This window comes from Bos taurus, chromosome 25 (assembly GCF_002263795.3).
Source record: "Bos taurus isolate L1 Dominette 01449 registration number 42190680 breed Hereford chromosome 25, ARS-UCD2.0, whole genome shotgun sequence".
Lineage (NCBI taxonomy): Eukaryota > Metazoa > Chordata > Mammalia > Artiodactyla > Bovidae > Bos > Bos taurus.
In genome coordinates this window covers 10,001,924-10,285,069 of record NC_037352.1, presented here as the reverse complement: position 1 = coordinate 10,285,069, position 283,146 = coordinate 10,001,924, and the positions used below count along the sequence as shown (strand labels likewise).

The following is a 283,146-nucleotide window of genomic DNA, read 5'->3' as shown; positions in this document are numbered from 1 at the left end:
TCATGCGAAGAGTTGACTCATTGGAAGAGACTCTGATGCTGGGAGGGATTGGGGGCAAGCGGAGAAGGGGACGACAGAGGATGGGATGGCTGGATGGCATCACTGACTCGATGGACGTGAGTCTGGGTGAACTCCAGGAGTTGGTGATGGACAGGGAGGCCTGGCCTGCTGCGATTCATGGGGTCGCAAAGAGTCGGACACGACTGAACGACTGATCCGATCTGATCTGATCTTGCTTATTCTGGACATTTCACATCAACAGAATCATACATTATGTGACCTTTCGTGTTTGGCTATTTTCACTGGCCATGATGTTTTCAAGACTCATTCATGTCATAGCATGAAGCAGCCTTCATTCCTATTAGGGCTGAATGATATTCCATTTGTGTGAGTAGACTGTGTTTCTCCCTTCGTTTGCGGATGGCCATGTGGGCTGTTTCCACCTTTGGGTTATTGTGAACAGTGCTGTTACAAACATGCACATACGCGTTTCGGTTCTCTCGTGAGTCCCCCAGTCTCAAGTAAGCTGTTCAGATGCCCACCTGTGGGCATTTTCATGCTCAGATCCCCCCACCTGGGACCCCAGCTGCCTAGTCCAGCCTGAGTGCGGAACCCAGCTTGCGTCCGCTGTCTTTGCAGCGGCCACTCCCTGCCCCTCCCTGTGCTGTCGCCCGTGTGCTGGGTGGCCTTGGTCCACGTGCTCAGCCTCTCTGGACCCCAGTGCCTTCATCTGTAAAGTGGGGTCTAATTATGGCTCTATGGGGCTGCCATGAGGCTTGAGATGGTAAGAGCTCTAGGGGCAGAAAGCTTGCAGACAGGTGGTGGGGTGGGCGTTTGTTCATCCCTTATGCCAACTCTTCTCACCCTGCCAGCTGCCACTTTTTAAGTAAAAGTAGCTGCCATCCTACTTTTAAGGAGTGCAAGCTAGAGCAGAAGTTCTTAACTGGGTAAGTTTGTCCCCTGGGGACATCTTACAATGAACACCTTTGGTTTTCAGAATGTTGAGGGGCTGGGGGGTTGCTGTCTGATGGGGAGAGGCCAGAGATACTGCTAAACACCCTACAGGGCACAGGACGGCCCCCCATGACAGTGAATGAGCCAGCTCCAAATATTAATGTCGCCAAGGTTGAGAAACCCTGATCTCATGATAGTATTGTTACTCATTCATTTTTCATGTATGTGTGTATTTACCTGTAACCTCACCTCTTGCCAAAATGAATAAGAAGTAACTAACACAGATATCAACAGAGCAATGAAATTTTTTTCTAATGTGCAAACTTTAAAAAAAAAAAAAAAGGAGGGAAGGAAAATTAAAAAAAAAACACTCATGTTGAAGTAACCTTCCAGAGCTGGGATGTACATTTGGTCTGAGTTTCCTAGCAGCCAAAGCAAAGAGGGGAAATAGGATCAATTGCAAGATTGATCACTGTTTGAAAGGTGAAAACAAATTAAGAGTTCAGAGGAGGTCTGGCTGAAAACAAGAGTTAAAGAGGAGTCTGGCTTTCTTGGGCCTGAAGAACCCAGGGCTTTTCTCTTTATCTAGGGGACACAGCAGTATGCTGGGGCTGACAGCACTGTCCTCAATAACAGCCCCAAGGGGAACTCAATTGTTGTTGTTTATCCGCTAAGTCATCGATCCCATGAACTGTGGCCCACCAGGTTCCTCCAGCCATGGGATTTCCCAGGCAAGAGTATTGGAGTGGGTAGCCATTTTTTTCTCCAGGGCATCTTCCCGACCCCAAGGATCAAACCCAATCTCCTGCATTGGCAGGCAGATTCTTTATCACTGAGCCACCTGGGAAGCCCCTAGGGAACACAATAGTGACTGTTATATTCTCCAAAGCAGGCGGTGATGTAAAGCTGAGGCCAGTTGGGCAAAGGCAGCCTTTCCTGGAGTGCCTGTCCTGAGGGTGGTGGTTTACTTTTCCAAATCGAAGGCAGAAACCAGGGCCAATGCTTTAGGCAGTTACAGGGATGGCAACAGGGGCTCTGGAGCCAGACTGCCTGGGCTCTGGAGTGACTCCCAAGTAGCTGTGTGACTTATGGCCGTTCTCTAAACCTCTCTGAGCTCAGTTTCCTCATGCATAAAATGGGGCCCAAATGTACTTACCTTACAGAGCTGTTGGGAGAATGAAGTGAGATAGTATATAACGAAGGCTGACCCCAGGCCTGAAGTAAACAGTTCAACTATTATTTCTGTGCCCTGGATGGTACTGGGTAAATATTTTGAAACACCTGCTTTTTTTTTTCTTAATAAGTAATGAAAGATTCAGCCTTGGGAGTGGGAATTACGTGTTTGGGCTTCAGTCCTGCTCTGGAAGGCAGTGAAAGGGTGAAAGGTCTTGGCTAGGGAAATCCTACAGCTAGATACAATCAGGTCCAATCCCACTGTTTTTCTGCTTAAAATTTCTGACTCCTCATCACTTAAGAGTGGCCTTCAGAGGCTTGGTCCCAGAGCCTGGGGGCCCATCCCTGACTTACCACCAATCTCTTTTCTACAAATGACCTCCATCCTACTTCCTAGTAATTCTGAACCCCAGGTGATTGTCAGCCTGCCAGGCCTTTGCCCGTGCAATGCCCTCCACCTGGAATGCTCTCCCTCCCTGTCTGCCTCACTCATATCCTAAGATTTGACTTGAATATCAGCCCCTTTAAGAGGCCTTTGTTGGATTTCCTACCCCCCAGGGAGCAGTAATTTCTTCTTGTATTCACCTCCCTCCTCAGCCACTCCACAGGGTCAGCATTCAGAACACAGATGCCTTCACTCACTCATTCACTCGTGACTCAGTTACTCATTCATAAATTTGCTCACTCATTCACTGATTCAATCATTCATTCATTAACTCATCAGTAACTCATTGATTGATTGATTCATTAATTGTTTCATTCATTCAGTCATAAATCAACCATTGAAAGCTTACTGTTGACCAACCCCTTTTCTGGCCACTGGGGTTAAAGCAGTGAACAAATCAGACGAAAAGTCCTACCCTTGGGTCTTTGTGACTCCAACCCTTAATAAACCGTCCCAATATAGAGTTCTCAGACTCTGTGGTCTGCCTCCTCCGATCCCGGGATTCGATCCTTGGGTAAGGAAGATCCCCTGAAAGAGGAAATGGCAACACACTCCAGTATTCTTGCCTGGGGAATCCCATGGGCATGGAAGCCTGGAGGGTTACAGTCCATGAGGTCGTAACGTCAGACAGGACTTGGCAACTGAGCATGCGTGCACTGTGTAGCACATGGAACTATACTCAGTATCTTATAATAACCTGTAATGGTAAAGAATCTGAAAAAGAATACCAGTTCAGTTCATTCCACTCAGTCATGTCTGACTCTGCAACCCCATGGACTGCAGCACGCCAGGCTTCCCTGAGCTTGGCTCTGGGAGTTGGCTCCATCACCAACTCCTGGAGTTAGCTCAAACTCATGTCCGTCGAGTCGGTGATGCCATCCAACTGTCTCATCTTTTGTCATCCCCTTTTCCTCCTGCCTTCAATCTTAATATAAAATATATGAAAAAGAATAAATATAAGTATAAATATAATTATATAACTGAATCAGTTTGCTGGAACTTGAAACATTGTAAATCAACTATACTTCAATTAAAAAAAAATAATACCACCAAGTTCAGAATAAACTGCATCAATACCAAAGGGAAAAAAAAAGAACTCTGCCACTAGCTTCATTAGCCTTAGTCTCACCTCCTCCAGGAAGCCCTCCCTGACCACCCTACCCAGATGCACCTGGAGCTTCTACATCCTTTCCATATGCCCTTTTTCCATTGACTGTTATAAAAGTATTTGGAAGGTCTGTCTTCCCACTGGACTTAAACTTGATCTTGGGCATTATTTGTTCTCCTGGGCCTGCCACAATGGCTGGCAGCTAGCAATGATCAACATATATTTATTGAATGACCAAACAGGATTGGGGCAACCTGAGATGACTTGGCTCCTCCCTCTGGGGCCCAAAGGAGGTCCTCCTGAAGGAGGGAAAGTAGGTTAGGAGTCCCTCTGCAGGGCACCGATGGTGTGAGTGTGGAGAGGGGATTAACTCTTGGCCCAGGAAACTGTGCCAAGTTCCCATCTGTCTTCACGCTGCCAGGGGGACAGTTGGGTGTGTGTGAGGCCAACCTTGCCCAGCAATTTCCTTGCCTGCAGATTGAGGGCTGTTGTCAGGCAAAGTGTAGCACCCGGCGCAGTTTGCTAGTGCCCCATGCCAGCTTCACTGGTTTATCCTGCTGTGTGGCCTCAGACAAGTCACTTGACCTCTCTGTGCCTCGTTTTTGTCCTTTGTAAAACGGGACAACAAAAGACATCACCTCTTGGCGTGGCCAACAGGGTTAGCAGGATGAGAACATCCATGGGGCCCAGCTTGAGAAGTACTCTACCAATGTGTGTTGTTGTTTGGATTATTTTTTCCCCACATCTGGCCACCCAGCAGGTGTTTACTCAGCACCTACTATGTGCCAGACGAGCTGAGTGCCAACTGCTGGAGACTGTGAACAGGATCCTGTTTCGAACAAATCAGATTCCTTTAAAAACATTTATGAGACTGTCAGGGAAATATAAACCCAGACTGGATGACATGGAATGAAATTCAAAAAGTTCATTTTGCAAGAGGCACATTGTAGTTTTCTGGTTATCCTTTTCAAAAGAGTCCTCATCTTTTAGACACTCAACCTGGGGTGTTTACAGATGACATGTGATGTCAGGGATTTGCTTTGAAACAATCCAGTCTGTAAAACTAAAATTATTCATTTTAAATGTGTGTGTGTGTGTGTGTGTTTTATGGACTGTATCACGTGGCTTGCGGGATCTTAGTTCCCCAACCAGGGATCAAGCCTGGACCCTTGGCAGTGAAAATGCAGAGTCCTAACCACTGGACGGTCAGGTAATTCCCTGAAATTATTCTTTTTTGAAAGCTTATTTTTTAAACAAAATCCAGTGGCAGAGGGAGGTCGTTGCTGTGGGGTTACGTAGACAGTATCAGATGGACTGCAAGTTGATGATGAGGAAGGTGTTTGTAATGGTCCATAATGAGTTTCACAAAATGGCATGCCTTAACCCCATGGATAATTGCACACCCTGCGTTGATCCAGATGAGCCAGAGACAACCACAGATGTCCTTAGCTCCCCGACCAGGGCTGGAACCCACACCCCCTGAAATGGAAGGCAAAGTCCTAACCACTGGACAGCCAGGGAAGTCCCAAGAGTGTGGTCTTGATCCCAAGTGGGCAGCCAGTGATGGGCTTCGGTGGGGATGTGATGCCGCTGGCCCGGTGTGGTTGTGAGAAAACTAAGTAACCCGCTGAAGGGCTCAGAGTAAGCACGCCGCTGGTGACTCTGACAGACCCCTTTTATTTTTTGCTTCTTGTCCTCAATCCCCCCGTCCAACACGGGACTGCGGAGGGCTCCCTACCCCAGGAAGGAGGTGGGCACAGGGCGAACACCTGCCAAGCCTTAAAGAAGGCATGCAGGGGTCTTGCCTAGAAGCAGGAAGCCACAGCTTTTCAGCTACAAGGAAACCCAGGCCTTATGAGGGTTTTGGGGGCCCCTGAAGGCAGAGCCGACACAAGTCTGTATCCCTATTCATCCATCTGCCCCGTCTGGATAAACCACAGGCCTTGTCTTCCCTGCTCAGCATTTTCCCAGGACTGAAGGTTTGTGTCCCCTTCAAATTCATGGGCTGATGGGAATTCCCCAGTGGTCCAGTGGTTAGGACTCTGCTTTCAGTGCCCAGGATGCAGAGTTCAATCCCTGGTGGGGCAGCTGAAGTCCCACAAGCCATGCCGTGCTGCCAGAAATAAACTTAAAAAAAAATTCATATGTTGAAGCCTAACCTCCAACGTGAGAGTGTTAGGAAGAAGGGCCTTTGAGAGGTGAGTAGGTCATCATGATGATGAAGCCTGCCAATGCTGGAGACACAGGTTCGATGCCTTATCCGGGAAGATTCCACACGGCTCTGAGCAACTAAGTCCGTGTGCCACAACTATTGAGCCTGTGCACCCACGAGTCCGTACTCCTTAACAGGAGAAGCCACCACCATGTGAAGTGTGCGCGATTCGCCACAGCTAGAGAAAACCTTGCACAGCAACAGACCCAGCACAGCCAAAAAAAAAAAAAAATTACATTATTAAAAAATGAATAAAAGAGACCCCAGAGAGCTTCCCTGACCCTCCCCACCATGTGAGAACGTTGAGAGAAGACAGTTGTCTATGACCCAGGAGATGGGCTCTCCACAGACACCGAATCTACTACCACCTATCAGAACGGTGAGAGCCAAACGTGGGTTGTTTGCAAGCCATCTCGTCTGCAGCATTCTCCTGAGAGCCCGACCTGACTAAGCCACCGGCAGAACACAGTCGGGGCCACATCCCTCATGGTCACAGCCTACGATACAGTCCATCCTCCCAGCCCTGGGATGCTGAGAGTCTGGGTTCCAGGTTTCCACTGGGGAAGGAGACAAAAGGATGCCCACCCTGCCCTTGAAGTCCTCCGAGGGCCAGCCCCCTCCACTGTGGCTCAGGCCCTGGCCGGTTCCCACAGAGGAAGAGGAAGTCTCTCTCTTTCCTACAGGGCTCTCTCTTCCTGACACAGGGCGCCTGGGTCACAGATGTTTCACGTCAGAAGTCAGAGGTGGTAGTGACTTAATCACCCAAGCCTGCAGTTCCTTAAAAAGGTGTGGGTCTCAGCCTTTTCAGAAAGCAGTTTGGCAGAAGGTTTTTCAGGGGCCTGGAAAGTCTACGCTTTCCTTTCCAGCGATCACACTCTGGGAAATTGCTCAGAGGAACCGATTGTAAAACAAGGAAAGAAAGACTGAGTGCCCAGTGATACCTGCTGCCGTGACATTTGTCACACACGTCAACATGTATGTTGACACCCCTTGTGGATTCTTAAGTAGGCGTTTAGAAGGAGTTATGAGAGCTCTTCATCAAAATAGAAAATACTTAGATGAACTGAAGTGAGAACACAATATGAGGCTGGTGGGCGAGGCTGGTGGTGGCGGTGGGGGGGGGGGGCGATCTGTTGATTTTCCTAATGGTCTGTGATACTGTCCTATTGCTCTAAATGGCAGGAAGACCAGCCTGCGTGTGGCGAGGGGGTTTCCAGCCCCACTCCCCAGTTGGCAGCCCCATCCCCAGGGCTCTGCCCACCAATCCAGCCTTAAAACTGGTGCTCCTGTTCCATTTTCGAAAATGGAGACTGACATATTAAGGCGTGTTTCCTTTTTGGATGATCTTGTGGCTTTCTGGAGCAAGATGGGTGGAAATAAGCCAGGGAGGCCCTTGTAGCCCACTGGGAGGCAGAGCCCTTCGGGGCAGGGTTTTGGTCTTTTTCACATCAAAAAACTTGTTGACAGCTCAAACTGCACAGCCTCTTTCCTGGAGACTGAGGCAGGAATGTTTATTTTTACTGAAAGGTTTAAAAAGGTCTTTATTTTATTGCAAAAGCAATGCACGCTCATTGTTTAAAAAAGAAAGAACCAAATAGTATAGAATTGTATAAAACAAAGCTCCCCGCCTGCCTCCCTCTTTCTTTCCGAGGGAAACCCCTCTTGGCTGTTTGTGTCTTTCTTTTTAGATAGGTTCCATATCCGGGGTTTTCAAACTATTTTTAGCTACAAGCCCCAGTGAAAAAATAGACTTTGCATTGTAACACAGTACCCAGGGACACTGGACAATAGCTAGAAGTCTGATGAAACGATACTTGTTATGAGGAATGCCAGCGGTGTTGTCTTCTGTTCTGTGTTATTCTAGACCGTCTACTCCATTCTATCCCATTTCCTTTAGAAAAGAAAGGCGGCTGTTCTTAACCCAGTCCCTTGGTTTCATGTCCCCCCGCTCGGTGCGAAAGTCCTGCTGTAGATGTTCCTAACGCACAGCATCATTATTCTCGACTCCCTATTCTACTACTTGCTTTTTGCACTAGAAGGATACTGCAACCCGCTTTCCATAAATGGACACACAGGGCTGTTTTCTTCCTTCTTAATGGCAGCAGGGGAAAACACATGAGTGGTTTTTTGCTGTTTGTCCATCTCCTTCTTAACGGCCGTTTGCGTTGTTTCCACACTGGGCTGCCACCAGCGAGGTTTGGGGGGTGGGGGAAACGCCCAGCTCTGGGGCCGTCGGGGCAGCGATTCCCAGCATGGGATCCGCAGGGCGGGGAGCAAGCATGATGGCTGCTGATAACAACCTGGGGTGGGGGCGGGTACGTTGAGTGTGCATCTAGGGGCACAGAGGACCTCTACACCCAATGACCACGAAGGATTTTGTTTGTTTCATATCACGCCCTGCTTGCCATATTGAGAAATACACATGTGGGTTTTAGAATGAGATGGTTCCCAAGTCACTTCTTCTTTCTCTTCGTTTCCTCTTTTGTCCCTTGACAGCTTTGGAGGAGGGGACCCTCCTCAACCCTGATTTCAAAGGTTTTCTGCTTGAGCCTTCTCTGTTGTTTGACGTGGTGGGTTATTTCCCAGGGAGTTCAAAACTGGCTCCGTCCACTCGTGAATACGAGCTGGACTGGGACCCCACAGCTGCAATGAATTAGAATGGGCACTTTCTCAGGTGGTGCTAGAGGTTAAGAACAGCCTGCCAAGGCAGGAGATGGAAGAGACACAGGTTCGATCCCTGAGTTAGGAAGATGCCCTGGACAAGGGCACGGCAACCTACTCCAGTATTCTTGCCTGGAGAATCCCATGGACAGAGTTGCCTGGTGGGCTACAGTCCATAGGGCCACAAAGAGTCGGACACGACTGAAGCGACTCAGCACTTTATTTGTAGTTCTATCTTAGGTTCAGATCCTGGTTCTGACACAAGTGGGAAAAACCTTGGGTCTTGGTTGCTTAATCATTTACAAAATGGGGTTTAGAACTTCTGCTCAGGGAAACAAGATAGAATAATGGGTAAGCACATGAATTTCATTTATTTATTTTGACCACGGCCGCATGGCAGGTAGCATCTTAGTTGCCCGACCAGGGGTGGAAACTGTGCCCCCTGCAATGGAAGCACGGAGTCTTAACCACTGGATCTCCAGGGTCTTTAGAAAGAACCTGTGTGGATTTTGATCATGGCTTCACACTAACCCGCTGTGTGACCTTGGGCAAGCTATATAACCTCTCTGTGTCTCAATTTCCTCATATGTAAAGTGGGGAGAATAATAGTGCCTACTTCCTAGGGTTCTGGCGAGGATTAAATGAGTTAGGCTGATGCCTGGCTATGCATTTATTATTATTGTTATTATTAAGAAAAATGGGTTGTTGTAAAGATTAAACGAGATGACGGATGTACAAGTGCTCCTATTGGATCTGGCATGTAGTAAATGATCACAATTTTGTTTTTTTTTTTAAAAAGTTTTAAACAGAGGATATTTTTGGTTCAGAGTGCAGAAGATCTGGTAATGAACATTTAGCCCTGGCTCTTGACTAGGTAAGGAGGGAGAAGAAACCTTAGAGGCTGGGGGCGGTGGGGCAGAGGGGTTTGCAAATGTTTGCTCCATGTTTCTTTTTTTTTTTTTTTGGACTTCTGAGAGATTTTTATTGTCTTATATTTATGTTTTCCATAGCTAATATATACTTTTTTTTTCTTTTTTTTTTTTCTTTAATAGAAAACTATTTAATTAGTATACATGTGTTCCCCATCCTGAACCCTCCTCCCTCCTCCCTCCCCCTTTCAGTGGCTCAAGAAGGTGGAGGAGGGGATGGTGGCCTGGGAAGTGTGGGGTTAGTGGTGGTGGGGGAGACAACCTCGATCTCTAAGGGTGGGTAGGTAGAAGGGGAAGTAGTGTGATTCGTCTTTTTTCTGGAAATGCTCCTGATGATATTCGCAGGTTAGGGCTTCAGGGTTGCGTGTGCTTGGGGCCCGGGGTACAGAAAGGGGAAGTTGGGGGTGTCAGGGATGTCAAGGTGCTCCCTACTTCCCCTCCAGATTGCCTTCTCTTTATTCCAGTGTGAGGCTTGCGCTAGGCATGTGAGAGACATCCATGAACTGCACACAATCAGATGTGGAATAATAAATGTTGTTGTTGTTTAGTTGCTGAGTCATGTCCGACTCTTTGTGACCCCGTGGATTGTAGCCCGCCAGACTCCTCTGTCCATGGGATTTCCCAGGCAAGAACACTGGAGTGGGTTGCCATTTTCCTCCTCCAGGGGATCGTCCGGATCCTGGAATCAAACCTGTGTCTCCTGCATTGGTGGGTGGATTCTTTACCTCTGAGTCATCAAGGAAGCCCCAGAATAATAAAACGATGTCATTAATTAGAAGCTAGTAAGTGTTATGGATGGAGAAGGGAATGGCAATCCACTCCAGTAGTCTTGCCTGGAGAATCCCATGGACAGAGAAGCCTGTCGGGCTACAATCCGTCGGGTCACAAAGAGTCGAACACGCCTGAGTGACTAACACAAGTGTTACAGAACAGTTCGGGTGGGGTTAAGAGGGTGAAGGAGGGGCTGTAATTTCAGAGAGGGCGGCCAGAGTTGCCTGGTTGAGAAGGTAACACTTAGGCAAACACCTGAAGGAGAGAGCAAGTCATGTTGATACCTGGGTGCCAGTGGTCCCGGCAGAGAGAAACATCCAGTGCAAAGGCCCTGAGGCAGAATGATGCTGGAACAGCAGGTGTGTGACTAAAGTGGAGTGAGTGAGATTGAGAGTGTTTGGAGATGAGGGCAGAGAAGAAGGGAGGGTTAGATCATATGGGGCTCTGGAGGCCTTAGGGAGGGCTGGACACCTCTCTGGACTGTGGGGAAACTGAGTCAGGAACTCAGGATGGGTCGTGAGTATATTGCTTGGGTGACATTACTTTCTTTTCATGGAGATGGAGACATTACTTTCTTTTCACTTTTTTCTAGGGGATCAAAAGTGTAAGTCCAGAAACAAAGGGCTCATAGGCTTTGTGGGTACTTTGTTTTTGTGGAAGGGGAGCCTAAAAACAACAGTGACAAGTTTAAGATTAGCAGATGCAAACTATTATGTATGGAAGAGATAAACAAGGTCCTTCTGTATATACAGGGAACTATATTCAACATCCTGTGATAAACCATAACGGAGACGAATATGAAAAAGAATGAATATATGCGTGTCACTGAATCACTTTGCTATACAGCGAAAATTAACACAACATTGTAAATCGACTAGACTTCAATTAAAAACAACAACAGCAGTAACTCAGGGATAATAGCAGCTATGAACGTCTGGAGCCTTCCTGTGTGCCAGGCGTGGTGCCAGCCACGCTGTTTCTTTTCATGAGTTCATCTCTGCTGTGGCCTCACTGGGCGATGTTGGGACAGTGGAGAAAACAGAGAGTCTGGAAGGGGGAGGGGTTGACAGGTCCTGCCACTCAGAGGGAGCCAAGAAGGGGACTGGAGCCCAGGCCTCGGGCTTTACATCTGGATGACTTCAAGGCGCCATCCATTTCCTCAAACAGAGGGGGCCCGACTGCCCACCTCCCACCCGCAAGCCCTGGTCTGACCCTCTGGCAGTTGGGCAATTCCAAGTTTCCTGGACTTACGGTCACAGCCCCCAACCTGCGCTTCTCCTTCCAGCCAAAAGAGGAACCAGCCTTGAACCGATGGACAAACACTCGCGTTCAGGTTCAAATTCCAGAAAATGCAGGATCAGTCCAAGCTGTGGTGTGCCAGAAGCTCACTCAACCCCAAGTGAGTGAGTTTCTGCAAGCTGAGTGGGAACGTGGCATGGTGTTGGGGCACCTGGGAAGGCGGGGCCTCGGTGAAATAAATCAGACCGAGAAAGACAAGAATCGGAGATCTCACGCACAAGTCAAACTTGAGGGAAAAAAAATCACCAAACTCAGAGAAAAAGGGAAGAGATGGATGGGTGCCAGAAGGTGGGGCTGGGGTGTGTGTGAAATGAGATGATGGTCATTCGAAGGTGCTCAAAAGGTACAAATTTCCAGTTATAGAATTAATAGGTCCTGGGGAAGTCATGTATAGCATGGTGACTATAGTTAGTAATAATACAGTATCGGATATTTGAAAATTGCCAGGACAGTAGATCTTAAAAGTTCTCACCCCAGAGAAGAAGAGCTACGTAATTATACATGGTGACAGATGTTAACTAGACTTATTGTGGCGATCACTTTGCAATATGTACAACTATGGAATCGTTATGTTGTACACCTGAAACTAATATAATGTTATTTGTCAATTACATCTCCATTCAGGAAAATGAAGGGAAAGTGGCAGAAGGCTCCAAGGGAGCAGAGGAACTTTCATGGGGACCTTGGCTGGGGGTTGTGCGGGGAGCAGGGGAAATTAACTGTTCCCTTTCTGACAGGGGAGGGCCGGGTTTTGCTTCAACCCACACAGAACTGCTAATTTCTCTTTTGTGGGTTGCATCTTTATGGGAGGCTACAGTGGAGGGAAAGTCTCTGAGGTTCAACAGCCTAAAAGATACAGGTCTGGGTGATCTAGAAGGCTGTAAGCTCCAAGAAGCTCTCTGTGGCGAGGTGACTAAACAGGGACATGGAGACTGGGTTCAACTTGCCGCTGCTACCATTGCTGTGTGACTTTTGGCGACTCGCTTAAAGTCTCTGGGCCTCATCTGTAAAGTGATGATCACCCTTGTCCTTACATGATAAGACTGCCCTCACAGGGCTGTTGGGCATACTATCTTTAAATAAAGATGATTCAGGGATTCGTGCTCCACCCGCACCGCCCTTCTCCCCCTGCAGGGCTGTTGGAACGGATCCCAGAGAACGAAGCTCTTCTGTGCCATGAAGACATTTGTTTCCTGGAAGCTGCAACAATTAGAAAGCGCCAGGGATGACTGCAGAGTCACAGGGTACTCATTATTGATTTATTATCTATCTCCTGCTCCCAGCCAGAACTCCAGGGGAGTTGGGACCTTGCCTTCAGCTTTGTGATCCCAGCTCAAGGCCCCTGCGACAGTCCTGGCACCCAGATCACAGCAGCTGAGGGAGTGAGAAGGCTGTGTGACAGCCTCTGGAGTCTGCTGGACTTGGTTCAAATCCCATCTCCAGGCACCTTCTTGCTGTGTGACTCGGGGCTTGTTATTTAATCTCTCTGGGCCTCCAATGCCTCATCTGTAACACAGGAGGGTTTTTGTGAAGAGAAAAGGAGATAGGGACTTCCCTGGTGGTCCAGTAGCTGAGAATCCACCTGCCAAGGCGGGGCACTCGGATTCGATCCCTGGTCCGGGAGGATCCCACCTGACTGGGCCCCTGCGCCACAACTACTGAAGCCCTAAGTGTGCCCTGGAGCCCATGGTCTGCAGCGGGAGAGCCATCGCAGTGAGAAGCCCGAGCACCGCAACTACAGAGTAGCCCCCTACTCGCTGCAACTAGAGAAAAAGCCCACGTGCAGCAACCAAGACCCGGTGCAGTCAAAAATGAATATTTTTTTTAAAAAAGAGAGAGAAAAGGAGATAATGGATATAAAAGGGTCCAGTGTCCAGGACCCCGTGGGGGTAGCGTTAGTGTCTATCCTCCTCCTCCTTAGGCACTGGGGGTTCATTCCACATGCTTGAGCCATTGCTGTGGTCCAGGTGGTGTTTAGTTGCTAAGTCGTGTCTGGCTGTTTGCAACACCATGGACTGTAGCCCGCCAAGTTCCTCTGTCCATGGAATTCTCCGGGCAAGAATACTGGAGTGGGTTGCCATTTCCTCCTCCAGGGGATCTTTCCCACCCAGGGATCGAACCCCTGTCTCTTGCATTTGCAGGCAGACTCTTTAGCACTGAGCCACCTGGGAAGCCCGTGCAGTGAGGGGGTGTCTTGTTAAATAGAACCTCAGGCATACAGCGTGTCATTCAGGTGATGTTATTGGGGGGATCAGGCCTCTCCTCCTGAGGACACTCTTTCCCCTGCAGTTAATGGGCGCCCCCAACCTCCACCAAGGAGGTCTCCAAGGTCTGCCTCTGGACAGACCAGGAAAGGCCCCACCTGCGGCTTCTCTGGGGCCTGGTGGAGACAGAGGCCTGGCTAGTTCGGGGCTCGTTCCCACACCTTGAGGGCAAAGGCTGGCCCACATAATTATGGGGTTGGGTTAACTCAGCCCAGCCTCCACGTTGGCCACTGTCTGTAGGTAACATTGCTTTGGCCAAAGGCCTACCGACCAGGCAGACAGAATAGAGAACGCCCGGTTAAATGTGAATTTCAGACAAACAATGAGTAATTTTTTTTTTTTTTTTTTTAGCTCAAGAATGTCTTGGGCAAGGCTGATAATATATCACAAGTCTGCAACATTCGGGATATTACTTGCTGTTTATCTGAAATTCAAATTTAACTGGGCGTCTTGTGTTTTTATTTGCTACAGCTGGCAACTCCACTAAGGCCTCTCTCTGCCCCTGAATTCACCCCATTTCAGCTCCATCTTGGCAGCAGCAGAAGCAAAGGGCATATCCAGGGCCAGAACCCAGCCAAGGGCAGAGAGCCAGGCTCTGGGCACAAGGAAGGCTTCTCATGTCCCCAGCCTCAGTTTCCCCGTCTTTGTAACTCAGCAGGAAAAATCTTGGCTGCTCGGGCCTTTTGCAAGGATGAATCGTGTGATGTGTGTGTATGTGGGAAACATGTTTTGAAAGTGAAAAAGGTGTTGTAGAAACATTAGTTACCAGAACTCATTGTTATGAATAACACAGGTCAGCCAGTGGAGGCGGCTTCTGGCAGCTGGGTTCTTTTTTTGAAAATTCGTTTTTCGAAACCAGCAATTGCTGTTTGTTCTTAAAAATGTTAGAAGTGGAAAGTAGCAAAAGCAGAAGAAAAATCCCTAATTATTCTCCTCACTTAGAGACAACTGTTTATCTTGTTCTTCTTCTTTTTTTTTTTTAACTTCGCTCTGTGGCAGGATCTTAGTTCCCTGACCAGGGATTGAACCGTGCCCCCTGCACTGGAAGTGCAGAGTCTTAACCACTGGACTGCCAGGGAAGTCCTTAGCACAACGTTTTGTGTGTGTGTGCTTTTATTAGTTAGTAATAAAATTAATCAGAATTATTTATCATACAGGGATGTATGGTTATTTGGTTAAAATCCCAGACAATTTAATCATAGGATCTAGGTTTATCCCATCTCCCATCCAGATAATCTCATTCTTGTATGGGCAGGCATTTGGATAAGAAAACAAAAGACAAAATTAAATCAATCACCAAAAACCATAAACAAAGGACATCTTGCTCTATAATCTCTGGCATTTTTAACTTTAGATTTCCGATACATTCATGTGAGTTACATGCCATTCCTGCCATGTCACAGCATTTTTTTATCCTTGAAAAAGTGTGAAGAGTTTTTTCCCAGGTGTATGTGTGTGTAGTTTTTTTTCCTTTTAAACACAATATAGGATTATATCCTACATTCTTTTAGGCAACCCGTTTTTCTCCCCTGGCTGTTGAAATTTCAGAAAACACCCACAGGAAGTCTCCGCATCTCTGTCCGGTTCATGTGATGCCAGGGGTGTTGGCTTCTGTGTGTCTACTTCCCAGATCTTTCTCTGGCCCCTTTCGGGTCAGAGCACCAACTGCAAAGACTTCATTGGGAAGAGAAACAGTCACAGAAATGAGTATAAACGTGAACAGAGCATACATGAGATGCCTGGTTTACTTTTTAAAAATTGCCATAAATTCACATAAGATTTAACATTTTCACCATGTTAAACTCTACAATTCAGAAGATCCCATTGGAGAAGGGAATGGCTACTCACTTCAGTATTCTTGCCCGGAGAATTCCACAGACAGAGGAGCCTGGCAGGCTATAGTCCTGGGGTCACCAAGAGTCGGACACGACTGAGTGACTAACACTTTCACAAACTCTACAATTCAGTAAACTTCACAATTCAGCATGTTGTGCAACCATCACCATGATTAGCTTCCAGAACATTTTTAGCCCCTCCCAAAAGAAATCGCATACCTATCTCCCTGCTCCTTCCTGCCCCGGCAACCACTAATCAGTTTTCTGTATCTACAGAGTCTTCCTGTTCTTGAAATTTGATATGTGGAATCATATACCATGTGACCTTTCGTGTCTGGCTTCTTTCACTTAGCAGGTTTTCAGGGTCTGTCCAAACTATAGCAAATGTTAGCATTTCCCTCCTTCTTATGATCAAATAATATTCCATCATAAGGATATACCACATTTGGTTTTTCTGTGCATCAGTTAATGGACATTTAGGTTATTTCCATCTTTTGATTATTTGGAATAATGCTATGAATATTCCTGCACAAATTTTTGTTTGGAAACCTGTTTTCAATCCTTTTGTGTATACACCTAGAGGGAGAACAGTGGTTGCACCATTTTATAGTCCTACCAGCAATGTGTGAAAGTTTCCATTTCTTCACATGCTCCCCAACACGTGTTTATTTTCCATTAAAAAAAATTTTTTTTTATGACCACCATAGTGGGTATGAAGTGGTTTCTCGCTGTGGTTTTGATTTGCATTTCCACAATGGCTAATGATGTTGAGCATCTTTTCATGTGCTTGTTGGCGTTTGTATATCTTCTTTGTAGAAATGGCTATTCAAATCTTTTGCCAGTGTTTTGTTTAACTTAAATTTGTGTGCGGTAAAATATACATAATGTAAAATTTATCATTTCAACCATTTTCAAGTGTACAGTTCAGTGGCATTAAGTATGTTCACAATATCATCACTCTCCATCTCCAAAAAAAAAAAAGGCTATTTTTAAAAAGCAGTTTTAGGAGCTTCCCTGGTGGCTCAGTGGTAAGGAATCTGCCTGCCAACGCAGGAGACACAAGTTTGATCCCTGATCTGGGAAGATCCCACATACTGTGGAGCAACTAAGCCTGTGCACCACAACTATTGAACCTGGGCTCTATAGCCCAGAAGCCACAACTGAAAGATCAAAAACACCCAACTACCACTTCTGAAAGTGAAAGTCGCTCAGTTGCATCCAACTGTTTGCAACCCCATGGACTGTAGCCTGCCAGGCGCCTCTGTCCGTGGAATTCTCCAGGCCAGGATATTGGAGTGGGTTGCCATTTCCTTCTCCAGGGGATCTTCCCAACCCAGGGATCGAACCCAGGTCTCCCACATTGCAGGCAGATTCTTTACGATCTGAGCCACCAGGGTTCTGAAGAGGGGATTAAAAACAGGGTATTGTGCATACGCCGGGTGCACACCACCACGTAAGGGTGCACAAACCACCTAAACCACCCTCCAGCGTAACCTCTGGACCCACCCCTACCCTCCCTCCATTTCAGGAACCAGCTCCCCTTGGGGAGGAGCAAGGGAACCTGTTACTTGTTTTCCATCCCTCCTGCTGCAGCAGAAGCCCAGATAAAGCCTTGCCTGAAGTTCTCATCTGGCCTCTTAATCAATTTCTATTGACTAGGGAAGTCCAACGACCCTGGTTGATAACAGTGCATTTGTTACAATTGATGAACTTACACTGACATCTCATCATCACCCAAATCCATAGTTTATATTAGGGTTCACATTTATATATATATATATTATTTTTTAACATTTTATTTATCTGTTTTATTGTGGGCCGTGAGGTCTTTGTTGCTGAGCATGGGCTTTCTCTAGTTGCGGCACGCCAGGCTTACTCTCTAGTCGTGGTGCACAGGTTCTCACTGTGGTGGCGTCTCTTGTTGCAGAGCCCCAGCTCCGCAGGGTATGGGCTCCAGCAGCTGTGGCGCACAGGCTCAGTAGTTATAGCTTGTGGGCTCTAGAGCACGGGTATGTATGTAGTTGTGCTGCATGGGCTTAGTTGCCCCGTGGCATGTGGTATCTTCCAGGACCAGAGATGGAACCTGGGTCCCCTGCATTGGCAGGCAGATTCTCAACCACTGGACCACCAGGGAAGTCCTTAATATCTTTATTTATTTATGTATTTGACTGTGTCAGGTCTTAGTCGAGGTACACAGGGATCTTTTGTTGTGGCTCGAGGGCTCAGTAGCTGTGGCGCACAAGCTTCGTTGCTCTGAGGCATGTGGGAATACACACACACACACACATCCTAGAGGAGGGCCTGGGGACCCACTCCAGTATTCTGGCCTGGAGAATCCTCACGGACAGAGGAGCCTGACCGGCTACAGTCCACGGGGTTGCACAGAGTCAGACATGACTAAGCACAACATAGCTTATATACACATAAATATATGTGTGTGCGTGTGCACTCAGTCGCTCAGTCGTGTCAGACTCTGCAACCACTGGATTGGCAACCCCTGTTGCCCGCCAGGCTCCTCTGACCATGGGGATTCTTTAGGCCAGAATGCTGGAGTGGGTTGCCATGCCCTCCTCCAGGGGATCGTTCCAACCAGGGAATCTAACCCAGGTCTCCCACATTGCAGGTGGATTCTTTACCATCTGAGCCACCAGGAAAGCCCATGTATATATAATTTTATCTTATTCATTTTTGGCCATGCTGGGACTTCACTGCTGCTCAGGCTTTTCTCTAATCATGACGTGTCGCAGCTACCCTTTCTTGCAGTGTGCAGGGCTTCTCATCGGGGTGGTTTCTCTTGTTGCAGAGCACAGGCTCTGGGGCACGTGGATTTCAGTAGTCGCGGCGTGGTTCCTGGGCTCCAGAGCAGAGGCTCAGTAGTTGTGGTGCACAGACTTGGTAGCTCTGCGGCACGTGGGATCTTCCCAGATCAGGGATCGAACCTGCGATTCCTGCACTGGCAGGTGGATTCCTAACCACTGAGTCACCGGGGACCCCCAGTGTCCCCTCTTGCTGTTGTACATCCTAAGTGAAGTCACTCAGTCATGTCCGACTTTTCGACCCCTTGACTCCTGCCAGGCTCCTCCATCCATGGAATTTTCCAGGCAAGGATACTGGAGTGGGTTGCAATTTCCTCCTCCAGGGGATACATTCTAAGGGTTTGGACAAATACAATGACATATAGCCACAAATATAATGACATATATCCACAAATATCCACAAATATAAGAACATGTATCCAAAGATATCCTCAAATATAATGACATATATCCACAGAAAGTCAGACACAACTGAGCGACTGAGCACACATGCATGCATCCATCATAATATCATACAGAGTATTTTCACTGCCCTAAAATTTCTCTGTGCTCTGCGTATTCATAGTTTTGCGTTTCTCTGGGACTTTTCCACCATCCAATGCCTAATTAAAAAACTGAGTTGATGTCTTTTTGTTGTTGATTTGTAAGGGTGCTTTACAAAATCTGGATACTAGATCCTGATTAAATGATTTGGAAATATTTTCTCCCATTCTGTGGATTGTCTTTTCACTCTCTTGATATAGGCATACCTTGTTTTATGCTGTTTTGCTTTATAAATAAACTGCAAATTGCACTTTGTAGATATAGCAAGTTTTTTTTTTAGACCTTGAAGGTTTGTGGCAACTTTGCTAAGCAAGTCTATTGAAGTCATTTTCTCAACAGCATTTGCTTACTTTGTGTCTATCTCTCTGTCACATCTTGGTAATTCCTTAAATCTTTAAAACGTTTTCATTACTATTATATTTGTTATGGTGATCTGTGATCTTTGATATTACTACTAAGACTCTCTGAAAACTCAGATGATGGTTAGAAATTTTTAGCAATAAAGTATTTTAAAAATTAAGATATGTACTTTTTAAAAGACATAATGCTGTTGCACACAATAGACTATAGTACAGTGTTAATATATATTTAATATTCACTGAGAAGCTAAAAAATTTGTGTGTCACTTTATTGCAATTTTCACTTTCTTGTGGTGACCTGAAGCTGAACCCTTAATAAACCCAAAGTATACCAGTAGTGTCCTTTCGTGCACAAAAACTTCAATTTTGATGAAGTTAAATTTATCTATTTTTTCTTTTTGTTGCTTAAGCTTTTGATGTCACATTTAAGAAACCATTGCCTAATCCAAGATCACAGAATTCACACTTTTGTTTCCTTCTAAGAGTTTTACAGTTTTTCCATCTTGAATTCATTTTTTGATATGGTGTGAGGTAGGGATTCAGCTTTACTCTCTTGCGTGTGAATATTCAGTTGCCCCAGCACCGCTTGCTCTAAAGACTCTCTTACCATGAAATGGTCTCAAGATCTTTCTCAAAAACCCATTGCCCACATATGTGTGGGTTTATATCTGTTTGTGTATTTTTGGTTTTGTTTTTGTTGCATAGCGTGTGGGATCCTAGTTCCCTGACCAGGGATCGAACCTGCGCCCCCGGCATTGTAAGTGCAGAGTCCCAACCACCATTGGACTGCCAGGGAAGTCCCTCTATAGTTTTTATTATTATTTTATGTTATATGTATATATTTTTTTCCTCTAGAGTTTTAAAACAAGAAAAGATTGGCATCACTAATAATATATACCTGGCAATTTCTCATGCTGGGAAGGAATTTGAATTACCCTCCTTTAACTGAGTAATATGTCCATGGCTGCTAGTATTTGGGTCCACTTGGTGAAAGGTGGTGAGACCTTTGGGTAGGGAAGAAGGGGGACAGTTTGCTGTAAGACCTTGGACAAGTCACTCTCTGCCTGGGTCTCAGTGTGAAGTTGGAGGATGGGGAGAGGTTCCACCTCCAGAAGAGTTCTGGAATCCAAGTCTATGAATCCACAGGGGGCTCTTAGGCTCTCTGCCCCAGTAGCATTTCTCTAGGTAGCCACAATAGGGTTCCGCCCATTCTCCAGGACTCTGTATTTGGGGCTTCCCTGGTGGCTCAAATGGTAAAGAATCTGCCTGCAACATGGGAGACCTGGGTTCAATCCCTGGGTCAGGAAGATCCCCTGGAGAAAGGAATGGCAACCCACTCCAGTATTCTTGCTTAGAGAATCCCATGGATAGAGGATTCTCACCTCAAAGCCACGCCATCATCAATGCCCTGTAATGACTTTCCAGGGGGCCTTGCTAGCAGGATCAGGGCTGGTGTTATTACTATAGCAGGATAATAGAGGCTCTTATCAGAGATGCAGCATCTGTTGAGGGGAAGTGAGTTGATGGATGTTGAAATAGTGGGGTCAGGAGAAGGGGATGACAGAGGATGAGATGGCTAGATGGCATCACCGACTCGATGGACGGGAGTTTGAGTGAACTCCGGGAGTTGGTGATGGACAGGGAGGCCTGGCGTACTGCGATTCATGGGGTCGCAAAGAGTCGGACACGACTGAGCGACTGAACTGAACTGAAATAGTAGTTACTCATTTCCAGAGCTTTCAGTGATTGAGTGAGAAAGTACCTAGGGGCCACGGGACACCCTGGGGGCATGCAAAGTATTGGTTTGGCCAAAAAATTCATTTGGGTTTTTCTGTTTCATCTTAGGAAAAACCTGAATGAACCTTTTGACCAGTCCAATAGTTAGCAGTAGCTGCTGATGCTGCTAAGTTGCTTCAGTCGTGTCCGACTCTGTGCGACCCCAGAGACGGCAGCCCATCAGGCTCTGCAGTCCCTGGGATTCTCCAGGCAAGAACACTGGAGAGGGTTGCCATTTCCTTCTCCTATGCATGAAAGTGAAAAATGAAAGTGAAGTCGCTCAGTCGTGTCCGACTCTTAGCGACCCCATGGACTGCAGCCTACCAGGCTCCTCCATCCATGGGATTTTCCAGGCAAGAGTACTGGAGTGGGGTGCCATTGCCTTCTCCGAGTTAGCAGCTAGGATAGGTTTAATTTAGCACAATCTGTGGTAAACGCTTTGTTTGCCTTGTTCAGCTAAATCTCTGTAGATCTTATGAGACAGGTACTGTTGTGCCCATATTATAGACAGGAGACTGAGGCCAGAGAAAATGGGCACATACCCAAAGGCACATGAGTTTTCTTGGGTTGCCTGGGTACATCTAAATGCACAGAATTGAGGTATGGGGAGAAAAGGGCCGACTTCCGGAGGGCAGGGAGCGCTGGATGCCTTGGCAAGGGATCTGGAGGTGATCAGTATTGTCTGAGAACCGGGAAGGAGAACAAATGCTGAAGATGGGGACCCAGGGGCGCAGGGGAGAGCAGAAAGGGAATGAAAATCAGGAGGGCAGTTCAAGGTTGTGCGGGCACGTGGCGGGGATCCACGAGCAGGAGCAGAACCAGAAAGGGGAGACATTCTCCCCACCAGGATGGGGAGAGTGGGGTCTGGGCTGAAACTGGGGGGTTCCAGGGAGTGAGCGGGGTCTGGGAGTGTCAAGGGGGTGTTCCGAGGGTAGCGGGAGATCGGAGCGGTGGAGGGGAAGGGCAGAAGCCAGAGGGTCGCAGGTCCCTGGTGGGGTTTCTAGCTTGCGGGAGGCGGGCCCCGGCGAGTGGGGAGGATCGGGTCCAGGCGGCTCGTAGAGGCGGGGACTAGCCGGAAGCGGGAGCCGGAGCGCCCCGCCCCGGCCGGTCCAGCCCCCGCCCCCCGCCTTCGGGCTCTCCTCCCGGCCGCCTTCCAGCCAGTCCGCCCGCCAGCTCCGTCTGCTCAGACCTCCCGGCTCGACTGGCGGCGCGCGCGGCGGTGAGTGAGGTGCGCGTTGGCTGGCGGCGGGGGCGCGGGCTGGGGTCGCCGACGGGGAGGAGGCAGCGACCGGGGTGCTGATCCGCGGAACTTCGAGCTGGTGGTGGGTGGAGAGCGGGGTCGGTGCGGCGCGAGCACCCGCTCGGGACTCCGCGGGAGTGGTGGCCGTGTCCCGGAATCCTGGCGGGTCCCCGGGGTTCGAGGTGGTTGGAGGGCGTCGGAGTCCCGCCGCGATCTTCCGCGCGGGGCCGGCGAGGCCGGGCTTCCAGTCACTTGGCGCTTATTCCCGCCGCAGTCCAGGCTGGGTCCAGTTCCTGCTCCCCGAAGTGAGCCGATCGCCCGCGGATCGCGCGCGGTGGGGTCATCCCGCCCCCACCTGAAAGAGCGCCCCGTGTTGGTCACGGGGGCCTCCACCCCGGGAGAGCACACCCCGAGGCTTTTCAAGGAAGTCTTGTCTCGCTTGGTGGCTGCTCTCTCAAAGTTGAAGTTTCCATACTCTTTATCGCCCGGCGATTTAGAAACAAAACCAACCAACCAAACAAAAAAAGCCCAACAGATTTCCGACGCCGGTCCCAGAAATTCGACTTCTGGGGTCCACGATATCTGCTTTTCCCCGCCATCCCCGGCTCCAGGGGGTTCCTCATAGTATTCAGGACCGCTCTCAGCGGACACCGGCGGGTCTAGGGAGCCCACGAGAGATGAAAATTCGGGACACAGAGCAAAGTCAGCCAGGGCCCTGGCTAGAGCCCTCGCGGGGAGGGGGTGTGTGGGGGGGTGCGGGTAAGGTAGGCACTCTGTGAGCGCAGGGATGGGCCGGGACCCCGTCCACTGCCGCTGCCAGATACATGCCAGTGGCACAGGATGGCGAGGTGGACATTGGCCCTCCACGCCCAGCTAGGTAGGTGGCCTCTTTCTCTTTGGTTTCCAGGTCACTGTGATCTGGGCAGTGGGGTCATTGTTGTGCCAGAAACCCTTCCATCAAGGTCAGGACAGGAGGTGATGGGGAAATGGGGTATTCTGGACCGGCTGTGCATTCCAGGGATCAGGCCAGCTGGTCTTTGATTAGTTTTCTGGCTTTTGTGCTTCCGATAAGTGGGGCTGATGTCATTGCATGTCGGACTGAGCTTTGGTGGCTGGGAAATCCAGTTTCTGGAAGGCACAGGGCCTTCCCATCTTAGTGCATCAGGATAAGACTCGCCCACCCGTCTTCCCAAGGGGAGTAAACCCTTGGCTGGGTGAGCTGGTGCTGGTTCAAGGACTGTCTGGAACGCTGGTTGGCCCTGCAGTTCCCCTGGGGCTCTTTTAAGGAACGTTGTAGTTTGCATTAGTGTGTGCTTGACTGCCTCCCTTATCTTCTTACCCACCCACCCCGGAGTCATCTCTGATTGACTCTTACAATGAGACTCACCTGGATACCGTGTCCAGCATGAGCTGGTATCTGGGACTCTACCAGTGTGTTTGGTTTTATCGAAGTTGGATTCGTAGGCCTGCAAGCAGGTGACTTGCTCTACCTGGCGTAGAATAATACCCATGCTGCTCCTGGCTTACCTCTCAACCAGTCCTTGCACTGGGGTTTAAAGGTGCCCCAGACTCTCTAGGAAACATCTATTGTAGATCTACGATGGGAGGGGCCCATCTTCCCCCTTTCCTGTTTCTTGAAGGCATGAATAATAGATGCTTTTATTCACATTTGTGAAAGTATCCTCATTATAGTGTTTTTGTGGATTAAGTGACTCATTGATTGATCTGAGATGGAGGATCAGTTTCTTAAGTCTCTAAATACTAGATTGAAGTCATTTCACTGTCTCTAGTGAGTAAACTTTCCTTTGTTCCTTTAGTCGCTTTTACTGGATGGTTGTGGGGAAATAAAATGCTATTCTAGCCTTGTAAAGGACACAGAAGAAATGGCTCTAGGTTCTGAGGGGTTTATGCTGCAGGTAGAAAGTGGAAAAAAACACAGGTGGATAGTCAGTGCTCAGCAATCCCCTTGACTCAGGAAGGATTGAAAGAAATGGAAAGGAGTGAGCTATGAAGGAAAATTTCATAGGAAAGCAGAGACCTGAGAATACACATCACAGAAGGTACATGTATTCCAAATGAGCAGAAGAGGCTCAGCAAAGCTTTGGAGGAAGTGCAGGCCAGCCCATAGTTGAGGACAGTAAAAGGGAAGCCACTGAGAGCAAAGGAACTGGAAGGCATTTCCAGCCCAAGTTCATTTTCAAGGAGATAGGGCATGCTTCCTTGCTTTTACACACGACTGGCAGTGCTATGGTGCCACTCTGAGAACGGGAGCATGCCCATCAAGGACTTAAAATTCTCCCACTGAAAAGGAATCAACCCCAGCTACAGTGATGGTGGGAAAAAATGAGTTCCATGACTCGGAGTCCTAGAGTCTTGACACTGTGACTTGTCTTCTGTGTTTGTGCTTTTACTGCAATGAAAAGAGCTCCCTGGGCAGGGTGGTCCGTCTCACCAAGCAAATAGCCTTCCTTAACTCTGCTGTACTTCAGTACCTACGTCCCTGTCTTTGGTGCCTGTTCCCCTTGCCTCCCAACCATGGCCAACTGGTGTTTACTTATCGGGGTTATTTGAGCTCTAAGTGGTACTTTCCTGGGTCCTCACAATTTCGTCTTACTGTTTGCACCTGTACTGGAGCTCAGGGCAGTTGGGATAACACTTTTGTAGCCAGTGAAGTTGTCTTTTGACTGCAGATTATTTCTGTAGAAGAACTCTGTGTACTTTTATAAGACTTAGGGCCTGGACAGAAGAAAGTAAATATCACGGGTGTCTCATTGGCAATTCCCTGTTTACCTAGTAGGTAGGAAGTTAATTCACCAAGATCCGAATTTCTTCTTCGTGGGTGTTAACCTCAGGGAAAATAATGGTGAAGAATTTAAGCTATTTAGCTCATGGGAGTTTTTTCTTTTCTTTTTAAAAAAAATTTATTTATTTTGGGAGATCTAACCCATGCCCCCTGCAGTGAAAGCAAGGAGGAAATCCTGACCACTGGACTGCCAGGGAATTTCCTCTCGTGGAGTTTTAGAATTGACAGTGTTCCTGGGGTAAATGTAAGAGCTTAGCATTGACTCACCCTATCCTTGAGTCCAGGGAGATTATTCATAAAGGCTGCATTGGTATTTTTTAAAGTTATGTAAAAAATAACAATATTACAGAAAGCATGAAAGATAACGAAGAGTATCTGGTATAATCTCAGCCTGTGAATGAAACAGCTAGCATCAGTTTTCCTGATTTGGCGGCTTCCTGTCATGGTGCCTGTTTTTTTATGAAGTTGTGATCAGGGTACGTATAATTTTGTCTCCTGATGCAGTCCTATTAATGTTCTCATTGTGCTGTTGCATCAAAAACCGTCATTCATGTGGAAACTGGGGATGTGGTTTCACCAGGAATCCAGGGGGGGAATTGTTTCCCTTTGATTCTGGGGGCGCAGCTCAGCTCCCCAGTGGAAGCATTTTCCATTCCACAAATCACTGTAATTTGTACTTAAGCCATATTTGAACCTGACTCTCAGATTGTGGTCACTTTATCTTTGCCTGGCGAAAGAAACTGAATTCGGAAGATGGAATGTGAAAACACGTCTCTGAAATCTTTCCCTGTGAGCTTCTGTATTTTTAACAGAGGTAGACTGAATTTATTTGGGTTCGTTGGCCTAAGAACCTTAGTGTAATTTCTCACTTCCTCTCCTGAAGAGAGTTGGAGATCCCAGTTTCCCTTTTTGTCTAAATTCTTCCTCCTAATAGATTGTAAAGAATAGTTTTCTACAGAGACCGTGAAAGACCAGCTCTCTTTGACCTCCTCCGCTGGTTCTCCACCTTGTGTACAAACTGGGCTATTTTCTTAGGAGGCCCGACAATTTGCATGCGTGTGTGTCGTTCTTTTTTGCACAGGAATGTCTTTTTCCCTGGGGTCAATTCTCTAATGCCTGTATTCTTTTCTGGGGCCTGGACTGTGGGGGCAGGGAATGGAATGGAATAATCTTCCCCTTTCTCTTCCTGAAAGAATTGAGGATTAAGTTGGTGGTGAAAAAGCTGCCTTATCTTCTCTCTGAAGGCCTTGTCCTTTTGTGTGTTGATCTAATACCTAAATCCAGAAAACTGTTCTATACACATCAGGAGGATGTATTTTTAGAAGTTTATCACCTACCTGTGGCCACCTATTTGTGGCCAGGCATCAGTGTGCAAATGCTGGGAGGAGATTCATTAAACTTTAAGGCTTATTCACTTAAAATGGGGGTATCTGTGTGTCTGTCTGTCTGCCTATCTACCTGTGTATCTATCCGGTAATTGGTAATCATCTATCTATCTACCTGTGTACCTATCTAGTAATCGGTCAGAGAGAAATACTAGAAACCCTGATCATCACCCCAGCCTCCACTTAATCCTTCCCATTTAACTGAAATACCTGAGGGGAACGAAATACCTGAGGGGAAATAAAACTTTCTTTAAAAAAAAAAAAAAGTAAATTAAACCTTAAACTTCTTTTTAATGGCAGCTTGATTTTTTTTTTTTTTAATTAAAAAAAGACTCATTTATTTGTTTTTGGCTGCGCTGGGTCTTCGTTGCTGGGCAGACTTTTCTCTAGTTGCAGCGAGCGGGAGCTACTCTTCAGTTGCGTACGTGGGCTTCTCATGGCGGTAGCTGCTCTTGCTGTGGAGCATGGGCTCCAGGCAGGCGTGCAGGTTTCTGCCGTTGTGGCGCAAGAACTTAGTTGTCCTGAGGAACGTGGGATCTACCCGGACCAGGTATTGAACCTGTGTCCCTTGCATTGGCATTCAGATTCTTAACCACTGGATTACCACGGAAGCCCTGTTTTGTCTTTAAAAACTGAACTTGTATGCTTTTGGTTGTTTTTTTTTTTTTTTTTTTTAATATTTATTTATTTGACTGTGTGGGATCTTAGTTATTGCGTGCGGGAACTAGTTCCCTGACCTGGGGCCCTCTGCTTCGGGAGTCATAGTTCCCTGACCTGGGGCCCTCTGCTTCAGGAGCCTTAGCCAGTGAACCCCCAGGGAAACTTCCATCTGATAGTTTAATTTTAGATTTGCCAGAAAGTAGCAGTTACTGCAAGGAGTTTTCCATCCGCCCCTCCCCTAGTTTCCCCGCTGTGAACGTCTTCCCTCATCTGTGAACATCTTACATCATCACCGCAGGACTTGTGTGAAACTAGGAAACGAGCGCTGGCACCTCACTGTCGCCCACCCTCCAGACACTGTTTGACGTTTCTGCTAATGTCCCTTTTTCTGTTCCCAGACCCCATCCAGGGTACCACGCTGCATTTAATCACACCATCACCAAGTCTCCTCCTGTCTCCTCAATCTTTCCTTGTTTTTCATGGCTGTTTCTAAGCAGTAATGGGCAAAGATTTTGTAGAATTTCCCTCACATTGGGTTGGTCTGATGTTTGTCTCGTGATTCTACTGGGGTTACCGATTTTGGGGGAGAAGGCCACAGAGATGAAGGGCTCTTCACTTCACAAGGGGGTACAACATGATACCCAACATCGCTGCTGCCAGGTTTCCCTGTAGCAGAGTTCCTCTTTTTCCTCTTTTGATAGACCATTAGCCTTTCCTTCCTCCAGGGGATCTTCCCACCGCAGGGATCGAAACCAGGCCTCTTGCATTGCAGGCAGATTCCTTACCAGCTGAGCCACCAGGGAAGCCCAAGAATACTGGAGTGGGTAGATTATCCCTTCTCCAGCGGATCTTCCAGACCCAGGAATCGAACTGAGGTCTCCTGCATTGCAGGCAGATTCTTTACCAACTGAGCTATCAGAGAAGGCCTCACTCAGGAGAGGAAGGGTCAAGATTAAGCTCTACTTCTTAGAGGGAGAAGAGACTTCCCTGTAGCTCAAACGGTAAAGAATCTGCCTGCAATGCAGGAGACCAGGATTCGATCCCTGGGTCAGGAAGATCCTCTGGAGAAGGGAATGGCAATCCACTCTAGTATTCTTGCCTGGAAAATTCCATAGATAGAGGAGCCTGGTGGGCTGCAGTCCGTGGGGTTGCAAAAAGTCGGACACGACTGAACAACTAACACACAGGGGGCTAAGATCCAACATGCCTTGCGGAGCATATTAAAAAGCAGAGACATTACTTTGCTGACAAAGTAGATGGACGAATGTCCATCTAGTCAAACCTATGGTCTTGGGTTTCCCTGGTGGCTCAGGTGGTAAGGCATCTGTCTACAGTTCGGGAGACCTGGGTTTGATCCCTGAGACAGGAAGATTCCCTGGAGAAGGAAATGGCAACCCACTCCAGTACTCTTGCCTGGAAAATCCCATGGACAGAGGAGCCTGGTAGGGTACAGCCCAAGGGGTCACAAAGAGTTGGACATGACAGAAGAGACTTCACTTTCAGTTTCACTTAGAGGGAGGGTGCTTCTACACATTTGGAATTCTTTAAGGAAATTTGTCTTTTCTGTATTTAAAAAATACATACTCCTCTGCTCAATGTTATGTGGCAGCCTGGATGGCAGAGGAGTTTGGGGAAGAATGGATACCTGCATCTGGGTGGCTGAATTCCTTTGCTGTCCACCTGAAACTATCACAATATTGTTACTCAGCTATACTCCAGTATAAAATAATAAGTTTAAAAAAGTAAAAAAAACATAAAAAATACATACTTCTCTAGTTTTCTACTTCTAAGTAAGTAATCAGAATGTAAATTCATAATAAAGATAATGAACATACTATACATTATTCATGAAACTTAATAAGAGAGTAAATCAGAGTTCTCATGCAAAGAATTTTTTTCTTTCTTTGGTGTTGAGACTATGAGAGGGTGGCGGTTCAGTAAACTACTTGTAATCATTTCATGATGTGTAAGGGAAATCATATGTTGTACACCTAAAACTTACACAGTTGTTGCTGTTCAGTTGCTAAGTCGGTGTCCGACTCTTTGTGACCCCAGGGACTGTAGCCCGCTAGGCTCCTCTGTCTTTGGGATTTCCCAGGCAAGAGTACTAGGGTGGGTGGCCATTTCCTTCTCCAGAGATCTTCCCAACTCTGGGATTGAACCCACGTCTCCTGTGTTGGCAGGTGGATTCTTTACCACTTTAGTCACCTGGGAAGCCCCCCAAACTTATACAGTGCTGTATGTCAAACTGGAAAAACTACACCCTGCCAGTACACTCTTTGAGCTTACGCCATAGATTGCCCCATCATATATGGGCTATATATGCCATCTATGCGCATGAAATCTCTGGCTAGGAGGTGGTCTGTGCGTCGCTTTCCCCAAAGCTCTGTGGAGGGAGAATCCAGAGAAACAAGGATCCCAGCCCTTCCCCAGAGGGGTGTGATGCGGGCCAGTTAGGGAAACAGAATCTAATTTGCAGACAGGAAGCAATTAGGGCGGATGAGGGAGGTGAACATCATCCAGGGCTGGGATTGTTACAGATAGGCCAGGGGATGGCTGAAAAGACTGCAGGAGGTTAATGCTTACTTCCCTGTCTTCACCTGAAGTCTCGCTGAAGGAAACACTGTTTTATAATTCTCAAAGACATGACAGTTATAAAACCCACAGTCATCTGGAATATGGCCAAAATTGAGGAAATAAGCAAATAGGAGCCTCCCAAGTAACGCAGATAGTTATCATCAAGACAAATGCCCAGCTTGTTGACTTTCCTTATGGGAGGCTCCCAGGGAAGCTAGTAGCTCTTACCTTACATCAAGTTCTTACCCACGGGAAGCCTTCAGAAGCCTTGAAACAGCAATGGGGGGATGGGATGGGGGCTGTGTGCAGCCTGGGGTGTCACAGAACCACAAGACTCCGAGGTGAGCGTTTTCTTATCTTTTTTTTTTTTTTTGCAGACTCTTAAGGAGGCAGAGAGAAATAGGGGATCATTTTAGAAAATGATTAAGAGACTTTCAGGGGAGGGATAGTGAAAAAGGGCCTCAGTCAGATGGTCAGATGATAGCAACACCAGGAGTTACAGCAACACCAGGAGTTACGAGCCTAGAGTTTTTGTCGTGTTGATTCTGTGATCTGGGGAGAGAAGCCCTTGGCGATGGGCCTTTGGGCCTTTGATGTGTGTTTATACTGACGGGGACTTGTTGGGTGGCTTTTGCTGTGGCTGCTTTCTCCTGGTATTCTAGGTTTTGAGGCTTATTTTTAGAATCTGAATTATCCTTGGCAGGAGTTGCAAACTTGGAGGGGGTTTTTCAAGTCGCTTTTGGGCTGCTGATTAATGAAACAGAACCTGCTTGGGAGGCGGGGGTCCCTCCCTGAATGATTCGGCCCCGTCCCCACCTCGCCCGGACCAGGCTTATTTTTTGTTTGTTTTATTTTGGTTGTGCAACGTGCGGGGATCTTAGTTCCCTGACCACGGATTGAACCCGCACCCCCTGCAGTGAAATCATGGAGTCTTAACCATGGGACTGCCAGGAAGTCCCAGGGCCGGACTCTTGACGGTGCAAAGGCTCCCATAACCTGGCCCCACCCTCCTGGCCAACCTCTGTCACTTCCCCAGGGAACACGGGTGTGCCTGCCTCTGCATCTACCTCCTATTTCCCTTGCCCACATCCTTCTCTTGTCTCAGACCTTCCGCTTGCCTTAGAATCTGGGCTCAGTTTCCCCTTTGTGTCTGCTCCCATGTCTTCCCAGACTGATTGACTTTTCCTCCTCAAATGGGTTCCTTCAGGCCAGTGAGGGAGGGCCCATGCAACCCTGCCCACAGTCCCACATCCGTCCTCAGCTTTTAGAACTTCCCGCATGAAAAATAGACCACAGTGCAAAACGCAAAGAGAAGAGTTTTGCTGTGGCCGATAGGACGTTGGTACAGATTTGGGACTGAGATAGAGGAAGCGGTGGTGTGCATGTCTTCTCACCAAAGAGAAGTAATCAGTAACTTGAAAATCTGTCTGCGAACCCTTAGGGAGGGGCCGAAGGCCAGCTGATGGGCATGAAACACCAGTCATGGGACCAAGGACTGATGATGTCATGTCACCCAGAAGTGGGAGGATGTGAGAGACCAACGTGGGAAGGGCAGATACGGGGTTTGCAGAAGAGGCTCTTTGTCCCTATTAAAAAAAAAAGTTTATTATATTTTAAATTTAATTTAATTTTAAAGCGTTTAATTATAAGTATGTTATAATTAATACAAATTATAAAGAATAGATCATAGAACTACACATTTATTATGTTATAATTATATTTAACTTAAATAATTTCTTAATTTTTTGACTGTGTAGTATTGCTGTGGCTCAGTATACAAAAGACCGAGTCTAAGAGTGAAAAGCATTCATCCAGCCACATTCCCCAGTGTACCTCCCTCCTCCTTTTACAGGCAGCCACTGTTATCTGTTTCTCCCCCCACCCCCCCTTTAGGTTGGGTGGTTCGGTGAAAGCGCTGAGTCCTAACCTCTGCACTGCCCGAGAATTTCCGGTTACTGTATTACTTCCTTGTGTATCCATTTGGAGACATTTCATGCCTGTTTTATAAGGAAATGTGTATCCTTCTTCCTTGTACACCAATGATGGCCTGAGACGATAGACACCATTTGGGCTTTTTTTCACGCAGTGATCTGTTAATATTGCAGGGATATCTGTGTTTCCACACATGAAGTTCCTCGTTCAGTCTTGATGGTCGCATGCCATTCCCCTCTGTGGGTGGAGCGTAACTGGTCTACCCAGTTCTCTGCTGGTGGACAATTAGGTGGTTTCTAGCAACAAGGCAGTGGGTTACCTCTGTGTGCTCAGCATTTGTCACTGCCTCAACGCATGGCGTCAGCTCCGATGCACATACCTAGAGGAGGAATCTCTGGGTTAAAGGACTCCTGCGTGTTGCATTTTGGTAGGTGCTTCCACGGTGTGAGACTCAGTTTACCTCCCTATCAGGCCTGGGGGAGAGGCCAGCTCTGTGTTCAAACAGTTTGCCCTTTGCTAAAGGTGAAGATGGCAGATGTGGGGTTGAGGAGTTGAGGGGGCTCTCGGGGTTGTGTGCAGACCCCCAAGTCCCTGGGGTCCTTCCATGGAAGGGCTGACCCGGAAGAAGATGGAGGTGCAAGGCCAAGCTAGTGAGGAAGTCCTTCCAGAGAAGGTGCCAGCAGCCTTGGGAGACGAGGACAGGAAATGGGAAGTGGGCTTGGAGGGGTCATGGCCGAGGGTGGAAGGAGATTGGTGGTCCCGGGTGAATCCGAGGACGTGGAAGAGAAGCTCTCAGGCAGAGGGGCTGAGGATGCAGGCTGGGGTAGCGGGGGCTTTTATTTTTACCTTTCTTATCTAAAACATTTATTTATTTATGGCCCTGCCGGGTCTTTGTTGCTGCTTGGGCTTTGTCTAGTTTGGGAGAGCGGGGGCTACTCTCTAGCTGTGGTGTGCGGGCTTCTCATTGCAGTAGCTTCTCTTGTTGAGGAGCCCAGGCTCTTATCCAGCGTGCACGGGCTTCAGCAGTTGTGGCTCCCGGGCTCTAGAGCACAGGATCAGTAGTTGCGGCGCATGGACTTATTTGCTCCATGGCATGTGGGATCTCCCTGGTTTAGGGATCGAACCTGTGTCTCATGCATTGGCAGGTGGATTCTTTACCACCGAGCCACCAGGGAAGCCCTGTTTTTACCTTTTAATGAGGAACAATTTGAACAAGCTTAGAGATTAGGAGGGGCTTCCCAGGTGGTACTTGTGTTAAAGAACCTGCCTGCCAATGCAGGAGACACCGGAGACACGGATTCGATCCCTGGGTCAGGAAAATCCCCTGGAGGAGGGCATGGCAACCCACTCCAATATTCTTGCCTGGAGAACCCCGTGGACAGAGGAGCCTGGTGGATTGCAGTCCATGGGGTCGCAAAAAAATCAGACATGACTGACTAAGCACAAGCAAGCCTGAGATCAGGAGAGGAGCCAGCTGAGAGGGCAGGGCTGGCAGAAGGGGTCATTGCTGGAGCAGCGTCCCTGGGATGTGGCAGGGCGTGGTGGGGTGGCCATTCTCGTGGGCTTTAAGTAGAGGTTGAGCCCAGAGAAGAGTTCCTGCTGAGCTGAGGGTGGGCGGACAGATGCCTGGGAGCTAGGGTGGGAGGTTGAGGGGCTCAGATCCCTGCTGGGGGGCACTGCTGTGGGAGTGGGAGAGACCCCTTGGGAGTCCGCAGGGCTGGTGGGAATTGGGCAACCCAGCTAGGAGTGGACAGGTTTGTTTGCTCTGCCTACTGTAAGAGATTACAAGCCTAGTAGCTGAAATAACATGTTTCTTATCATACAGTCTGGAGGTCAGGAGTCCGCAATGGGTGTCACTGGGTGAGACTCCAGGCGCTGTTCTCCTGGAGGCTCTCGGCAAAAGAGAATCTATCTCCTGGCCCTTTCTAGCTTCTTTATTTTGTTGTTCGGTCGCTCAGTCGTGTCTGACTCTTTGGTACCCCATGGACTACAGCACACCAGGCTCACTTGTCCTTCATTATTACCCGGAATTTTCTCAAATGTATGTCCATTGAGTTGGTGATGCCATCCAACCATCTCATCCTCTTTCATCCCCTTCTCCTCCTGCCCTCAATCTTTCCCAGCATCAGGGTCTTTTCCAATGAGTCAGCTCTTCACATTAGGTGGCCAGAGTATTGGAGCTTCAGCTTCAGCATCAGTCCTTCCAATGAATATTCAGGACTGATTTCCTTTAGGATGGACTGGTTTGATCTTCTGTCCAGGGGACTCTCAAGAGTCTCCTCCAGCACTGGTGTTCAGAAGCATCAATTCTTCTGTTCTCAGCCTTCTTCTTTATGGTCCACCTCTCACATCCGCACATGACTACTGGAAAAACCAACTAACAAACACCTATGAATCTTGGTCCATGGCTCCCTGAGCCTATTTCAAAGCCAATAGGGCCTTTTCTATCTTTGAGGCCCTCCTGCCTCCATCTTCTAAGGACCATTGTAGTTGTCTTGGGGCCACTTGAATCATCTCTTCCTCTCAAGGGCCTTAACCTCATGACAGCTGCAAAATCCCTTTTGCCATTTAAGGCAACGTGTTCTGGAACTTCCCTGACCGTCCTGTGGTTAAGACTTCATCTTTCAATTCAGGAGGTGCAGGTTTGATCCCTGGATGGGGAGCTAAGATCCCACATGTCTCCAGGCCAAAACCCAAAACATAAAACAGAAACTGTAAAAAAAAAAAAAAAAAGAAACTATATTGGATGGCATCCCCGACTCAATGGACGTGAGTTTGAGCAAGCTCTGGGAGATGGTGAAGGTCAGGGAAGCCTGGCATGCTGCAGTCCATGGGGTTGCAAAGAGTGGGACATGTCTTAAGTGACTGAACAACATATTGTATCAAAGTAAATAAAAACTTAAAAAAAAAGTCCACATTTAAAAAAAAATCTTTAAAAGATAAAAATAAGTATTAACAAAAAAAAGAACCACATATTCTGGGAATTGAAAGTGAAAGTGTGAGTTGCTCAGTCATGTCCAACTCTGGGACCCCATGGACTGTAGCCCACCAGGCTCCTCTGTCCATGGAATTTTCCAGGCAAAAATACTGGAGTGGGTTGCCATTCCCTTCTCCAGGAGATCTTCCCGACCCAGGGACTGAACTCAGGTCTCCTGCATTGCAGGTGGATTCTTTGTCGTCTGAGCTGCCAGGAATGAGCCTTCTGTGATGAGGATGTGGACAACTTTAGAGGGCGTTACTCTGTCTCCCCAGTGAGGGTGAGGGTGGGAGGAGCCAACTCGAGGCGGTTTGGACAAACAAGTAAAGGCGTGAAGGTAGTGGCCTGAGAAGGGGCGAGTGTGGTGTCAAGGGATCTGCGTTCTGCCTTCTGCCGGTCTGTGTCGCTGCGAGCAAGCGACCTCCCCCTCCTTGGACTTGATTCCGCCTCCCTGTAAGTAGTTAAATCTAATGCTCTTGTAATGACGCAAGTGCCCAGTGTTCTGAGCACATGCAACCCTGTGAAGGTGGGGGTCCGATTATAATTCCATTTTCCTGATGAAGAGACCGAGGCATGGAGAAATGAAACACATTCAGACTGCCTAGAAGTGACAAGAGCTGCATTTTGAACTGAGGTTGTATGCTTCTTTCTTTCTTTCTTTCTGGCTGTGCTGGGTCTTTGTTTGCTACTCGGGCTTTTCTCTAGTTGTGGGGAGCAGGGGCTACTCTAGGGGCATGGGCTCAGTAGTTGTGCTCCCGGGCTGTAGACACAGGCTAAGAAGTTGCAGCACATGGGTTTAGTTGTTCCACTCGAGGGATCTTCCCGGACCAGGGATCGAACCCATGTCTCCTGCATTTGGTAGGTGAATTCTTTACCACCGAGCCACCAGAGAAGCCCTCCAGGTTTTTGCTCTTAAATATTTGACTTGTCTTAAAAATCCTATCATCAAAAAAAAAAATTCTATGGTCTTAACTTTCTTTGGGCCCTTTCTGTTCCCCTCTATGTGCCCGCACCTGCTCACATTCTTCCACGTCTTCTCTTTTCCCCAGATCATTGTTGGGTATGCAGGCTGTGGTCCACGTCAGTCCCTCTGACCTCTTAGAGATGGGTGGTACCCAGCCATGCTTGTAAATAACAGGACCCTCACAGGTGTTTCTGAAAACCCCACACACGGCGGTATCAGGTACCAGGCACACACATCCCACCTCTAACGTCTCTGAGCTCAGTGGCAACGCTTCTCCACCAGGTCAGGTCCTGATTGGAGTCGGCGATCAAGCCCGCGTGTCTTCTGCAATTGCCCAGGGAGAATTTACTCAGCATCAGGAATCACCTCTCTGTCCTCCGTCTCCTTTGTTTTTGAACCCTGCTTGCCTGTCGGTCATTTCACCAGAAAGGATTGGAGTTGGAAAGGAAGAAAATCACCCAAGGCTCCTTAAAGCCCCTAGTTTCTGCCGAGCTCCCCCCTCCCATCCTTGCTGGTTCTGAAGCACTGAGGGTGGAGGTGCCTGCAGAAGAGTGAACTCTGTCCCCCTTCTTCCTGTCCACGCACGTCAGCAGCAGTTGCTGACGTTCATGGTGTCTCAGGGTAGAAGGTCATTAGAGTCTCTGCATTTTCTTGACACCCATGATGAAAGACTGTCATTTCTGGAGAATGCATGACGCACCATCTGGGTTAGATGAAGTGGCTTCGGAGCCACACTAGGGACCAGGTGATGAATGTGGAGTGACAGGTATTACTGAGTTTGGGCTGGTGGTAGCGAGGCACCTGTTCGGAGTCCAGATCTTGGATGGATGGTGGAGCCGAGGGAAGCACCCGCTCCTCACTCTCTTCTGAAATCCCAACCAGAACTGGGAGTGGTTGTTGACAGAATCCATGTGCACCCCTTCACCAGAGCCCCAAGATGAAACTTAACATTGAAGAGAAAAAAGTCAACTAATCTTGAAGTTTGGAGGGTGTGGCTTTTTTTTTTTTCTTTCTGTTTTTATCTTGTTGGTGTTTGCTTCCCTTTTCAAGTTCTTTCTGCCCACATCTTGATCTTGTGCCTTGACATCGCAGGGTGCCCTGTTGAGAAGTATCACTCTCTCCAAAGAACTCTGGAGGAAACAAAGGATTCCAGACCAGTTAAGCGATTCCAGTTCTGGAGCATATTTGCTGATGCTCAGATCAGATCTGGCCATCATGCTACCTTGAACTGAACTGTGAGGGCCATCTATTACTGAGGTCTGTTGTTAGTGATATCTTCCTATCTATCGTTGTTCAGTCGCCTAGTCCTGTCTGACTCTTTGCAACCCCATGGACTGCAGCCTGCCAGGCTCCCCGTCCTTCACTATCTCTCGGAGTTTGTGCAAATGCATGTCCGTTGAGTCAGCGATGCTATCTAAACATCTCATCCTTTGCCGCCCCCTTCTTTTGCCTTCACTCTCTCCCAGCAGCAGAATCTTTTAACATCTTTCTATTTAAAAAGCTTTATTTTGGTTAGATTCTAAGTTGAAGCTCTTAAGGTTAAGTTCCTTCCATTTATGTTTACTTCCAAATCTGGATGCCATCCAAGCTGGATTTTGGTGTCCTTCTTATGCATAGGTATCATCTCCAAATATATGTGGGAATATCGGGGTGACCAACTTGTTCTGGTTTGCCTGGGACTTTCCCAGTTTAAGTACCAAAGCTCCTGTATCCGGGGAAACTGCTCCATCCTGGGTGAACTGGGACAGTGGGTCACCCTGTGAAGTACCCATCATGTTTTGAGCTTAGTTCTGAGCGCTAGGGATGCAGATGTTAATAAATTTCAATCCCTGTGACCAGTAGAACAGAGCAATATGTGTAATGACAGCTAGCACTTGCTAAGGGCATGCGTGTCTCTCATTGCCCTGTGTCCCTGTCACAAGTGGATTCATTTAATCCTCCTAAGAGCCTCGTGAGGAAGAAACTGTGAGTATGCCCATTTCACAGATGGGAAAACTGAGGCACCAAAGTCATGCTCCAGGGAACTCAAAAGCGACTGACCACAGGCCATCTGGCTTCAGACCATGCACCACTGATTTCTGCACCGTGTAGAGAGGTTTGGGAGGAATTAGTTCTTCCCTGGGAAGGCCAGAGATTGCCTCTTGGAGGAGGTGACAGGTGAGCAAGGATATGATGGGTGAGAGGGATTTGCAGACCTGTGGGGAAGGAAGGAAACCGGCAGGCGGGTGAGAGGGGGCAAAGAGGAAAGAGCTGGGCTTGTTTGGGGCCATCCAAGCAAGGCTGCAGACACGTCAAAGATTTGCATCCGTGGTGGGAGGTGAAGTGAGAGGGGCAGGGTGCGGAGTAGCGGTGCAGCGTGTCCTGAGAACCCCTGGGCGACCCAGGACCTTTGGTCACCTTAACTAGGGGGCACATTGGCAGCTCTCTGAAAGACCCCAGTGGTCTCTCTTAAGTAAATGAGCCACTGGATGGCTGAACTAAGGCCAATGGATTGGAGCTTAAATTACAGGCCTTGGCTTGTAATATGGAGACTGTAGAGATTTCTAGCACTGCCTCTTTTCTTTCTTTTCACTTTTTTTTTTAGTTTTTTGCTTCATGGCTTGTGGGATCCTAGTTCTCTGATCAGGGATGGAACCCATGCTCCCTGCATTGGAAGCACCACATTCTAACCAGTGGGCTGCCAGGAAATTCTGCTAGCACTGCCTTTTCTTTTTTTTTTAAAGTTGTTGTTCCTCACGTTCACCAGACATTAAAATTCACCATCTGAACGTGTACAGTTCAGCGGCATGCAGTCCATTCACAGCGCTGTGCAACCATCCCAGCTCCAGAACATTTTCATCACCCTCAAAAGAAACCCTGTACCGGTTCCCTCCCAGCACCCTCACCCTGCACCCCCAACCCCTGTACCCCAAGTTGGTTTTCTGTCTGGATTTACCTATCCTGGACATTTTGTATAAATGGATGGAATCACACAATGATTTCGAGTCTGACTTCTCTCCAAGTCATGTTTTTGAGGTTCACCCCAGCGATGTTTTGGAACTGCCGTTATCAGTGACCGAGCTGGTCGGCTGACCATCTCTAGGCTTCCTAAAAGTCCAGCCCCTGCTTCTGAATTTAGGATTCCAGGCAAACACTGCCAGGCTGGGCCCCCATGCCCTTCACTGAGCACCTGTACAATCACAGACAGAGTAAGTTGACTCCCAGAGCTTGAGTGAGCTCCACTGAGGTGTTTCGGGGAATTCTGTTTAGGCCAAGTATTTTTAGGAAAAAAATCTGGTGCTGAAAGTGACTTGGAGTTTATTCTTGCGTCTTGAGGTTTCAGGATCAATTCATTAATCACAGCTCAAAGAGAGAAGATGGCTGTGCCCGTCGGCATGGCTTCTCTCCAGGATTTTGAGGGCTTTTTCCTCCTGTCTTTCAACAGAGGGGATATTAAAAAGCCCAATCTGAGACTCAGATGACGTGGCGTTTGCTCTTTCTTCCCTGGGAGCTGCAGCAGGCGGTAGAGGTATCCCATCTCCACACGGTTTTTTAAACAGACGTGGAATCTCACAGGACCTCCCTGCTGGCCCAGTGGTTAAGACTCCGTGCCCTCACTGCAGGTGGTGTGGGTTCGATCCCTGGCTGGGGAGCTAAGATCCCATATGCTGCATGGCACAGCCAAAAAATAAAAATTAAACAGATATGGCATCTCAGAATTCTGAGATCACCTCTTCATTGCTGCTGCTCTAAGTCTCTTCAGTCATGTCCAACTCTTTGGGACCCCATGGGTCATAGCCCGCCAGGCTTCTCTGTTCATGGGATTCTCCAGGCAAAAATAGTGGAGTGGGTTTCCATTCCCTCCTCCACAGGATATTCCTGACCCAGGGATCGAACCTGCGTTAACTGCATTGCAGGCGGATTCTTAACTGCTGAGCCACCGGGGAAGCCCAAAAGTGAAAGTGAAAATCGCTGAATCGTATCTGACTGTTTGCGACTCCATGGACTATATAGTCCATGGAATTCTCCAGGCCAGAATACTGGAGTGGGTAGCTGTTCCCTTCTCCAGGGATCTTCCCAACCCAGGGATCGAACCCAGGTCTCCTGCATTGCAGGTGGATTCTTTACCGGCTGAGCCACCAGGGAATCCCCATTGCTTGGCTCCTCCAAAAAGAGCAGGAATTGCTCTGTGGATATCTACCGTAAGTTGATCAGTGACTCCTGGACCCCTGATCATCATTAAAGAAGCAGATCATTTTGAATTGAAAGTCCTCAGTGACAAAATTAGTTGGGAGTCCTTAATTTGTTGTTGCTGTTGTTCAGTCACTTAAGTCATGTCCGACTCTTTGCGACATTATGGACTGTAGCCCGCCAGGCTCTTCTGTCCAGGGGCTTTTCCAGGCAAGAATACTGGAGTGGGTTGCCATTTCTTCCTCCAGGAAATCTTCCCCGCTCAAAAATCAAACCCATGTCTCCAGCGTCTCCTGCATTGACAGGTGGATTCTTTACCAACTGCACCACCTGGGAAGCCCCGGAGTCCATAGATGGGCAGGTGTATTTTAGAATCTTGTCTTGGGTATGTGGTGTGAAAGTCTAGAAATTAATCTTCAGAAGTGTGAGGGAGGTAGAGAAAAAAAGAGGTGACCTGTCACCTTGGGTTCAATTAATTTTCCTTTCACATTTCTTTGAAGGGTAAATTGTGTGAAATGAGTTGCTGATTGTGTCTGGATCTCCCAGCCTGGGAGGTATTTTGGTGAGTTTTAAAGAGCTCCAGAGTCCAAGGGGGCATGGATTTTAACCCCAACCCTGCCGTTTCATCTGTGTGACTTTGGACAAGATTCTCAGCCTCTCTGGGTGCCCAGTTTTTTCATTTGTATTGAGGTCTATTTTGTCTGATAATGAGTATTGCTGGTCCAACTTTCTTTTGATTTCCATTTGCAGGGAATACCTTCTCCCATCCTCTTACTTTTCATCTGTAAGCGTCTCTAGGTCTGCGGTAGGTCTCTTTTAGACAGCGTATATATGGGTCTTGTTTTTATATCCATCCCACCAGTCTCTTTTGGTTGGTGCATTTAATCCATTTACATTTAAGGTGATGATCGACGTGTATGATCCTATTACCATTTTCTTAAGTGTTTTGGGTTTATTTTTTGTAGGTTTTTTCCTTCTCTTGTGTTGCTTGCCTAGAGAAGTTCCTTTAGTTTTTGTTGTAAAGCTGGTTTGTTGGTGCTAAACTCTCTTAACTTTTGCTTGTCTGTAAAGCTTTTGATTTCTCCATCAACTCTGAACGAGAGTTGCTGAGTAGAGTATTCTTGGTTGTAATTTATTTTCTTTCATCACTTTAAATATTTCATGCCATTCGCTTCTGGTCTGTAGAGTTTCCATTGAGAAAGCAGTTGATAACTATGGGAGTTCCCTTGTATGTTACCTGTTTTTTTCATTTGTAAAACAGGTTGATGGTATTGTAATTTTTCATTCCTGACTTACTGTTTTGGGGATGGGATGATGGCAGGTAAGGGTGTGAATTACAGGGCCCCTTGCAGTAAAGTAAGATACCGTTACGGTTCATCTTAATGCAGTTGTGAATCTGGGGTGGTTGGGGTATGAGTAGTAGATACTGCTCAGCCAAGTAGGACCTCTGTATTCAAAGATGTCAAAATAAGGCTGCTTATCTGCAACCCCTGAGCACCCTTTACCTTCTTCCTGGGGTGAGGACCCAGCAGATTCAAGACGAGAGGAGTGACCCGTGTAGGAGGAAGCGGACGCCAGCTAGCCCAGCCCTGCTTGGCCCCTGTACAGCAGCAGGCAGTGTCCCCCAGTCTGATCCCCCCTCACTCCATCTACCTCCCTTTCTCATGGCTCATGAGATTGAAGTTGCAAGAGGGCTGGGCCTGCCTGGAAAAGAACATGCCGATGTCAAGGACCCTAGGACTTGGTCGGTAAAAGGAATGAGTTCGGACAATTGCATTTATGACACCAAGAAAAGAGGGGTCACATATCAGAAGGACTCAATGAATAAATGTGGGTGATTGGGGATACTCAAATATTAACACCTCTTTCCAAATAGTGGGTTCTCAGTGAGGACCCATGGGGAAAAATCAGTTCTTAGGGGAGGGGAGAGGGGGCAAAAAAAATCTTAGATATCATAGTGATGTGTGGCCCTCCAAAACTCAACCCTGCCCAACCAAGTCTTATTTCTTAGTATTTAATTTCTCTTGTTAGGTGGAAATTAAATTATATTCAAATTCATTAATTGAATTTGAATATAATTTTTTTTTTTTTCCCCTTGAGGAAGGGGGAGAGGAAAAGAGCGGAGGCAGCTGTAACGAAAGCAAGGTTGGGAAGTCCTGCTCTGAACTGGGTTCTATGAATGAGCTACTCCCAGACTCATTTCTGTAGGCCCAGGAATAAATAGCGGTATAACCCTCCCTGACCATTTAAGAGAGTAACTTTCACCCACCCAGCAAATCACTGAGACTTGGAACAAGGGATGTTTTCAGTTAGGGACCCCAGACTTCCAATAGGCATATTTGTGGATGAGAAAATGGGGGCCAGGTTGGTGCAGCTGGTCACGGGCCAATTTCCAAGGTCAGGCCTGGTTCTTCTTGCTCCAGGAATGCATCTCTTCGTGCCTCAGAAATGCCTCTTTTTTATACACAGTGGTTGCATTCAGCTACATAACATTCGGCCCCAGTGCAGCGTGGAAAGGCAGGGCCCCTGGTTCAAGAAGTATTTGGAATTTCAGCATGGCGGCCGCATTCAACTGAGCTTGGCAGGCCCTTGTGCCCATAGGGTCCCGTGGGACTACATGGGTCGCGTGCCCGGGAGGCCAGCCCCAGTCACATTTTCCATGTTTAAAAAATGAGTTTGAAATGCCTCTCTCTGGATTTGGAAGGAGCTAAATAAAAGAGTCATTCTGAGATGGTGAGAAGAGAAATCTCCAGCCCTTAACATTTCCCTGATTCCTGTGGGGGCAGGTGGAAGGTGGGTGGAGAGTCCCCTTCAATGTGTCCTTTTAAATGGACAGTCGAGAAAAGCTACTCTCAGGGGCTTAATAACAAAGTTAAACAACTGGGGAGGGAGGAGGGAGACCCCCTTGTTTGTTCCTTTATTCCCCCCACAAAGCTCCCCGTAACTATGGCAACCTGAGTTCTGCAGAGGCCTATACCCAAGCCACCCGGGGGGCAACCAAAGGATTCTCAAGGCTGTGCTTTTTTTTGTGGCAGAACTGTGGCTTTGCTGTTTTGTTAAACTCAGAGTTGCTTTCCTGTAGTTTCCAGTTTGTCCCACATGAATTTCCAGAATTGTGCTCTGGAGCGATGAAGTGTTCTCTGGTGGCAGTGGAGGGTGTCTGCATGTGTCCCCATGTGTCTGTCTGTGTCCGAATGTCCGTCTGCCCTTAAGCGTTTCACATTGTGGGGGAGAGGAGGAGCAGATGGAGGCCAGTTGAACAACCACCCATTCTGGAAGGGTGGTTAAGTGGGTGGCTCGGTGGGCCTCCTGATCTTGGGGGAAATCAAATTAAAAAGAAATGGGGGATAGCGAGAGGGGGGCAAAAAAAAATGGGGATTCACTGAAGTGGCATTTCCTGGCCTGGGGCCTTGGGGAAGAAAGCAGGCTGTGGAATTTATTTAGAAAGCTTTTGAAGCAGCTGGTTATGTTTTTTTCTTAAAAACACACACACACACACACACACACACACACACACACATAACCCATTCTAGGCTGTTGGCTCTTGTTCTTTTCAGAATTATGAGCGTGTTTATGTGGCTATTTGATCCAAAAGCCGCGTTCCCAAGAGACAGTGTCCTAAAGTTCCAGAAAATAGGACGTGACTACAAGGAAGCTGATGATGGCTAATAAAAGGGGGCAAGGGTGGGTGGGTGTTCATTTCCAGAACAGAAACCCAGGGCCTTCCTTCCTTGAGATGTCTTGGAAAGAACCCCGCCTCCCCCCAGCTTTCTCCCTCCTGCATGCTCTGCCTCAACAGCACAGTTCACAGTTCCCGGCTGAGTTTCTTCCCTTTCGGAGGAGAGAGGCAATCACTCAGTCATGTCCAACTCTTTGCTGCCCCATAGACTGTAACCCACCGGGCTCCTCTGTCCATGGAATTTTCCAGGCAAGAATACTGGAGTGGGTTGCCATTTCCTTCTCCAGGGGATCTTCCTGACCCAGGGATTGAACCCAGGTCTCCTGCATCGCAGGCAGAGTCTTTATCGTTTGAGCCACCAGGGAGCCTTTCCCCTTACAAAGCACTCTGCTTGCAATCGTGGCCGACTGTGCTGTTTTAGACTTTCTGGACCCCCCACCCCCACCCCCGAGATGCTTTCTGCCCTTGTGGTGTTTTAAATATGACTCATTTTTCATAATAAGTGGCGCGGGCAGCTCCGGGGGCTGCCTTTCCTGAGACAGGAAGGGACAGTGAGTCCTTGACGGTCAGCACGGATATAAAGTACCTGGAAGCCCTAGGCGACTGTATTCTCCCAGCTGGGTCTCCTCCAGCCCAGTCCACAGATAGGGGCTGCGGGGTGCGGCTGGCGGGGGACAGCCTGGAGGGGACAGCAGCTGACTTCGGAGGTGACCCTGGTAGAGACGTGTCCTGGGGCTGAGGTCTGTGGCCAGCTTCCCCGCCCACTTCTTCTGTTTCTGGGTACCAGAGGAAATTGACACAATTATGAACTTTAACCACTTTTCACAGTCTGTTTCGGTTTTAAACCCTAAACCTGTTTTCGCAGAGATGTCCTGTGGTCCTTCGGGTTAACTCCTCCTGTACGGTAGACCCCCAGCCCCACCCACACATAGGGGCCTTCGGAACTGTGTTTCTTGTTTCTCTTACAGACCTTCTGCTTCCTTTGCCCTGTTTAGGGTGAACCTTTCTTCTAGAACCTTCCTTGGCTCCCATCGCTGTCCCATAGGACCAGAAAGAGAGCCACGTAGGCAATTCAAAATTGTTTGCTACTGCTTCTGCTGCTAAGTCGCTTCAGTCGTGTCCGACTCTGTGCGACCCTATGGATGGCAGCCCACCAGGCTCCCCCTCCCTGGGATTCTCCAGGCAAGAACACTGGAGTGGGTTGCCATTTCCTTCTCCAATGAATGAAAGTGAAAAGTGAAAGTGAAGTCGCTCAGTCGTGTCCGATGCCTAGCGACCCCATGGACTGCAGCCTACTAGGCTCCTCCGCCCATGGGATTTTCCAGGCAAGAGTACTGGAGTGGGTTGCCATTGCCTTCTCCATCAAAATTGTTTAGTAGCTACATTTAAGAATCCACCTGCAGTGTGGGAGATCTGGCTTCAGTCCTTGGGTTGGGAAGGTCCACTGGAGAAGGAAATGGCAACTCACTCTGGTATTCTTGCCTGGAGAATTCCATGGATAGAGGAGCCCGGCGGGCTACAATCTACTGGGTGGCAAAGAGTCGGACATGACTGAGAGCCATGAACAGAACCATATTTTGAAAAGTAAAAAGAAACAGGTGAAATGAACTTTAAAAAGCATGCACGCTAAATCGTGTACGACTGTTTGTGACCCCATGGACTGTAGCCCACCAGGGTCCTCTGTCCATGGGATTTTCCAGGCAAGAATACTGGAGTGGGCTGTCCTTTCCTGCTCCAGGGGATCTTCCCGATCAGTGAGCAAACCCAAGTCTCTTGCATGTCCTGCTTTGGCAGGTGGATTCTTTACCACCTGGGGAACCCAAAATGAACTTTACCAACATATTAATTCTGGCTATCTAAAAATATCATTTTGATGTGAGAAGTGAAGTGAAGTCGCTCAGTCGTGTCCGAGTCTTAGAAACCCTATGGACTGTAGCCTACCAGGCTCCTCTGTCTATGGGATTTTCCAGGCAATAGTATAGATTTTCCAGGCATTTTGATGTGTAGACATATAAAAAAATTATGAATGAGATATATCACATTCAGTTCAGTTCAGTCGCTCAGTCGTGTCCAACTCTTTGCGACCCCATGAATCGCAGCACGCCAGGCCTCCCTGTCCATCACCAAGTCCCGGAGTTCACTCAGACTCACGTCCATCGAGTCAGTGATGCCATCCAGCCATCCCATCCTCTGTCGTCCCCTCCTCCTCCTGCCCCCAATCCCTCCCAGCATCAGAGTCTTTTCCAGTGAGTCAACTCTTCACATGAGATGGCCAAAGTACTGGAGTTTCAGCTTTTAGCATCATTCCTTCCAAAGAAATCCCAGGGCTGATCTCCTTCAGAATGGACTGGTTGGATCTCCTTGCAGTCCAAGGGACTCCCAAGAGTCTTCTCCAACACCACAGTTCAAAAGCATCAATTCTTCGGTGCTCAGCCATTAACATTTTTTAAATGTTTTCACATCCAGGGTGTATTTTACATTTACATCACATCCCAAATCGGATGCTAAAATTTTATCAGAAACGTTTGATCTTGATTCAGAGTTCCTTCAGTTTGCTGTTGAAAAAGTAGATTCACATACCCAAGGCATCCCAGACTCACATAAAAGTGTTCTGATGAATGAATCATGTATCCTTTTGTTGTTGTTGTTGTTCTGACTTCGCTGCACAGCTTCTGAGAATCTTAGTTCCCCAACTAGGAATTGAAGCTGGGCCGTCAGCAGTGAAAGTGCAGAGAGTCCTAACTACTGGACTGCCACGGAGTTCCCTGTATCCTATTTCGATTTTCTTTTTTTAAGGTTTGTTTGTTTTTTGGATGTTCTGGCTCTTTGTTGCTGTGTGCAGGCTTTCTCTAGCTGTGGCGAGCAAGGGCTACTCTTCATGGCGTGCACGGGCTTCTCTTGTGGAGCACAGGCTGTAGGCACGAGGGCTTCAGTAACTGCAGCTCCCAGACTCTAGAGCACAGGCTCAACAGTTGAGGCCCACGGGCCTACTTGCTCCGAGGCATGTGGGATCCTCCCAGATCAGGGATCGAACCTGTTTCTCCTGCGTTGGCAGGCTGATTCTTTACCACCGAGCCTCCAGGGAACACCCCCGCCACCCACCCCACCCCCATATTCTATTTTAAATTTAAATCACTTAAATATAATTTTAGCCATTCTGTTCCTCGGTCACATTTCAAGTGTTCAGCCAGCCTTGTGTGGTTGCTGGCGGCCGTAATGGACAGCCCAGATAGAGACCATTTCCCCCATTCCAGAAAGTTCCCTTAGACAGTCCAGGCTTATAGAATAAAGTCCAAACATCTCCGTGGGACTTTCAAAATTTTCTAGAACCCAGCCCCCACCTGTCTGGCTTTACTGATTGATTTTTCTGCACGTTCATTTTCCCATGCCTCTCTTTCCACTTTGAAAGCCCTTTCATCTCTTCCCCCAGAGAAATCTCTTCTTTCGGGCTGGGCTGAAAAGCAGAGTGTCCTTGAAGGAGTCTCCCCCTTTCCCCGCGGCAGAATGAATGGTTGCCTCTGCTTCCCACGGGTTCTAGAAGAAGAGACAGGGTGCGTGGGAAGCAGCACTAGGCCAGCCAAGCCCCCGGCCCGTGGCTCACCGCCCTCAGAGCTCGGGGCCTCGTTTCTCCTGAGACAGGTTTGAATGCATCTTCTAACTCAGCCTTAGCCCTGCCCCGCTGGAAAGCAGAACCAGACAAAGGACAGCACTGTGTCCTTCTCCAGCGGCCCCGGGGGCGGCCGAGCATGGGACCGCAGACAGGAACACGCCCCGGGTCCAGGCCATGTAATTCTAGGCAGGCATCAGCTCTGCGGGGAAAAAAAGACTTTTCTTGGCCCTCACGAAAGGAAATATGTGCTCTGATTCTCGTTTGTCAAAATGTGAACTGCTTGGTGTGTGTGTGCCTGTGTGTTTACTTAAAAAAAAAAACTATAACATATTGGAGAAGGAAATGGCAGCCCACTCCAGTGTTCTTGCCTGGAGAATCCCAGGGACGGGGGAGCCTGGCAGGCTGTCCATGGGGTTGCAAAAGAGATGGACACGACTTAGTGACTAAAACAACAGCAACAACATACCATATTAAAGAATATTTTTCCTATTACTTAGGCTATCAATTGTAATCAGATATATTAAAAGCTACAAATACTCCCCAGAATAACTTAATGAATGCATGATAAGAAGTAAAATAAAAACCTCTAGCATATATACAAAAAAAGGGCACATAATTGTACAACTCTGCTGCTGCTATGCTGCTAAGTCACTTCAGTCGTGTCCGACTCTGTGCGACCCCAGAGACGGCAGCCCACTGGGCTGCTCCGTCCCTGGGATTCTCCAGGCAAGAACACTGGAGTGGGTTGCCATTTCCTTCTCCAATACATGAAAGTGAAAAGTGAAAGTAAAGTCGCTCAGTCGTGCCCCACTCTTAGCGACCCCATGGACTGCAGCCTACCAGGCTCCTCCGTCCATGGGATTCTCCAGGCAAGAGTCCTGGAGTGGGTTGCCATTGCCTTCTCCGAATTGTACAACTCTAGTTTTCACAAAGTGGACATTCCTATGTAACCACCCCAGATGAAGAAAGAGAACATGACTAACCCTCTTCCCCTGCTTCTAGGCTCCACTTCCCCTTCCCAAATTAATCACTTTCTTGACTTCTAGCCCCAGGGTTCCTTTCTGGACTTGAGGTATCTAGCATTACATGGTATGCGTTTCTTGGCATCTGGCTTGTTTTGCTCAGTATTCCTTTTGCCATAGTTTGTAGTTGGATTTTGAAGGCCTTTGTTTTTTCCGTCCCCTGAAACACTGAGTAAAGGTTGCAGCGATTAATGAAAAAAAGCGACAAAAGAAAAAACATTAGATGTGAAAGATTGTGGTTAGGTGATGGTTTCAAGTGTGAAAAAGCTTCTGCTCACATTTGGCTGATGTTTGCCTTGGGGATTTTTTCTCTCTCTCTCTCTTTTTTCCATAATTTAATTTACTTTTGTCTTCGTTGCTGCTCTGGATTTTCTCTAGTTGTGGCGATAGGGAAGGGGCAGTGAGCTACTCTCTAGTCGCGGTACATGGGCTTCTCATTGCAGTGGCTTCTCTTGTTGCAGAGCGCAGGCTGTGGGGCCTGCGGGCTTCAGTAGCTGCAGCGCACAAGGTCTAGAGTACAGGCTCAATAGTGATGCATCGGCTTTGTTGCTCCGAGGCATGTGGGATCTTCCTGTTTTAGGCAGATTCTTTACCACTGAGCCACCAGGGAAGCCCCTCCCCTGGTAAATTTCTAGTTTTGGGTGATTTTTCTCTTGTTATTATCTACCTTTTATTTATTTATTTAAATGAAAATGCAAAGGATGTGCAATACCCAAGGCAATCATTTTTTTTTTTTTTTTTTTTGGTCAGCATGTGGGATCTTAGTTCCCTGACCAGGGATCGAACACGTGCCCCCCGCAGGAGAAGTGCAGAGTCTTAACCCCTAAACCACCAGGGAAGTGCTCTACCTTTTAGCTTTACATAGGGAATCTCTTGTTAAGGTGGTCCTTCCTGGGTCTGGAAGGGCTGATGGTCATTCCTTTTGTGGCTTTTGAACGAGGCTGGATACTGGTCATTTCCTGATCATCTGTTTATCAGGAAGAAAATGAAAGACTGAGGGTGGAAATGAAGAGACTGGACGGGGGCGGGGATGTTCATGGAGTTGCTGATCTGGTGTCTTCTGGTTTTGCTTTAGGTAAAATGTCTGTTCCAGGATCCTACCAGGCGGCCGCTGGGCCCTCCGCGGTGCCGACTGCACCCCCATCCTATGAAGAGACGGTGGCTGTCAACAGTTACTACCCCACACCTCCAGCACCCACGCCTGGGCCGAACACGGGGCTCATGACGGGCCCGGATGGGAAGGGGATGAACCCACCTGCCTACTACACCCAGCCAGTGCCTGTCCCCAATGCCAATGCAAGTACGTACGTACAACTTGCTGACCCCCTTCCCTTCTACTGCAGAGGGCACAGGTTCGATCCCTGGTCGGGAAACTAAGATCCCACATGCCACTTGGTGCAGCTAGAAAATAATAGGAATCCACCTGCAATGCAGGAGACCCAGGTTTGATCCCTGGGTCGGGAAGATCCCCTGGAGAAGGGAATGGCAACCCACTCCAGTATTCTTGCCTGGAGAATTCCATGGACAGAGGAGCCTGGTGGGCTTCCATCCATGGGGTCATAGTCAGACATGAGTGACTACCACTTTCACTTTCAAATTGATAAAAATAATTTTTTTTTAAAAGGAGAGCCACCAAAGCGACTCTGCCCGAGTCTAGGCAGTCAGTCCAGCTTTCCCTGTTCTGAAATTTCACATCTAGTCTTGGGTTCCATGTCAGGGAGGCTTTTGGCTTTTCCATAATATAAGGCATGGTTCATGAGCTTTCCCAAGTTGGACATCAGCTAGTCCTCTGGTGTTCATCACAGGGGGATGACCACCTATCCCAGAAAAATGTGGGAATGGGAGCTTGATTTGGGAGGCTCTCGCCCTTGCTGCTGAGGTTTGTCTGGAGAACCCTTGCCCCGAGGCTAGGGGTGGAGTAGGAGAGGGAGAGAATGCAGCCCATCGAGCAATGGGTAGGCTACAGCCCACCCCCAGCTCATCATGAGTGCAGGCCACTCCCGTGCCTTCCAGACTTTCTTCATGACCTTTCCCTTTGTTACTTCCTGCTGCTCAGATGCACTCAGGTATGTTGCTGATTCAGTGTAAGCAGCTCAGAGAGTGGGCCCAGGCATCAGCCTGCCTGGGTTCATCAGCCTCCTTGTGCCTCAGTTTTCCCCATCTGTAAAATGGGGCTCATCAAGTACCTACAACCGGGGACTGTTAAGGTTAAATAAAGCTCTATGAATAATCCTGGGATAAACATGAACTGTCATTTGGGGGCCTTCGCTGGTGGTCCAGTGGTTAAGACACTGTACTCCCAGTACAGGGGATTCAGGTTTGATTCCTGGTCAGGGAACTAAGATCTCACATGTTGTGTTGCCAAAAGATAAAAACAGTCATGCTGAAGTGACTTTGACTACTCCAAATGGAAGATAACAAGGCTTTAGACTATTTTATAGATCCCACTCTGATCAATAAGTAACTCATTCTTGCAGCCTCAAAAAACTTATTAAAATTTACCTTAGTGCTAAATTGTGCTTTAATACTGCTCCTCTGCCAACAAAGGTCCGTCTAGTCAAGGTTTTTCCAGTGGTGATGTATGGATGTGAAAGTTGGACTGTGAAGAAAGCTGAGCGCCGAAGAATTGATGCTTTTGAACTGTGGTGTTGGAGAAGACTCTTGAGAGTCCCTTGGACTGCAAGGAGAGCCAACCAGTCCATTCTAAAGGAGATCAGTCCTGGGTGTTCTTTGGAAGGACTGATGCTGAAGCTGAAACTCGAATACTTTGGCCACCTCATGCGAAGAGTTGACTCATTGGAAAAGACTCTGATGCTGGGAGGGATTAGGGGCAGGAGGAGAAGGGGACGACAGAGGATGAGGTGGCTGGATGGCATCACCGACTCGATGGACATGAGTTTGGGTGAACTCCAGGAGTTGGTGATGGACAAGGAGGCCTGGCGTGCTGTGATTCATGGGTTGGCAGAGAGTCAGACATGACTGAGCAACTGAACTGAACTGTTCCTCTGCCGGGGATGGTGTGTGTGCAGGAGCTTTCTATTAATAGGGCTTTCTAGGAGAAGTAAGTCTGGTTAGCTCTGGGTGGTAATGTCCCCTAACACAAAGATCACAGAAGTGGCATTTCAACAACATAAAAAAGAACAGAAGGAAGTTACTTTGACAGAACTATGAGCTTCAACAACTTGGCCAAAAATCAAAAGAAACACACTAAGCCCTGAGGGCTTCGTGATTTCCATCACCTCTGGTGCTCTTCTGTTGCTTGTGGATGTTGTCCACGTCATTTTCTCTTTTTAGCGTGACGTCACACATCCCTAGCGTGTATCAACATGGTCCTCCGACTTTAAAGAACTGGGTCAGTATTCCCTGGCTTGGTAAGTGCCAGCCTTATCTCTGGACGTTGGAGCTAGTTAAGGAGCCCGTGTGAAATGAAGGCTTGTGTACGGAGGATTCACTGTGTACCAGCATGGAATGAGGTTCTTTACCATCTTTGTCCCATTTAATCCCAGCGACGGCTCTTACTGCATTTTTTCAATAACAGCTTTATTGAGATAGAATTCCCATATCATAAAGTTCACTCTCTTAAAGTATACAGTTCAGTGGTTTTAGCATATTCACAGAGCTGTGCAACCGTCAGCACTCATTCCAGAACGTTTCCATCACCCCAGAAAGAAACCCCATTCCCGTTAGCAGTCACCCCCTCAACCCCCCTGCTCCTAACCCCTGGCAACCACTAATCTATGGATGAAGAAAATTGAGGCCAAAACCCATCACATCACTGTTTCTGAAATTACCGTGTGCAGACCACCTTCATAGAACCACTCAAAAGCTTAAAAATTGGTTTGGGGACCCTGCCCCAGACCTGCTGAATCAGACCATCTTGAGGGCCGGGCCCAGGAATCTGCATTCTGTTAGCTCCCCACTTGAGTCCAGAGATGGTCGAGTTTGAAGCCTGGTGGAACTGGGCCAAGTCTCCCCAGAAACAGTCCTCCCCACATCCCCCCTGCAATCTTGTGTGTGGAGGTTTCAAGAGCCCCTCAAATGAAAATTCTGGAAGTCTGCCACTGTTCTCTCTTGTCATCTTTCTCCTCCTAACCCAGTCCCCAATTTGTTTTGGTAAAATACACATAAAATTAATTGCCTGAAGCATTTCAGTGCACGGTTCAGTGGCATTAAGTATGTTCCTATTTTTGTGCAATCCCTACCACCTCACATCTCTGGAACTCTACATTTTACAAAACAAACTCTATACCTATTAAATGGTTGCTCTAATCCCTCTTATCCCCCAGCCCTGGCACCCACCATTACACCTTTTTTTTTTTAAATGTGGACCATTTAAAAAACCTTTATTGAATTCGTTACAATATTGCTTCTGTTTTATGTTTTGATTATTTGGCCTCAAGGCATGTGAGATCTTTGCTCCCCGACCAGGGATGGAACCTGCACCCCCTGCATTGAAGGCGAAGTCTTAACCACTGGACTGCCAGGGAAGTCCCCATTCTTTTTATCTCTGTGAATTCGGCTACTCTGGTTGGCTCCTATATGTGGACTCATACGTATTGGTCTTTTTGTGACTGGCTTATTTCACTTAGCCTAATGCCCTCAAGGTCCATCCACGTTGTAAAATGGGTCAGAACATCCTTCCTTTTTTAAGGCTGAGTAATATTCCACTGAATGAATGGACCACATTTTGTGCATCCAGTCATTCACGGATGGACGTTTGGGTCACTTCTACCTCCTGGTTCTTGAGAACAGTGCTGCCCTGAACACGGATGTGCAGGTATCTGTCGAGACCCTGCCCCTCTTGGTTCACACGTAACGGATGTCTCCCCCGAGACCCTGCCCCTCTTGGTTCGCACATAACGGAAGTCTCCCTCGTGTCCTGATTGGCCTGTGTGTTCTGTTCCCCTTATTAGTTGCCGTGCAGACCGTCTACGTGCAGCAGCCCATCTCCTTTTATGACCGCCCGGTCCAGATGTGTTGTCCTTCCTGCAACAAGATGATTGTGACGCAGCTGTCATACAATGCAGGCGCCCTCACCTGGCTCTCCTGTGGGAGCCTGTGCCTGCTGGGGTAAGTCTGGGGTCCACTCACACCCTGAGCGCTGCCGAATTCCTCTCCTCCAGGATTTCTTCTCCATTACGGGATGTGCCCTGTAGAATGTTGAGCTCGCCTCTCTGGTCTCTCCCCACTGGATGCCAGTAGCTCCCCTGCCCCCGTTGTTACAACCCAGAAATTGTGCACAGTTGGGGACTCCTGCCCTCGATCCTGTCAGGGCCTAGAGGCTGCTCACCTGTCATTTGTTCTCAGACCGCTCCCTGCGTGTCGCGACAGGCGAGGCAGCCGGGTGCATCTGTGCAGGACGATACCCTTGGGGATTTCTTTTTCTTCTAGAATTTCATGATCTAAGTAATAATGTTTGTTTGATTCGGAGAGAAGCTTTAAACAATGTGTACATTAAAATACTTTATAGTCGTCTCTTCAAAACTTCTTATCCTTTTATGACCCCCAGTAGCTTTCTGTTGCCTCCACAAGGGGAGTGTGTAAATATTTATGTCTGAACCGAGGGTATTATGTTGAAAGAGATAATACTTTCTGTCCTGGGAGAAATTTGAGGAGGCACCACGTAATTTTTTTTTTTCCCCCAAACAAAGGCAGGCAGCTTCCGTATTCCTGGTTGTGTGAGTCACTCGGCAAACCTCAGGCACTCCGTTCTCTTCCTTGAAGGAAGCGGGCTTTGCGTGTTTCTTTTCAGAAGCCTTGCTTGGCTGTTTCCTTATTTTCTGCTTGTGACCTAAAAAAGAGAAGGAGTGATAGTTCTCTTCCTAATTTCAAAGAGAGGCTCAAAGCCCCTAAGAGCTTAATTGACTTCCTTGAGGACTTGTATAGAGTGGGGAAGAAAGGATACTGAAAATGCGACATAGAGGTTCATCATCTTTTGGACGTTCCTGTTGAAACTGACTTTGTCTTTGAAATCAGGGAAGGACAAAATGGAAAAGTTTGTCCCATATTGGCCCCTGGCTTTCGAATGGAGGCAGCTTTTTGTGTCCCTTCCTCCTTTTTCTTCCTTATGTGCAGTAGCGTGTTCTCAGGTCCTGCTTCTCACTGCTGTGTGGCTGTGGGCAGGTGACTTCACCTCCCTGTGCTCCAGTTTCCTCATCTGTAAACTGGGAGTGCTAATGCCTCCCTTGGGGGTGGCGGGGTTTGTTGAGGATAAACTTGGTGAGTGTGTGTGCATTGACCCTTGGAGCCAGAGGTTAGGCTTATCTCTGCCCTTATGTGAACCCAGGTAAGCTTAGGCAATAGGAAATTCCATTCATGAGATTGTTTCCTCATCAGGTTACTTCCGGATCCTGCTTTATATAAACCAGTGGCTTCCTGTAAAATACTGATTTTTTTTTTTTTTTTTTTAAACTGTGTTTTTGGCCAACTTTGGGTATAAGGCTGTGGGGTGTCTTCTGACACCAGCCAATGCTCCAGCACCAGGTGGGTGTCCAGTGATTCCATTCAATTCAGACACTAATGACCTGGAGTTCAGTACAGACCCCCACAGCTTAAAGGCTCACTCCCACAGCTGGCCCCCGACTTCAGATGCCAGTCAAAAGTCCTGGATCCCCGGTCCTTCAGACCAGTCAGGGATCCTGCTAGTTGCTCTTCAGGTCTGATAATACGCTAGAATGGCTCACAGAACTCAGAATGGCACTAGTCTGACTTGCATTTACCGGTTTATTATACAGGAGACAAACGGACAGCCAGATGAGGGGGTAACAGGGCGAGGTCCAGATGGGTCCTGAGAGCTTCTGTCCCTGTGGAGCTGGGATGTAGCCACCTTCTGGGACATAAATGTGTCCACCAACCCAGAAGCTCTCCAAATACAGTTGTTCAAGAGCTTTTATAACCTAGTCCTCAGCCCCTCACCCCTCAACCCCTATTCCACCCCAGAGGTCTGTGGTCGGGGCTGAGAGTTGTAAGCCTCTAGTGACTTAGTCTTTCTGGTGACCAGCCCGTCCTGAGCCTGTCTAGAGACCCACCCCAGACACCCTCCGTAGCATACACTCAGGTGTGATGGAGAGCGATTGCTTATGAATATGAAGATGCAGCTCCATCACTCAGGAAATTCCAACAGTCTTGGAGCTCTGTGCCAAGAACCAGAGACAAAGACGGAATATCTTTCTTCTTACACCTCAGGCTGTAGGAAGGTCCTTCCTGCTGAGAGGTCCTTCCTATGTGTGCCGATGATGGCTTATGTAGGTTAAAGGACATAATTTGTGGGACTTCATTTGGTTGCTGCTGTGAGAAGCAGCTTCTCTGTATGGAAAAACGATCAGTTTTCCAAGACAGAAGTCAGCAAACTACAGTCCAGGGGCCAAATCCAGCCCCTTGTAAGTTTTATTGGAACATGTCACGCCCTTTATGAACAGATTGTGGCCGCTTTCACGCTTCAGTGACAGAATAAGACCCGTGTAGCCTGAAACACATTCTCCCTGCCCCTTTGTAAGAGAAGTCTGCCGATTGCAATCTAAGACTTTGAAAGATGCCCCAATGACCGAAGAGTTGATAATACGCCCAGGACAGTCTGTCTGTTGTGACAGCCTTGGCGAGAGTTGGAGCTGCCATAACAAATTACCATAAACCTGATGGCTCCAAACAAAAGGAATTGTTTTCTCTCACCATTCTGGAAGGTTCCCAGGTGGCACTAGTGGTAAAGAACCCACCTGCCAATGCCAGAGATGTAAGAGACATGGGTTCAGTCCCTGGATTGGGAAGATCCCCTAGAGGAGGGCGTGCAACCTGCTCCAGTATTCTTGCCTGGAGAATCCCATGGACAGAGGAGCCTCGTAGGCTACAGTCCTTAGGGTCTCATACAGTGGGGCCCGACTGAAGGGACTTAGCGTTCTGGAAGCCAGAAGTCCAAAATCAAGATACCACGCTCCTTCGGAAGGCTCTAAGGGCAGAATCTATCCTTGCCTCTTCCAGCTTCTGGAAGTCCAGGTGTTCTGGGCCGTGGCTATATCTCTCTCTTGTCTCTGCCTCTGTCTTTCCATGGGCTTTGTCTCTCTCTCTGTATTTCTTTCTTCTTTTGAATATTTAGTATGATAGAGTTTTCTTACTAATTAGTTAATTTTATTTCTGGCTGCATGGGGTCTTTGTTGCTGCACACAGGCTTTCCCTAGTTGTGGTGAGCGAAGGCTGCTACTTCTCATGGTGGTGGCTTCTCTTTGCGGAGCACTGGCTCTAGGCGCTTGGGCTTAGTCGCCCCACGGCATATGGAATCTTCGCCTGACCAGGGTTGGAACCCGTGTCCCCTGCATTGGTAGGCAGATTCTTATCCACTGCACCACCAGGGAAGTCTCACCTCTCTGTATTTCTGTGTGTCTTCTTCTCTTATCAGGACCCCAGTCTTTGAGTTTAAGGAGCCCACCCGACATGATTAAGGAAGATCCTATCTTGAGATCCTTAATTACATCTGCAAATACCCATTTTTCCAAATAAGACCACATTCATATGTTCCAGGGGTTAGGACTCTGACATATCTTCCCAGGCGGTTCAGTGGTAAGGAATCCCCCTGCCAATGCAAGGGACCCAGGAGACACGGGTTTGATCCCTGAGTTAGGAAGATCCCCTGGAGAAGGGCATGGCAACCCGCTCCAATACTCTTGTCTGGACAATCCCATGGCCAGAGAAGCCTGGTGGGCTACAGTCCGTGGGGTCGCGGAGCCCGACACAGCTTGAGCACGCACGCACGTGCTGTTTGACGGCTGCCGTCCAGATCACAGTAACACGCCGTGTGTATCCCCTCTTTTGTTCCAGGTGCATCGCAGGCTGCTGCTTCATCCCTTTCTGTGTGGACGCCCTGCAGGACGTGGACCACCACTGTCCCAACTGCAAAGCTCTCCTGGGCACCTACAAGCGTTTGTAGGACTCAGCCAGGCCTGAAGGGAGCCGTGTGCTGCAGGAAGGCCTCTCCGACTCTTCACCCAGCCCCTGCTCCTGGTGAAGGCTCTACCTTGGTGGTCTCGTGTCTCCAGGGGCTCCACCTTCGTGTCTTCTTTTGGGGGGAAAATATCGCAAAAATCACACACCTCCAAACCCCAGAAATGACTGCTCGGAGTCGTGCACAGACATGCAAAGACATTCTCCTTGAGTGCTGGGTCCAGGGTTTTCTGTCTCCCTCCTCCCCCTGACCGTGACCCCAAGTCATTCCATCTTACTGTGATCGTTGTCCCGTCTGAGTATCTTCTGGTGATTTGCCACTGGCTGGCTTCTATTCTTGCCTCAGTGGGCCTTTCTCTCAGTGGTCTCCAAATCAGAAGCCCCAGACTGCCTTACTTTGAAACTGTTCTGGCCCCAGTACGGCTGAACCAACCTTTAGTGCCTACCACCATAGCCATCTGTTTCCACTTCTGATGACAAAAACCTTATAGACTAAGGGCTTGGCTCTCAGATTCTGTAGCTGCAGGCTTTTAAATAGCACATGAGTTCACTTTAATTTCTTAATTTGTCTCTAAGTACAAGCAGGGGTTATTCACACCCACATAGCCATGAGGTCATAAACGCAGGCTAGAAATAGAAGGCTGGATCTTATCACTGATCTGCCTTCTTGGGACCAGATCCTCAGCCACTTTCTATGAAGGGCTTTTTTCTGGTAGAGTGATTGTTTTTTATATTAACACTTTTTGTGACCTTCTTTTGGTCTTAAACACCTTTGAGCATAATTTTGAAAGAAGGGACTTACAGAACCATTATCCATAACCATATGACTGGTATCATCTTCCTATTTGCCAGTGCACACTCACTTATTTTTTTTTTTTTGCCTTAACAGGAAATGTAATGGATAATTTCATCCACTGCCTTTTCTTGGGTTTAGTGTGTTTCCTAGAAACCTCTATAATGGAACTCATTAAAGTTGGGCCCTTTTGGGGTTCCTAATGGATGTTTGGAAAGACAAAGCACGTTTGAGCACGTCTGGGTACCATGGTGCTGAAAAGCGTGGGGACCCGACTGTTTCAAAGGCCTCTGAAGTCTGGATTTTATTTTTCAGAAATACAGTTTGTTTGTATAACATCGGAAGACATGATTCCTAGGACTGAAGCAGCAAGCTAGAGTTCTCAGTTCGCTGCTGTGTCATCTTTGAAATCAAGACAAAGCCGGGCTGGACTTTCAAGAGTCCCTGTTTTGATAATGAATAGGCACAAGGAATGCATGTGAATAATACTGTGTAGAAATCAAAGCCTAGACATTGATCAAAAATCTGTATATTGGGTGAAAACTATAGTCATAACCCATTGATTCAGCTTATTCATTTAACGTTTTGAAACTTCCAGTAATTATTTTTGCAATGACTATAGATATACTTCATAGTACTTTGTTCTCTGCTTTTCAAAAATAAAGTCTTTGGTTCACTCCGTGAACTATTTATCAATTCTTGCCATGTGAAGAAAGGTCTTATGTTGTGTTTCCAGCTGTTGTTACAAAGAGCCTTTATTTGTTCCATAACAGTACAAAGTCCTTCATGATAGAAAACTTCAGACTGGCTGAATATCCTGTGATGTCAACATGAGCGATGGTGAGTTGGGTGGATGGCTAGTGAGTCAGATTTGAACATGAGGCCGTTGGAACCCAGTAAACATCATTAGTGGCAGCAAGCCGTAGCTTTCAAGTTTTAATAAGATGCACAGAAGGAAGCTGTTCTCATTCATGCTCCGAACAAAACATGCTTTGTTAATTGATCGGGGTAGATGTGAGATGCTAGAAGGAGGGCATTGTAACTCGCCAGGACTATGAATGTCATCCCCTCTTTTCCTACCTGGTGATAAAACTTCATTTTGGAAGGTGACGGTAAATTGTGTCATTGCCGTACGACTTTTATCAATTTAAACCCTAACTTCTGGTTTTGAAAAATTGCCACTCACCCCAATCATGAGCGTGTATTTTTCTTTCTCTTGACAAAATTGAAGGCCATGCATATTTAGCAGTTTTGCTCAGATGGTGGCATATAAATTGTCTCAAACTGTTATCCATTACATATGCAGAGTCTTCAAAATCTTCAAAACAACAGCCCTATTTCAAGGACTGTAACATATATAGTCTGCAGAACTTGAAAAATAACATCGGATGCCTGGCACTTGGCGTGTTCAGTAGACATTTCATTTTATCGTTCTAAGTACAGGCTTATCTGTATATTTTTAACAAATTAAAAGACTATTTTGTGCTGCCCTGTTTGTTGGGGACTTGGGAATCTGTTGGAAGCACTGCATCACATTCAATTATTGCAAGAGCTTTATTTTATATCTACTTGGACCTCAAAGAAGAATTTGTATGAATTTCAAACCCTGAATGGCTGTATATCTTGTTTGTATACCTTGAGTCCATCTAGGCCTTGTACATGCAAGTTTGGGTTTGTGTCCTATTAACAAAAAGAAATCAGTTTATTGCATCTGTTTTAGCCAGCTTAGAGCACGTGACTCATTCCTGGCCGACCGCAGCATTACCCATGAAAATGTTTTCTCTGGGACAACTGGCTCCGCAGTTGCTACCGAGAACACTTCTATGGGGCCCTGAACTATTTATAAAATGTGGCTTCATACACTCACACACAAACTTGGCTTCGGTTTTCTCCCCAGCGACAGCCTTCCGTGTTTGGGATATTAAAGTCCTGCTTTGACTTTCTGGGCTCCAAGATCTCTGTGTAGGAGTAAGTGTAGACGTTGGAATTTTACTTACAAAATTCTGATTTGCATTTTGGATCCTATTAAAGTTATCTCCTGTATTTATGACTCAGATGTTTACAATGAGTCGTCTGTTTTTCATGGGCGCACGAGTGAATTGAAAGTAGATCCAGCAAGGGCGATGAAAGAGAGAAACCCGGAGGTTTCTTTCTTTTTTTTCTTAAGTCTGAAGAATGTTAAAGAAACAAGAATCTGAGGCTTGGAAAGACTGGGAAAAAAAAAAGAAAGAAAAAAGTTCATGGCCAAGTGTACAGTCGAGTGCATTTAACTGTTTTGTGACTGTTCTCTGCAGTTTGAGGAAAAGTGTTCACACATATAAATACCTTTTTTTAAATTTTTTTACTCTTTCAGGTTATTTTTTTAGAGCAGTTTTAGGTTCGAGCAAAATTGAGCTGAAGATACAGAGATTTCTCATGTACTCCCTGCCCCATGCATAGCCTCCCCCATTCTCAACATCCCCCACATTTGTTACAACTGATGAACCTGCACTGATACGTGATCGTCATCCGGCATCGGTCGCGGGCATCGGGGTCAGTCTCGCTGTTGTACGTTCTCTGTGTTTGGACAAGTGTAGGATGACCTGTATCCACCATCTCAGGATCATACAGAGTGATTTTACTCCCTAAAAACTTTCCTGTTCCTGCCCGCCTCCCCCAGCCCCCAGCCACTGTTCTTACGGCTCTATAGCTTTGCCTCTCCCAGATTGTCGTAGAGCTGGAAACATACACACGGGAATCAGCCTTCTCAGAGCGGCCTTTTTCACTTAAGAATATGCATTTCAGGTTCTCTACGTCTTTCCATAGCTTGGCAGCTCATTTCTTTATTATTCAGATAATATCTCTTCATTTGTTGTTGTTCGTTTGGTTGGATTTGGGGGCCGTGCCTCACAGCCTGCAGGGTCCTAGTTCCCCAGTTGGATGGAACCCTCGCTCCTGGCAATGGAAGCATGGAATCTTAACCGCTGGGTCATTTACCCAGGGAAGTCCCAGCACTTACGCTATTCTTACTGCCCTGTCTCAATGATCTCCTCGTACCTGGCCTCTCAAGTGGGCAAACTCAGTGTAGCCCGTGTGTGCCGTGTCGGTGTCTTCAGAGAACACAGGATTGTACACCCTGTGTTTATATAGCTGTGTATGTGTGAGAATACTACTGGGTTTAGGTTTATCTGCTTGTTGCTCAAGAAGAACCCGACTCCCCGCTGTTGATCGGGGCAAGAGCTTTGAAAGGGGAGTTTCAGGGAGGCACAGGTGGGGGCGGAGCTATATGCAGAACAGTAGTCCATTCCCACAATCGCCTTGAAGCTGGTGGTGCCGTGGCCTGAGGAACATCATCTTGATTGCTTTAGGTACAAAATTCCAGGGTCAGTTTGCCAGTGTTTGCTTGAGGCCAGTTCTCAGAATTTTGTAATTTGGAGCAGCTTATGTCATCGCTGCTGTCTGGTCATCCTGCAGTTAACTTCTTTCACCCCGTGGGGGTTTTAGGGTCTGCAAAACACCTCAAAGGGTATGGCTCAGAATATTACCGATATCCCTTGAGAAACTAAAGGCCCTTGACTTGTTTAAGGGCTTCATTACTGCTATTTTGTCTTGCTCGACTCTTCTTGTGTGTCTGCGTTTTCTCACTTCTCTGATTAAATGTATTCCTTGGCTAAAGTTTCTCTACAGACAAGAGGCAGGCAGAGGACATGGAGTGGTCTGTCCTGGGGAGATGCTCTGTTACAGGGGGGGAGTCACAGTGCAAAGTGAGTGCCAAGGGCAACACCTGGGAACCTCTAGTCTAGCACATCTGTGGTTTTCATGTATCATTTTTTAAAAACTGTTTTGTATTGGTGGTAGAGCCAATTAACAATGTTGTGATAGTTTCAGGTGAACAGCAGAGGGGCTCAGCCGTACGTATCCATGTATCATCAATTGACTTCTGCTGTATCCAAGGAATTGTACAGCTTGGATGCCAGATACCCCTGCCTGGAAAGCGTGAGCCTCGACCCAGCACTGCCCTGCCTGCCAACACTTCCCTGGCTTTTTGTTGCTGTTGTTTCAAATTTATGTTTAATGGGAGGATAATTGCTTTACAGTGTTGTGTTGGTTGCTGTTGCCAGTAACTTGAATCAGCTATAAGTATACATGTATCCCCTCCCTCTTGAACCTCTCTCCCAACAGCACGTCCCACCCCTCTAGGACGTCACAGAGCACCGAGCTGAGACCCCTGAGCTATACAGTTGCTTCCTGATAGCTGTCTATTTCACACGTGATGGTGTACATGTGTCCATGTTGCTCTCTCAGTTCGTCTCACCTGCTCCTTCCCCCTCTGTGTCTCTTCTCTGTCTGTGTCTCTGTTCATGCCCTGCAAATAGGTTCTTCGGTACCATTTTCCAGTGGCTTCTTTATTGTTTCCTTTAGGCTAAAATTCATGTAACATTTTAAAAAAATTTTACATTGGAGAATAGTTGCTTTACAGTTCTTGTGTTACAATAGTTGTGTACAACACAATATAGTTGTGTATATTGTGTACAACAATCGTTGTGTTAGCTTCCAGCATACACCAAAATGATTCAGTTATGCATATATCTGATCTGAAAAAGAATTAGAGCCTTTTCCCATATAGGCTTTTACAGAGTATTGAGTAGAGCTTCCTATACTATACAGTGGGTTTCTTGATGATCTGTTTTATGTATAGTAGTGTGTATATGTTAATCAAAACCTCCAGTCATGTAACATTAAAGTGTATAATTCAGTGACGCCTGGTGCATGCACAGTGTTGGGCAACTCACCACCTTTATATCGAGTTCCAAAGCATTTCTATCAGCCCAACAGAAAACTCCATACCCATTAAGCAGTATCTCGTCACTCCTCCTGCCCCAGCACTGGGCAACCACCCATTTGCTTCTGTTTCTCTGGAATTACCTATTCTGGATACTTCATATAGACATAATCACACTTCATGACCATGCACATCTGGTTTCTTTAACAGGTGTCACGTTTTCAAAGTTCATCCACACTGTAGCATGTACTCAGGGCTTCGTGCCTTCCAGTGGCTGAATAGTATTCCATCGTAGGGGTATGCTGCGTTTTGTTTGTCTCTTTATCACATTTTGGTGATTGTGAATAAGCCCGCTGGGAACATTTATTGGCAGTTTTCTGTGTGGGTATATGTTTTCAGTTCTCTTTGGGTTGGAATTGCTGGGTCATATGGTAGTTCAGTTTAACTTCTTGAGCAACTGCCTGAGAGCTTCTTTTTTTTTAAGTTTTTTTTTTTTTTTTTAATATTTATTTATTTATTTGGCTGCCTCCGAGTCTTAGTCGCAGCACTCAGGATCTTTGCTTGTGGCGTGTGAACTCTTAGTTGCAGCATATGGGATCTAGTTCCCTGACCAGGGATTGAACCCAGGTCTCCTGCATTGGGAGCACAAAGTCTTAGCCATTGGCCCACTGGGGAATTCCCCCAATGGCTTCGTAAAGCCGCTTCTGGCTTAGACTACCATTTGGAACTGCTCTGGCCTGGAGAACTGTGCTCTGTCCTGCAGCGTGAACTGTTTGGAGCAGCCAGGTAGCGACAGAGCTGGACTTGGAGCAAGAAGACCTGCGCCCTGGGCTGGCCTGCCCCGGATCCTCAGCCGACCTGAACCCCACTCGGTCCTCTGGCACTCGTGATCTCGGGTGGCCTCAGCTTGCAGCGAGGCTTGGCTTCCCAGCCAGAGACAGGCCAGGTTGCTGTGGTGAAAGCACCTGGTTGGTGGTCAGCGACAAGGGCCCTGGCCCTTTGGCTCCTGCAGAAAAGACGGGAAGTAGTGAGCAAAGTAAAGTATTTATTAAGAGGGGAGAAACAAGTGCAGTACATGTAGATGGCACACGAGCGGACTTGGGGGGAGAGAGTCGTGCCCTCGTGGCAGCTTGAATCACTTTTATGGGGTATTTCTTCCGGGTTTCCTTTGGTTAATCATTTTGGTTTGCCTGGCTCACTTCCCATATTTTCTATATCTCAGGATCCTCCCATGTGTGCGCACGCATCTCTTAGCCAAGATGGATCCGACCAAAAAGGCCTCTGGGTGGAACGTCCCTTGACACAACTCCCCTTTGGTCTCCAAGGAGCCTTTCTGTGTGTGTGTGGTTGGGAAGGTCTCCTGACTTCAGGAAAGAGACTTACGTGATCTGGACAGGGCCTGGCCTTCTCCCGTAATTGTCCAGCTAGTCTCATCTTGGAGTTTCGGACCACGGCGGGTGAATCTCCCACCACTTTACCCTGGGGGGACCCATCTACCGCCTGCCTCACTCCCACTGAGCCTGAAAGAGGAGGAGGGGTGGATGGTGCATCTCGGCTCCTCTGTGTGGCCTCTGAGAGGTTCAGCTGTTGGTCCTTTGTTTACCCGTATGCCCAGCACGGGAAATAGTAAAGGGCGGGGTGGGAGCACTGACCTCTGCCTCATGGAACTGATGGTAGAGGGGGAGAGAGAGACATCAAATAAGAAAACCTAACACTTCCAACCTGTTACAAACCAGGAGGGAAAAGTGGAGGAAAATAGCCGACTGTAGTGATTTTACTCGTGGGGGAAGGGCACCTCATCCTCGCAAATTATCCAGTCATTCTGATGTTTCCTTCTGCCCAGGGGGCAGCCTTTATGTTTCAATGCCAGAGGAGTCTGAAAGCTGTGTTAGGAAAGTTCATTTCTGTTCTGTGTCTTTGCGTGATTTCATTTGTTCTGTCTCCCTCTCTGGGTAGAATCACTGGATGCCTTCCATTTTCTTTGGAAGAATGAAACCTAACCATTTTCTCTAGCTCCTGTCTCCAGATTTCCCCTTGATACCAGGAAGGGCAAGGCTGGCTTCGAGTAAGTGGGTGGATTCTGGCCAAGTGTGGTCAGTAGAAAATGTCCCATTGGCCCAGAGGGCCACAGGGTTCTCCCAGGCGCCTGCCCACGGTCCCCTCGAACCCGAGTATCCTCAATAAGAGTCTGGTGGAGAAAAGGGAAAGTGAGAAACACTTGACAATCAGTTCTAGGGTTTCCCTGGCGGCTCAGATGTTTAAGAATCCACCTGCATTCAGGAGACGGGTTTGATTGCTGGATTAAGATCCCCTGGAGAAGGGAATGGTTACCCACTCCAATATCCTTGCCTGTAGAATCCCATGGACAGAGGAGCCTGGCGGGCTACAGGCCATAGGGTTGCAAAGAGTCGGACACGAGTGAGTGACTTAACACTTTCACTACTTTTTTGCTTTCAGTGGGGATGTTTCTTTTGCTTGGTTCTGGGCATGGGAGGGGTGGGAGCTGTCCCAGCAGAGAGAGCCGGGGAGGCAAGAACCCTAACAACTCTTTAAGGTTATTTTCTAAGCCATAATCTGCATTTCTTGTTCATGTCTAAAATTAAAGTGGGAGGAAAATAAAAACCCTATCATAAGCCTGATGGAGGGGTGGTGGGTTGAGGTCTCCCCTTTCTGCACATGCTTGAACTTGAAACCCTTACACAGCAGGGAGCTCCCAGCAGCCGGGGGTGGGTGTCGGGGAGGGGTGTTGGGGGTGGGATAGGGGTGGGGACTCTGAACTCATCGGTTTCATCAGTGGAATCTGATCACTGCTGCCTGCAATGATGTGATTTAGAGACACTTTCCCTAGTTTCACTGAGGGCCTTTTTTTTTTTTTTTTAAAGGAAGTACAGTGAATTCGGGCTTCCCAGTGGTGCTAGTGATAAAGAATCTGCTTGCCAATGCAGGAGACCTAAGAGATGTGCGTTCAATCCCTGGGTCCAGGAGATCCCCTGGAGTAGGAAATGGTACCCTACTCCAGTACTCTTGCCTGGAAAATCCCCTGGACAGAAGAGCCTGGTGGGGTACAGTCCGTGGGGTTGCAAAGAGTCAGACACAACTGACTGAATGCACACACACAGTCACTTAGAGTTAGTTTCAGTTGTATAACCGTGATTCAATAAATTGCATTATTATAAAATGTGGGCTATATTCCTGTGCTGTCCAGCATATCCTTGTAGCTTATTTGTTTTATATTTAGTAGTTGGTGCCTCTTAATCCCCCACCCCATCTTGTCCCTCCCCACTTCCTTCTCCGAACTACTAACCATTGGTTTGTTCTCTGTGTCTGTGAGTGTTTCCATTTTGTTATATTCTTTTATTTACTTTATAGATTCCACACATAAGCTGTGGTTGTATTGGTTTACTTTTTCCTGCTTTGTGGTTTTTCTAACTAGGTATTTTCTTCCTCCTTTCATCTTCTTCCTGCTGTCTGTCCTAAAGTCGTAGATGAGCTCTGGGTGTGTGTGTGTGTGTGTGTGTGTGTGTGTGTGTGGTCTCTGTGAGGGTGCATGGGGGTCTGGACTTGTGTGCGTATGTGTGTGTGTCTGTGTTTGTGTGTGTATGTGTGTGTCTGGGCTTCATCAGTGTGTGTGTGTATGTGTGTGTCTGGGCTTCATCAGTGTGTGTGTGTGTATGTGTGTGTCTGGGCTTCAGTGTGTGTGTGTGTGTGTGTGTGTGTGGTCTCTGTGAGGGTGCCTGGGGGTCTGGACTTGTGTGTGTATGTGTGTGCGTCTGTGTTTGTGTGTGTATGTGTGTGTCTGGGCTTCATCGGTGTGTGTGTGTGTGTGTGTGTGTGTGTGGTCTCTGTGAGGGTGCCTTGGGGGTCTGGACGTGTGTGTGTATGTGTGTGTTGGTGGATGTTTGGGGAGGGGTAGTTCTAGGTATCTGTGATGTGTGTTTCTCTGTAGTCACCGTGAGTGGTTCTGTGTATGTGTGTGTGTATGTGTGTGTCTGGGCTTCGTCAGTGTGTGTGTGTGTGTGTGTGTGTGTCTGGGCTTCATCGGTGTGTGTGTGTGTGTATATGTGTGTCTGGGCTTCGTCAGTGTGTGTGCGTGTGTGTGTGTATGTGTGTGTCTGGGCTTCATCAGTGTGTGTGTGTGTGTGTGTGTAGTCTCTGTGAGGGGGTCTGGGGGTCTGGACTTGTGTGTGTATGTGTGTGTCTGGGCTTCGTCAGTGTGCATGTGTGTGTATGTGTGTATCTGGGCTTCATCAGTGTGTGTGTGTGTGTGTATGTGTGTGTCTGGGCTTCAGTGTGTGTGTGTGTGTGTGTGTGTGTGTGTGTGTGTGTGTGTGTAGTCTCTGTAAGGTGCATGGGGTCTGGACGTGTGTGTGTGTGGGTGTGTTGGTGGATGTTTCGGGAGGGGTAGTTCTAGGTGTCTGTGATGTGTGTTTCTCTGTAGTCACCGTGAGTGGTTCTATGTGTGTGTGTGTGCGCGCGCGTGCGTGCGTGCACACTTGCAGGGAGAGAGAAGTGACAGAGCTATTCAGAGCTGCATTCCCTCCGGGTTTCCCTTCAGTCCCCGAGCTTGCAAGGCCTCCAAGGACTTCAAGCCAACCTACCCAGCAGGGAATGGCTGTCACCTTGCTGATCTCAGGGACTGAGAAGGTGAGAACAGTGGTTTTTCCACTTCCTACATGTAAACCACTTGCAGTACGGCGTGGGCGTGAGCGTGCCTGGCCTCCCTGACCTCGTCAGTCACTCCCCATGGTAGACAGGTGACTCTGCTTGAGAAAGACTTCTGAACCCTCCACTGCAGGACCAGGCCTGCCCATCGCACTCAGCCTGGGCTGCGGGAGCCTTTACAAACCTGTGCGGTCTGGCCACACTCCAGACCAACTGGATCGGAACCTTCCAGGGTGGGGCCGACTTCCCTACTGGGCACCTGGGGCATTTGATATTGTTAGGGGCTCGGGGAAATGTACGATTTTTAAAATATTTTTAAATTGTATTTATTTATTTTTGGCCAGGCTGGGGGTTTGTTGCTGTGTGGGCTTTGCTCTAGCTGCCGAGAGCGGGGAGGGGCTGCTTGTTGCAGTGGCCTCTCTTGTCAGGAGCACAGGCTCTGGGGTGTGCGGACGTCAGTGGTTGCAGCTCACGGGCAGTACTGCAGACCCCGGGATCTGGAGCGCAGGCTCAGTAGTTGTGGTACACGAGCTTCGTTGCTCGTTAGCATTTGGGATCTTCCTGGACCAGAAATCAGACCTGTATCTCCTGAATTGGCAGGTGGATTCTTTAGCCACCAGGGAAGCCCTAAAATTTTTTAATAGGAGGGAAAAGCCTGAATAAAATAATAATGAACATATAATAATGACTCTAACCTGGACTATATTGCTCTTCCTATCAATGCAGCCTTAAAATATACCTTTCAATATAGGAATAGTTTTAAGGACAGAGGGGCCCAGGTCAAAGGCCCTGGTCTACTGTTTATGGGATAGAATCAATCTTGCCTCCCTTCTTTCAGTAAAGGTTTACTGAGTATGTAATGTGCAGGGAGGTCTTCCCAGGTGGTTCAGTGGTAAATAATTAGCCTGCCAATGAAGGAGATTCGGCTTGGATCCTTAGTTCGGGAAGAGAAGGAAATGGCAACCCACTCCAGTATTCTTGCCTGGGAAATCCAACGGACAGAGGAGCCTGATGGGCTATGGTCCTCAGAGTCAAACACGACTTAGCCACTGAATAATGGCAACGATGTGCGAGGAGACAGCCTCCTGGGTCTTGGGGAGTTTAAGTAAGAACTTCATCATTTGGACTTCCCTGGGGGCTCAGATGGTAAAGCATCTGCCTACAATGTGGGAGACCTGGGTTCAATCCCTGGGTTGGGAAGATCTCCTGGAGAAGGAAATGGCAACCTACTCCAGTATTCTTGCCAGAGGAGCCTGGTAGGGCTACAGTCCATGGGGTCACAAAGAGTTGGACACGACTGAGTGACTTCACTTTCCTTTCATCATTTTAGGATTGTTTTGCATGTTATGATAAAGTTATCTTGTGTAGAACACTTCTATAGCCTTCGCCAAGACAAGAACTCTTCCAGATGGAAAAGAAAAACATCTTCACCAGTTTACAGATAAAATAATAACAGACACAGAATAAGCTGCTGAGCAACCCACAGCTCAGTGAGGACTTCTGATACTATTAATAATATATACCTTGGTCTTTTTAAATATAGATTTCTGGGGCTTTTGCTCAGAGATTTGGATTCAGAAGGCCTGGGAAGGGCCCCAGGAATATGTATTTTTATATAAAAGCACCCAGCTGGTTCCTAAGGGTAGGTGAGTTTAAGAAATGCTGCTCCATGTGGCCTGGGGCCAGATCAGCCGAGAGGAGGAACTGAAGTCAGCCCAACGGAGGGGCCCACTCGGCACTATTGACGTCTGGGTCCAGATCTTGGGTGGGGGCTGTCCTGTGCCTTGTTGGATGTTGAGGAGCATTCCTGACCCCTACTCACCAGATACCAGAAGCACATGCCCCAGTCGTGACAACCAAAAACTCTCCAGATGTTGCTCAGTGTTCCCACGGGGACAGAATCACCCCACCGAGAGCCCCCTGGGCTAAGTACATGGGCTGAATCCGACGTTTCCTGGGTTTGGGAGGTGGGGTGTCCTTCACTGCCCACGTGAGTGCTCAGTTGCTCAGTCGCGTCTGACTCTCTGTGACCTCTTGGGCTGTAGCCCACCAGGCTCTGTCCATGGGATTTTTCAGGCAAGAATACTGGAGTGGGTTGCACCTGTCTTTAAAACATAAAATATGCCCATTTCCAAGACTCCCCTGATGTCCAGTGGCTAAGACTCCACACTCCTAATGCAGGGGGCTGGGGTTTGATCCCTGGTCAGGGAACTAGATCCCACATGCCACGACTAAGAGTGTTCATGCCACAACAGAAAAGATCCCACGTGCCACAACCAAGATTGGTGCAGCCAAAGAAATAATCAAATTTAAAAAATTTTAAAAAACATTTCCATCAAAAGGAACGGAGCACAGACTCCTGCTACCATGTGGATGAACCGTGACAACATGGCACTCAGTGAAAGACGCCAGTCACAGAGGCCAAGTCCTATGAGTCCATTGGTATGAAATGTCCAGAATAGGTGACTTCGTAGAGACTGAGCACAGATTGATTGCAGGTGAGGAGCTGCTGCTGTGGCTGCTGCTGCTGCTGCTGCTAAGTCGCTTCAGTCATGTCTGACTCTGTGCGACCCCATAGACGGCAGCCCACCAGGCTCCCCGTCCCTGGAATTCTCCAGGCAAGAACACTGGAGTGGGTTGCCATTTCCTTCTCCAATGCATGAAAGTGAAAAATGAAAGGGAAGTCGCTCAGTCCTGTCTGACTCTTAGCGACCCCGTGGACTGAAGCCCACCAGGCTCCTCCATCCATGGGAGTTTCCAGGCAAGAGTACTGGAGTGGGGTGCCATTGCCTTCTCCTCAGGTGAGGAGGGAGAGTACTTAAAGGACATGGGGTCTCCTTTGGGAGTGATGAAAATATTCTGGAACTAGATAGAGGGGGTGGTTGTACATCATGAGATGTACTAAATGCCATTGACTTGTTCACTTTACAACAGCTAATTTTTTTTAATTTATTTTTAATTTTAGGATAATTACAGTATTGTGACGGTTTTTGCCATACATCAACATGAATCGGCCATGGGTATACACATGCCCCCTCCCTCTTGTATCCACCTCCCATCCCTCTTGGTTTTCACAGAGCACCCATTTTGGGTTCCCTGAGTCATACAGCAAACTCCCACTGGCTTACAATAGCTAATTTTATGTTAGAAAGGTTTCCTCCCAATTTTTTAAAAAAAAGTGCCAATTTGTATAAAGTGATAGTTGGTAGGAAGGGACTGGACTGAATCGTGAATGCAGCATAAATTGGATCTGTAAATGAGGTCATGACCATTCAGTGTAATAAGAAACATAACATGTAATTAAGTAATATTTTTAAAGCAAGGATAGAATTTGAGGGCTGAACCTCAGTACTGCTGTCTTTGGAACTGGTACAGTGCCGGGTTACAGTAAGTATGCCATATGAGCTTGTTGAATTTGAGAAGCAGAAGAACTGAAAGCAGATCCATCAAGAACTGTCACTGAGCCATGTGCAACCTGCTGTATGGCTGAGGTTTATCATTTCAACTTCCTGGGCTGAGTTCCTCTCTTCTCTAAAAAGAGGCAGGCTTATCCTTCCAGTTCTAAAAGTCTCTGCTGGGAAATGCACAGATTCAAGGGAAGGCTCTGGAACATGCCAGAACATGCTGGAACATTCCACGGGCTGGCTCTCTTAGGGTATCAGAGGCAAGCTCCTGGGTGAGCTAGGAAATCCTTCAGGACACAGGCTTGGCGTTCAAGTGTTGCAGGAAGGGGGGCCGCTTCCAGGGCCTAAGAGTGGGCTCTTGTCTAATATTCTGACATAAGTTGTCTGAGGAGACACATGTGCTGACCAAGCAAGAGACTTTATTGGGAAGGGGAGCCCGGGCAGAGAGCAGGAGGGTGTGGGAACCCAGGAGAACTGCTCTGCCATGTGGCTTGCAGTCTCGGGTTTTATGGTAATGGAATTAGTTCCTCGGTTGTCTTTGGTCAATCACTCTGACTCAGGGTCCTTCCTGGTGGGGCACGCGTTGCTTAACCAAGATGGATGCCGGCGAGAAGGAGGTGGTAAGACACGTGGTGTCTCCTTTTGTCCTTTCCGGATCTCTTCCGGTTGGTGGTGGCTCATTAGTTCTGTGTTCCTTACTAGGCTCTCCTGTCGTAAAGTAACTCATGCAAATAGTTATAATACTATGGTGCCTGGCCAGGATGAGTGGCTTCAGTCTGTTTCCCCAACACAGGAGTCTCAGGACCAGGCAGTTTCCAGCTTTGATAAACACGGTCAGAATAACCTAGCAGGTAGACTAAACCAGCAGTCCCAAACTTTTTGGTACTAGGGACAAGTTTTGTGGAAGACAATTTTCCACTGACCGGGGAGTGGGGAGGATGGCTTCAGGATCACCTTTATCGTGCATTTCACCTGTGTTGTGTTAGATTCTTTGCCACCCCAAGGACTGTAGCCCACCAGCCTCTACTGTCCATGAAATTCTCCAGGAAGAAGACTGGAGTGGGTTGTCATTCCCTTCTCCAGGGGATCTGCCTGACCCAGATATTGAATCTGAGTCTCCTGCATTGCAGTCAGATTCTTTACCATCTGAGCCACGAAGGAAGCCATTTTGCACTTTATTTCTAGTATTATTATGTCAGCGCCACCTCAGAGCATCGGGTATTAGATCCTGGAGGTTGGGGACTGCTGGACTAAACTAAACAAGAACTGGCCACCCGGGTTCCCTCCCAGCCATCTGCTTTCAGGCATGGTCTGCGTCAGCCCACTCGGCTTACGTGAGGATGGAGCCACCTCTGCAGTCATCTGAAAGCCCCCACATTCTTTTCATAGGTGGGCCATGGGAGTCGCCTCCCTCCCTGCCTGGCCCGTGAATGCCACCTTTACAGTGACTCTTTTACATTCACTGGCCTGAGGCAAAGCATTTTCCCCTTGGGTCATGATTAATGGAGCCCATCCCCTGAAAGCAGAAACAAACAAATGCTTGAGCTCCTCACTGAGCTCACTTATTAGCTCGCAGCTGTTGTGAATGGAATACCGGGCAGGTGTGTCTGTTTGGAGGAGATGGAGGTTGGGACCAGGTTAATAGAAAGCTGAGACGCTGGCGCAATGGCTGATGGGTCTCTGAGTAGCAGGTGATGGGGGAGAAGGTTCTGGGAGGACCCGTCTGCCAAATACAGAGACGTGCTCAGACGCCCCTGTAGAGTCTTCTTTGCAAACAGCTACTGACGGGGGGCTTCTGGGTAAGAACTTGTTTGTATGCTTTTGGTAACAGCTTTATTGAGATGTAATTTACATACCATGTTATCCACCCTCTTAAAGTGTGCAATTCAGTTGTTTTTTTTTTTTAGTATATTCACAGAATTTTGCAACTATCGCCACAATCTGTCTTAACATTTCTCTTACCCCCGAAAGACACTCACCCACTCCTAGATCTAACCAAGCACTAAGCTATGTTGTCTCTACAGATTGGCCCATTCTGGACTTTTCTTATGCTTGTAATTGTATACTTGTATTCTTGTACTTGCTCAGTTGTGTCCGACTCTTTGCACTCCATGGACTGCAGCACACCAGGGTTTCCTGTCCTTCACTATCTCCTGGAGTATGCTCAAACTCATGTCCATAGAGTCGGTGGAATTGTATAGTATGTGGATTTTTGCATCTGGCTTTTCTCTTAGCACATTTCTGAGGTTTATCCTTGTGGCACGTGCTGGTACTGCATTCCTTTGGATGGTCAGATAATCTTCCCTTGTGTGGGTATACCGCATCTCGTTTATCCGTTCTTCTGTGATGCCTACTGTTTTCTAAGGAATTCATGGGTCTAAAATGACTATTCATTGTAGTGGCTGTTCAAGAAAGAATTAGCTGGGCGCCATTTGTCAGTGAAAAGTCTTTTATTATGGTGGCAAGCCGAGGTTGGAACTTTGGAGGGTGAAAGGGGCTGTTGTTTATGATTATACCAGGCAACGGGTGTGAAGCAGGGCTGTGCTGAGCAAACCCAAGGGGTGGATGCCTTCGTTCCAGGGCTAAGTGAGAATGCTGAGCGGTCTCCTTCGGCAGACCCTGGGCTGAGGACTCTGGGTCCTCGAGAGGCCCAAGTGTAAATTTTTTTCAGGCCTGGTCAAGTAATGACAAAGTCCCTACCTGACAGCACCCCAACCCCATCCCTGGGGGAGGATGGAGAGGAGCTGTGCTCCCTGGCGTGTTTGGTGACAGCCAATGAATTGCAGTCTCTGAGGGGAACTGCAGACCAGGCCCAGATCCTCCAGGCTGCTCTGCAAGCCTGCATTCCTCCTCTTTATCTGGGGTTGAGGGCAGGAGCCTGCCTCGGGTGCCCCTGCTATGACCCCACTGGACTCAGAGCCTCCACTCCCCTCCCCCACCCCCTCCAGCTCAGGGTCCATAAACTGCCATAGAATTTTCTGGGGGGGCTCCCTCAGTAAGTGAGAAAAGCCTCACATTTGGGCTGATCCCTTCCAGGTTGCTGGTTCCCAGGGGGCAAGTCAGTGCTTTGTTGGCTGTAGGAAGTGATGCAAAGTTTAACTCCTTTCATTTGGGGCTGGCTGGTTGCTTGACCAGGCAGCTCAGCTCGCTCACTCCCAGCTGAAGCTGGGCTCCTGACATTAGCTGGAAGGGGGATTGGATCTTTGATTGTGAAGTGGTGTCTGGGGGTGGGGAGGGGTGGAGCTGGTGTATTAAATTTAGAATATGCAGACTATGACTGTCTGAAATAGGCCCAAGCTCCCACTCTAGGGAGAAAACCCAGGGTTGTTTTGATTAAAGGTATAGTTTCCATACATTCACGCAAATGAAATAAAGTCACAAATGTATTATCTGCAGAAACAGTGGAGGTAGCCTGCTTTGCAATCAGCTGGGTGTCAACTTAAAAAATATTCATGGCCTAAAAGTTGAGAATTATGTTTTATTTGGCGGGAATTTTTAGGTCGCCAAGCCTGGGAAGCAGCATCTCAAGTAACCCTGAGAGAACTGCTCTGAGGAGGCAAAGTGGTGAGGGAGCCAGGTTATATAGATTTGCAGCATTCAATTAAAAAATAAATTAAAAAAAAAATCCCAGGGAAGCAAAAAAAAAATTTTTTTTTTGGCAACAAAAGGCGGGTAGTCTGAATGTCAAAAGATTATTGCTAATTAAAGGAAAACCAGGTATTTTAAGGAACTTAGAGCTTTTCTATGTATGGGTAGATGCAGGAGTCTGGGCTCACTGAAATCTTTCCTTTGGTATACATCTCGTATCTGGGGCCGGTATCCTGTTTTCACACCCTGGGTTTCCTTAGGACTCACGGTAGGGACTGGCTGCAGCCTGATGGCTATTAGAGGGCGGGCTTCTTTCCCTGTCTTCTCAGGGGTCACCATTGGTGGTGGCTGCAATCACTGATGACTGTGACATCCACTGTTTACTGATATGGCAGGAAATATTCCACTTGTCGTGGGGGAAGGACAGTCCTCTACCCCAGGTCACAGCGAGCAGGAGATAGAAAGTGAGCACCTGTATGGTTCCTGACCTGTGGCTGGGGCAGAGGTCACTCACTTTTCCCAGGCTCTAAGTGGTTAAATAACTCTTAAGTGGTTATTTTTATTTATTTATGTTTATATGTATGTATTTATTTTTGGTTATTTCTATTTTATTTTTTGTTATTTTTATTTATTTTTGATTATTTTTATTTACTTTTAAGTAAATAAAAATTTACTTTTAAGTATTTTCAGATAAAATACTATAGGTTTATTTAAAACAATTCTCACCTTGAGTATGCAAAATACAAACACCACAAAATGTTCATTTTTTTACTTTATAGTTTACCAATATACAAAATAGAAGTTTGCTTAAATTTAAAGTACATACTTTTTTAAGGCAAAGAACTATATAGAAAAAAAAATTGTTCTGCTTAAGGCATACTTGGGAATAAACCATTGTACAAATTATTGCACATCTGAAACCACGGTGCATAAGACTGCAGAGAAAGGTTAAAGTAAGCCAGGTGCGTTTACCTGACTTAGGTTTAAGTGTTTCTTCCTTTTTCTTTTTAATTTATTTTTGGCTGTGCTGGGGTGTTGGTTGTTGCTCAGGCTTTTCTCTGGTTGCAGCATGCGGGCTTCTCATTGGGGTGGCTTCTCTTGTCGTGCAGTCTAACCTCTAGGGCACATGGGCTTTAGCAGTTGTGGTACATGGTCTTAGTTGCTCCGAGGCAAGTGGGATCTTCCTGGATCAGGGATCCAACCCGTGTCGCCTGCATTGGCAGGTGGATTCTTTACCACTGAGCCACCAGGGAAGCTGTAAGTGGTTATTTTTAAAAGTGCTCTGGGAAAAGCAAAGCAGGAACTTGGTGGGGGTCGGTGGGGTAGGGGATGGGGAATCCTAAACCCAGAGCCTAGAAGTCCAGACTCTGGGTGTCAGCAGGGTTGTCATACTGTAAAATGTTTGTAGACAGAAAAAAAAAAACCAACCCTGCCTGTCACGTCATTTCATTAAATAAAGAATGTTGTGATCACCAGCCACTGCGGCTGCCCTGGAGGGGAGTTCAGGGTGGAGAAATTCAGGACACAACAGGGCAAGAAATCGAGAGATGAGTTGTTGAGCAAGGAATAGAGACTTATCTGGAAAGCCAGCAGACTGAGGATGGTGAACTAGTGGCCCCTCCAAACCATCTTCCCTGAGACAGAATTCAGGCTTTTCTGCTAAAAGGGAATGGGAACGGGGCGTCAAATCCTCCTCCTGTGGAGACTCTGGAGACTCCTTTTTTTCTCCTACAGTCCTTCACAGGTGGGCCAGGTCAAGATGTTTCCTTTAAGATAAACAAAGGTATTTTAGCTTAAGGCTCATTCTGTGGAAGGCAGGGTTCCCAGAGATGGGCCTCTAAATTTATAATTGAAGCTTCTAGGCAACATTCCTTTCATGATTAACTTGTAGCAAAGGCAACAGAATACAAAGGTTAAAGAAACAGATCCAATATGGGGTCAGATTTGTTCCTCTCTATTGTAATACTGGCCCTAGGTAAGATGTATATTAAAGGAGTAATTTGGGGCTTCCCTGGCAGCTCAGTTGGTAAAGAATCCTCCTGCCAATGTTGGAGATACAAGAGACAAGGGTTCAATCCCTGGGTTGGGAAGATCCCCTGGAGTAGGAAATGGCAACCCACCTCCAGTATTCTTGCCTGGAGAATCCCATGGACAGAGGAGCCTTCACAAGCTGCCAGTATTACATCCAGACTTCTTGGCCCTTTCACTTATAAACTATTTTTAAATAAACATATGCCCCAGAACAAAGTTCAAATGGCACGGAAACAGGAGAGAGGTGGGCAGGGCATAACCTTTAAAAGGATGACGTGACAAACTGGTTAGAACCAATTAGGTCCAAGATGGTGGATGATTCGACTCCCAATAGATCTTGACCTCATTATACACTCATTGTAATATAGTAGCATGAGCTAAGTGACACCCACCCACCAGCCCCATGACAGTTCCAAGGTTGACCATCAAAGGACAAAATTGGGAGGTGACCCAGTTCCTGGAATCTTCCCACTCATTAGCCTATGAGTTACCTAGCTCATAAAACCTAACCACCCCGTATTTCATGGCCTTTCACCTTCTGAGATGTCCCACACTCTATGCAATGTATATGTCTCTAAATAAATTCACTTCTATCACTTTGTCTCTCATTGAATTCTCTTTTGCCGTGAGACATAAAGAACCTGAACTTCCTGAAGTCCTGAGACCAGGTGAAAATGTTAGTCATTCAATTGTGTCCGACTTTTTGCAACCCCATGGACTGAAGCCTACCAGGCTCCTCTGTCCATGGAATTCTCCAGGCAGGAATACTAGAGTGGGTTGTCATGCCCTCCTCCAGGGGATCTTTTGGACCGAGGGATTGAACTCAGGTCTCATGTATTGCAGGCAGATTCTTTACCACCCAAGCCACCAGAGAAGATGAGGAGAGGTGTGCAATCTCAATTAAAAGACAGTGGGTTCAAGTCCCAGTGTGAGTCGCACGGTTTCATTAAGTGAACAATGGGCTTTCCTTCACAACTCTGGTGCCTTATTCCGTTGTTTTCCCCAGATGAAACCACTCTTACCAGTTCCTGCTGGGTCCTTCCAGAGAGTTCTGTACATTAACAAGTGTATTTTCTGTCTTCTGTCTTTTAACATACAGTCCTGGCATAAAACCTGCAATACCCGGCATCTTCTTGTTGTTTTTCTTTCTTTAACAAAATATTTCAGATCTGGCCCGTTTTTTCCCTAAAGTTACACATTACTCCATTGTGTGGGTGTATTTCTTTGTGTGATTCACCTGACCTGTACAAAGGACAGGGTGGTGGCCTCTAGCCTTGGGCTATCACAGGCACTGATGCTGGGAATGAGCTTGTGGATTTGTAAGCAGATAGGAGGTCTTCAGAGAAAGGGAACCAGGCAGGACTTTCTTGACAAAAAAGAAGCCATTTTTAGCCTAAAGCCATCTTGCGATCTAGGCCTGGCCACAAGGCTTGCCCTTGAACAGGACTCAGTAATTAATGTTCTTAAGGGAAGTGAAGAAATGCAGGAGCAAAGAAAAAGCAGTCAAAAAACAGTAGTTTAGCAATAAAACGGAATCCCACTTCCTCCTCAAGGGATGTACAGAACAGTCTGCTACATCTTTGAGTTCTATAGAAACTAAGGTTCCCACCTGGGTGGAGGGTGGGATGATGGGGTCAACTTTCCTGATTTCAATCAACTAAAGCTTGGACTCTGTTGACTTTGGTCCCAACACTATGCTGAATTTTCCTTTGCCCAAGCCCCTTCATGAATATGCATGTACTCTTAACTTAAAACTACTCCAATTTTGCTGTTCAGGAGACACAGCTTTGGGAAAGATGACTGCTATTCTCCTTACTTGAAAAAGTAATGAATCCTCCCTTCTCTCAATCTTTGGCTTTCTTGTTTCATTTGGCCTGACACCCACCAAGAGGTGAGCCCAGTTCTCAGGTAACAGATTTACTGTTTTTCCCTTGAGCAAGTACAGTGGTGGTCACGTAGCCCCGAAGATGTCCACACACAAGACCCTGGAGCCTGTGAGAATCTTATGGCCCAAGGCCAGGGGACTTTGCAGATGGGGTTAAGTTTGTGGGCTTTAATATAGGGAGATTATTCTGGATTATCTGGGTGGTTTCAAGGTGGTAAACTGAAGGGAGTGAACGTCGCTTAGTCGTGTCTGACTCTTTGTGACCCCGTGGACTATACAGTCCATGGAATTCTCCAGGCCCAGAATACTGGAGTGGGTAGCCTTTCCCTTCTCCAGGGGATCTTCCCAACCCAGGGACTGACTGAGGTCTCCCACATTGTGGTCAGATTCTTTACCAGATGAGCCACAAGGGAAGCCCAACAATACTGGAGTGGGTAGCCTATCCCTTCTCTAGGGGATCTTCCCGACCCAGGAGTCGAACCAGGGTCTCCTGCATTGCAGGCGGATTCTTTACCAACTGAGTTATGAGGGAAGCCTCCAGGGAAACTGAAGAATGACCCCCAAATATATTCACATTCTGACCACCCAAGGCCTCGTACCTGTGGCTTTAGGGGCAGGAGTCAACGGGTAAGAACCTTGAGATGGGGTTCCTGGATGATCCTGGTGGGCTCACTGTCATCACAGTGGTCCTTGAAAGGGGGAGATGTCAGAATTGGAGGAGCAGGTGTACCAGGACGGAAGCAGAGACTGAAGTGATGGATATTAAAATGAAAGAAGGGGCCACGAGCCAGGGAGTGTAGGAAGCCCCCAGAAGGTGGTAAAGGCAAGGAAATAGATTCTCTCCCCTCAGAGCCTCCAGAAGAAATCAGTCCGGACAGCATCTTGATTTTAGCTCAGGAAGATAGATCCTTGTCAGACATCTGATCTCCAGGACAGTAAGAGAATAAATGCCCATGCTCGTAGGTCACTGTTTCTGGTAATTTATTATCATAGCAACCATAGGAAACAAATACTCCCGGTCTATCACGTGAGCAGATAACTTTCTCTGGCTGGAGGTAGAAAGATGTAATGGAAGGAAATACTCAAAGCACACAAGGGACCACGAGGAAGTCCTGAAAAGGAAAGTGGGCAGGCTCTGGGAGCAAAGTCAGGCTTCCAACTGGAAATGGACACCTCAGTCCCGCAACTGCAAGGAACTGTGTGCCGCCAACAACCTGGATGAGCTTGGAAGCAGATTCATCCTGTGAAATAAAATTCATATTTTATGGCAAGAAAACTTGAAACATAAAAATTTCTCTTCTGTTCTTTGGCCTCCCTTTGGCTCTCTGTGCATTGTGTATCTGCATTATGAATCTGTTGCAGTTCAGTCACTCAGTCATGTCCGACTCTTTGTGACCCCAAGAACTGCAGCATGCCAGGCTTCCCTGTCCATCACCAACTTCTGGAGCTTGCTCAAACTCATGTCCATTGAGTTGGTGATGCCATCCAACTATCTCATCCTCGGTCATCCCCTTCTTCTCCTGCCTTCAGTCTTTCCCAGCATCAGCGTCTTTTCCTGTTGCAGGGAGGAAGCCAATTCTGACTCCATGTTGGAACTGTTTCTTTGACTTGCCTTTCATTGCTTTTGTTGTTATAATCATACAGAATGGTTTGCCTCAGAAAATTCTGCCCCTCTGCCTGACTGTTAAACACAAGTGCCTTTATTCAGAACCCTGTCCACGTGTAGATGGCAGGAAGGAAGACATTAACACATCCCATGCCTGAGGTGCCATTCTAGGAGATGTTTGCAAGATGAATGGCCTTTTTACTTTGCTTCCTCACTTCCCCTCATCTCTGATCTATAAAAGAACCTGGCATCCAGACTCCAATAAAATGGTTATTTTGAGGCACTAGCTTGCCATCTTCTAGGTCTGCCGGCTCCCCGATTAAAGTCTCTTCCTTGTCTCAACACTTCGTCTTCCGGACTCATTGGCCTGTCATGCAGCGAGAACAGCGAGCTTGGGCTCAGTAACAAATCGACAAAACTTCTATTAGCAGCATTGCCTGAAAAAACACATGCCATCTGAAAGCTGAGAGTTGTTTTATTTGGTGGAAAATTTTAGGACTTCAAGCCTAGGGGACCGCATCTCAACTAACCCTGAGATAATTGCTCTGAGAAGGGAATAGAAGGGCAGTGGAGGAGTCAGGTTATATAGAAGTTTGCAGCAAAGGGCGGGTAGTCTAAGCATCAAAAGATTTTTGTTAGTTAAAGAAAACTAGGTATCTCAAGGAATTTAGCTCTTTTCTATGTGGAAGATGCAAGAGTCTGGGTTCAACTGAAATCATTTCTTTCATATGTATCTCAACCATCTGGGGACAGTATCCTGTGATTTTTCATATCCTTAGTTCCTTGCTCACTGTAGGGAGTGGTAGCAGCCTAAAGACTTCAGGATCACAGAGATTGTTCTTTCTGGATGCCATTGGGGCTCAGAAATTCACTTTGGAGGGCTGGAATCACTAATGACTGTGATGTCCTTGTTTACTGAAATGGCAGGAAATACTCCATTTCTCAGCAGGAATACCTGTTCAACCATAAAAAGCAACATTCTCCCAGCATAAACATGACGATTCCCTAAAATATAACATTTCTTCTTGAGCTTGTAAGGGGTCACATGACCTACTACAATGATGCTTCGATCTAGATTATATAAACTGTCAATAATGTCTTCTGATGTATAGTCCTCTGTCTCAAAAATATTATATAACTATGCTTTGACTTCTAATGGGGATAATAGTTCTCAGAGCTTTCTGAGATGCTCTTCCTGGGTTTGCTCAAATAAAATTGTCCATTTCTTTCTTAGAATGACTAATTTTTCATCAACAATCCCTAGAGCCTCCAGGAAAGAACATAGCCCTTGGTGGATTAAGAAATGGCACATCTAAGAACACTGAAGTAGTATGCAGCTGTAGAGAAGAACAAGTCAGATCTGTGACGTTTTGTTAAAGAAAAAAATAGGCACAGTGTTCCATGTTTTAGGTCACCATTATACGTTAAAAGATGGGACAGAAGGAAGAAAGAACATGTGGCTTTGCTTGGCAGTATGTAAAATCCCCTGGAAGGATCCACCAGGAAAAAGTAACACCTTGATCTCAGCCTGTGAGGTTTGAAGCAGCTGAGCTGTTGTGCATTTGTTGCTCTTCTGTCCTCCAAGACTTTGAGATCATAAATGGGTGTTGTTTTAAGGCACTGAACTGGTGGTAATGTGTTATAGCAGTAGTAGGAACCTAGGTAATTAAAAAAAAGTATCTTTTGTAGATTTGGGTCAAAAGTATATTTAAAAGTGTATTTAAGTGTATTTAAATTTCCTTGTTCAGTCACGAAGTCGTGTCTGACTCTTGGAGACCCTATGGACTGTAGCATGTCAGGCTTACCTGTCCTTCACTGTCTCCTGGAGTTGGCTCAAACTCACGTCCATGGAGTCGGTGATGCCATCCAACCACCTCATCCTCTGTTGCCCCCTTCTCCTCCTGCCCTCAACCTTTCCCAGCATCAAGGTCTTTTCCAATGAGTCAGCTCTTCACATCAGGTGGCCAATTGGAGCTTCAGCATTAGTCCTTCCAATGAATATTTGGGTTGATTTCCTTTAGGATTGTGTAGTTTGATCTCCTTGCTGTCCAAGGGGCTCTCAATTAAATTTTCAGTTCAGTTCAGTTGCTCAGTCATGTCCAACTCTTTGTGACCCCATGGACTGCAGCATGCCAGGCCTGCCTGTCCATCACCGACTCCCGGAGTTCACTCAAACTCATGTCCAGTGAGTCGGTGATGCCATCCAGCCAGCTCATCCTCTGTCGTCCCCTTCTCCTCCTGCTCCCAATCCCTCCCAGCATCAGGGTCTTTTCCAATGAGTCAACTTTTCGCATGAGGTGGCCAAAGTATTGGAGTTTCAGCCTCAGCATCAGTCCTTCCAATGAACACCCAGGACTGATCTCCTTTAGAATGGACTGGTTGGCTCTCCTTGCAGTCCAAGGGACTCTCAAGAGTCTTCTCCAACACCACAGTTCAAAAGCATCAATTCTTCAGCGCTCAGCTTTCTTCACAGTCCAACTCTCACATCCATACATGAGCACTGGAAAAACCATAGCCTTGACTAGATGGACCTTTGTTGGCAAAGTAATGTCTCTGCTGTTTAATATGCTGTTTAGGTTGGTCATAACTTTCCTTTCCTCCTCAAAGGTTGTGCTCATTTCCGCCCTGCTGTAGTACATGGGATGCTTGCTTCCTACACTGTAGCCATTTATCTCAGTGCTTTAGCTTGGTCTATCTGGCAGAACAGAGTATCACCTGGTAGACTTAGGAAGTTTTACTGAGGTATAATTGACATACAGCAAACCATACATATTTAAAGAGAACAATGCGATACATTTTGACATGTTTATGCCAGTAGAACCATGATCACAATCAAGATCGGGAAAACACTCATTAACCACAAATTTCCTCATTCTTTGTGATGTAAATTCCTCTTTCCATGCAACCAGTGACTCACTTTCCAAATTTTCAGTTTCTAGTATTTCGTGTAAATGGAGACACAGTTCTCCCCGCTCCAGCATCTTTCAGAATAATTAGTTTTAGGTTCATCTATATCCATGTATATACCAATAGTTTGTTTCTCTTTATGACTGAACAGTGTTTCGTTGTGTGGATTCACTACACTGCTTATTCATTCACCTATTGATGGACATTTGGATTGTTTCCAGTTTTGAGCTTTACAAGCAAAGCTGTTACGAATATCCATGTCCAAGTCTTTGCATGGACCTATGCTTTCTTTACTGTTGGTTAATTATCTCAGAACAGAGTGGGTGGGTCAAACAGCAGGGGTATGTTTGACTTTTGGAGAAACTCACCTGGTAGCTTTATTTTGTATTTCTTTTATGGCTGAGGTCAAGTGTCTTTAGTTTGATAATTTATTTCTGCATTGTTTTCTGTGAATAGGATGCTCATACACTCTGTCCATTAAGTTCTCTGTCTCTATTTGTAGTGCTGTTTTCATCATATGGTAATTCCCACGTGTACTTGGCTCCTTTCGGGCCCCTCTCTTTTCCACTTGAACATAATATGGAGCCAGAGGACACCCGAACAGTAATTTACAACCCCTTCATTTTGCCAATGAATAAATGAGTCCAGAGAGGTCAGGTGACTTTTCTAAGATCACACAGCTAAATGAAAAAGTAAAGAGATGGGCTACCCCTCCCCACCAACCCCGGTGTTTCCAATCATATTAGTAATCAATGTGGAGCAGTCTTCACTTCGAAGATAAAAGATACGGCAGAAAATAGAAGTCACACAGTGTCTGGTCTCAGATCACAATGGAATCAAACTCTAAATCAACATCAGAAAAACTGCTAGAAAAATCCTCAAATACCTGGAGACTGAAACACAGATTTCTAAATAACACATGAGCCGAAAAGGGAGTCTCAAGAGAAAGTTTTAAGCATTGTGAGCTACATGAAAATGCAGCTTGTCAAAATGTGGGATTCAATGCAAGAAGTGCTTACAGGGGGATTTATAACACTGAATGCATGTATGAGAGAAGGAGAAATATCTAAGGTCAACAAACTTCTTCCTGAGGAAACTAGAGAAAGAAGAGCAGATTGTAGAAAGCAGAAGAAAAGAAGGGATAAAAATCAGAGCAGAAACCAATGAAGTTGGGACAGGAAACCAGAGAGAATCAACAGACCCGAAATCTAGTTCCTAGAAAAGATAAGTTGACAAGCCTTTAGCCAGGTTAATTAAGGAAAAAGAGAAAGGATGCAAATTGCTAACAGCATAAATGAGGGATGAGACATCTTTACAGATCCCATGGATGTTAAAAAGATAGTCAAGGAATAGAAACAACTCTATGCCCACAAATCTAATAAACTACATGAAATGGACCAATTCCTTGGAAGACATAGTCTGCCAAAGCCCACACATGAGAGAATAAACAATCTAAACACACATATCTTTTACAGAAATTGAGTCAAGAATTCATAACCTTCCAACACAGAAATTACCAGACCAAGTGGGTTTACTGATGAATTCTACCAAACATTTAAGGAAGAAATTACACCAATTTTCTACATTCTCTTTCAGAAGATAGAAGCAGAGGGAATAATTCCTAATGAATTCTAGGAGGCCAGCTTTATCCTACGAAAATCAGACAAAGACACTAAAAGGAAAATTATAAAACAATATCTTATGAATCTAGATGCAAAAAAAAAAAACAGCAAAATATTAGCAAATCAAATCTAGCAATCCAAGCTTTCCCCCTGAGATCAGGTTCAAGACAAGGACATCTCTTTTCACTACTCCTTCTCAACATCTTATTAACAGTCCTAGGTAATTCAAAAATGTAAGCGAAGGATACACAAGGAAGAAATAAAACTATCTTTCTTCACAGATGACATGATCACCTATATAGAAAATGTGAAAATATCAACCAGAAAGAAATCTGAAACTATTAAGCAATTATAGCAAGATTGCAGGATGCAAGATTAATATACAGTAGGGACTTCTTTGTGGTCCAGTGGTGAGGACTGTATATTGGCAGTGTTGGGGGCGTGGGTTCAATCCCTGATTGGGGAACTAAGATCCCATGTGCCATGTGGCCTGGACAAAAGATTAAAAAGTTTAATATACAGCAACCAACTGCTTTCCTATCTACTAGCAATGAACATGTGGAATTTGAAATTAAAATCAATACCATTTATATTGTGTGTACTCAAATGTGTCTGACTCTTTGTGACCTCATGGACCGTAGCTTGCCAGGCAACATGCAGTTGCAGAAGACCCAGAGTAGCTAATACAATATTGGAGGAGAAAAAGTGGGAAGATTGACACTACTTGATTTCAAGACTTACAATAAAGCTATAGAATTCAAGAGAGTGATACTGGTATTAGATAGATCAGCAGAACCCAGAAACAGGCCCTCATAAATATAGTCAACTAATCTTTGGCAAAGGTGCAAAGGCAATAAAATTGAACAACGACAGTCTTTTTAATAAATGGTGCTGGAACACTTGCCAAAAAAAAAAAAACTAGACACAGACATCACACCTTTCACAAAAATTAGCTCAAAATGGATCACAGATGTAAATGTAAGTCACAATGAGAAAACTCTTAGAAAAAAATCTAGATGACCTGGGCTTTGATGATGACTTTTTAGATTTAACACCAAAGACACGATCTATGGGAAGAAAAAAAATTGATAAGCTGGAATTAAGTAAAATGTAAAATGTCTGCCTTGCAAAAGACCCTGTCAAGAGAATGAGAAGAACAGTTACAGACTGGGAGAAAATATTTGCAAAAAATACATCTGATCAAGGACTATTACCCTAACGTATCCAAAGAACCCCTGCAACAACAAGAAACAATTAAAATGTGGGACAAAGACCTTAACAGACACCTTGCTAAAGAACGTGTACAGATGGCAAATAAGCATATGAGAAGATGCTTTGCATCTTATGTCATCAGGGAAATGAAAGTTAAAACAATGATGAATACCATTACGTGTTTGTTTATTTAGGGTGTGTGGTGTAGCACGTGGAATCCTAGTTTCCCAGCCAGGAATTGAACTCAGGCCAAGGCAGTAAGAGCCCAGAATCGTAACCATTAGGCAACCAGCAAACTCCCAGTACAGCTACTTTGGAAAACAGTGCAGTGATTTCTTACAAACTTAATTATAGCCTCACCATATGATCCAGCAATTTACTGGATCATATTACTATTTACCCAAGTGAACTGAAAACTTTATATCCACACAGGAATCTCCACATGGGTGTTTATAGTGGCTTTAGTGTAATTGCTAACATTTAGGAGCAACCAAGGTATCCTTCAGCAGGTGATATAAACTGTGGTACATCTAGACAATGAAATATGATTCACCTCTAAAGAGAATTGAGCTATCAAGCCATGAAGAAGACATGGAGGGAACTTAAATGCATATTGCTACGTGAAAGAAGCCAATAGTAGGCTATGAACTGTGTGATGCCAGTTACATGGCACTTTGGAGAAGGCAAAACTATAGAGACAGTAAAAACATCAGTGGTTACCAGGGATCGGGGAAAGAGGGATGAACAGGCAGATTACAGATTTTTAGGGCAGTGATGTGATACTATAATGGTGGATATATGTCATCATACATGTGTCCAAACCCATAGAATTTTCAGCACCCATTGAACCCTAAGGTAAACAACGAACTTTAGGTGATAATGATCTGTCATCTAAGGTTCATCGGTGGTAACAAATGTACCTTTCTGATGGGGGATATTGACAGTGGGGAAGGCTAGGCATGCGTGAAGGCAGGGGTATTTGGGAAATCTCTATGCCTTCCTGTCGATTTTGCCATGAACTAAAAACTGCTCTGAAAAATAAGGTCTTGAGAAACATGGCTGAAGTGTTTATAAAGGGCACATCGCCTATGAAAGTCTTTACCCCCTTAAGAAGAGCTCACTGCACCCCCTACCGGTCAGTTCTCTACAGTGCGGCATCTCCTGTCAGCTCTATAAAATCGTGCTGTCTTTGTTGTTCAGTGGCTCAGTCGTGTTCGACTCTTTGTGACCCCATGGACTGCAGCACGCCAGGCTTCCCTGTCCTTCACTATCTCCTGGAGTTTGCTCAAACTCATGTCTACTGAGTCGGTGATGCCATCCAACCATCTTCAATCGTCCCTTTCTCCTCCCGCCTTCAATCTTTCCCAGCATTGGGGTCTTTTCCAATGAGTCAGCTCTTTGCATCAGGTGGCCACAGGATTGGAGCTCTAGTTTCAGCATCAGTCCTTCCAATGAATATTCAGGGTTGATTTCCTTTAGAATGGACTGGTTGGATCTCCTTGCAGTCCAAGGGACTCTCAAAAGTCTTCTCCAACACTATAGTTCAAAAGCATCAGTTCTGAGGCACTCAGCTTTCTTTATGGTCCAACTCTCACATCCATACATGACCACTAGAAAAACCACAGCTTTGCCTAGATGGACCTTTGTAGACAAAGTAGTCTCTGCTTTTTAATACGCTGTCTAGGTTTGTCATTGATTTTCTTCCAAGGAGCAAGTGTCTTTTAATGGCTGCAGTCACCATCCACAGTGGTTTAAAAAGCAGGCTTCTTATTTTTGGTGGCTCTGACTTGGGAGCGATGGGCCTTATTTTATCCTCTGTCTTATTTCAGTACTAGAAGCTTTCCTCCAGTTCTTTGCCACCCCAATCCTGCAAATTCTTTCAAGGAGGAAGCAGCTTAGTTTTCGGTGGGAGGATGAGGAGGTAGGAAGTCTTGGCTAGGAGAGGCTGATAGTGAATCAGATCTTTGAATCCTGGTGCTCCATCCAACCAGTGCACCAGGTTTTTGTCCGGTAATGATGGAAATGGGGAAGCAAGGCCAGAGATGCTGGGAGCCCTACCCTGGTCAGTTCCAGTAGCCTGGGTGATGGCAAACCCAAATGGCCATCAGAATGTCCTGGGGAGAGGAAGCGGGAGAGCCGCCCCCCACACCAGTGGTTCTCGTTTTCCAGGCCTCTACTGTGATGCTGTTGTGTTAATTGAGAAACATCATACGGAAAGTTGAACCGTTTTTTTTTTAACTTTGCTTTTTAAAAAAGTAATCTGTATTTGTTTGGCTGCACCAGGTCTTTAGTTGCTGCAAACACGCAAACTCTTGTTGAGGCATGTGGGGTCTAGTTCCCTGACCAAGGATGGAACCTAGACCCCCTGTACTGGTAGCACAGAATCTTAACCACTGGACCACCAGGGAAGGCCCTGTAAGGGTTTTTTCCAGATTCCTGACTGTGAAAGGGGAAGGAATCTAGACGTGTGGGCAGAGACCAGAGTCTCCTGGAGGAGAAGATGGAGAAAGTGACAACCACTGAGTAAAGCTGCCCAAGTTAAAAGCTTAGGGACCCTGGAGCAACCCTGGGTTAAAATCCTCAGAAGCTGCGTGACTTTGGGCAAGTGACTTAACCTCTCTGTGTCTCTTCTTTTTGTTTGTGCAATGGGATGCTGCTAGTTCAGCCTGGCGGGTTGTTGGTGATGGGGGTGGGCGGTGGGAAGGTTTGACTGAATGAGTTAATGTTCAGTGAGTGTTTTGCCTTGTACCTGTACAGGTTTTTAAAAAATTGAGATATGTTTGCCACTTGACATTGGATAAGCTTAAGGCATGTGACCCATTAGTTTGATACATTTATACTGCAATACTGTTGCCTTTGTAGCCTTAGCGTCATATATAATGTATTTCTTATAGTGTTGGGGAAACTTCAGATCTAGACTCTTAGCAAGTTCAGTATTTACAATAGCATTTTATTGTCTGTGAACACTGTACTGTGTATTAGGTTCCAGGACTTATTTCTCACCCAGTCACAAGTATATAGTTTTCTAACAATATTACTATCAAGTCTTCGAAGTCCTGAGAAATCTCTCCTCCATAAGCTGTTCCCAGTGATTCCCTGACTAGGGCTCTCCTTAGTACATTTCATGTTTTTTGCGTGTGCCTCTCATTTCCCTTCAAGAATTTTAGCTCATCCAGGCCAGCCCAGTCGGATATCGTTTTCTGCTTTTTCTCACAGTATTTAGTAGCACGCCCTGCCCATAACGCATCGTGGGGTCCCAGGCAGCTGTAAGCTGAATGGCCATTGCCGTCTTCAGCCCTGTGTGTTGGGAGTTTCTGTGCTCACGCAGTACAAATGCTTGAGCTGCAGGAAGGGAAGGTGAAATTACTGGTTTCAAAATATAAAAGAAAATGACTCGGGCTTCCCTGGTGGCTCAGTGGTACAGAATCCGCCTGCGAGTGCAGGGGACACGGGTTCGATCCCTGGTCCAGGAAGATCCCACATTCCTCACAGCAACTAAGCCCGTGCACCACAACTGTTGAGTCTGTGCTCTATAGCCCGTGAGTGGCAGCTCCTGAAGCCTGTGCGCCTAGAGACTGTGTTCTGCAACAAAAGAAGCCCGCACACCACAACTAGAGAGGAGCCCCTGCTCACTGCAGCCAGAGAAAAGCCCCCACAGCTACAAGGGTCCAGTACAGCCATAAATAAATAAAATTTAAAAAAGAAAATGGCCCAAGTCTAAAAGCATAATTGGTTATTTCCATAGAACATAACGTGTCAGTCAAGTTGGTGTTCATTTAAGAAAGCTACATTTAACTGTTAAGAGGTGAATGAACAAACAAATGTGCTTTACCCACTCGATGGAACAATATTCAGCTATAAAAAGGAATGAAACACAGAGGCTAGTACATGGCTGAACCTTGAAAATGTGGTGCCCAGTGAAAGAAGCCAGGCATAACATGCCACGAGTTGAATGATTCCATTTCTAGGAAGTGTCCCAAAGGGGCAAATCCATGGAGACAGGAAGCAGACCACTGGGGACCAGGGACTGGGGTGACGGAAATGAAGAATGACCGCTTGTGGGGGGGTGGGGGTATCTTTCACGGTGATGAAAATGTTCTAAAATCGGTGCTGGTATTGGTTGTACAAGCCTGTGGGTGTACCAGAACTACTGAATTGTGTACTTTCAATGGGAGAATTGTATGACCTATCTCAATGCACGTGTGCTCAGTCATGTCTCTTTGCGACCCCATGGACTGTAGCCGGCCAGGCTCCTCTGTCCGTGGGATTTTCCAGGCAAGAATACTAGAGTGGTTTGCCATTTCCTTCTCCAGGGGATCTTCCCAACCCAGGGATCAAACCTGCGTCTCCTGCACTGGCAGACGGATTCTTTACCATTCTGCCACCCATCTCAAAGGGGTTTGTAAAAAAGCACATGTGGGGCTTCCCTGGTGGTCTAGTGGTTAAGACTCTGTGCTTCCACTGCAGGGGGCATGTGTTCGATCCCTGGTTAGGGAAGTTCCCTGCATGTCGCATGTCATGAGTTGCAGCCAAAAAAGAAAAAAAAAAAAAGAAAAGGAAAGCACACTTATTGTGGAAGCAGATGCATAAGAGGAGGGGCTAGTCCATGAGACCTGCAGGGGCTGAAAGAGGTGGTAGCTGAGGAGCTCGGCTGCCTGCAGCCCAAAAACCAGGGGGTGCCGATGGATGGCAGGGAGCCTGGGAGTACGTGTGAGTGGACCATCAGGCTTCCCAGAAGACTTGCCCTGCTTCTCTGCTGGTGGTCCTCATGTGTGCAGGAGGGAGGCCTTGGGCCTGAAGCATGGAAATAAGACCTCTCAGCTGCGGAGAGCCATTTCTGAGGCTAGGCTGGCCCTTCTGTTTACTTTGCCCACCCTAACTAAGTACTGGGAATAACAAACCCCAAATCAGACCTCAGAACTCAATATGGTGGTGATGGTTGCATAATGTCACGAATGTACTCAATGCCACCAAATTACCACTTTCAAATGGCTAAAATGATAAATGTTATGTTCTATCCATTAGACCACACACAAAAAAGGGCCAACCATGCTACACTGCCTTCTGCCCCAAGAGCTCTATTTACAAGACTTGAAGAGGCAAATCTTTTTCTTTTTTTCCTAGACAGAAAAGGGATTTTTTTCCCCCTCACTGATCAGAAGCACCCCCTTCCTCCCTCCCTCCTGGGGCTAAGAACTTTTTTAGAGGCTTCTGATTGGCTGGGTCTTTGCCCTGGAAGCCCCCTCCTCCCCTTCCCATCCCCTGCTTGCTGGGAGAGTGGATTGAAGCTGAACCCTCTCCTTTGGGAGAGAAGGCTCCTTTCTGGACTGTTTGGAGTTGCCCTGCAGAGAAAGGCTGGTGGCGTGGGGCTGCCTTGGGCCAGCGGCAATGCCAGCGCTCCTGGGCTTCCTTGGTCTGGTCCTGTTCTGGGTGCTGGTGCCAGCGACTGCAGGGAGTAAGTAAAGCTGCTCAACCTTATTCTGTTGGGGCGAAGGGGCGGCAGCCCAGATCCACTTGGGATGGTGTTTTTATAGCCAGATGCCTGTTTACCGGTCCTTCTGCACATTCTTGGTTTTACCTTTCATGGGGGGAGAAGGAAGGAGAGATTACAAGTGGGTGCCTCGTCTCTCTCTCACTCCCATCTTTCACCAACATCCTCTGGAATCCAGAGTCCAGATTTGAAATCCTAAGTGAGGAAACTCTGACTTCTAGGCTCCCCAAGCCTGTGTGCAAGGATGCTTAGCAGTCTGCACGGTAACAATGTGAGATGAACTTGAATTTGTTGTCTGTTTATTGCAGGAAGGTATAAGACAGTGCTATCCACTAAAAATACAGTGCAAGCCAATATGTAATTTTAAATGTTCAAGTAGCCACATTTAAAAAGTGTTAGAAGGTAAAATTTTAAAGCATTTTTAAAATTTTATTTTGGTTGCCCTGATATTCATTGCTGCGCATGGGCTTTTTCTAGTTGTGAGTGGGGGCTTTTTAAAAAGAAAAACAACTTTTAATTTTGTACTGGGTTTAGCTGATTAGCAATGTTGTGGAAGTCATTTCAGGTAAACAGCAAAGGGACTCAGCCATACATATGTAAGCGTCCATTCTCCTAGCAGAGGTGTCTCTTGTTGAAGAGCACTGGCTCAGTAGTTGTGATGCGTGGGTTTAGTTGTCCCACAATATGCGGAATCTTCATGGACCAGGGATCCAACCTGTCTCCCTTGCATTGGCAGGTGGATTCCTAACCACTAGGATCACCAGGGAAGCCCTGAAATTAATGTAAAAGTATATTGTAATTGTTGTTCAGTCGCTAAGTCGTGTCTGACTCTTTTTTACCCCATGGACTGCAGCACACCAGGCTTCCCTGTCCTTCTCGTCTCCCGGAATTTGCTCAAATTCATGTCAATTGAGTCAGTCATGCCGTCCAACCATCTCATCCTCTGCTGCACCCTTCTCCTTTTGCCTTCAATCATTCCCAGCTTCAGGGTCTTTTCCAATGAGTCAGCTCTTCGCATCAGGTGGCCAGTTATTGTACTTGACCCAAAATATCTAAAATATCATTAGAAAATGTAATCAATATAGAAATTATTAATGAGTTTTATTTTGTTCTTCGAAATCCAGTGTGTCCTTTATACTTAGAACATTTGAATGCTAAATATTCATTGCAAATGCTTGATCTCTTATTAGATATCTTAAAATGTTGAGTTGAAAGAGATGAATGAAGTCATTATGCTTTTGACTTTGGGAGTGGGACATGATGAGGTTTTAGTATTGAGTGGAGAAGTACTTATTTGAGACAGTAAAGATGGGAAATATGAAATAGTTATCTCAACCATTCTGGGTAAGACAGAAGTAGGGGTTAAAGTCAAGGCATGGATCCTCAGATTTTATCAAACAAGGTAAATTTGGACATGAAGCAAGACTATTTATGGTGTATTCTGTAGAATGTGATAAGGCAAGAGTGGGGCTAAACATGCAAAGAATTCTTGAAAACACTAGGTTTATATCATAGTACTATGCTGCTGCTACTGCTAAGTCGCTTCAGTCGTGTCCGACTCTGTGTGACCCCATAGATGGCAGCCCACCAGGCTTCCCCGTCCCTGGGATTCTCCAGGCAAAACACTGGAGTGGGTTGCCATTTCCTTCTCCAATGCATGAAAGTGAAAAGTGAAAGTGAAGTCGCTCAGTCGTGTCTGATTGTAGCGACCCTGCGGACTGTAGCCTACCAGGCTCCTCCGTCCATGGGATTTTCCAGGCAAAAGTACTGGAGTGGGGTGCCATCGCCTTCTCCATCATAGTACTATATCACTTCGTTTTATATAATGTGCTTTGTGGAGAATGACGATTCCATCATTTAATAAAAATTAGCTCAAATCCCCACCCCCAATTCTTTCACATACTGAGTCGTTTCAAACATCTTTTAAAGTTTTCCACAGGGAGTGGGAGGGAGGTTCAAGAGAGAGGGGGCATGTGTATACCCACGGCTGATTCACACTGGAGTATGGCAAAAGCCAACACAAAGTTGGAAAGCAATAATCTTCCCATTAAAACATTAAAAAAATTTAATTAAAAAGTTTTCCGATAACTGACTTGAGCATAGGTTTTAAATTTTATTAAAATTACATAAAATGAAAGGCTTCTTCATAGCACCAGCTACATTTCAGATGTCCACTAGCCACATGTGGCTGGCAGATACTTCCCAGACAATGCAGGTCCCGTCACAACTGTTTTGCTCACTGTATTTTCCCTTGTTTGCCTCTCACACAGTTGGTGCCTAGTGAGTCTGTGCTGGCTGGGTAAATAAATGAATGGGAATCAGACCTGACCTCTGAGAAAGCTGAAATGAGGCTCGATTTCATTCCTGAGTGGTAGAGATGACATCAATTTCAGTCCATTTCCAGTCTGTCCCTAGAAGTGATGAAAAGATTTATCACTCCCCAGTTTTCGACATTTCCCCCTTCTTGGTTGATACGTTTAGTAGGATAATTGAATGGTCTTTGTTCTTCAGAAACTTTTTTTTTAAAGCTTTAGATATGTCTTTGTAAGTGCTTGAAAAATGGAAGGGAAACAGACTTGGTTCAAGCAGAATGCTCTCCGAACACCCCTTCTTCCTGGGAGCTCGTGGTAGACCCAGGCTTGCAGGCATCACTGCTCTTGGCGTAGCTGGGCAGAAAAAGCTGATGCAGAGGTTATCGGTGGAACAAAGAAGCTGAATGCTGGATCTGTGCACAACTGGGAGTTTAATGGTTATGCACGAACATGTTTAATTTGGAGCCCAGGGTTCAAGTGATCAAAGAGCTGAAGGCAAGTTGGCAGGGAAATTGATTGAGTTAAATATCTTTGAAATGTGATTTTATCCATTGATATTCTACTTTAATGCAAAGAGTATTTTGTTGGATGAGCCAAAACATTCAGGGGAAGCAAAAACTCTGCCAAATACCATACTGTTTTCTATTATTGCAAAGGTTTAAATGAAATGGCATAAAATATACTTTGCCCCCATTTTGGGAAACTATATTTTTCTTAAGGGATTAAAAACAGGCTGGCACATGTCATGATTACCAGTTGAGGCACAGTGGGGTGGTTTTGAGAATAGAAATGCTCTTACTGGAAAGTCATTCTATGAAAATGGCTGCAGATGGACCCCTGGCTAAGGCTGTTCTGAAAGGATATGGATGATGTCCAGGAAATGCCAGGCATGTGGCTGGAAGGAAGGACAATGAGGAGTAGGTGAAAATGGGGAGTCTTCAGGTGAGGGTTGGGATGTGCGGGTGGAGAGAAGACGGGCCAGGGAAGAGGTCTGAGGGTCCCCAGCAGAGCATCCTTGGCAGCCTGAGGAGGTCCCTGGCTGTTCTGCTCATACCCTCATTGTCTTGCAGCTTAGATGGTGGGTGAATGAGGTATTATGAGATCGACCAGGGAGCTGAGCCAGATACCATCCTTCACTGCCACAGTCTTTCGGGCTTGCCTTTTTTGGTTCATCCATTCCTTTATTCACTCACTTATTCCTTTGTGACAATGTAGTGGTTAAGGCTGTGGACTCAGGATGCCTGGGTCCAAACCCTGGCTCCTCTACTAACTATGTCTCAGTCTCTGGGCCTCCGTGAAATGGGAGTAATAATCGCACTCACGACAGGGAACTGTCAGGATTGAAGGCGCTGAATATATAATTTGTTTGGAACAGCGCTTGGCACATGATAAGTGCTGTATGCTACATGTATTCATTCATTCATTCATTCCAGTATCGACTGGGAACCAGGCACTCGGGGATGCAATTTTGATGAAGATGACCAAGATAGTGAAATCATTAACATTTTTATAAGCATTGTGAAGAGAATAGGATGTTAAGATAGGGACTGACAAGGGGGGGTTTACTCTGGACAGGGAGACATGCTCACACTGGGGTCTGAAGGAGCATAGGACGTGAGAACTGGAGGAAGAGTGTTGAGACCAGAGGGAACAGTGTGTGTAAAGGCCTTGAGCTGGAGAAGGAGCAGCATGGCTGGAGGTCGAGTGGGGTGAGATATGGCCAAAGGGGCAGACAGAGGCCGGCTGGCTTGGGAAGGATTTTATTATGAATGCATGTGGGTTGGGGTGGTTGGGGAGAGACTTAGGAGCTCTTACGCAGGGAGTGATGCGATTAGATTAAGGGCTTTAAAACATGACTGTAACTGTTGGGAATGAACTGTGGACTCGGAACAGTTGGAAGGCTACTGCAGTGGTCTAGGTGAGAGAAGATGAGGCTTTGCCTGGAGTGATGGCTGTGGGGATCGAGACATGAATGGAGAGAGAGAAGGATGGAGTAAGGGAGAGAGGGATGGATAGATGGATAGAAAGATGGACAGAGAGAGACCGACGGATAGATGAATGAAAGGAGGGGTGGATGGGTGGATAGAGGGAGGGAGAGACAGACAGATGGCTGGAGGGAGGGAGGGGTCCACAGAGAGGTGGATGGAGGGAAGGAGGGATGAGCTGACGGAGGGAGGGGGGCTGGAGACCTGATGGAACTGGCAGCACTTGCCGACACGTGGGGCTTGGGCTGATGATAAGAGAGAAGGGGAAGCACAGCTTCCAGGTTGCCAGCTCGAGCAGTGGGAGGACCGTGGTATTAGTATCCAAGATGGGGAAGAGTGGGGCGGCTGGAGGGTGCATGGAGGTTACTCCCAGCTGCGTGCGAGAGAGGAGAGCGGGAATTAATCTCTTTTTGTCCCCCTGGCCCCTTTAATGTCCTCTTTCCAGAGCAGGTCAGTGGCCTATGGGAGGGAGCTGTCACATGTCTCCTCCTGGCCTTGCCCTGGTTCCATCTGATTTGTGATTTCAGAAATGCCAGACTCGCTGGTGGGGCAGGCGGCCTCCTGCATGACTTCCTGCACAGGTGAGTTTCTCCGGAGACCTTATCACACTTCTGGTGAACTCAAGACGAGTGGGGTGGCGGGAGGGGTGTGGGTTTGGGGAGGCGAAGCTGATCATGGCCAGGTCTAATTAGGGACAACCCCTGAGGGCCTCAGCCACATTCCCAGGGAGACCAGTGGGGAAGAGCAAGACTAGTTCTGCAAAGGCCACCCAGTCATCAGCATTTAGAGAAACAAATCACACACTCAGGTTAAAATGTCCTTAAACCATCCCAGCCCTAAAGCCCTGGGGCTTTCCCTCATACTCTGCGGTCTCCAGGTGGAGTAAAATCTTCAGCCAAGTGATTCTATTTGCATCATGGGGTGGAGTAGATGAGAGAAACTGGGGGCAAATAGCTTAGAAGGAAGCATTTTTGGAATGTGAGATGTGGTTATATTTTGAGCACAAAGAAATGAACATGAATGTGTTCATTCAATTTCAAAGCCCAGGAGAAGGATGAGCTGTCATAATTAATGCTTTAATGGTGTTTTGCAATTGGTCTGTGGTCTAAATAGAAGGTTCGGGAATCACAAACTCTCTGCTCTTGAGATCCGATCTACCCCAGAGTACCTCCCCCACATCCCCACCATCTCCAATACCTCCAGACTAGCCAGTTCTGCAGCTCTGTGTTCTGAAAAGATCAGGGAACTCTGTCCAACCCACCCCGCTGTCCCTGCTCATATCCACCAAGGCAGTAGATGAGGAATCATCAGTCAGTCAAGGTTTGGATTCCAGCTCTGCAACCTTGGGTAAGTTAGTTAACCTCTCTGAGCCTTGGTTTCCAATTCTGTAAGATGGAGAAAATAAGAGTACCCACTTCAAAGTTGTTATGAGGCTTCCAAAAGCTAATGTAAAATAGATCAGTGGTTTTCAACCAGGATGACCGTTTCTACCAGGGACATTTTGCAAAGTCTGGAGACATTTTTGCTTGTCCCAACTGGGGCGTGCCACTGGTGTCTGGAGATGCTGTTGAGCATCCTATAATGCACAGAACAGCCCCCACAACAGAATTATATGGTATCAAAATATTGATACCATGGAGGCTGAGAAACTTGAGTGTATAAAGCCCTTAGAAGAAGGCCTAGCACGTGAAACACTGGGTAACGTTGATTAAGCACTCCTTGTAATTATCTTCATTTTCTTCTTCACTCTCTTGGGGTCTGCAGCCTTCCCCTGAGCTGGGAGAAGGCAGCTCACCGGCCAGATGAGAGGGGAAGGTGACAGTTAGGATGCCTAAGTAGTCCAGGTGGAGCTGAGTCTCAGAAGGTGTCAGATTGTCAAGGTGACACCGTGTGCCCTCTCTCTGCCCTCCAGGGTCAGCTGATCCTCACCTCCCCGTGGGCACCAGATACGTCTATCACTTTTCCACTAACACCAGCACCAGCCTGCAGGGGGCCCAGGTGGGGGGGAGTGGCCTTGGTCTGCAAGGCTTGGTCACCCTTGATGTGCTTGGTCCTTGCCAGATGGCCTTACAGGTGAGTATCACTGAGTAACCAGGGGGTCATGTTGACATGGGGGAGGGCCACAGGGAAGCCACAGCGCCTGAAATCAAATTCAAGCGAGGGCTCTAGAGTAACATGGGAATGTGGCACCATTTTGGTTGTGGAGGGTCCAGGGCAGATCCAGTGTTGGGAGGAGTGGAGATTAAAGGAGGAGTGAAGGGTATTCCTCGGAGCAGGTATAGCCACAGGATGGGATCAAGCTATGTCCTTGGGAGGATCAGTTCAGTTTGGTTCAGTTGCTAAGTTGTGTCCAACTCTTTGCGACCCATGGACTGTAGCACACCAGACTTCCCTGTCCTTCACCATCTCCTGGAGTTTGCTCAAACTCATGTCCACTGAGTCGGTGATGCCAGCCAACCATCTCATCCTCTGTTGTCTCCTTCTCCTCCTGCCTTCAATCTTTCTCAGCATCAGGGTCGTTTCTAATGAGTCAGTTCTTTGCATCAGGTGCCCAAAGTATTGGAGCTTCAGCTTCAGCATTAGTCCTTCCACTGAATATTCAGGACTAATTTCCTTTAGGATTGCCTGGCTTGATCTCCTTGCAGTCCAAGGGACTCGCAAGAGTCTTCTCCAACACCACAGTTCAAAAGCATCAATTCTTTGGCATTCAGCTTTCTTTATGGTCCAACTCTCACATCCATACATGACTACTGGAAAAACCATAAATGGAGGGTCACAATTGGGAAATTGTAGGTCCCAGGGGTGAGCAAAATCAAACCAAATCAAGGCTTTGTAAGCAAAGGAGCAGACTATGATGGACAGCCCAGACCCAGCTGGGGACTCCAGGCCTGCCCTGGGCATCTCTGTACAGGCACACCACAGAGAGATTGTAGGTATGATTCCAGGTCACTGAAATAAAACAAATATTGAAATAAAGTGAGTCACACTAATTTTAGGGTTTCCCAGTGTATATCAAAGTTACGTTTGGACTAAATTGTAGTTTATTGTGTGCAATAGCATGATGTCTATAAAAAGTACATAATTAAAAAATACTTTATTGCTGAAGACAGCTAGTTATCATCTGAGCATTCAGGGAGTTGTAGTAGTCAGATTAAAGATCACTGATCATAGACCATGCTAACAAATATAATGAAAAAGTTTGAAATATTGTTAACACCACTAAAATGTAACACAGATGTGAAATGAACAAATGCTCCTGGAAAAACTGAAAGACTTGCTCAATGCAGGGTTGCCACAAACATTCAATTTGTTAAAAAAAAAAAAAAAGGCAGTGTCTGGGAAGCGCAATTAAGTGGAGCACTGTAGAACGAGGTCTGCCTTCATAGACAGTGGTGGTACTGGGTTAGGTCAAAGTAGAATTATGAGCTAGATTCTCTTAGTGGCTGTAGTGATGAAAATATTTTTCATCAAGATTTTCCTGAAGCTTTGTCATGTTCCTGCAAGCGGAAATGCCTGACTATTCTCTGGTCTCTTTCTGATGACGCTCATGTGTTTCCTGGACAAACCTTCCCACTCTGCATAAATGGCTGCCTAGTTTCCACTGAAGTCTCATGTCCCATTTGTAAGGGGTTTTTGAACTGACTGGAGTGCTTGCTGATGAGAGTTTCTCAAAACTGCTTTGTTATGTTTTCATGTAGACCACAGGATGGAGTCTTTTGTGAGGTGGCTCTGAGCTGCCTCTGACTTCTTAAACTATCCAAATATTGGTTTCAGTCAGAATTGCCACTTTGCTGTCCTTTAAAGTCCATCAAAACTGTAGAGGTTGTTTTTTCCACAGTCTTCACAAGGCAAATTGTGTACTGCTGCAATTTTGTTTGATTTGTTTTTAGCATTAAAAAAAGTGGATACTGTTGAACGTTGACAAGGGTAGAAAGAAGGGGCTCATTTCAGAGACTCGTGGCACAGTGAATTCCCTGGCAGTCCAGTATCTAGGACACCATGCTTCCACTGCAGGGGGGCACAGGTTTGACCCCTTGTCGGGGAACTAAGATCCCAAAAGCCACACAGTGTGGCAAAAAAAAAAATTGTGTCATAAATGGAAAATTTACAGCCACTTAGGCAATCCATTAAGTATATTTTTGTAGGAAAAGGGTGAACGTAAGTATTCAGGACAATGAATTTTACAGATTGAACACTCCTGTGTAGCCACCTCCAGATCAAGAAACTCCCATAACCTCCCTCTTTCTCTCTTCCAGTCCCTTCTCCCAAAGGCTCCCCTGAGTTCCAGCACCATGGATTAGTTTTGTTCATCTTTGAACCTCTCTTTAAGGGAATCATGCAGGAGGTTCTCTTTTGTGCCCGGTTTCTTCTTATTTTTTATTTTGATTTTTTTTTTTGATCATGGTAAAATATACATAATATAAAATTTATCATTTCAAGTGTTTCAATAGCAATATGTATCCTCCTGTTGTGTAACCATCACCACCCTCCACCCCTAGAATGTTTTCATCATCCTAAGCAGAAGCGCTGTACCCCTTAAATGACATGTATATAGTTTATTTATTGGCTATGCTGGGTCTTTGTCGTCGCGCGTGGGCTCTCTCTAGCTGCGGTGCTTGAGTTTCTCATTGCCATGGCTTCTCTCATTTCAGAGCATGGGCTCTAAGGCACGTGGGTGTCAGTAGTTGCTGCTCTCAGAGTCTAAGCATGGGCTCTGGGCTCAGTAGCTGTGGCACACAGGCTTAGTTGCTCCATGACACGTGTGATCTTCCCAGATCAGGGATTGAACCGGTGTCCCCTGCATTGCAAGGTGGAGTCACACTCTCTGGACCACCAGGGAAGCCCAGGATTAGTTATTCTGAAAACGTGAAATCACGGGGCAATGAAACCATGTGATACTATAATGACAGACACATGTCATCATACGTTTGTCTAAACCCATAGAATGTACGACACCAAGGAACCCTCATTTTTATTAGGGGCTTTGGGTGATGGTTATGTATTAGTATAGGGTCAGCAGTTGTGACTAATGTCCCACTCTGGTGGGGGATGTTGATAATGCAGAAGTCAGGGGGTACATGGGAAATTTCTATACCTTCCTCTCAGTATTGCTATGAACCTAAAACTGCTCTAATAATAATAATAATAATAAAAGTGAAATCAGTCAGCTTAGGGATGCAGAGTTTTTAAAAATTGTTTTGTTTTTGGCTGTTCTAGTTCTTTGTTGCTGCCTGGGCTTCTCTTTAGTTGGAACTAAAGGGCTACGGTCTAGTTGCCGTGTGCAGGCTTCTCATTTCAGTGGCTTCTCTTGTTGCGAAGCACGGGCTCGAGGTGCTCGGGCTTCAGTAGTTGCTGCTCCCGGGCTCTAGAGCACAGGCTCAATAGTTGTGGTGCACAGGCTTAGTTGCTCCGTAGCATATGGAATCTTCCTGACCTAGGGATCAAACCCACATCTCCTGCATTGGCAGGCGGATTCTCTAGCGCTAAGCCACCAGGGAAGCCCGGGATGCAGGTTTTACGGGTGATTTTATTTTTCATCTTTAGAGAGTCCATCTTCTTTAGCAATAAGTACACACATGTGTGAAACCATGGTGATCTGGGGACATCCGAGTCTTTTATTCATGATGACAAAGCACTTTTTGTTTGCTTTGCAATCCTAGCTTACTTTCGTTTATACTGTGTAGCCATATGAATCTCTCACTCAAACTTCCAGGGCCTTTTGGGGAAAAATGAGAAGCTAATGGGGCTTCCCTGGTAGCTCAGCTGGTAAAGAATCTGCCTGCAATGCAGGACACCCAGGTTCGAGCCCTGGGTTGGGAAGATTCCCTGAAGAAAGGGATAGGCTACCCGCTCCAGTATTCTTGGGCTTCCCTGGTGGCTTAGCTGGTAAAGAATCCACCTGCAATGCGGAAGAAGCTAATGAGAGCTTTCTGTACAGTGAGTGGGGAGCAGAGGGGCCTGACTGTTTAAATTATTTACCCTGGAGATATTCAACGTCTACCACCTCACATTAGAACCTTCTGCTCAATGGGCAGATCTCCCTGCCTACCCCTCCCTCACCAGCATGAATCAAGAGGAGGCCCAAAACTACTTTAGCTGGGGGAGGGGGCGCTGGTGTGGTCCTGGAATATCCCAGGAGAGGTCACCAACTCAGTGCATCCTGCTTCAGCTCCAGCACTTCCAGCTGACATCCATCCTGGGGTCCAAGGTGGAAGTTCTGAAGCAGTCGGAGAGTCTGAGGTAAGACGCTGGGCCTTGCTCCCCATGGGGCTCCCTTTTCCAATGGCCACTGGGTGCACCAGATTGTATTGAAAGAATCCAGTTAGGGTAACCCCCTTACATCAGAAAAAGGCCATTTTGGATTGAAGTTCAAAGAGGATTCCATCTTTGTTTTGACCTTGTAAACACCCAGACCATTGATGAGGACCATTGGGGGTTGTTGTGATGTGGGAGCCTTGAGGGGCTCCAAAGAGCTTCAGATGGCCTTCCCTTATCTGGAGGAAGGAACTCTCCCCCCATATTTTCCTGGATGTCACTCTCAGCATGTCCAGATTTTATGTCTGCCCAGCACCCTCTGGGCTTCATCTTTAAGAACATTCTGGAAGACACTGGGCACACATTGAGGCCTGCCCTTCTCCTCCTCCTCCCTGCTGAGATGGGGGTTTTCCCTGGAGACCCATAGCTTCTTTCTCCCTCCCCAAGCCAAGCTCCCCTTGGTGACCCAGCCAAGCCTGGAATTCTCCCTTGGCGTGTTTCCCAGGGACTCCTGAAGTGGCTTCCGGGCCACAAAGCTCAGTCCAGCCGCCAGTCTGAAGACAAGCCCATCTCCGCAGATTCCTCTTCCTTTTTAATTGCAAATTCATTTGTTAAAAAAATAATAATAAAGCCTTTGTGCAGGGATACAGGGATGGGGGAGCTGTCAGGGGCAAACGGATCCCCACTGAAAAGCTTAGGGGGGTCCTCTTCGAGGGGCCAGTCAGGGCTATTGTCCCTGGGGAGTCTCATCAGAAATGCTAAGTCAGTGCGCAGGGCTGTCAGCTCCTGGAGAGACCAGACTGACACTAGTTATTCCAGAAGGGTCGGGAGCCATTAGCATTTCTCTTGAGGCCTGAGGCCCTGGGGGCTGCCACGGTGGGTGGGGGAGGGGGCGGGGGCAGACTCCACGTGGAGCTGGAGAGGGGGCAGTGACCTCCCCCGGGGAAGTTCAGTAGGGACTCTTGTGTCCCCCGAGGTTCTGCTTGCTGGCTGCCCGGTGGGGTTTGGGGCTTTGCCAGTTTCCCCTTCATCACGGGGCACCTCCCTCTTCAAAGCTCCCCACACAAAGAGCAGTACTCCCCAAGCCCTCACCCCCAACTCTATCCTCTCCCTCACCAGGCTATACCAGACACAGGCTCCTGGTCTGTGTCAGGTGAGGGGTGACGGGAAGGGCACTGGGCTGAATTCTGGACCCAGCTCCTCCCAGACTTGCTGCGTGATCCTCTCCAGTCGCTCTCCCTCTCTGGGCCTCGTTTCCTCCTCCTACAGTGCTGGAGCCTAAGTCACTTCTGCCATGGTCCGTGTGCGGGTTGGAAAAAAATTTCCAGACACCAGGCAGAATGAGAGGAGAATAAAGTTTGGTAGAGTGGGAGACCTTGATAGAACAGCAGGCTGGCTCAAGGGAGAGCCGAACCCTTTTGCAGGCGAGCAGCCACTTTTTTAGAGCCTCAAGACAGAGAAAATTCCTACTGGAAGGGTGGCGTTATGTCATTGGTTGGGATGCTATAGGGTGGGTAATTGGGTGGGTATTTTACTTAATAGGGGGTCAAGGTTAGATCTGGAGGCTCATGGCAACAGTTGCTATGGGGTTTGGTCAGTTCCAGAGATTTTTATGCTGTGACCTTGGTGCAGGGCTCCACAACTTCCAGCTCAGGGTGTCTGAGACCTGTGACCTCCAGAGCCATCCTGCCTGGGTTCGGATCCCAGCTGTGGCCCTGAACAAGTCACCTTACTGCTCAGACCCTCAGGTTCCTTCCTATATAACGTGAATGGGCTGGGAAAATAAGTTTTGCAAGGCAGGACGCCCTGGGAAGTTCAGCTTTTTCTTTTTTTTCAAGCTGGGTTCACCCATTTTATTCAGGTGGTGACAAGGCTGAGAGTAGCTTCAAGCATAGACTTGGCTGTCTTTTGTGTGGTTTCGCTGAGACCTGGCTGGAGAGCTGAGCTGAGTTAGGAAGCCAGGCCATTTGGGCGGGGTGTGGGGATAGCTGGGTGCTTCCTAGGGACTGACCTATGGGAGGGGCCCACGCTGGAGGGGCACGGTTGCGTAGCAGAGAAGAGGTGCCCTGGGGCCTTAGATGGGCCGGTGCCCCCTGACGGCCACCCCCGCGCAGCGCTGTCCTGGGCCGGGAGCCCCTGCGCCTTGTCCTGCAAGCGGGGCGCGTGGTCCGCCTGTGCCCCCGCCGAGCCGAGCCACGCTGGGCCCTGAACGTGAAGCGGGCGGTGCTGAGCCTCCTGCAGAGTCATCCAGGTGTCCGCGACCCCCACACCGTGGAGGAGGTGAGTTCTGAGTCTCGAGAGGCGGGTGGGTGATGGAGTGATGGGGAGCAGGGCGCTGACTGGGTCCTGCTCGCCCAGGTGGACATCCTGGGCAGGTGTCCCACCACGTACCAGCAACTCGGAAGCAGGCTGCACAAAACCAAGGCCCTGGGGCAGTGCTCCCTGCGCCGGGTGCGCGCCTCCCTGCGCTCGCAGGCCCTGCCCGCTGCGGAGGAGGTGAGAGCGGGGCTCGCCCCCACCCTGTCCTTCCTTCTTGGCCCACTCCCTGTTCTCTTCTCCTCCTTTCCAGGCTCTGTCCTTTCCCTCCCCGACTTCCTCATCTCTCATCCTCCTCTTCCCCCACTGCCTAACGCCTCCCCCCACCCCCCAACTTCCCTGTCCCTCCTCTTACCATCTCCTTCTCTCTTCCCCTCTCCTTCTCTCTCCCCCTCTCCTTCTCTCTCGCCAATGAAGGTGTTGTGTAAACAGTTCAGTTCAGTCGCTCAGTCGTGTCCAACTCTTTGCGACCCCATGGACTGTAGCACACCAGGCCTCCCTGTCCATTACCAACTCTAGAGCTTGCTCAAACTCATGTCCACTGAGTCGGTGATGCCACCCAACAATCTCGTCCTCTGTTGTCCCCTTCTCCTCCTGCCCTCAATCTTTCCCAGCATCAGGGTCTTTTCAAATGAGTCAGCTCTTCGCATCAGGTGGCCAAAGTATTGGGAGTTTCAGCTTCAGCATCAGTCCTTCCAATGAACAGTCAGGACTGATTTCCTTTAGAATGGACTGGTTGGATCTCCTTGCAGTCCAAGGGACTCTCAAGAGTCTTCTCCAACACCACAGTGTAAACAGTAGGCATCTATATAAGGATAGGAGGTGATCACTATTAACATGACTAATACAGAGTCTCAGCATCTAGAAGCGGCTGCAGGACTGCAGATGCCGGCTTTCTTCATTTTCCAATTGAGGCTTTATCCTTCCTCCCCTTGGGGTGACTTCTGACTGCTCTTTCTTGCCTCCCTTGGTCTCCCACCTCTGTCTATGGGGAGAGGGATCCTGAAGCTCCAAGGTAGTCCCCAGTGGGCTTCCCCCAGCCTTGGCTGTTGCTACCAATTTGGGGGTTCCTGGGGGTTCCCTCACTCCCATGGCCTGAGCCTCCGCCTCTTCCCCACATGGTCCAGCAGTCTGGCCTGGCCTCCCGTCTGACCTGCGTCCAGAGTTTGCAGGCCGGCGTGCTGCGGGAGGCCTCCTGCACACAGCTGGACACCGCGGGGCCCCTCTCCAGGGAGGCAAGTACTGCACCGATGTCGACCTTTTCCTCGCTCTCTCTGCTGCAGGAGGTACCCCTGGACCCAGCTGTCACAGGTGATGGGGGTAGGGGTGGGCTGGGGTAGCCCCTGGACCCTTAGGTGAGCCTCCCAGTCTCCTCTGACCAGAGGGGCTCCAGCAAGCAGAGGCTCCACTGCTGTGTCCCTGTCTGGACACCCTTGAACACCTTCTGAAAGTGGCCATTGTCAGGGTCGGCCTCTTTTTCTGGAAGTTTCTGTCGGCGCACATGGCTCTCAGGCTTGGTCTTGGCTTCCTCTCTGGGTCGTTCTCAGTGGAGATGGCATCTTCTGGTTCCCAACTTTAGTGGGAGAATCTACCTTACACCTGATGACCCTTCGACCTGACCATTTTGGGAGCGAGCTGACTCAGGTTTCCTGATTTTTTGGAAAGTTCCTGCCAACATAGAGCATCCCCTGGAGCATGGTTCCCTTCTATGATTTTTGTACAGAAAGAAACAAAGCAAGGCATGCATCTAAGGGAAAGAGAGATATATATTTTTCCACGGTGAAAAAAATGGCTGTCTCCCTGAATCAGGAAATAAGGGTGGTTAATTCTTACTGCTGACAGTTTGGAAGGATTTACTGTGGGCCAGTATCTGTGCTGAGTGCTTTATGTGGATTATTTAATTTAATTCTCATCATGACCCCATTAGGAAGTTACTGTTGTTTGTAGTTATATTTTTTTCACTGAAGGAAGCTGTGTCCAAGAAGTAAAACTGACGTGTCTGAAGTCACAGAGCTAATGAGAGGCAGAGCTGGGACTTGGACCCGTGGGGTCTTTTCCACAGCCCTGGTGGATAATCAGGTTTGTCTCAGAGAACAGACTTGCTGCCTGCACCACCCCAGGGAGAACCCAGCAGATGGGGACTGAAGCCCTGGGTCTTACCAGCATTCCGTTTGGTTCCATGGAGCACAGGCTGAGATCCTAGGCTGACCTGCCCCCCGAGGCTCCCTCAAACACAGACACTGGCCATGACTGGGGCATCTAGTTTCAGGACCTGCCTGTTGGTTGACCATTGAGTTGAATGAGCTTTTCATCTTTTTTTTTTTTTTTTTAAACAGGTGTAATTGAGATGTAATTCACATACTGTGTAGTTCATGCATTTAAAGTGAATAATTCAGTGGCTTCTAGAGTCAGAGTTGTCCATCCATCATCAGAATCAACTTTATGACATTTTTGTCACTCCAGAAGAAACCTTGCACCCATTGGCCATCACCTCCTGTTCCCCCAGTTCCTGGCAACCACTAATCTACTTTCTACTGCTAGATTTTTCCATTCTGGACAGTTTGTATAAGTAGAATGAGATAGTATGTGACCTTTCATAACTGGCTTCTTTCACTTCCCATAGGTTTATCCTATGGGATGAACCTATCTTCCCATGGTTCATCATGTTGTAGTATGTGTCACAGTTTCATTTCTTTTTCTTGCTGAATACTCTTCCATTCCATGGAGGAAGTTTCCATGTTTCGTCTGGCAATCCCCAGAGGGTTTTGGGGTCACCTTATTGGGCCCATCCCTTACTGATGGGTGCATGGACTGTTTCCCGTCTTTTGCTTCAGCAGGAATGCTGGCATGATTTTCTTGTGTGTGTTCCCCTCCCCTGTTGCCAGAAACATACTGGAGGGAGCCTTGGCAGGGTGTGGGAGTGGCTCCCAGGGGTCCTTCCACTCACTCTGACATTTCCCCCCATGCGGTCATCCCTGCTAAGAACGTCTCACCTCAGATTCAGACAGTGGAGACTTAACCCCGAGCAGCTTGTTGTACGAGTGGGAGGAGACCCCATCCCAAGCCACGGTGGCCGCAGGGGCTGCATCAGTGAGGAGGCTGTGCCTGGCTCAGGCCACAAGCTTTGAGGTAAGTGGCTTCTCCAGCCCCAGGCCAGGGTCTGCCTGGGGCCCTGGGACACCCTCCTCTTCCTACCAGATCCTTTCAGGTCCACTTGGTAGAATATTCAATATTAGAGATGCTGGGTACTGTTGGGCAGGTTATGCACTGCACAGCTGTGCCTGGCTGTGCAAGCAAAAGGAAGAACTCTAGCAGGTGTGTGTAAACCTTGACCTAGTGCTGACTGGAGAGGAGCCTGGAGGAGGCCGCCTTCTCATCGGCCTGTCTGCGGGCACATGGGCCTTTAGGGCCCCCAGACCAACCTTCTGGACCTGGCCTGTCCTAGAGATCTCTCAGGACACACACACTGTACACGCACACCCCCCCACACACAATCTGGAGGAAAAAACACAACACCCCCCCCTCCCCGCCACATACCCACCCCACACACACACACACAATCTGGAGGAAGAGATGGCAACACACACACACCCCCACACATACCCACCCCACCCACATACACAATCTGGAGGAAGAAATGGCAACCCACTCCAGTATTCTTGCCAGGATGATCCCATGGAGAGAAGAATCTGGTGGGCTATAGTCCATGGGGTCACAAAAGAATCAGACATGACTTAGTGACTCAACAACAACGAACACACACAAAGAATATATTGAGGCTTCCCTGGCAGTCCAGCGCTTAAGACTCTGCACTTGCACTGCTGAGGACCTGAATTCCATCCCTGATTGGGGACCTAAGATTCCACAAGGTGTATGGTGGCCAAAAAGAGGAATGTATTGAATTTGTATAAAATATGTTGAACATGTAGTCAGTAAATATAGACTATATGTATGTATGTACTGAAGACTCAGATACACACACACTGTACATTTTGCGTGTATGTAACAGAGACACGCTTGCAGCTGGTTCTTCACTGTTTCGGGGGCCGGGAGCCAAGGCTCCAGCTCATTGCTCTCTGGAACCCCTGACCTGGGGGGCTCTGTGGGGGTCAGAGAGGAGTCAGAGAGCAGCCCCAAGGAGAGGGCCCACAGCCCCGCGAGGTGGTGCTCCAAGCCTGAGGCTAGAGGGTGACAGAACTGGCTGTTCGCCCAGGCACCCTGGCCCCCTCGGCAGGGACTCTCACCCTGGCACTCCTGAGCCCCTGGGGCACCCCGTGCACTGTCAGATGTTTAGCTGCCTCCCTGACCTCTACCCACCAGGGTCAGCATCACCTCCATTCCTGTCATGATAACCCAGTGTCTCCACGTGTTACCCGAGTCCCCTGGGGAGCACGTTCACCCCCACTGAGAACCACTGCTCTGCCTCCTGTGTTCCAACCTGCCTCCTTCCCTCTGGCCCCAGAGCCTCACCCCCAGCCCCTTGACCGGGCATTTCCCCAGCAGAGGCAGCTCAGGGCCAGGCATGTCGTCGGCCTGTCTCCCCTCCTGCAGCCTGGCAGCAGTGGCCCCAGAGGGCGCGGGGCGGCTGTCCTGTCTTTATAGCGCTAACAAGGAAGCAAATTGTTCCCACCAGGGAGGTCCCCTGGGCTGGGGTGAATTGCTGAGGACTTTGTTCCTGAAAATAGCTTCTTGGGGATGCCTGAGTGCACATCAAGCGTGCTTCGCATCCCTCTCCCCGGGAGAGGGCCCACCGGTTACCAGGGGGATGGCCCGTGGGCTTCCGCTGGGAATGCCTCTGCCCCACCCCATTGTTGGTGGGCAGGAGACAAGATGGGTTTTTCAGTTTGGAAACAAAACCAGGGCTTGGGACTCAATAGAGAGCAAATCCAGCCTGACCCTCTGCAGAGAGGCCCTCGGGATTTCGATGTGAGGGGCAGAGGCCTGGGGTGGCCAAGAGCCTGGTGGAGTGAAGGAGAGGATGGGGAGAGAAGGTGGGCGGGTAAGTGCCCCCCGCGTCCCCAGGCTGCCAGGGAGGACGCCTGAGGAGGGCACAGCTCCTGACCACCATTCTGGGGTACTCAGAGCACCCACCTCACAGACATTGACTCAACACTGACTCTGTACAGCCAAGCGTGGATGGTGGTGTGCCAGGCTGGCTTGTACTGACTTGCCAGAGCTGATGGTTAGCCTCTGGACATCCTGCAGGTTGGTTGCTAAGCAGACATCACCAAAGATGAAGTTATACTCTAATGAGAACCTGCTGTATAGCACAGGGAGCTTTATCGGTCCTCTGTGGTGACCTAGACAGGTGTTGGAGCTCACTCGCTTCAGTTGTGTCTGACTGCGACCCCCATGAACGTAGCCCGCCAGGCTCCTCTGTCCATGGGGATTCTACAGGCAAGAATCCTGGAGGGGACTGCCATGCCCTCCTCTAGGGGAATCTTCCCAACCCAGGGATTGAACCCAGGTCTCCTGCGTTGCAGGTGGATTCTTTACCCTCTGAGCCACCAGGGAAGCAGCAATACTCCAATTAAACAAAAGATTGTTATACCCCTTTACAGTGAAAATCATATTCAAAACGAAGGTAATGAGTACTCAGTATCATCATCTGCTAGTTATTTCACTACATTTTTATCTTTGCGCTGGTGGTCACTGGCATCCATTGTGGGTTAGAAACAAGCCACGATGGCTTGCTTCTCTACAGTGACTGCACGTCTGCATTCAGTGATGGCACCTCGGCTGCTGGTAATGGCCACAGTGGGAGTATTGATACCACGGAAACTGTCAATCGGGGCTTTTTATCTCCCCTCTCCAGGGCCTTGAGTATAGGATGCTGGTTAAGAGCGTGGGTTAAAGTCTCAGCTCTGCCACTTAGTAGCCCTGTGGCCGCTGTCACCTGACTTAAGTGCTCTGTTAAGTGAGGAGAGTCATGGCCCCTCGTACGGTCAAGGTCAAATGAAGTGGTGCCTGTAACGTGCCTAGAGCAGCGCCTGGCCCTCAGTGGAGGCTCCACGCAAAGCAACCATTGTTATTGTTATTACTGCTATGCATCGATGTTGCTGAGGAGGGCATGGCAACACACTCCAGCATTCTTGCCTGGAGAATCCCATGGACAGAGAAGCCTGGCAGGCTACAGTCCATAGAGTCACAAAGAGTCGGACACGACTGAAGTGACCACACCCACACCCACACCCACACACACACCCACACACCCACACCGGCTCCGCCAGCAAAAGTCACACAATCGGGATGCTGCCTACCCTGGGGGCAGACACTCTGGTGGGAGAGTTGGCGCATGAGGCCTGTTTCCTGTTTGAGTCTGGCTGAAGTCAAGCTGTGTGCACAGAACTCAGTCCCAGCCACTGAGAGCAGAGGAGGCCTGAGTGATGCAAGCCCATCCCTGCAGCCGTGGACCCCCGGCTGGGTGGGGTGAGGACTCACTCTTGACCAAACCCAACAGGAAGCCAGGAACCTCATCACTCTTTCTATGGCTTTGGGTTTGGGCTGAGGCAACAAATCTGAGACTGAGGGGGCATGGGGGAGGGAAGGCAGGATGTGGGGCCAGCATCCCAAACCCACTATCTCCTGAAACTCCTGAGAGGTGTGGGCTCTGAATAGAGTCCTTTATTTCCTCGAGTGTTTGGAGACTTGGTGACTGTGCTGGTCAGACCTATAGACAAGGGGCGAAAGCTGCAAACCCCTGCCGATTAGCCATCACTGTTGATAATTCTGAAAAACGTTCACATATTTTCTTTAGTTGGAAATATCAGACACTTTGTGAAATATGGGAGGACTCATTACAATAATTACAATCATCGTAACATGTTGTTTGGTTGCTCAGTTGTGTCTGACTCCTTTGCGACCCTGTTGACTGTAGACTGTCAGGCATCTCTGTCCATGGGATTTCCCAGGCAGAAATACTGGAGTGAGTTGTCATATTCTTCTCCAGGGGATCTTCTTGGCCCAGCGATCAAAACCGCGTCTCTTGCAAGTCTCCTGCATTGCAGGTAGATTCTTTCCCACTCAGTCACTGGGCTTTTATTAGAGCATAAAGTCCACAAATATACACGCCATCTCTCCTTTTTTACCCCCATGTCCCTGGCCCATGTAGGTGCCCAATAGCTTGTTAAACTAAAAAATAAAAATGGGCCAGCCTGTGTGCCGGGAGCTTAGGATTCAGTGGAAAGGAACCCATATGAGTAGCCTCATCTCTTTGGGTCTGTGAAGCTGTGGGAGATACTGGAGTTCCCATGTTCTTTGGAGCCATGTTGATGGCTCAGCTGATAAAGAATCTGCCTGCAATGCAGGAGACATGGGTTCGATCCCTGTGTTGGGAAGATCCCCTGGAGAAGGGAATGGCGACCACTCCAGTATTCTCACCCAGAGAGTCGAGTGGACAGAGGAGCCTGGGGGGCTACAGTCCATGGTGTTGCAAAGAGTCGGACACAACTGAGCGACTAAGCATATCTGGAGACAGGGGGATGGATGAGGTGACCTTTGGGGTTCGAGTCTCTCACGCTGCCCCCTCTGATTTCCAGGCCACAGAACTGTTCCTGACGCTGGTGTCTGAGCTCCGAGGCCTCTCTGCGGATGAGCTCATGGAACTCTGGGGACTTTCTTTTAAATGCCGAGACAACTGGTAAGGGGCTGGGCCAGGAGTTGGCTGGGGGGTCCTGGTGGGGCTGGATAATCTTGCTGCTGTCCTAGGTCACCCTCGAGAGATGATAGTGACATTTCAGCTCATCCCTGTGATATGTTATCTCATTCCTGACTTGTCCTTCTGTCTGGGGACATCTGCCAAGAAGACGATTAATCGGGGAGCTTGGAGGTTCCCACGGGGGCTGGAGACTGGAGGCTGTGGAGACTGGAGGCTGCGGGGCCTGGCTGGGATAAAGACAGGCATTGTTCCCTCCCCACACAGGGTGCCTCTGGCAGGGAGCCGGAATTAGCATTCCAATGCGCCTTGGGTTCCCTTCTGCTGGGAGTGGGGGTTGCTGAGCAGGGCTGGGATCCACCCCCACACCCTGCTGATGTGGGGCCAGCAAGGGGTATAGAGAGGCCCCAAGGGTGGAGGGGAAGTTCTGAGTCCTGCCTCCAGGGGCAGAGGACTGTAGAGGGTTGAGGGGGAAACCTGTAGCTCCCTTCCCAAGTTCAGCTGTTCACTAGGCCCACAAGATCCAGATTTCAGGTGTGTGAGCTTTTCAAAGGCTCTCAGATCTTGAGACCTGAAAAATATTTTATTGACTCAGAAATAAGAAAGAAACCCCCCCAACCCGCTGCCGCCCACCATATCAACATTGTTGTTTAGTTGCTAAGTTGTGTCTGATTCTTTGAGACCCCATCTTAGCCCACCAGGCTTCTCTGTCCATGGGATTTCCCAGGCAAGAATGCTGGAGTGGGTTGCCGTTTCTTTGTCCAGGAGGTCTTCCCGACCCAGGGATTGAACTTTTATCTTCTGCATTACAGGCGGATTCTTAACCACTGAACCACCAGTATGTTAATCATTCAGTCATGTCTGACTCTTTGTGACTCCATGGATGGTAGCCCATCAGGCTCCTCTGTCCATGGGGATTCTTTTTTTTTTTATTTTATTTTTTTTTACTTTACAGTATTGTATTGGTTTTGCCATACATCAACATGCATCCGCCACGGTGTACACGTGTTCCCCATCCTGAGCCCCCCTCCCACCTCCCTCCCCATACCATCCCTCTGGGTCATCCCAGTGCACCAGCCCCAAGCTCCTGTATCCTGCATCAAACCTGGACTGGCAATTCGTTTCTTATATGATATTATACATGTTTTAATGCCATTCTCCCAAATCATCTGCCCCCCTCTCCCACAGAGTCCAAAAGACTGTTCTATACATCTGTGTCTCTTTTGCTGTCTCACATACAGGGTTGTCGTTACCATCTTTCTAAATTCCATATATATGCGTTAGTATACTGTATTGGTGTTTTTCTTTCTGACTTATTTCACTCTGTATAATAGGCTCCAGTTTAATCCAACTGATTCAAACTATTAGAACTGATTCAAATGTATTCTTTTTAATGGCTGAGTAATTGTGTATATGTACCACAGCTTTCTTATCCATTCACCTGCCATGGGGATTCTGCAGGCAAAAATACGGGAGTGGGTAGCCATTCCCTTCTTCAGTGGATCTTCTAAACCCAGGGATCAAACTCAGGTCTCCTGCACTGCAGGCAGATTCTTCAGACAGTCTGAGCCACCAGGGAAGCCCATGAATCAACATTATCACATGTCTATTTGAAGGACTACAAACTTAATAGCTAATAAGGCACAGATACCTTCCAAGCCTTTTATCTGTGTTCATGCATTTAATCCTGACAATGACCCCATGAGGTAGGTGGTTTTATTCCTATGCAACAGTTGTAAAAGGAAACCAAGGCACAGAGCAGTTAGGAAACTTGCCCAAAGTCACACAGCAGAGTTTAGATTTGAACCCAGGTGGTCTGTGCTTATCCATCAAATTCTTAGGGTCTTAAATATAAGTGATACTTGGGCACATTTTAGCTGTCTTTGCTGTAGGGAGGGGCCTCTGAGTCTCCATGTGGAGTTCCCTATTCCCCTGGTGACTCACCCTACTTGTCACTTGGGATATTCCCACAAGTCCCTGTGTCTCGCTTGTCTACCTAGATGTTAGGAGTCAGGGAGGTGGGGAAATCATCTCCAAATCTAGAAGTTTCCAAGACGACTGATACTCTTGAGAGATTTCTCTTGCCCTCACCTCCTCCTCCATTTCTGCCCAGAGCCTGGTTTTCCTGGGCCCAAATCTATAAGGGAAAGAGAGGAAATACAAGGGCGAGAGATGGGAAGGGCAGGTGGGATATCTCCAGAGGAAGAGACTTGTGTTCTTGAGGCCTCATGATCATCTTGGAGCTGGCCCAGTCATGAGCATTCCCATTTTATAAATAAATAAATTGAGGCCAGAGACTGTTTATAGGCAGATGGTGTGTGCGAGTCAAGGGTGGGTGGGATGCCTGGCCCTCTGTGGCTGTGGATGTCACTCATCAGGGTTGATAAGGTGGGGGGCCCACTCTGCTCCACCCTGTGTACCCTGCTGCCTGTGTGACCCATCCCTGGGAGCCTCCCATTTCTACTGTAATTGAGGCACCCATTCAGCCATCATCTCCCCATTTAGACTCATCACTGTGCAAAGGTTCAAAACCTTTCCTGAACATACCAACCTTTCTGTAATTTCAAAAAAAGAAAAAGGAAAGATTGTAATGTTGGGCTGAGAGCATTAGAGGTTTACTGAGGGGCTTCTGTTTAATGCGGGGCCACCTGCCAGTTGTTGACTCCTGTTCTACGCAAGGGATTCTTATCCTATGAGGTGAGTGTGGTTGGTTTGGGGAGAGCAGTGGGCAGGGACTCACATCGCCCCAAACTGCTGTGTCTCCAGAGTGGGCTGAATTGCCAGAGTTTAGACTGGGTTTCCTTGGCAGGTCAGAGGGTAAAGAATCTACCTGCAATGCAGGAGATTCGGGTTCAATCCTTGGGTTGTGAAGATCCCTTGGAGAAGGTGATTGGCAACCCACTCCAGTGTTCTTGCCTGGAGAATGCCATGGACAGAGGAGCCTGGTGGGCTACCGTCTGTGGAGTTGTACAGAGTCAGATACAACTGACCGACTAACTTTCAGACAGGGCTGCTGGTGTCTCCGGGGCCCTAAGAGCACAGAATCCCCACCAGGCTGCCTGGGTCTGGCTCAGCCCCTTTCTGGGTGTGTGAGCATGGACACGTCCCTGCCTTACCTCTCTGAGCCTCTGATTGCTCCCAGATGACCAGAGGCTACATGAGGGAGGCATCCTGGAGGACACTTGGGCGTGTAGGCTGCCATCGTGACGTTCCCTGGGCCTCTCTCCATGTCAGGCAGCCGCTGGTGGATGCCCTGCCCTCCTGTGGCACCGAGGCCTGCGTGGGCCTCATGGCAGAGCTCATCATGTCCGGGGAGGTGGAGGCAGACGAGACAGAGGCGTGGCTCTGGTCGCTGGCCTTCGTCCCGGAGCCCACAGATGCTACGGTCCGCGTGCTGCTGGTGAGCCCTGTGCCCTGCCCCCACCCATGTGGCCCCGCCCCTGCTCCGCTGCTGATTGGACGCAGCAGGGAGAGACGGGGGACCTGCTGTCCTCCAGAGTTTGTGCCTCTGCCTGGTGGGGCCAGTGGAGGCAGATCAGAGAAACGGGGTTTGAGTCTCAGCAGTGTCCCAGCCAGCTGCATGATCCTGACCTAATCTGAGCCCGTTTTTCTGGTCTGTAAGATGGAGATCGAACAGTATTTGCCTCTTGGGCTCGTGGTGAGAAATGAGATGCTGAATGTAAAGCACTTCTCTGGATGCCTCGTGGGGAGACCCAGCAGTTTAGAGCTGCTGCTGTTCTTGTAATCAAGCGTATTTAATGAGTCTCAGGAGTAAGAAAGCGTGTGACACTAGGCTAGGGATTTTTAACAACCCAAGGAGGTCCTATTTAACCCCCATGATGCCTCTATGATGTAGGTGCTCTTATCCCTCCCATTTTACAGATGAGGAAACTGAGGCCCTAGGAGGCTGGGCAGCTGGCCCAGGTGATGCAGCTGCTGTGCCTTTTTCTTGGACCGTGGGGCGTGTCCTCATTCACCTGGGAGCGTGTCCTTAGTCGGGGGGCGTGTCTTCACCCACCAGGGGGCGGGCTCACTTGTCACTCCTCACTCTGCCCTCCCAGATTGACAGGGGGCCAGGATTCAGAGGCCACCAGTGGGGAGTGTATGGGAGACCCCTGGGCTGGCTGATGCGGGGGAGGGGTCTCCAGCAGGATCTCTCAGTCCCTCATGCTGGTCGGACTCTTGACTAACTGTCCAGGTGGAGCGTGGGGAGCACTCATCCCTGTCCCCCCACCACCCCCCCCCCGCCCCCGCCCCGGATGCCTGCGTTTACAGTAGGGCCAGTCCATGCAGGCTGTGTGGTTGGCTCCGTTCAACAGGGAACCAGGCACTGAGTCACAGCCAGGCCAGGACTGGACCCAGGGGGCATTGCTCACAGCCTAACAGGTGACACGGTGGCCACACTGACAGCAGTGCCCTGCAGGGCCCGCGGGGACTCAGCCAGTGCCGGGTGGGGTTGGGTGTCCCCTCTTTCCTTTCTCTCTCTCCTCTGTTTGCTCAGCAGAAGTGCAGAAGTGTGGGGGGTGGGGGCCTTAGGGCGCAGACCCTGGTGCGCGATACCACCCCAACCCCGCGTTAGAACCCAGCCTAGTCCCTTACCAGCACGACCTCGGGCAAGGTGCTTTCTTTGCCTTGGGATGGTGTGGACTGATAGGCATTCTGATGTGGGCTAAGTGTTACGTACATACTGGTGTCGTGGCTGTGGCCACTTGCCAGGGACACACAGGGAGCAGAGCAGGTGGGTCTCTGGGCTGTTGGAGTCCAGGCTCTTCGCTCGCCTGTCTCCTGCCGTTTCTCATCCTGCTAGCCCAGAGCTTGTGCCTCTCAGGGCTGTATTTGTTCTCTCATCCCATCACAAGAACGCACTGACCCCCAGTTGTGACAGCTTATTCTGTCTCCAGCCTGGCCAAGTGTCCCCTGTCAGCCTGAAATACTGTTGTCCAACCTGGATGCAAGAAAAGGCCTTCTGGGACATTAAAAAAATAATAATTTTATTGGTTGATTTAATTGTGGCTGTGCTGGGTCTTCACTGCCGCGTGGGCTTTTCTCTAGGTGCAGCGAGCCTGGCTACTCTAGTTGTGGCGTGTGGCCTCATTGCCGTGGCTGCTCTTGTTGTGGAGCACGGGCTCTAGGGTGCACAGGCTTCAGTAGTCACAGTTCCCAGGCTCTAGAGCACAGGCTCAGTCTTTGTGGTGCTTGGGCTCAGTTGTCCCGTGGCATGTGGAATCTTCCTGGACCAGGGATCGAACCTGGGTCTCCTTGCATCGGCAGGCAAATTCTTTACCCCTGAGCCACCAGGGAAGCCCCCTGGGGTATTTTAAGAAATGCTCCCTGCAGGTCCCCCACGGGCAATTTATTTACACCCTCAGGAGTCCGGGCGGGGGTGCATCTGTATTTTTAGGAAACATCCCGTGGGGAGGCTTGTGAAAGACCCCTTACCAGGCTTCTTGGCTGGGGTGGGGGCCGGTTTCTGTCCCCAGCCTCTGTTGCAGGCCCCGGGGGCCAGCTCCAGCGCCTTCCTGGGCATCTCAGCTCTGGTGCACAACCTGTGTGTGTCTCTGGACGGGCCCTGTGAGCAGCTGTCTGGTGTCGGCTCCCTCGTGAGGATCCTGGGAGATGCCGTGGGTGCCAACTGCACCTTCTGGGAGCCCTCAGACGCTGATCAGGTGAGGACAGCCCACACCTGGGCATGGGCCCTTGAGGGGGTCCCTGCCAAGCAGGCGAGCTGTAGACTGGGCGGGTGGGCTGGGCGCCACCACCGGCCTCAAGGCCCCACCATCATCTTGTTTCAGCTCCTGTTCGTGCTGAAGGCCATTGGCAACGCTGGCCGGGCGGCCACGGCTCTCACCCCCAAGCTGAGCACTTGTGCCTCCCTGGGGAGCTGCCCCCCTGAGATCCGGCTGGGGGCCATCCAGGCCTTCCGGAGGGTTCCCTGCTCTGCGGACGTGAGCGCCTGGGAGTTATTTCACTGGGCTTGGCATTGGGCAGGAGTGGGTCTTGAACCACTGTTAATGCACGTCTTTGCTTGCCCATTCATTCATCGCATTTATTGAGCACCTACTATGTGCCGGGCACTGGCGTGAACCAGGTGCCCAGGTCTCTGCTTTCATAGAGCCTGTATCTGGGGTGGGGGGGCATGTATTCATCGAATACTCAAGTAAGCGAGTGATTACAAACATGCCACACATAAACGATCTGTGCTGCAAACCCTCTGGTTCAGGAGTCAGCAAGGTCCTTGGTCGACATCCAGCTTGTTGCCTGTTCTTGTAGGTAAAGTGTTGTTGGAACACAGCTCTGCCTGTTCATTGACGTGTGGTCTGGGCTGCTTCCTTGCTATGATTGTGGAATTGAGTAGTTGCAAGAGCAACTGTATGGTCTGCAAAGGCAAAAAAAAAAAAAAATTGACCATCTTTCCCTTTACAGGAAGTTTGCTGACCCTTGGACTAATGTGGCTCTTGTCTCATTTAGAGTCAGGGTCCTTCCTGTGATTTGACCACTGACCCACGAGCACCTCTTGGCTTCATTTCCTGCTTCCCTCACCCCCGCTACTCCTGCCCAGCCATGCTGGTCTCCCTGTTGATCATCAAGCCTCCTGGGCTCACTTCTGCCTCAGGCCATTTACACACGCTCTTCTCCTTTCCTGGAATGCCTTTCCTCTGTATTTCCCTAGGCTTTACTCCTTTATCTACAGAAGGTTTTTACTTAGAAACCACTTTACTGTTAGGGATCTTCCTTGGCTTCCTTTCACCTGCAACTGACCTTTTCAAGCTCCCCTAGGCATCCGGCTTCCCTATTTTATTTTTCCCTTTTTAGCAGTTATGGGCTTACCGGGTGGTACTAGTGGTAAAGAACCCGTCTGCCAGTGTAGGAGATGCAAGACACATGGGTTCAATCTCTGAGTCAGGAAGATCTCCTGGAAGTGGGCATGGCAACCTGCTCTAGTATTCTTGCCTGGAGAATCCCATGGACAGAGGAGCCTGGAGAGGGATACAGTCCATGGGATTGCAAAGAGTCAGACACTACTGAAGTGCCTTAGCATGCAGCAACGTACTGTATATTCTCCTGCTTTACTATCTGTCTCTCTGCACCAGAATGTAAGCTTCAGATGGACAGAGCGGGGTTTGTCTTGCTCACAGCTGTTCCCTTGCACCTGGCTGGGCACGTGATAGGTGCTCAGTTAGTATTGCTGCATGAGTGGATGGGCGGATGGCTGTGCTGTGAAGGGAACCAGCAGGTGCTAAGGGAGGGAATCTCGAGGTACGGGAAGTGGCTTGCTTAGGAAGGGGGGCAAGGGGAGTATCTGTAGAGGGAATACCTCCTGTGAGTCTGCTGCTATGGTGTTTTCATAGATGTTTCACAGATGATGTTTTTTTGGAATGTAGCCACACCTGCCTATTTATGCATTGTTTGCATGGTGCTCAGTTGCTAAGTCATGTCTGACTCTCTGACCCCATGGACTGTAGCCCACCAGGCTCCTCTGTCCATGGGATTTCCCAGACAAGAATACTAGAGTGGGTTGCCATTTCCTTGTCCAGGGGATCTTCCTGACCCAGGGATCGAACCTACGTGTCATCTCCTGCACTGGCGGTTTGAGTCTTTACCACTGGCATCGCCTGGGAAGCCCTTACCATTGTTACCTGTAGAAGTTGTTAAGGCTCTGGGCTGGGGCTCTGGGAAGTTAGGTATTAGCAGTGACTGGGCAAACTCCCACATCCCACAGTCGGGCCACAGGTGAGAGTGTCTGGGAGCAGTGGAGACTTTGGGAGAGCCAGGTCGAGGCAGCGGGACTCCTGCTGGAGCCAGGGCAGACAAGGGGACATGGCGCTCTTGGGTGGGGGTGGGTGGGCTCTGGGTGATGGCTTTCCCTTTGCCCGAGGCAGCGATCCGTGCTCTCCAGCTTATACCAAAACGCCGAGGAGGATCCTGAGATCCGCATCAATGCCTACCTGGCCCTGATGAGGTGCCCGGGAGAGGAGGTGTTTGCCCAGGTGCGGCGTACCCAGGCCAGAGAGCAGTCCACCCAGGGTGAGCAGCTGCAGGTGGGGGGCAGGGGCTGGCCTGGGTGCCACCTGATGGGGGCAGGGTTTCCAGAGCACTCTGCCTCCATCCCTCAGGTGTCTTCCCATCCCTTTCTGTTCCCCTTCTTTTGCCACGCCATCAAGACAAATAGCCTCACATGCTCTCCTTACCCCGGTGGCAATTGAACAACCCAGAAGTTGCTTCTCTCTGATCCTCAGTTTCTTCATCTGTACAATGGAGTGACAGTCGCTGAGCTCCTTTCTAGCTTTGGCCAGGTCGTGGCACACCACCTAAAGGAGAGAGGAGAGGAGGAGAGACTCGAGGCAGATCAGGGACAGTGTCTGCGAATCTCAGACCCCTTGTGGGGTCAGAGAGTTCCTTTTAAACAGGTAGAACTTCATAAAATAGGCTCAGCTAATTTTTGAAGTTTTTTCCCTAGGACACAGTGATTTGACATAATTCACAGTGAGTTGAGAGTCTGGGGACTGCCTGACTGGGTTCAGGTCCCAGCTCAGCCACTTCCTACCTGTGTGCCTTTGGGCAAATGACCAAACCTTTGTGAGCCTCCGACTCTCCATCTGTGAAATGGGGGTAATAACAGTACTTTCCTCATAAAGGAAGCATAAAATGAATGGATACAAGAAGGCATTTAGAACATTGTAAGTGCTGTATGCATAGCTGTTAACTGTCAATGTTCTTATCACTACTGCTGTTATTGTTGTTGTTCAGTCATTCAGTTGTGTCCCACTCTTTGCGACCCCATGGATGGCAGCGTGCCAGGCTTCCCTGTCCTTCACCGTCTCCCGGAGTTTGCTCAAAACTCATGTCCATCAAGTCAATTATGCCATGCAGCTATCTCATTCTCTGCTATGATTATGCAGCCAAAATTTCAAAGCAGACGGCAAGATACAAATGGAAAGTTAAAGGCCGCCTTCCTTGCCTAAGTCCTATTTCCTGAAGGCACTGACTTTGACCATTCTCTTGTGTGTCCCATCAGAACATGTAGTGCATGTATGAACATGGATGTGTTACGACCGTAACAACAGCAGCAACTCCGGATCACGGTGTACACACTGTGCCCCTTGTCTCTGCCTTCAGTGTGTCCAGGGGCTCTTTCCACATCAGGGCACTTGGGCTCTTAGCTGCAGCTGCGGGATGCTCCACTAGGAGCTTAAACCATAGTCCGCTTTACCAGTCCCCAGTGATGGGCATTTAGATTTTTTTTTCTGGTCTTTTGCCATGAGAAACAGCAACCAAAATGAATGTCTCTGTCCATCCCCCTTCAGACCCTTTTGCTAATCTAGCCGGAGGATAATTTCCCAGAAGTAGCCAACATAAAAGGCTTCCCAGGTGGCGCTAGTGGTAAAGAGCCCAGCTGCCAACGCAGGAGACGTTAAGAGATGTGGGTTTGATCCCTGGGTTGGGAAGATCCTGTGGAGGAGGAAATGCAACCCACTCCAATATTCTTGCTTGGAGAATCCACATGGACAGAGGAGCCTGTCAAGCTACACTTCCTAGGGTCTTAAAGAGTTGGACATGATGGAAATGACTTAGCACGCACACACTCAGCCAACATAAAGGTGTGCACACAAGTTTAAAAGTCTGATGTGATGCTGCTAAACTACTTTCTAAAGAAATGACGCCTCCCCAGCCCCCAAAGGGAAAGAAATGGTGCTACTCAAAGCCGCAGTTTGTTCTTGGCAGTTTCTAGGGTGGGATGGGATGTGGGGCTGTTCTACACCAATAGACCACTGGGCCAAGCCCCTCAGAGGGGGTCAGCCAAGGGGCAGCCTTAATAGAGACCCTGGGGTATCAGGCTTGTGTGTTGCCTGATGGGAACAAAAACATTCTCACCTCTGTTTCATGGTGGATTGTTCTAGAAGCCCCCTGCTGGGCATTCTGAGAGCCTGGGATGAGCAAGGGGGTTGGTGTTCCCAATTAGAATAATATCCTCTGTTGAACTGCTTCCACTGGGTGCACTCATTTCATTTTTAACTCTCCAGAGAGCCTCAGAGGGTCCCCATCACGGATTGCATGTTTACCCTTTCCCAACCCTAAAAGATACTCAGTCCTTTAGGTCCAGACTCTGCCCTTGACTGATCTGTGCAAACTGCCCTGGGAGATGGGTCATTATAGTTCATTTTACCGATGAGGCAACTAAGGCTCAGAGAAGTGGAGTGACCAGCCCAAGGTCACACAGCTCATGAGTGGTGGAACCGGGATGCAGGCTCAGGTCTGACTTTCAAACCAGGGCTTTCCCCACTCTCTCAAACCACTCCAGTCCCCACTGGGCTCCAGTGGGCTCCCTTTTCCTTCAGGAAAGTGCATCAGAATGCCCTGCGCAGCCTAGATTTCCAAGTTCCATTAAGGCACTTCTGTTTGCTGTTTATCTACAAAAAGGACGTGGTTCTCAGTAGCTAGGCTCCTGAGAAGCCCCTGGTGGGTAGAAATAGCAGGACCTGGAGCGGGGGGCTGGGGGTCTTTTCTCTGTACTGTGTCAGCTGTGGGTCCTCCCTCATCGCCCTCCCCTCCTCTCCCCACTGGCTGCGACTGGACTCCAGTGGGCTCCTTTGTGTGGAGTCACCTCCTGCAGCTGTTGGAGACGGACGACCCCTTGAAACAGAGCCTCCGGGAAGCTGTCCCTCAAGACATTCTTAGCCGGGAGTTCCATCCAGAGGTGTGGAAACACTCGTCCTACTCTGACGTCACCTTCCGCTCAGGTATGGGCATCTCTGGCCAGCGCTGTCCTCCTCGGGGACCACAGAGGCTTGGGGACCCGGGAGTTCTGACTCCGGAGGACATGTGGATAAGGCTGAGGCCATGTCTGTTGCTAAATGTCCAGATAGTCACATGCCATCTGCTTGATTTTTTTTTTTTTCCTGTATCCTCATAGCAACCTGGCATTTTTGTCAGAAGAGGTAAAAAATAGTTAAATATGAGCCACATCATAGCATTCAATAAAATAGTACTTCCGTCTTTTCTCTAAACTGGTTCTTTTAAACTTACTGTTATGCTAAAAGAAAACCTCTTATTGCTACTCTTAGCAGAAGATTAGTTTAATTCTAAAAATAGGGTTGTCCTAAAAAGAGATGCGGTGACCATGAAACACTGTTGTTGAATTCTCACGGGTTCTTGCCTGCTGAGGGCGGTGAGAACTGCTTTTCCCTGGGTTAAAAGGGAGATTAGCATCAACCAGAGACAACTGCTTCCTTGTAATTAAACAGAATCAAAAAGAGACCCCATTCTAGCTTAAGTATCCAACCCCCCTCAGCTACTTGGAAAACTGGGGGGCAGGGTGGGGTGCTCTGGCTGCCCCCACCTATCAGCAGATCCGGGTACATTTGTGACCTTCCCTCTGCCCTTGGTAAGGCTTACTTCTGAGCTTCCTGTCCTGGCTGAGAGGATGCACCGTGTGTCTAGCCCTGTCTCCAGCCCCTCGGCTGTCAGCTCCTGCCCGGTGAGTGGTGTGGTGGGCACTGATCCTTTCTCTCTCTTCCAGCATCAGGCAGCCTGGGAGCCAACCTGGAGGGGACCCTTCTCTTCTCTCCAGCCTCCTTCCTCCCCCGTTCTGCCACAGCCAACCTGACCATCCATGCTCTTGGTCATGCCTTCAACCTCCTGGAGGTAAGAGGGGGCCTTGTTTCAGTCTCTTCAGGGTGTCTCCTGGGCTTGGGGCCAGAAATCATCCCATCCATCCATCTTTCCATCCCTCACTTGTTATCTATCGATCTACTCCCAGCCCCCAACCTCCACCTACCCATTTATCTGCCCATCCACCCGTCTATTTATCCAGCCTACTGACCCATACATAAATCCATACCTTTATGACCCCCATATCCCTCCTGCTCTCCCTCTCTCTCATCCATCTATGTACCTCCCATCTCTCTCCATCTACCCTCTCACCTACTCATTTATCTTACCAGTCATACACCCATCCACCCACCTATCTATCTATGCACCCACTTAGCTATCCATCCACCTATCCATCACCCCATCCATACAGTCATCCATTCATCCTTCTCATCCACCGACCCATTTATGTACCTTCCCACCCGTCTCTCCATTTACACTCTGATCCGATCATCTATTTATTCTCTCAGTCATCCACCCATCTATCTGCCTATTTATTAATACTACATACCTACTCATCTGTCCACATGCTCTTCCATATGTTTATACATCTGTATCCATCCATCTTTCCATCCATGCTTCTATCCTCATCCATCTATTCATTCACATACCCCTACTATCTCTTCGTCTACTCTCTCATCCACTATTTATTCATCTACCCTTCCGCCCATCCATACATCTGTCTGTCAGTCTCCCCACCCGCCCTTCTCTTCATGTGTTCTTCCACTGATCTATCCACCCTTCTATCCATCTGTCCATGAACCTGTCATCAACTGCACAGTATCCATCTTCTACCTAACATGTGCCAGGAACTATGCTGTGTGCTGGGCTCAGAGAATATGATGATGATCAAGAGATGTAATTCCTGCCTTCTTGGTGCTCACAGCCCAGAGAGGTAGACACATAAGAAATGAGTAGACACGTTCATAAAACAACGGCAACTTTAAGTAGTGAGTTTAGAGATCTGAAGGATGGACGGGAGTAGTCATGTGAAAAACCGAGGTAAGAACCTTCCAAGGGGAGAGAGGGCAGTGTGTGCAACGTCCCTGAGATGAGAGAGGGCTTAGTGTGTTTAAGGAACAGAAATAGATTAGAGAACAGGAGGAGAATGTTAAGATGGGAGCTCAGGGAGGGAGCAGGACCATGTTGAGGAAGGGTTTCAAGTTGGGGAGTGACACGCAATTTGAATGTGGAAAATGATTTGTAAGGGGAAGCAATGGAAAAGGGATGATCTCTGAGGTCATGTGCCCAGCAAGCTTTGAAGTAATGTAACACCTTGGGGCCCTTCCATCTCTTCCCCCAGGTCCCTGGAGCTTGTCTGAGGAAGGGCTCTCTGTGCCCTATCCCAGCGCTTTCTAATTTATGGAGAACTGGGGACTTACCATCCAAACTTTGCCTGCTGGGCACCTGAGCTTAGATCTGCCAAGGGCTGAACTTCTGGTAATTTCTCTAAAAATGCCGTCATAGACAGCTAGATGAGAGGTCGGAAGGAAAGGATGTAAGAATGAGTGAATACATGGGTGGATGGATAGGTAGATGAAATGAAGGAAGGACTCATTAATTCATCCATCAGATTTTGAGAATCAGTCAGGTCATCTGTTAGGGTTCTCCAGAAAAGTAGAACCAAGAGGGTTATAGAGGCTGACAGGTCCCAGAGATCTACAGTCAGCAGAGCTGGGAGACCCAGGGGAACTGATGGTGTACTTCCCGTCCGAAGGCAGGAAAAGTCAGTGTCCCAGTCTGAAGACAGGCAGGAGGAACACCCTCTTATTTGGAGGAAGGGTAGCCCTTTGTTTCATTCAGGCCTTGAACTGATTAGATGAGGCTCACCCACATTATGGAGGGCAATCTGCTCGACTCAGTCCACTGATGTAAATGTTAAACTCATCCAAAAACGCTCTCACAGAAACATATGTAATAACACTGGAGCAAATATCTGGGCACCCTATAGCCCAGTCATGTAGACACAGAATTAACCATCTCACCAGGCATTGAGTGCACTTGGTGAATGAGACACAGGTCCCTGCTCTCATGGAGCTCAAAATCTTGCAGGGAGACACACAAATTAGTCTGAGTGTGACCTTGGAGTATTGTGCTTGACACTCAGAGGAAGGGGTAATAAATTTGGTTGAGGGTGGGGAGGGGAGATGTATGGAGCCGGTAATATGGGAATTCAGGGAAGGCATCCCAGAGGTGGTGACATTTGAACCAGGCCTCAAAGAATTGGTCGGAATTCTTGCTGTGTGGCATTTGCCAAGCAGATGTGGGGCTGAGATTTTATCTCTCGACATTTGGGCCTGGATGGGCCCTAGGGAGCCTGGAGCCCCTGTTCAAGCTCCCAACCCCACAGCTCTTGGTTACTATTATAACCAAGTTACTGTTCCCTGAGCCCCTGACTTTCCTTCCCAGTTGGGGCTCCGTCTGGAAAATGCTGAGGAAATGGCCCGCAGGCTGTTTGGCCCCAAGTCATTCTGGGGGCAGGAAGAGGAGAGACAAGCCCAGGCGAAGGAGCCCCCAGAGGCAGAGCCAGGGCCCACACTGCAGCCGGCCGACCCCGCCTGTACAGGAGAAAGGTCCAGAAAGATGAGAGACTTGCAGCAGAAGGTACGGGAAGCACCTGTGCCCACCTCATTTCACCCTCCCCCCGTCAGGTGCCAGCTTGGGCTTTGGGACTGGGGGACTCAGGTGTCCATGAACTCTGACCCTGCCCTCCCACCCCTACCCCCTTACAGAAGCAAATTGCTGGTCAGATCTCAGCAGGGAGCTGCTAGCCTGCCTTCTTTTGAAAAACCATTTGATATATCACATACTTAGCAAAGTACCCACCTTGGAAGTGTGTTTCCATCAGTGAAACATCCTTGTAACCGGCACCCAGACCCTCATAAGCTCCCCAAAGGCACCCTTCTGCCTCTCTATTCTGGTTTACCCACCCATAACCAGAGGTAAGCAACCACTGTTCTGACTCCTAATAGCACTGAGTAACGTTAAAAATCAGCCTTGTTGAGGTGTAATTGCCCTACAATAAATGGTATGTGTTTAAAGTGTTGACACATACTGTTTGACAAGTTTTGACATATGTAAATACCGTGAAGGGGCTTCACTGATGGCTCAGTGGTAAAGAATCTGCCTGCCAGTGCAGGGGACAAGGGTTCCTTCCCTGGGTCAGGAAGATGCCCTGGAGGAGGGAATGGTGACCCACTCTAGTGTTCTTGCCTGGGAAATCCCGTGGACAGAAGATCCTGGAGGGCTACAGTCCACGGGGTTGCAGAGTTAGACATGATTTTGTGACTGAGAAACAGCAGCAATACACCATGAAACCATCATCGACTAAATCAACATATCCATCACCCCCAAAGGTTTCTTAGTGCTCCTTGATCCCTTCTTCCTGCTCCACCCCTGCCCCCCTGTTGTGATATGCTCTTTCTGTCACAATAGATGAGTTTGCATTTTCTGGAATGTTGCGTAAATGGAATCATGCAGCATATACTTTTGTCTTTAAAGCATGTGCTGCTTTCTGGCCTCACTTCCTCTATTCAGTGTAATTATTTTGCGATTCATCCATCGTGCAGGGTGTACGAATAGTTTATTTCTTCCTGTGGTCAAGCAGTGTTCCATTGTAGGGATGGACCACAGTCTGTCTACGTGTTCACCTGTTGATGAACGTTTGCGTTATTTCCGGTTTGGGGGCTGTTACACGTAGGGCTGCTATGCACATTTATGTACGGGGTGGTGGTTTAGTTGCTAAGTTGTGTCCAGCTCTTGCAACCCCATGGACTGTAGCCTGCCAGGCTCCTCTATCCATGGGATTTTCCAGGCAAGATACTGGATTGACTTACCATTACAAATCTACATATAAACATATGTTTTCAGGTTTCGGGTAAATATTGAGGGATGGGATGGCTGGATCATATGTTTAATTTTTTAAGAGATAGCTAAATTGTTTTGCAAAGTGGTTGTACTATTTTGCATCCCCACCAGCAGTGTATCAGAGGTCTAATTCTTCCACATCCTCGCCAACACTTGGTAGGATTAGACTTTTTAGTTTTAGCCATTCTAATAGTGTGCGGTAGTATCTCATGGCTTTATTCCCTAATACTGCTAATGTTGAGCATCTTTTCATGTGCTTATTTGTCATCCATGTTGTCTTTGGTGAAGTGTATGTTCAAATATTTTGTCCTTTTTTAAAAAAAATTGGGTTGGTTTCTTAAGAGCAAGTTTTGAACATTCTTGATCTATTCAGAACACAAGGCTTTTATTAGCTGTGTGACTTGCAAGTGTTTCCTCCCAGTGTGTGGCTTGGTCTTTGCATTCCCTTACAGTGTCTTTTTCTGGCCATGCTGGACCTTCCCTGTGGCGTGCAGGCTCCTCTAGGTGTGGCGCCCGGGCTCTAGAGTGCATGGGCTCGGTGGTTGCAGTCGTGGGCTTCTCTTGGTTGTGGTGTGTGTGCTTAGTTACCCCACAGTATGTGTATCTCAGTTTCTCAACCAGGGATCAAACCCATGTCCCCTGAGTTGGAAGGCAGATCCTTAACCCCTGGACCCCCAGGGAAGTCCCAACAGTGTCTTTTAAAGAGCAGACATTCTTGATTTGGATAAAGTCAGGTTTATCCATTTCTTTTATGTCTAGTGTTTTGGGTGTTAACATCTAAGAAGTCTTTGCCTAAAGCAGTGTTACAGAGATTCTTGGAACTCTCTGGAGACTTCCAGAGTTCTCTGCGCAACTTTTTTCCCCTCTTGTACTCTGCCCTGCAATGTCCAGTCACCTTGGTGTCCCCAGGCTCCCAGATCCATAACTCCAAGAGTCTGCCCTGCCCCACTCTGTTCCCCTCCCAGCCCCTCAGCCTGAACTCCCTCCAGGGGGGGAGCTGAGGCTCACCTTGCTATTTCCTGTCTCTTGGTTGTTCATCTCACATTACCTGATGGTGTCTAATGTCTTGGGAACTTGCGTTTAATCTGTTTCATCTGAGTTTCGAGTTGCTCCACATGGGGAGGTAAATCCAGTCTCTGTTACTTCAATCTGGTTGATAGTAGAAGTCCCGTCTAGTTCCTTTTGTGAACTTTATGTAAATGGAATCATTTACGTGTACTCTTTTGGGAAAAAAAAAAATGAGGTGACATTCACGTAACATAAAGTTCAGTTCAGTTCAGTCGTGTCCGATTCTTTGTGACCCCGTGAATCGCAGCACGCCAGGCCTCCCTATCCGTCACCAACTCCCAGAGTTCACTCAGACTCACATCCATCGAGTCAGTGATGCCATCCAGCCATCTCATCCTCTGTCATCCCCTTCTCCTCCTGCCTCCAATCCCTCCCAGCATCAGTCTTTTCCAATGAGTCAACTCTTCACATGAGGTGGCCAAAGTACTGGAGTTTCAGCTTTAGCATCAGTCCTTCCAAAGAAATCCCAGGGCTGATCTCCTTCAGAATGGACTGGTTGGATCTCCTTGCAGTCCAAGGGACTCTCAAGAGTCTTCTCCAACACCACAGTTCAAAAGCATCAATTCTTCGGCGCTCAGCTTTCTTCACAGTCCAACTCTCACATCCATACATGACCACAGGAAAAACCATAGCCTTGACTAGACGGACCTTTGTTGGCAAAGTAATGTCTCTGCTTTTGAATATGCTATCTAGGTTGGTCATAACTTTCCTTCCAAGGAGTAAGCGTCTTTTAATTTCATGGCTGCAGTCGCCATCTGCAGTGATTTTGGAGCCCCCCAAAATAAAGTCTGACCCTGTTTCCACTGTTTCCCCATCTATTCCCCATGCTGTTTAAAAATATACAATTCAGTGATATGTGATACATTCACAGGGTTGTGCAACCACCCCATCTGTCTAGTACAAAACATTTTCATCACCCCAAGGAGACCCCACCTCCGTTAGTGGTCACGCGCTGTACCCTCATTTCCCAGCCCTGCCAGCCATGAATGTGCTTTCTGTCTCGATGGATTTATCTATTCTGGACATTTCTTATAAACAGAATCATACACTGTGTGGCCTTTTGCGTCTGGCTTCCTTCACTGAGCATGTTCTTGAGGTTCGTTTGTGTCATAGCATGTATCAGTACTTCATTCTTTTTTTCTATCCCACAAATAATTCCTTTCTTAATTGAAGTATAGTTGATTTATTCTGTGATGGTTTCTGGTGTACAGCAAAGTAATTCAGTTACACATGTGCGTGTGTGTGTGTGTACATATGCACTTTCTCAGATTCTTTTAAGATATTGAGTATATTTCTCTGTGCTCTATAGCAACTTCCCTGAATGGACTTCCTGAACTTCCCTGCAGTGGTGCAGTGGTTAAGACTCCGTGTTTCCACTGCAGGGGATGAGGGTTCAGTCCCTGGTTAGGAAGCCAAGATTCCACATGCCTCGTGGTGCAACCAAAAAAGACAAAATTTAGGAGCTTCCCTCATGGCTCAGCTGGTTAAGAATCTGCTAGCAGTGCAGGAGACCCGGGTTCGATCCCTGTTTCAGGAAGATCCCCTGGAGAAGGAAATGGCAGCCCACTCCAGTCTTCTTGCCTGGAGACTTCCATGGACAGAGGAGCCTGGTGGGCTATAGTCCATGGGGTCACAAAGAGTCAGACACGACTGAGTGACTTCGCTTTCACTTTCGTGCAGGAAGTCCTTGTTGTTTATCTGTTTTATATATAGTACTGTGTGTATGTTAATCCCAAACTCCTATTTATCCCTCCCCGGCCCCTTTGCCCTTTGGTAACCATAAGTTTGTTCTCTATGTCTGTGGGTCTCTTTCTGTTTTGTAAGTAAGGTCATTTATATCATTTTTTTAGATTCTACATATAAGTGATATCCCGTGATGTCTGTCTCTGACTTTACTCAGTGAGATCATCTCTAGGTCCATCCAGGTTGCCGCAGATGACGTTATTTCATTCTTTTTTATGGCCGAGCAGTATTCCATCGTGTGTGTGTATCTCTCATCTTCTTTATCCATTTATCTCTCAATAGACACTTAGATTGCTTCCATATCTTGGCTTTTGCTGCTAGAAACATTAAGGTGCACGGTGTGAAGTGCTTTTGATTTGCATTTCTCTAATAATTAGTGATATTGAGCCTGTCAGCCATCTGTATGTCTTCTCTGGAGAAATGTCTCTTTAGGTCTTCTGCCCGTTTTATGACTAGGTTGTTCTGACACTGAGCTGTGTGAACTGTTTATGTATTTTGGAAATTAATCTTTTGTCAATTGCATCACCTGCAAATATTTTCTCTCAGTCTATAGGCTATCTTTTTTTGTTTATGGTTTCTTTTGCTGTGCAAAAGCTTCTAAGTTTGGTTGCTGCTGCTGCTGCTAAGTCGCTTCAGTCGTGTCCGACTCTGTGCGACCCCATAGACGGCAGCCCATCAGGCTCCCCCGTCCCTGGGATTCTCCAGGCAAGAACACTGGAGTGGGTTGCCATTTCCTTCTCCAACGCATGAAAGTGAACAGTCAAAGTGAAGACGCTCAGTCGTATCCGACTATGTGCAACCCCATAAACAGCAGCCCACCAGGCTCCTCCGCCCATGGGATTTTCCAGGCAAGAGTACTGGAATGGGGTGCCATTGCCTTCTCCTCTAAGTTTGGTTAGGTCCTGTTTATTTTCCCTTTTATTTCTTTTGCCTTGGGAGACTGACCTAAGAAAACATTGCTACGATTTATGTCAGAGAATGTTTTGCCTATATTCTAGGAGTTTTATGGTGTCATGTCTTCTGTTTAAGTCTTTAAGCCATTTTGAGTTTATTCTTGTGTATGATGTGAGAATGTGTTCTAACTTCATTGATTTACAAGCAGCTATATAGCTTTCCCAGCACCACTTGCTAAAGAAACTGTCTTTTCCCCAATATATATTCTTATGTCCTTTATCATAGATTAATTGATCTTAGGTGTGTGAGTTTATTTCTGGGCTCTCTAACGTGTTCCATTAACCTATGTGTCTGATTTTGTGCTTCATTCCTTCTTAAGGCTGGATACTATTCATTGTATGGATGAACCATGTTTTGCATGTCCCTTTACCCACTCGTGGACTTTCGGGCTGCTCCCATCTTATGATTGTGAATAAAGCTGTCCACATCCTCTTTTTTGTGTCTGACTTCTTTTGCTTAAAGTATGTTTGTGAGATCACTCTGTGTTGCTGTGGGTGCTTACAGCTTGTTCATTGTCCTTGCTATATAGCATTCCATGGTGTGAACAGACCACAGTTTCTTTATCCAGTTACTTTTGATGGGCTATCCATTTACTGTTAACAGTTTCCTTATCCATCTTTAAAGCCAGCGTCTGGTGTATAGGTAGTACATTCTTGTGCGTGTCTCTGTGGTGAATGTGTGTGCATACACTTGCTCCGTGTGTGCACAGTAGTGGACTTGCTGGGCAAGGGGTGTGTGTGTGTGCTTCCTCTGGTTTCCCACTTGATACTAGTACTGAGTATTTTTCTTACTGAAAACTTACTGTATGTAAACATTTTAATACCCATTCTGTGGGTGGGGACCTTACTTTACATAACCTTTTCCCCACCAGTGGATACTGAGGTTGTTAGTCCCCTTTTGGTCTTATAAATGTCTCATCCATGTACATCTGGGGGTGATCAAGGTGGTGGCTGAGGCAGTTCCTCACCTGTTCACTCACTCACCATCAGCTGTGACCCCCACACAGCCCAGGAACACAAAGATGATCAGGGCGTGGTCCCTGCCGTCAAAAGCCTCTTGGACTAAGTCTGAAGCCAGTAACTTGAATGAGGGCTGTGGATTGGATATAAATGTTTTTTCTTAGAATCACAATCCCACAATTTCTTACAATAACACAATTGGTCTGTTATTTTCTCACTTTTTTTAAGGCCTTTTTTTTGTTTAGGTTTCTTTTTTTTAATCAGTTAGTTAACTTTTGTCTGCGCTGGGTCTTTGTTAGTATGTGCGGTCTTTCTCTGGTTGTGGCGAGTGGGGGCTGCTCTTCATTGCAGTGCTCGGCCTTCTCACTGCAGTGGCTTCTCTCGTCGCGGAGCGCAGGTTCTAGGTGTGCGAGCTTCAGGAGGTGCAGCGTATGGGCTCGGTAGTTGTGGCACATCAGCTTAGTTGCTCCGTGACATGTGAAATCTTCCTGGACCAGTGACTGAACTTGTGTTCCCTGCCTTGGCAGGCGGATTCCTAACCACTGTGCCACCAGGGAAGTCCTGTCTTCTCGCTTTTGGTATATATTCACTTTGCAAGATATATTTTGCACAAGTGCAGTGATGAGTGGGACTTCCCTGGTGGCTCAGATGGTAAAGCGTCTGTCTACAATGCGGGAGGACCTGGGTTCGATCCCTGGGTTGGGAAGATTCCCTGGAGAAGGAAACGGCAACCCACTCCAGTACTCTTGCCTAGAAAATCCCATGGATGGAGGAGCCTAGTGCAGGCTACTGTCCGTGGGGTCACAAAGAGTCGGGCACGACTGAGCGACTTCACTTCTTCAGTGATGAGGGACAGTAGTCCTTGGCCTGAGTGCTGGAGAGACAGCATGGTGGAGACCGTGGTAGACAGGCTTGCAGCTCAGGCCTCAGCTCACTGGCAGCCACCACTCAATTCTGAATGCCTGTTGCCCTTTTGGGGAGGGGGAGACTGGGAGGCAGTGGGAGACAGGCCAATGTTTCTCTTTTTTTTTTGAGAAGCTGGGTATCTGGATTTTATATAAAATCTCCCAGGTTTTAAATAGTAGAAATAAATTTTTAAAAAATACATACTGCCTGAAAAATAAAGACCAAGAAGCTGTCATAGATCAGAGGAGACTGAAGAGACATGATACCAAATACCATGTGGTACTGGATTCAATCCTGGAACAGAAGGAGGGTGGAAGGGAAAAACTGGTGAAATCCGAATAAAGTCTGGAGTTTAGCTAATAACATGCTGGTGTTGGTTTCCTCATTTTCACTGTGCGTCTTGGTCGTGTAAGATGCTAACAGTGGAGGAAACAGGGTGAGCTGTACATGGGAGCTCTCTGTACTAGCTTTGCAACTTTTTCTAAAAATTTTTACTGAAGTGTAGTTGTGGCTCAGCTGGTAAAGAATCTGCCTGCCATGTGGGAGACCTGGGTTCGATCCCTGGGTTGGGAAGATCCCCTGGAGAAGGGAAAGGCTACCCACTCTAATATTCTGGCCTGGAGAATTCCATGGACTATATATAGTTCATGGGGTCGCAAAGAGTCAGACACGACTGAGTGACTTTCACTTTCATAGTTGACTTACAATATAGTGTTAGTTTCAGGTTTACAGCAAAGTGACTCAGGTTTCCATATATGTATGTGCTGTGCTTCGTTGCTCAGTCATGTCCGACTCTGTGCGACCCCATGGACTGTAACCCTCCAGGCTTCTCTGTCCATGGGGATTCTCCAGGCAAGAATACTGGAGTGGGTTTCCATGCCCTCCTCCAGGGGATCTTCCCAACCCAGGGATTGAACCCAGGTCTCCCACACTGCAGGCGGATTCTTTACCAGCTGAGCCACCAGGGAAACCCCCATATATGTGTATCTACTCTTTTTTAGATTCTTTTCACATATAGGTTATTAACAGAGTATTGAGTAGAGTTTCCTGTGCTATATAGTTACTTATTATCTATTTTATATGTAGTAGTGTGTATGTGCGGAGAAGGCAATGGCAAGCCACTCCAGTACTCTTGCCTGGAAAATCCCACGGATGGAGGAGCCTGGTAGGCTGTAGTCCATGGGGTCACTACGAGTCGGATTCGACTGAGCGACTTCACTTTCACTTTTCACTTTCACGCAATGGAGAAAGAAATGGCAACCCACTCCAGTGTTCTTGCCTAGAGTATCCCAGGGACGGCAGAGCCTGGTGGGCTGCTGTCTATAGGGTTGCACAGAGTCGGACACTACTGAAGTGACTTAGCAGCAGCAGCAGCAGTGTGTATGTGTCAATATCAATCTCCCAGTTTATCCACCCCCCTTTCCCCTCTGGTAACCATAAGTTTGTTTTCTATATCTGTGACTCTATTTCTGCTTTGTAAATAAGTTCACTTTAGTATCATTTTTCTGGATTCCACATGTAGGTGATATCATATGATATTTGTCTTTCTCTGTCTGGCCTACTTCATTCAGTATAACAATCTTTAGGTTCATCCATGTTGCTGCTAAGGGCGTTATTTCATTCTTTTTCATGGCTGAGTAGTATTCCATTGTACCACCTCTCTATCCATTACTCTGCTGAGGGACACTGGGGTGCATCTATGTTTTTGAATTGCAGTTTTGTCTGGCTATATTGCTGGATCATATTCAGCCTGGATCTTTGAAAGCCTCTATTATTCACACACGCACATTGCGCTGGGTGTTGGGTAGACTGTGCAGGTATAAGAAAGTGTATCTGTAGGTTCTGCCTGTGGACCATGAGTTTTGCAAGTCCTGTTCTGAACCCCACAAGCCCTTGACCTTTCTCTCCAGCTGCCCCTTCCCCCTCCCAAGGTCCAGGGGCCTTGCCCGGCTAAGCCAGACCTGTTCCTGGTCACAGGTGGCCCGGAGGCGCGGGGAGCGGCAGGCGCTGAAGTGTCAGCTGAGCATGAAGGTGTTCGGGCATGAGTTGAGCTTTGTCAACTGTGGGGCGATGGGGAGCCACGTGACGCACCAGTCCCTGAACCTGGCTGAGCTTGCCATAAAACTCCTGAAGGTACCTCAGGCTGGGCTTGGCCCATCCCTGCCATCTGACCTGATGATGTTTCCTTTGATGCTTTGGGGGAATACTAAAGTACTTTCAAACTCAAGAGCATGAAATTTGGAACCAGACTGCTCAAGGTCAAAAATTGGCTGCACCGCTTACTGCCTTGGGCACATTGTTGAATTTACCATGGCCTCAGTTTCTGCCTCTGTGAAATGGGCATGATAGAATAGTAGTAGTAATATCTACTTCATAGAGCGGTTGAATCAAATGACTCAGTGCAGTAAAAATGCAGCAAAGTGGAGTGTGCCTGGCACTTACTAAGTGCTCTGTACCAGGTGTGCAAGCACGGCCCACACCCTGGGTGGGCCTGGATGCCTGACCTCTGACTATGACCTGCAGTAAACTGTCTTGGTTCAAACCCTAGTTCTGCCGGTTTCTAGCTACATGGGCTCGGCTGGGTTATTTTTATCTCTTTGGGGGCTCTGTTTTCTCATCTGGAAACTGGGGACAATGATAAGGTTCTGTCTGAGGGTTGTGAGGGGCGAGTGAGGGGGTCATGTGCACTCTACTGTTCTCTGACTGCAGGGCCAGGAGGTTCAGGTGAACCGGAGGCTGAACCTGGTGATGGAGGAGCTCACCTTTCCCACCATGTCCGGCCTCCCAGCCCGGTTGACCCTCAATGTCTCAGCTGCCGTCAGCATCCGGGTCCGAGGGACAGCCGACTTCCAGCAGCGCTCAGATTTCTCTGTGAAAGGTTACGTCAAGCCCAGGTAACTGGCTCCTCAGATCTGGGGGACATAGGTGGATCAGGGCCTCCCCCTGCAGAGAGCTGAGGCATCAGCATGGGCTGAGCGGGGAGCCCTGCTCTGCTGACTACCTTTATACCAGCTACTGTACATGGAGTGTTTTTTGTGCCAAGAGACTAAGGAGATCCTGGGCAGTTGTGCCCACTTTACAGATGAGAAGACTGAGGCTCAGCAAGGTACAACCCCCATGCCCAAGGTAGCACAGCAGCTGGGATTCACAGCTTGTGTCTCAGCCCCGCTCTTCCCTCTGCCCCCTCTGCCTCTTGGGGGAGAGGGTGGGAGGAGAGGGAGGCGGGGGCATTTAAGGTACAGGAACCCACATGGCCACACACAAGGTGGACACTTTTCTTATTTCCATTAAGGGTTAAGGAAATTGAGACTCACAATGAGTGCACAGCTGACCCGGGGCCACACGGCATCAAGGATTTTGAGCAGAACAATGCTCACCTCTCCCAGGCCTGCTGGGTGACTCTCCCAGTCACTAAGCTGACCTGCCTTTCATTTCTGGGTCCAGTGTGGGGAATGTGGGTGTCCTGTGCTACCTTTTGTTGGGCATAGAGACCTTGGGCTTGGGCTCTGACAACCAGGGCTCCAGACTGGCTGTTCCATGTCCCAACTATGGAACTCATGCAGACGGCGTGACCTCTGTGAGCCTCGGTTTGTCTGTCTGTTAAATGGGGCTAATGATGGTGAGGGTTCGATGGCAAGGTATAGAGTGCTTGGCCCACGTGGAGTGTGTGGTCAGTGATGGCCACGGCGGAGGAGCCGCTCTGACTCAGAACCATGGAGTGAAGCTGGCAGGGGGTTCATGGGTGGTGTGTGGGTTGGCACTGGTTTGGCTATTGCCTGGGGCCATAGGCTGCAGCCATGTGCTTCTTCCTTAGCGCGCTGCTCCAGATCTCGGCGCAGATGGGCACGGTGGGTGCCCTGGGGCAGGCCGGGCTGAGGTGGGTGACTGGTGTCCGCGGCACCGCCAGCCTGGATGGTGGGATCCAGGCGAGGAAGGGCCAAGACCTCAGGGTGCATCTGAATACACCAGAGGAGGTCGTGGAGCTGTTCCGCTTCAGGTGGGTTCCCGAACCCAAGGAGGGAGCCCGTGAATATGTCTGTGTGAGGCAGGGTGGGCACTGGTGTGGGTGTGAGTGTCTGTGAGAGTGTGCATGCCTGTGTCTGAGTGTATGTGCCTACGGGTGTGCCTATGAGTCTGTGTATGTGATTGCATGTCTGTGGGTGTGTTTGTGAGACAAGTTGCCCATGTCAGTGAGTGAGGTGTATCGTGTGTGTGTGTGCATGTGTGTGTGTGTGTGTGTGTGTATGTCAGGGTAGGGTGGGTGTGTCTGTGACAGGGGCTGAGGGAGACCGGGAGGTGGGGACTCCCACAGTGCTCAGATCTTTCCGGGGATCCCTCCTGGGGTCTGCTCTTCCCCAGCCTCCTGGAGAGGTGATGCTTAGAGAACAGTGAATTCAGAGGAAACAGGAGAAGCCAGACTGCCCCCACCCCACCTCCTCCCTTCCCTTGCTGGGGGCACTGTTGTCCACCTGACCCTCTCCGGGCAGCAGCCAGCGGGGTCTCCTTTTACTTGTCAATTAAATCCTTTCACGCTCCCCCTCCCCTATTTAAAATCCCTTGCTTGCATCCAGGATAGCCCAGCTAGCATGCTTTCCCTGCCCGATGGAGGCCCTGCCCACTCCCTCACCCGTTTCCTGCCACTACGCCCCCCCCACTCCCTCCCCGCCATTCTGACCCCCTCACCACCCTTTTGTCGGTGGTCCTAAAGAGCGCCCTTTATTCTCACCCTAGGGCCTTTGCACCTGCCGTTCCCTCTGGGCTGCCGGCTCCTTCTCATCCTTTGATTCTCTGACCATATATTACCTCTGCAGAGTGTCCCCTCCAAACCCCCCAACTAACCAATGCCTTGCTGTATCCCCAAGATGGATGTTATGCCCATGCCATCCCATAATTTAGGTTTTTCATAGCGCTTGTCACCCCCTGTGTTCATGGACTGACTCCCCCACCAGCGTGCTGGTGCCCCAAGGGCCTGTCCAGTTCCTGGTGGGACCTGCCTCAGCATCTCGCCCTGGTGGTTTTATGGATGAATGCAATGATTCACCTGGCACTTCCTCCCTTCCCACCCAGCTCTCAGCTGTATCTCATCACTGGGGATGGTGTGAGGAGCCTCAATCACGTTCCCAGCCCTTCCGAGGCCCAGTCCTGTACCAGCAAGGAAGGTGGGTGCCAGCAGGCCCTCCGTGTCATTGTCCCAGGATGGGCGTCTTGGGGGCTGAGGGGTAAGATAACAGCTCCAAATTCCAGACTTATCTTCTGCCCAGAAAGTACTTATGCCCCTTAGCTCAGTGATGCTCTGTCTAGACTCGGTGTGTTCAGTTACTCAGTCATGTCCAACTCTTTGTGGCCCCACGGACTGTAGCCCGCCAGGCTCCTCTGTCCATGGAATTTTCTAAGCAAGAATACTGGAGTGGGTTGCCATTTCCTTCTCCAGGGGATCTTCCCGACCGAGGGATTGAACCCACGTCTTTTGTATCTCCTGCATTGGCAGGTGGGTTCCTTACCACTAGCACCATGTGGGAAGCCCTCCCTATACCTTATGAAAATAAGCCAAAATAGCTTTAAAAGTGCCGAATGCACAGAGATGTTTGTTGCATCATTATTTACAGAGCAAAAAAAAAAAAAAGGTGGCAACTCAAATATCCAACAGTAGGAGAATGGCTTATTATGACGGCCTTTGAGCTAAGAATAGACTTTTATGTTTCCAAACAGTGAAAAAATAATCAAAAGAAGACTATTTCAGAACATGTGAGAAATTAGTGGAGTTCATAGTCCAGTGCCCAGAAATGAAGTTTGATTGGTGCAGAGCCACTCCCGTTGTCTGTGGCCTTTCTTCAACAACAGCAGAGCTGAGTAGCAGCAAACTGCGGTCACGGTTGTGTGACCAGCAAAACCTCAAGTATTTACCATCTGGCCATTTACTTGAAAATGTTTGCCAACTCCTGGTTTAGTAAAATACCGAGATACCCCGTAACTTTTGAAGTCTGTAAAGAAGGGCATTTTTTTAGTAGATTTTTTGCATTTCCCTTTTTACGTATGTTTATATGTGTGTATTTTTGGCTGCGCTGGGTCTTCATGGCTGCACGCAGGCTTTTGTCAGCTGCGGTGAGTGGGGACTACTGTCTCCTGTGGCGCATGGGCTTCTCACTGTGGCGGCTTCTCTTGTAGCGGAGGGCGGGCCCCGGGGCAGAGGCTCGGCAGTTGCAGCACATGGGGTCAGTAGCTGTGGCATTCGGGCTTAGTTGCCCCATGGCACGTGGGATCTTCCTGACCCAGGGATCAAACCTGTGTCCACCGCATTGGCAGGTGGATTCTTGACCACTGGACTACCAGGAAAGTCCTGAACTTCATATTTTAATAGCAAGAAAACTCTTTGATGATAACATCAGGTCAAAGGCAACAAAATTGAGGAGGAAGAGAAGGAGGTAGATCAGTTGCAGATCTTGCAATCATTTGGGGGGTAAAGTTGGGGAGGAGCCTACTTAAGTTACTTCTTTAGGCTAAACCGTGTCCTGAACACTCACTGAGCTGTAAATCCTCCCAGCTACAGCATGGGGCTGGATCTATTATCAGTCCCCATGGACAGATGAGAAACACCAAAGCACAGAGATGTTAGGTAACTTGCCCAAAGTCACACAGCTGGGCGATGGCAGAATGGGAATGCGGATCCAGGCTTTCTTGCTCCAGGGTCTGTGTCCTACATCGTACTGCCGGATATTCTGATAGTCTACACGAGGGGTCCTGAACCAGGGGTGATTTTGACCCTACCCTTCCCCGGGGACAGTTGGCAATGTCTGTTGACATTGCTGGTTGTCATACTGGTGTGGGAGGTGCTAAAGGCGTCTAGTGGGTCGAGCCCAGGGCGGTCCCCCACAATGAGGAATTATCAAGGTCACGGGTTGAGAGTGCCAAAGCTGAGAAACACTGGTCTACACAGCACCACCTGCTATGATTAATGACTAAATGATACTGTTTCTCCGAAGAATGTGGAGGTGCTCTTTCTTTGCTGATGGGAGCATCTGTGGCCCCGCCCGGAGCCCTCAGATCTCTCCTGACTGGCGGTGCCTGCTCCCTTTCCCACAGCAGCCCACACCTGGGGATGGCAGCTCTGCACTGAGGTGCGCTGGCCGGCACCCGACCAGCCCTCCCTGCTCTCGGTGCCTGTGTTCACAGCCATGACGCTGAAGAAGCAGGACCAGGGGCTCCAACAGTATCTGCTGGAAGCTGCCTACACCTTCCACCCCCAGGTAGGCCCTAGGAAACCTTCTTCTTTCTCAACCGGATTCAGGGCCTCCCTAGGTCTTCTACTCAGGGGTCAGTGTTGAGCATCACTCATAAAGACGGGGGCCTCCTCCCCGGAGCTGTTGGGCTGGGCTTGTCCTGCTGTAGTTCCCCTCCTGCCTCAGGACCCTTGCACATGCGGCTCCTCTGTCTCTGGCTGTTGGCTTGTTAACGCTGAATCAACCTTCGTAGCTCCATTCAAGAGGTCACCTCCTCAGGGAAGCCTGCCCTGATTGCCCTGAAGTGGCCATGTTCGTTTGTTATATGCTCTAAGGGCACTGTGTTCCTTCCCTTTCAGTCACATTTGTGTTCATTACTGAAGCTGGTTAACTAAGATCTGTCTTCCCCCCTAGTCGCTAAGTTCCTGGGAACAGATCCAGTGCCTTTCTCACTCCTGGGTCCCCAGCACCTGGCACAGAACAGACACTCAACAGCCTCCTATCTGACCTCCCCATTCCCACTCTTGTCTCCTTCCTGTGTGTTTTCTACCAGCAGCCAGACAGACCTTCCAAAATCCCTAAAGGATTGTGTCCATCCTCTGCTCAGGACTCTGCAGTGGCTCCTTTCTCTCTGACCTACAGGCTTTCAATGATCCAGCCGTGCCGGCCTCTCCTCCCCATCTCCCCACTTTTTGACCAGGTTCACCGCTCTCCAGACACACTGATCTCCTTTTAATTAAATACCAAGCACATTGCTGCCCAGGGCCTTTGCATTGGCGATTTCCTCTGCCCGGAACACTCTTTCCTAGACACCCACTTGACTCTGTGCCTTGCTGCCTCCTGGTCTCATCAAATGCCCCTTCTTCAGAAACAACTTCCCTCCCCTTACCACCCGGTCCAGAACAATGACCCCTGACTCCGAGTTTGTCAGCAGAGCACTCACAGCCACCAGCTGCCGTCTCACTTCCTTCTGTGTCTGGAGGTCCTGTGAGTGTGGAGTGGCTGCCAGGAGGGCAGGACTTTGTGTATAACACTCGGCTGCACCCCCTGTGCCTGTAACGGTGCCTCGCACACAGCAGTGAATGTTACTTGGTTCTGGGTGAATGTACGATGGTGCAGGATACACTTACTTACAGAAACAGACTCACAGGCTGAGAACGAGCTTATGGTTGCCAGCGGGAAGGATGGGGCAAGGGATAGTTAGGGAGTTAGGGATGGACATGTACAAACAGCCGTATTTAACATGGACACCCAACAGGGATCTGCCGTACAGCACGGGGAACTCTGCTCAATGTCATGTGGCAGCCTGGATGGGAGGGGAGTCTGGGGGAGGATGGATACATGTATGTGTATGGGGCTGAGCCCCTTCATTCTCCACCTGATACTGTCACAACATTGTTAATCAGTTACACCCCAATACAAAATAAAACATTTGTGTTTTTTTTTAAAAAAGGCAAAGCACACAAAAGCTGGGAGATGAGCACGCTGAGCTGGTGAAGGGGCCCAGGGGGGTCCAGGCAGGTGTGTGTTGCAGCTGCTCCTGAGTTGTCCTGTAGGACTCTCCTCCAGGATGTATAGCCCCAGACTCCTGGTTTTAGGGTTCTTGTCTTTTGAGGACAAGAATGACCATAAGAACTCAGGTTTGGGGTTTTTTTTGGAAACACATTTATTTACTTTTGGGTCTTCATTGCTTTTCTCTAGTTGCGGCTATTGGGAGAGCTTGGGCTCCTCACTGCAGTGGCTTCTCTTGTTTCGGATCATGGGCTCTAGAGTGTTTGGGCTTCAGTAATTTCTGCATGTAGCCTCAGGAGCTGCAGTTCCCAGGCCCCAGAGCACAGGCTCAGTAGTTGAGGCGCATGGGCTTAGTTGCTCTGCAGATTGTGGGATCTTCCTGGACCAGGGATGGAACCTGTGTCTTCTACGTTGGCAGGTGGATTCTTTACCACTGAACAATGGGGGAGGCCCAGAACTCAGGTTTTTTTCGGGGGGGGTGGGACCTGGTTGGGTTCTCGGTCTTGAGGACTCTGCTGTGTTTCCAGAAGGACTGCTGGCTCCCTCAAGAAGCCTCAGCTCACATCTTCATGGGCACGCCCGAATCGGAAGTGCCCAGGGACGTCGGGGTGGACATCAGCTACAGCTGGCCTCAGGGGAAGTTCCGTCTCAAGCTGCTCCATCCCAAGAAGAGAATCGAGCTTGATGGTAAAGACAGTGGTCCCCCGTCACTCTGCCCCCGGCCAGAGGCCGGATCCGTGGGCCAGATACAGCCCTCTCACTGTGGACTCTTCAGCCACCTTCTGAGGTTGGCACTACATAGAGCCCGGTTTAATGGATGAGAACCCCGGGGCTCAGAGACTAGGAAGCCAGGAGGACATCCCCCAGCGAAGGCAGGGGTGGATCCAGGATGTTGAACCCTGGTCTCTAAACTCTCATGTTGTCTCCCAGGAAAGATCGAGACTGTCCAGAGGGCCCGCATGGGTCACCTGGAGTTGATCCTGGATGAAAGGGACGTCTACTACATCAAGGTTTGCACCCCGTCTTCAAACCCCTGGTGTTGACACCTGCCACCTCCCAGGACACTTCCGGTCCCAATCCCTGCTTACTCATCACCACCTCCTTTGGTGTATTTTGTTTCTTTTTTAATTTATTAATTTGTTCGATTGCATCGAGTCTTCGTTGTGGCATGAGGGATCTTTGCTGCAGCATATGGGATCTTTTGCTGCGACGCGTGGACTCAGTAGTTGTAGGGCATGGGCTTAGTTGCCCCGTGGCATGTGGGATCTTAGTTCCCTGACCAGGGATCGAACCCATGTCCCCTGCATTGGAAGGTGGATGTTTAAAAAATCTTTATTGATTTATTGGGACCTTAGTTGCATCACATGGGACCTTCACTGTGGCATGCAGGACCTTTCAGTTGCGGTGTGTGGGTTCAGTTGCCCTGAGGCATGTGGAATCTAGTTTCCTGACAAGGAATCAAACCCAAATCCCCTGCATTGGTAAGCAGATTCTTAACCACTGGACCACCAGGGAAGTCCCTCTTGTACTTTAGCTGTTCTTCTCTATCCACCTACTAGGACCATCTAGTGTGAAAACAAAAATGGGTTCAGATCTTACCACCATCGATGTCAAAAATTGATAATAGTAACACAGGAGCATGCTTTAAGAAATTCAGAGTAGACAAAGGTATAAAATGGTAAGTCAAAGAGTGCTACTCCCCAGATTTCCAGAAGAAATGTCAAGGCACACACCGAGAAATCTGTGTGAGTTTTCCAGGGCTGCTCTATCAAAGTACCCTGAATTTTAAGGGGCTTAAACAATGGAAATTTTCTCATAGTTCTGGAGGCTAGAAGTTCAAAATCAACATGCTGGCAGAGTTGGTTCCTGCTAAGGCTCTAATCCATGCTTCTCTCCTGGTCTCTAGTAGCCTTGGGGATTCCTTGGCTTTTAAGTGGCTGTCTTCCGCCTTGTCTCCTCATTGTCTGCCCTCTGTAGGCATCTATGCCCAAATCTCTCTTTTTGTAAGTTTCCCAGGCTGGATTAAGGTCCACACAAATGACCTCATCCTGCCTTCATCTGCAAAGATCCTGTTTATCAGTATGGTCACATTCACAAGTCCTGGGGGTTAGCTTTGGAGGGAAGCACAGTTCAGCTCACAACATTATAGATTTGAAAAACCTTTCAGTTTTTAAAAAACATCTATTTGTTTGTTTTTGACTGTGCTGGCCCTTTGTAGCTGTGTGATCTTTTCTCTAGTTGCAGGGAGCAGGGACTACTCTCTATTTGCAGTGTGGGGACTTCTCTTGTGGCTCCCGGGCCCTTGAGCACAGGCTCGGTAGTTGTGGCTTGCTACTGAGTTGCTTCACCACATGTGGGTTCTTCCCAGACTGGAAATCAAACCTGTGTCCCTTGCATTGATGGGTGGATTCTTTACTACTGAGCCACCAAGGAAGCCCTATAGGTACTTTTTAAGGTTTTCAACCTGGAGGACCTAAATGGGACTCAGTGGATCCTCTGAAGCCCCTGCAATTGTGCAGAAGTTTTGTGTCTGTTCTCCTTCTGGGGAGAGGGTTTAGACCTTCCAGCCAATGCTCAAGCAGGTCTGTGACTCCAAAAAGGATAAAATGAGCAGCTGGAGACTTGCTCCTGCCAAGCAGGACCTCTGGGCCCCTTTGGCCATGAGTCTGGTTGTTCTGTATCTGTCTCCAGTGGATTCTCAGAGAGGTCCGACTTGAAAATTAAAGCCAGGGTTGGAATTTTTGCAGCATGAACACACTCTGAGCTCCCAAATCTGCTTCCTGTCTGGTGCGAAGACCAAGTGTCAAGGGAGAGCATCTTCCTCTTAGAACCCCAGCTGCCTGCTGGCTGAGACTATGCATCATTTCAGAGCTCCCAGGAGCCCTGAAGCAATCCTGCTTTGCTAAGCACACTAGTGCTAATTGCCGGCCCCTCCCTGCAGGCCAGCCTGCTGCTCTCCAGAGGGCTGTCCTGCAGGCCTGGAAGCATTGGCCTTTAGAGAAACTCCAGTTCTAGCTGCCTCAGATTCATCACGATCCTGGTAACAGCTGGAGCTTCAGAACTTTGCAAAGCCTTTTCTAGGATGGGCAGGGGACACATATGGCTTTGACTCTGGGTCTCTCTTTTAGTCCTCTCCGTAAGCCTGCAGGAAATGAGGAAGCTAAGGCAGATGAACTCAGGAATACAAAGCAGAAAGGCTGGGCTCAAGTCAACTCAGAGTTTGTGGGCTTTAAGGACAGTGTGGAGGAGAGTGTTAGATGTCAGTGCCCTCTCCCCTGTGCAATGATAGAGCATCCCTAAGTCCCAGGTTGCTATTGATCCAGCTCAGCTGTGATTACTGTTTCTCGCTCTCTTTTTTAAAAAATATATATATTTATTTGGCTGCACGGAGTCTTAGTTGGTGCACATGGGATCTCCGATCTCTCCTGCGGCTTATGGGATCTTTAGTTGCAGCATATGGGAACCTAGTTCCCTGACCCAGGACCCCCTACATTGGGAGTGTGGAATCTTAGCCACTGGACCACCAGGGAAGTCCCTGATTAGTGGTCTCTTTAACTGATAAGTATTCTGGTTTGGATGAGAAATTCTATAATCATGCTATGCTCGGGCTGCACTTTGCGAAAGCTACAGCTAACTGCCGAGCAGCTTCTGATACAGACCGGAGAGAAGCATTAGCAAGACACACCATGAAGTGAGAGAAGCGGAGCAGAGTGGAGAGTCTGCGTCTGTTTTTGTGCAGAGCAAGAGGCAGCGTGTGTGTGTGATTGAGTACACGTGTACACACGTGTATATACACATGTATGTACACATGTACACACAAGTACACAGAGACAGACTCATATCTGTAGGCCCACACTGTCTCTGGAAGATGCACAGATGCAGGCACGGTGGTGGCCTTTGAGGGAGGCTGTGAGACCAGGAAGGGGAATGAAACTTATTTTTCATTGTCTTTATTCATTTATGCAGTAGCTGCTTATTGCTGCTGCTAAGTCACTTCAGTCATGTCCGACTCTGTGTGACCCCATAGACGTCAGCCCACCAGGCTCTCCCACCCCTGGGATTCTCCAGGTAAGAACACCGGAGTGGGTTGCCATTTCCTTCTCCAATGCATGAAAGTGAAAAGTGAAAGTGAAATCGCTCAGTCGTGTCCGACTCTTAGCGACCCCATGGACTGCAGCCTACCAGGCTCCTCCGTCCATGGGATTTTCCAGGCAAGAGTACTGGAGTGGTACCTACAATGTGCCAGGAAGACAGCTCAGTGGAAGAGATAGGCATACAGAATTCTCTCCTTTTGGAAGAGAATGGGAGAGATCATAAAATACATAAGCAAATTGTGATGCTAGGTGAATGTAAGCGCTGTAAGAAAAGGGAATTGATGAGCTAGATACAGGGGTCTGGACTATGAGAAAAAGGGTCTGAAAGTTGGCTTCAGTTTTTTACTTAATCATTTGGCTGCACTGACTCTTAGTTGTGGCACGTAGGATCTTGTTCTCTGACCAGGGATTGAACCTGGGCCCCCAGATTGGGACCACAGGGTCTTAGCCACTGGACTGCCAGGAAAATCTCTTCAGTTTTAAATAGGCTTACAGGATAAGCCTGACTGAGGAGATAACCTTTAGCAAAGACATAAGGAATGTGCAGAAGAGAGCTATGTGAATCACTGGGGGAAGGGTATTGCAGGTAAAGCGCACAGCACGTACCAAGGTCCTGGGGCAGGAATGTGCACAGGATGTCAGAAGCACAGCCTGAGGCCCGTGTGGTTGGATCAGCACAGGAGAAGGGATGGAAAATGAGAGGACCGACCATGTAAGGCTTTGCCACAGAGTAATCAGAGGACACTGATTTGTGACTGTTGTCAAGGAACAAAGGCAAAAACAGGATTTACAAGAGAGAAAAGACCCTGATGCTGGGAGGGATTGAGGGCAGGAGGAGAAGGGGATGACAGAGGATGAGATGGTTGGATGGCATCACCGACTCGATGGACATGAGTCTGAGCAAGCTCCAGGAGACAGTAAAGCATGGGGAAGCCTGGCGTGCGGCAGTCCATGGGGTCACAAAGAGTTGGACACGGCTGAGTGACTGAACAACAGCATAAAGCAGCGGACAGTCTGGGAACAGTGAGGCCGTTGTTTCATCTTTTGGATAATCAGATCAGCTGGCAGCCAGCAGAGAGGTCTGTAGGATGGGTCTACAGTCGGCACAGCCATCAAAGTTGGCAGCCGCAGCTGCTATGGGTTCTCTGGACAAACCTCAATCGTGGAGACATGGAGTATGTTTGGGGTCATCTGTGTCTTACCTGCCGGGGTCCTGCCTTGTACCGTTTGCTTTGTCTGGCCAGGGCTGCGTGGCTGACTTCCGGAGCTAGTCTGGCTTATTGCTGTTGTTTTTAAAATATTTATTTGTGTGTTTGTTCATTCAGCTGCATCGGGTCTTCGTTGCAGCATGTGGGCTCTCAAGTTGTGGCTCAAGTGCTTAGTGGCCCCACAACATGTGGGATCTTAGTTCCCCGACCAGGATCGAGCCCACGTGCCCTGCATTGGGAGGTGGATTCTTGACCACTGGACCTTGTTGACCTTTGCAAGGGCTTTGGCTTTTACCCCGAGGAAGATAGGCATGCCATCATCTCCCGTGCGTGGAAGTGCTCCCCCTGGTCACCAGGGCAGGAGCCAGGAGAGCGGGGAGAAGGTTGTCAGCAACACAGGCATGATGAGCAGGCTCAAGCCGGGGCAGTGGTGGAGGTGGCCAAAGTGGTTAGATTCCAGAATATTCTGCAGGGAGAGCTGGCCAAGAGTCCCTGACAGATTGAAAGGGGGCAGGGAGGAAGAGTCATTCATACTTTGTCTGAATTTGAATAGGAATTACCCATTCCCTGGTGGCTCAGAAGGTAAGGAATCTGCCTGTAAAGTGGGAGACCTGGGTTTGATCCCTGGGTCAGGAAGATCCCCTGGGGGAAGAAATGGCAACCCACTCCAGTATTCTTGCCTGGAGAATCCCATGGACAGAGGAGCCTGGCGGGCTACAGTTTATGGGGACACACAGAGTTGGACATGACTGAGTGACTGACACTTTCATTTTCACTTACCTATTGTGAGCAATTTTGTAAGAAATTTGAGAAGGATCAGCCCAGAAGCATGTTAACCTGGCTTCATCTCCTGCCCTCTGTCCAGTCCCGGTTCTTGCGGTCAGGGTGGGGCCTGTTAGCCGAGCCCATCCCCGCAAATGATCTGGGACCTTTCCAGGGCCGGAGCAACCTGTGGCCAGCAGTGGGCGGCGAGGCCCAGCGGTTTGAGGCCCAGCTGGAGGTCAAACTGGTGACATCGGGCAGCCCTGTGGTCCTCACCGGAAACCTCAGCCGGCAGGCAGGCAGCCGGTTGGCCTTCTCTGTGTCACTGAGCAACCTGCTGGGTGATGAGGCCCGCGTGTCAGGTAGGAGGAGGGTGGTGGCCCTCCCTGCCACCTTTCCTTAGTGACCAGGCTTCGGGAGACGAGGGGAGGACTGAGTACCCCACTCGTAGTCCCCATCACCCCAACTCCCAATATTCACATTCCATTTAAGGAAAACCCAGACCTTATATCTGCTTGCAGTCTCTGCCTCAGTCCCCAGTGTGCTCAACTAGCCCCATGAACCATAAACCGGCACCTTTTGGACTGTCTAGGTTCTGACCCACATTACATGTTACAAGATGTGTAAAAAACATGTTTTGCATTTTTGACCCAAATCGCATGGGGCTCCGTTTGGGTCTTGAATACACAACCTGGCCTGGATACCCACCCACCTGACCAGGCGCCGGCCCTGGTGCTGGAGCTGGCGTGGAGCCCTCCCAGCAGTGCTCCTCGTGGGGTGTTCTGGGAAATTCCGAGGGAGTGATGTGAGTGGCTGGCCCTGGTGACCAAGCTGGCCTGTGCATTTGTTAGTCTTAACCATCATGACTGTTCCTGTGATCAGGCTGAATGTGTAGCAGAAACAAGTTTCAGAAGGTGAAATTTACCTGACGACCCTTGACGCACTGTCATTTCTTATCTGTCTGATCCCATTTGTCTTATTATACTTTATTTAAAACCTTTTGGTCTGGACCCACAAAAGTGACTTTTGGGGTTGCCAGCTGGACAGTAAAAATGCTATCAGCGGCCCTGATGTCAGCGGTCCTTGGTAGAGACTCAGGCATTGGTTCTACCGGGACCCCCTGGGCTGCTCCCCCATCCTTTCCTCGCCTGGCACCCTGGGGCACGGCCCATGACCACACTGTACCTGCCCTCTCTCCACCCGCTCTCCCCACAGCGCTGCTGGAGAAGAAGGTGAAGGACGGGCTGCAGGTGGTGTCCCTGGGTGCTGAGCTCTTTGTGCCGGGGCTCGTGGGGCTGCGTGCCCTGGGCCAGCTGCAGCGGCTGGGCCACCTCTGGACCAGCTACCTGAGGATCAAGTATGGCCTCCGGGGTATGCCTGTGTGCTGGTGGGGGGCGAGCTGGGGAGTGGCTGGACTTGTGCCCTTTCCTGGGGCGGTGGCCCCGAGGGCTTAGGTGCCAATGTCACCTGGGGTGTTTTGGCCTTACCGTATAGCTCCTTAGCTAAAGAGTCATTCTATTAGCTTTGAATGGAGCTAAGTCCCTGCCCTTTAAAACAAGAAAAACTCTGAGTATGTGTATTGGTGCATTGCTTAGTTGCTCATTCGTGTCTGACTCTTTGTGGCCCCATAAAGTGTAGCCCACCAGGCTCCTCTTTCCATGGAGATTCTCTAGGCAAGGATATTGGAGTGGGTTGCCATGCCCTTCTCCAGGAGATCTTCCCAACCCAGGGACTGAGCCCAGGTCTCCCGCATTGCAGGTGGATTCTTTACTGTCTGAACCACCTGGGAAACCCTGAGTGTGTTGGGGTTGGGCATAAATCAGTCTCTTAAAACCTCCCAGTTGGCAGATTCCAGTGAGTGACGTTAGTTGAGGCAGGTCCAGAGGGCTGGCTGAAGCAGGGCTGTGCCGGGTGCTCCTCTGCTCAGAATGAGGATGGAGGGCTGCCTGGCAGAGGAAGGGCAAGGGTCTCTGGGTTGCTCTGCACAGGTCAGGCCAAGCAGCTGGCTCAGGAGTGCAGCACCAGCCAGAAGCTGTGGGCAGAGAGCGGCTCAGAGGCCGCCTACAAGCTGGAGCTGAACCACATACTCCACTGCACGCAGATCCCAGCTTTCAGTCACAAGGTGGGTGCCTGAGCCAGTTGAGGGGGTCTGGAGAGAGCCCCCCCCAGGGTCAGGGAAGTGGTGGGTGAGCACCCTGAACCCATCCTCAGAGAGCTCAGTTGCTCAAGGTCATGTATGGGGATGGATCATGGGTTGGAACTTGGGTCTCATCTCCCCTCTGTTCAGCTGGTGTTTATTGAACACCTGCTCTATGCCCAACCCTGGGGGAGAGCTGTGCTCAGGGCAGCCCCCGGTCTCTGTCATCCCATTGCTGGGTGGGGGCCAGAGAGCAAGAGACACGGGCCAAATCGCGTGAATTATAAATGCCATGGATGATAAACAGGGCAGAGACTGAACGAACACAGGGGAGTCTAATTTGGACGGGGCTGCAGGAAAGGCTTCTTTGGTGGAAATGTATTTTAAGCTGAAAAGTAAAAAATGAGATAGTTCTGTTCCCGTGGAAGTGTGCTATAGCCAGAGGGAACAGTAGTGCAAAGATCCTGGGACTGAAGGGCGAATGGAGGGCTTAAGGAACTGGCAGTTCACCAGAGTGATGAGGGGCGAGCCACGGGGAGAAGTGGCTATTTCTCGGTTACTTTACTTTGTTTCCAGTTTGCCTCTTCCTCCAACCTACTGCTTCCACGAAGGCGGGGCTTCTGGCTCCTTCCTTCCTGGCTATCTAGTGCCCAGTGAAGTGCTTACCTGGTACCTGGGGAAAAATGTGTCCAATAATTGAATGAATGGATGAGCCTGTGTTGCCTCAACCTGTGGTTCAGAGGCAGGAGGAAGCAGAAGGATGCCAGGAGCCCCCAGGTGGGGAACCCTGATCCTTGTAGATTCAGTTCAGGGAACCAGAGGCTGCTGTGGGAGAGGGGAGCAGGGGGAGGTCTTGGGCTGTTATGAAGATCAGGCGTTATCTTCCCACGGTGGGCTGGCTCTTTCTACTCCTTATCAGGGCATGGATAAGGCTCGGGTTGGGGCCTTCTAGTTTCTCACCTCGGGATAGAGGGTGCCAGAAATATAGTCATGAAAGTAAATCATATTCGAATGCAAAATTTTATAAAATCAAAATCAGTGCAAAAAAACCCCCCCAAAATCCATACCTGTTACAGAATTCTCTCCCCAAATAAGCAAGCCTTGCATCTCGGGATGGGTGGCAGCGAGGAGACTCAGGACTGGGTACACAAGCCTTCCTTGGGGGGTCTCCCTGGGGGGTGTGTCCCCAGGTCCAGCTGCGGCATGAGGAAGGCTCGGGCCACCTGCGCTGGGAGCTGGAGGCGAGCTACGGGAAGCACTGGGATGACAGCCGCAACAGGAGGCGCCTCCTCATCCTCCACACCTTCCAGAATGACTCGGGCCCAGCCCTGAGCAATCACGTCCTGGAGGTGAGTCCTGCCCCCTCAGGGCCAGTCCCTGGAGCTCAGCATGCACGTGGCAGCAGGTTCTCAGTTACAGGGACGCAGGAGCTAAAACTCAGGCCCAGAGATCTTCCCTTTGGCATCTCCGGCCCCCATGTCCCTGGGGAAGTTAAACATTTGCTGGTGTGCCTTGCGGCAGTTTGCAAGGGGGCTTGGGAAATGCAGATTTCCAGCTGTAAAAATGCATTTTGGAAACGGTTCACTTGCAGGGTTTCCTGGAAGGTGCGCTCTTTTTGGAAAATCAGAAGTAGCTTGAGAGCCTAGCCTCTGAACATGCTCTTACAAGGCACATGTTATCTTTCTGAGTTTCTTTTTCAATTGTTTTTTTAAAATGTTTCAGTTCAGTTCAGTCCCTCAGTCGTGTCCGACTCTTCACCACCCCATGAATCGCAGCACGCCAGGCCTCCTTCTGTGGTCAAATATACATTACATGAAAGCTTCCCTGGTGGCTCAGATGGTGAAGAATCTGCCTGCAGCGCAGGAGACCCTGTTTCGATATCTGGCTAGGAAGATCCCCTGGAGAAGGAAATGGCAACCCACTCCAGTATTCTTGCCTGGAGAATTCCATGGACAGAGGAGCCTGGTGAACTACAGTCCATGGGGTCGCAAAGAGTCGAACACAACTGAGAGACTAACACACACACATGACATGAAATTGACCACGTTCACCATTTTTAGGTGTACAATTCAGCGGTGTTAAGCTCATTCATATTGTTGCGTGGCCGTTACCATGGTCCATCTTTTTCATCTTGTAGAACTGAAACTCCGGACCCATTAAATAATATCTTTCCATCCCCCTCCCCCAGCCCCTGGCAACCACCATTCTATTTCCTGTCTCTCTGAATTTTAGGACTCTAGGTACCTCATGTAAGTGGGATCCTATAGTATGTGCCTTTTCGTGACTGGCCTGTTTCACTAAGCATAACGTCCTCAAGGTTTATAAGTCTGAATGAAATTCCATTGTATGGACGGACCCCATTTTGCTGATCCATTCATTCCATCAGTGGACACTTGGCTTCAAATACCTGTTTGAGTCCCTGCTTTCCAGGCTTTGGGGGTATATACCCTGAAGTAGAATTGCTGGGTCATGCAATAATCCTACTTTTAACATTTTGAGAAACTGTCATACTGATTCCCATTGCAGTTGTACCATTTTACCACCCCACCATCCGTGTACAAGGATTCCAGGTCCTCCACATCCTTACCAACACTTCTTTCTGGGCTTTGTTTTTTTTAAAATAGTAGTCATCTTAATGGGTGTGAGGGTCTCGTAGATTAGATTTGCATTTCCCTAGTGATTGATGATGTTGAGCATCTTTTCATTCTCTTATTGGCTGTTTAATTATCATCTTTAGAGAAACGTCTTTTCAAATCCTTTAGTCCTTTTGAATCAGGTCGTTTTTGTTTATTTTCTTGTTGTTACTGTAGTTCTTAATGTATCCTGGATACTAAACCCTTATCAGATGTATGGTTTACAAATATTTTCTCCCATTCCACGGGTTGCCTTTTCACTCCATGAATAGCAATCTTTGTTGCACAAAAGGGTTTAATTTTTACATAGTTCAGCATGTTTATTTTCACTTTTGTTGCCTGTGTTTTGGGTGTCGTGTTCAATAAATCAATTGCCAAATCCAGTCTCATGAAGCTTTTCAATCACGTGTTTTCTTCTAAGAGTTTTTATAGTTAGGTCTTTGATCCATTTTGAGCTAAACCTATGTATGGCGTAAGATAAGGGTCCAACTTCTTTCTTTTGCATCGAATACCCAGTTTTCCCAGCACCATTTGTTGAAAAACGTGTCCTTTCCCCCAGCCGTAAATGTGTGAGCTTATTTCTGGGCAATCTATTGTATTCCATTGGGTTGTATGTCTGTCTTTTAGGTCACAAAATACTGTTTTGATTACTGTAGCTTCATGAGACCTCCCATTATGTTCTTCTTTTTCAAAATTGTTTTGGCTATTTGGAGTTTCCTTGAGATTCAATATGGATTTTAAGATGGACTTTTCTATTTCTACCAAAAAAAAAAAAAATACCATTGAGATTTTGATAAGGCTTGCATTAAGTCTATAGATTGTTAGACTTAGATTGTTAGCCTATAGATTGTTGGATCTTAGCAATATGAAGTCTTCCAGTCTACACACAGAAGATGCCTTTCCATTTATTTGTCTTTTCTAATTTCTAATTTCAGCAGTTTTGTAGCTTTCAGTGCCTTCCTGCTTAACTTCATTCCTAAATATTAAGCTGATTTTAAATGATACCAGTACTCCATGAATAAATTCTTGTTAAAAAATACAACATTTAAAATAGGGCTCAAATTCCCTTTCACAGTTACCATCTCAGTTCCTGGTCCCCTCCTCAGCTGCCTGGAGAAAGCCATAATTATAGTCTGCATCACTGGAAAGGAGACCTTTTTCTGTATATTTGCTCTGTGGCCCTGTTACGCACACTTAGTTTTGTTTGGGACGTCATGCTGTGCTTCCTTTAGCGGTGGATCTTAGAGAACGTCCCTTGTTGTCTTATAGAAGTCCACTCCATCTTTTTCAAATACCTGCATCATGTTGCATATGCTTCTGTCCTGCATTTTATTAGGCCGTTTCCCTCTTGGTGGTTTCTAAGAATGCATTCCTGAACATCTTTGGGCTTGCCTCCCTGGGCACATGTGTCGGGGGTCCCTGGGGCAGATGTCACAATGTAGAATTTCTGGAAATTTGGGCCTTTTTCATTTGCTGGCTTTATGTCAATTTGCCCTCCAAAATGTCTAGGCCCATCACCTGCCTCCCAGCCATGCCCAACAGGAGCAATTTGCATTTCTCCCCAGTACTTTTAGCACTTGAAAAATACTGCTGACGTGGGTGGAAACGGTATCGTGTTGTTTGAATTTGCATTTCCTGATGACTTAAGGCTGGGAGACACTGTTTTGTATATTTATTCTACCATTGCATTACCCTTTCTGTGAACTGATTTTTCGTATTGTTTGACATTTGGAAAAATTTAGTATACTTGGCTTTTGGTTGGTAGGAGTTCTATATATAATTGCAGTTTATACATCATATTAATGTTCTAAATTGGAAAAGTTTCTTATTTCTGGAAAACATCTGGCCCCCAGGGTTTTAGTGAAGTGATTAAGAGATTTGTGGCAGCATTTCTGCAAGCCTTCCAAAGTGTGGCAGATGCCATGTGAGGTTCTGGGGAGACAAGAAGCAATAAAGTAATCTTTATCTTTAAGAAGCTGACAGTGAGTAGAAGAGGGAAAGGCAGAGTGGTCAGTGATGAGTCATAAAGTATCACCAGACCATGTGTCAGGATCTTTGTATTATCTCATTTAATCCTTGTGCGGCAAGTATTATCTGTTCTCACTTTATAGAAGAGAAATGGTGTAACAGACTTGTATGAGGTCTCTCAGCTACTTTATGGCAGAACTGGGATTCAAAGTCCAGTCTGCCTCAGGCTATTCACCTCTCGACTGGACTGGATTGTGCCAGAACTAACTTACTATAAAATAATTGACTAAATGATCAGTCAAGAGAAAACACTTCCCAGTTCATTCTATGCAACCAGTATTATTCTGATGCCCAAACGAGACAAAAACATCATAAGAAAAACTAGAGACCATTATCTCTTATAAATACAGATGCAAAATCCTCAAGAAAACACTACCAAAACTCCACTGAGCAATCTATAAAAAGAATTACACAATATGACCAAGTAAGATTTATCCCGGGAATGCAAGATTGGTTTAACATTTGAATATCCATCAATGTAATATATCATGTTAATAGAATGAAGGACAAAAGCCATATGATCATTTCAAAAGATGCAGAAAAGTATCTGGCACAACACCCCAGTAGTCTAGCAGTGGAAGGGCACTTCCTCAACCTGATAAAGGCCGTTTGTGACAAACCCACAGCTAACATCATACTTAATGTTGAGAGGCTAAATGCTTTCCCCCTAAGATCAGGGAAAAGATACGATGTCTGCTTTTCACCACTTCTTTTTCACATTATACTGGAGGTTCTAGCTAGGACATTTAGGCCAAAAAGAAAGAAAAAAGGAGTAAAGAAAAGGCATTTAGATTGGAAAATAAGTAAAATTATTTCTATTTACAGATGACATGATCTTGTACATATGTTATAGTCAGTCGCTCAGTAATGCCTGACTCTGCAACCCCGTGGACTGTAGCCCACCAGGCTCCTCTGTCCCTGGAATTTTCCAGGCAAGAATACTACAGTGGGTTGCCATTTCCTTCTCCAGGGGATCTTCCCTACCCAGGGATCGAACCCATGTCTCTTGTGTCTCCTGCATTGGCAGGTGGATTCTTTATCACTAGCGCCACCTGGGAAGCCCAATCTTGTATATATTAATAGAAGACCCTAATGAACTCACCTTCCTCAGTGATCAATGCAAGGAAATAGAGGAAAACAATAGAATGGGAAAGACTAGAGATTTCTTCAAGAAAATTAGAGATACCAAGGGAACATTTCATGCAAAGATGGGCTCAGTAAAGAACAGAAATGGTATGGACCTAATAGAAGCAGAAGATATTAAGAAGAGGTGGCAAGAATACACAGAAGAACTGTACAAAAAAGATCTTCACGACCCAGATAATCACGATGGTGTGATCACTCACCTAGAGCCAGACATCCTGGAATGTGAAGTCAAGTGGTCCTTAGGAAGAATTACTACGAACAAAGCTAGTGGAGGTGATGGAATTCCAGTTGAGCTATTTCAAATCCTGAAAGATGATGCTGTGAAAGTGCTGCACTCAATATGCCAGAAAACTTGGAAAACTCAGCAGTGGCCACGGGACTGGAAAATGTCAGTTTTCATTCCAATCCCAAAGAAAGGCAATGCCAAAGACCATTCAAACTACCGCACAATTGCACTCATCTCACACATTAGTAAAGTAATGCCCAAAATTCTCCAAGCCAGGCTTCAACAGTACATGAACCGTGAACTTCCAGATGTTCAAGCTGGATTTAGAAAAGGCAGAGGAACCAGAGATCAAATTTCCAACTCCACTGGAGCGTAGAAAAAGCAAGAGAGTTCCAGAAAAACATCTATTTCTGCTTTATTGACTACGCCAAAGCCTTTGACTGTGTGGATCACAACAAACTGTGGAAAATTCTTAAAGAGATGGGAATACCAGACCACCTGACCTGCCTCCTGAGAAATCTGTATGCAGGTCAGGAAGCAACAGTTAGGACTGAAACAACAGACTGGTTCCAAATTGGGAAAGGAGTACATCAAGGCTGCATATTGTCACCCTGCTTACTTAACTTATATGCAGAGTACATGATGCAAAACACTGGCCTGGAAGAAGCACAAGCTGGAATCGATTGCCGGGAGAAATATCAATAACCTCAGATATGCAGATGACACCACCCTTATGGCAGAAAGTGAAGCGGAACTAAAGAGCCTCTTGATGAAAGTGGAAGAGGAGAGTGAAAAAGTTGGCTTAAAACTCAACATCCAGAAAACTAAGATCATGGCATCCAGTCCCCTCACTTCATGGCAAATAGAAGGGAAACAATGGCAACGGTGTCAGACTTTATTTTTGGGGGCTCCAAAATCACTGCAGATGGTGATTGCAGCCATGAAATTAAAAGATGCTTGCTCCTTGGAAAGAAAGCTATGATCAACCTAGATAGCATATTAAAAAGCAGAGACATTACTTTGCCAACAAAGGTCCGTCTAGTCAAAGCTGTGGTTTTTCCAGTAGTCATGTATGGATGTGAGAGTTGGACTGTGAAGAAAGCTGAGCGCCGAAGAATTGATGCTTTTGAACTGTGGTGTTGGAGTAGACTCTGGAGAGTCCCTTGGACTGCAAGGAGATCAAGCCAGTTCATCCTAAAGGAGATCAGTCCTGAATATTCATTGGAAGGACTGATGCTGAAGCTGAAACTCCAATACTTTGGCCACCTGATGCAAAGAACTGACTCACTAGAAAAGACCCCAATGCTGGGAAAGATTGAAGGCAGGAGGAGAAGGGGATAACAGAGGATGGGATGGTTGGATGGCATCACTGACTCGATGGACATGAGTTTGAGTAAGCTCTGGGAGTTGGTGATGGACAGGGAAGCCTGGTGTGCTGCAGTCCATCGGGTTGCACAGAGTCGGACACAACTGAGCAAATGAACTGAATAAACTCACCAAAAAAAAAAAAAAGTCTATTAGAGCTCATAAATGAGTTCATCAAAGTTGCAGGATACAGAATTAATATACAAAAATTAATTGTATTTCTCTACACTAGCAATGAAAAACCTGAGGAAGAAATTAAAATAATTTCATTTACACTAGCATAAAAAGAATAATACTTAGGGATAAATTTAACAAAAGAATATAAAATGAATACTCTCAAAAACTACAAAGCATTGTTGAAAGGAACTAAAGAAAGGGGGAGGCGGGTGGGAGGGGGGTTCAGCATGGGGAACACATGGACGCCCATGGCTGATTCATGCGAATGTATGGCAAGAACCACCACAATATTGTAAAGTAATTAGCCTCCAATTAAATAAATTAAAAGAAACTAAAGAAAACCAAAATAAATGGGAGGGTATCTCATGTACTTGAATTGGAATATTTAATGTGAAGTTTACAAGACTTCCTAAATTGATCTGCAGATTCAACAATCTCTCTCTCTCCCTATCAAAATCTGCACTATCTTTTTGATAGCTGATCCTAAAATTCATATGGAATTTCAAGGGACCCAGGGTAAGTAAGACAGTTTGAAAAAGAACAAACTTGGAAGATTCACTCTTCCCCATTTCCAAACTCACTACAAAGTTACAGTAATTAAGAGTATTATGGTAGTGGCATAAGTCTATACATACAGACCAGCAGAATAGAACCCGGAATTAAAAAATAAGCCCTTACAAAAAAAAATAAAATAAAAAATAAGCCCTTGTACTTAACACTTGGTTGATCTTTGACAAGCGTGCCAAGGTAATTGTAGAGGGGAAACAACAATCTTTTCAACAAGTGGTGTGGGGCAGCTGAATAGTCATGTTTAAGAATATGAAGTTGCACACTTACTTCATATCATATATAAAAACTAACTCAAATAGGTTATAGACCTAAATACAAGAGATATGAAACTCTTAGGAAAAAAACATAAGAGGAAATCTTTATTACCTTGGATTTCTGAGATACGACACCAACAGTATAACGACAAAAATACACTGGATTTCATCAAGCTAAAAACCTGGCACTTTCTTGAAGGTCCAGTGGTTAAGAATCCACCTTTCAATGCAGGGGATGGGGGCTCAATCCCTGATCAGGGAAATAAGATCCCATTAGCCACAGGGCAGCTAAGCCCACGTGCCACAACTAGAGGGGCCCACAGGCTATAACGAAGACCCAGTGCAGTCAAAAATAAGTAAGTAAAAATTTTAAAAACAACAGAAAACCCCGAATTTGTCTTCAAAGACACCGTCACGAAAGTGAAGTAACAACCCACGGGATGGAAGAAAACATCTGCAAATCGTATATCTGATAGAGGAATTGTATCCAGAATAGATAAAGAACACTTACAACTCAACATGAAAACGATAAAGGATTTGAATAGATATTTCTCCAAAGAAGTACACAAGTGGCCAATAGATTCATGAAAAGTTGCTTAAGCTAATTAGTCATTAGAGAAATTAAAATCAAAACCGCAGTGAGATGCTACCACCAGCATGCGACTCTCGATTGCTCAGTTGTGTCTGACTCTTTTTAGCCCCATGGAGTGTAGTTCCTCTGTCCATGGAATTTTCCGGGCAAGAATACTGGAGTGGGGTGCAGTTTCCTACTCCAGGGGGTCTTCTCGACCCAGGCATTGAACCCACGTCTCTCGAGTCTTCTGCATTGGCAGCTGCATTTTACCACTAGCATCACCTGGGAAGCCAGCCTACCACTAGACTAGCTGCAATGAAAAAGAAACTAACAAGTGTTCGTGAGGATGCAGGGAAATTAGGACTCATATTGGTGGCATCATAAAATGGTGTGATTGTTTAGAAAAAAAGAGTTTTATGTTTCTTTAAAATATTAAACACAGAGTTACTGTATGACCCAACAATTCTACCCCTAGGTACTCAGGAGAATTGAAAACTTATGTCCACACAAAACTTGTACTTGAACATTTATACCAGCTTTATTCATAATAACCCCAAAGTAGAAACAACCCAAATGTTCATCAATGAATAAATTGACAAATATATTTATCTATACAATAGAATATCATTCAGTAATAAGAATGAAGTTCTGGGGTGGGATGGATTTGGAGGTGGGAAGAAGGTTCAAGGGAGAGGAGACATATGTGTATCTATGGCTGATTCATGTTGATGTATGACAAACCAGCACAACATTGTAATTATCCTCCAATTAAAATAAGTAGAATTTAAAAAGAAAAAAATGAAATTCTGATACATGCTAAAACATGGATGAACCTTGAAAGCATCATGCCGTGTTAAAGAAGCCTGACACCAAAGGCCACATACTATATGACTCTATTTGTAAGAAATGTCCAGAAGAGGTAAATTAATAGAAACAGAAGGTAGGTTTCTGGAGTGTATGGGAAGGAGGCAATGCGGAGTGACTGCTAAGGGGTGCAGGGTTTCTTTTGGGGGTAGGCTGGGGCAGCTCCTGGTAGCCGGGGAGCTCAGGCTGCAGTGGAGAACCAGTGGAATGTTCTAGGTTGGAAGCATCCTCGTAGTTAGCACCAGATCTGATTAGCGTCGTGGGTGTGCGTCTCCAGTTTGTGTTGCAGGTGCTGGAGAGGCAGGTGGATTACCGAATGCAGCTGCACCACCTGAGCGTCCGCCATCCCCACGTGGAGACCAGCACACACCTGAAGGGGCAGTACAACGGGCGGCTGCCCTTCGTGGCGGGCGTGCAGTGGAAGGACACGTCCCGGGCCACCCTGTGGAAGTGGGAAGGTGAGTGGCCTCTACAGGGTGTCCTTGGCTAGCGGTCTTCACTCAAGTCATGCCCACCGTCTTCAACAGCCTTCCCTTTGTCTGCCTGGCCATCTCCAGACTCAGGGCTTTAATGTGTTGTAGGAAACACACAAACACATCCCGATTTCTTACCCTTACTAACAGCTCTACATTACAGGGCCTTGCCTACTTCTCCGACCTTATCTCACCCTACTTTCCCCATTGCCCATCATCCTGCAACCCTACTGGCCTCTTTCTGTTCTCCAGACATACCTCAGGGCCTTTGCACTTGCTATTTCTTCTCCTTGGAACACTGTCTCCCCTTTAAAAAGATGGATGTACCATAGTTTATCTTTGAATTAATTTTTTTTATTGAAGAAATACATAGTTTGAAAAGTGAATTAGACTATGACATGGAAATTGTTGAAGGTGGGTGAATGTTACATGGGAATCTCATCATAGTATCTGTATTCATGTATAGTTGAAAATTTTTTTAAAGTTTTAAAAGTTAAAGTTATAACAAACACAGTAATTTTCTGCTTCATGTCTTCCTATCCCAAATTTTTCTTGAAATGGCAATCACTGTAAATTCTTTTTACTATTTCTTATCAGACCTTCCATCTTTTAATCACACTTACTTCTTGCTTTTTCTCTCTTAGGCATTTTTATTCTCCATGTATTTCTTATTATAGAGGATGAGAATTTAACTTGCACCATCCCTTTTAAAATATGTATTTCCTTCTCTTCCCCCCATACAGTTACAGTTTGTTAATATTCAGTGTTGATATAATTGTGTCCCTCACAGCTGAGACACCTGGTATACTAGAATTCTAATTTTTTGTTTTTTTTCTAGAGCTATAGTAGCCTTTCCCCCCTGTTTGATTAATTTTCTATTTTCCTCCTATGATTATTCCTAGAATTTTTAGCAACAGTGTAAAACTCTTCTCCAGAGGGTCACACACTTCAGATTACTTGTCAGCTTCAATCGGTTCTCATAGTTTTCTTGTCGACACTTCCTGGAGCCACTGCTGCTCCAGGGTAGACCAGCTGTGTCCTGGGGCATCCCCCCACCATCATTCAGGGAGTGCCTTCCACTTCTCTGGGCCACAGTCCCTGCTTCTTGCACTCATGTGCTTTCTTGCTTGACTCTTTTGTTCCAATGGAGCACATCCTCCAGTAACTTCTTGAGAGAGGATACATGGAAAGTGTATTTGTTAGCTAGGGCTGTGTTAACCAATTACCACAAGCTGGGTGGCTTAAAACAGTTTATTCTCTTACAGTCTCCAAGACTAGAATTCTGAAGGTGAGGCATCAGTAGGGCCATGTTCTCTCTGTGACCCTGGGTAGAATCCTTCCTGCCTCTTCCTAGCTTCTGGTGGTGGCTATTAATGCTTGACTGTTCCTTGGTTGGTACATTGAGTTACATTAGAGTTACATTGCTCTAATCTCTGCCTGCAGGAGACACAAGTTCGATCTGTGGGTTGGGAAGATCCCCTGGAGAAGGAAATGGCAACCCACTGCAGTATTCTTGGCTGAAAAACCCCATGGACAGAGAGCCTGGTGGGCTACAGTCCATGGGGTCACAAAGAATTGGACATGACTTAGCGACTAAACAACAGCAACAGTCTCTGCCTCTGTTGTTACATGTTCTGTGCGTGTGTGTGTGCAAACTTCTCTCTTCATATAAAGATACCAGTCATGTCAGACTTCGGGCCTCCCCTACTCTGTTAAGTGTCTGTGAACCCTCAGTGTGTCCAGCTCTTTGTGACCCTATGGACTGTAGCCCACCAGGCTCCTCTGTCCATGGGATTTTTCAGGCAAGGATACTGCAGTGGGGTGCCATTTCCTCCTTCAGGGGATCTTTCATCACTGAGCCACCTGGGACTCTGGTATGATCTCATCTTAACTAATTTTATCTGCAATGACCCCATTCCCAAATAAGGTCACATTTTGAGGTACCCGGGGTTAGGGCTACATATCTATTCGAGAGACACAATTCAACCTGTAACAGGATGTAAACATTTTGAAACCCTGAATGTTTAAACTGTCTTCATTTGATTTGGCTGAATAGAGAACTCTGGGTCGGAAATGATTTCCCTTTGAGATTGTGAAGACATCGTTCCACTGTCTATGTGAATCAGTTGACAGGTCTGGTGCTATTTCTGATCCATCATCCTTTGTCTGTGACCCTTTTGTCTGGAAGCTTTTAGGAGCTTCTCTTTACTCCTGAAAGTGAAAGTCGCTCAGTCATGTCTGACTCTTTGCCACCCCATGGACTATACAGTCCATGGAATTCTCCAGGTCAGAATACTGGAGCGGGTAGCCTTTCCCTTCTCCAGTGGATCTTCCTGACCCAGGAATAGAACTGGGGTCTCCTGCATTGCAGGCAGATTCTTTACCAACTGAGCGATGAGGGAAGCCCTTATTCCTCATATCTTCACATCTTACGATGATGAGCCTTGGTTTGGATCCATCTTCATTCACTGTGCTAAGGACTTGGCATATAACCCTGCAATGTGGAGACCCACCATTTGGGTCTAGGTGGTTTTCTTATACAGTTTCTTTGGTAATTTCTTTCTGTGTTCTGGAATTCCTGTTGGTCAGATAGATGTTGGTCCTCATAAACTAAACCTCTGATTTTCTCTTTTCTCTCCTTTGTTCCGTCGCTTTGTCCTTTTGTTCTGTTCTGAGGGCTGATTTCCCCAGCTTCATCCACCAGCCCTCCTGCTGACCTTTTTAGTTTTGTTTAGCTTGTATTCCCAAGAGCACTTTTGTGTTCCTGCAAGTTCTTCATGAATGCATTACCTTCTCTTCTCTATGAATGTAAGTTACAGAAGTGGGGGGCTTTGATCTGTTCCCCCTGAGTTTCTTTTTTCTTTATGTTTCTGAAGTTCCTTTTAGTAGCTTTCCCCACATGCCAGGTAAGAGTAGGGTATGTGCTTTTGTTTAAGATTCAGTAACTTGGAACTTGTTTGGAAGGAGGTTCTATGGGAGGGGGAGGGTGTGTGTGCTCTTTAAAAAAAAAAATTACTTTGTTGAAGTATAGTTGAGTTACAATGTTCTATTAATTTCTGCTGTACAGCAAAGTGATCCTGTTTTATTTATTTATACACACACACACACATTTTTTCTATTCTTTTCCATTATGGCTTATCATAGGATACTGAATATTATTCCCTGTGCTATACAGTAGGATCTTGTTGTTTATCCATTCCATATATAATAGTTTCCATCTGTTAATCCCAAACTCCCAATCCATCCCTCCCCTTGTTAACTATAAGTCTATTCTCTATGTCTATGAGTCTTTTTCATAGATCAGGTCATTTGTGTCATATTTTAGATTCCATGTCTAAGTAATATTACATGGTATTTATCTTTCTCACTTGCTTCATTTAGGATGATAATCTCTAGTTGCATTCACGTAGCTGCAAATGGAATTATGTCATTCTTTTTCATGGCTGAGTAGTATTTCATTTGTATACATGTATGTAAATCAACGTGAGTTTGAGTGAACTCCGGGAGTTGGTGATGGACAGGGAGGCCTGGTGTGCTGCAATTCATGGGGTCACAAAGAGTCGGACACGACTGAGCAACTGAACGGATGTATGTATGAGTGGGGGTGCTCTTGTTGACTGATGGACTTCCCTGTTGGGTGGGGTCCTGGCTCTCCCTGAGGACCCTGGGCCCCGTATCTGTGGACCCTTGTTTTTCAGTCACTCTGTTCTTCTGTGGAGCAATCTCCCCATCTGCTGTGGAACTGGTACCCCAGGTCAGGGCACCTGACTACACTCTACTCAATATCTCCCTGTTCTCAACTTGGCAGCTCGCCCTCTACCCTGGCTGTGCTGGGCCCCCCTGAATCCTGGCCTCTCAGCCTCAGTTTCCCCACATAGTGAATCTCCTATCTCCACTAGGAGGTGGGGGAGTGCGCCCTCTCTTTGACAGACTCCACTGCCTCTCATTCAGGGTTGAGCTCAAGGGTCCTGTTCATGGGAGTCTTCTCTGATCCTCCTGACCTTGGTCTAACTCCCTCTTTCTTTTCCTTCCTAGCACTCAGCATTTTCCTCCTAGGTAGGTCTTCCCTGGTGGCTCAGATGGTAAACAATATGCCTGCAAGGCGAGAGACCTGGGTTCGACCCCTGGGTTGGGAAGATCCCCTGGAGGAGGGCATGGCAACCCACTCCAGTATTATTGCCTGGAGAATCCCCTCGGAAAGAGGAGCCTGGCAAGCTACAGTCCATGGGGTTGCAGTCCAAAGAATCAGACAGGACTGAGCAACTAAGCACAGCATAGCACAGGTCTCATATGTTTATTCAGGATTTCTCCCCCACCACTGCCCCCAGACCGCAAGTTCCATCAAGGCAGCAACTATGCCTCCTGTTCACTGCCACGTTCCGAGAGTCTGGAGCAATATTTACTGAATTACCCCTGAGCGAGTGGGAGATTTATTACAAAGTATGAGAGGGGTCCAGTGACTGGTTTTACTTCCCTGTGGAGGGGCAACGTGCTATGTAGAATGTCAGCTTTTTGGTGATGGTGATGACTGATCTTTACTCTTCCGAGTGGATGCTTCCTCTGTCCCAAGACACAGTGATTGGTACTACTGTATGCATTTTACAGATGAGGGAAGCACAGGCTCAAAGAGGTCACATAGCTTGCAAGAGTAAAGGCCATGCTCTTGATCACCTCACTCCAGTGCCCCCTCTCCAACTTTCCTAGCGTTTCTTCTAACACATCTTCCTGAAAACATTTCAGACATACAGAAACGTGCAAAGACTGCTGCAGGGAACACCTACATATTCTCAGTGTGGATTCTACTATTAACATTGTACTCCACCTCTCTTGTTACCTATCTGTCCACTTAGCCATCTGTCTTATTTGTTGGTAACAGGTCAAATTAAGTTGTAAACCACGGTCCATCTCACCCCTCGACATTTCAGTATGGTATCACTTACTAAGGTGAAATGCCAACATCTCCCGGGTACCAGTTGATGAGTTTTGACAGGTGCACCGATCTGTGAAACCTGAGCTCCTGTCAAAATTCAGAGCATTAGAGTCGTTCTAGAAGGTTATGCTTGCCTGGAGAATCCCAGGGACAGAGGAGCCTGGTGGGCTGCCATCTGTGGGGTCGCACAGAGTCGGACACGATTGAAGCAACGCAGCAGCAGCAGAAGGTTCCTTTATGTTCTATCCCCAGTCATTCCCAGTCATGAGATGTGCTCTGCAGTGACCGTGATGACTCTACAGGGGTCTCTTGCTGCCTGCCAGAAACCCCCTTCTTGCCCTGGAGATAACTACTTTCTTGTTCTCTGCCTGTCGCAGGAGCCTTGAACCTGAATAGTCCCTGGCTGATGGTCTCCATGGCTCACAGGCTCTACTGGCCTAACCGAGCCATGTTCCAGACTGTGTTGGAGCTGACGCTGGGCAAGGCCTGGACCCTCAAGAATTTGGTGATGAATGTGGCCTGCAGGGGCCAGGGCCTCCGGAGGCAGGGCAAGATCCACGTCTACACCCCGGCTACCACTTACCTCCAGGTGCGCATGCTCAGCCACGCCCCCTGCCCACCCCCTTCACCAGCGGCCAGGGAGGCTGATGTCTTGTGGTTTAAATCTTGTGAGCAAAGGGTTAAAACTGAGGTTCGGGGGTTTTCCATACTGGGTCCCAGATGCGTGAGGTCTGGTTCACTCAGTATTGACACTCTTCAGAGTTAGTTGCCAATGGAATTTGGGAGAGTGGACCGCAAAATAAACCTCAATGTCTCATGTTCTTGCTTAGCAGCTGATACAGTAAAATATGAAAGTAGGTTGAGCTGGTACCTTGGAAACAAGTAGATAGGAGGCTTTTGCCAAAACGCAGAATGAAAACTTTGAGGATGGAGGTCAGTTTTATACTGCCTGCCGAGTGAAGCAGCATAGCAGAGTTTGGAAGGAAAGCAACCAGAGAAGGATTTCCATGGTGTCACATGTGGGAACCTGGTACATCAAGCCTCTCTCTGTGTTGGACATAGGGGAGGGGTGGTCCAGGCCTCACTTGGGCTCAGGAGGAGGCAGCTTGGTGGACATGTCTGGGGACAGCATGCTACCCTCGAGGCAGGGGCCAGGTGGCACCAGGGTGGACTCAGAAGGAGCAAGTGACTCCCAGCAAGGTTAGGGACCTCGAGAGGGCAGCTGTGTGACAGATAAGGCCAGGACAGGATGTAAGGAGGGGTCGGCAGGCCCGCTCCTGCAGGTGACACAGCCCAGGGGCGTGATGGTGGCCTGGCCTGGGAGAAGACAGCAGAGGCAGGTGTTCAGATTGCAGAACTTACTTGAAGGTGTAGATGACTGACTTGCTTATGGATTGGTTTGGGGAAGTGAGGAAGAGACAAATGACCCCAGGTTTTTGGCTCAAGCAGTTGTACAGCTATGGTTTTTCGAGTAGTCATGTACGGATGTAAGAGTTGAACCATAAAGAAGGCTGAGTGCCGAGTTGATGCTTTCAAACTGCGGTGCTGGAGAAGACTCTTTGAGAGTCTTTTGGACATCAAGGAGATCAAAGCAGTCCATCCTAAAGGAAATCAACCCTACATATTCATTGGAAGGACTGAAGCTGAAGCTCCAATCCTTTGGCCACCTGATTCGAAGAGCTGACTCATTGGAAAACACCCTGACGCTGGGAAGGATTGAAGGCAGGAGGTGAAGGGGCACCAGAGGATGGGACGGTTGGATGGCATCACCGACTCAATGGACATGAGTTTGAGCTAGCTCCAGGAGATAGTGTAGGACAGAGAAGCCTGGCGTGCTGCAGTCTGTGGGGTCACAAAGAGTCGGACACAACTGAGCTACTGAACAGCAACAAAGTTGTGTAGAAGCAGGTGCCATTTGCTGAAATGGGGCCCGTAGGTTCTGGGGGTGACCTGAGGTCAGTGATGCATGGGGTAAGGTCTTGGGTAGTTATAGTATTTGGCAGGAGGTTTGGTAATTCCCAAACTCCGTCTTGGCCCCATTACCTCTCCTTATGAGTCCCCTGAGGGAGCTGTATGAACAAGGGACAGAGGCCAGCAGGGCACAAGGCAGAGGCTTGTTGTTCCTAGAGGGGGTTGGTGTTCCTAGAGGGGCTTGTGCAAAGGGCAGTGGGCTGGGTACAAAGCTCAGCACAAGGCTAAAGAGTTCTACTTTCCCCAGCCCCAGTACAAGCCCAAAGAACACCTAGCTCCTCCCATGGCTCTGAAAACCATGACAGTGATGCAGGGAGAGAAGGCTACCCCTCTGTTCCCTTGTGTGCCCTTCAGGAATGGCATTGGAGGGGTTTTGAAGGATGAATAGGAATTCACCAAGTGGGACTGAGAGAAAGGCACTCCCAAGAGGAGGAAATAGGGTGTGCAAAGGCTTTGGTCAGCCTCTTCATCCTCATTGCAGGTTTCCACGGTGACAGCCTTGGCACAGAGCCTCTTTAGCAGCCGGAGTGAAATAGAATCAGCCTGGAGCGAAGCGGTGCAGAGCGAGATTCATGCTGAGAACAGCCAAGACCGTAAGATCCTGCGCTGCTGGTTGAAGGGCCCCCAGTGGGAGCTGAACCTGACGGCAGCCTACAGGCACACGGAGCAGGTAAGGGTCCAGGTGGCCTGTGCTGGAGACTTTGCCATCGAGAGACCCTGAATCCCGTATCTGGGATGGGGAAGGCTACTAGTTTGGCCTATAAGCCTCCCTGAGCCTCAGTTTCTTTATCTATAAAATGGACCCCAGCCATACTAGCACTGACTGCAGAGCAAAGGTCGGCCACCTGGTACTGGACATCCAAGTGCTTCATTCCTCTTGGGTCCCTGGTGAGGTCTTGTCATAGCGGCGTGCCTGTGTAACCTTGAGATCTGATGGTGTGGAGGCTGCAGCCCATTTGATCAGCCCTTCTCGGTGGTCATTCCTGGGGTGATGAGTGGGCAGTGGGGGCTGCCCCTGGAGACCCCCAGGGCAGGATGTTTTGCAGCTTGGACCCTCTGGACATCCCTCCGCATCAGCCTGGTCCTCATTGCAGCCATGGAAGAGTCATGTATTGCTGACGGCTCTGGGGATGGGTGCCAGGGGCCATCCTGAGGGCCTGCAGCTGGAGGGCATACTGGAGGAGCTGGTTCAAGACAGGAGCTTGTACCGGAAGCAGGGAACCTTCTCCCTTCGGTATGTGTGGCTCCTTCCCCCAGTCTGCTTCCCCCGAGGTGTGGTGCTTGCCTGGGTCTCCTGTTCTCCAGTGTGGAGGGTCACCAGGGAGTGGGGTATGCCATGTGGCCTGGAGGGGCCCAGACAGAACCCAGAGCTCGGAGACGAGCCCTCTCCCTGAAAGCCCCCACGTCCCTCACCCCCTTTCATTAGTGTGCTGAGGTGGGCACAGAAAACAGTCTCATCACCCCAGGCTGAAAGCTGCTCTGGGGGAACCATTTCAGTTCCTGGAGGCACAGCTGGTTGAAAAGCCTGTTCTTTGTTGGGGGGTGAACAGCACAGGGTTGGAGTCAGAAGACCCAGCCTGAAGTCTAGGCTGTGTGCTGACCAGCTGGGGGTCCTTAGCCATCTACTATCAGAACAGCAGCAGTAACCCAAAACTAACAGCCACTGCATTTGCCAAGGTCTCATCCATTTTTTAATCTCATTTATATTTATTGAGCACCTACTGTGTGCCAGGTTTTCCCTAGTGGCTCAGATGGTAAAGAATCTGCCTGCAGTACAGGAGATGCAGGAGACCCGGGTTTCATCCCTGGGTCCGGAAGATCCCCTGGAGAAGGGAAATGGCAATCCGCTCCAGTATTCTTGCCCGGAGAATCCCATGGACAGAGGTGCCTGGCAGGCCACAGTCCATAGGGTTGCAAAGAGTCAGACACGACTGAAGGGACTTCGAACGCATGCACATAGACAAAGTCTTTTTTTAAAAAACATTTATTTGGCTGCATCAGGTCTTAGCTGAGGCACACAGGATCTTTGTTGCAGTGCGCAGGCTTCTCTAGTCGCATTGCTTGGGCTTCTCTCTAGTTGTGGCACGCGGGCTCAGCAGTTGGAATGTGAGGGCTTAGTTGCTACGCAGCGTGTGGGATCTTAGTTTCCTGACCAGGGATCAAACCCACATCTCATGCTTTGGAAGGTGGATTCTTAACCACTGGACCACCAGGCTAGTGCCCTGTAACAAAGTCTCAACTCTGCAAGACAGTGACAGGCCCCTGGGGCATGGAGGTCCTCTGACCCTGCCAGCCGCTTTAATGCTTTCGGCCTGTTCCCCACTCTCCACGACAGGCACCCCTGGACTGTGCCCCTCCCGCAGCGCATGCTCCTGCAGGAGACCTTCACGGCCGACAGGCGGCACCAGCGTTACTCCTTGGAGACCAGGGTGGTCCTCGGTGCCCAGGAGGAGACCCTGCAGACCGTGGTCCTGGGCTACCAGGCCGGGCACCCCTATGTGAGTGGACTCCAGGGTTCAACTGGGAGGGTTCCATCTGCCTCTGACCCATCTGTGTGTGTGTGTGTGCACACACGTGTGCATGTGTGTGGTTGTCCCTCCCAGGTCTGCGCGGGCCTGACCCACCCGTATGACGGCAGGGCCATCCCCAGGAGCTTGGACGGGTGCATGGTTTTGTGGAATCGGCACGTGGTAAGTGAGGGTCCCAGAGCTCTTTTCACCCCGGTGGTCCCCGGTTCAGGTTGCCATCTTCTCTCAACTGGACGAAACAAACGGAGAATTCCGGCCTGAGTTTTCTGTTCCGCTGTCTGCCTAATTCAATCTACTTGAGAGCCTGAGGGAGTTTTTCAACACGCCAGCGTAGTCATTGTTGCCCCCTTACTTAAAAACCCTCACCTCTTCTCTTGGGAGAAAGACCCCAGCCCAGACCCTGTGCTAGTCCGAGACCGTGATTGGGACGCGTCTGCCTTTTTATCCTGAGAGCCACAAGGCCTGGCGCACAGTCAGTGCTTAAATGAACAGCTGTTGGCGGGTGCTGTTGAAAGTCCATTCTAGGACTCCCCTGGCGGTCCAGTGGTTAAGACTGTGCTTCCAGTGCAACGGGCACAGGTTCAATTCCTGGTTGGGGAAGTTCCACATGCTGCGTGGTGCGACCACAATTTTAAAAAAAGAAAGAAAAATGCATTACATACCTCATTTAGAGCAGGGGTTGATCAAGTTTTTCTCTGAAGGACCAGATGGTAACTATTGTAGCCTTTGCAGGTCATACAGCCAGTGTTGCAACTACTCATCTCTGCCTTTGTAGCTCACAAACATTGTAGGAAACACACAAATGAATGGGCACAACTGTGTTCTGATAAAACGTTTGCTGTGGGCTGAATGTTTGTGTAACCACCTACTTCCCCAGATTCATATGTTGAAGCTCTAATGTGATGGCATTTGGAAGTGCGGGCTTTGGGTAATCAAGGTCATGAGGGTGGAGCCCTTATGATAAGATTGTTGTTCAGTTGCTCAGCGCTCAGTCATGTCCGACTCTTTACCATCCCATGGACTGCAGCCCGCCAAGTTTCCCTTCCTTCATTATCTCCCAGAGTTTGCTCAATCTCATGTCCATTGAGTTGGTGATGCCATCCAGCTGTCTCATCCTCTGTTGCCCCCTTCTCCTCCTGCTCTCAATCTTTCCCAGCATCAGGGTTTTTCCAATGAGTCAGCTCTTTGCATCAGGTGGCCAAAGTATTGGAGCTTCAGCATCAGTCCTTCCAATGAATATTCAGGTTTGATTTCTAAGATGGACTGGTTTATCTACTTGCAGTCCAAGAGACCCTCAAGAGTCTTCTCCAGCACCACAGTTCAAAAGCATCAATTCTTCTGTACTCAGCCTTCTTTATGGTCCGACTATCACATCCATACATGACTACTTGAAAAACCATACCTTTAACTCTACGGACATTTGTTGGCAAAGTGGTGTCTCTGCTTTTTAATACACTGTCTAGGTTTGTCATACAGCTTTCTTCTAAGGAGCTAGTATCTTTTAATTTTATGGCTGTAGTCGCTGTGTGCAGTGATTTTGGAGCCCAAGAAAATAAAGTCTGTCACTGTTTCCGTTTTTTCCCATCTATTTGCCATGAAGTGATTAATCTTAATGATAAGATTAGTGTCCTTCCAAAAAGAGGATCAGAGCTGAGCTTTCTCTCCACCATCTGAAGACACAATGAGAAAATAGCCATCTGCAAACCAGCAAGAGGTTTCTCACCAGAACCCGTCCATGCTGGCACCTTGGTTTTGGACTTCCGGTCTCCAGAACGGTGAGATGTAAAATTTCTGGTGTTTGAGTCATGCAGTCTGTGGCATTTCTGTTATAGCAGCCGAAACAACTAGATTTGCAAAATCAGGCTGGCCAGTTTTGTTGTTTTTTTTTCCCCCAGTCTGTAGTTTTTAACCCCTGACTTAGAGGGTCTTGGCATTTGTCTTCTAGGAGTGAAACTCGTTTTTGCCTCTGTGCCCTTAGCAAGTCATCTTGTGTCTCTGGATCTCAGTTTCCTCTTCTGTGCAGTGGAGACAGCAACCCTCATCTCTTACGCAGTGTTATGAGGATCGAAATGGAGTACAGTGATCTTTCTTGAGTACTTGTTGTACAGTTGCTAAGTCATGGCTGACTCTTTGTGACCCCATGGACGGCAGCATGCCAGGCTCCTCTGTCCTTCACTGTCTCCTGGAGTTTACTCAAACTCATGTCCATTGAGTCAGTGATGCCATCCAACCATTTCATCCTCTATCACCCCCTTCTCCTTTTGCCTTCAGTATTTCCCAGCATCAGCATCTTTTTTAGTGAGTCAGCTTTGTGCATCAGGTGGCCAAAGTATTGGAGTTTCAGCTGCAGCATCAGTCCTTCCAAGATTGTACTTGGGTACAATCTCGAGTACTTACAACATGACTATAGGCCCTCATCCAAGTCTCCTTCCTGACCCCTCTAGGAAAAGATGCTCCAAGAGATGATCCCATTCTACAGCAAGCATGTATTGAGCACCTGCTCTGTGCCAGGCCCTGGAGAAGGAAGACAGTGGTGGTTTCTCCCTTGGGGATATCCACAGGTCTGGGGCTGGAGCTAGGCCAGCTGCTGTACATGGAGAGAGACCTGTGTTTCTGGGGCCTTACTCCCCTGCCTGTCAAACTGGGCCGTGAGCAGCCCCCAGGTTTGGGAGTTGGAGGTCCTGAGGGGAAGCCATGGGCAAGATGACGGCCCAGAACACCTGCACAAATGTTTCCCGGTGGTGTGTCCTGTTTTCTAAACCGGAGATTGCAAAATGGCGAATGGGCCAAATCCAGTCTGCAGATGTGTTTTGTTTGGCCTGCTTAGCATTTAAATTAAAGAAAAGAAAGTGTCAACATTTAAATCAGAAGATTTGGAATAAAACCCAGATCTCTGCTTCTAATTATAAAAAATTGGAAGATCTGACCCACTGGGCCTGAAACCCCACCTGACACCAACAGGCTAGAACCAAGTAGGTGGGGATCCTTTAATTTAATTTAATTTGACTGTTTTTTTCTAAAACCCTGTGTACTCAGTCATGTCCAACTCTTTGTGACCCCACGGACTGTAGCCTGCCAGGCTCCTCTGTCCATGGGATTTTCCAGGCAAGAATACTGGAGTAGGGTGCCATTTCCTTCTCCAGGGTTTTAAAACCATATCTTTGTTTAATGACACACATTTTTCACTTCTCTGGGACCTTTGTTTCTTCCTCCTCCATCCTGGCTCTGAAATAAAGCAGTGTATTCTTTGAGAGATGTTCACCAATGATAAAATTCTAGTGGCAAGACATTGTTTAACTTCTCAGGCAGCACAGGTGGGAAAAGATGGCAGCCTGCTGCTTGTACTTAGCGTGTGGCAGAAGCGAAATGGTTGTTGAGTGAATAAGTGATTAACTCTGTGTATGTATTTCCTGTTGCTGCTATAATAAATTGCCACAAACTTAGCGGCTTAACACAGCAAATTTATCTTACATTTCTTGAGATCTGAAATAAAAAATGGGTTTCACTTGGCTGAAATCAACATGTTTCCAGGATTGCATTCTTTCTAGAAGTTCCAGGGGAGAATCCTTTTTTTTTTTTTTTTTTTTTGCCTTTTCTAACTTCTAAAAACCACCCCTGTGTCTTGATTTATGGTCCCTTTCTCTGTTTTCAAAGGTAGCAGAGTAGCATCTTCCTCTCTCTGACTGTGACTCTCTTGTCTCCCTCTTATATGAATCCTTGAGGCTTCCCGGGAAGTCCAATGGTTAAGACTCCATGTTTTCACTGCAGACGGTGCAGGTTCAATACCTGGTCAGGGAACTAAGATCTCACGTGCTATTTGACCAAAAAAAAAAAAAAAAAAAACCCAACACAAACCAAAAAAGCCTTGTGATCAGCTCATTGGATAATCCAGGATAATCTGCCCATCTCAAGATCCTTAATTGTAAAATCTCTTTTGCCCTGTAAGGTAACAGATTCCCAGAGTTCAGGGTTCAGGACATGGACATTTTGGGGAAGGTGGGTATTTTTCTGCCTGCCAGAAATTAAACATTCTTCTACTTAGCATGGCATTGCCTTTGGGGTTTCAGGCTATAACTACAACTAGCGATTCTGCATTCATCTAGATATTTGTTGAGCACCTACTATGCACCTGCGCCATGCTGAGTGTTACAACTGCAGCAGTGCCTAGAACAATCACCCTTGTGAATGAGACACAGGCCCTCAAGCCTACCCTGCTCGCCCCACCTGTGGGCGCTGGAGTTTACCATACACATCAGAGACCCCCCTGTGCACCTGCCCCGCTTTCTTTCCTGTGACTGGCGCAGTGCAGACTGCTTTCACCCATCAATCTTGGGACCACTTTGATTGCTGGGTTCCGAGGGTGGCCTTTGCAGGCATTCAGAGATGCGGAGTCCCCTCTCTCAGGGCCGTCGGTTCTCGTACAGGCTAAGAACAGAGGTGTTGAGGCCACTCTGAAAGTCAACCAGAAAGTCTTGCTGCATCTGAAGGCTCTGCATCATGACAGATCGCGGCATGGTGAAGTCTGGCATAACCTGGCCCTGGGCGTGGCTCACTCCTTCCAGGTACCCATCCCTGGGCTGGGCAAATGCTGGTTGGTGACCTCCAAGCAGAGCTCGACTGTTGTCGAGAGTGAAAGGTCCTGTCTGTTCTTTCCTAGCTGAGGTTCCCCCAAGCCCTGAATGTGGACGGGGACGTTGTCTTCAGACAGAGTCACGAGGGAGCATTTGACTGTGGTGTGGATGCACGAGCTACCATCAACCGCAACGTCACGTCCCAGGTCAGAAGACTGAGTTCTGCCTCCTAGCTGGGAGAGGAGGGGATTTAATGTTAGCATGCGGGTGTCCTGTATGGGAGGTGGCAGGGTGGCCCTGGCAAGCTGAGAGCACAGGCTTTATTTGGGCAGTGTGCATATGATGAATCAGGGTGCACCACTGTGACAAAAGTTTGCTTTACTGTGAAAGTTTATTCTGCAGTCATGTCACACTTCATTGTGGGTCTACTCCACACACTCACTCAGGGACCCAGGCTCCCACCACCCTGTGGCTCTGCCCCAGCTGGCTAGATGAGGAGAAAGAGGGTGAGAATTTTGCAGGAGGTTTTCGTTGGTCAGGCGCATAAGTAATTCCACTGGTGGGAACTCATCACTTGACACCCCCCCCAGCTGCAAGGGAGGCTGAGAAATGTAGTTTTAGCTGTATGTCCTAGAGAGAAAGGAAGTGCATTTTGGTGAATATATAGCAGCCACTGTGGGTATATTCATTAATTCACCATATATGGATAGTGTCTCTGCTGCATGAGAGGCTCTGTGCGATGTACTGGGACTGCACGGATGAATGTTTCTGTTCCCATCTCCAAGGAGCTTTCAGGTTCAAATCCTAGCTCCACTGTTGACTTGCTTGGGTAAATTATTCAACCTCTCTGAGCATCAGTTTTTCCTCCTGTGAAGAAGGATAGTAATACCAGCCTGTGAGAGCAGGGGTGATGATTGAATAAGATGATGATTGTAAAACCAGCTTCCCAGTGCCTGGTTCATGCTGCTGCCAAGTAGCTTCAGTCGTGTCCGACCCCGTGCGACCCCATAGACGGCAGCCCACATGGCTCCCCCGTCCCTGGGATTCTCCAGGCAAGAACACTGGCGTGGGTTGCCATGTCCTTCTCCAATGCATGAAAGTGAAAAGTGAAAGTGAAGTCGCTCAGTCATGTCCGACTCTTAGCGACCCCATGGACTGCAGCCTACCAGGCTCCTCCACCCATGGGATTTTCCAGGCAAGAGTACTGGAGTGGGGTGCCACTGCCTTCTCCTGGTTCATAGTCAGGGTCAAAAAAATGGCATCCGTGAACACAGGAGGCATGAGCAGACACCGTGGCAGGGGGAGGATGTGGTCTGCAGTCCGAGAGCTGTCCTCTCAGCCCCGTGTCTGGGGCCTCACTTCTCAAGCTTCCAGGTAAGGCAGTCTCCATAAGATTTAGGCTGAGAACTGTCCTGAAAGGATGGTGGCTTCAGGCGTCTGCTGTGGGGCCTGGGTTTGGGACACCTCTGGGATGACCTGTCCCTCCTCAGTGCCCAGCCAGCCGCCTTCTTGGGTTCTGCATCTCACTCTTTGCTCCCTCTGACCCCCTCACCCTTTTCTACGTCCCCCTCCCAACAGGTCTTGGTCCAGCTGAACGGATCTGACTCCCATTCGGTGGTTTCCTTCCAACTCAGACGTCCCCGTGGACCCATGTTTCCTCCAGACTTGCAGGTACAGATGGTAGTCCCTTCGGGATGACCTCAGTTACCTGCCAAGTATTGTCTTTGAGCAGCCAGCTTGCTGGGAGATGGGGCGGAAGGAAGGGAGGATGGAGGGGAGGGAGCAGGGGGAAGGCCACACCACGATGCTAAGCTTAGCCAGACAGCCCCTCCAGAATCAAGAACAGATGGGAAGGAGATTTCCAAATCCGTCATTTGGAAGTGATTGTCCAGGCAAGAAGGGTTTTCAGCTCCCTGGAGGGTGAAAGGATCACATTTCACCCTTGAAAATGGAGAGAGGCAGAATTGTCCTCAAAACCCTGCCCTGTGATTGGGTCTGGAAGAAACTGTATGAGCCTTCAGAATGGCTTTTTAGATCCCAGAGCATTTTGCCCAGTGTGGGGTAGAAACACATAGGGTTTCATTCTCCAGGGAAAGGAAGAGGCAGGGAGAGGTGTGCAGGTGGGAGGGCTGTGCTTTGCTCCCCCAGGGTCAGCTCCATAGAAAGCCCCCCACCTTGGTTACTTTGAGAGTATGCCATGTACACAGGAATTAGGCTGCGGGCTGGGGACATGGAGGTGTAGGTGGGTAACCCCCACTGCGATGAGGACCAGAATTCAATAGCAATTTTTAAATGCCTGCTGTGGCCTCAGTCCTGTGCCTGTGGGTTTTGACAACTTGAGGGGAGGGCTCAGAACCCCAGAAGGGCTCTGAAGAATGGAAGCTGAACGGTCTCAGAGGCGTGTTTTCGCATGTGTTGGTATCTCTGAAATCAGGATGTGTCTTCAGACCCACACTGGTTCATTGTCTCATCAGCAGCCTTTTCACTTTTGAGGTGTATAAAATCATGGCACCTGTCAGACTGGAAGATGTGCCATCGCCAAAGTCAGTTATAACGGGAGCTGATGGCCCTTGAATGTTTGCCGTGTGCCAGGCTCTGGTCTCAGCCCTTGATGTGGATCATCTCATGGATGCCTCGTGGTGCTGCTGATTGGCATTTTGCAGATGAGACTCTGAGGCACAGAGAGGCAATGAGCCCTGTGGAAGGTCATGGAGCACATAAGTGGAGGGTCTTGGATGGGCACCCAGGCAGGCTGGACGTGGAGCCCAGTGTGGCCCCAGCACTCATGGTGAGGGAGGAGGAGTCCTGCTGGAACCTTGGGTGCTGGGTCACCTAATGGATTCAAGCTTTATTATTACTTTTTTAAAAATTAAGAGTATAGTTGATTTACAATGTTGTATTAGTTTCAGATGTACAGCGAAGTGATTTAGTTATACTAAATACTATATATTTAGTTATATAGGTTGGGAAGATCCCCTGGAGAAGGGAACAGCTACCCAGTCCAGTATTGTGGCCTGGAGAATTCCATGGACTGTATAGTCCATGGAGTCGCAAAGAGCTGGACACAAATGAGCGACTTTCACTTCATATATGTATATATATCTCCACTCTTTTTTAATGTTCTCTTCCCACATAGGCCATTAAGAGTATTGAGTATATTATTACTTTTTAAAACAGCAGGAGCCTTTGCTCACATTATCTCTGTGTTTGAATGAGGGCTGGGCCTGGGCGACAGGAACCCAGCCTTCTCAAACCCATCTCCCCCAAAACATCAGGTATCTTTTCACTGATGTTTCTCAACCTAATTTTCATTACTGCATCCCTGACCAAGGAGGCTTGTTGGGCACTTTTCCCCTAATTGTCCCCTCTATGAAAATTTAAGTCCACACATGTCCTGTATTTCTGTTATGTGTGGATGCATATCTGGGCCTTGTATAAGAAGTTATTTTTTTTAACCAAAGCCCTCTCACAAGAACCAATTATGCATTTAAAGCGATATTGCCCCTGTTGAGAATGCATGCTCCACAAGACCTCTCGGGCCCACAGAGTCAATCAGAGAAGACACGGTGTACCCTGGAAGTTCCCAGCCTCAGCTGCACGTTAGAAGCCGGTGGGGGCAGTTTTATTAACAGAACATACCTGGACTGCAGCCTGGAGATGCTGAGTTGATTGGTTAGGGCATCCCAGGCACTCTTTTAAAAAATTAATAAATCTCAGTTTTTACAGCAGTTTTAGGTTTACAGGAAAATTGGGCAGAAAGTACGGAGAGCTCTCACAGACCCCTGTTCTCCACACGGTTTTCCCACTTATCGACATCTTGTGGGACTTCCCTGGTGGCCCAGTGGTGGACGGTGCTTCCACTGCTGTGGGGTGCCGGTTCGATCCCTGGCTGGGGTCTGAGATCCTGCATGCTGCATGGCTTGGCCAAAATAGAAAAATAAACAGATAAAAGGAGAATGTTTAAAAAATAAGCCAAACATCTTGCCTTAGTGTGGTACCTTTGTTAAAATGGAGGGACCAATATTAATTCATTATGAACTAAAGTGCATCATTTACTTTAAGGTTCTCTCCTTGTGCCATTCATTCTGTGCGCTTTGCCAAGTGCGTAATGTCATAAATCAGCTTACAGTAGTTTCACTGCCCTAAAGATCCTCTGCGAGCCCTCTGTTCCTCCTTCCCCCTCTCTTACCCTCTGGCCACCAGTTATCATTTTCTGTATTTTTAGTTTTACCTTTTCCCCTGGAACATCATACAGTTGGAATCATTCAGTTTGTAACCTTGAAGTGAAAGATTGGTTTGTTTCATTTAGAATGTGCTGTTACAATTCCTTTGTGTCTTTTCATGGCTTAATAGCTCATTTCCTTTTATCACCGAATACTGTTGCATTGTATGGGATACACTGCTGTCTATCAATTCAAGTAGCGAGAGGCCAGGCATACTTGTAAAAGCTCCCCATGCGACTGTAATGTGCAGACTGGGCCAGGCCAGTTTCTACCCTGTAGTGGGGGAACCGAAGCCCAGATCAGGATGTGGGCTTCAGATCCTACAGAGTTGGTGGAAGAGTGGGCCTCGCTGCTCGCACCCTACTCCTCCCCACATCATTCTGGGGGCCTGGTCAGGCCTTTGCTCCAACCTCACCCCAGGTGCAAAAGTGAAGTCGTTCAGTCATGTTCGACTCTCTGTGACCCCATGGACTGTAGCCTGCACCAGGCTCCTCTGTCCATGGGATTTTCCAGGCAAGAATACTGGAGTGGGTTGCGATTGCCTTCTCCAGGGGATCTTCCCAACCTAGAAATCGAATACAGGTCTCCTGCCTTGCAGGCAGATGCTTTACCCTCTGAGCCACCAAGGAACTCACCCCAAGTGTGGCCCCTCCTTATGCACCAGACATTCTCCCCTTTGACCTCCAGAGCTTCTAGCAGTTCTCTGGGCCCCAAGGGGCACTGTGAGCATCCTTTTCTGTAACTGAATTGCCCAGGGTCTTCTGCTCCCCACAGCAGCCCTATTTCAGGCACAAGCATGAGTTTTAGAGCCAGGCAGGCCCAGGTTGAATATGTGAGTCTCTGAGCCTCAGTTTCTCCATTTGTAAGACAAAAATCCCACCTCCTAGGTAGTGGGAAGGACAAGGTGATCCTGTTCCTGTGCAAGGAGCTGGGGTCAGGGAAGGCTTCCACCTGATCTTCCCTCTGTCTTATTTCTCTTCCTGAGTATTTGCTGTCCACTGTGTTTGGTGATGCTCAGTGCTGGTGTGACTCGGGAAGACTTCCTGGAAGAAGAGGCCCTCCTGCATACCCAGCTCCCACAGACCCTTCCTGTCCTTCCTCTGCCTTTTTTTTTTAATAGTATCTTTTATGAAAATAAAAAAGAGGGGTTCCTCTGGTGGCTCAGATGGTAAAGCATCTGCCTGTAATGCAGGCAGAGCCAGGTTTGATCCCTAGGTTGAGAAGATCTTCTGGAGAAGGGAATAGCTTCCCACTCCAGTAGTCTTGCCTGGAGAATCCCATGGACAGAGTTACTTGGCAGACTACAGTCTATAGGGTCGCAAAGAGTCGGACATGACCGAGTGGCTAACGCTTTCACTTCTACTGTTTTATAAAAGTGTGTATTTATTTATTACATGGCTCTGTTGGGTCTTAGTTGTGGCATGTGGTATCTTCCTCGTGTCATGGGAGATCTTTCTTTGCAACATGCGGATCCTCTACTTGAGCCGCAAGGGCTCAATAGTTGTGGCTCGCGCGCTAAGTTGCTCTGTGGCATGTGGGATCTTAGTTTGTCCCCTGCATTGCAAGGTGGATTCTTAACTACTGGAGCATGAGGGAAGAACCCCCAACACCGCTGCTTCTGAACGCTGTCCTCTTTCCCCGCAGGTGCAGGCGGCTGCCGCGCGCTACAGAGAGCGCAGCGTCAACGGCTCCCTGTCTGTGCACGTGTCTGGCGAGGAGCTGGTTCTGCTGGAGGCCAGTGCGAGACAGGACAGCCGGAGGAACACCCGGGGCTGGGGTATGAGTGTCCTCCTACACCAGGAGGTCCTCAGAGCCCCCAGGGCTGTTCAGCTGCAGCTCTCCAGCAAGGTCGCCCCAGCCAGGTGAGCATCCCCAGGTGGCTTCAAGGAGGGAGGGGGCCTCTGAGGTTGAAGGGCTGAAGTCCTGGGAGATGGGAAATCATCACCCAGAAGTGCCCTCTGGGACCATCGCTGAATGGGGTGGGACCATCCGTGCCATTCTTGAGTTTAAGGCTTGAGGAGGTAGAAGGGAGGAAACATTCAATTTTCCACTTTGATCTATTTTCCTTTCTTTTTTAGTTATAACAGCATTCACAGTTGTTGTTAAGTTGCTAAGTTATGTCTGATTCTTTTATGACCCAGTGAACTATAGCCTGCCAGGATCCTCTGTCCGTGGGATTTCCCAGGCAGGAATATTGGAATGGGTTGCCATTTCGTCCTCTTGGGGATCTTCCTGGACTAGAGATTGAACCCGTGTCTCCTGCATTGGCAGGCAGGTTCTTTACTGCCTAGCCACCTGGGAAGCTTTATTCCCAAACTTCAAAGGGTTTGAGGTAGATTATGAAAATGTACATTGTTCTAGGTCAAGAACTAGCCAACTTTCAGGAAAGGACAGGATGGTAAATATTTTTGGATCTGCGGGCCACACGCTCTCTGTGGCAGGTATTCTGCGATTGTAGTACAAAAGCATCGTAGACAACATGTAAATCAACGCAAGTGGCCAAGTTCTGATAAAACTTTATTTACTATACAGGTGGGCTGGTTTTGGCCCACAGCTTGCCAATTCTTATTCTGGGTTTCAAAAAAAAAAAAAAAAATACATGAGGAAGTTCGGGTGAAGGGAAGGAAAAATGGGAAGATGATCAATGTGGCATCAGTAAGCGAAATGCGTGCCTTTTTCTAGAGTGGAGCTGATGATTTGACTCTGAGCTTCCTAACAGCCAGGGCAAAGTAAGAAACCAAACAATGGCATTATTTGTAAATAGTGCCTTTCCTTAGGGAAACACACACACACACACACTCACACCTGTGTGAGTGTGCACCAAGCAAAGCATGGCTGATCTTGTCCCTGGTCTTGGTATTCCCATGGAAAGCAACTACCATGATGTCATATATAGAGCTTACCATGTGGGACTTCCCTGGTCGTCCAGTGGTTGAGACTGCACTTCCAATGTAGGGGGCATGGGTTCGATCCCTAGTCAGGAAAGTAAGTTCTTACATGCTTCGTGTGTGCTAGGTCACTTTAGTCATGTCCGACTCTTTGCGACCCCATGGATTATAGCCTGCCAGGCTCCACTGTCCATGGGATTCTCCAGGCAAGAATACTGGAGTGTGTTGCCACGCCCTCCTCCAGGGGATCTTCCCTATTGAAACATCAAATTCATGTCTCCTGTAGTTCCTGCATTGGCAGCTGGGTTCTTTACCACTAGCGCCACCTGGGAAGCCTTACGTGACTTGAGTCAAGAAAAGAAAAAACCCAAACAACAACAAAAAAAACACGTGGGTGATTGGCACCATGTCACCTGCCCCGATTCTCCAGGAATTTTAAGAGCAGGCTTCCTGGGACTGTTTTGTCCCTTGTCCCCCGCCGTAATAACATAGACTGATAACTCATTAGCAATGTCAGTTCAGCATCAGTAGTTCGATGCTTTCCTCCTCTTTACAGAAGAAGAAACTGAGGTTCAGGGAGTCGTGTCCTTGTGCAGAGCCCCACAGTGAGTGGGCAGCAGTCCTGGGATTCAGCCTCCCATTTGACTGACCTCAAAGCCCGTGATCTGAGCCCTCTGTTACACTGCATCCCTGCGAGCTGAGGGCCCAGGAAGGCGATCCCATGATGGGTCTGAACGTGGGGTTCAGAAATTCGTACGGCCAGACTGGCTTACTTGAAGGGGAAAAACACCATTTGCTGCAGAGATAGCTGCTGATGTTTTCCACGCCCCATCACTTTCCTTCCTAGGATCTGGCTGTTTTCCAAAGCCCTGCTGGACCAGAGCACAGTGCAGCTCTTCCTCAAGGCCTCCGAGGCTCGGAGAGGAGGCCGGGTCCTGACCCTGCGGACCCAAGCCCAGCACACAGTGGCCGCCTGGACAGCCCTGCCCCGTCTTCTGACCCTTGTGGGGGTGCTGAAGCAGAAGGAGGTGCTCAGAGAGGGTGAGAGCCTGGGGAGCACTGTGGGATTGTGGGCGAGCACCCTCTGTGGATCCTCCATGTAGATGAAATCCTACACATACTCAAGTCCACAGATGCTCTGTTCCAGCATCACACACACTCGTGATGCTCTTTGGTCAGCAGTTAGTACCTTGGGCTTCGCTAGGGGCTCAGCTGGTACAGAATCTGCCTGCCAGTGCAGGAGACTCCAGAAACATGGGTTCGAACCCTGGGTCAGGAAGATCCCCTGGAGGAGGAAATGACAACCCACTCCAGTATTCTTCGGGCTTCCCTGGTGGCTCAGAGGGTAAAGAATTTGCCTGCAATGCAGGAGACTGGAGTTCGATCCCTGCGTTGGAAAGATCCACCGGAGAAGAGAATGGCAACCCACTCCAGTATTCTTGCCTGGAGAACTCCACAGACAGGGCTGCTAGCAGATGGTAGTCCATGGAGTCACCAAAGAGTTGGACACGCCTGAGCGAGTAACACTTTCAGACTAACACTTTCAGAGTAACACTTTCAAAATGAATCTTCTGCTGTCTAAATACTAAACAGAGGGAGTGACTGAATGAGACACGTGGGACTGAGTAATTTTCTTTTTGGAGGTTGGAGTACAAACTGGTTTTGTTGTGTTTTGAGATTAATCCATATTGTCACAAGTAGCAAATGTCATTTCTCCATTGTAGTCCATCGTATGAATATTCCATGATTTCTTTGTACATCTTACTTTTTTTTTATTATGCAACACGTTTTTAAAATTGAAAACCAAACTAAACAGGCTACCTTGTACAGGACTTGTCAGAGCCTTAACACACTAATGATATTGGAAATATCCAGGAAGCAGGGCTGAGTGCAGTGTTCCCTTCTAACACTTGTTTTATCTTTTGGCTGTGCTAGGTCTTCGTTGTGGCATGTGGGCCCTTCATTTATGCCATATGGGCTTTCTAGTTGTGGGACATGGGCTTAGTTGCCCCTCAGCATGTGGGATCTTAGTTCACCCGTTCAGTTCAGTCACTCAGTCGTGTCCAACTCTTTGTGATCCCATGGACTGCAGCCAGGCTTCTCTGTCCATCACCAACGCCTGGAGCTTGCTCAAACTCATTTCCATTGAGTTGGTGATGCCATCCAACCATCTCGTCCTCTGTCGCCCCCTTTTCCTCCTGCCTTCAATCTTTCCCAGCATCAGGGTATTTTCCAATGAGTTGACTCATCAAATCATGTGGCCAAAGTATTGGAGCTTCAGCTTCAGCATCAGTCCTTCCAATGAATAGTTCACCAACCAGGGGTCAAACCCACATCCCCTGCTCTGGAAAGCAGTTTCTTAACCCTGGACCACCAGGGAAGTCCCTCTAACAATTTGTTTTTCTTCCAGTTTTATTGAAATATAATTGTCATGTAGCACGATATTAGTTTGTGTACAGCATTGTGATTTGACTTACATACATTAGGAACTGATAATCACAGTAGGTTTACTGAACATCTGTCATCTCATTTAGACACGAAATTAAAGAAAAAGAAAATTTCTTATGGAGAACTCTTAGGATTTTATACTCTTAATTTTCATATATGACATAGAGCAATGTTAATTATATTTATCATATTGTATATTACATTCTTCTGTGGGAGGAAATGGCAACCCACTCCAGTATTCTTGCCTGGGAAATCCCATGGACAGTGAGCCTGGCAGGCTGCAGTCCATGGGGTCTCAAAGAGTCAGACAGGACTCAGTGACTGAGCATGCATATTACATTCCTAGTACCTCTTTATCTTATAACTGGAAGTTCAAACCTTTTAAAAAATGTTTTATAGTTGATTCACAATGTTGTTAATTACTGCTGTACAGCAAAGTGATTCAGTTATATATACGTTCTTTTTCTTATGTCCTTTCCCTTTATGGCTTATCATAGGATAGTGAATATATAACAGTGATATATTGTAATCACTATTCATATAATCATCATAATATGTTATAATCATCCTAATATGATGTTATAATCATCATGATGTTATGTGATATATCAGTAGGAGCTTGTTGTTTATCCGTCCTTTATATAAAAACTCATCTCTGCTAACCCCAAGGTCCCACTCCATCCCTCTTCCAGCCCCCTCCCCTGACAACCACAGATCCGTTCTTCACTCTGTGACTGTGATTCTCTTTCTGTTTTGCCGTGGCTGTTGTTCAGTTGCTAAGTCATGTCTGTTTCATGGATAGGTTCACATGTGTCATATTTTAGATACAACACATAAGTGGTATCATTTGGTATTTGTCTCTCTCTTTCTGACTGACTTCATTTAGCATGGTAGTCTCTGGTTGCATCCGTGTTGCTGCAGATGACGTTATTTTGTTCTTTTCGTGGCTGAGTAGTATTCCGTTGTATGTGCACCACGTCTTCTTTCTCCATCCATCTGTCAGTGGACATGTAGGCTGTTCCCACGTCTTGGCTCTTGTGAACAGTGCTGCTGTGAGCTTAGGGGTGCGTGTGTCTTTTTGAATTATAGGTTTGTCCGGATATATGCCCAGGAGTGGGATTGCTGGAGCATATGGTAATTCTGTTTTTAGTTTTTTGAAGAACCTCCATCCTGGCTCAAAACTGCACAGTGGCTGCACCAATTTATATTCCCTCCAAGAAGCGTGTACATTTTGATTGCCTTCATCCAATACCCCATCCCCCACCTCTGATAACCATAAATGTGACCTTTTTTAAATTGAAGCATAGTTGATGTCGGAGAAAGCAATTGCATCCCACTCCAGTACTCTTGCTTAGAAAATCCCATGGACGGAGGAGCCTGCTAGGCTGCAATCCATGGGGTCGCTAAGAGTTGGACACGACTGAGCGACTTCACTTTCACTTTTCACTTTCATGCATTGGAGAAGGAAATGGCAGCCCACTCCAGTGTTCTTGCCTGGAGAATCCTAGGGACGGGGGAGCCTGGTGGGCTGCCGTCTATGGGGTCGCACAGAGTCGGACACGACTGAAGTGACTTAGCATAGCATAGCATAGTTGATGTATATTATATAAGTTACAGGGAGAAGGCAATGGCACCCCACTCCAGTACTGTTGCCCGGAAAATCCCATGGATGGAGGAGCCTGGTAGGCTGCAGTCCATGGGATCGCTAAGAGTCGGACACAACTGAGCGACTTCACTTTGACTTTTCACTTTCATGCATTGGAGAAAGAAATGGCAACCCACTCCAGTGTTCTTGCCTGGAGAATCCCAGGGACGGAGAAGCCTGGTGGGCTGCCGTCTATGGGGTCGCACAGAGTCGGACACGACTGAAGCGACTTAGCAGCAGCAGCAGCAGCATATAAGTTACATGTTGAACAACATAGTGACTCACAATTTAAGGGTTATGCTCCATTAGAAGTTATTATAAAATATTGACTATATTCCCCATGATACATGGTATATCCCTGTAGCTTTTTTACTTTGTACATAATGGTTTTTACCTCTTAATCCTCCATCCCACTTCCCTCTCCCCCTTGGTGACCACCGGTTTGTTCTGTATATCCATAAGTCTGTTTTTCTTTTCTATTAAATTCACTAGTTTGTTTTATTTTTTAGATTCCACATATAGGTGATATACAGTGTTTGTCTTTTTCTGGCTGACTTATTTCACTTAGCATAATACCCTCCAAGTCCATCTATATTGTAGGAAATGGCAAAATTTCATTCCTTTTTATGGCTGAGTAGTATTCGTGTGTGTATGTGTGTGTGTGTATTATGTCTTCTTAATGCATTTGTCTGTTGATGGATGAATTGCTTTCATATCTTGGCCATTGTAAATAACACTGCTATGAGCATTGGGATACATATATCTTTTTGAATTAATATTTTCTTTTTGGATATATACCCAGGAGTGGAACTGCTGGTTCATATGGTGGTTCTATTTTTAATTTTTGAGAAACCTTCATACTGATTTCCATAACGGCTGCACCAATTTACATTTCCATCAGCAGTACACAAGGGTTCCTTTTTCTCCACATGCTTGCCAACATTTATTATTATTATTATTTTGATGATAGCCATTCTGCCAGATGTGAGATGATATCCATTATGGTTTTAATTTGTATTATTCTGATGGTTAATGATGTTGAGCATCTTTTCATGTGCCTATTGGCCAACCTGCATGTCCTCTTTGGAAAAATGTCTACTCAGGTCATCTCTCCATTTTTTACTCAGATTGTGTGGCCTTTTCTTGATGTTGAATTATGTGAGCTGTTTATGTACTTTGGATATTAACCTTTTATTGGTCGTATCATTTACAAACATTATCTCCCATTCAGTAGGTTGTCTTTTTGTTTTGGTGATGGTTTCATTTGCTGTGCAAAAGCTTTCAAGTTTAATTAGAGTCCATTTGTTTATTTTTGCTTTTATTTTCCTTTGCTTTAGGAGACAGACTCAAAAAAATATTGCTACGATTTAAGCCAGAGTGTTCTGCCTATGTTTTCCTCTAGGAGTTTTATGGTTTCTGGTCTTATATTTAGGTCTTTAATCCACGTTGAGTTTATTTTTGTACATGGTGTTAGCGAATGTTCTACTTTCATTCTTTTACATGTAGCTGTCCGATTTTCCCAGCACCAATTATGGAATAATCTCATTTTTTATGAGTTTGTTTTTGAAATGTAATTGACCTGCAACACTCTTAGTTCCTGTTACACAATATAGTGACTGGATACTTCTGTATGTTTCAAACTGATCACCAGGATGAGTCTAGTTAGGATATGTTACCATACAAAGATATCACATAGTTATCGGCTGTGTTTCCCATTCTGTACATTTTATACCCATGACTCATTTATTTTGCAACTGGAAACTTGTAGCTCTAAATAGCCCTTACCTATTACCCCGGCCCACCTCCCCTGTGGCAACCACCTGCCTGTTCTCTGCATCTTTGACTCTTTCTGTTTTATGTTTGTTCATTTATTTAAGATTCTATATATAAGTGAAATCATATAGTATTTGTCCTTCATAATACCCTTATGTTGTTGAAAATGGCAAGATTTCATTCTTTTTTGATTGAGTAGTATTCCATTATGTATGTATATACTGCATCTTCTTTATCCATTCATCTATCAATGGACACTTAGGTTGCTTCCATGTCTTGGCTATTGTAAATAATGCTGCAATGAAGGTTCAGTTCAGTTCAGTCACTCAGTCGTGTCCAACTCTTTGTGACCCCATGAACTGCAGCAAGGCTTCCCTGTCCATCACCAGCTCCCAGAGCTTGCTCAAACTTATGTCCATCGAGTTGGTGATGCCATCCAACCATCTCATCCTCTGTTGTCCCCTTCTCCTCCTGCCTTCAATATTTCCCAGCATCAGGGTCTTTTCTAAGGAGTCAGTTCTTTGCATCAGGTGGCCAAAGTATTGGAGTTTCAGCTTCAGCATCAGTCATTCCAATGAAAATTCAGGACTGATTTCCTTTAGTAATGAAGGATATATTCTAGATTTCATTTAGAAATGAATGATTTCATTTAGCAATGAAGGTAGGGGTGCATATATCTGTTCTAATTAATGCTTTCATTTTCTTCAGATAAATACCCAGAAGTGAATTTGCTGGATCACTTGGTAGTTCAATTTTTAACTTTTTGAATTATACTGTTTTTCAAAGTGGCTACATCGAATACTTTTTATTTTGACATGATTTTAGTCTTACAGAAAAGTGATTACAAAGAATCCCAGAGGCTCTTTACCTGGCTTCACCAATTATTGACATTTATCACAATTGCTTTTATCATTTTTATTCCCTTTTTTGGTCTCCCTGTATGTATATGTGTCTATAGAACATTATTATTTGCATACAAATTTTTTTATTTTTGGCCACATTGCACATCATGTGGGATCTTAGTTCCCCAACCAGGGATCAAACCCACACCTGCTGCAAAGGAAGCATGGAGTTTTTAACCACTAGACTGCCAAGGAAGTCCCTAAAATTTTTTAAATTCTTGAACTGTGTTTTAATAAGCTTCAGACGTAATAGTTCTTCACCCCTAAATAGTTGTGTTTATTTCCAAAAAAATAAAGACATTCTCATACATTCTTCAATACAGTTCTTAACTCAGGAAATTAGCGTTTATATGTTGCTGTTAGCTACAGACTTTATTGCGATTTCACTGGATGTCCCAGTCATGTCCCTTATAGTAAAAGAAAATCCTGAATTGTGCTCTACATTTAGTTGTGTTGTTTCTTTGGTCTCTTATTCTGCATCGGTTCTTCTGTATTTCTTTCTCTTTCACGATAACATTTCAAAGGGTGCAGGGCAGTCGGTTTGTGGAACATCCCTCGTGTGGGCTTTGCCGGATGCTGCCTTACACGGCTACTTTCAAAAAAGCCTTGTTGGCAGCGTGCCACCGAGTGTCACTTTGTCCCTGTGCTCTTGGTGACATCAGTCTCGATCACTTGGTTAAAGTGGCGTCTGCTAACTTTCTTCCCTGTTAAGCTTCTTTTCCCTTTGTATGCTGACTTCATAAAACAAGTTGAGAAGTACTTTATTCCCTTCTGTTTTCTGAAAGAGCTTGTGCAAGATGGGTGTGAACACTCCTGTAATTGTCTGATGGACGCTACCAGGGAAGCCATCTGGAATTTTCTTTGTGGAATTTTTTTTTTAGAAAATGAATAGATTTATAAATCTATGTATATTTTCTATTTCATCCTTATCATTCTGTGTAAATTCTGTTTTTCAAGGAATTTGTCCATCTCAACTAAGATGTCAGCCATATTTGTAGTGGTTTATTATATGTATTATAATCTTTTTAAGGTATCTATAATGATACCTTCGCTTTTGTTCTTGACGGTCGTTATTATGTTTCGTCTCTCTCTTCCTTATTAGTCTAACTAGGATTTTGTCAATTTTTAAAATCTGTTCAAAGAAACAAATGTTATTCTTTTAAATGTTCTGGGTTTTTTTTTGTTGTTGTCTCTTTTCAATTCCATTGACTTCAGACATTATCTCTATTATTTCCTTTCTTACACTTAATTTGGGTTTACTTTGCTGTGCTTTTTATGATTTATTTATGGCAGCTCCTCAACCCATTGACTTTTAGACCTTTTTCCTTTTCTAATATAAGCATGTAAAACCATACATATTCCTTTAGCTGCATCCCACAAAATTTGATGTTGTGAATTTTTATTATAATTTGTTTTAAAATATTTTCAGATTTCCCTTATGATTGCTTCTTTCAGCCATGCATTGGAAGTCTGTTGCTTAATTTCCAAGTATTTGAGATTTTTCTAGATAGCTTTTTAATATTTAATTTTGCTATGGCCAGAGGATTTCTTCTGTAGGATCAGTCCTTTAATATTCGTTGTGACTTGTTTTATAGGCCAATCTATATCTGTCTTGTGAACACATCTTATGCAATAAAAAGAATTTGTATTCTGTAGTGTTGTTGGGTGTAATGTTCTATAAATGTTAGTTAAGTCAAGATGCTTGGCTGTATTGTTCTGATATATACTTCTACTGAATTTTTTTGCCTGGTTATTGTATCAAGCAGAGAAAGATGGTAAACTTGCCGACTATGTGGGTTTCTCTAGCTTGTTTCATTTGGTTTTTGCTTCATGTATGTGCGTGGCATACTGGTATTGGGTGTATAAGCATATGTGATCATTATTCTTAGTGAGCAGCCAGGTCTATCCTTAGGAAATGGACTGCTGTCTCTCCCACAGTTCTTTGTCTCGAAGTCTATTTTGTCTGATGTTAATGTTGCCACTCTTGCTTTTTCTTAGCATTTGTACTATATATATATTTCCATCCTTTTTCTTCCCACATATTTACTTCCTTAATATTTAAGGTACATTTCTTATAGCCCACATACAGTGGGATTTTGCTTTATATATCTAGTCTGACAGTCTCTGCTTTGTTATAGTATTTGGTTGATTTATGTTTATCATGATTATTGATATGATTAGATTTATGTCTACTATTTTGCTGTTTTGTTTTCTACTTTATCATATACTTTTTCTTCCTCTGTTATTATTTTCTTTTGCCTTCTTTCTGATGATTTTAAGAATTTTTAGAACTCAGTTTTAACTTATCTATTCCTCTTTCAACTATGCCTCTGTATATTCTTTCACATTCTACTTAAGAGTTTCTGGTATGATTTCTCTTCAGTATGAAGAATCACCTGTAGCATTTCTTGGAAGGCTGGCTTGCTGACAATAAGTCTCCTTAATTTTTATTTATTTGAAAAGGTCCTATTTTGCCTTAATTCTTAAAAGATATTTTTAAATGTATATTTCTTGACACATTTGGATAAACTTTCATATTTGCTTCTTCAGAGATTTCTTTCTGACCAGTTCTCATTGTCCTCATCTGTGGTTTCCAATGGCACATGTTTTAGAAGTTTCTGCATTGTTCCACAGATCTCTGAAGCTCTGTTGATCTTTTTAGTCCTTTTTCCTTTGCTTTAAATATCTATCAGTCTATCTTCAAGTTCACTAGCTCTTTCTTCTCCAAACACCCCCCAATAAAAAAATTTTAGATTGTCCAATAATTTTTTTCAATCACAGATTTAATATTTTTTAGTTCTAGAATCATCACTAGGTTATTTTTATTTCTGGTTTTCATTCAATACAAGAATATTTTCCTTATATTTTCAAACATGGTTATAAGAGCTGTTTTAAAATCTTTGTCTGCTAATTCCAGTGTCAAGGTCATCTTCAGGTTGATCTCCCTTGACTATTGATTGCCCTTTCTCTTAAATGTGATTTACATTTTACTATTTCTTTGTACACTGAGTAATTTGAGATTGTATTCTGGACATTTTAAGTGATGTTAAGACTGATTATTTTCTATTTCTCTGAAGAGTATTATTATTTAAAAAAATTTTTTAGCATGCAGTAAACTTGGCTGGTCTCAAAATCTAGACTCTGTCTTTCTTCTGGTGGGCTGCAGTCGAAATAATTTTCAACTCTTTTATCTTAGCAGGTCTGCTTAGAAGTCTGTCCCACCCTTGTTCAAGGATTAGCTTTGGACAGACTTCATACATAGAATTTGGGATTCTCCCCTGTGGTTCTCTCTGGAATTTCTCACTTCACTTTCCATTTGCTGTCATCACCCTGAACTCTGTTCTCTGATTCTGTAATTGGTAAGACCGTGGATTTCTGTCTGAGTTTTGCTCATCCTTCTTGGCACCAAGAAGAGTAAAAACATGCAGCTCAACCATCGCTGGTCCTTTCCTCCAAGTGTTAACTCCCCTCCATTGTCACTCTCTAGTCACTTCAGGTAATTGCTTCATATGTTTTGTCCAGAACATGCAATTGTTACCTTGAGAGGGTTACTCAATTGAAGTGTCCCCACCGTCCCACCATTAATGGAGATAAATCTCCTGTGTCTTTTTGATATATCCCTATCATACCTTGGCCACTTCTTCCTTTATGGCCAAAAAGATGTCTCAGTCTCACGTTATGCTTTCCCTGATATGGAACAAGCCATTTCTCCAAGGACTCCTGACTCCTTTTGTGCAAAAATAGTATTTAAAAACTAAGATCTGGGATCTAGATGTGTTTATCAGTCTTTCTAGGCCTTCTGAATGAACAGACCAAGAAAACAGATGGATGTGTACATACATACACACATATCTTTTCTGTCTATAGGTATATAAGTTTACAATTACTAGTTCATACTGATGCTCTTAATTCCAGTCCATCATGAAAAAGTTCATTCTGTTTCTTCCCCCTTTCATATTTCTTATTCCTTTCTTCAACAGCAAGAAATCTGGCTCTACTTATCCACAATATATTTAGTTATTTGTTCAGCCCCAGAATACATAGAAAGTAGTCAGAATTACTAACCTATATCTTTGAGGAAACAAAGCCTTATAACTAGAATTCGGTATTTGTTTAGAGTTCTTCTGAGGGTATAAATCCAAACGGGGCTTCTCAGGTGGCTCTAGTGGTCAAGTATCTGCCAGCCAATGCAGGAGAGGTACTAGACATGGGTTCCATCCCTGGGTCAGGAAGATCTCCTGGAGTAGGAAATGGCAACCCACTCCAGTATTCTTGTCTGGAAACTTCCACGGACAGAGGAGCCTGGTGGAGTATATAGTCCATGAAGCCGCAAAGAGTTGGACACGACTCAACACAAAAAAATAAATACAAACATGGTATTTAAACTTTAGTTGGCGTTAATCTCCCACCCATCCTGTGTGATGCTGTTAATCATTTGAAATACAATTGGTTCACTGGTTTCTGTTTATATTCCATTTTCAAGTTTCCAATCTATCAATTTTGTGTGTTTATTTTTTGATTATGTGAAACTGCAAGGTTCCAAAAGTCAGGATTTCACAAAAAGGGATTTTTTACCCAAATATCCTTGACCATCATGCCCTGGCTGAACATCTGTCCAGGGCCCAGTTTTTCAGAAACTAAAGACTCTGCTTTTCTACCAACCTTGGGGAAATAGAATCATTCTCTCATCTTGGAGTAATATTAACACCAACCCTCCTAATTCCTAATTGGTTAAATTGTGGCAAAACCAAATTGCAGGGACTTCCCTGGCAGTCTAGTGGTGAAGACTTTGCCTTCCAACGCAGGCAGGTGCAGCTTCAATGCCTGGTCAGAGAGCTAAGGTCCCATTTGCGTCCTGGCCAAAAAAGCAAAGCATAACACAGAAGCAATATTATAACAAATTCAGTAATGACTTTTAAAATGGATTTTTTTTTAAAGAAAGCTAATTGCATAATAAAATACCTAAGACTGTATGACATAGGTTTGAAAAAACTTATCAAATAAAGTTACATCAGGGTACTGTTCTCAAGTTTACTTTGATTTACACTGGTGGTCTCCCCTTCATCTTTCTGAAGTTTGTCATTTGCAGCTGATAACAGACTCGCATGCTGATCTTAACACATATTGCTTTATTTAAAAAAAAAAAAAACAACTTTACAATGTTGTGTTGTTTGCTGCTGTGCGGCAAAGTGAATCAGCTATACCTGTACATATATCCCCTTTTCTTGGATTTCTTTCCCATTTAGGTGGCCACTGAGCATTGAGAAGGGGTCCCTGTGCTACACAGGAGGTTCTCATTCGTTTCCTGTTCTATACATGGTCGTGTATATATGCCAATCCCAGTCTCCTAGTTCATCCCACCCTCTCATTTCCCCTCTTGGCATCCATACCTTGTTCTGTACGTCTGTGTCTCTATTTCTGCCTTCCAAAGAAGGCAATTATCGAGGTATACTTTCTTGGGGCACAATTTACATACAGGGAAGAACCCTTTCAGTTCTGATAAACTGGTGGTGTACCCACCAACGTAGTCTAGATGCAGAACAATTCCATCTCCTCCAGAAGTTCCTTCCTGCTGCTCACTGTCATTAGCCTTTGCCCCACCCCCAGTCCCTGGCAGCCACCCAGTTGTCTGTCCCTGTAGCTTGGGCTACTCCAAGATGTCATGTGAATGGAATCATATGGTACGGAAACTTTGAGTATGACATCGTTTGCCCTACATAATGTGGTTGATATTCAGCCAAGTTGTATATATCAGTAGGTTTTCCCCCTTTTGTTGGTAAGTAGTATTCCATTGTGTGGATATGCTGCAGCTTTAAAAATATTTTACTTATTTATTTGACTGCATTGGGTCTTAGATGCAGCATATGGTATCTCTGGTTGCAGCACACGGGCTCAGTAGTTGGGCACATGAGCTTAGTTGTTCCATGGCATGTGGGATCTTAGTTCTCCAACCAGGAGCGAACCTGCATAGAATTCTTAACCACTGGACTACCAAGGAAGTCCCAGTGCTGCAGTTTATCCATTCACAGCTGAAAGCTATTTGTGTTGTTTATAGTATTTTCAATTATGAATGAAAATGAAAATCGCTCATTCGTGTCCAACTCTTTGCAACCCCATGGACTCTATAGTCCATAGAATTCTCCAGGCCAGAATACTGGAGTAGGTAGCCATTCCCTTCTCCAGGGAATCTTCCCAACCCAGGGATTGAAACCAGGTTTCGCACATTGCAGACAGATTCTTTACCAGCTGAGCCACCAGGGAAGCCCAAGAATACTGGAGTGGGTAGCCTGTCCTTCTCCAGCAGATCTTCCAGACCCAGGAATAGAACCAGGGTCTCCTACATTGCAGGTGGATTCTTTACCAGCTGAGCCACTAGGGAAGCCCCCAATTATCCAATTACGAATAAAGCTTCAACCATCATGGGTCTACCAGTTTTTGTGGGAACATGTGATTTCATTTCTCTTTGGTAAATACCTAGGCATGGGATTGTTGTGTTGTATGGCAAGTATATATTTATAGGAAATGGCCAGACTATTTGTAGAGTTGCTGTACCATTTCTACTCCCAGCAGCAGTGTGTGAGGATCCTAGTTGCCCTGCGTCTTTGCTAGCAATTTGTACTGTCAGTTTTCGGCTTTGAGTTTCGTTTTTATCGTTCTAATTGATTTGTAATTGTATCTCATTTTGGTTTTAATTTGGATTTCCCTCTTCCCTGGTAGCTCAGCTGGTAAAGAATCTGCCTGCAGTGCAGGAGACCCTGGTTCGATTCCTGGGTTAGGAAGGTTCCCTGGAGGAGGGCATGGCAACCCACTCCAGTATTTTTGGCTGGAGAATGCCCATGAACAGAGGAGACGGGAGGCCACGGTCCACGGGGTCAGAGTCAGACACGACTGAGCAACTAAGCACACAAATGACTAATTTTGTTGACCGTCTTTTCATAGGCTTATTTGCCACTGGTAAATCTTCTTTGAAGTGTCTGTTCAGACATTTCGCCCACTTTAGGGACTTCCCGGGTGGTCCAGAGGTTAAGACTGAGCGTCCAGTGCAAGGTCAGTCCCGCTGGGGAGCCAAGAGCCCCATGCCTCGTGGTGCCATGGCCAAAAAACAAACAAACAAAATTTTTGCTCATTTTAAAAATTGAGTTGCTTGGGTGCTTATTGAATGTGGGAATCATTTACAAGTGCTTTATCAGATATGTATTTTGAAAATACCTATGGCTAGTCTTTTTTAAAAAAAAGTGATTTTATGTATTTATTGGCTGTGCTGGGTCTTTGTTGCTGTTGGACTTTTCTCTAATTGTGTCTTCTGTGTCTGACTTACTTCACTTAGTATGATAATCTCTAGGTCCATCCATGTTTCTGCAAATGACAATATTTTCTTCTTATGGCTGAGTAATGTTCTGTCGTGTGTGTGTGTGTGTATCACATCTTCTTTATCCATTCATCTGTTAATGGATCCTTGCTGCTGCTAAGTCGCTTCAGTCGTGTCCGACTCTGTGCGACCCCATAGATGGCAGCCCACTAGGCTCCTCTGTCCCTGGGATTCTCCAGGCAAGAATACTGGAGTGGGTTGCCATTTCCTTCTCCAATACAAGTGAAAAGTGAAAGTGAAGTCGCTCAGTTGTGCCTGACTCTTAGCGACCCCATGGACTGCAGCCCACCAGGCTCCTCCGTCCATGGGATTTTCCAGGCAAGAGTACTGGAGTGGGTTGCCATTGCCTTCTCCAAATGGATCCTTAGATCTTGGCTATCCTTAGATGCTGCTATAAACATTGGGGTACATTTATCTCTTTAAATTAGAGTTTTCATCTTTTCCAGATATATGCTCAAGAGTGGATCATATAATAGTTCTATTTCCTTTTTTTTTAAGGACCTGCATACTGTTCTCTATTAGTACCAGTTTGCATTCTTACTAACAGTGTTGGGGGCTTCCCTTTTCTTCTGTGGTCAGTTTTTATTAATTTGTGTATAGGTTTGGGCAGGGTTCGTGGTAGCTTTTTTACATGTGGACTTCCAATCAATTCAGCACATTTTTTGAAAGGAGTGTCCTTTTTCTACTTTGCGCTTTTGTCAAAAATCAACTGAGCATTTGTGGTGGGTTTATTCTTGAATTCTATACTATTCCATGGACACTATTTCAATTTTCTTCACAGTAATCAAGTGAAGTTTTACTCTTGATTATCCATGTTTTCCAGATAAGGACACAGGTTAACCTTCTAGAGAACATGGAGACACAGGGCCCTACAATGTAAAGAATCTGTAAAAAAGATGATTGCAAGATTCTGTGAGAAAGTTCTATCTGTATGGAAAGTACTCTGTGACAGAGTTTAGCATGCGCTCGGTGTCTGGAAGCATAGAACGAGGGTGTCTAACCAGGGCTGTGGCTGCAGAAGGGTCAAGGAAGGCTTCCTGGAGGTAGTGACCCCTGAGTCACTTGAATGAGAGGAGGGAACTTGGGCAGTTGGACCACATTAAGGCCCTAGTGGAGACTGGTGGGGGTCAGGAAACCTAAATGGTTTTGATAAGAGCGAGAATATCCCTAATGCATGACTTATGTATGGCCTGGGTCAAGGGTATGGAATCTTTTTCTCCAGGGTGGAAGACACCTCTGAGCAATTTTTTTCTTCCTAAAATTCCAAAATTCCCAGGTCTCAGTTTTGTTGCCTATAAAATGGGGCCATTCCATCATGGTGATATGTGACTCTCGTGAGCAGGATTCAGCAGCGCTGGTGTTAACAGACATGCCTTATCAGGCTTACTGCTTTTATCCAAAGCTGCTTTATTTGTGAATTAGGTTGTTTGGTCCTCGGAGCATCCTGGGGGTAGGGGAAGCTGATTTCATTTGCTCCTGTTCTCAGATATGCTCTCTCTGACATGAGTTAACATTACATCATGGATCTAGGAACTTCCTGCCCCTGGGTTCTATTCCTTCTTTCCCAGAGCAGCCCAGTGCCCTGGGCTGACGCCCTTCTTTTTTCGGACTATTTCCCATCCTTTGCAGGTACTATCAAGGTCACTGCCGACTCAGCCGTGCTGGGATTCCTCTTGCGGGACAAGCACGAGAAGGCAGGGAACAGCACCAGCATGCGCAGTGTGACCTGCATCCTTGCCCAGAACAGCAGCCAGACCTTGCCAGGAGAGCTCCGGCTGAGCGGGCGGCTGCAGGCCCAGACGGGGAGCCTCGGGGGCCAGGCCAGCCTCCGTGCTGACACGGCCAGCCTGGCTCTGGTCGGGGTCTGCACCTGGGGCCCTGGGCACGGCCAGCTCTCTGGCAGCCTGAGTCACAACATCAGCGCTTTGAGTGAGGCAGGTAGGAGGGGCTGAGAGAGCCCAGTGGCTTCCTTCCCTGAAGACTCCCAGGGCCTGCAGCCAAGGGACTTAGAGCCCCCGGTCCCTAAATCCACCTCCCAGCTCTGTTTCCTTCCCCCACCACCTTCTCCCAGTGCCTCCATCTTCCCTGGGCTCTTTTTCAGCCAGAACACCAGTTGCAACCCAGTACAGACACACCCAGGCTCCCCAGGTGGCTTAGTGGTAACGAATCTGTCTGCCAAGCAAGAGACGTGAGTTCGATCCCTGGGTCAGGAAGATCCCCTAGAGAAGGAAATGGCAATCCACTCCAGTATTCTTGCCTGGGAAATCCCATGGACAGAAGAGCCTGGCGGGCTACAGGCCATGGGGTCTCAGAGTCAGACACGACTTAGCAGCTAAGCTACCACCACCACCACAGACACACCTCCAAACTAGAGGGCAGATAGCCCCTGCCACCTGCCCCTCCTCCCAGGACTCCCCACCCCCAGTCCAGCTTCTGGGCTTGGAAACCTGGTTTAGCAGGACTTCCAGGATGTTCTTGGCACCGCAGTTAGGAAATAGCTCAGACACCCCCAGCTCTAGCTTCTTGGGGACAATTCCATGGGCCTGGGGGTCCCAAAGGTGCAGCAAGGTGAGAGCACAGGATCAGACCCCTGCTTCCTAAGAGCCCATCCCTACCTTTAGGGAGCGAGGAATCCAAAGGGGACATAGGGCCTGTTACTTGCCAGGTGTGGCCACTGTGGTCTTAGGAAGGATCTGGGAGGCGAGTTCGCCTCAGGGCTCAGGGGACCCTCAAGAGAGAAGGCGGGCTGTCAGGGAGCCTGTTCTGGCTCCCGTGGGGCATGCCATCTCTGTGGTTCCTCTCGCCCCCAGGGCTCTCCTCCGAGGCAGGGATACTCCTGTCACACACCCACGTCACTTCCAACTTCTCAGTGCGCGTGATGCTGCGAAGTTCCGGGGGTCAGCTGGATGGGGCCCTTGGCCTGGAGGGCGTGGCCACCAGTGCACCCGGCAGCCAGCTCCGCGCCAGCCTCCACCACACGGTGCCCGGCCTCGGGCGCTGGGGCCTCCCCTTCTCCGTGGATGGCCGTGGACACTTGCAGGTGGGTGAGAGGGCTGGGCCCGGGGCCTCGTGGGAGGAGTGGGTCCGAGGGACACCCACAGCTGTGCTTCTGCCCAGCTGGAGGGACCCAGTCTGGAGGCGGGGTTGGTGGTGAGCGTGGATGGCGAGGAACTTGGTGGAGCCAAGGAGAGGAGGGGAGCAGGTGACGGTCAGGAGCTGACCCTGGGGCTGCACCCTAGCCTCGTGAGGCTCCAGGTAAGTAACCCTTAGGTCTGCATGTGGGTGGGGCCAAGCCAGGGTCACTGCCTCTGCAACTTCTCTAATAACCTACCCAGTTTCCACCAGCTTGCCCCGCCCACCGCCCCCACCCCGCCCCGCCCACCTTCCCTCCCAGGCTCTCACCAAATTTCCCATCCTCCCTTCTTCTCTTCCATCCTTTCTCCTTTCCTCCCACCCTCCCCTCCCATTCATCCACATTCCCTTCCTTTCTTCCTCCCCACCCTGTCTTCTCTTCTGCCCACTTCTCTTCTCTTCCTGTTAACGCTCCCTCCCCTGCCCCTGTAAGTGGCAGTGGAGTAGAGACACTCTGGGTTTATCTGGTCCGCTGAGACGCGCACCCATCCATTCACGTTCTGAGTACCTCCCCTGGGGAAACCTGGAACACTGGCCAGCTATCTTTTACATTGGTCTCAAGAACAAAAAACAGGAAACCACCTTTGTGCCCATCACTGGTGTGGCTAAACGGCATCCAGAGTGTGCGGGAGGCAGGATGAGTGAGCAAGGTGTGTGGCCCATAAGCCAAGCTGCTTCATCACTTACCAATTGCATGACTTCAGGCCAGTTGCTTACTCTCCTGTGCCTCAGTGTTCTCATCTGCAAAATGGGACTGTTAATAATGCCTGCCTCCCACAGTTACCTTGAGGATCCAATGAGGAACCAGTGAGAGCCTGGCACACAGGCTCTGTGAGGACATGAGTTCCGGTTACTTCCGACTGTGACGATGCTGTGGGTTAGCACTTCGTTTTGCACAAACCTCTCTTTGAGGGTTATCTTCCCAGGGAGGCCTTCACTAGGGGAGATGGGGTCAATTGGATCTTAACACTCTGTCCAGGGTCAAGGTTGGGGAAAATACCTCATGCCTACACATGCCCCCTGCCCACCCTGCTGGCCATCCTAGGTCACCTGCAGAGGAGATGTCATGCCTGCCTAGCTGTCAGGGCTTTGCTGGGGGGTACATCGCCAAGTGGCTTCTTGAGGTACCAGAGTCTCTGTCACCATCAGGGCAGCAGAGATAGATGGTGGTCTGCCTCCGGGGAAGGCTGGGGAGGGGCAGGCACAGTCTGAGCACCAAGGCCTTCCTGCTGGATGGCTTAGGGAAGGCGGGGCCCACTGCCAGGCTGACCTGCACAGTCCCCTCCTGCAAGCCCTTAGCATCCCCAGGGACCTGCATCTGGGCTCCCAGCCCAGCCTGACAGCGGATGGGTGGTTCCTTCTGTAAACACAGTGACAAGGACCCAGGATTTAAGTGTTTCAAGCCAGCCTTTGCCCTGGGGGTGGGAGTGGGGGGTGTCTGGGCTGGTGACAGGCATATCTGGGCCTTTCAGGGAAGACGGAGCGTGGGCCTTACAGGCACACATGCTGCCCAGGCTGGGCCTCAGCCCAGCCCATGAAGCTCTGAGCTCTCCCGGGCCAGGGCCCAGGTGAACAGTAGGTTATCTCCTTCAAAGGCAAAGCCTGGTGGGGAGGCCCGCGTGCAGGGCTTGGATTCCCTCATCTCTAGCGGCACCCAGTGTCTCCTGGACCAAGAGCTGTGGGTGAACTGGACCTGGTCAGGGCTGCCCTGTGGACAGCTGAGCAGACAGCTGGTTGTAGGGCTGGCTCAGCAGAGCTTTCAGCCCAGCTGGCTGTGGGGCACCAGGCAGTGAGCATAGCCCTGGGCATGGCCCTGGGGGAGGCGCACACTCGCCTGGCCTGGCTGCCTGCTGGTTCCCCTGGAGGAGCCGGCCCAAGGAACCGACCTGCTCGGGGAGAGGGGGAGACACGAATCTGGAGGTGTTGAATGGGTGCTGCTGGGCGTCCCGCCTGGGGCACTGCCTGAGGGCCTGGGAGCCAGTGCTGTGGGCTCGACACCTGGCTGTCCAGGTAGAGGGAACGTCCTTGGGGAGGACAGTCTCTGCCAGTGTCCCCTCTGTGAGCACAAAGCGTGTGACGCTTTCATGCCTCCAGCTTGAGTAGTGGCAGTGGGTTCACCCAGCACAGGGAGACCCAAGGGCCAGAAAACTCAAACTACCACAGCTTTCTGCCCGCTCCTGCCACTCACCTGCTGTGTGACTTAGCCGGGCCTTGACCTCTCCGAGCGTCAGCCTTGTCATCTGTATCCTGCGGTGGCAGTATACAGCGCGTCCCCACCTCACGCTGTCGAGCAGGAAGCGGACCAGTGCACATTAAGTGCCGTCTCAGTTGGGTACCCTCTCTTTTGCCCTGGTTTCAGCTACCAGGGAATCATAATCTCATTTTACAGATGTGGAAACTGAGGCTTAGGGACGTGAAGTCACCTTCCTAGGGTTGCACAGTGGCCTAGATGGCAGGAGGGTTAACCAAGGGAATTGAGGATCAGGATTGAAGGGGTCTTAAGGGGCAGATGGGCTGCCTCCCCCCAGAGGAAACTTAAGACTAGGGGGGCACGTGAAATGAATAGCTACACGTGTGAGAAAGACTCAGAGGGCGGCAGGAGGGGAGGGTGTTTGCTGCAAGGACTATGCAGGAGGGTTAGGACAGGAGCTGTGAATGGGTGGAACTTCCCTCTGAGAGTCATGGCCTGGAATTCCAGGAAAGGGCTAGAAACGGGGCATTCCTCAGTCCTGGAGCAGGCCAGTGACATCGAAGCAGGAGAAGCATGCCCTCGCCCCATGGGAGGCCACCCCGAGCTCCGTGGCCCCTCTTGTGGTCTCCATTTGGCCGCGGTGGAGTTGATACATGTGTTCACCCCATCACCGGAGGCGCTGTCCCCGCCCCAGGCAGACAGATGAGTGCTGGGTGACAGGAAGGGGCTGAGGGCCAGTTCCTAGTTCTGTCCTGTGGGTGCAGACTTCGCCCCGCAGAACCCCAGGTCCTGAGAATATACCACTTAGAGACACAAGTAACTTCCATTTGGGGCATTAAGAGGGACATGTCCAGACCAGAGAGGTTGAGAGGCCTGCACTCTATTGTGGAAAAGAGAGGAGAAAACAGAGACCTCAGGGGAGGGGGCATTTTTTGTTTTTGTCAGTCTCTCAGTTGTGTCCGACTCTTTGTGACCCCATAGACTGTAGCCTGCCAGTCTCCTCTGTCCATGGGATTCTGCAGGCAAGAATATTGGAGTGGGTTGCCATGCCCTTCTCCAGGGGATCTTCCCAAGTCAGGGATCGAACCCAGGCCTCCTGCCTTGCAAGCAGATTACTTACTATCTGAGCCACCAGGGAAGCCCCAGGCGAGGGGGGCATGAGGGGCCCCAAACTGCTCTCAATAGTTAGATTTCTTGACCCCCCCCCCCCCACCCACCCCGGGAGGCTGTTTTCAGCTCTTCAAAGAGAAGAGAGGTGGTGGGTGCCCCCGGAGGATGAGGGCTTTCTTGACCACCTGTGGACAAACGGACAGTGGGCACACTTCATGGGGTTCTGTAAGGACCCCCTCACCTGGCCTTTCTTGGCAGCAGAATCCAGCTGTGCTGGCACTGAACAGCTCCTTCCTGGTGCACACCTTTGGGGCCAGCCTGGTGGCTCAGGTATCGTCTGGGGACACCTTCGCCCGAGCCCACATCCACTCAGCCTGCGGCCACCGTGCTCATCTGGACACTGGCCTCCAGCACGCGTGGCCTCCACTTCAGGCACTGGGAGTCCCCCCCAACAACCACATCCGAGTGTCCGTGGGGGGAGATGAACCCCCCCGGGCCCAGCTGGAGGTGGCCCTGGGCCTGTGCACCCTGACCGCCCGTGGGGGCTTCAGATCAGAGGCCAGCGTCACACACAACTGGACCCTGGCCCTGGTGAATCACTGCCCTCTGCTGGAGGTAAGCCCCCTGCCCCACATGTCAGTGTGGGTTCCCACCTCCCTTTATAAATTATTAACCACCTACTGTATGCCCAGCTTTGCACTCAGCATGGGAAACTTTGGGCTATTTTTTTCTTTTGCTGTTGTCTCTTAAACTAGGGGACTCATTGACTGTAAAGCTTTGAGCCAAAAACAGGACCAGAATTCAATTTTTCTCCTCTTTTGCAAAGGGCCCTCCTGAGACACTGGTTCGCATCTTTTCTGTGGTTCAAGTTGGTTCTGTTCTTATATCTCACTTCCTGCATCCCTGGGGTTAAGGATCCAGGAGTAAGAATGAGACTAGTGCAGAGAAATAATATGAATGCTGAGTACTCTCTGAGGCTCCTTGAATCCTCACCCCCTGGGGGAAAGGGCTGCTTGTACCCCCTCGTCCCCCATGATACACTGGGGCCCAGAGAGGTGGGGGGACTCATTCATTCCCATCTTGGATCTGTGCTTCTGTGTTGGGTGTGTCTTAGGCCCCAGTGGAGCACTTAAGACCCCAGTTGCTTAAGGTCTCTGCCCTCCAGCAAGTGTACATTGATGTTCGTGATCTCATTCCAGTAGCCAGTGCTTTCTGGATGCCTGGCTTTGGATTCACAAGGATTAACTTACTTCCATCTCCCAGCAATTTATGATCAACTCCCATTTTAGAGATGGGTAAACTGAGTCCGTGTGTTTGGAGAGACCGAGTTAGTGGTGGAATGGGAATTTGAGCCCACATCTCTTGATGGGGTACCCTTGGTATCGCTCACCTTGCAGAAGGAGGTGCTGATAGAGTTTAGGCCGTGGGGCCACTGCTGCCCTCTTCCCACCCAGACGTGTCTCCAGCTCCCCCACCTTGACTTCTGGTGTGTGTGTGTGTGCTGAGTTACTTCAGTCGTGTCCTACTCTTTGTGACCCCATGGGCAGTAGCCCACGAGGCTCCTCTGTCCATGGGGTCCTCCAGGCAAGGATACTGTGGTGGGTTTCCATGCCCTCCTCCAGGGGGTCTTCCCAACCCAGGGATCGAACCCGCATCTCTGTCTCCTGCATTGGCAGGCGGGTTCTTTACCATTAGCGCCACCTGGCTTCTGGCACTCACCTGAAATCCAACCACTTTCTCCATATTCCAGGCGACAGGAATCCCGCGGGCCCTGCGCTCCAAGGGCAGCCTAAGCTGGGGCCCCTGCGAGTTCGACCTGACCACGGACTTCCATAGTGACCGTGGAGATGCCCACCTGCAGTTGGCCCGTTCCTGCGGGCCCCAGACCTTGGTCCTGGGGCACCTGGCCCACTCCCTGCCCCTCCTGGGCCGACTGGGCCTGCCACCCCGGAGTGCCATCAGCCTGACCGTCCAGACTGGCCCTGCCCCCCACAGCTCCCTGTCCCTCCAGATGGGGCCGTGCCAGCTTCAGGGTGCCCTGGAGCAGCACACTGAGAACCAGAGCACGTGGATGCTGGCCACCGAGCCAGGCTGCCCGCTGCTGGAGGTGTGTAGAGCGGGCCCACGAGGTGCCTGGAGAGGAGCTTCCCATCAGCGTGAGGCCTGAGCCTGGCTGACACCCCCTCCAGGGACTTCCCGAGACCAGCTACTATTTCCCCAAAGCCCTGTTGGACCCTTGACCCCTCTTATCTCTCATCCGTGTTCCCATTTGACAGATGAGGAGATCGAGGCTGGGTGAGATTAGAGGCACGCAGTGCCATGGAACTTGACCACAGGCTCAGAATTTATGAGTCTGTCTTTTTAGTAAAATTTTAAGAGCAGGAAGGGAATGAGAGGAACTCTTCTTATGACAGTTGGAAACAGTTGCATCTTGGTTTCATAACCTGTTAAAAACCACAGGCTGGGTTCTATATGAGCCGAGAGACAGTCTGAGGATTGTCCTGTGATGTTTGGGGGAAGGGGACCCCGTGACTCAGGAAAGGGGGAAGCTGGAGTCTAGGTCAGCAGACAGGGCTGGTGCCCTCGTCTGAGTGGCACAGGCCCCTGCCCTGTGTCTCCTGATGGAGCTTCCTGAGCGTAGAGACAGGGTCTGGTCCACTCGGCATCCCTGAGCGTAGGGCTGGGTGCTGGCAGATGTTCTGTCTCTGTTAATCAGGGTGACACAGGATTGGTCCACAAGAGAGCAGAGCATCATGGGATGAAGCAGGCCTACCCACTAGGACTTTCTACGATGATGGAGATGTTCTTTGCTATCCAGGGCGGTAGCCACTAGCCACAGGGAGCTACTGAAGGCTTAAGACGATTTTACTCATGCTCCAGAGAAACTGAATTCTTACTTGGGCTTCATTTTAATTTAGATGGAACCAGCCCCATGTGGTTAGTGACTGTCCTAGTGGACAGCAGAGAGGTGAAGCACAGACTGAAAACAGATCAGGTTCAAACCTTAGCTCCTCTACTTATTAGCTATGTGATTCTGGGCAATGACTTCGCCTTGTTGAGCCTCGGTGTTCCCATCTGTAAAATGGGGACTAGTAACTACCAATCTCAGAGTCGTTGGAATAGCGTGAAAAGAGAACATTCTGATGAAGCACTCAGCATGAGACTGTGTGTGTACTGAGTGTTCTCTGATGGACAACTGTTGTGTGTTGTGGTTGAAGCTGCAGTTTTGTTGTTACTGTAATGGGAGAGGAGCGGGGGTGAGGAAGAGGGCTGAAGATGGAGAATCGGGCCACTCGGTGTGGGACCCCCCTCTGACCCCTCTCTCTGGGGTCCTGCAGGCCTTGGGTGGGGAAGCAGAAGCGTCAGGGGTCCTTGCAGCGGCCAGCCAGACTGCTTCCTTGACCTTGGTGGTGACTCTGCACCCATCCGAGGCCACACTCCGAGCGAAACTGAGGCCCGCGCTGCCTGCACCACATGCGCTTCCCCCGGAGACCTCGCTAACCGTCCATTGTGGGTGGGAGGCCGGGCACCGGCTGCGCCTGGAGCTGCACACTGGGGCCTGCGAGCTTCAGGGCAGTGGTGAGCTGCAGCTGGACCGCCGGCTGCAGTGGCGGGTGGTGGCCGAGAGCTCCTGCGAGGGCCTGCAGGTACGTGTGCCGGGGGTGAGCGCGAGGGGTGAGCGCCAGGGTCTCCAGGCAGGAACCCTCCTTTTTAACCACTGCCAAAGTGACAGAGATGGGGTGAACTCTGGAGGACTGGAGAATCTCCTCTAAGCCCTAGACATACAGCTATAAACACGGCAGAGATGAGTGCCTCCCTGGGCAGACAGGCAACCCCCAGGATAAATCACCAAACTGTGGAGTATATTACACAGGGGTGAGGGCAAAGGAGAGAGAGAAAGGGGAAAAGGGGGTCATGAAAAACAGAGCAGATACTGCAATTTTACATGTCGGTCAAGGTTGGTCCCCCAAACGGGGTGACATTTAAGCACAGACCTGAAAGAGAGGAGAGAGTAGGATTGTGGGTACCCGAGGAGAAGGTTTTCTCTTTTCTTAAAAAATATTTGTTTCTATTTATTTATTTGGTTGCACCAAGTCTTAGTTGAGGCATGTGGGATCTTTAGATGTGGCATGAGAGCTCTTAGTTGTGGGATTTGGGATCTAGGTCCCTGACCTTGGATGTGGCATGCCAACTCTTAGTTGCGGGATTTGGGATCAAGTTCCCTGACCAGGGATCGTACCTAGGACCCTTGCGTTGAGGGTGTGAAGTCTTAGTAACTGGACCACCAGAGAAGTCCCAAGGGGAAAGGATTTTCTGGGCATGGCCAGTGTAGAGGCTCTGAAGCAGAGCTGGAGAGGGAAGGGCATTCTCTAGGACTGGGATCAGCAAACCGTCTCTATGAAAGTCCGGATAGCAAATATCTTAGACTTTGCAGGCCATTCAGCCGCTGATGTAACTACTCAGTGCTGCTGTTGTAGTGCAATGTGCCATAGACAGTATGCGGAGAATGGGCATGACTGTGTTCCAATAAAGCTTTATTTACAGCAGGCAGCGGGCTGGATGCGGCTGGTGGGCAGGCGTTTGCTGACTTCTGTTTTATAAAAAGCCCATGGGGTGGGAGCACCCTCGGATTCAGGATCCATCACGGAGGTGGAGAGATAGGATTGGAAAGAAGTCAGATGTGGGTGTGAGAAGTAGGGGAGCCAGATGGCGACTGTGTAAGAAGAGGACTGGGGCTGCTGCTGTTCCTGTGATAGGAAGGACGTGGGTGGAGAAGGAGGGTTGGGAAGGGGGTGTCGCTGACTCACAGGCCCTTTATGGATGTGTTAAATCTGACAGGGCTCTCAGGAGGTCAGCTGTGGTCTGAACTGGAGGTCTCCTCCTCTTGGTGGTCACATTTAAAGCCACAGACTGAGGATCTCCCTGGTGGTCCAGTGGTTAAGACTTCGCCTTTCAATACAGGGGTTGCAGGTTCAATCCCTGGTCGTGGGGCGAAGATCCCACATGCCTCAGGGCCCAAAAACCAAAACATAAAACAGAAGCAATATTGTAACAAATTCAATAAAGATTTTTTAAATGGTCCACATCAAAAAAGAAAAGAACTCTTAAAAAAGTCACAGACTGGCTGAGATGGCTGTGGGGTAGGTGGAGACTAAGCACTCAGGTTGCAAAGCTGGGGAAGATGAGAGGGAAACAGCCAAGGGTGCCAAGAAGAACAAGCCAGGAGGAGGAGGAACCCCAAGGGAGAAGGAGGGCTCGAGGCTGGGGAGGAAAGTGTTAATAGGGTCAAACGCTGTGTCAGGCGGGTGGAGCCAGGCAGCTGTCCTGGGCACTGGAAGGCCAGGAAGCCCAGACTGTGAATTAAGGTTCTGCCCCCTGTTCCTGGTGGCCTTGAGCATATCCCTGTTCCTCCCGGGGCTTCAGAGTCATCATCGTAGATGGGTGCAGTGACCTCCTCCACTGTCATGATTAGATGGACCTGCCCTGTGGTCCGCAGCGCGCTGGTGGGCGGAGCCTAGGGAGATGCCCACGTGGGCCGGCCTTGCAGCCTGCTTCCTGAACAGGCTCCCATCGCCTCTCAGGAGCAGGTGTCTGGGTTCTGTGAGCCTGGGGAGTTGGAGGGGTTGGGGGAGGAGAGGAGGGGAAATACCTGTTTCAGAGCTGCCAGTGTTCTAAGGCTCTTGACCAGTTGCTTTCATGGGATGTGGTTCTCTTGGGCATAAAGATGTGATCTTTGTGGTTTGGGGAATGGGGAAGAGGGCCGGAGGAAGCTCTTTTGACAGTGCAGGGCTACTGAAGTGGGGCCCTCTGGCACTCCTAAAATCTGACCCAAGTCACAAACCCTCTCCTGTAGAGACTCATGTGGGCACATCCTCACCCCATTTGTTTTCAGTTCAAGGGAGATCATGGGACCCCTGATGCGCACTTGAGACCCACCCTAGTTAAAAAGTCCTATTTCCATCTCTTTCAACCCTTCCAGGCCCTGGGGGTCCCAGGCCGAGTCAACAGCTCCGGCTACATTGTGGTGAACTCCACGGCCATGGACGCTCAGGTGCTGGTCACCGTGGATGCCAGCACGCTACGGGGGCTGCTTGTCCTCAGTACCACCGAGGTGAGGGTGCAGACCAGGATGGCCTGGGATGCCAGGGCCAAGTGCTCCTGACAAGAGAAGCATTTTGATACCAGCTGAGCTCCAGAGAGGACCCTGGCAGATGAGAGCTTCAGGGTCCATGAGTAGACGAATGAGACTTCCGAGGAGAAGTCCCTCAGCTGCCCCTTCCCCTTCCTAATTCCCCAGGGGCCATCGCTTCCGAGGAGAAGTCCCTCAGCTGCCCCTTCCCCTTCCTAACTCCCCAGGGGCCATCGCTTATCTGACTCTTCTAATGTCATGGTCACGAAAGCACACAGCCTGCTCGCTTTTGCATCTGCCTCCTTTTATTCAGCATGACGTTTGTGGGATTCACGTGGTCTGTATTCTTTTTCACCGATGTATAGTATTCCACGGTGTGCTGGTATCACAATTCATCTGTTCGTCTTATCATTAGCATTTGGGTAGTGTCTAGTTTTTTATTATATATTTAATTAATTAAGTAAGTAAGTACATTCTGATTTTATTTTTTAAATATCTTCATTGTGATATAATACACATGACAAAATTTACCATCGTAACCACTTTCAAGTGCACAGTTCAGTGGCATTAAATACACTCACGTGGTTGTACAGCCATCACCACCGTCAGTGTCCAGAAGTCTCTTCATCTTGCAAAACTGAAACTACCCACAATACAACAACTCATCATTTCCCACCCCTACCCCCAGCTCTACTGAATTTCCTTCCTTTTTAAGGCTGAAAAATATTGCATTGTGTGTATGAATGGCCCATATTTTGTTGATCCATTTATCCATCAGTGGACACTTGGGTTGCTTCCACCCTTTGGCTATTGTGAAGAGTGCTGCTGTGAACACGGGTGTGCAAATATCTCTTGGTGATCTCTCACGTGAGTCTTGGTTTTTCTCGCTCTGTTACAGACCCAGCAGGAGGTGAACTTGCTGCTCACACACAACCTGCCTCAGCCCAACCCCTTGGCCCTCCCAGCCCAGATCCTGCTGTACCTGACCAACGAGAGGCTCGGGCCCAGCTACAGACACACCCTGTGGGTCGGAGTGGATGGCAAAGAGGTGGGGGCTCTGCCAGAGTGAGGGGGAGCTTGGTGGGGCTGGGAACTGGCCTGATGGCCCTGGTCCCATGTCTTCCGCCCTGACATGTATCCGAGGAGCTGACCTTCACTTGGTGGCCAGGGCACATCTCCCTGGGTTGCAGACTCCAGCACAGCATGCCTGCACTGCAGACGCTTGGGTGGAGGACACGGTGGCCCTTCAGGTCAGCCTTGGCGAGCGGCAGTGATAATGGAAATCATTCATTCATTCATTCAACAAACCTTTTTGGAAGTACCTCTGAGACAAGGGGATGGTAGAACAAGCTTCAGACCTCCCTCTGAGCCTCAGCCTTACATCTGGAAATTGGGGCTGCTGATACTCATTTTTCCCTGGTGGCTCAGCTGGTAAAGAATCCGCCTGCAATGTGGGAGACCTGGGTTCGATCCCTGGGTTGGGAAGATCCCCTCGAGAAGGGAAGCCCCACCCACACCAGTATTCTTGCCTGGAGAATCCCATGGACAGAGGAGCCTGGGGGGCTACAGTCCATGGGGTCACAAAGAGTAGGACACAACTGAGTGACTTTCCCTTCACGTTTCACTTTCAGTATTCATTTCCTTCACCCAGCCACGCCCCCAGGACTGTTACACATTCTCCTCCTCTAGAGCCCTCTCCCTCACTCCTAGCAGACCAGAGCTCATCCTCAGCCCTCTTTTTCCACATTGTCCATACACATTCCCTTCACGGTCTTAACCGGTCTCTCATATCAATGGCATATCTGCACTGCCATGTCCCCCATCTCTTCCTCCCCTGAACCCCAGATCAGTAGGCCCACCTGCCCACTGTATCTCCATTCAGATGCCTGGCAAGGCACCTCCGACTTTAGCTGTTCCAAAACCAGAAAGGCCAGCCCCCCAGACCAGCCCCTCCCTGTCTCTCTCCATCTTGGCAAGCAATGCCTAGTCCATCCTTCCCACCGTGTAGTCAAACCCTTGAAATCAACCTCGATTGGCCAAGCCCTCATCCAGGAACCCCCTAAAGCAGCACCTCATTAGAACAAAAGACTCTATCACCCAGGAAGTTCCAAGGGACCTATGAGCTCCGTGTCATATTCCCCTGTCACCCCCATCACTCAGTCTACAAAGCTGTACGAGTTCTGTGCCAGGAACTGGGATCAAAGACCAACCGTTAGCAGGAACTGGGACCAGGGGCCTTGGTGGCTGCAGCTTCATTGTGCCATGCCCTTCCTTGCCTCTCCCCAGCTTTCTCTTTTCCATCGACTTCCCATCATCCGACACGTGATGCCTTCCGTGTTGTCCCGGCCTGACTCCCACTGCTGGTGTTTAAGTTCCACGTGGTAATGTAACAGTTCAGACATTTCTGTCTGTCTCACCTGTGGCAGCCTCCGAAGGTTTAACAGTACCCAGCAAGTGGTAGGTGTTCAGTCAGCATGGTTGAACGATGGAGTGACATCTCCTGCTTTATAGCTGCTGCTGCTAAGTCGCTTCAGTCCTGTCCGACTCTGTGCGACCCCAGAGACGGCAGCCCACCAGGCTCCCCCATCCCTGGGATTCTCCAGGCAAAAACACTGGAGTGGGTTGCCATGTCCTTCTCCAATGCATGAAAGTGAAAAGTGAAAGTGAAGCCGCTCAGTCGTGTCTGACTCCTAGTGACCCCATGGACTGCAGCCTACTAGGCTCCTCTGTCCATGGGATTTTCCAGGCAAGAGTATTGGAGTGGGGTGCCATTGCCCGCTTTATAGAGCGGGCGACTTAAAGCAGGAATCTGCTTGCCACCTGCTGCCACGCACTGTGTGTTCTGATCGTAATGGCTAATGTGCTGTTGTGGCTTCAGTGATTAACTCACAGGCACATTGGTGGGGAACTTGCAAACTCAGAGCCTTTGGGGCCCCGTGGAGAACTCCAGTGTATCAGGTAAGCTGTAAGGGGACCTAGAGAGCTCACACCCTGTCTAAAGTCTTCCCAGTTGTATATTTTTAACTTTTTGAGAAAATTTTTTTTTAAATGTATTAACTTTTGTCGGGGTGAAGTACATCTTTACCCTTTGAACTGTTTTGTTAAAAGATATTTTTATGCGGACCATTTTCTAAAGTCTCTGTTGGATTTCTTACAATATTGCTTCTGTTTTATGTTTTGGTTTTTTGCCCATGAGAATCTTAGTTCCCCAGCCAGGGATTGAACCCTCACCCTTCGCATTGGAAGGCGAATTCTTAACCATTGGACTTTGAGGGAAGTCCCCTGAGCTATTTTAAACTGTACAATTTAGGTATTTAGTACACTGATAAATTTGTGTAGCTACTCTCTAATTCAGAGCATTTTCACCTCCCCCCCGAGATGGGAGCCCTGTTACCCACGAGCAATCACTCCTCAGCAGGCACCTCCCCGCCCTCTAGTACCAAGCAGCACGTGTGTAGTTTGCCAGGTGTAACCCAGCTGTTCCTCCATCCTGGTTCCTCCCACTCCAGTGGTGTGGACCGTACAAGACCCCAGGGTTTGGGCGAGCGGGTCCTCGCTGGGCCAGGCTGGCTTTCTCTGCTCAGGGTGGTCCTGTGTCTCCTGGGTGGTGTTCCAGGTCTCTGCGGACGTTGACAGCAGCGGCGCTGGCTTTGAGAATTCAGGACGCGTCTCGTCGGGGTCCACGTCTCTGAACTACTCCGTGAGCTGCCATCACCGCGATGGGCGCCTGGAGTTCTCTGGTTGGAGCGAGCACAACAGCTGGGCCCTGCGGCAGGCGGGGTTCCCTGGAGAGGCCCGCCTGGGCGCCGAGCTGCAGATGCAGAGTAAGGCGGCTGGACCCTGCCCGGGAGTGGGAGTCGGCCCCCCTACACTGACACCTGCCCGCCAGCCTCAGGCCCGGCGTGACCCTGAGTTCCAGGACTAACCAGGATGCCCTTGGCCTTGGAACCTGACTCTTAAAGGAGTGGGTATTCACTTCCCAGGGTGGCCAAGGGAATGTACCATAAAACGGGTGGCTTAAAACAACAGAAATTTATTCTCCCAACTTCTAAAGGCTGGAAGTCAGAAATAAGGTGTGGTCAGGGCCATGCTCCCTCCAGAGTCTTTAGGATTCAACCCTTACTGGCCTCTGCCAGCTCCTGGTAGCCCCAGGCATTCTTGCACTTACGGCTGTATAATCCTGGTTTCTGCCCTCGAGTCTGCCTTTCTTTCTGTAAGGATGCTAGCCATTGGATTACGGCCCATCCCAACCCGGCACCTCACCTTGGCTTGCTTCGTGGTTTAGTCGTTAAGTTGTGTCCGACTCTTGCGACCCCATGGACTGTATCCCACCAGGCTCTGTCCATGGGATTCTTCAGGCAAGATGACTAGAATGGGTTGCTACTTTCTTCTCCAGGGGATCTTCCCGACCCAGGGACTGAATCCGGGTCTCCTGCATTGCAGGTGGATTCTTTACCAACTGAGCCACCAATCCTATTTCCAAATAAGGGCGCATCCACAGGTCCTGGGAGTTAGGACTTCAAACATAATTTTTAAGGGGAAATAGTTTAACCCATACTGGAGGAAGAAGGGAAGGTAACAGTAATAAGAGTCAGTGTTTTTGTTATTGTTTGGTTTGGTTTTTTTTTTAATGAGGAATTTTATTTTTATTTGTTTATTTGGCCACACTGGGTCTTAGCTGTGACACCTGGGATCTTTAGTCGCAGCATGCGAGCTCTTAGTTGCGGCGGGTGGGATCTAGTTCCCTGACCAGGGATCAAACCCAGGCTCCCCGCACTGGGACTTATGGAGTCTTAGCCCCTGGGCCACCAGAGAAGTCCCAAGAGCTGGCGTTGATTGAGTGACTGTGTGTATGTAATCACTGAGGCAAGCTCTCAGTACATAGCTCAGTGAGTCTGCTCGACAACCCCGTTCACACCAAGGGAAGCTTGAAGCCCCCAGTGGGGCCTCTGGGTCATCAGACCCTCTGACCTCTCTCCTGGCCCCTGCTCATTCCACTCCTTGATATTCTTCCAACACGTGAGGCTTACTCCTGCCTCAGGACCTTTGCACAGGCTGTTCCCTCTGCCTGGAATGCTCTTCCCCACATGACTCCTTGTGGGAGAAACAAGGAAGCAGTCCCTCAAAACCTGCTTCTCAAATGTCATCTCCTCATTGAGGCCTTGCCTCTCCCCCTATTTATTTGCACCCCCACCTCCCTCCAGCTCTCCCCACCTCTCTCCCAGACTTTGTCTTTCTAACAAACTGTGTAACCCACTTCTTAAATATTCTTATTTCTCACTTCCCACCTTCCATCCACCCCACACTCCACTCTTTGTTTGCAGAGTGGCAGATAGTAGGTGATCAGTTAATCATCTGTTGAGTGAATGGGTATCAGGGAGTGGTGAGTAGCACCATCCCCATTCTGCAGGGGGGGAACAGAAGCTCAGAGAGATTGAGTCACTTGTCCCATGCCACACAGCTGGCTCATGATGAATCCAGGCAGCGTGACTCCAGAGCCACCCTCTGATCCACCCCCGCCCCCGCCATCCCGTGTAGATGGCAGAGATCAGGATCCCTGCATGGCCCCAAGTCTCCTGGATGGTCCTCTTCTGGCCTCAAACTCTTCCATCCTTGGTTCTCAGCCTCCTGCAGGGTGAGCAGGCGCCTGGATCAGACAGGGGACTGTCTCACAGACTGCTCTGAGGAAGGGTTTGTCAGGGCTGTGGTGGGTCAGTGATGGGACAGGTGTCCCAGGAATGATTCCGCACGGCCCCAGTTCCTGGGCCAGGAGGCCTGGGGTGGGGTCTTCAGCCACGGTGGCCTCTCACCGCCCCCACTGCTGTCTCTCAGGGGGCGTGTTCTGCCCGTCAACATTCTTGGTGTCCCCACAATCAGGAACCTCCCCAGGCATAAGGGGACTGAGTCCCCTTGGATGTGTATTCGCTCCCCACTCACGCCCCACACATAGTAGGTGCACATGGGTGAATACTGCATAATGAAGGAAGGAGACAGACCCTTCATGAGACCTACTATGTGCCCAGTACGCAGATGTGTTATCTTAGTTAATCTTGGCGATGTCTCTCGAGGTGGGTAGCCTATGCCCACTCTGTAGGTGAGGAAATTGAGGCTCAGAGTTGCCAGCTTGTCCTTGTCTGCCAAGGAGGGCCCCCCAGGTGATGGGGCTGAGCGAGATCCCAGAATCTTTCGTGGAGGAGTTTCTTCTGTCTGCTGAGCTGAGTTGTGGCCTAACTCAGAGGCAGGGGACTGGAAGAGATGCCCGCACATGCTGGGGGAGGGTGCAGACCCTTGCCTGGGCCAGGCAAGCTGCAGGTCAGTATCATTTGATATTGATTTGATATTGTATTAACCCTGGAGAAAAGCATCATTGATTTGTTCACTCCCTCATTAGGTTCTGGGCACTTGTGATGTGTCTGGGGTGGTACTAAGTGCTGGGGTCACAGCAGGGAAGGAAATATATAAAGGTCCTGCCCTCATGGAGCTGACCTTCTGGCGAGGGAGGAAGCAGGACGGGCTGGGAGGTACTTTAGAGGGGCAGTCAGGGGAGGCTGCTCGGAGGAGGTGTCATAGCGGCAGTGATTCCAATGAGAAGGAGCTGGCCAAGCCAAGACTGAGGGAGCCTCACGACAGATGCTGTCACAGGGACTCAGAGGTGAAAGGCTCGCCCAGGTCAGTCTCACTGGTATCCACAGGGTGCGACCCTAAACTGGAAAGGGAAATGAACCCCACTTCCCAGCAGCCTTTGCCACTCTCTGTCTCTAGAGACCCAGACGCAGGCCCGTGTGGTCCTCCAAGCTGGGGACGATGGGATCAGCATGGACGCGGTAGCCCTGGTGGCCCGGCCAGTGAATGGCCCCCTGGAGCTGGTGGTGAATGTCAGCCACACGGCACCTCTTCTCCGGAGGCTGGGCCTGCCCTTTGCCAGCCAGGTGAGGCGTGGGTGGCCAGCCCAGGCAGGGGCAGACTCCCCTGCTAATTCTGTCAACTCCCATCCTGTTCCCAGGGGCAGAGGACCACTGTGCACAGTTGATGCGAATGGTCTTGCCTTGTGTCTGTCCAGCACTTTACAGTTTGCAAAGGCTTTATTAATAATGATGATAATTGTAACCAGCGGCCTCTGTGCTCCCCGCCGTGGGGCCGGTGTGGATGGGCTCCTGCACCTGCGTTCCAGCTCCTGGTCCTGTGTCTTTTCCACGCTTCTGCCTTTTAATCAGAATCAAAGCCCAGCTTGCATTTGCACAGCACCTACTGCGCGCTTGGCACTGTTCTGAGGGTCCTGCATGCACTGGCTCATCTCCTAACACCCCAGTAAGAGGCAGAGCAGCACAGTTGCTATACATGCCGTGTCTGGAGGCCAGTCCCAGCTCTGTCATTTGCTGGCTGGCTGTCCTTGGGCAGATTCCTTAGCCCCTCTGTGCCCTCAGTCTCTTCATCTGTGAAATGGGGTAATAGCGGTACTGTTAATGTGAGGGTTGTGAGGATGGAGTGAGTCAGTACCAGTGATGGCCCTGGGATGGTGTGTGGCTCGAGCCGACGCTTCAGAAGCCTTTGCTGCTCTGATGCTGCTGGTGATGCTGGCCGCTGTAGTCATCAGCATCCTTGGGTCACAGGTCCATCTCTCGGTGACCTGCCCAAGGTCATGTAGCAAGTAGGCATCAAAACAGGGGCTCAGACTTGGTAGTGGGTCCTTCCTGAGATGCACCCCACACCCTCTAAGACAGGAACTGTGCTGAGTCCCCATGCAGCGGGCCAGTGGCGCTTGGTGTGAACTCAGCTTGCTTAGTGGGGCCCTCCCTCTCCCTCACGAGCCATGGAACATGTATCCAAGTCTTTTCCAGCCTTCTGTTTGGGGCTATCCAGCAATCCTCCTGCCCCTCACTCCCCTCTGCCGTGGGAGGAGGGGCAGTTCCCGGAGTCCAGGGGCCCAGGATGTCACTCTTCCCGAAGAGGGTCTGAGTCACCGTGACCCACCGCTGAGCAGCACTTCATCTGAATCCCCTTTCCCTGCCCTTAGCCTGGGTGGTGGGGAGGTCTGTAGGATGCCGGCTCTTTGCGGCAAGAGAGCCGGCCAGGGTGGGCAGATGGGGCCAAGTCTGATGGGCATCTGCCCTGCCAGGCTGGTGGGCGGACAGGGATGTGAGGGTCCTCAGGCCCCTCCTGCCTCCAAGCCTGTCTCCCCAACCCTCACCCCGTCCTGTTCCCTCTTCAGCTCATGTTCCGGGAGCTCTGGGGAAAGGAAGAGATGCATTCTTCCCTGCAGCTGACGTGCGATTCTCAAACCAGCCTGGTCCTCAACATCCAAGGCCACAACCAGGCACTCAGGTGAGGGCTTTGCCACACTCTGGGAGCCCCAGGGGAAGAGGACTGAGTGAGGGAGAGGCCTCAGCTGAGCACCTGACCCACAGCACTGCTTCAAACCCTCCCCACAGCCCCACTGCACAGAGGTGGCAAGGGAGGCTCAGAGAGGCCAAATGACTTGCCCGAGGTCACACAACTAATAAAACATCTTTGACCTCTGGGGCTCGGGATACGAATGAGGAGTTCTTATTCTCCCAAGCTAAATGCATCCCAGGCCTCGAATAGTAATAACTAGTATGGCTCTTCAGTCTGGGAACCTTCTGGGGCGCCATGAAGTCAGGTGGGTCACCAGGCTCCAGGTGATGGAGGGCGATGAGGAAACTGCTGGTAATGATATAGACCAGCGGTTCTCACCCTGGGGCATTGGGCAGTGTCTGGGGAAAGGTCCGGTTGTTACAGCCAGGAAGGGGGGTCTACTGGCTCCTCGCAGGTGGGGGCCACAGCTACTGCCAGACGTCCTGTAATGCGCAGGTCAGGCCACAGCGATGACTGGTGTGGCCCACGGTGTCGGCCGTGCTGAGGTTGGCACACGTGGTGTAGGGACACGTCCGGACAGGGCAGCCCCCAGGGCAGGCGGCAGTGGGGAGCCATGAGTGCCTGGCCTGAGGAGCCAAGGGAGGGGAGCTGTGAGCCCAGGGCTGCAGGAGGGGGCCAGGCTTAAAGTTCGCTGTCCAAAGCGAGAGGGCCCCATGGGTGGGCCCACAGAAGACCTGCCGCTGAGTACCACCCAGCCCCTGTGCTGGAGGGGAGACGGAGGCACTTGCCCACCGTGCCAGGACCAGGCGGAGGCCAAGCTGGAATGCAAACGTGCATCGCTGCAGCCCTGATCGTTGCAGCCCACGGCCGTCAGGCCTCCGGGCATGTTAATAGCCCTTCATTGGGTTGCTGCCATGTTCTGGGTCTCCAGCCCTCTGCTGGGGTGGTTGGCTTGGTCCTGACCCGGCCTGCACAGGGCGCCCTCAAGCCAGGCCTCTCACGCCTTCTTTGCTTCCAGCAAAGAGCTGCGGCTCTCCGGCCAGCATCACCTCCCTGTCCTCCTTGGCCGCTGCCCCAGCAGAGCCTCCGCCTCAGCCAAGGTAACCGTGTCCCGGCCACCCCTGAGCCCCTAACTGGTTCCAGATGCCCTGCCCGAGGCGGGTGGGGGCCGCGCAGGCCGGTCCCGCCGCTGCGGAGTGTTAACACATCACATGTGTCCCCCGGCCTGCAGCAGGCCCCGCTGGGCCACCCTCGGAAACCCCTGGCTCCAGGTTTCCCAAACAGGCCCGGGTTTACATTCCTGGGCCGGCCTTGCAGCCCCCACCGGGGCCCACGAGACCCCCAGGAGCCAGGGGAGTCTTGCCCACCAGTGCCTGGCGCCACCTCCCCCCAGCCTGGCACGCTCCTGGGCGCTGGATGACGCGGCCTTTGAGCTGAGCCAGCCTCACCCTCCTGGTGCTCCATCTGCCTTTCCCACGGCCTCTGCGTGGCTTCCTGCCCTGTGTCCACAAGTCCTGTGTTCACCTGGAACCCCGGGATATCGCTATCTCAGGCATCTGCTCTGAGTAGCATCTGGGGTGCTGGGCATGGACAGGAGGACCCGTGAGAGCTGCGATTCCCTTCCCTCGGTGCTTGCCAGTGTTTCTTTCTGTCTGCTCCCCCTCCCCGAAGCAGGAGATCCTGGAAGGTGTGCCCAGGACCTGGCCTAGGGCCCAGCATATAGTAGGTGCTTAGTGAGAGACAGGGAGGGAATGAATGAATGAATGGATGAGTGGATGAGTGAGCACACACACCAGTTGGCCGCTTCCTTATCCTGCCAGCCACCCAGCTTTGTAAAAACCACCCCCCACTGGCCTTGGCCCAGGCTGACTTTGTTTATAGAGCACCTACTGTGTACCCGGCTGTGTACCAGCACCTCACACACAATCTCAGAGCTCTGCAGACTTCACTCACCATCACTCAAGGAACCTCTTAGTTTTCCCCTAATCTTTCTTTTCAATAATTTCCAACCTATAGAAAAGCTACTATAGGGCAGTGACCATTTACCAACTGGTTTTCCCCCCAGTTTTATTAAGATGTAATTGACGTACAGCACTGTTAGTGTGTACAGCACATTAATCTGACTTGCATCTACTGTGAAATGACTGTAAAGAGTTAGTTAGATCTGTTATCTCAGAGAGAGATAGAAAAAGAAAAGGAAAAAAAAATCTTGTGATGACAACTGTTACGATCTCTTCGCTCTCTTTTTTAAAATTAATTTTATTGGAATATAGTTGATTTACACGTTTAGTTTCTGCTGTACAGCAAAGTGAATCACTTATCCATATACATATATTCACTCTTGTTTAGGTTTTATTCCCGTATAAGGTCACTACAGAGTATTGAGTAGAGCTCCCTGTGCCACACAGTAGGTTCTTCCCAGTTCCCTGTTTCATCTCTGGCAGTGCGTATACATCTGTCCCAGCCTCCCGATTTATCCCTCCTTTCCCTTGGTAACCGTAAGTTTCGTTCTTGCATCTGTGACTCTGGTTCGCTCGTACCATTCTTACCAGCTCTCAAATACATCATCCAGCAGGGTTAACGGCAGTCACCTCGCTGTACGAACATCCCTGGTATTTATCTTATATCACCAAGTCTTAATATCTTGCCACGTCTTTCTATTTATATTTACATAGGTTATATACTTGTATATATTCACACACATATTTTTGTACTGTGACTAATATTGAGCTGTTTCTGGAGGCATGTCCCTACTCATAAATACTGCAGCTGGTGTTTCCTATAACAAGGGTATTTTCTTGTATAACACAGTAGAATTACCAAATCCAGGAAATTTAACATGTGACATAATGTCGCTGTTGAGTATACAGCTCATCATAAAAATTCCCAGTTGTGCAGTAATTCTGCTTTCTCAATAAGGTCCTTCTGAGCTGTTTTGTTTGTTTTAAATCTGGGATGCAGTTCAAGATCACCCCGGGCATTCAGTTGTCCTGTCTCTTTAGTTTCTTAACATCTAGGACAGAGGTGTGCAAGCTTTTACTGTAAAAGGCCAGATAATAAATATTTTAGCCTTTATACCCAATACCCTCTCTGCTGCCACTACTCAATTTTGCATTATAACAAAACAGCAGCCATAGATGATATGTAAATAAATGGGCTTGGCTGTGTTCCAATAAAACTTTATTTACAAAGCAGGCAGTGAGCCGAATTTGGCGCAAAGACTGACCCCGATCTAGCGATTCTCTTCCTACCACCTACCTTTCTTTCCTTTAACATTTTATTATTATATTTCTCAGACACTGAAAGATTCAAACAGCTTCCTTGTGAATGCCCACATACCTGTTACCTGGATTTTTTCATTCATATTTCGCTTTACTTTATCACACAGCTCTCCACCCATCTTAATTTTTAATGCATTTCAAAGTAAGTTCCTGATACTGATATACTTCCCCCTAAACATTTCTTATCATTAACCACCTTAAAGAAGAACTCCTGTATTGAGCAACAAGGATTTACTGTATACACAGGGACTGTAATCAGTATCTTATAATAACCTATCATGGAAAAGAATCTGAAGCTGTATACCTGAAACTAACACAATATTGTAAATCAACTATCGTTCAATTTTTAAAAAGAAAGAAAACTTTCACGTGGATGATTTTGCAGTGTCCAAGCAATCATTTGCAAAAATGCTCTGTTTGAATTTGTCAGGTTGCTTGTGTAAGGTGTGATTCAGGTTGGACATTTTTGACAGGGGAGTCACTAAATTAATGATGTTTCTGGAAAGCTCTTAGAAATACCAATTCTTGACCCAGTTTCTAGAGGCTCTCTTTTTACAGGTCTTAGGTGGGGGCCCAGAGTCTATATTTCTAGCATGTGCCCTGAGTGATTCTGCTCTTCAACCAGCCTGTAAATTAGCACATGATTTCACATAGGGTCCATATCAACACATTAATAAAGTGCGTTTCATCATCCCAGTTTATCTGGTTAGAGAGTGAAGTCCTTGGGGGTTACGGAACTAGCTAGAGGTCACTCACCCCATGCTTGGAAGAGCCAGAGCTGGGTCCTGGCCTGTCTGATGCACCGTCTGCGTCCTGTCCTCTGCTCCAGACTGCCCCCTCCCATTTACAGTGATAATTAGAATGCCTGCCTGCTGCAGGCTGGTCGCCACCTGCAAGTCAGTGTTAGAGCATGAAGGGCGTGGGAGATGCTTGTCCTGGCCACACCTGGGGGTCTAACCTGAGCTTAGGACCCTCGTGCGTGCTAAGTCGCTTCAGTCATGTCTGACTCTTTGCGACCCCATTGACTGCAGCCCACCAGTTTCCTCTGTCCATGGGATTCTCCAGGCAAGAATACTGGAGTGGGTTGCCATGCCCTCCTCCAGGGGATCTTTCCTGGACCTCATGTCATCCCAATGCATCTCATCCAGGGAGCTGTGGGTCTTTAAGTCTGGGGGCTTTGGGAGGCAGAGACTACTTCCAGCACCTTCCTGAATGTTCTATCAGAGACTTGGCTGAGGAAATCCGCCTTGCTTTCCTTCTGACCCAGCTACGATACTCTGAGGGTGGAGCCGAGGGCACATTTGTGTTGATGGTGGAGGAGCATCATTTCCACATGGGTGCCGGGCTCGCAGCTGCGAAGAACAGCCTTACCAACATCATCAAGCTGGAGCAGAACTTCCCCCAGGTGCGTGGAGGAGGCCAGGGCAGGCTTGGCGGCGGGGGGACGGGGGGATGTTCCTGGGGCAGCCCATTGAGAAAAGAGGAATTGTCCGGTTTCCTGGGAGGATCCACTGCAGGCAGGGCTGTGATGTGGGCAAAATTTGCTGGAATGGATTCTCAGCTGGTCTCAATGTCCCTTCTTCCCTTCCCCGCTCCCTCCCTTTCATGTTATTTACTGAGCATCTACTAGGTGCCAGGCCAGACACTGTTCCAGAAGCTGGCGATGTTGCTTAGAGCAGACTGATGAGTCCGTCCTCTCATCAAATGTAGTCTAGTAGGGAGACTGCACCTGCAAAGCATCAGAGACATGGTCAGGAGACGCATCAGGGAGATCCCCTGAAGAAGGAAATGGCAACCCGCTCCACTATTCTTGCCTGAAAAACCCCATGGACAGAGGAGCCTGGTGGGCTATGGTCCACGGGGTCATGCAGGAATCAGACACGACTTGGTGACTAAGAAACAACCACAAGTGGGGAGACTGATCAACAACAAAAAGAAAATCAAATAAGAAAAATATACCAGACACTGATACCTACTATAGAAAAGGGCTTCCCTGGTAGCTCAGATGGTAAAGAACCTGCCTGCAGTATGGGGTGATATGAGCGGGAATGACTGGGGAGCTGTTTAGGTGGCCAGCAAAGACCCCACTAAGGAGGTGAGTTAACCATTTGGAAACCTGGTGACAGGGCCTTCCAGGCAGAGGGAACGAGATGTGCAAAGGGCCTGGGGCAGGAATGACGTTGGCACGTTTGAGGAACGGCCACTGTGCTGGAGCAGAGTGGGTGAGGGGGAAAGAGCAGGCAGGAGTGCAAATCTAATCATGCAGGGTGCATCAGGCCACAGAGAGGAGTTGGGATTGTATCGTCTCTGAAATTGGAAGCCTTTGAGGACCTGATCCAAAGGGTGCTTTCAGACTCCTCTGGCTGCTGTGTAGTGAGTGACCTACAGGGGGCAGCAGAGTCTCAAGTGGATGGTGACTGCAGCCATGAAATTAAAAGATGCTTGCTCCTTGGAAGAAAAGCTATGACCAACCTAGACAGCATATTAAAAAGAAGAGACATTACCAACAAAGGTCTGTCTGGTCAAAGCTATGATTTTTCCAGTAGTCATGTATGGATGTGAGAGTTGGACTATAAAGAAAGCTGAGCACCGAAGAATTGATGCTTTTGAACTGTGGTGTTGAAGAAGACTCTTGAGAGTCCCTTGGACTGTAAGGAAATCAAGCCAGTCAATCATAAAGGAAATCACTCCTGAATATTCATTGGAGTGACTGATGCTGAAGCTGAAACTCTAGTCCTTTGGCCACCTGATGCAAAGAACTGACTCATTGGAAAAGACCCTGATGCTGGGAAAGATTGAAGGTGGGAGGAGAAGGGGACAATAGAGGATGAGATGGTTGGATGGCATCACCGACTCAATGGACATGAGTTTGAGTAGACTCTGGGAGTTGGTGATGGACAGGGAGGCCTGGTGTGCTGTAGTCCATGGGGTTGCAAAGAGTCAGACACAACTGAGTGACCGAGCTGAACTGAACTGAACTAAGGGTCTCAAGAATGATGGTGTCTTGGACTGAGATGGCGGCAGTGGTGATGGGCTTTAGAGACATTTAAGAGTAAACTCCCTTCCTCCCCCTAAAAGTCTCCTCCACCATCCTCCTGTGGCACCCAAGAGCAGGGAGAGTGCCCCTTGCTGAGCCTTTGCACAGGCTGTTCCTTCTGCCTAGAATGCCCTTCCCTATTTTGTCAAGCAGCCTGTTTCTCTGTATTCCTTTTCCCCCTTGAATATCTTCCATGGCTTCTCTTGTCACCTTGCCCCATCATTTCCTAATTCTGTGACTGTCTCCCTACCAGCCTGGAGTCCCTGAAGGGCCACGGTCAGTCTTGGTTATCTTTGTCCCCCAACCCTCAGCCCTGGGTCAGGAACATCACACCAGCTCATTAAATGTTTGAGAAATCCTTCTACCAACCACAGCAGCCCCTCGTGGCACCGTCCGTGGGTCCAGCCCTGAGCTGAGCACATCACTCCCCTCGTCTCACCGAAGTCAGCACTATTATTCTTACCCCAGTTTATAGATGAGGAAACTGAGGTTCAGAGAGGTTGGGAAACTAGCCCAAGGCCACACAGCTTGGAAGTGGAGCTGAGAGGCAGCCCTCCTCTTTACAGGGGGCGTCAGCCTCTGGTTTGTCATAGCCCTTCTGCCCCCTTGCTCCACTCCGTTACGTCATCTACCAGCCCAGTAAACAATTAGAACTTTGCTTCTTGTCTTTCCTTTTCTGAAAGCTGTTCTCCTTTGCTACCCTCAGCAGAAACATGGGCTGGGCTCCCCAGTGACCCAGCTCCATCTTTTTTTTTTTTTTTCCCCCAGTTCCACGCCCTTCCTGGGGAGCTGGTCCTTCAGACCTCATACGAGCGAGCCCGTGGCACCCAAGTCCTGCACCACACGGTGCTGTGGGACGGGCAGGGTGTGGCCCTCAAGGGGAGCCTCAATGGGAGCCTCTCCATGCCCTTCCTCAAGCCCGCTGGGACCCTTGGTCTGCAGGGTGAGTCTCCCAGGTGCCACGCATTCACCCATTCACTCAGCATCATCACTGAGTGCTTGCTTATCCCAGTAACTGTTCTAGGCACTGGGGGTCCATCGGGAAGCAGGATGGCCCAGGTCCCAGATCTCAGGGAGGAGGGCTGTGAGCAGGGATACACACCGAACAAGATAACATCAGAGTGTCTCCAGGAGTGAGAACGCCTATGAAAACAAGCAGGGTTTGGTTTTGGGGGTGGAGGGGGTGGAGCTCCTCCAGGTGGGTGGTCTGGGAAGGCTTGTCTCAGGAGGTGACTTTCAAGCTGAGCCCCGAGTGACAAGGTGAAGCTCTGGGGAGATCATCATGGGCGGAAGAGGAGGAACAGCAGGTGCAAAGGCCCTGGGGTGGGAATAGGTTTTGTGGCTGGAAGAATAGCAGCAAGGTCAGTGTGGCTGGAGTGGACTGACGGGAGGAGCAGAGGGGAGGAGATGAGGTGGGAGAGGTTAGGGGAGCCAGGACACACAGGGTCTCAGCCTCTGACAAGGAGTTGGGGTTTATCCTGAGTGTGATAAGACAGGAGGGCAAGGTTAGCGTGTGGATGATGTGGCAACCCCCTGCATCCCCGAGGGCTTGCAAGCTGAGGCTGACAGACCGCAGGTTGGCAAGGGAGGTGAGTGTGGCCCCAGCAGGGGCACCTGTGACCCCCTGAGGCTCTCCAGGAAACAGCCCCATCCCCAAGGGCCATGCAGACACACGGGCTGTCAATTCGTGTTTGAGGAGTCTGCGTACACAGAGCAGAAACTGACCTGCTGGCCTGCCAAGCGGGAGACGCAGTGCAGACCCTGGCCCGGGGCGGGCACGGCTTGCTGGGTGGCCCAGTGGGGTTCCCCGGGGTCAGGGTTGCCACATGTGTGCCCTCAAAGCAGAGAGAAAAAGAGGATCCTCAGCACGCCAGGGCAGTGTTTGTCGTGCGTGCCCGTGTGTGCGTGTGTGAGTGTGTGCACGCTCGGGGGCCCGTGGATGGGCTGAGCAGCCTGTGGACCCTGCTGTGTGGTTACTGGGCGCAGAAACCAGCGGGTCAGGGGCAGAGGGAGTGAGGGGTTGCGGCTCTGCATGTGGTCAGTGCTCCTGGACTGGTGACCAGATGATGCCTTGAGAACCAGCTTACAGCCACTGTCTCTGGACACAGCTCCCCAGGATCCATGTAGGAACAGCCCCCTTCCAGAGGGTTCAAAGGTGGTCTTTGTCTGCAGCAGTCTCAGGTGGACTCCTGCTCTGGGGGGTCTAGGAAGGCAGGAGCAGTTGGTGGCCTTATGGGATGGAGTTAGATGGTGCCGGAGGTCAGGGCAGCTGGACTCAGGCTTCAGAGATGAAGGAAGAAAATCGAGGGCAAGGAGGCCGTGAGGCCTCAGCCATGGGCTGTGTCGTACCCCAGGATGGAACGAGAACATGGGGCAGCTGAGTGTGACCAGGCGGGTGTGGCCGGGGTGTGGCCGGGGTGTGGCCGGGTGTGGCCATTCAAAGTGGCCGGGGTAATCATGTGTGTGAGGGGCCTGAGAGTGATATTGGAAGGCATATCCGTCAGCTACTGCTGTGTAACGAATGACCCCAAACTCAGTGACTTACAGAAGTAAGAATTCATCACTGCTAACAAGCCTGTGGGCAGCTCTCTGGTCTTGCTCATGCATCAGGGTCAGGCGCTAACTTGGATAGGTGGTGCTGCTGATTTTGGCTGAACTTTCTTACTTGTTCACGGGCTGGTTGGCTGTCGCCTGGTCTGGGACAGTCTCTGCTGAAACATCCAGGCTCTCCTCTGTGTGGTGTCAGCGTCCGGCAGGCCAGCCTGGGTTTAATCTCACCATGGCTGGGCAGGGGTCCCAGAGAGCCAGATGGAGCTGAGGCCTTAAGGCTGAAGCTGGGGATTTGCAGTGTCAACTTCACCAAACTCTACAAGCCAGTCACGAGGCCAGCCCAGGTTCCAGGGCCAGGGCAACAAATTCCACCTCCTGATGGAGGAGATACAAGGCTTCTTGAAGAAGTCCTGGAATGGGGCTCTCATGGGGATGCTGATGGACTGTTGAGTGGCATGGGGACCAAGTGAGGGGACAGCTTCTGAATTTTGTGCAGATTACGTGCGTGTGTGGCCCCAAAGTGGCCCCCGGCACCCTCTTGGCCTCAAGCTGATGCCCCCCCTCCCTGTACGCCCCTCCCTGCCCAGTGGAGCTCACCCACCCGCTGCCCCTGCCCCTTCCATGGCACTGCAGCTTCCGCCTGACCTCCGAGCATTCAGCACGCCGTCACCAGGATGACCTGGTTGTGGGCTGGGACGGCAAGGACCAGGTAGGTGTTGGGCTGGAACAGGACCTGGGAAGCCCACGTTGTGGCCTGAGTGGGACACTCGGGGCCCTGCCCTGCCCAGGAGCATTATGGGTCCAAATGGGCTGAGCCCCAGTCCCCAAAGGACCACAGGAAGAGCACTGGCGGGGAGGAGGGAGCCTGGGTCCCAGCACCACCTGGATGATAACAGGAAGACCAGTGGCTGACGCATAGCGACGGCCTCTTGTGTGCCAGGCAGGCCAGCCCCCTTTCATAGATGAAACTGAAGCTCAGAGGGGAATGGGGCTACTGAAAGGCAGGGCTGGGATTCAGATCCATGAAATGCCTCTAACCCCCAGTCCCCTCTCTGTCGTATGCTTGTCCCTATCTCCTGCTCTCCAATCCTCAAGTTACTCCTCTGAAAAATGGGCTGAAGCTCCCAGAGGGCCTCCCCCAGTGGTGGGCCAGCAGTCCTCACTCCCTTGACCCTGATGAAGGAGGTGACCTGTGCTGGGTGGTGGAGAGGCCCTCTCTGGGGGAGGCCTCCCGCTCAGCCTGTCCCCTCCCCAGGTGGCGCTGTCCTCCTCTCTGCGGCTGGGGAAGGGCAAGCTGGCCGCCCGCCTGGCCCTGGCTCACCCTTTCAGCCTCTCCTGGCGGCAGGCCGAGGCCAGTGGCCTTGCTGAGAGCAGGGGCGGCAGGCAGAGCTGGCAGGTGAGCGGGGAGCAGCCACGGGGCCCTGGGTAGACGGCTCTTGGGGGTGGGTGAGCCGCGTGGCTGAGGCCATGGGTGGGACATCTGGGACCATGTGCGGGGGAGGAGGATCTTGTTTGTCCATCAGAGACGAGGACGTCTCTGGAATCACAGTGTCCTGAAGCTTGGAACCCCGGGGGGGCCTTGATGCATTCATTCCTTCACTGGGACTGTATTAAGCACCTAATGTGTTCCAGGTCGTGTTGAGATGCGGGTGTAGTCCCTGCGTTGATAAAGCTCATTTTAGGGGGAGGAGCAGTTCGCGAGCATGTCTGGTTCATCACTGATGCGCTGGTTTGTTTAATTGGTCACTGCAGGGGTTCACATAGGGCAGCTTGGACTCTGCATCTGACTGGGAGGCTCTGGGCAGTCTTCAGCACCTCTTTAAGCCTGGGGGTTTTTTTTTCTGTGAAATGGGAGACAGTAGGCCAGTGTGTGCCAGGCAAAAAGACCAGAACTCAAGAGAATGAATGAATAAAAAATTAAGAGTTGTGATAAGCCCTATAAAGAAAGTAAGGAGGGTACTAAGAGAATCACTGGGGTCCGGTGAGGAGGGGACTTTAGATGGGGTGATCAGAGAGGGCTTCGTGGAGGAGGCGGCTTGTCAGCTGAGGACCCGCGGATGAAGAGGAGCCCGGACGAGCTGGAGGAGCAGCGAGTGCAAAGGCCCTGAGATGGGAACAGGCTGGGAGCTTCAGGAGGAGCCAGAGGCAGTTAAGACCAGCACGGAGGAAATGTTGGGGTGGGGCCCGGTGAGCAGGGAGACCAACTGTCTTAGCTCGGGGCTGCCATAGCAAAACATCACGGGTTGGGTGGCTTAAACCACAGAGTAGAGGCTAGAAGTCCAAGATCAAGGGGCCAGCACGGTCAGGTTCTGGTAATAGCCCTCTTCTTGGTCTGAAGCCTTCTCTCTGTGTCCTCACAGTTGGGGAGAGAGCTCTGTGGGGTCCTTCTTACAGAGCACGGATCCCATCATGACCTCCCCCCCCAACCCCATCTAACCCTAATCGCCTCCCAACACCTCCTGATGTTGTCACATTGGGGATTAGGGCTTCAAGCCACAGGCCCCAGTGAGGGGCTCAGATTTCACTGCCCTGGGAAATGATGAGTCTGGGTGTTGAGAATGGGGATTTTTCCACCCAGTAAACACTTCTGGTCTGCAGTCTAGGCATGGCTCTGCGCTCTTACAGACATAAGCTGGAAGAGAAGTCAGTGTCTCAACTCCTGCTTGCTGCTTCCATCCCCTAGAGGGTGGGCAGGGAGACCACCAGCTTCTCCACCTTCCCCCACCCCAATCCACGACACACAGATGGGGGGACCTCAGCCTTCCTCCGTCCCACCTCTCCCATCCACCTGCCACTGGCCGCGTCTCCACGCAGGTGCAGCTTGCCTGGAACGGAGGGCAGCCGCTGGCCTTGCAGCTCACCTGGGCCAACAGGTCCTCGACGCAGAGCACCTCCTGGGATGGTTGCGTGGCTGCCTCCCTGGGGCAGGTACACATTGCCCGCCCTCCTGACCCGGCACCGGGCTGCCCCAAACCCCGGGCCCTGTGCTGCCGCCCGTGCCCCAGTCACATCCACATCCTCTTCCCCGTCAGCTCCAGGACACCTGGGGCCTGGGCACCCTCAGGGCCTGTGGGGCCTTAACGCAGACCCCAGCTGTGCTCAGCGAGTGGCTGGATCTGTCCTGGGACGGACGCCAGGTGCGGCAGAACCTGACTTACGAGGTGAGGCTTGGGGAGCTGGGTGGCCCCACCGGCTGCAGAAAGTGCCTGACTCTGGGGCCTTAGGGTCCTGGGTGTAAGTGCTCATTGTGCTGGGGGGCCCTGGGCAATTCATTTCTCCACTGCAAACCTTGGTTTTCTCATCTGTGAAATGGGTACAAGTATCCTTCCCTGACTGTAATGTCATGAAAGCACTGGGAGGTCAGGAAAGCAAGGTGCCCAGCATGAGGCGGGCACTTGGGGAGCAGACAGAGGAGTGGGTGAACCCAGTGGGCTGCTGGAGAGGGGTGGGGGGAGGTGGGGAGCTCAGGTTCCCAGAGGTGTCAGGGTCAAGGTCTCACCAGCATCACCATCTGCCTGGGGCTCCTCATGGACTGAGTGCTGCTCTGCAGAGCCTGGGGCAGGGGCTGGGCCATGGAGAGATGAGGGCAGCTGGCCTGGAAGTGCCCTTGTCCCTTCTGGGTTTCCTTAGGCCCACAGCCCCTCAGTCTCCCAACAGAGGTCCTGCCCGGAGTGTAAACGCCCGCTGTGGGGCTGCCCGGGGCTCTGATGGGGTTCCTGGCACCTCTTCTCCTCTCATGAGGGTCTCCTTCTCTCTTCCGGGATGAGGCCCCATACCAAGATGCCTTCTTCCTTCCAGAGGCGCCAGCCATTCCTCCCGGACAAGATCCATGCAGAGGCCATGCTAGAGCATGTCCTCGGGGCCCCCTGCTCCACGCAGAGCTTCTGGGGAGACGTGGAGACAGACCATGCCCGCTGGGTGCGCCACTCCCTGCGGCTGGGGCTCTGCCACCTGCCCACGGTGAGTCTGTCCCCGGGGAAGGGCCCAGGGATCCAGCGGTAAAGAGAGAGGAGGATGCCCACACAGGGCAGGGGTGTGAGGGAGGGAGCCGGGTCCCGTCATCATGGGTCCTCACAGGCCTGCAGGCAGCCCCGGGCAGGGTGCTGTCCTCTCTGAGTATCTGGTGTTTCATCTGAGGGATGGGAGACACAGTTGGTTCCAGCACGTGGGGTGATGGGGAGATTTAAGATGTGGCACTGGGAAAGTGCTCGACATGTAAACCAAGCTGCTGTTTTCATTGTTGTTAGGGGGAGGGGTTGGGACCCCTATCCCCCAACATTCCCCTGGGTTTGTTAGCTAGTTGATTGTTCTTTCCTGCCTTCCTCCACCCACCTTTTACCCATCTTTCCAGCCATCCATCCATCCATCCATCTACCCACTCTCCAATCCATCCTCCCATTCATCCATCCATTCCTTCATCCTCCCCATCTTCCAGCCTCCTCCCTTCCATCCATCCTTCCATCCATCCATCCTTCCCCTTTCCCGTTCCCCACACCCTCTCATCTCTCTAACAGTCCCGGGGGTCACAAACTTTTCCTCCAAAGGGCCAGGTAGTAAATATTTTATTTATTTAAAAATTTGTTTTTGTTTGTGTTGGGTCTTTGGTCTTTGTCCGTGTTGCTGCGTGAGGGCTTCCTTTAGTTGCGGCGAGCAGGGGCCACTCTCTTGGTGCGCTGCACGGGCGTCTCACTGCGGTGGCTTCTCCTGTTGCAGAGCACGGGCTCTGGGCACCAGGGCTTCAGTAGTTGCGGTGTCCAGGTTTAGTTTCTCCGTGGCAGCTGAGATCTTCCCGGACCAGGGACTGAACCCGTGTCCTCTACATTGGCAGGCAGATTCTTAACCACTGGGCAGCCAGGGAAGTCACAGTGAATATTTCAGGTCTTGCAGACCATGTGGACTCTGTTGCAGCCACTCAAGTCTGCCATTCAGCCGTGAAGGCCACCATGGAGGACGTGTAAATGAAGGGGTATGGCCAGTCCCAATAAAAACTATTTACAAGAACAGGCAGTGAACCAGATTTGGCCCATGAGCCGAAGTTGCCAGCCCCCAACCTGTCCATCCATTCAGAGAGCATTTGTGGGTCTTTCTTATGCCAGGCTCTGTTCTAGGTGCAGGCACAAGGATGGTGAAAGGGACAGACCAGGTGCCCGCCCTCCCGAAGCTCAGAGTCCCGTGGGTAGAAGAAGATAAACAAGACAGGCGTAGTGAATGCTATGAAAGAACGAAGCAGGGAGAGGGGACGAATGCAGAATGTGGTGAGAACAGCCAGTGCAAAGGCCCTGTGGCCGGACATGCTTATAGATGTTTGAGGAACACAGGGTGGCTTTTACAGAGAGAGCAAGGAGGTGAGGTTAGGAAGATAATGCATGTCCACAGGACCCGCCAAGGAGACCGGCTTCTCCTCCAAGTGCAATGGGAAGACAGAGGCTTTGAGCATGGCGACAGTGTCTGATTTGCATTTTTTTTTTAAGGTAAAATGGAGGAGGGGCTACAGGGTGGGACAGGAGTGGAGGCTGAGATAGGCTATTGTGACTGTCCTGGCGTGAGGGGCTGTCACCTGGACCAGGGCCTAGCAAGAGGAAGCTGTGCTCCTGTGCCTCCCTGACCACCGACATCCCTGCCTTCTTGTTCCAGGCACTCTCAGTCTCTGGGGAGCACACCCTGGGCAGCGGTGAGCTCCTGCTACACTCCAGATGCCAGCTGGGCCTCGCCCCAGACCCAGATCACGGCCTGCACCTCAGCCTGACACTCCACAACCACAGCAGGCCCCGGACGCATGACTACTCCGGGGAGCTGGAGGTAAGGTGGCTGCCCGCCCCAGAGGAAAAGACCCTGATGGCCATCTGTCCCAGTCTGGCCAGTGGACCACCACTGACTGGGCAGCCCTGCCATCTAGTGGCCAGTATTGGAACTGCTGACAGGCACACGGAGGGGGCCTGAGCTTACTTGTAGTGGGAACCCCTGAGCCTGCCCACCCCTGACCCCCAGCCCTCCACCACCAAGACAAAACAGCTCCTCTGCTGCCCCAACACCAGCCCTTCCCATAACCAAGAGGCAATGGCTGGACTGCCTGGGCTTGAACCCCAGCCCCACCTCTTCCTAGCTAGCAATTTACCTCCCCTCTGTGCCTCAGTTTCCTCACCTCTAAAGTGGGGGATAATCATTGCACCTGTCCTACCTCCCATGGGATTAATATCATAGGGATTAAATATCTTAACGTGTACGTTGCTTAGAACAGTGCCGGGTACAAAGCCAGCACTAAGGATTAGCTTCTTATATTGTGTCTGTTCACTCACTCAGTCGTGTCTGACTCTGTGACTTCATGGACTGTAGCTCACCAGGCTCCTCTGTCCATGGAATTTTCCAGACAAGAATACTGGAGTGGTAGCCATTTCCTACTCCAGGGGATCTTCCTGACCCAGGGATTGAACCTGTGTCCCTTGCATTGGCAGGTGGATTCTTTACCACTGCACCACCTGGGAAACTCCAGCTGCTATTACTATTGGCTATTACTGGCCCAGTCTTATCTTGTCTCTCCCTTTCCTGGCAACCCAGGGAGGTAGAAAGGGTTCAATACCTGCCCTGCCCTCATCTGGCCAAACGGTATTGGAAAGGGACCTCTCCAAGCCCCATTTCCTTACCTGAAAGTGGGGGTCAGATATATTTCATAAGGCGGTCAGTGGGGTTCTGGGCACCCCTTCTCCACCCACGCAGCATGGGTGTAGAGTAGGTGCCCCATCACTGCTGCCATAAGCCTATCTCTGTGTCTCCCTGACCTTGACCTTGTGACTTTCCCTTTACAAGCCTCAGTATTCCCCTCTGTCAAATGGGAACAATCCCACCTCCTCTGCAGAAGTGTTGGGAAAAAAAGAAACAGCTCGCATGGCACATGCACACAGGAAGTGCTCATGCGATGGGCGTTTCCTGTCAGTGTCCAGAGCTGGACGAGGCGTTTCTGTGTCTGGAGCTCACCCAGCCCGTTTCCGAGCCCAGAAGCTGTGATGGTTTCAAAAGCATTATCCTTTCTGAGGCTTGCCAAGGCTGGCTCTCATTTCTCCGTTGGCCAGCCAGGCTGCGAGCCACCCCCGCATGTGTAATCCCAGTGCCCCAAGGTTCACGTCTCCCCGCAGTGGGTGGTCAGGGAGCAGCTGGTCCCTCTGCTTCCATCCCGAGCCCGTGGGTGGCTGGTTTTGACCGCTTCTCCCTTGCTCATGCCCTCTCTGCTCCATTTTGGGGTCTGTGGCATGGGGGGGTGCTTTCCCAGCCTGGTTTGGTGTTCACGCCAAATGGAGAAGAGGGACAAAATTCGGGGGGGCAGGCACTCATCCCAGCTGCTGGGGCCCCAGCCACTCAGTGCCTAGGACGGAGCTCAGACGCAGGAGGCCATCTACGAGGAACACCCCAGGTGTGGTCTGCTGACGCCTGACACCCCCCCACCCCCGCACCGCACCAGGCTCACTGCCCGAGCACTGTGAAATCTCCCAGGAATTCCTGGGCGCCACCCCTCCCACCCACTCAGAAATCTGCTGGAAGGAGACTCAGGAAACGGCATGTTTTGCGAGCACCCTAAATTGGATTCCTAGGGCTAACAAATTACCCACCAACTGAGTGCCTTAACACGACAGAGATTTCTTCTTTCACAGTTCTGGAGGTTAGAAGGCTAAAATCAAGGTGTCAGCCGGCCGTGCTTCCTCTAGAAGCCCCAGGAAAGAATCCTTCCTTGTCTCTTCCAGCTGCTAGGGGCCACCAGCAATCCAGGAGTTGCTTCATTATCCCAACCTCTGCCTCTGTCGGCACATGGCCTTCTCTTTTTTTAATATTTATTTTTATTTATTTGGCTGTGCTGGGTCTTAGTTGCAGCATGTGGGATCTAGTTCCCTGACCAGCGATTGAACTCGGGACCCCTGGAGAAGGAAATGGCAATCCACTCCAGTATTTTTTTTTTAATATTTTATTTATTTGGCTGTACCGGGTCTTAGTTGTGGTATGTGAGATCTAGTCCCTGACCAGGAATTGAACCCTGGCCCCCTGCACTGAGAGCATGGAGTCTTAGCCACTGGACCACCAGGGAAGTCCCCACCTGGCCTTCTTATAAGGACGCCAGTCATTGGATTTAGGTGTCCTTATATATGACTTCATCGCAAATTTATTTCATCTGCAAAGAACAGACATGCAAATGACACCATGTTCGCAGGTGCCAGGGGTTGGAACCATCAGATCTTTTTGAGGAACACAATTCAACCCATAACAGACCTCCTGCATACATTCACACAAATACACACACACACACACGAGTTCTGATTCCTGATAAATTTTGAGAACCACTGTTCTACATCTGATCTTACAGATTTTGAAACTGGGGTAACACACTTACTCTGGGCTGCACCGCTTGGGAGATGCAGTATTTGGACCAGAATACAGAGCAGCTGAGTTCAGGCCTGAGGGGGCTCCCCTCCCCCACAAATGCATCTCAGTCAGCCTGTTGCCTCCCCTCCCCGCTGGGTCTCCCTCAGGGTTCCTTCCCTTTAGGCTGCTGAGGGTTTTCCTGACTCTGCCCCACTCTGGGTCTGGAAGATCCCCTGGAGAAGGAAAAGGCAACCCACTCCAGTATTCTTGCCTGGGTGGTCCCATGGATGGAGGAGCCTGGAGGGCTGCATACAGTCCATGGGGTCTCGAGGGAGTCAGACACGACTGAGCACACACACTCGGAACTGTTTTATCGGTATGTCATGAGCTGTTCCAGTCAGTTGTTCCACTGGCTGTCCACGGGGTTGCTGAGAGTGGGATGCAACTTGGCGATTGCACAACCATCCGTCTTGTGTCCCCTCCCCTCCAGGCTGGTGGCTACAGGGGCTGGGACAAACTGCTCAGTAGCCTGGCCTTTATGCCAGCCGCCACCCACAATGTCTCCTTGACCTTGCAGAGACATTTGTAGTGGTTCTCCTGCAGATACGGAAAACCTCGCCAGGTGGGAAAGACACTCAGGTGCTGGGGATGTTGAAATGCCAGGGCCCAGCCGCTCCCCCCAGTCAGTTAGGTCAGAATCTCTGGGGTGAGGCCTGAGCATCAGGAATTCTTAAACCATCTGGATGCCATATCCGTGCGCAGTTAGGTCCCTGGATGTGGATTTTAATAAGCATTTATGCAGTCGGTAGGGATTCTGAGCCCTGTGCTTCCCTGGTGGCTCAGATGATAAAGAATCTGCCTGCAACGTGGGAGACCCGGGTTCGATCCCTGGGTTGGGAAAATCCCCTGGAGGAGGCCATGGCAACCCACTCCAGTATTCTTGGCTGGAGAATTCTTGGACAGAGGAGCCTGGCGGGGTACAGTCCCTGGGGTCGCAAGAGTCGGACATGACTGAGCGAGTGCGCATGAGCATGAGCTGAGGCCTGTGGCAGGGTCGTTGGGTGAGGGGGACCCAGCGCTTGCTCCTGAAGGTATGGGGTGGGGTGGGCATTGCCTTTCCCCCAGAAGGTTCAACCTCGGTCTCCCCAGCCACCTCTCCCCAGGTCTGGGGCAGCAGAGGGCAGGGGCCAGGTCCCACTCAGGCCCCTGCCCCCTCCCCCAGCTCCATGGCCCCACAGCTCAGTGGCTTGGCCTGCTGGGCCGCGTCTCCACCTCGGCTTCTCGAAGCCTGGTCCAGCTGGAGGGAAGCGTGGACGACGGGGATGAGAAAGTGAGGCTGTCAGTGTCTCGGGCCCCGAACTGCCTCCAGGCCTCGGTGGCCCACAAGGAAGGTGAGTAGAGGCGCTGGGTGTGGCTCGGTGGGGCTCAGCTTGGCCCAGGAGAAGTCAGAGATTGGGGTGATGCGAGCTCAAAAGTCAAAGGCAACCCTGGGAGGGCTTCGTGGCCCCCCAGCCAGGAGGAGAGGAGCTCTCCACGGCCACCTGGATTGACTGTGATGCCAGCAGAGGCTGGCAGAAGGTCTGGATCAGAGGTGGGTGTGGGGATGGGGGAAGAAACCAGGCTTTGGGAGTTGGGGGGGGTCCGAAGGTTGACGTAGGCAGCTCAGTTTGAGATCCTCAAGTCCCAGGGCCATTGAGACCCTGCCTGTGGGAAGTAGGGAGCTATAGGAGACTATGGAGTACCAGAGGAGTGGGCAGCTGGGAGGCGGATGGACTAGTCCTGGGCTCAACAGCAGGTCCCTTCCTGGCCCCAGGGAGCCAAGAGGAGAGCGTGCTGCTGCGGGCCTGCGCCCACAGGCAGGCGGCGGAGGTGGAGGCTCTGCTCCGGGACCGAGGGCAGCCCGTCCAGCCGCTGGTTCGCTTGACCCTGCAGGCTGCCAACCAGAGCCTCCGCTTGGCCGCACGCGGCTGCCAGGGGACCCTGCTGGGCCACGTGGAGGTGAGATGGCTGGGGGCAGGGGAGGAGTGGCCATTCCTACCACCCCCACCCGAGCCCCACCCAAGGCCACAGGCCCAGGCTCCCAGAGTCCAGCGGAGCCAAGGAAAGTGGAGGCAGACAGCCCGTAGCGTGGCACGCAGTTTCACAGCCCTGCTGCTGGCATCGAATGCTTTGTGCCCGCTGCATTCCCGGGGGGCCAGCCTGTCCCTCTGTGTCCGCAGTCCAGGGTGGCTGCTCTCGGGTCCCAGATGCAAGCGGGGCTGGAGGAGAGGATCCACAGCTTGGATGCCTATGTGAGACGGTTCCAGCGCCTGGTGGGTAGAGTGCACTTGGGGTGTCACTGGAGAAGGGAGGGAGTGTGGGGCTGGGGGGGTCACTGCTCTGCTCTGTCTGGGGCCCCCTCTGAGGGCACGAGGGGTGCAGATGGCCCCAGACCCTCATGCTGATCCAGCCTCTGTTCTCTCTGCCCAGGTGCAGCCAGCGGGCGCCCTGGATGGCATGGCCGGCCTGCTTCTGCGGCTGTGCCAGGCGGGGCTGGGGGCCGTGCAGGACGGTGGCAGGGCGGTGGCCGCGCTGTGGGGCCTGAGCCCCGCTGGGCGGGTGCTCACCCTCCACGTGCCGCTCTCCCTGGAGAGGCTGCGGGCAGGTCTGGAGCAGCTGCGGAAGGAGCTAGAACGTGAGTGCAGGGGCAGGGGGTGTGACCGTGCCCCTGATCGACCCACGCCTGACCCCAGGGCCCCCGACCCACGCCTGACCCCAAGGCCCCTGACCCGGGCCCCTCACACTTGGCTCGGGGCCCTGGTTCAAGCAGGAAGGCCACCAGATTTCCAGCGGGCCTGCACCCCAACTTCGTTTAGAGTCGTCTGCCTTATTTCCTCATGGACCTACACCCTTCAGACTTGGGGAGCAGTGTCCATTTTTTTGATTTATTGCTGTTTTTGGCTGTGCTAGGTCTTTGTTGCGGGGCAGGCTTTTCTCTAGTTGCAGCGAGCGGGGCCGGGGGGCTACTCTCTAGCTGTGGTGCACAGGCTTCTCGTGGCGGAGCACAGGCTCCTCGGCATGTGGGATCTTCCCTGACTGAGGACCTAACCCGCATCTCCTGCATTGAAGGCAGATTCTTAACCACTGAGCCACTGGGGAAGCCAGCCATACCCGTTCCTGTAGGTCTCTGAGCTCATTTCCCTCATGTTCACCGCCTCACTTCTTCTGGACCTCTGCCCGAGTGTCTTCAGTCTCTGCCTGAATTTTTTAGGGCGTACAGCTTTATTTCTGCAAAGCCCGCTGCTGTAGATCTTAGGGCCTGTTTCTGGCTCTGTGATAAGCACCAGGGAGGCCATACCGGTTGTGACAGCTGCTGTCCCTAGCGCCCTCCTGGCGACACCGGGACCCTCCAGCCTCTCCCAGGGTCCGGGACCACCAGGGCTGACAGCTGGCCCAGTGGGGGACCCCAGGACCCTGCCCAGCACCAGGGCGGCCACCCTGAGACTGGCCGGTGCTTGAGCCAGACTGGCCGTTCCGTGTCCTCTCACCCCTGCTTGTGTGTCTAGTCAGAATCCCAGGGCCACCCTGGCATCGATGACTCACTAGGACTCAACTCTCAGCTTGGAGTTGCACCTGCAGCCATAGGGCCAAGATACAGAGCCAGGCCGTGGAGGGACAGGTATAGAGGAGGCTCCAGGGAGACCCCCCCAACCAAGGAGCTCCCAGACTCATCCTCCAGTGGGAGCGCGTAGGATGCCCTCACCGCCCCCCGCTTCAGATTGTGACAACACATGTCAGACATCAACTGCCCAAGGGAGCTCACTAGAGGCTCCGCACCCAGGCTTTTCATTGCGGGGTGGTCAGGTGGGAGCCCCTGCCTGGCACAGACCGACATCCCAGACTCACAGAAGGAAAGGGGGTGTTCAGCATGTTGTCTGTTGCACCCCAGGCCCAGGAGGGCCCTCTCACTAGGTCTGGGAATGGTAGGACTCCCCCAGAATCCAGCCAGGGGCTGCCCTGGCGAACAGGCCTTGCAGACGGGCAGCCTCGGGCCTGCCGGGTTGACGTCCACAGTCTCTAGTGCCGCCACCTCATTCCAGGTCGCAGGCTCTATTTCCTTCCTGGGGGCCCGGCTTGTCTGGGAGAGGCGGGCTGGTTTCCCTGCATGGGCCTGGCAGGCGGCCAGCAGTGTTGCACTTGCCGCCAGGCCCAGGAGGCCTCACGGGGGGCAGTGGCTGCCTTTGCAGGGCCCCTGGCCACGCTGAAGGATGCCTACCTGGAGGTGACGGTGCAGCCCCTGGACAACGTGTGGCGGAAGCGGGCGGAGGAGGCCCTGCGGCAGCTGCAGGCCTGGGTGTCCGGGACACCGGGCACCTGGGGGTCCGGACCCCTTGGGGCAGCGCTGGAGGCCACAGGGGGCGCCCTGGAGCTGGTGAGGTGGGGCACAGGGGTGGGAGGCGGTGTCTCAGGCAGGGATGGCCCTGACGGCTCTCACGGCCCCCACCCTGTCCAGGCCGCCCACCAGATGCTGTCTTGGGCCGACGCTGCGCTCTCACGGGCACTGAGGCGGCTCCGCAGACCCCTGTTGGACCTGTACAGCTTCTCAGCCAGGTGACTGTTCCGCTCCGAGGCCCTGCCCCACGCCAGGCACACCTTCCACCTCATCCACTTCCCTGCCAGAGGCATTTTCATCCCCATTTTACAGATCAGAAAACTGAGGTCTGTTCTTCATTCTGCAGATATTTTACAAGCGCTCTCTCTGAGCAGGTGGGGTTTTAGATGCTGCAGACGCAGTGGTGAGTGGGACAGGTTCTGGCCCTCCCCTGGCTGCCTGGGGAGACAGTGACCAGGTTATCTGCCCCTCGGGGGCGGCAAGCCTTCCTGTAAATGGCCTGAGAGTGATGTGTACAGGTTTTGTAGCTAGCTGGCCCCTCATGTAGCCTTGGTCTTTTGTTTCTGTTTAGAATTCTTTGAACATGTCAAAGCCATTCTTAGCTTGTAGGCTGTCCAAAAACAGGACCACAGGCTGGATTTGGCTACAGACCATAGTCTACCCACCTTTGAGGTAGTACGTGTGCCAAGTCGCCTTAGTCAGGTACGATTCTTTGTGACCCCATGGACTGTGACCCGCCAGGCTCCTCGGTCCATGGAATTTTCCAGACAAGAATACTGGAGTGGGTTGCCATTCCCTTCTCCAGGGGATCTTCCCAACCCAGGGATCAAACCCATGTCTCTTACGTCTCCTGCCTTGGCAGGCAGGTTCTGTACCATTAGTGCCACCTGGGAAGCCCCTGAGCTAGTATGTTATCTAACTGCCACAGGGAAAAAAGGACATGGGGGCATTTTTTTAACATTAACCTTTTAATGAATTATTAGTTTGGCCAAGTGGTGCAGCATGCAGGATCTGAGTTCCCGAACCAGTGATTGAACCCATGGCCCCTGCAGTGGAAGTGTGGAGTCTTAACCACTGGACTGCAAGGGAAGATGCCGATGGGGGCATTTTAAAGAGTGAGGCCATGGTTGGCTTCAGTGAGAAGGCAGCATCTGAGCCTTGTAAGGGCGAGGAAGTGAGCTGGGTATAGTCATGGGAAGAGAGTTCCAGGAGGAGGGCAAAGCCGGCGCAAAGGCCTGGGGGAGCAAATGCATCTGCTGCCGGAGGAACATGAAGGAAGCCGGGGGAGCTGGAGCGGAGGGTGGAGGAGTTAGGGAGATAACGGGCTTCTGGAATACACAGGAGGTTTTGAGCTGAGGAAGGACATGCTCTGCCTTTCATTTAATAAGATCCCTCTGGCGCCCATGTAGAGAATAAAGACTGGGGTCAGGAAGTGGGGGATAGAAGTGGGGGGCCCAGTTTAGAATGGTCCAGGCAAGATGGGAGGGTGGCTTCACCGGGCAGTGGCAGCCATGGAGGAGCGTGAGGCAGTCAGACTCTGAACAAGCCTGGAGGACTGGCTGACAGGTTGGATGTAGGTGGTGAAAGAGAAGAGCTGGGGATGACTCCAAGGGTCTTGGCTTTGATGACTGAAAGGGTGGAGGGTTCATCTGTGGAGTAAAGGGGGTGACTGGGGTACAGGGATCAGCTTAGAGCTTTTTCAGTTGCCTATGGCTGCTGTAGCAAATTACCACAAGCTCAGTGGCTTAATGCAACACAGATGTATTATCGTGTGGTTCCAAGGGTCAGAATTTCAAAATGAATTTCAGGTTCTTCCCTTTTCCAGCTTCCACTGGCCACCTTTCCTTGGCTCGTGGCCCCTGCTCCATCTTTAAAGCCAGCAGTGTAGCAGCTTCTCTCCTCTGACCTTTGTCCTTGTATCTTTCCTCTGATCCTCCTGCCTCTTACAAGGTCCACTGTGATTCCACTGGCCACATGGAATCCGTCTCAGAATCTTTAGTGTGGTCACACCTACAAAGTCCCTTTGGCCACCTAAGATGATGTAGCCTTTCAGCAGCTTGGGCGTCTCTGGGGCTGTTGTTCAGCCTGCTGTGCTGGAAGTGGGTGGTGTGGGGCTCCTTTCTGGCCTGTTAAGTTTGAGTTGCCCTCCAGACACCCCACCGAGGCAAGCTGAATTTCTGAGGCCTGGGCCATCAGGCACTTTGGGAAGGGTCAGGAGGCCTTCGTGCTGGGGTCTCCCAGCTCCTCTGTGCTCCCCCTAGGGACCGCGCGGTGGTGGTAACGCTGCCGATGCTGCCAGCAGGGGATGAGCCCCTGGATGTGGCCCGCGTGACCAGCCACCTGATGGAAGAGCTGCTGCTGCGGCCGCTCCGAGCGCTGTACGGGACCAGCGTGCTGGCCGAGTACCACCGGCTCAAACGCGGCCTGCTGGGGGCCCCCTCTGGATGTAAGTCCTGTGCTCCTCCTCTCTGGGGGCCCCTCTGCCCTTTGGGATGCAGTGGCGTGACCTGGCAGGGACAGATGGACAGTGGGACCATCCCCTGCTGGTACAGGGACACCCTAGCATCACGGTGCTGGGCCCATCTGCTCCCAGGCTGAGTGCCGAGGTTACTGGGCTTCCCAGGGTCACACAGGACTAGGGCTGGGCTGCGGATCCAAGGCATTTGTCCAGAAAGTCACAGCCTGAGTCTGAAGCCCAGCACAGAGGCATGGCGAGTGGCTGAGGACCAGGCCAGCTCCCTCCGGGGGGAACTCTGCAGGAAAAGCATAAAACAGACCTCCAGTTGTAGCCAGAAGGCCACTAATCGAGTCCAGACTGTCAGGCAAGACTTCGGGCCAGAGGCAGGGCCAGGAGCAGACACAGCTCCGGGGGCTGGGACCGCCTGGGAGTCTGCGTTCTCTCCTCCGAGTGTGTGCTGGTGAGCCATTCCACCTCTGTGCCACCCGGAGGGGCAACGTGGCTCACTTGGGAGGTAACAGGTGCATGCCTTTGGCACCCGGGAGGGTCTCAAGTCGGTGGGCAGGGCTTGGCAAGGAGTGGTGTGTAGCCTGGGGTGTCTTGTGATCGCACAGGTGAGAACAGGTGGGAATGCAGACAGGTGGGAGCCGCTGGAGTCAGGGACACTTGTCTGGCAAGCAGCGGGGCAACCAGGAATAGCCTGGTCCCTGGGTTCCACGTGTGTGACCTGGGGTTGGCCGTGACCTTTGGCTCTGACACCTGACGGAGGGACCCTCCTCGTGAGGCCATCATGGGGTGACCTGGGTATGTGTTCGACAGACGGGGCTTCTCTTATCTGCTCCCTACCCAAGCCTCTGCTCCTCTGCTGGCCCGGTAGGTCAGAACTGCCCTGTCTCGGGACACCTTCTGCTCACTGTGAAGAGGGCAGGGCCCAAGTGGCACCTCCCTCCTGTGGGACAGAGCCTTTGTAGTTTTTTCAAAAATAGTGAACGTGTCTCTTTGCCGTAGCTTCAGTGAGGGTACAATTCAACAAATTGTGACCTTCCGTCAAGGGTGACAAGAAATGAGAGACAAATGGAAAAATGCCATTTGTATTCATCTTTATAAATAAAATGATGTGGTTAGTTCAGTTTGGAGGCAAAGGTGTGGAACCTGGTGTAAATCCTTTTGTTTCTGAAGTATGGATGTCACTGATTTACAATATGGTGTTAATTTCTGCTGTACAGCAAAATGACTCAGTTATACATATGCTTTTTTAAAATATTCCTTTTCATCTGTGGTTATCGATATTGAATGTAGTTCCTGATGCTGTACATACATACATATTGAATACAGCTCCCTATGCTATACATACAGACATTGTTGATCTATTCTACACATAATCGTTTGCATCTCCTAACCCCAGCCCCTCCCCCTCCCCCTTGGCAACAGTGAATCTGTGCTGTGTCCACGCGTCTGTTTTGTAGACAGGTTCATTTGTCATATTTTGGATCCCACGTGCTCGTGACGTATGGCCTTTGTCTTTAACTGTTTATATTGGAGTATATTGATTAACAATGTTGTGTTTGTTTCAGGCGGACAGCAAGGTGATTCAGTTACACGTGTCTGTACATCTTGTTGTTTAGTCTCAAAGTCATGTCCGACTCTTTTGCGACCCCATGGACCGCAGCCCGGCAGGCTGCTGTGTCCATGGGGTTTCCCAAGCAAGAGTGCTGGAGTACTCTGCCATTTCCTTTTCCAGGAGCTCCTCCTGACCCAGCGATCAACCCTGCGTCTCCTGCACTGGCAGGGGGATTCTTTATCGTGGAGCCACCCGGGAAGCCCACACGTATATCTTACTCGCCCATACGTATATCTTACTCGTTTTCCAATTCTTTTCCCATTTAGGTTGTTACGTAATATTGAGCAGAGCTCCCCGCGCTATATAGCAGGTCCTTGTAGGTCATCCGTTTTAAATATAGTGGTGTGTGTTGGGTTGGCCAGAAAGTTCACTCTGCAACATCTTACAGAAAAACCCAAACGATCCTTTTGGCCAACCCAATACATGTCAATCCCAAACATGCTTTAACTGTCCCTCCCCCACCCGTCCCCTCTTGTATCCATAGGTTCATTCTCTAAGTCTGTGAGTCTGTTTCTCTTTTGTAAATAAGTTCATTTGCATCATTTTTTTTTTTAAGATTCTACATATAGGAGATATCTGTCTTTCTCTGTCTGACTTCGCTCAGGATGGCACTCCCTAGATCCATCTGTGTTGCTGCAAGCGGCATTATCCCATTCTTTTTAACGCCTCGTATCCCACTGCACGCACGCGCCCCATCTTCATTCGTTCATCTGTTGATGGACGTTCAGGTTGCCTTCATGTCTTGGCTCTTGTGAACAGTGCTGCTATGAACACAGGGCTGCGTGTATCTTTTTGGATTAGAGTTCTGTCTGGATATATGCCCAGGAGTGGGATTGCTGGATCATATGGTAATTCTATTTTCACTTTTCTGAGGAACTTCCATACTGTTTTCCATAGTGGCCGCATCAGCTCACATCCCCACCAACAGTGTAGGAGGGTTCCCTTTTCTCCATATCCTCTCCAGCATTTATTGGTAGTTTTTCATGGTAGCCATTCTGACCGGTGTGAGATGGTGTTTCATTGTAGTTTTGATTTGCGTTTCTTGAATTATTAATGATGTTAAGCATCTTTTCGTGTGCCTGTTGGCTATTTCTTCTTTAGAGACATGTTTATTTATTTATTTCTGCACATTTTTCTATTGGGTTTGGGGTTTTTTTTTTTTTTTCCTCTATTGAGCTGTGTGAACTGTTTTATATTTTGGAAATTAAGCCCTGGTCGGTCACAAACATTTTCTCCCATTTCGTAGGTTGTCTTTTCATTTCGTTTATGATTTCCTTGGCTGTGTAAAAGCTTGTAAGTTTGATCAGGTCCCATTTGTTTCTGTGTATTTCTATCGCCTTGGGAGGCTGCAGGTCGTCCATTTAAAGTGTCCGATTCAGTGGCCGGTGTGCATCCATCAACATGGTCAACTACAGAACCTTCCTCACCCCCAAAAGACACCCTGCATCCCTTAGCTGTCTGTCCCCATCCCTCAACTACACCCCAGTCCACTTTCCGTCTGTGGATCTGCCTGTTACAAACTTTGTATAAACGGAATCATGTAACATGTGCCCAGGCTTCTCACCCGGAGTTTCCAAGGGTCCCCAGTGCCAAAACGTGCATCCCCCCTCGGTTCCTTCTTGTTGCCGACTTGGCTGTAGACTCTTCTTCTTGGGGCGTCCCTAGAGCTCAAGCTGTCTAGAAGCTGGGGTTCCTGGAGACAGACCCCACTCCCCAGGTGGGCTTCCCCGAGGACACCAGCCAAGGAGCAGGCCCTGGACACCCTGGGCTGCCCTGTGGGCTCCGGTCCCCACCCCAACCCTGCAGCCAGCGCAGCGGGCCCCACTCACCCTGCCTCTGGCTGTTTCTCTCCAGACCATGCCATGGTGGCCGGGACCAGGTACGTGGTGACCTTTGACGGCCAGGTGTGGGGCATTGGTGACCTCTGTGGCAGCCTGCTGCTGGCCCAGGACTTTGCTCACAACACGTTCTCGCTGATGCTAAACCGGACAGGCTCGGGGCTCACATCGTTGACTGTGGGGCTGAACCACACCATCCTCGCCCTCTACCCCAGCCTGAAGGTGAGCCTGGCGAGCAGGGTGGGAAGGTCACCGGCCACTTTTCCTGCCTCCTGCCACGTCCACACGTGTGTGCCCTGTGGAGCCTGTCCTAGCCCCTGTCTGGCCCACAGACCTACAGGCTGTACAGCAACTCCCTGCCCGGGGAGAGCTGTCTGGACAGGGACCTGCCTCCCGCCAAGACCAGGAGGGACGACCCCAGGATTGAACTGACCAGTGAGGACGGCGTCTCCATCACCTGTGACGTCCCCACCGGCCTCTGCAGCCTGACTCTGAGCGTCTGGCAGCACGGTGGGTCTGGGCCCCCGCTCACAGCCTCCGAGTCGGTGCAGTCAGCTTCTGGGCTGAGACTGACAGTTCCCAGAGAGCAGTTACTCCTTGTCCTTGGGAGGATGAGGGTGGGAGGCCCAAGGATGCTCTTGGGCCTCTGCTGGTCCTTGGGGTTCACAACCTGAGCAGATATCAGAACAGCCCAGAACTGGAAGAAGTGCAAAGCCCATCTCTTCCAGCTCTGATCACGGTCAGTACTGGGACAGCCCCTACCTCAGGGAGTGTGTGCATGCTAGGTTGCTTCAGTCGTGTCCGACTCTGCAACCCTATGGACTATAGCCTGCCAGGCTACTCTGTCCATGCGATTCTCCAGGCAAGAATACTGGAGTGGGTTGCCATGCCTTCCTCCAGGGGGTATCTTCTTGACCCAGGGATCAAACTGAGGGGTGTGCAACTCTGGATGCAGCCGGCTGGTTGACCACTGCACTGTTTTAGGAGCTACACTGCATGGTCAGCTCCTTCTCCTTTGATTCCCCCCACTGTTGTCCCCTGGGACAGGTGGCCAACGTTACTCACCCCCATGTCCCCAGCCTCGAGCAGCGGCACCAGGCTTTGAGCCCAGGGCTCTGACCCCACGTTCTGCCCCCTCCCCTTGACCTGGTTGGGACGTCCCAGGAACACTGAAGAGCTTGCATCCCAGCCACTTGGGAGAGGGCTGGTGGACAGAGAAGGGCCCGGGAGAGGAACAGACGCTTCCCTCACCGTCCTTATTCTCCTCTCTCTCTGGAGAAGAAGGTTCAGAGCCAGGGCTGCTGTTTAGGGCGGTCAGCCTTGGAGGACGCAGGGTCTGGCCATGCCCCTAACCCTGGCCAGCGGGCTCTCATGGCCCGTCCTGCCTCCCCTGCTCCACAGGCCTGTCCGCTGGTCTTCTGGGCACCAATGACAACGAGGCCGGCAACGAGCTCATGCTGCCAGATGGCACAGTGGCCAGCAGCCTGGAGGAGTTCGCCCTGGCCTGGCAGGTGAGCCGCTGGCCAGCCCGCCCTTCTGTGGGCCTGGGCGTCATCACTAGGATTCTGGGGGTGGAGAGGGAACCGTCCATGTGGATTGGCCGTGCACGCGAGCAGCATGGGAACCTCATCTCCAGGGCTCCAGAGGTTCTCCATCCTAGGCCGAGGGGGTGGTGGTCCCCTCCTGCAGCTGGGGCACTCAGTGGAGCCTCCCAGGAGACAGAGGTCCAGGCAGGAGGCCTGAGTCTTGGGTTCATGCCCCCAGGTGGCTGGTGACTGCAGAGCCGTGCAGAAGACTCGGCCGGCATGCCCGGAACAGAGCCCCACCTGCCGGGCCTTCTTCCACGACCCCCACTCCAGCCTGGCAAGCTGTTTTGGAGTGGTGAGTGTGCGGCTGCAGAGGCCATGCAGCAGGTGGACTGCGGGACGGAGGAGGCCCTCGCCCCGATCTAGCCTACGCCCCTCCTCTGTGCTACTCCCCGGGGTGCGGTGGGCAGGGACATTGACTCTGGGTGCCGGATTTCAGGTGGACCCAACACCCTTCCTCAGCCTGTGCGCCCGGGACACCTGTGGCACCCAGGAGCGCCAGCCTGCTTGCACCCTGGCTGCCGCCTACGTCCAGCTGTGTGCCAGGGGCTTCGTGCCCATGGACCCGCCTCCACAGTGCGGTGAGTGGCTGCGCCGGCAAGCGCTCTGACCCCCTGCTTCCATCCCGGAGGGAAAACCCATTCCTTTCTCTTTGCTTCCGCCCAGAGGACACACACACAGTTGTACAGTGAGCTAAGAGGCAAAGCAAAGTTACATGCAAAGGAGCACTTTTTAAAAAAAATTTAACTTTTATTTGGCTGAGCCAGGTCTTTGTTGTGGCACGTGGGCTCCAGCTCCATGACCAGGGAAGTCCCAGGAGTTAAGAAAGTTACTAAGAAAGAGAAAAAGAGGCCCCAAACTCCCCCACACTTCACTCCAGGTCTAGCGAACCTGGTGACCTCTGGTGTAGGACACGAGAGCTTGGGGAGGTCAGGCAGCTGTAAGGGAGTTGCTGAAAATTAGAGCCACAGGCCTGTGCTTAGAGGATGTGAATGTACACACCCTACAAGGTCTGGAAACCCTCGGGCACACCTGCAACCAAAGTCGTGTGTGTGATTCCCATGGCTCAGACACAGAAGTTGGCTACTGCAGCGAACAACGGCAGTGGACCCCTGAGAACGGAGCAAGTGCTCATGACACATGTAAGAGAACAGTTAGGCAGGCTTTACCGGGGGTCTGGAGATGTAGGGACCGCTGCAGTAGGGGCAGAAAGATATTGGGCTCATCTCTTAACAAGGAGAAGTAGGCATTTAGAGTCCAGGAGCAGGGGGAGAGGGGGTCAGTGGATGGAAGATTACTAAAAGGAGATTCTGGCTAAACTGACCTAAGAATTGTTGCTGAAGGCAGGCTCGGGAGATCAGACATCACCCAGTTGCAGAGGTCAAGGTGGTCAGCTCTGGAAGGGACTGACCTGCTAAAACTGGACAATGAAGACATGCTCATGGAAGCCCAAAAGTCAGGACCTAGGCTGAGAAGAGTTCTCAAGGAGCCTGAGTAGAGTCTGGTCAAGGAGAAAGTCTTTCTCCAAGACTTTGGGATGCTAGAATTAAAGATTATCAAAGATAAGCACAATTCCAGAACTGATTTCTAGAAATGAAAAAATTATTCACAGAAATTTAAGACAACGCATTGTTGAACCAGGCGATTTTTCCAGAAACCAATGCCTGGGGCTGGCAATTTGTTATGTAACTGAATATTGATAGGTGTCAATATTCTATAACATTTAGGTAACAAAAATGTATTAATTCATCTCTGGTCAGTAAGTTGTTAATCACAAAAGAGAAAATTAACTGGAAAATATGAGAGGAGGAAGTTGAAGTGAGAATTTTAGAATGAGAAAGTTCTCAGGTCCAAGGAGCAGAGTGGGACTCCCCCGGCAGTCCAGTGGTTAAGACTCCGAGCTTCCACCGCAGGGCACGTGGATTTGACCCCTGGTCAGGGGACTAAGATCCCACATGCTGTGTGGCGCGCCCAGCCCCCACCATCTGCAGTGATTTTGGAGCCCAAGAAGATAAAGTATGTCACTGTTTCCATTGTTTCCCCATCTATTTGCCATGAAGTGATGCCATAATCATGGACCAGATGCCACGATCTTCATTTTTTGAATACTGAGTTTCAAGCCAGCTTTTTCACTCTTCTCTTTCACTTTCATCAAGAGGCTCTTTAGTTCTTCTTTGCCTTCTGCCATAAGGGTGGGGTCATCTGCATATCTGAGGTTATTGATATTTCTCCCAGCAATCTTGATTCCAGCTTGTGCTTTATCCAGCCTGGCATTTCACACGATGTACTCTGCATATAACTTAAATAAGCAGGGTGACAATATACAGGCTTGATGTACTCCTTTCCCAATTTGAAACCAGTCTGTTGTTCCACGTCCAGTTCTAACTGTTGCTTCTTGACCTGCATACAGATTTCTCAAGAGGCAGGTAAGGTGGTCTGGTATTCCCATCTCTTGAAGAATTTTCCACAGTTTGTTGTGATCTACACAGCCAAAGATGGAGAAGCTCTATACAGTCAGCAGAAACAAGACTGGGAGCTGACTGTGACTCAGATCATGAACTCCTTATTGCCAAATTCAGACTGAAATTGAAGAAAGTGGAGAAAACCACTAGACCATTCAGGTATGACCTAAATCAAATCCCTTAGGACCACACAGTGGAAGTGAGAAATAGATTTAAGGGACTAGATCTGATACAGTGCATGATGAACTATGGATGGTGATTCGTGACATTGTACAGGAGATAGGAATCAAGACCATCCCCAAGAAAAAGAAATGCAAAAAAGCAAAATGGCTGTCTGAGGAGGCCTTACAAATAGCTGTGAAAAGAAGGGAAGTGAAAAGCAAAGGAGAAAAGGAAAGTTATACCCACTTGAATACAGAGTTCCAAAGAATAGCAAGGAGAGATAAGAAAGCTTTCCTCAGTGATCAACACAAAGGAAAGAGGAAAACAACAGAATGGGAAAGACTAGAGATCTCTTCAAGAAAATTAGAGATACCAAGGGAACATTTCATGCAAAGATGGGCACAATAAAGAACAGAAATGGTATGGACCTAACAGAAGCAGAAGATATTAAGAAGAGGTGGCAAGAGTACACAGAAGAACTGTACAAAAAAGATCTTCATGATCAAGATACTCACGATGGTGTGATCACTCACCTAGAGCCAGACATCCTGGAATGTGAAGTCAAGTGGGCCTTAGGAAGCATCACTACGAACAAAGCTAGTGGAGGTGATGGGATTCCAGTTGAGCTATTTCAAATCCTGAAAGATGATGCTATGAAAGTGCTGCACTCAATATGCCAGCAAATTTGGAAGACTCAGCAGTGGCCACAGGACTGGAAAAGGTCAGTTTTCATTCCAATCCCAAAGAAAGGCAATGCCAAAGAATGCTCAAACTACCGCACAGTTGAACTCATCTCACACTCTAGTAAAGTGATGCTCAAAATTCTCCAAGCCAGGCTTCAGCAATACGTGAACTGTAAACTTCCAGATGTTCAAGCTGGTTTTAGAAAAGGCAGAGGAACCAGAGATCAAATTGCCAACATCTGCTGGATCATTAAAAAAGCAAGAGAGTTCCAGAAAAACATCTACTACTGCTTTATTGACTATGCCAAAGCCTTTGACTGTGTGGATCACAATAAACTGTGGAAAATTCTGAAAGAGATGGGCATACTAGACCTCCTGACCTGCCTTTTAAGAAACCTATATGCAGGTCAGGAAGCAAGAGTTAGAACTGGACACGGAACAACAGACTGGTTCCAAATAGGAAAAGGAGTACGTCAAGGTTGTATATTGTCACCCTGCTTAGTTTATATGCAGAGTACATCATGAAAAATGCTGGACTGGAGGAAGCACAAGCTGGAATCAAGATTGCCAGGAGAAATATCAATAACCTCAGATATGCAGATGACCCCACCCTTATGGCAGAAAGTTAAGAAGAACTAAAGGAGCCTCTTGATGAAAGTGAAAGAGGAGAGTGAAAAAGTTGGCTTAAAGCTCAACATTCAGAAAACTAAGAGCATGGCATCCGGTCCCATCACTTCATAGCAAATAGATGGGGACATAGTGACTGACTATTTTTCTGGGCTCCAAAATCACTGCAGATGGTGACTGCAGCCATAAAATTAAAAGATGCTTACTCCTTGGAAAGTTATGACCAACCTTGACAGCATATTAAAAAGCAGAGACATTACTTTGTCAACAAAGGTCCATCTAGTCAAGGCTATGGTTTTTCCAGTGGTCATGTATGGATGTGAGAATTGGACTATAAAGAAAGCTGAGCGCCAAATAATTGATGCTTTAGAACTGTGGTGTTGGAAAAGACTCTTGAGAGTCCCTTGGACTGCAAGGAGATCCAACCAGTCCATCCTAAAGGAGATCAGTCCTGGGTGTTCATTGGAAGGACTGATATTGAAGCTGAAACTCCAATACTTTGGCCACCTGATGCAAAGAGCTGACTCATTTGAAAAGATCCTGATGCTGGGAAAGATTGAGGGCAGGAGAAGGGGATGACAGAGGATGAGATGGTTGGATGGCATCACTGACTTGATGGACATGAGTTTGAGTATAGAACAATAAATGGATCAAAGTAGCTTTGTGAGAACCCTAGAAACTAGTTAAGCAGCAGCAACAACCAAGTGAGTGCCTGACTGAGAAAAAGTCTCACTCCAAACAGTAGGAAATTTCATGGCTTTTTTTTTTTTTGGTTGCCTTCCCCAGTACGCTGTCAGAGAAGGCAGTCGGTTCCTGGCTCCTGCTTTGGGGTGGAAGGAAACGAATGGAACTTGCTTGCAACGTGCTGACTTGTCTGGGACCTGCTGGGGCACAGGTTCCCGTCTCTGACTCAGTGGTGATGAGAAGGCTGGCATGGTTTGGGTATCATGTGGGTGGTTGCCGAAAGCAGGAGTAGGTGCTGCTGCCAGAGACAGCCGCCAAGAGTCTGCAGGCCTGCAGGTGACTGGGGGCACGATTATGGACAGACGGATACAACACTGTATCTAAATCCCTGAGAACTGGGGGTGAGACGGCTAGTCTGCTGGGAATCTGGAGTTAAAGCATACACAGACCGGCCCAGGGAAGATACACAGCTAGAAAGTATTTGAAAGAACCCTGAACTTTCATACCAGGCTGCTTAGTGAAGGCCTTCCCCTGAACAGGGGCAGTCTGCAAAGAATGGGAGAGGTGGGTGTCTTTTCAAACGCCCCGTTCCAACAAAAGATGACAAGACATGCAAAGAAACAGGGAGACAGGGCCCATTCAGAGAAACGGAGTAAATCTCCAGAAATTCTCGAGAAATAGGCCTGTTCCTTACTGGTAGGTTTCAAAACAACTTCTTAAATATGCTCAACAAGCTGAAGGAGAAGAAAGATGGCAGACAACTAAGTGAAATCAGAAAAATAATATATGAGAAAAATGAGACTCTCAACAAAGAGGTAGAAATTATAATAAAGAAACAAGTTCAGGAGCTGAAAAATTGAATAATCTGAGCTGTCTTCAAGAGACTCACTTTAGATCTAAGGACACACATATGTAGAAAGTGAAAGGATTGGGGAAAAAGGTATTGCATATAAATAGTAACTGAAAGAGAGTACACTTCAATAATGGATAGAACAACCAAAGAGAAGATTAGTAAGGAAACAGAGAATTTGAATAACACTGCAGATCAACCAGACCTGACATATATATATATATATGGAACACTTCACCCAATAGCAGCATTGTTCTCAAATGTACATTGACCATTCTCCAGGTTAGGCCATAGAACAAGTCTTAATAAACCTCTAAAATTTCAAGTCATACACACTCCTTTTTAGTCACAAAGAAACCAGAAATAGCAGAAGGAAAAACCAGACAAATCATAAATTGTACAAAATTAACACACTCAAACACCCAATGGTAATCACAGGGTAAATTAGAAAATATCTTGAGACAAATGAAAACTATGGAATTGAGGAAAAGCAGTGCTAAGAAGGAAATGTATGGCTATAAATCCTTACATTACAAAAGGAGCTAAAATCAACAACCCAAGTTCTTAAGGATTCTTGAAAAGAAGAAATCAAACTCAAAGCTTGCAGAAAGAAGGAAATCCTAAAGATTAGTTCAGAGATAAATGAAGTAGAAAGTAGAAAAATGAAAGTCAATGAAACCAAAAGTGGTTTTTTTTTAAGATCAACAAAATTGACAAATCTTTAGCTAGATTGACTAATTTAAAAAGAAGACCCAAGTAAGTGAAAATCTGAAGTGAAATCAGGAACATTACAACTGATTTTTATAGGACTAAAGAGGATTATGAAAGAGTACTATGAACATTTGTATGACAAGTTGGACAATCAAGATGAAATGGATAAATTCCTAGAAACATATGACCTGCCACAACTGAATCTTCAAGAAATCTATAACTAGCAAGCAAGTTGAATCAGTAATCAAAAACCTCCTAGCAAAGGAAAGCCCAGGACCAGATGGCCTCTCTAGTGAATTCTACCGAGGATTTAGGGAATTGAAATCAAGCTTTCTCAAACTCTTACAAAAAGTTGAAGCAGAGGGATCATCTTTAAATCCATTTTATGAGGCCAGAATTATCTTGTTACCAAAGCCAGACAAGGACACTTCAAGAAAACTACAGAACAATATCCCTGATGAATACTGATGCAAAAATCCTCAAAAAAAATAAAAATAAAAATACGGTTGGCCCTCTATACCTATGAGTTCCACATCCACAGATTCAATCAACTATAGATTGAAAATATTTGAAAAAAAAGTCCGGAAAAGTTCCAAAAAGCAAATCTTGAAGTTGTTGCATGCTGGCAACTCTTTACATAGCATTTACATTGTATTTAGGTATTCTAAGTAACCTAGAGATTATTTAAACTATACGGGAGGATGTACATGGGCTGTATGCAAATATTACATCATTTTATATAGGGAACTTGAGCATCCACAGATTTTGGTATCCATGGGAGGTCCTGGACTCAATTGGATACTGAGGGACAACTGTACTGGTGAACAGAATTCAAGAGCACATTGAAAGGATCATACATCATAACCAGGTGGGTTTACTCCTGAAATGCAACAATGGTTCAACACAGAAGATCAATGCAATGCACCATATTAACAGAATGACGGGAAAAAAACACACACTCATCTCTAAAGTTATATTAAAGCACTAACTCAAAAGAGATAAAATACATAAATATTAGAACTAAAACTATAAAACTCTTAGAAGGAGACATAAGTGGGGGGGTCTCCCCTGGGGGTCCAGCAGTTAAGAATCTGCCTGCCACTGCAGGGGACACGGGTTCGATCCCTGCTCTGAGAAGATCCCACGTGGTGTGTGTAGCTAAGCCCGTGTGCTCGTGCTGCTCTGCAACAAGAGAAGCCACTGCAACGAGAAGTCTGTGCGCCACAAGTAGAGAAAGCTCATGTGCAGCAACGAAGACCCAACACAGCCAAAAATATAAATGAATCTTCAAAACGAGAATAAATAGACCAACTGGATGTCACCAAAATTAAAAAGTTCTGTGTGAGAAATGACACAATCAACAGAGTATAAAGACAGCTTGTGGAATGGGAGGAAATACTTGCAAATGATTATCTGATAGGGGATTAATATTCCAAATAGACAAAGAATATCTACAACTCAACAACAAAACCTGTTTAAAAGTTGGTCAAAGGACTTGACTAGACATTCCTCCAAACAGGATATACAAATGACCGATAAGTACGTGAGAAGATGCTCAGTATCACTCATCGTTCGGGAAATGTGAATCAAAATCACAATGAGATACAAATTCACACCCATTAGGGTGGCTACTGTCAAAAACTTAGAGAACAGCGTTAGCAAGGATATGAAGAAATTGGAACCATTGCGCACTGTTGGTGGCAATGTAAAATGGTGCCACCAATATGGAAAACAGCATGGCAGTTCCCCCAAAAATTAAAAATTAAATTACCATATGATCCAGTCATTCCACTTCTGGGTATAATGCCACAAAAGAACTGAAAGTAGGGTCTCAAAGAGATGTTTGTATGACTATCAGAGCATCATTCTTCACAATAGCCATGAGTTTCAAGAACCCGAGTGTCCATCAACAACTGAATGGATAAGCAAAATATATGTGTATGTACAATGGAATATTATTCCGTCTTAAAAAGGAAGGCAGTTATGACACAGCACAGCCTGGCTGAACTAGGACATTGTGCTAAGTGAAACAGGCCAGTCACAAAGAGCCCAATATGCATGATTCCCCTTATATGAGGCACCTAAAGTTGTCAGATTCACAGAGACAGAACATAGGATGGTGGTTGCCATGAGCTGGTCTAAGGGGATAACGGGAGTTGTTTAATGGGGACAGTTTCAATTTTGCAAGATGAAAAGGGTTCCTGGGATGGGGGTTGATTGCACAACAAAGTGAAAGTAACTGAACGCTACTGACCTGTTGAGATGGTCAACTTTTTTGTTATGCATATTTTGCCGCAACTAAAAACCTTTGAATGAGAAACTTTTACTTCATATGCTAGGCATGGTGATACAGCTCTAAACTGTACTTACAACTGCTGTAATTATTAAGAAAAAAATAAATACACTTAAGGAGACAAAATTCTTAGAGCAAGAACCACAGTACAGACAATAGACACAAATGGGAATTCAGAAGTGGGTTTTTCCAACACAGGCTGTACATTCTGGCAGGGAACTAGAAACTATTAAAAGTACAATATCATGTCTGAAAAAGAACCAAAGATAGAATATCAACAGATGACAGAACAGGCATTCAATAAGCTTCTCTAATGCTCATACTTTCCTTTTAAACATTCTCTTAGCAAATGAGGGCTGGGAGGGGCCTTCCTTAACCTGGTAACTTGGGGTATTTGGTACCCAGCCTTTAACATCATAGCTGATGGACAAACATCAGAAGCAGGTTGGCAAGGAGACAGACACTGTTATCTCTGCTTTTATTTCGTATTGTATTGATGACCCCGTCACACAGAGACCAGAAAAAGAAAGTAACAGAGATTAAAACTCACCTGCTAGAACTCCCCCGGTGGTCCAGTGGCTAAGCCTCTGCATTCCCAATGCAGGGGGGCCCGGATTCAATCCCTGGCCAGGAAACTAGATCCTGCATGCTGCAACTAGAGATCCCACGTGCTACAACCAAGATCACAGAGCCAGTGTGCTGCAACCAAGACCTGGCTCAGTCAAAATTAATAAATATTAAAAAAAATTTTAAACTCACCTGCTGGTGGCACCTTGCTCAGAGAGGTGCAGAGGATTTGCCTGGGTCTGTGACCCCTTAAATTGAAGAAGTCCCTGCTTCAGAGTGAACTGGAACTCAAGGGGTAAGGCTGTGGCTCCTTCTGAAAGTGCAGAGAAGTCATCCAGAGGTCACTGAGTGTTCCAGAAACATCTGAATATCCCTGCTGCTTCCATGACCTGGATACCCTCTTTCCATCAGGATTCAGCTCCTAAACTCCCCCTTCACCAATCGACTAGATAGCTTAGTGGTGTCTGACTCTCTGCGACCCCCTGAACTGTAGCCCACCAGGCTCCCCTGTCCATGGGACTCTTCAGGCAAGAACACTGGAGTGGGTTCCCTTCTCCAGGAGATCTTCCTGACCCAGGGATGGAACCTGCATCTCCTGCGTTTCAGGCAGATTCTTTTACCCCCTTACCCACCAACTTTGGGTACATCATCTGTACTCCCAAAGCATCAGGTGCTGGGGTCTGGTCCTCTCTCAGGCTGGGAACCATCTCCCCATTAAAAGGGGGAGATACTGTTTTAGTGGGGGCCACTTGAGGCCTGACCCTGCTGGGCCTGCAGTGTGCCAGGGGCTGTAACAAGAGCCTGCAGCCTGATTCCAGGAAACAGGGAGTTCCCTGTCCTCTGGGTCCACAAAGCCTTATACTTCTCTCCTCTTTTCTCTGCAGTTTGAGATTCTGCTTGAGGCAGCACCAGGCTTGCCAAAGATCTGAGACTTCCTCTCCTTCTGCCACAATCCCATCTCATCCAGCTACAATCTCATCTCATCCAGCAAGGTCAAGATTCTTGTCTGGGGTAGAATGATGAGCACAAAATACCAGGAAGTCAGAGAAGATCAGGACTGAGGTGGATCCAGGAAAGAAGGGCTGTTCGTGATTTTGAAATACCTCTGGGGGCGATGGAGCCCACATTGGTCTGGATAATTCTCCATCTTCCTCAACACCTGCCCTGTGATCCAGGAGACAGCCTGGCCCGCTGGATCCCGCTCTGGAGAGGGAACGCCACTTCAGAACTATTCTTGCCTGTGATATTTCTTCACTCGCCCGGCTGCTATTTCTGAAGCCTCTGCTGTATGAGTCAGGCTGCCCCGGGTCTTCCTAGCTTGGGATTGGCTTCCCCTGAGGCATGAGTTTCCTTGAGGGGAACGGATGGTCCCAAATCCCTTAATCAAAGCCTGGTTGGGTGCTTCCCTCTTGGCACAGATCCTGATTCTAAGGTTGAATGTTCCAGGGGACTGGTTTCCACAGAGCTGTGCTCTGGGCATTCAGCCCCCAAGGGTACAGCCTGCAGAGTTGTTCACTTACTTTGGGGGAAGGCGTTGCCCTTGAAAAATTAAAGCTGGCAGAATCCAAGCACACGTGTATTAGATTGGTGGAGTCAGCTGTTCCACTGGAGGGATGGGGTGGAGGGGGGAGGCGTGGATGGCTGTGAAACCTGTTCACCAGTAGGGGGCCCCCAGGACCCTCTCTACACCGAATCGAGTCCAGAGCAGTGGTGAGCTATCAGCCATAAGGCTCCGTGCTACCAGAAAGCCAGATGCTGGTTCTCAGCTGTCCTTGGCCTCCCCACATGCAATCCTCGGCACACAGCAGGTGCTCAGTGAAGTTTAGAAAGAGGAACTCGAGAGGGTTTTAGACTTTCCAGCAGTGAATGCAAATGGGGGATCTGGTCCTGCTCATTCCCACATTCTGGAGGGGATGCTGTGTTGCCATGGTTATTACAACCAGAAGACTCCAGAGTCCAAGCTCTGCTCTTCAAAACACGTTTGCTCATCCCTCTGACTTTATAATAACCCAATGAGGTGTGGACGATCCCCGAGTACCAGAAGCAGCTGCAGCAACAGTGTCAGAGAGCCCAGGGCACGTACCCAAGGTCACACGACTAGCAGATGGCCAGGCTGGCGCTGATCTGGGCCCGTCTGCCCCAACCACAACCATCTGCCTTCCACTTCACGGGGGCCTTGTACCGTCTATGGGCATACCTCATTTCATTGCACTTTGCAGACACTGCGTTTTGGGGGCTTGGGAGGGTTGTTTACATTTTATGAATGGAAGGTTTGCAGCAGCCCTGTGTTGAGGAAATCTGTCAGTGCCATTTTCCTCAGAGCATCGCTCATTTGGTGTCTCTGTGTCACATTTTGGTAATTCTCACAATATTTCAGACTTTTTCATGATTATAATATGTGTTATGGTAATCTGTGATGTTACTACTACAACTAGCATTTTTTTTAAGCAATAATTAAGATATGCACACTGGTTTTTTAGAAACAATGGTATTGCACACTCAATAGACTACAGTATAAACATAACTATTATAAGCAGTGGAAAGCCAAAATGTTCCTGTGACTCACTTTATGTCAGTGGTCTGGAACTGAACCCAGACATCACCGAGGTGTGCCTACAGTCTGATCTTTACAAAAGAGTCAAATGAACTTCAGCTGTATCCCAAATCATAATGTGGAATGCTTGTTCATTTTTTCCTAAAAGGCATCAAAACAGGGACTTCCCCAGTGGTCCAGTGGCTAAGACTCCACGCTCCCAATGCAGGGAGCTGGGTTCAATCCCCCTGGTCAGGGAACTCGGCCACAACTGAGAGTCCACATGCATGCAAAAGAGCTCACATGCCACAGTGAAGACCGAAGATCCTGTGTGCCCCAACTAAGACCTGGTGCAGCCAGATAAAAAAGATTTTTTTCAAATTATTATGAATACAAGGAAAAAAATAGACATCAAATGACCCAAAAGCTATCTCATGCCTGAACAGAAATGCACCCACTGAGGTGCTGTGTTGGGCCTTGGAACTCAGCCCTGGAGGAGGAGGGAAGGGGGCGATGGAAGGCAAACCTGGAGGCCGGCGCCCTGTAGGTTTCTAAATCTGTGCAATGGCTCAGGGAGTTCTGGCCCAGGAAGGAAACTACAGAAAGACTTGCCAGCCTGCCTCCCCGCCCTGTCCCTCACACACTGACCAGGAACCTAGCAGTGGGCTGGGGGCACTGGGGGCACTGGGGGCCCCAGGACGGAACACAGTTCCTCCTTCTCCAGGCTGATTCAACACCAACACTTGGCAGTTTGTAGTGTGTGGGGGTGTGCATGCACATGTGTGGCATTTAGAAAAACAGGGAAGGATTCCATTAAAAATTACCTATAAATAGCGCATAAGCCACAACTGTGGAGCCTGTGCGCTAAAGCCTCGAAGCCACAACTAATGAAGCCCAGGCGCACTAGAGCCTGCGCTCACGACAGGAGAAGCCACAGCAGTGAGTGGCCTGTGCACCACAACCAGAGAAAAAACAGAAAACCCATGCAGCAACAGAAACCTAGCACGGCCAAAACTCAAAAAAAAAAAAAAAAAATTTTTTTTTAATACCTATAAATGTTCATACCTACAGCCAACTAAGAGCAGGTCCAGGTAAATTCCTGTGAAATTGACTCTCCATGAGATAATCTGGTAAAGGGTCAGAGAAGGCAATTCAAAAACTGACAAGTAAACATTAGGCAGAACATTTAACATTACTGGAAATCAAATGTGAATGAGAACAATAATCATAACCTAATTTATTACATTATAAAATAGATACATAAATAATAATACCCAGAACTGTTGAGGCTGTCAGCAAAACCCCTCCCCTCAAATTCTGTAAAGGGCAGTTTCAGTTACGAACAACCTCAGTAGCAGGTTTTGAAAGTCTTAAAACTATTCTTTCCTTTGACCTAATAAGCCCACTCCTGGGCCTTTATCCAAAACGAGGGAGTGAAAGGAGATAAATGATTCCAAAAGATTTCAAAATAATTTTATTACTCAAGATAATAAAAATTAAAGACAGCCAACAGGGAAATTTTTTTTTAACTTGTAATATATTGCAAACACTATCTTGAACTCATTTGTCAAAAAGTTCAGCATCAGGCAGTGTCTTAACATAAAAAAGAATTAGCTTCCAAGTAAAGCAGAAGAGTGCATAAAAATCTGTAATAATAATGACTGCATATGGACAAAAGCTGGTAAGGAATAGAAGAAAATGGAAACTCCATATAGGAAGGGCATGACATGTAGCTGGTTTTTTTTTTTTTTAAGTTAATTTGATTATTTTTCTTTTAAAATTATCTTTATAATTATTATGATGCTTTTTGTCCCTGAGAGTTTTTAAAGGTTAAAAAGGAAGGAAGGAAGAAGACAGAAAGCAACCCAATTGTCCATCAGTGAATAAACAGATTTTAAAAGTGGTCTCTCCTTAACAAGATTAGAAACCAACCACAAGAAAAAAAAAAACTAAAAAAATAAACCAACACGAACACATGCAGGCTAAACAATATGCTATGAAACCACCAATGGATCACTAAAGATATCAAAGAGGAGATCAAAGAATACCTAGAGACAAATGAATATATGATGATTCAAAATCTGTGGGACATAGCAAAAGCAGTTCTAAGAGGGAAGTTTATAACAGTATAATCTTACCTCAGGAAACTAGAAAAATCCCAAATAAACAACCTACCCTCACACCAAAAGCAACTAGAGAAAGAAGAACAAACAAAACTCAAAGTTAGCAGAACAAAAGAAATCATAAAAATGAGAGCAGAAATAAATGAAATAGAGATGAAGAAAGCAATGGAAAAGATCAATGAAACTAAAAGCTGGTTCTTTGAAAAGATAAACAAAATTGATAAACCTTTAGCTAGACTCATCAAGAAAAAAAAGGACAGAGCTCAAATCAATAAAATTAGAAATGAAAAAGGAGAAGTTACTACAGACACCACAGAAATACAGAAGACCATGAGAGGAAAATAAAAAGGACAACTTAGAGGAAATGGGACAAATTCTCAGGAAGGTGTATACGATCTTCCAAAATGAATGAGGAATAAACAGAAAATATGAACAGACCAATCACAAGCAAAAGGATCGCTGGTGGCTCAGATGGTAAAGAATCTGCCTGCAATGTGGGAGACCTAGGTTTGATCCCTGGGTTGGGAAGATCCTCTGCAGAGGGGAATGGCAACCCACCCCAGTACTCTTGCCTGGAGAATTCCATGGACCGAGGCAGGCTGGCGGGCTAAAGTCCATGGGGTCACAAAGAGTCAGACACAACTGAGCAACTAACACACAATCACAAGCACTGAAATTGAAACTGTGATTAAAAAATTCCCAACAAACAAAAGTCTAGGACCAGATGGCTTCACAGGCGAATCCTATTAAACATTTAGAGAAGAGCCTATCCTTCTGACACACATATCCTTCTGAAAATATTTCCAAAAACTGCAGATGAAGGAACACTCCCAAACTCATTCTACAAGGCCCTGATACCTAAACCAAAGATATCACACAGAAAATTACATGCCAACATCACTGATGAACATAGCTGCAACAATCCTCAACAAAATGCAGCAAACGGAATCCAACAACACATTAAAAGGACCATACACCATTATCAAATGGGGCTTATCCAGGGATGCAAGGATTTTTCTTTTTTTATTTTATACTGGAGTACAGATGATTAATACTGTTGTGATAGTTTCAAGTGGACAGGAGAGGGACTCAGCCATACATATACATGTATCCATTCTCCTTCAAACTCCCCCCCATTCAGGCTGCCACATAATAGTGATCAGATTTCCCTTATATGCAGAATTTACAAAGAAACCATACCAATGAACTTATTTATAAAACAGAAACAGACTCACAGACATAGAGAATGAACTTATGGTTACCAGGAGAAAGGATGGGGGAAGGGATGGTTAGGAAGTTTGGGATAGACACGCAAGGATTTTTCAATATCTGCAAATCAATTAGTGTGATTCAACACATTAACAAATTGAAAAATAAAAACCATATGATCATCTCAATAGATGCTTTTGACAAAATTCAACAGCCACTTATGATTAAAAAAAAAAAAACAACTCTCCAGAAGGTGGGCATAAAGGGAACCTATCTCAACATAATAAAGGTCATATATGATAAACTCACAGCTAATATCATACTCATAAAGATCATATATGACAAACTCACAGCTAATATCATACTCATAATATCATAGTGAAAAACTGAAAGTATCTCCTCTAAGATCAGGAACAAGACAAAGGATGTTCATTCTCACCACTTTTATTCAACATAGTTTGGAAGTGCTAGCCACAGCAATCAGAGAAGAAAAAGAAACAAAAGGATCCAAACAGGAAAAGAAGTAAAACTGTGACTATCTGCAGATGACACGATGCTATTCACAGAAAACCCTAAAGAGGCCACCAGAAAACCACTAGAGCTCAATGAACTTGATAAAGACGCAAGGTATAACGTTAACACACAGAAATCTCTTGCATTTCTATACCCTTTCAATATGAAAGATCAGTAATTCAGGAAACAATTGCATTTATCACTGCAACGGAAAGAATAAATACTTAGGAATAAACCTACCTAAGGAGGCAAAAGACATGTACTCGTAACACAGTACAGATATTCATGAAAAAAGTCACAGACAACACAGATAAAGAGATATACCATATTCTCGGATTGGAATAATCAATATTGTGAAAATGATTACACTACCCAAAGCCATCTACAGATTGAATGCAATCACTATCAAATTACCAACAGAATTTGTCACAGAAATAGAACAAAAAATTTTTACCATTTGTGTGGAAACACAAAAGACCCTGAATAGCCCAAATAATCTTGAGAAAGAAAAACAGGGACTTTCCTGTGGTCCAGTGGTTAAGACTCCATACTTCCACTGCAGGGGGCATGGGTTTGATCCCTGGTTTGGGAACTGAGGTCCTGTGTGCCACAGCCAAGAACAAATGACAAAAACAACAAACAGAGCTGGAAAAATCAGGCTCTCTCACTTCAGACTATACGACAAAAATACAGTAATCAAAACAGTATGGTACTGGCACAAAAACAGAAATAGAGACGAATGGAACAGGACAGAAGCCCAGAGACAAGCCCATGCTCCTGCGGTCACCTAGTCTATAACAAAGGAGGTAAGAATACACAACGGAGAGAAAACAGTCTCTGCAATAAGTGGTGCTGGGAAAACTGGACAGCTACATGTAATCAGAATGAAATTAGAACACTCCCTAGCATCATACACAAAGATAAACTCAAAATGGATTAAAGATCTAGATGTAAAGCTGGACATTATAAAACTCTTAGAGGAAAACATAGGCAGAACACTCAACACAAATCACAGATCTTTTTTGATCCACCTCCTAGAGTAATGAAAAAGCAAAAATAAACAAATGGGACTTGATTAAACTTAAAAGCTTTAGCACAGCAAAGGAAACCATAGACAAAACAAAAAGACAACTTACAGAACAGGAGAAAATATTTGCAAATGAAGTGACCAACAAGGGGTTAAATCTCCAAAATATACAAACAGCTCATGCAGCTCAATTTAAAAAAAAAAAAAAACAATCAAAAACATAGGCAGAAGATCTAAATAGATATTGCTCCAAAGAAGACATACAGATAGCAAGAAATACCAAAAAGCACACGAAAAGACATTCAACACTGCTAATTATTAGAGAAATGCAACTCAAAACTACAATGAAGTACCACCTCAGGGACTAGTCAGGATGACCACCATCAAAAAGTCTACCAAAAATAAACACTGGAGAGGATATGGAGAAAAGGGAATCCTCCTACACTGTTGGTGGGAATGTAAATTGGTACACCCAATATGGAGAACAGTATAGAGGTTCCTCAAAAAACTAAAAATAGAGCTATCATATGATCCTGAAATCCCACTCCTGGGCATGTATCTGGAGAAAACCAAGATACACGCACTCCAATGTTCAATGCAGCTGCTGCTACTGCTAAGTCGCTTTAGTCGTGTCCGACTCTGTGCAACCCCATAGACGGCAGCCCACCAGGCTCCCCTGTCCCTGAGCTTCTCCAGGCAAGAACACTGGAGTGGGTTGCCATTTCCTTCTCCAATGCATGAAAGTGAAAAGTGAAAGTGAAGTCGCTCAGTCGTGTCCGACTCTTAGCAACCCCGTGGACTGCAACCCACCAGGCTCCTCCATCCATGGGATTTTCCAGACAAGAGTACTGGAGTGGGGTGCCATTGCCTCCTCCGGTTCAGTGCAGCACTTATTTACAAAAGCCAAGATATGGAAGCAACCTAAACGTCCATCAACAGATGAATGGATAAAGATGTGGTATATTACTGAATATTACTCAGGCATAAAAAGGAATTAAATGATGCCATTTGCAGCAATGTGGATGGACCTAGAGATTATCACACTAAGTGAAGTCAGAAAGAGAAACACAAATACCATATGATGTCACTTATATGTGGAATCTAAAAAGGATACAAATGAACTTATTTACAAAACAGACCCACAGATTTGGAAAACAAACTTCTGGTTACCAAAAGGTAAAGTTGGTGGGGCAGGGATAAATTAGGGGGCTGGAATTAACATATATGCACCGTGTGTGTGTATGCGCACACACGTGCTCAGGCATATCTGACTCTTTGTGACCCTGTAACCTGCAGGGCTCCTCCATCCACGTGATTCTCCAGGCAAGAGTGCTGGAGTAGGTTACCATTGCCTCCTCCAGGGCATCTTCCTGACTGAGGGATCAAACCAGCATCTCCTGCCTTGACAGGTGGATTCTTTACCTCTGAGCCACCTGAGAAGCCCATATATTCACTACTATATATAAAACAAGTAATCAACAAGACCTACTGTATGTCACAGGGACCTCTACTCAACACTCTGGAATAATCTAGACGGGAAAAGAATCTAAAAAAAAGAATAGATATACGTACATGTAAAGCTAAATCATTTTGCTGCAGACCCGAAACTAACACAACTGCCTTCAGCTCAAAACAACAATTATACCTAAGTGGCAGATTTTGGGGTGGCACGTTTGCTCCCCTTCACCGCTCAGTCCCCTTCTTGCCGTCTGTGGGGTTATGACCACATTAAAGGATGGCCATTGTTTAAGGAGGAGTCTGAGTTTTACAACAGAAGTGGAAGAGAAAAAGCAGTTCATGTGGACCCTTGTCAAAGTGAGGAGGAGAGCTGACCCACTCAACCCACATCTTAGGAAAACCTGAGTCAGCTTTTATTACCCAATCTCACTTCTCAATTATTTTAAAGATGGGGAAGGAGTGGGTGGAAATGAGGTCATGCTGAAGCACTCTGGCCTGTAAACTTGGAATTCAGCTTCCCAGAGAGGAGCAAGATCCCTGGCTGTCCAATAAAGGATGCTTTCCAGTGAGTTCCTGCTGACTCAGGGCATCTGGGATGTGATGTGTGTCTTATTTTATTTCTCCCTGGAAGCATGTATGCATTCTCCGAATGTCAAAGTTCTCACAAATTGATAAATGAACAGAAAAATGACAACCTTAAGTCAATCCAGGGGGACTGGTGGGGAGAGGGGTTGAGCTGGTCAAGATGAAAAGGGGACTGTCAAGGCTGACTATGTAAACAAATCTGAAAACTCAAGAGCAGATGGATATTATCTAGGGGAAAAAATAACGTGTGTGCATGTTCAGTCATGTTCAGCTCTTTGCAACCCCATGGACAGCAGTCTGTCAGGCCCCTCTGTCTATGGAATTTTCCAGACAACAATACTGGAGCAGGGTACATTTCCTTCTCTGGGGTATCTTCCTGACCCAGGGGTCAAACCCTCATCTCTTGTGTCTCCTGCATTGGCAGGTGGGTTATTTACCACTTGGGAAGCCCTAGGTACCAACAAGCACCAAGGGAGAAAATATCTAACTAGACCAGAAGAAACTGAGAAAGTTGTTAAAAAAGATACCAGCATCCCCAAAGCCCCCATGGTGGGAGTGGGGAGAAGGGACCCTGACCTCAGGCCGGGATGCTTTCCCAGGTGAAATCAGCCAGTTTAAAAGCTAACGTCCACTCTCTGTAAACGGCTCCAGTGCCTAGAAGAAGAAGAAATACCTCCAAATTCTTTATCAGGAATCTGTTGAGGCCAAAAACCAACCACTATAGCACAACAAAGGAAAACCACAGGCCAACCTCATTTATGTTAAAAAAAAAAAAAAAAAATCAATGCAAAACTCCAAAATAAAATATTAGCAAATAAAATGACAGGATCATTGAAAGGGAAAAAGTCACCAGAAACAGGTGAGACTTGTATGATATAACAAGGAAGTTTTGATATTAGGACATATTTTAATTCACTTTACATTAATATATTAAAGAAGAAAAATCATGATCTGTAATAGATGTTAAAAGGCATTTGACAGCATTTATCATTTAAAAACAAAATCTTTTATCAAATTAGAAAAGGTATACTTCTAATTTGAGGTATCTAATTAACATATCATTAGCAAGATAAAATTATACACACAGACACACACACGCGTGCACTGAGCCCGCAAATCAGACTCATCTGTAATAACTCAAAGCAACAGAAGTCTCCATGAGACTCTGGCACAAAAGAATGCCCTGCACAACTGCTTTGTATGAGGTTTCTAGCTGATGAAAGTAGGCAAGAGAGAGAAAAAAAAAAGGAAGCCCTTTAAGAAGAAAGGAAGAGGTCAAATAATTATGTTTACTCTGGAAAAATTCAAGGGAGGCAACCAGAAAAGCTGGCAGGCAGTGAGAGATTTCTCTAGGGGGTCAGACACAGAAGTAACCTACCAAAACACCTAGACTTCCTATGCATAAACAGCAAGCACATGGAAAAGTTAGGAAAATATTCCACTTACAAGAATCAGTTCAGTTCAGTTCAGTCACTCAGTCATGTCTGATTCTTTGTGGCCCCATGAATCGCAGCACGCCAGGCCTCCCTGTCCATCACCAACTCCCGGAGTTCACTCAGACTCACATCCATCGAGTCAGTGATGCCATCCAGCCATCTCATCCTCTCTCGTCCCCTTCTCCTCTTGCCCCCAATCCCTCCCAGCATCAAAGTCTTTTCCAATGAGTCAACCCTTCGCATGAGGTGGCCAAAGTACTGGAGTTTCAGCTTTAGCATCAGTCCTTCCAATGAACACCCAGGACTCATCTCCTTTAGAATGGACTGGTTGGATATCCTTGCAGTCCAAGGGACTCTCAAGAGTCTTCTCCAACACCACACTTCAAAAGCATCAATTCTTCGGTGCTCAGCCTTCTTCACAGTCCAACTCTCACATCCATACATGACCACTGGGAAAACCATAGCCTTGACTAGATGGACCTTTGTTGGCAAAGTAATGTCTCTGCTTTTCAATATGCTATCTAGGTTGGTCATCACTTTCCTTCCATGGAGCAAGCATCTTTTAATTTCATGGCTGCAATCACCATCTGCAGTGATTTTGGAGCTCCAAAAAATAAAGTCTGACACTGTTTCCCCATCTATTTGCCATGAAGTGATGGGACCAGATGCCATCATCTTAGTTTTCTGAATGTTGAGCTTTAAGCCAACTTTTTCACTCTCCTCTTTGACTTTCATATGCCATAAGGGTGGTGACATCTGCATATCTGAGGTTATTGATATTTCTCCCAGCAATCTTGATTCCAGCTTGTGCTTCTTCCAGCCCAGCGTTTCTCATGATGTACTCTGCATAGAAGTTAAATAAGCAGGGTGACAATATACAGCCTTGACGTACTCCTTTTCCTATTTGGAACCAGTCTGTTGTTCCATGTCCAGTTCTAACTGTTGCTTCCTGAACTGCATATAGGTTTCTCAAGAGGCCAGTCAGGTGGTCTGGTATTCCCATCTCTTTCAGATTTTCCACAGTTTATTGTGATCCACACAAAGGCTTTGGCATAGTCAATAAAGCAGAAATTGATGTTTTTCTGGAACTCTCTTGCCTTTTCAATGATCCAGCAGATGTTGGCAATTTGATCTCTGGTTCCTCTGCCTTTTCTAAAACCAGCTTGAACATCTGGAAGTTCACAGCTCATGTATTGCTGAAGCCTGGCTTGGAGAATTTTGAGCATCACTTTACTAGAGTGTGAGATGAGTTCAACTGTGCGGTAGTTTGAGCATTCTTTGGCATTGCCTTTCTTTGGGATTGGAATGAAAACTGACTTTTTCCAGTCCTGTGGCCACTGCTGAGTCTTCCAAATTTGCTGGCATATTGAGTGCAACACTTTCACAGCATCATCCTTCAGGATTTGAAATAGCTCAACTGGAATTCCATCACCTCCACTAGCTTTGTTCGTAGTGATGCTTTCTAAGGCCCGCTTGACTTCACATTCCAGGATGTCTGGCTCTAGGTGAGTGATCACACCATCGTGATTATCTGGGTCATGAAGATCTTTTTTGTACAGTTCTTCTGTGTATTCTTGCCACCTCTTCTTAATATCTTCTGCTTCTCTTACAAGAATAACCGCCTAATAAATCTCCAAGCAATAAGTGCACAAACATGTGCACAACCTATGTGAAGGACTCTATAAAAGCTGGGAGGGAGGTAAAACACTTCAAATGCAAAGAAAGCTGTGCTGCCTATGTTCCAATTTAGAAAGGTTCAACACTAGAGAGATGGAACTATCAATACCAGTTGTTAGGGAATGGTGGGATTGGAACCCTCACACATGCTGGAGGGAATGTAAGATGGTGTGGTCACCGTAGGAAACTAACAATTTCTTAAAAAGTTAACAATGTATTTACCATATGGCTCAACAGTTCCACTCCTAGGTATCTTACCCCAGAGAAATGAAAACATACACTTAGACGAAGACAGTGCACACAGCCCCATCAGCTGTTCAGTGAATGAACAAACTGTGGCATGGCCACACATGGGGTGTGCTTAGTCGCTCAGTCATGCCCAACTCTTTGTGACCCCACGGACTCCCACCAGCCTCCTTTGTCCAGGGGTTCTACAAGCAAGAATACTGGAGTGGGTTGCCATTTCCTTCTCCAAGGGATCTTCCCAACCCAGGGATCGAACCCAAGTCTCCCGCATTGCAGGCGAATTCTTTACCATCTGAGCCGATGCACATAAAAGGAACAGAGATGAATCTCAAAAACATTATGCTAAGGGAAAGAGAGATGCAAAAGACCACATATTGTATGATTCCATTCATATGAAATGTCCAGAAAAGGAAACTAGACAGAAAGAGAACACCGGTTGGTTGCTGCCTGGACCTGATGGGGAGGAACAGGAAGTGGCTGCAGATGGGCACAGAGACATCTTCTTGGGTCATGAAAAGTTTCTCAAATACGTAAAGATGGCGGCACAACTCTAAATTCACTAGACATCATTGTGATGTACACTTAAAATAAGTGATTTTTATTGTTAAAAAATAAAGCCATTAAGACTTCCCTGGTTGGTACAGTGGATAAGAATCTGCCTGCCGATGAAAGGGACATGGGTTCAGTTCCTGGTCGTGCACCGCAACTACTGAGCCCATGGGCAGCAACTACTGAGTCAGGAGCCTAGAGGCTGTGCTCTGCAACAGAGAGAAGCCGCTGCAGCGAGAAGCCCTGGCACGTAAAGAATAGCCCCCACTCACTGCAACTAGAGAAAGCCTGTGTGCAGCAGCAAAGACTCAGCACAGCCAAAAACAAACAAATAAATTAAAAAAATAAAAAAGCCATTGAAAATAATTGAAAAATTAACTTCATAAATTTAACAGAGAATAACACAATCTCAATAAAAATATCAGACAGGGACATATGTACATGTCTATATATATGTTTGTGCATATTTTTTTAAACTAGACAAGCTGATTCTAAAGTTGATGAAATTTTAAACAACAACCAGTAAATTTTCTGAAAACAACAATGAAGAAAAACTAATCCCAATAGGTAGTAAATCAGATTATACTGCAATAATGAAAACAATTTCATACCAACAAATACACATGGATGTATATTTATACATATGTATAACAAGTCAGTGGCACAGAAGAAAATGCCAAATACCCTAGGAAACTAATAAATTCAGGAGTTTATTATGCCACTAAAGACTTCAAAGCCAGAGGTGGGGTGGGCATTCTCTAGTTATTGGTATTACAGCAACTGGGCAGCATGTGGGGAAACATTGTTAGGACCCTCTATGTTATTCCTTCCACCAAAATGAATTCTGAATAGAAGATTTAAACACAAAAGGTTAAATAGTAAAAGTACTAGAAGAAATTTTTTAAACCATCTCTTGTCAGGAAAGTCCTTTCTAAGCATGACTCAAAACCCAGAAATCCCATTTATACACAATCTAATAAAAAGTTTTAAAAGTCTGCAGGGCCAGCCCCAAAGGATTATCCTCCCCCGTGTCATGTGCTGTGTGCTCAGTCATGTCTGACTCTTTGTGACCCTGTGGACTGTAGCCCTCCAGGCTCCTCTGTCCCTGGGATTCTCCAGGCAAGAGTACTGCAGTGGGTTGCCATGCCCTCCTCCAGGGGATCGTCCCAACATAGGGATTGAACCCGTGTCTCTTACGTCTCCTATATTGTGGGAGGATTCTTTACCCACTCAGCCTCCTGGGAAGCCCCCCGCCTGTCATAAGCAACTCAAAAACTAAGCAGAATATACAAAACAATTGCTTGCAGGAATCGGGCAGTGCAGCACAGAGCTGCAATCCTTGAGAGAAGGGAAGTTCTTGAGATGAAATCTCACCACAGCTTTCTTTGGAAAGGAGCACTTTTCAGACTGCTGAGTGAGGATGTATAGCTTACATAGAAAGCAGCAGTCTTGCTAACTGGAGGAAAGGGAGATCAGAGTTCAAGGATGTTAGGGTATTTTGGACTTGTGCGACAAGGCACAGGAGGGGAAGGAGTCACACAGAAATCTGCAAGGAGGATCCTTAGATCCTTGACTAAATCCTAAACTGCATCGGCACATACTGAGACCCTGTGAGGTGTAATGGAAAACCCATTCTAGCAAAGCTGAAAACCAAGCCTTGACAGGGTCAAGGGTGATCAGCCAGCCAGTGATTTAACTGTCTGTAAGAACAAAACTCAATATTCTTTAGGGAAATAATATATCTGGAATTTTTACATGTTATCCACAAAGCTTAGCATACAATTCAAATTACTAGCTCTGTGAAATAGGAACACACTGTTAATAACAGTAGATCCATGCATGACCCAGAAGTTGGAATTAGCAGATATATATAGGTGTGCTAGGACTTTAAAATGTGTTAAAGAATCTAGAGGTAAAACAAGACAATGGGTGAAAATTAAAAAAGAGAAAATGGAAACTCAAAGAACCAAACAGAAGTTTAAGAACTGAAAGACAAAAATGTTGGAAATGAAAAATCCACTGAATGGATTTAAGAGCAGACTGGACACAACGCAAGAAAAAAATCAGTGACTAAGGACTGGTAAGTAGTAATTATCCAAACAGAAGCACAGAAATAAACAAGAATTAAAAATAAAAATCACAAGAGAAAAGAGAAAGAAAGAAAGAATGGATTCTAAGAAATGTAACTGGAGTCCTAAAAGGAGAAGAGAGAGAGAAAATAGGGCAGAAGAATATCTTAAGATAGAGTGTTGTTCATTCGCTCAGCTGTGTCTGACCCTTTGCCACCCCACGGACTGCAGCACGCCATCTTCCCTGTCTTTCACCATCTCCTGGAGTTTGCTCAAGCTCATGTCCATTGAGTCATTGATGCCATCCTCCAGGCTTCCCTGCTGGCTCAGATGGTAAAAATTTGCCTGCAATGCAGGAGACCCAGCTTCTATCCCTGGGTCTGGAAGATCCCCTAGAGAAGGGAATGGCTACTCACTCCAGTGTTTTGGTGCTTCTCAAGTAGCCCAAACAGTAAGAGACAACAGACAGTAATTCATTACAGTTGACTGAAGATCTCAAAACAGATTCAAGAAGCTTAGCAAACCCCAAACAGGATTAATACAAAGAAGACCACACCTAAGCACATGAAACTAATGGAAACTAAAGAAAAAGAAAAAATCTCAAAAGCAGCTAAAGGGTGAATAAATTACATTCATGGGAGTAACAGCAATAGTGACAGATGAAATCATTAGAAGCAGTAAAAGGCAGAAGAAAATGGAATGACACTATCAACTGAGTATTTTATATCCAACATCATCTGTCAAAATGAAGGCAAAATAAAGAAAATTTCATGCAAAGATGAGAGAATTTGTCGCCACCACATCTTTGGTGCAAGAGATGTTAAAAGAAGTTGTTCAGGGACTTCCCTGGTGGTCCAGTGGCTAAGACTCCATGTTCCCAATGCAGGGGCCCAGGTTAGATCCCTGGTCAGGGAACTAGATCACACGTGCCGCAACTAAGAAGTTCGCATGCCACAGTGAAGATCCCTCATGCTGCAACTGAGACCTGGTACACCCAAATAAATACATTTTTTAAAAGCTAAAAAAAAAAAATTGTTCACACCTAAAAAAAAACGATCCTATGTGGAAGCCCAAATGTGCAGAATAGAATGAGGAACAATCCAAAGAACTAATTTTTACAAATGTTTTTCTCCCGCTCATCTGAACTGGGAAAGGAAGGGATGAGAAATTTTTACCCTCTTCTCTCAACTGGGTACTACAGAGAGATCTGGAAGAGTGGACTTTGGTAAGAATTTTTATCCTCCACTAGCTCCTGCCAGTTTACTCAGAATCCCATCTTCAGGCTCCAGGGCAAGTAGAGCATCCCAGAGGGTCCCATCTGCGTCACCAGGAACGGAAGGGGAGAAAACTATAATTTACCCCTCTATCCTTCTGAGTTCTTGGCTGAGACCTCTGTAATAAAAGGCAGAGGCATTTCCTAGGTGCTCCAGTGGTTAAGAATCTGTCTTGCAATGCAGGGGATGCGGGTTTGATCCCTGGTTGGGGAACTAAGATCCCATATGCCTCAGGGCAACTAAGCTCATGTGCTGTAACTAAGATCCGACGCAGTGAAATAAATATTTTTTTAAAAGACAGATTAACAACAGAAAAATGAATAGACATTTATTAACATATCCACCTCATGTAAATGGGAGATATTGAGGGGGAAAATGAGTTAACACTCAAAGTGGCCTGAATCACCAGCTTAAATACTATCCTCAACTAAAGACGAAAGATGTGATGAAATCAGTAGTGGGGAGGTTACCAGCATAATTAACAAGGGGAAGAGAGGGAGACACCTTTATAAATAGAGATTTCCTTTAAAAAGTAAATTCCCCTTACAAAAGGGTAACTTCTGCTCTGTTTTTAAAGCTTCTCATGTATCTGCCATTGTCTCAAAATAATCTTATGTCAAAGAAACATTATTTGGGGTGGCATATTCTGTTACCCTTCCCTACTTTGGGGGCTTCCCTGCTGGCTCATATGGTAGACTCAGTCTGCAATGCAGGAGACCCCGGTTAGATCCCTGGGTTGGGAAGATCCCTGGAGAAGGGAACGGCAACCCACTCCAGTATTCTTGCCTGGAGAATTCTATGAACAGAGAGGAGCCTGGTGGGATGCAGTCTGTGGGGTCGAAGAGAGTCAGGCCTGACTGAGTAACACTTTCAGCACTTTTGGATGGAATAATTAAAAACTAAGAAATAGGCCTTTTTTAAAAAATGAGGAATACTAAATACTATACCATCTTTTCCTCAACTTCCAGGAATGTTTCTATTTCCTAGCAGCCAGGCCCAGCTCTGCGATTCTTACAGTTTCCTTAGGCTTTAGGAGTCCCTTTTCCCCAAAACTAGAAACAACAAACTGCCCACTGACTGAAGAATAAACAAAATACGGTCTCTCCATGCAATGGAATATAATTCAATCGCAAAAAGGGATGGAACACTGAAACATGCTACAACATTGGTGGGCTATGAAAACATTATGCTAAGTGAAAGAAGTGTAAAAATTAAAACAGAAACCTCATTTAAAATGGAGTCAGGAAGCCAGAAGGGGAGTTCTTACGTCCCACGACTAGATGTCAATTCCAGACACAGTAAGAAGAGATGTAACTTGCGTCTCCATGGTACTACTTTACCATCCTAGCAGGAGGAAGGAAGGTTTTCTCCTCACCTAGCAACTGCCCAGCTAATGAGAGACTGTCACAATTCAGCCGATGAAAAGCCACTATACTTCAAACTTGCAGTTTCCTCCAATGGACTCTCTGTTTAGAACACCTTCTCTCAACTCGCCTTTCTCCTCTATCAAAGAACCTACCTCTCTCTTGTTCCATATATTTGCCGGTGGTTTGTCATAGATGGCATGTCCTGAATTGCCATTCTTTGCTATTCCCAAATAAACCTATCTTCCTGGTGAAAATAACTGGCTGTTTTATTGTTTTAGGGCAACAGAAGCCAGACACAAAGTGCCACATGTTACATAATTCTGCATAGATGAAATGACCAGGATAGATCAATTGAAGGGGACAGAAAGGAGACTCGTGGTTGTCAGGCATGAGAAGGATGGCAGGATGGGCGGTGGGTGGGTGGGGGGCGATGGGTATGGAGTTTCTTTCAGGGGTGATGAAAGTGTTCGGAATCACTGGTGACGGTTGAACAACCTTGTGAATACACCAAATGCCACTGGACTGTACACTTTAAACATGAACTTCATATTCTGTGAATCATATCTCAATTCTTGAAGAAAGACTAGTAGCAGAAGGAAAGCGCTGAAAATGATACTTTGGTTTCATAATAAAACAAGGGATTTAAAAAAAGAAAGAAAGAAATCTCTTTCAGTTTCTGCACACTTCCTTCGTCTCCTCATCCATCCACCCAGAGAATTTTGTGTGTTTCCACCCAGTAAAAAGGCCTGTGTCTGCCTTTTGGGGACTTGGAGCCTGGCAGGTAAATCAGAAATGGGCCCTAAGTAAAAGGAGAGGCGTCCCATAGCCCCCCTGGGATCTGAGCCTCCCACATTCCATGACTCACTTAACGGAGTAACAGCCTTCCTTCCTGTTTATCATCTGGGAGAAAAAAATTAAATGGCACTTTTCTTTTTTCTGCCAATAATTTATATAAGCCAACTTTGCAAACAATGGTTTCCTTAGCAACTTCTGACCCATTCTCTTCAGACGAATTCTCTCCAGTTGGACTGTCCTTTTCCAGCCAATCTAAGTTTATCTTGAAATCTCACTTAAAACAGAAAAGTTGGGGTTTTCACAAATGGGCAAAGCATCAGCAGGAATGCCCAGGGCTGAGGGCCAAGGAAACAAGAAGTAATGTTTTAATTTATCTTTCCATGCCATTGTGAATTCTGACAGTGATGATTTGCTTTCAAAGTTCATCAGTTTGGCATCTGATAGCAGAAAAAAAAAAAAAAAAAAACACGAAAAAACCAAAACACATAATCCAAAAGCACAGACAGGACAAATTAGGAAAAAAATGGTTTTGGAAAATGTTGACTTGGGGAACGTCAACTGTAATGCATTGTTACCTGATTTTCCTTTGAACCCGTGACAAGATGATCAGACCAGGGACCTCCCTTTCTGGAGAAAAGACGCTGCCTGGAGCGCCGCCCCCTCTGCGAAGCCGCACAGCACACACAGCCCACCTCCTGGCTCTGCTCATCTCACCAGGTTTCCCAGACCAACAGATGAGCTGTGGTCACTCACTCAAAGGGTGTGTGTGCTTCTGAGTCAGTCACTAAGTTGTGTCCGACTCTTTTGTCGCCCACCAGGCTCCTCTGTCCAGGGGATCTCCCAGTCAAGAATACTGGAGTTGGTTGCCATTTCCTACTCCAAGGGATCCTCCCAACGCAGGGATCAAGCCTGTGTCTCGAATCTCCTGCACTGGCAGGCGGATTTACCACTAGTGCCAAGTGTGTACTAAGTCGCTGCAGTCGTGTCTGACTCTTTGTGACCCCCTGGACTGCAGCCCGCCAGGCTCCTCTGTCCATGGGGTTCTCCAAGCAAGAATACTGGAGTGGGTTGCCATGCCCTCCTCCAGGGGATCTTCCTGACCCCGGGACTGAACCTGTGTCTCTTATGTCTAGTGCACTGGTAGGTAGGTTCTTTACCACTAGCACCACCTGGGAAGGCCCTAGAGCAAGCAGAGTGACCAGATTCATTCGTGTGCTGTGGATCAGCTGCCTGCCTTGTGCTCTCTCTCTCCAGACTAGGGCCAGCTTCACGAGTAAGCAAAGCATACAGCCAGGGCCCTGTGCTCAGACGCCCACTCCCCACACTTTCCTGCGTGCTCTGAGTCGCTGTCTTGAATCTTAATTTTTGAATGAGGGGCCCTGTGTTTTCATTGTATGCTGGGACCCACACTTTATGTAGCAGGTCCTGCTAGAGAGTCCTTTAATGCAGATGCTCGGGTGACTGGCACAGGTCAGTGTTAACACAAAATAAGGGGCTGGCCAGCCATGGAGCCCCTCCCAGCAAGGAGACCCATCCCTGACTCTAGGTTCAACTGACTCGGAGCCCCCTCCTACTGGAGCCTTAAACAGCTGAGTAACTGACCCCCCAAGACTATTTTGAGATTGACAGCCCACTTCTGCAAGAGCAGATCCATTTCACATAACTGTGGCATTAACAGTAACAAGAGGCGGGGAAAAACAAGGGACTTCCCTGGCTGTCCAGAGGTTATGACTCTGTGCTCCCATTGCAGGGGGCACGGGTTCCCTCCTTGGTCTGGGAATTAAGATCTTGCAAGGCCACATGGTACATCCAAAAATAAAATAGCAAGAGGGGCCATTGCCAAAGGACCAGGACCTGTTGCACGTGTTCTGTGTTAAAAATTCCTGGGCGCACAGGACCCTGTCTGCCCTTACTGTGTTACTCGGAGGGGTCTGTCCTGAGCGGAACAAGACCTGACCAACATCCTTCGCAGTGATGGGGCACTTCCCAGGGTGTGCAGAGGCGGTGTCCGCAGGGTGACCAGCAGCGCCCGGCAGCTGGCCAGCTGTGCCTCAGTGGCCTTGGTGGCTCAACCCCACAACCAGCCCAGTCACCACCCTGGGCTCCGTCCATTCCCTGCTGTGCACCGGGATCTGAAAGGCCCTTCCTTTCCCGCGAAGCCTCTTCTGGGGCTTTGGGAAGGAAGTGAAGACAGAGACAGGAAACCGCAAACCCTTATAAGTCTAATAGCAAGGTCACTTTTTGATCCACGGCCCTCTCCTGGGGACACGCTGGCGCAGTTGGGGTGGGGGGCTGCACCTGCTACATTTCATCCTGAAACCACCCCCCTAGGGAGGGGAGGGTGTCATTCTCCCATTTTATAAGCAACACTGTAGCAGCACTGCAAGATGAGGCCCAGGCACTGAGAGAGGCCAGCGAAGCCAGGACAGGGACACGCGGGGTCTCTCTGACCTGGGGTCAGTCGTTTGTTTCTGCAGTGCTCGGACCAGAGGGGCCGTGGTGCCCATCTGGGTTGTGGGTAACTCTGCTGGCAGAGGCTCGCCTCTCAAGGACACCGGTGGAGCCAGGGCTGAGCCAGATAATCAGTCCCTAGGAACATTCTCTTACAGAGAAACCCAATGGGGAAGTGACCGTGGGACCATCCATCGCCTTCTGCATCTCTGAAAAGCCAAGCTCTACACTTACAATCAAAAAGCCTCAGGGGCTTCTCAGCTCAGAGACAACTTAACAGTTGGCAGTTTCCTTTTCCCGTTTGGGTCCCAAACTGCCTCCAGAATTTTCAAAGTGTTAGTCATTCAGTCATGTCTGACTCTTTGTGACCCCATGGACTGTAGCCCACCAGGCTCCTCTGTCCATGGGATTCTCCAGGCAAGAAGACTGGAATGGGTTGCCATGTCCTTCTCCAGGGGGTCTTCCCAACCCAGAGATTGAACCCGGGTCTCCCGCATTGCAGGCAGACCCTTTACCGACTGAGCCACCGGAGAAACCCAAAGGCTAACTTTAAAGCCAGAATGAACCCCTACTCTCTGCTATGCCCGACACCTGTCTCTTGGAGCCTGCCTAGAACGCTGGTGACCCACTGACTCTCTTGTCCCCTAGACCAAGCTGGCAGTAGCCGCAGGACCCTCAGACGCTAGCATGAGAACTTTGCCTGCTGTGATAACCACCCTGGGAGCCCATACTCCCTGCTTAAACCTTCTGGGAACACTTACAGCCTGAGCACTGCAGAAAGGATTATGGCAACAGAGAAGAGGCATGTTTTTCCAATTAGTTATAAACCACCCATGTTGGAACATTTGCAAAACCAGCCGCTCGCTTCCACATTATCCAAGATACCTCCTTCTTTCTTTCTCATTAGTATGTTTACAAGGTTTTTAAGCTGACTTGGTACTCAAGGCCCATAACCATGAAATAGACAGGATGCTTGTGGCAAAATGCCTACACCAGAATACCAAGGCCCAAAGTCTCATCTTCCGTGAGCCAGGCAAGGAGGGAAGAGATGGAAATTAACCTCTACCTACAAGCATTCCCCACCTCGGGCGGGTAACACCCTTCAGTGCGTGCAATTACCTTTGTTTTAGATTTGGATATACATTTTACTACACACACCTGTTTTTGAAGAAGATTTCCTGGCTGACATTTCTCACCCCCTGCCAAGTCTGGTCTAGGCTGCCAAGGAGAGGAGACCAAGATCCCAAGCCATGAGCTCATTCTCCTTAAGGGGCCTTGTTGGAAAAGCAGGGAATATGGGGAGAGCAGGGGAAATGCCATTCTCACGCCTACAAAGTGGGTCTCGCAATGGGCAGGCAGCTCTGAGAGCAGGAAGTAAGAACAGCGGGAAATGTGTGTGATCATGGCCAGAGTGTCAGTGTCAGATATGGGCGTGTCGATCAGATATGAGCTAACCAGGTCAGTCTGACTCCCGTTTTGCAGATGAGGAAACAGAGGCTAGAAGAGGTTGAGGGTCCCAGGCCACACACACCTTGAGTGGTGGTGGAGCTGGGCTCTGAAACCATATGGGGGAACCACTGACTGAAACTGCCTGCCCTGGCCAGGCCCCCTAGTGACCACGGGCGGGAGTTATCTTAGACAGGAAGTCCTGGTAAGGAATGCAGAACTAACAAGCTACCACCAACCAGAAGAATTCAAGGAAGGTCACAAGGAGAGAGGAGACGCAAGTCCATATGTCCTGCCAACCTCCCGGAATCCTTCTCGGCTGAGTGAAGCACATGCCACCAGGAAGGACCCTGAGTCAGAGTGACTGGCCAGAGACAGCCTAGAAACTAACCCAATTACCAGACAACGCAAGACTGCGAGCCATGTGGCAGAGCAGTTCTCCTGGGTTCCCTGACCCTCCTGCTCTCCGCCCGGGGAGCCCCTTCCCAATAAAATCTCTTGCTTTGCCAGCACGTGTATGTCCTTGGACAATTCATTCCAAAGTGTTAGACAAGAGCCCACTCTCAGGCCCCGGAAGGGGGTCACCCTTCCTGCCACAAAACCACGTTGTCTGTCTTTAGAACCTGCTTTAGCCCGTAAGCTGTTGCATTTGGAGGGGCCTTGTGATGGACAGAATTCTAAAGATGCCCAGTCCCAGGAATCCCACCCTCGGTGTGCACACATCTTCTCCCAGTCATCCAATCCAATGCTAACCTAGGTATGGCTGTGAAGGCAATCTGGAGAGGTAACGAAAGGCTCAAATCAGTTGACCTCGAGACGGATGGGCCTGACCTTATCGTACGAGCACTTTAAAGTGGAGCCACGAGGACAAACGAGGAGATCAGACTGGAAGCACGAGAAGAATCTGACACTGTTTGGGGCTTGAAGAATGGAGGGGGATGCATGGCAAAGGATGAGGATGACTCAGGAGCTAAGAGCAGGCCCTGACTCACAGCCAGGAAGGAGATGGGAATCTCAGTCCTGCAAACACAAGGAACTGGGTTCTGCCAACAACCTGAGTGAGCTTGGAAATGGCTTCTTCCCACAGCCTTCTGAAAAGACCTCAGCAGAGTGATTCGGTGGCTAAGACTCCATGCTCCCAACACAGGGGGCCCTGGTTTGATTCCTGGTCAGAGAACTAGATCCTGTGCTAAGTCCCTCAGTCATGTCCGACTCTTTGCAACCCTATAGACTGTAGCCCACCAGGCTCCTCTGTCCATGGGGACTTTCCAGGCAAGAATACTGGAGTGGGTTGCTATGCCCTCCTCTAGGGGATCTTCACAACCCAGGGACTGAACCTGTGTCTCCTACATCTCCTGCATTGTAGGAGGATTCTTTACCCACTCAGCTACCTGGGAAGCCTGACAAGATCCCACATGCTGCAACTAAGACTCAGCACAGCCAAATAAATAAATATTAAAAAAAAAAAAAATGGACCTCAGCCAGCCGACACCCTAACTTCAGCCAGTGAAGACCTGGGCAGAAAACCAACCGTGCCGAGTCAGACAAGCTGCTGAGTTTCTTAGGAGCCTCTACAGTCCTTGCCTGTGGTCTGAGCACCAGTTCCGGCTGCCACAGCTGCCAAAGACTCCACGTCCTCAGTGCCTCTTCGGGCCTCTCAGCTGCCCCTTCCAGCTTCCACGGGCCCTTAGAGCACCGTTCTTCTTGGCCAGAACCAGGTAAGCGGGGCGAGAAGAGGACTGCCCTTGAAACTAGAAGATGCTGTGCAAGTCTTGAGCCTCTTGGGGGCCTCACCAGCTTTAACTGCTGACCTCAGGGTAAGACAGCCTACATCTGTGCCGCCCAAGACCAACTGTAGCCATTAGCCGCAGACGGCTGTTTAAATTCAAATGCATGAAAATTAAGTAGAATTAAAAACTCAGTTGGGTGAGTTGGCTTGCCGGATAAAAATAAAGGCTGCCCAGTTAAATTTGAACGTCAGGCAAATAGATCATTTTTTAGTATAACTGAGCCCCAAATACCACATGGGATATACTTACACTAAAAGAAGTTTCTGTTTCTCATTCAAATTTAATTGGGCAGCCTCTTCTCTTTTTTTTTAAACTAATTATGTCAGAAGTTTTAGATCTACAGAAAAATCATGACAACAGCACAGAGTTCCCACATACTTCACAGCCAGTTCCCTTCCTTATCATTTCTTACATTTATATGCTACCTTTACTGCAATTAGTGAGCCACTGTTAATGTTATTATTAACTAAAGTGCATGGTCTGTTCAGACCTCCTTAGTTTTTCCCAAGTGTCTTTTCTTCACTGTTCCACAATCCCATGACCCCCTGTTACGCTGAGTCATCAGGCCTCCTTAGGTTCCCCCCAGTTTAAATAGCCACACGTGGTGTTGCTTGCCCTGGCCATGACGATTTCTCAAGCTTGTCTTGTTTTTTTGATGACCTGGACAGTTTTGAAAAATGCTTTGTAGAATGTCCCTCAATTGGGACTTGTCTGATATTTTTCTCATGAGTTATACTGGGGGTTATGGGTTTGGAGGAGGAAGGTCACAGAGGTTGAGTGCAGAGCTCAACACAGAGCAAGGGCATGTGCTTTGGGGTTTTTTTTTGGGGGGGGGTTGCTGCATCTTGCAGTGTGTGGGGATCTTAGTTCCCCAACCAGGGATCGAACCCACGCCCCCTGCAATGGAAGCACGGAATCCTAACCACTGGACCGCCAGGGAAGTCCCAAAGAGCACGTGCTTTCAACGTGACCACAGCTGATGCGGAGCTTGCCCCCCTGGCCGAGGTGTGCTTGTCAGGTTTCTCCACCTCCTATACCCTTCCCCTTCCCGTGGCGTCCTTTCTGGAGTGGTCACCACGCACCGCCCATGCTTGAGAAGGGGGAGGCATCCTGTACTTTCATTTATTAAATTCAGCAGCCCTATCCGTGGCACCCGGCACATGTCATGCTCCACAGCTACCGGAGGCTAGTGGCCGTCACAGCAGACAGCATTGAGTCAAAGCACGCAGGCCGTCCAAACACAGGTCCTTCACATACCACCCCCACTACTGTTCACTTAACATTTTCCTTTAAATAGGCTCACTTAAAAAAAAAAAAAAGCATGCTCCAGAGCCCGCTTGTGGCAGCTACTGAGCTTCATGCTAGAGCCTGTGCTCCGCAACGAGAAGCCACCGCGATGGGAAGCCACCGCGATGGGAAGCCCCCGCGATGGGAAGCCACTGCGATGGGAAGCCCCCGCTCGCTGCAACTAGAGAAGAGCCTGCATTGTGCTGCAATGAAGACCCAGCAGAGCCAAAAATTAAAAAAAAAATTTTTTTAAAGGAAACCGGATATCAGTACCCTAAGAGTCCGTTGGTGGCAGCCCAGCACATCCAAGAACACCTGGAGGGGTCCGGCCCGGCTCTTCCGTTGCTTTTTCCACCCTCTGTTTCTCCTCCTCCTCAGGGAAGCGGGATGGTGAGTGGCCCCCTTGGCTCTGGTCCTGTGAGCTTCGGAGTTCTTCACTCGGCCTTCCTCTGGCCAAGGCCCAATTCCTCTGGACGTCAGGATACCCACCCGAGGAGGCAAAGGGCCCAGGGGTCAACCAGTGCCGGGGAAGCTCTGACTTCCGCCAGGTACCTCCAGGCCCGGAAGCTGGAGAACTGCAGCCGCTGCACCTGGTTGCTTACAAGACTCACCTGGAGAGCTTTCTAAAGCTATTTTCCCGAGCCCCGGCCACGTGGATTCAAATGAAACATGTGGGTAGACCGATATTCACAGCAACACTATTTACAACAGCCAAGACATGGAAGCAACCTAAATGTCCATTGACAGATGAATGGGAAAAGATATCGTGTGTGTGTGTGTGTGTGTGTGTGTGTGTGTGTGTGTGTGTGTGTATAGTGAAGTCAGTCGTGTCCGACTCTTTGCAACCCCATGGACTGTGGCCCACCAGGCTCCTCTGTCCATGGGATTTTCCAGGCAAGAATACTGGAGTGGGTTGCCATTTCCTTCTCCAGGAGATCTTCCCAACCCAGGGATTGAACCCATGTCTCCCGCATTGTAGGCAGACTCTACTGTCTGAGCCACCAGGGAAGTCATATATATATTTATATATATATATTTATGTTTATATATATTTATATATATAATATATATTTATTATATATATAAATATTTATATATATATTTATGACTTCCCTGGTGGGGGAATATAATATATATTATATTATATTAATATATATTATAATATAATAATATATATTAATAATATATATAATATAACATAAATATATATATATATTACTCAGCCATAAAAAAGAATGAAATAATGCCATTTGCAGCAACATGGATAAACCTAGAGATGATCATGCTAAGTGAAGGAAGTCAGAAAGAAAAATACCAGATGACATCACTTACATATGGAATCTAAAATATGAACCTATCTCTGAAAAAGACCGATAGACATAGAGAACAGACTTGCGGTTGCCAAGAGGAGAGCAGGGGACGAACGGATTGGGAGTTGGGGGTAAGCAGATGCAAACTACTAGATGTCGAATGGATCAACAACCAGGCCCCACTGTATACACGGAACTAGATTTCAATAGCCTATGATAAACCTGATGGAAAAGATTGTATTTGTGTATAACTGAGTCATCTTGCTGGATAGCGGGAATTAACACAATATGTAAATCAACTATACTTCAATTGAGTAAATAAATGAACAATGATGATGTGGGTGGAAACGAAGTTAAAAGCAGCCCCTTGGGGCTGATCATCAGCCATTTCAGGCAGTCTCCTGAGGCTGCCGTGGAGGCCCAGGCTGGGCGGGTCTCTGGGAGAGTCAGCCCTAAAGACCCCAGGGCAAGGCAGGGTACTCCCTGTTTGATGCAACTCCTTTTCCTCTTCCCTTCTCGTGGAAGCGAAGCTTAGTATTTTACTTCCAGGTGCTAGAGCCTCATTGTTCCTTCTTTCTTCTTCTCTATCTTTCTTGCATATCACGTCTCTGGTCCCTAGGATCAGGCCCAGAGCTAGACTGCCTACCCTCTGGGTTGCACCCATTGTATTTGGGGGAGATTAACTTGTTTGTTAATTTATTTGGAAAACTCAGCAGTGGCCACAGGACTGGAAAAGGTCAGTTTTCATTCCAATCCCAAAGAAAGGCAATGCCAAAGAATGCTCAAACTACCACACAATTGCACTTATCTCACACGCTAGTAAAGTAATATTCAAAATTCTCCAAGCCAGGCTTCAGCAATACGTGAACCGTGAACTTCCAGATGTTCAAGCTGGTTTTAGAAAAGGCAGAGGAACCAGAGATCAAATTGCCAACATCCACTGGATCATGGAAAAAGCAAGAGAGTTCCAGAAAAGCATCTATTTCTGCTTTATTGACTATGCCAAAGCCTTTGACTGTGTGGATCACAATAAACTGGAAAATTCTGAAAGAGATGGGAATACTAGACCACCTGACCTGCCTCTTGAGAAACCTGTATGCAGGTCAGGAAGCAACAGTTAGAACTGGACATGGAACAACAGACTGGTTCCAAATAGGAAAAGGAGTACGTCAAGGCTGTATATTGTCACCCTGCTTATTTAACTTCCACGCAGAGTACATCATGAGAAACGCTGGGCTGGAAGAAGCACAAGCTGGAATCAAGATTGCCAGGAGAAATATCAATAACCTCAGATATGCAGATGACACCACCCTTATGGCAGAGAGTGAAGAGGAACTAAAAAGCCTCTTGATGGAAGTGAAAGAGGAGAGTGAAAAAGTTGGCTTAAAGCTAAACATTCAGAAAACTAAGATGATGGCATCTGGTCCCATCACTTCATGGCAAATAGATGGGGAAACAGGGGAAACAGTGTCAGACTTTATTTTTGGGGGCTCCAAAATCACTGCAGATGGTGATTGCAGCCATGAAATTAAAAGACGCTTGCTCCATGGAAGGAAAGTGATGACCAACCTAGATAGCATATTGAAAATGGGCCAAAGAACTAAATAGACATTTCTCCAAAGAAGACATACAGATGGCTAACAAACACATGAAAAGATGCTCAACATCACTCATTATCAGAGAAATGCAAATCAAAACCACTATGAGGTACCATTTCACACCAGTCAGAATGGCTGCGATCCAAAAGTCTACAAATAATAAA

At 48.4% G+C, this 283,146-nt stretch overlaps 2 protein-coding genes across 2 annotated transcripts; both read left to right on the top strand.

Moving 5' to 3' along the window:
• Positions 1-22,306: 22,306 nt before the first annotated feature.
• On the top strand, positions 22,307-58,436 carry LITAF (lipopolysaccharide induced TNF factor). Its single transcript, NM_001046252.2, is given in 4 exon segments — positions 22,307-22,364; positions 49,240-49,464; positions 53,078-53,234; positions 56,973-58,436. Coding segments are annotated over 3 exon segments (486 nt in total). The 5' UTR covers positions 22,307-22,364; positions 49,240-49,244; the 3' UTR covers positions 57,082-58,436.
• Positions 58,437-90,823: 32,387 nt separating this feature from the next.
• Positions 90,824-255,807, top strand: LOC616782 (uncharacterized). Its single transcript, XM_059881464.1, has 73 exons — positions 90,824-91,022; positions 95,883-95,936; positions 97,268-97,428; positions 101,525-101,595; positions 103,725-103,890; positions 103,969-104,106; positions 105,057-105,246; positions 106,925-107,055; positions 111,465-111,565; positions 114,815-114,980; positions 117,061-117,246; positions 117,373-117,525; positions 119,461-119,605; positions 122,161-122,319; positions 123,099-123,223; positions 125,639-125,833; positions 134,704-134,859; positions 135,436-135,620; positions 136,541-136,723; positions 137,794-137,885; positions 139,807-139,970; positions 141,983-142,142; positions 142,386-142,465; positions 147,695-147,881; positions 148,735-148,890; positions 149,508-149,641; positions 150,847-151,005; positions 159,771-159,951; positions 165,274-165,485; positions 167,349-167,537; positions 167,962-168,101; positions 169,203-169,365; positions 169,471-169,557; positions 173,820-173,957; positions 174,053-174,172; positions 175,545-175,637; positions 179,834-180,051; positions 181,925-182,118; positions 196,844-197,152; positions 198,025-198,254; positions 198,332-198,469; positions 201,906-202,262; positions 203,398-203,754; positions 204,986-205,294; positions 207,628-207,759; positions 208,676-208,825; positions 210,064-210,161; positions 211,255-211,601; positions 214,540-214,706; positions 215,987-216,099; positions 217,130-217,211; positions 220,660-220,797; positions 223,198-223,372; positions 225,567-225,688; positions 226,235-226,375; positions 227,794-227,907; positions 228,012-228,140; positions 228,778-228,939; positions 230,614-230,778; positions 234,548-234,716; positions 235,139-235,323; positions 235,545-235,637; positions 235,795-235,999; positions 237,552-237,736; positions 237,818-237,915; positions 239,959-240,143; positions 243,631-243,836; positions 243,947-244,124; positions 245,016-245,125; positions 245,379-245,495; positions 245,640-245,781; positions 249,921-250,029; positions 255,124-255,807. The coding sequence occupies exons 1-72, from the start codon at positions 90,956-90,958 to the stop codon at positions 250,001-250,003; spliced, it is 11,490 nt and encodes a 3,829-aa protein (XP_059737447.1). The 5' UTR covers positions 90,824-90,955; the 3' UTR covers positions 250,004-250,029; positions 255,124-255,807.
• The last annotated feature ends 27,339 nt before the right edge of the window (positions 255,808-283,146 follow it).

Bases quoted from the DNA above. Each gene is read 5' to 3' on its own strand.
- LOC616782 (XM_059881464.1), top strand. From the start codon at position 90,956: ATGCCAGCGCTCCTGGGCTTCCTTGGTCTGGTCCTGTTCTGGGTGCTG. The intron at 103,891-103,968 runs GTGAGTTCTGAG...CTGCTCGCCCAG, and splicing joins ACCCCCACACCGTGGAGGAG to GTGGACATCCTGGGCAGGTG. The intron at 174,173-175,544 runs GTCAGAAGACTG...CCCTCCCAACAG, and splicing joins ACCGCAACGTCACGTCCCAG to GTCTTGGTCCAGCTGAACGG.